The 288,358-nt window shown below is 40.5% G+C and overlaps 1 protein-coding gene across 2 annotated transcripts; it reads left to right on the plus strand.

Moving 5' to 3' along the window:
* Positions 1-98,555: 98,555 nt before the first annotated feature.
* Positions 98,556-193,197, plus strand: Pik3c3 (phosphatidylinositol 3-kinase catalytic subunit type 3). 2 transcript variants are annotated; one of them, XM_052741742.1, is made up of 25 exons: positions 98,557-98,710; positions 101,031-101,219; positions 107,255-107,398; positions 111,778-111,907; positions 121,663-121,749; positions 123,876-123,971; positions 126,375-126,446; positions 127,956-128,060; positions 128,673-128,765; positions 133,935-134,120; positions 137,180-137,334; positions 137,729-137,819; positions 143,696-143,763; positions 149,863-149,968; positions 151,416-151,532; positions 155,866-155,997; positions 160,757-160,885; positions 161,471-161,540; positions 163,621-163,685; positions 165,024-165,108; positions 165,591-165,665; positions 176,948-177,116; positions 178,883-178,973; positions 186,876-187,001; positions 191,867-193,197. In XM_052741742.1, the coding sequence occupies exons 1-25, from the start codon at positions 98,643-98,645 to the stop codon at positions 191,879-191,881; spliced, it is 2,664 nt and encodes an 887-aa protein (XP_052597702.1). In that variant the 5' UTR covers positions 98,557-98,642; the 3' UTR covers positions 191,882-193,197. The 2 variants fall into 2 exon arrangements, with proteins under 2 accessions (XP_052597703.1, XP_052597702.1); XM_052741743.1 differs by lacking the exons at positions 176,948-177,116; positions 178,883-178,973; positions 186,876-187,001; positions 191,867-193,197 and adding an exon at positions 173,925-174,056 and having other exon boundaries at positions 98,556-98,710.
* The last annotated feature ends 95,161 nt before the right edge of the window (positions 193,198-288,358 follow it).

Genomic DNA, 288,358 nt, shown 5'->3' on the forward strand with positions numbered 1-288,358 from the left:
TGTTTATGTATGTATACAGGCCAAACCTCAGGTGTGGATCTTCAAAAGCCATTCACCTTACTCATTGACCTGGAGTTTGCCATGTAGCATAGTAGGCTGTCTGGGATCCACATGCCCCCAATCCCTAGCACTGGGATTCCAAGAATCTACCGCCATGCTAGGCAGTTTGATCTGGGTTCTAGAAATGAATGTGGGGTCATTGTGCTAAGCATTTCGTAGACTGAACAGCCTTCCTCACCCTGTTTACTGAACTTTAAGAGGAAATGACGACGTGTGCCTTGAAGCACTGCTGTGCGAACAACGGAAGCCAAAGGTCAATGTGTGGTCCATAGAGAACACAAGTTAAGATGGTGTTTCACGTTGCTCTAGAGAGAATCCCAGCTGGTGATGCTAGCAGGAACTTGCTCAGTAACTTCTGCCAAGTCATTCAAATTTTCTGTGAGTTCATGTACAAAATACGAAAAACAAAACACTCCATCCGCCCTTCCCTGAAGGATTACTGGAAGGATTAAATGAGATGTTCATTAAAACGGGAATTTTGCAATGCAAAGAAAGCAAAAGTATTGCCAAGAAATAAAGTGTCATTATGCTTATGCTTACTCTTCGTAACTTTGAATTCTAGAAATTGTGCCTTTTAAAATATCATCTGCATTAACTAAGCCTATCTGAAAATATAATTGTACCTTTTAATCACATGCAGACACCAGTCACAATGCTCTGGTTCTGGAAAAGCTGGTGCTGTATTGTATCTTGAGTAGGTTTGCTCCCACAGCTGGAACAAAAAAAAAGACATCTCAGTGCCTTGGGCTACTCATAAAATGGTTGAAAATGTAATTATGTTGCCATTAGTCAAAGCCTTGGGTGAACCCCTGTGACTGGTTTCTGTTGCTCACTGAATCTCTGAAAGCACCCCGAGTTTTCAGATTTGTCATTTCTAATACTCATGGTGTATCACACAGCCTTGTTCCTCAGTCTTCTTACTGCTGGCCTCTTGACCCTCTTGACCATCCCCCAGCACACACTCTACTGAACTCCACTGCCAAGGTCATCCGGGATGGAGAGTGGTAAGAGACAAGCATTTCCAGTTTCTCACCCAAGCCTAGCTTCCTTCCCTGGGTGTAAGTTCTCAGGCTCCTGCTTCAGAGTTTGCTCCTAGTCTAGACTTTCACTGTCGTACTCTACCCTGTTCTTGGTTCTAGAGCCGTTTGTCATTACATATGAGAGTTTGCATTCTTTCTCTGGGGATTTGTCACAATTTCCCAGCTGAATTCAAATCTATCAGAATTTGGAACTACTCTTTCTGGCTATAAATGGCAACAGTCAGATCAATCTGTTTCATTCTATATTATGGGATTTAAGAAATATGCGAGGAGACAGAGTCCAAGGTTTGAGTTGTGTGTGATCCTGCCTGTGCCTCTGTCTTAGCATTCCATCTCTCTGTACCTCCCTACCTCCCTCCTCAGGACATACTGCTACTGATAGCCTGTGAGGCAGTTCCTAGACCCAGGCATGTGCCGAGAATAAATCCACCCAAGATCCAACCGCAGCTTCCACGTGACAGCTTAGCTCATGTGTCCTCCACTGATTACATAACAGTAAGAAAGGAGTAGATATTATTGATAAAATTTAAAGAGCAGTGAGACATTCTGAGTTGGAGAGCCTGGAGGTACTCCTGGCACATAACTGTATGGATTCCAGCACTGCCCTCCTTACTGTTGGAGGTCTCTTGGGGTAATGTGGGCCATAGAGTCCTCCACAACCTTTGGGTACTGTCAGGCTTGGCTGCTGGCTTCAGATAAGAGTTAAGTCTCTGATGATGCTGAATGCTTCTCTCTACCTACCTGCATAGGCCAGTGCTGTTACTTAGGCTTCGCATCCCAATGTACTCTCAGAAGGTATTGCTGCTTTCCTGGGTTCCATGGCATCAGGGGGCACCCAGAATGCTTCAGCTGTATCCCATCACAAGATCTACAACATTCCTCTTGGTTGAGCACTGTGGCCATGTCTGGACTGGGGGCAGAAGGTGTGTGGGGGGGGTGTCTTTGTACTACCTGCCCAGCATCTTGATTGATAAGGGTAAGAGTATCTGTGGCCACCCTTCCATTTCCTACACCTCTCATTAGGCACTTTCATTGGCTCAGTAGATAAGAGTGACAAAATGCTTGGCTTGATAAAGGGAAGAGTCTGAGATGGAAGGAAGCCCCTGTGTTTCTCTTCCTTTCTCTGTCTAGGTCTAACCACAAAAAGTTTCAAACCTAGGATTCTCAATCCTTCTCTATTCAGAGATCTGAGTAGAACCAGCTTTTCTGTCTTGTGGACATCATCCCAACCACATGGTTTTGATGCCAACTTAAATTTATTGTGCTTAGTTCTTCTGGACTTCAGGATCCTTTTCTCCAGGAGACTGCTATCCCATTCACAGAAATTGACCTTGGCACACCAGAAAATCTGAGGATGGATAGACAGAGCCACAGGAACCTCATCTCTGTTTGGGATCTTGCCACACAATCAGAATTAAAGAGAGATAACTGGATTAGACATTATACTAAAACTTTAAATTAAGTAGGATTTCTCTCTCATCATAAAATGATCAAAAATCACTACTCTTTGGCAAGCTCATTACATAGTCAACAAGGATTACATTTTGAAACCATTTTTTCATAAAGAAAAGACTAATACTCTTTGGTAGGTCTGCCAGACATTTGAGTAGTTTGAAACTCGGTTTGTTTCTAATGACAACCCAATACAGAGCTGATAGGCTCATTGATGATGGCAGGTTGATGAGGCTGGGACAAGGAAGCAGGGAAGGGCGGAAGTCCGAGCACCGCAGTGGAATGCTGTGAAAGTGAAATGTTGGTATTGCTAAAGGCATTGTCCTAAACTGTTTCTCCCAGAATCCCCTGGAAGAACTGACAACTGCCTGGCCTTTACAAAATGAAATTGACATTTACAGGCTGAGATTAACAGAAGCTGAAGGGAGGGGTGCAGATGCTGTAGGCAAAGCCAGGGCCTAGTTCCCTGCATCCAGGAAAGCAGGCCCGTAACTCTGTGTGAGTAATGGGTCAATATCCAATATCTCCAAATCAAAAGCTGAAAGCTTCTTGAGTCAGCAGAGCCGGAGCCTCCTTCAGGGGGTCAGAATCCAGCACCAGCCTTTCAGAGGAAGGAGAATTGCCAGTAGCCTTTAATCTATGGAAACCATAGACAACCCAAACATGACATATAACTTCTACATCAATTAGCACCCTCATGTTTAAAGGGTTATTTAAAAAATAAATAAATAACAATACTTTTAAAAAATAAATAAATAACAATACTCTTGGGAAAGATGCTGTAGTTCAAACCCTGCCCATTTGGATTCAGAGGCAGAATTTGTTTTTCTAGGTCAGGTGGGCAGGGGCTCTCAGAAGCAGGCTCTTTTTTAGAGCTCTTTCCACATTGACTGAGGATCAGTGTGTCTGTATTCTTCCTTTCCTCGGGCTGTGCAGATCTTGTTCGCACTGAGAGGTAGCGTGTCTGGGTACTGCGCTTCCTGCATTCTTTTTATGTTTTTTCAACAGTGATGAGCCTGCTAAAGATACAAATAAAGCGAACTCAGCTTTAAAATGAATTTTTAATAGGTGATTGATTATCTAATTAAAAGAAATTAACTAATATTTATATTTTTACTGGCTAGGAATAAAATGTAAACCAGTGAGAAGAAAAAATAAAATTCAAGTGCTGGGATTAAAGGCGTGGGCCACCACCGCCCGGCCTAATTTTAATACTTTTATTTCTTAGGTTGTTCATACAATATATTTTGATCACACTCTTTCCCCTCCCCCATACTCATACCCTCCACCCAACTTCATGTTCCTTCTTTCTCTGAAAAAGACAAGCAACAGAAAAGAGGAAAAATAACTTTCAAAACTAAACCGAGGATGTAGACAAGATTGACAGTGGTCCTTCCCTCGGGTCCTGAGGATGAAGGACAAGAATCAGGGTAAATAAGCTTCATCTCGCAGTTCTAACATATTGAAAAGAAGAATTAAAACTCATAATACATTTGTGTAATTACACAGAGGAAAAAATGATATAGCCTTCTTTTGTAATCTTTCTTAAACCCTAAGAGAAAAAAAAATGTTGATTTTAGGTCATTATTATTCCTTTACATTTTTGTGAACATCTTATCACATTTATTTGTTTAATGAGGGTGGCGTGTGTGTGTGTGTGTGTGTGTGTGTGTGTGTGTGTGTGTGTGTGTGTGTGAGTGTGTGTGTGTGTCCATGTGTGCATGTATGTGCAGGCACATGTGCACAAACATAAACATGCTAACACACACCATGCTGTGGCATGCAGAGGTCAAAAGAATCAGTTCTTTTCTTTTCTCACCTTCAGCCATGTGGTCTCTGTGGATCCAGGCAATCAAACTCTAGTAATGGGGTTTGGCAGCAATCGCCCTGCCCGCTGAGCCATCTCTCCAGTCCACTATACCTTTTGCCTCTTTGTCTTGTTATGGTTGTTGGTTGGGACTGTGGAGTTCTTATTTTTCAAATGCTGTGGGTTGAACCCAGGCCCTCTCATGAGCGTCGGGTAAGTACTTTACCACCAACCTACACCTCTAATTCTACTTTGCTTCGAAAAGTGACATTTCTAACCCTGTTCTTAGCAAGACCTTTATTGCCAAATCGAAGAACATCTCTCACTGTATCTTGTGTAGACGTGGGGTCAAGCTTGATCCTGGCTTATCTGACTGAGCCACAGCAGCAAGAGGTAGGCTTCTTCTTAAAGAGCAAATGTTCTTCTGGTCCTCAGGCAAGAAGTACTTTGGCCTGAAACCAACACCCAGGTAGAAGTTCCTTTTATTACATATTTTTCATTTACCTTGATGTCATAGTTTTGAGTAATCATTTTTAAATATTTTTGTATGTTATAAATATAAGAAAATAGAAATAACTCAAAATTATATACCATTCTCCACTTACAAAGACATTTTGTTTTGTTTTACTTTGTAAGCATTTATTTTATTTATTACTATTCACTTTAGAAGGTGCTAAGGTTGGTATTCCTTTATGCATTTGCAAAAGAGAAAACTGAGTTCCCAAAGATTAAATAAATTCTTCTAAACCACAGCAAAATGTAAGGGTTAATAGTAGAGTTCAGGTCTGTCCTTTCTGAGCTGTCTATCCATCTATTCTTTTTCTCAATGAACATATATTAAGCACTTACCACAGATGTGGGGTATTTTGGATTGTTTTGTGCCTCTGGTAACTGTGCTTCTATAACTCCTCATCCTGTTTTTATAAGCCACGGTTATAGACTCAGTCACCCACCATTGCCTTATTCTGCCCTTCACTTGCTCAATGGTAAAGTCCTTATGAAGTTCCAGAATTCTAAGAACCATTTTTTTTTCAAATTCCAAAAGTATATTTAAAGAAAGTCAGTCTTTCTTACTTAACCAGTTTCTGATAAATAATCTACAGAGATGGAAGCCTAAATAGAAAATATTATCCCATAGACTTCCACCTATAATAAAGAGCTAGAACTTTACACCATATGCGTGCCCTGTGTCTGCAGCCTAAAGACATTGGAGTCCCACAGTTGAGTGGAAGCCTCAAGAACATCCTCAGTGCCTGACTTATACTACAACTGCTCTAAGCTTCTGAGTGTGATCCCTACTTAGAACTTGTTACATACTACTAAAACACAGTCTTAAATGGCCTCTGCTTTAAAGAACACAAAATTATCACTGCCAATTGTTATGATCCTGTTACATGCAATGTATTGGAGGATATTATAGATAAGCAAAGTAAAGCCTGTAGGCATCCTCCATCTTCTCAATGCAAGTTGCACCTTACAGGTTACATGCCATCTCATTTGGGCCTCATAGTCTAGCATGACAATCACATACTTGAGTTCTAAATAAAACATTCCAAATATAAATCCTGGCTCTAGCATTTTTCAGCTGTGTGACCACAGGGAATTACCCCAGTCTCACAAAGCTTCGATCTATCCCTTTGTGCAAACAATGACCATGGGGTTCTGGGAAGACTGAAAGACAATTCATGTAAAGCATCTAGCAATGTCTGACACAGAGAGAGAGTCTGTCTACAAATGCCAGATGTTCCTATAGTCAATTTGTAACTCCCCTGTCAGGTAGATAAGACCTCTATTATCTATACATTAAAGAAAAGAGTAGGGAACAGAGCTGAGAGAAATTGTGTTGTTTGTAAATGGTGGTAGGCCTAGTAAGGACATTAATTAACAGCCATTCTTACTGGTCCAGTAGCAGCCCCATATCATACCATCCGTCTACCCACCAAGGAAACAAGAAACTAAGAAACAAGAAAACTGAAGGGAAAATGACTGTTGCCCCTGGAGGAGCTTACTTTAAGAACATCTGACCTGCTTCTTGCCTACAAGTGGACATGTATTTAAAATTAGGAATTAGGCTTAGTTTTTATTCGAGGCTAGTTTTCACACAAAAACTTATGATTATGTATTCTTATTTGCAAACAATACAATCCTATACCTAAGAGACCTTAAAGACCATACCAAAAACGTTTAGGACTGATTAAACACTTGCAGTAAAATTGGAGGATACAGATCAACATACAAGGATCATTGGCCTCCAATATACCAGAGGCAAATGTCCTGAGAAAGACACAGGAAAATAATCCCATTCACAACAACTCAAAAAACTTCCTGAGAAAGACAGAGGAAAATAATCCCATTCACAACAACTCAAAAAACTTCCTGAGAAAGACACAGGAAGATAATCACAACAACTCAAAAAACTGTTTGATTCAAATAGAATTTATTTAAATGGCAGAACTACATTATCACAGACATGAGATGGGCGAACTGCAGAAAAGATTAAAACATGACCTTCTATATTAATTATGAGAATGTAAATTTTAAAACTGTTAAGGCAAGAAAGGCATGTTAGATGTTTTAGAATTAGATAATAGACATGCAGCTGGAAAAATACCTTTGAATAAACCTAACTAAGGAAGTGGGAGATGTCTATAGTAAAAATGTTTAAACACTGAAATAAGGAAGAAATTAAAGAAGACACTAGAAGACAGAAAGCCTTCCCATGCTCATGGATCAGCAGAATTAATATTGTGAAAATGTCTCTTATCAAAAACTGTCCTCAGATCCAGTGTCATCCCCATCACAATTCCAATGACATGCTTCACATAAATAGAAAAAAAATCCTAAAATTTATATGAATTTAACACAAGAAGCACCAGATAGTGAAGTGTGATCCTAATTAGTCTTATCAATAAAAACCAAGAGTCAAATATCAGGGTAATAACCTGAAAGATCAGAGAAGCAGAGCAGCAGCCACTAGAGACTTCTTACCTCTAAAAATCCTCAGACTGAAATGGGGGCCGAGATCTTGTCTCAACCTGACTTATATCCCTGTCTCTACCTCCTGAGTGCAGGGATAAAAGGCATGACCCTCCCAAGTGCTGGAATAAAAGGTATGTGCCACCACTGCCTGGCCTCTATGGCTAGCTAGTGGCTAGCTCCACCCTCTGATCTCCAGGCAAGCTTTCTTTGTCAGAACACAAACAAAATATCACACAACAAGACAGAGGCTAGATTGAGGACAACAACTCGGAAGGCATCCTCGGACCCGAATACATGGTGCACTAGAGAGTCACAGGGACAAAAACAGACGTGATGTCAATGGACGGAACAGCGGAACCAGACATAAACACACACAGCTACAGTCTCCATTTTTTTTTTTTTTTTACAAAGTTGTCCAAAACAGAAGCTGAAGAAACAAGAGCCTTGAAAACAAATGGTGCTGGGAAAACTGGCTATCAGCAGACAAAAGAATGAAATTCCACTCCTGTCTCTCAACCCCTTACAAAAATCAATTCTAAAAGGATCTAAACTACTAGTATACGACCTGAAACTTTTAAACTATTTGAGAAAAAGCAGGAACTGTCTTTAAGATGTAGACATAGACACAGTTTCTGAAGAGGACTCAAATAGCTTAGGAAATAAGATTAACAATTAATAAATGGGGTTATATAAAATTAATAAGCACAGCAAAGGAAACTGCCAATCAGGTGAAGGGACAGATGATAGAATGGGAGAAAATCTTTGCTAACTACATATCTGAGAGAGGATTAATACCAAGACTATGTTAAGAACTCTAAAAAACTAAATTCCAAGAAATCAGACAACCCAATTATTAAATGGTTTAATAATGAGAAAGATGAACTACAAATAAACATATTTAAAAAAATGGTCCACCTCACTGGCCATCAGAGAAATGCAAATGAAAACCACTCTGAGATTCCATCTCACCGCAGTCAGAATGAACAACATTAAGACAACAAGTAACAAAGTCTGGGAAGAATGTGAAGAAAGAAAACCATTATATACTTCTAGTGGGAAACTCTAATGAACATACCACTGAGGAAACCAGTAGGAAGGTTTATCAAGTAAAATTAGAATTACTGAGTGTCCAGGCTATACCAGTCCTGAGCACACACCTGAAGGTATATGATGATATCTGTCAGTAAAGGAGGGGATGAAGAAGATGTAGCACATAACTGAAATTTATTCAGCCATCAAGATGTTATACCAGTTGCAGAAAAATGGATGCAGTTGGAGATTGCCTTATTAAGCAAATGAATTTAGAAATTATCTCTCATTTGTGGATCCTAGATCACACACCCATATTAGAGCTCTCTAGAGTAACAGAACTTATCAAATGAGTCACTCTATGTATATAGAAAAGGGATTTATTAGAATGACTTACAGGCTGCAGTCCAGATAATCCAACAACAACTGCCCATGAACAGAAGGTCCAAGAATCCTGTTCAGTCCACAAGGTTGAATATCTCAGCTGGTCTTCAGTACATGCCAGAATTCCAAAGAAGTGAGTTCTAATACCAGTGAAGGAATGGGAGTGCTAACTAGGGGAGAGCAAGCAGGCAGAGAGAAGCTTCCTTCATTTGTGGACTTATATAGGCTCCCAGCAAAGAGGTGGTCTAGATTAGAAGTGGGCTTTCCCACCTCAAAGATCCACATTAGGAGTGGAAATCCCCACTTCAAATTGAGCAAAAATCCCTCACAGCTGCCCCCCTCTATTTTGGGGTTTTGGTTAATTCTAGATGTCATCAAGTTGACAACAAGAACAGGTATCACAAGTCCACCACCCCTTGTCAACTTGACACACAATCATATCTCCTAATGCTGTGATTAATTTCCAAATGGAAATCATAGCCAGGTCATAATTATACCTAAACATAGTATAACTATCTCTTGTACGACTGTGTAAAATTGTGTGTGTGTGTGTGTGTGTGTGTGTGTGTGAGAGAGAGAGAGAGAGAGACAGAGAGAGAGAGAGAGAGAGAGAGAGAGAGAGAGAGAGAGGAAATTATATGAACAGATCTCTAGAAAATGAAGGATAAACTGGGAAGGGTAAGGTGAAAGAAAAGAAACCTACCCCTAGGGGGAGGTCAAGGTACATTATATACTTATGCAAAAGTGCCCTTATGGAGACTGTTACTGTGTACAATGAATGCAGGTCAATAGAAATGATCATGGGCTTTTTAACACCACCCTGTGCTGGGTTTTTTTTCTGTGTATAGTCAAGATTGGTTTTCAACCCACCAGTATCAGTCCTCTTACATCAGTCCCAGGCATGTGCCATCATGTCTGACCACAGACATATATTCAAGGTATAAACACTTTTCATTAATGTACTCAGAAGAATTATGAATGAAGCAAAATGTATGCCCAGGTCCATGGCAATAACCTAGGTCTTGTCATCACACTTAGTATCAGAATAAAAAAAATTGTGATAGTCTCATAGATTCCATCTAAGGCAATTTTCAATAATTTGCAAGTGCCTAGTGCTTCACCTGGCTGGAAGACCACACATTGCCCATAGGTATCCAGCCATGACTTAAATGGTCAGCAGACAGACACTGGCAGCATCCACCGGATCCTGGCTTTACTGCTACTCAGAAGAAGAGAAATGAGGTCAGAAATATGAGGTCTTCCAGATTTAAAGGGCCTGTGACAACAGATAATGTGTGGTAAGAGCACACAGTCCCTGTAGGCATTTCCCAAGACAGCGACAAATGACACTGGAAAGGAAGAGCTGAAATGTACAGGATCATTCCGGAAGTTAGAGATGTCAAGAATGTGGAGTCATTCCCAAGTTAAGTTTCAGGTAATAACTAAAGCCAGCTCAGGAGAGAAATAACATGAGCTTTAAATAAGTGGTCAGGACATGACAGTGGGGCCACATGAGCTTTGGGTAAGTGCTCAGGGCATGACAGGGGGGTCACCCAAGCCGAGAGGATCACACATCATAATCATGCACCTTGGATGTCAGACCTGAGGCTATAAGATTAATGTTTTTCCTGATGCATTTTTCTAGCGTTATTCTAATCCTTTCTTTCTGTTCCCATGTTCCCCCGTCTTGTAATGGAAATGCTTACTAGGTGGCATTGTGTGTAGGAAGTATGTCATATATTTTTTTCTTTTTTTACAAAGGCTCATGGCTAAGAGTTTCAGGAAACTTTGAACTTGGACTTTTGAAGGATGTTGACACTTCAGGAACTCTTTGAAGTTGTTGGTCAAATGCATTTTTCAATATGAAATGTTAATAAGCCTTTTGGTGGGGCAGGGAGTAGGATCCAATGGCTTGAACGCAAAATGGCTTGTATCCTGAAGGCTGGTTGCGAGCTGATAGATTTTTAGAAGGTAATTAGATCCAGAGAGCACTGGTTTAACCAATCAATGTGTTAATTCTTTAGCAGACTTAAAACATGACACCATTTTCAGGAGGTAGCAAAACAGAGGGTTTGTTTGGAGAAAGTAAGCTACAGAGGATTTAACTTCTTTCTTCTCTTTCCCCCACTCCAATCTTTAGACCCACACTCTTCTACTACCATGATATTCTACCCTGTAATAGGCCCAGAAGCACAGAATCCAGAAACCATGGACTGATTGCTCTAAACCTGTGAGCTAAAGGACTTTATTTTTTTTCTCTTTAAAGCTGTTCTCTAAAGTATTTCAGTCACAGTGACACAAAAAGTAAAATAATATAGTCTCCAAAAGCTACTTGAATATTTTTATTTGAATGTGTCTCAATTTTGTATGCCCTGTTCCCCACTGGGTTAGTTTTCCGTCCCTCTCCCCAGGGCTTCTGCAGAGTTGTGTGGGCAGCTCACCTCTCAGAAATAGCTGACAGAGTGAACATGTCTTTAAAAAGGTTCTTTCGTTTTAATTCCTTCTTCCCACAGCTACTCCAGCTTGTATAATGGGACTATAATCTCTCTCTCTCTTTTTTTTTTTTTTGGTTTTTCGAGACAGGGTTTCTCTGTGTAGCTTTGCGCCTTTCCTGGATCTCTCTCTGTAGACCAGGCTGGCCTCGAACTCACAAAGATCTGCCTGCCTCTGCCTCCCGAGTGCTGGGATTAAAGGCGTGCGCCACCACCTCCCAGCTCTGGGATCATAATCTCTTTGAGGTGAGTGCCCAGACCCACTCCCTCAATCTACAAAACTCTGAACCCAATTGATGTATTGTCATTTCTAGCTAATATAAAATTTTCATTTTGTTTTGTATCTTATTTTATTTATTTAAAACCTATTGATCATTCATTCAGCACTTAGTAGGCCTCATATAATTATCCAGATACCAGTTTCTCAATGAGCATATATGGAAGTAGTCAGTGAATGGATATTTAGCAAATGAAAGTCATCTTTTCCTCTCCAGTTGCCACATTCACCCCCAATGCACACTTCCAGGACTGGGCGTTTTCACTGGTGGCTGAAGGGGGCAGGCAAAGCTCTGAGAACAAAATGGTTTCACAGGAAGGAGGTGAGCTTACCTCAAAGAATGTCTACGGAGCTCTCACCTGCACCTCATCCAAAGGAAGAAGAAAGCCCCTCCACTCCCAAACTTCACCTTCTTGGTTTGACTGTCAGTCAATACTTTGCCATACCACATTCACTGTTTTGGGGTTTGGGTTGTTTTTTGTTTTGTTTTGTAATTTTTTACTGCATGGCCAGGAAACGCTGTAGTCAGTTTTAGATAATCCTCTCCCAGAATTGAGAAGCTGGTGGACGGTTTGTTTTTTGTTTATTTGTTTGTTTGTTTGTTTGTTTTCAGGACTTGGACATTTACAGATGTGGATCTAGATGTGAGGAAGGAAAAAAAAAGCAATTTATAGAGACATTTCCAAGTTTGAGGGGCCTAAATATCCCATTCTTAGTTCTGTAATTAGCAGCTTTGAAAGGATCTGATTAGAATCTTATTTATAAGCATACAAAAAAGAAGAAGGTGAAATACTTGTCTGTACAATTCTTCTCCGAATGGGACAAAGCTGGAAGGCAGGCAATAACTGCCTTCAAATAAATAAAAAGCTATTTCTGGAAAATTCTGAAAAAAAATCAGACACTCTAACTCTCATATTGAAAATAATTTTCTGAGTTACAAGATTTGGGGAAAAAAAATCACGGGGTCTCCTTCTATTCCTTTACATATTGTACCAACTGGCAGAGATTTTAACGCCAAGGACTCTTAGAAACCTGCCAATCATAGTGTGAACTGGAGGACAGTACTTCAGGGCCACAGAACCTGTTTGCCAGACTCACAGATTCCTAATTGCCATCCTTCTGATTGACTTTCAGAGCAGATTCTGCAGGTACCAGTCAACCCAGAACAAAAGCTTTCTGTTCACATGAAGGATTGAAGGATGAGAACTTCATTGTCCATGGTCAATGTGGCTCCAAGGAAACTCTCCTATACACAAGTTGTTACTTTTAAATAAACGATCGACTACCTTCGAACTTTGACAGGTGCTTGTAGTTAGTGTGCAGCTAATTAAAACTTTAAGACGTGGCTTTATGTTTTGACATATCCCTGAAATATGCCCACCACATTCTCACCCATAGAAAAATGTTTCCAAAGCACTAAAATGTAAAGCATCATGTTCAGAAACACCCAAGTCAATGTTTCTGCTAGGAAAGCTACCATGTGATTCATGCAGTAGATGTTAATACATTAGCGTAACAAGTACCTAAAAGAATGAAGAGACACAGAACCCATTTATGGAAGTGCAGAATCTGAAGCCTATGTGTGTCACCTGAAGGACAAACATAGAGGGTCATGAAGATGGTGCTTCATAATGCCAGGTTACAACTGAGGAGATTGTACAGCTTAGCAACATAAAAGAAATGAAAGAAAGGAGGTACCTATTTCACTGTTTGAATTATGATTTTCTTTGGATAGTCTCCAAAGAAAGTATAGGCCAAAAAACTTAGTAACTCATTCAGAAATTATTTATCAGATGTTTTTTCTGTAGGTGGTGTTAATTGTGTAAGAATTATAAAGGCTATCTGCTAGGTATGAAGAATTCTCAGTCCTCTCATGGCCTAACGGAGAAAATGGCTTAGGTACACAAACAGCCCTAGGAAGATGACAGGTAATATCACACTAGAGGCACTGGATGAGCAAAATCTTAGCCTTAAAGACATGCACTCAAGAGACAGGCACGCAGCGCTATTACACTGAAAGTCTTCACTGTGATGACGACACTAACTAAATCAGAATCCACCCTTGAAGGAAAGATTGGTCTCAATAGTTATAAACCAGGGATCATACATAATGCAAGGACAAAGGGCAGATAAACAATGTATGTTTGCTGTACATGCAGTCCCATTAACTTTAATAAAGAAAAAGGGTGAGAACTCACGAAGTTGTAAAGTTTTGACCCATGGCCTTGGATCTTATCTTTCATCCACTTTTGAGGCACCAAAGAATAAGAGAAAAATCTTAAATGACCCATTTTACAGAAGTTACAGAGAAAGTTAGGTCCAGATTCAAGACTTTAATCTTATCACGTTCTGTGAGTGGCTTCAGCCAATCCGGTGGCAAACTGGTTTCTACACCTGTAAAACTGGCAGAATTTTTACTACTAGTTTATTAACTTTATGAAAACTAAATGAAATTTTAAAAGCCTACACATGCCCACACAAATTATTATGTTATCCTAATTATTATGGGATGAGATCACCTGCCTGGTAGATACCATTCAATAGCAGAGTAGAAAACAGACTCAGAGATTTTCTTTAATAGACTTTATATACTGAAAAAAAATGAGATCTTCCTAAAATTAGAAATCAAGATATGATACATCTGTGAAGTCTGCCTGGTGCTAACGCACCCATATCCACTGTGCTACCTTCCAAGTAATAGAAAAGCCGTACAAGGACTGGAAAGGGTGGCCAGGCTTCCAAGAGGACAGAATGTAACAGCATTCAGGCAGACAAAGTGCTAAAAATGCTTTCAGAAACACTAACCAAGAGACATTTTTCTGGGACTGGAAAGATAGCTCAGCAGAAAGGAGTCCTTGCTCCTCTTTCAGGAGACATTTCAGCTCCCAGACTTAGACAGCTCACAACATCCTGTAACTCCAGCTCCAAGGCAGTGAACATCTCCTGGTCTCTGAAGGCATATACACACCTGTTTGCATACATATAGGCAGACATACAAACATTCACAATTAAAAAAAAAACAGTTTTTAAATCTTATTAAATCAACATTTGTGCAGCACAAAAATGCTGTATAATGCATTGTGATTTCCTTTAACATGCTTTGAGGGTCTTACATGAAGCTCCCAAAATCCTTAATGACAACCTAAGTATGTAAAAGATACATTGGGATGTTGATAACTGAGACAATGTCAAACTTATTAAAAGAATATTCCACGGGGTAGGATTAACAATATTTTCAATTTTGATGTGAATATCTCACTCGACTTACTTTGCTTCAGTTCAGCTCTTCCTAATGAAGACAGTTGCATGTAGACTTCTCATCCATCTTCACAACCAATGAGAGGCCAGGATCACAGTCAAGCAAGGCTTCAGGAGACAATGCAATATTTAACTCACTGAAAGTCTCCATGCTTCATTTAATGATAATTTTATCTTTGAACTTACATTCTGCATATCTTTCCCATGAGATAGTGGAACATATTCATGAATCTAGGAGATAAAGAGAGGAAAAAATAGCTTTATGTTTATTACCTTGCATGAGCACATTTTGACCAAATACATATAAGCAGACACATAAGCATAAACAATATTAAAACAAAAACAGTTTTTTAAAATCTTATTAAAGAAATATTTCTTGTATATTTGCTCAGAATTTCGTTGTAGAGGCTTAAACAGCACACCCAACAAAATGGCTGACCTGGTCAAGAGTGCTCTCATCTCCCATGAGACCTTGTTCTCCACCTATGCTTCTAGAGTTGAGATACCTTGTTGCCATACAGTTCAAGCTTTATCATCTTTTGAATATGTTGCAAACTCTGCTAGAGTAGGTGTGAAATCATCCTGTAAGGTGCATGAACACTGTTAACTTTCTGTTTCAGTCTATAATGAACAAGGAATCCCTAAAGAAATCAAACGTGGCCTGCTTTCCAAAGTAATTCTTGGTATTAAAAACCAAAGAAATATTAGGTAACATGTAGAAATTAAAATTAAAATAAAAAAAGTTAAATTATGATTCCGAAATGTCCAATTGGCATTATCTAATTTCTATCATGGGACTGACTATATTTGAATTTCTCTTTTATTTTCAGGACCTCTGGTACCTCCTGGTTTGGTTGAAATGAACACAGGGACACATGCATAATAACAGCAAACACATTTGTTACATTCATGGTCTAAGGGTATTGATGTTCTGTTTGGAAGAAAGTCAGACAATACATAAAAGCTTTAGGGAAAAGTTTCTTTGCATAACAAAGGAGCTAATGCATCAAGTTATGGTTTGTTAATGGCATTCAATTAACACATAACTGTTGTTAGTTGATTAAAAATTAACTGTGAATAACCATTTAGCATTTAGCACTTACAAATGTTCCTTGATTTATTAAAATGTAGGAGCAAAGGAGTCTAGGGAGAAGTGAGAGATATTTGGCTAGATTTTTAATGGAAATTGTAGACACATTGTAAAATATCTCTTCCTGGTAAATATACACTCAGAAATTCATCTTCATGGTTTAACCACTCATGAAGAATTTTGCAGATCTTTTGTTTTAAAAGCACTGGAGAAATAAGTATCTGCCAGAGAGAGAATTCCCATCAGTCTTCTTGTTCCTCTTCTACAGATGGCAACCACACTATGATATCTACCATTCTTCGATTGCTCCATTCTACACACGCCCCAAGGAGCCTCAGAATCATAGAAACTAAGATGTAATAGACTAAATAGGTCATCTATTCCAATAGAAATTTTTGCCAGATTTATATGAGACTTCTTGAATTTACAATACAACCCACTTCCGAGGGGGTCCAAATGCTGCACAGAAAATTGGCTTTTTCCCCAGATATCCTTTAGAGTAATGCATTATGTTCTGCTATTAATCACACTCTTCTCCTGTGAAGATAATACACCAGCAGAATGTACACACTGAATTGCTTTTTCAATGAAAGGATTAGACTTGCAGTGATCCATTTCCAGACACTCATCAGCACACCCAAACCAATGGCTACATTTGTAAAACACCAACAGATGTCTCAGGAATAATCCACGGCCTTTGGGAGATAACATTCAACATTTTGACCTCTTTAAGATAATAGTTTGGCTGGGGTGATAGTTCAGTCAGTAAAGTGTTTCCCTTGCAAGCATGAGGCCCTGAGATTGATCCCTAGAACTAACAAAAAAAAAAAAGCAGGCTGTGGTGATAGCCTCTTGTAGTCTTAGCACTGTGAAGGTGGAAGATGGGGAGATCCCTGGGAGTCCTCCAGACAAAAGGTTAATTCCAGATCAATGAGAGACTGTGTCTTTAAAATCAAGGTGAACAGCACTCAGGGAATAAAAGCTGAGATGGTCCTCTGCCTTCACGTATACCTACATAGATGTTTGTATGTTCACATGAATGTGAGCATGTATGCATATGCAAAATAGAATAAAGTTGTATCTAAATAGCCAACTACAGATGCATTACTAGATTACTCCAAAATACTTCAACTTATTTTTGAATACCAACAATGTGTAAGGAATAGTCAAGAAAGAAAAGCAATTTGAGGCAGAATTCGAAGCACAGAGGGTACACATTCTTATGTAGAGGGGAAAACATTAAATTCATGAGAACATAGTCTACTAGGCATTGTGACTGTCTTCTTTTGTCACCTGCCTTCTCCTTTTCTTGTTCCTATAGGTAATATTTTCTCTCTCTGGTTTGTATGGAACTGACTCCACAGTAGCTCCTGTCCTTAAACATAGCAGTGAGTCCAGAAATGATCAAAGGACTGGGTTTGATAAATTAAGGTGTTCTCGGGATTTTCATGCTGGATGTCTTTAAAAGAATCACATCCTGTCACCAGGAAGTGCTAATCAGAAAGAATAAGACAACCTGCCCAACACTAGGAGAAAGTCTATGAGGAAAAGGACCGAGTGAGAAAAACAGACAGTATCATTAAACCATGAAGCAGCTGCTCCCAAAGTTATGTCCATATTTTATATGTATCTATTCTGTAACTTCTGCAGTTTGAGCTATGATCCCATTAATTACAACTGCAAGAGACCTAATATGTAGTGGCACCTACCTGGGGATGAACACAGATGTTAAGAGTTGGTATCATGTGAGATCAAAATTCAATAAAATATTGTCCAAGGAAGTGGGATATTGAACCATAATATTAAGAATTTTGGGGTATAGAAAGAAGAGAGGAAATTCCCAGGAAAGTGGCCTCAAAGAAAGGCTCAAAAGCTTTAGCTAATTGTGCGTGTTGTAAAAGGTCGACTCTGAATGAAGCTGAGTCTATACACAGGACAGAAAGTAGGAAAGAAAGCACAAAAGTAAGACTATTCTTAGTACATGTGGAATGTGATTCAGAGTAGAAGGAGAAGTAATGGTTTTTAATGAGCTTGTAGGGAAAAGGTGTGGGCAACTGTCACCAAGCTTGACAAACTGAGTTGGATGCTCACAGAACCCACATGATGGAAGGAGAAAACCAACTCTCACAGTTGTCCTCTGACCTCTACACACACGGTGGCACACCCCATAGACATACACACACATACATACACACAATTATGAATAAACATATACATACACACAAAGACACATAAATGCACTTATATTCAGTCATGCATACGCATACACACAGACACACATGAGTGCACACACTCACACATAAAGAGAGTGAAAGAGAGAATGATGTACTGTACTGACCACTCCCCCATTGTCTTTACTGCCAATCAACAATACAAATGAGGTCCATTCATACAAGCATCACCATGGCTTCTCATTCCCCCAAAGAGTATCCTAGGCATAAGCAAAAAGAAAGCATCCCAGTGGCATAAGCGCTGTATGAGTACTTGACTCCTGTACAGACACCAGCAACCAGGGCACCTACTACACATTTTTCATGATGACATAATCCTGTTAGAAAGACCAATAGAATTGACTTCACTTATAGATTGCAATTTTTCTCCTCTCTTACTCTCTTATCTCTGGAAAATAATTCAATTAGATGCTCTTTTTTCTTCTCCCTTACACCATTTTTCGTCTATATCTCCTAGTCCATGTCCTAATTTTATCTTGACCTAATATGCTGTTGAAAGAATGACACAAGGAAAAAATCCAGTAGTTTCTCCCACTGTATTTGAAAAGTTTCTTTGTCCTTGTATAAAAGATGAAAAACACATGTAAAATGTTGAGGGAATTACCTACTCATTCTTATTCTTTGGAAGTCTTGGTAAGATTCTTGAAGTAACTTATGAGGGTGGATATTTCAAGCCATGTTGACAGGAGCAGACTGACCTCCAAGGATACAGATTTACATGCACATAGGATTTAGGTATACAGGTGTGGGTGTTAGTGAAAGCAGAATTAGATAAAATATCTTTGCTCTAAGCTCGCCAAGGTTTTGTTTCATTTAATCTCCTTTTTCCATGGCATCTGCTCAAACCACACTCCTTTTTGTTCTGTAGAAACTGAAAAATAATCTGTTCTTTCATTAGACTGAAATTCCTCATGAACATGGAACACTTCATGTTGGACAACTGCATGACAACTTCAGAAAATAAAGTCATTTCAACCATTTCTTAATGCAGCTAGGGAAAAGCAAAGGTCCTGCTTCATCTGACAAGAAGAAAGACAATTGTGAAACTGCTTTCTATGGGTGCCATTTTTATCTGTTCGTTTACACTTCATAATAGATGTATAGTAAGTACATGGGCCAGCAAAAGGAGCCACAGTCCTGTAGTAAATGTGGCACTTCAGCTGGGGGATGGAAGCCAGTTTTTACCATTTCTGAACACATAAGATTTATTAATTTGGTTAATCTACATGGATTGAATAGAGTGTTCTGTGTCATAATGGTACATATCTCTATGTATCCCAGAGCTAGATCATGAGCTGATGAAAGAATAGTGTCTTTCCCTTTTTATATAGCAGAACTCAAACCAACAAAAGAAATATTGTTAGCAGTTAATGGATTGATGTTAAGGTGAGTAAACACTGTAATGCATTCAAATTCAATCAAATACATTTCATCAACTGTACTGCAGTTTTTACAATAACGTTTAAGGAGATGGTAGATCAAGAGGAACCTTCAGACTGCAAATGACGAGAGAATGAAACCAAAGAGAAGTGATGGCACCGTGGCCATCTCTTGCTGTGATATATTTTAGCTAGGGGATGCTTCCCACCGTCTTTAAAGCTGAACTACTTCTTGGTCACTAAGACTTGGCTGTGAAGCCATAACCCCCAGAATAAGTTAAATGTTATTCTTTGTCTGTGGTTGCAGGTTCACCACCAAGGACCCCATGTTCACTCTCCATGGTGTGGGAATCACTGGACTTAAGATCACAGAGCAACATTGGACTCTTGCTTCATGATCTTATCTACAATTTACATTCTGCATTGCCCTCTTCTTTATTCGGTGAAGGCTGAGTGAGCACCTGCAGTGTGAACATGTCCACATCTGGAGAGTAACCAACATGTCATCTCAAGATGAGCACAAAAAAGCAGGCTTCTGCATAAACAAGCCTGTCTGTCCTCACACTGAGGCATATGTCCCAGGTCATTCCCATTGCTGTCACAGCCCAAGGTCACCATCACCAGTGTGATGGCTTATAGAAAACAACTGACGAATTTGGCCATTTGTCTTCAGTCATATTCAGTAAGCTTAAATATTTATGAGTGGCGAAATCAGATGAGCCTTAAAAGTCTACTGGGTAGAATCTTAGGCATTCCTTTACATCCTGCTCTTAAAGCAAGGCAGGAGAAGTCAGAAGACAGTAGGAGGGATCCTAAATGGGAAGTCAAAAAACTTGACTGTCATCAAAAGGAGAGAAGCAAGATGGCTTCTAGACTATCAAATGTTTGTTCTGAGGTTATATATATATAAGTGTGTGTGTGTGTGTGTGTGTGTGTGTGTGTGTGTGTGTGTACATATGCCCATTTGTTTGCACATGTTTATGCAGGTATATATGCCTGTGTGTGTGCATGTATGTGTGGGCCAGAGAACAACATAAAGTGTCTTTCTTCAGGTATTCAGGGACTGTCTATCTTTGTTTTTGTTGTTGTTTGTTTGTTTTGAGACAAGGTCTTTCACTGCCCTGATAAAGTAGGTGAGCCGTGAGGATCCTCTTATCTCTGCTTTCCCACCACTGGCATTACAAATGTTCCTCAACATGACCAGGTTTTTTAAACATGGGTTCTGAGGATCAAATTCCTGTTTAGTGCTTGCAAAGTCCTAAATAAGTAGTTGGGAAAGGGTAGTCATCAGTTACACGAACTTGAGGGATGGTGGGGCATTTTCTGTGACAGTGAAAGAGCAATTGTTGAGACAGCTCACTGACTATCAGAGGGCGAACATTCATAGTACTTCAGCGGCATGGTAACTTTGGCAGAACCCAGATTTCTATTAAGAACTCCATTTAACCTATAAAAAAAGTGTCCTAATCCATGCAACTATTCTCTCGATGAGGCCCTCTCATTGCATAGCCCATCTTGTTCTATGCATAAATCACATCACGTAGGTGTTTCCCAACACTGAATTGGATCATATGTGGGTAAGTGAATAAGAATAATCTGAAATGCCACTCTCTGATTCAAAACCATCCATCCATTAAAAGGTCATTTTCCTTAGCCTGGCCTCAACCTCGTTCTTCATTTTCTCCTACCTCTTTGATAATTAACTTCCTGCCCTAAATAGGCCTGTAGGATCACAGCCAACACTATTCCTATCTCCATGCATTCATTCTCGCCCGGCAGTCACGCCTCCATCTCAGGTGCCCTTTGTTTCTTTCTGCCTATTAAAATCTTTCAAGTCCTTCCAAGCTCAGCCTGCCTTTAACAATGTGAAGTGATGGCTTTGTCCTTCTCTGGTCCCATTTGCATCTGTTTGTACTTTCATGTGTGAATGACTTTAAAAAAAGGGGGGGGGTCATCAGCCATCTTAGATCCTAGTATGAAAACAATCCACATCTTCTACTTCTTTTTAGCCAGTGTGGTACCCAAGCACTGCCCTAGTAGTTTCCTCAAAAATAAGTGATAGGAGAATGTGTGAATTAATTATGAGAAAAAGTCCTTATTATTTGTAGTTTTTTTTTATAATTTTTGTTTACTGTGTGTTTGTGTGAGAGTGTATGCATGCTTATGTGTACATGCACATGAATCTTCCTCCCTCACACTTCACCTTATTTTTTGAAACATGGTCTCTTGCTGAACCTGGAGCTCACTGATTTAGTAGACTAGCTGAGCAAGCCCCAGAGATCCTCCTGTTTCTGCCTTCCCAGATCTGGAATTATTGGTGCATGCCACCACGTCTGGCTTTATATATGAGTGGTAGAGATCAGAACTCAAGTCCTTGTGCTTTCATGGCAAGTGCGTTATAGACTGAGCCATCTCACTAGCCCCTAGAAACATTTGTGGATTTTTGCTTTTTTCCTTTTAAGGGTTTGGGTGGCCTTAACACTAGAATACAACATACAGACAAGGTCTTCAGGAGTCCATAGGAGGGGGACAGAAATTTAGTGTCCTATAGAAAGCCTGGCAGTGGGAAGACAGGAGCAACTCCACCTGAAGGACTGGGGTGGGGAGGGTACACACTCTCTCCCAAGTGGGGAGGGTGTCTCCAGCGTCACTCATCAGAGAATATGCAGCTCTTCTGGTAAGCTCCCATTATCCCATCACTCTCTCAGATGGTGGGCAGTGGAATCGATATTCCCAAGGCTTTAAAAAGCTTCCAAATGTGCTGCCATTCACTCAACGACAGGGGAAGAAATAAGAGAGGGGGGGTGGAAACTGATGCTGGCTTCTGATTTTGCTTATGTTGTTAAAAGCCGCTCCAATGCTGCGGTTCTGGAATCGGTCCCCTCTTTCTTTGAAAGCATGCTGTGTGATAGACTGTCATTTGTCCCCTGCTTCCAGAAGAGCCAGCTGGCAGCTAAGTGCTAAAGCCAGTGACTTGCATGTGTTTTTCTGACATTTAACAAATGGGAACAGCTTGCAAATCTGCATTAACTCACTCTGTCTCACAAATAATCAGGGCCTACGCAGTGTAGACGCTGGGAACATTAGCTCCGACACAAAAGAGTGAGAGGCTGGGGGAAGGCAGAAAACAAGTCAGCAAATAACGAATGTTTTAATGAAGGGATGAATGCAGCATTCTGGTTCAGAGGGAAGAGTTTTGAAGTCGTTTTAGTTTTTCAACAAGCTACTGCTAATGGTGCTAAATCCATCTGTCAAGGCTGAGCTCTGCAGCTCCTAGCCCTCATGCCTGTACCTCACAGAGGCAGAACTGCTTGTCGCTTCTACCTTGCAGGTACGAGTTCAAATTCTTCCTGCTGCAAAGCCAAGGATCTTTAAAGGGGCTGTGTTTGACTCCGAGTGGACATTTATAAGCCACCACAGTCAGATCACTGTTCATAGAGAAATGATAAATGAAAGCGTGTTGTGGTATTTCCTCACACAAACACTGCCCTACACATTGGGGTACAGGTCTAATCCATGACAGCATTTTGGACTTGAAGTAAATGCAAGTACCTGCTTCATTCAGACCAGAGGACAGATACTATCAGTAACAAATGTTTCTTTTTTCCGTGAGACAGTTATCTTATGATGTCTCTACCACTAGGCCAGAATTGCTAAAGAAAAGAGACTCCTAGAACTAAAAATTAACAATAATATACAGATAAAATAAATACTGTGAAATGTATTTGACATAGGGCTTGGATATTCTGACTTCTGGAAAGGAAAAATGATTTTTACGTTCCTTAAACTTTCAGAACAGCTTACTGTGGCCTCAGATAATCCCCATTATTCCATAGGAGTTTGTGGGACACTGAGGGAGACCCTCAGACATTCTGTAGAAAACAACAAACAGGACTTATCTGCTTGCCATCAGATTACTGAACTTCACAGAATATGAAAGATATTCACAGGTGTGAACTTCAGACAGGCAGACGGATGGCCTCACTGCCATGTGGCCTCACAGCCATTCTACCTGGGCCATCGTCAAAACTTTTGAAGCAACTACCTAAGATCTACTCTACCTAAGATCAAAAGAGAGGTTTTCAATACAGGTGACACTGCTCCTTAGGAGACCTTGAAAGAAGGGACAATCATGCTGAAGACCAAAACCAACTTTTAGACATAGGAAGAACTGAAATCAAAGCTGAAGGTGGTCATTGCTGTCTAAGAGAGCCTTCACACTCAGGCAAAGTGGTCACTGTCCTTTTGAATCCCTATAGACTGGGGCAGAGAGATTTTAACAGGCATTTTCACTCAGTGAGAAAGCTCAATAGAACACTAACTGGATGTTGAGATTAAGGAATCACCTGAGGCCTCGGAGGCCAGGCTGGCACTATAAGGATCCCTGCAGCCTTGAGACTTGCTGCTCTGCTCATAGACTGATCTGAGTTGTCTGTGACTCTGGAAGAAAGGCACAAAGAAACTGAGGCCCACACTTTAGTACAGGACACTGTACATGCCATCACTATAAGACTAGACATGGCTTAGAAACCTGTCTACCTATGACAAGAGTCCTGGTTTACTACATGGCAGCCACGTAGGAAAACAAGAATTCCAGACAATTTGTGAGTACAAAAGATTCACAAATTATGTGTCTGAAAATGACAGAACTTAAGACCGGATCCTGGACCTGTGTCAACTAGAGCTCATTACCAACATAATAGATTTCAAAATTAATACACCCTAAATAAGTGATCCTGGGCCCAAATTCTTTATCTTCCCCACCAGTGCTAAAGTGCCCCCAACCTTGGGTTGATAAGATGGCCCAGAGGGTAGACTCATTTGCTGCCCTGACCACACCTGAGCTCAATCCTAATCTTTGGATACTATTGTGAGAGGAAAAAATAGATCCCGTAAAGTTGTGCTTCAATTTCCAATGTGATGTGGTAAACGTGTGTGTGTGTGTGTGTGTGTGTGTGTGTGTGTGTGTGTGTGTGTGCAATTAACGGATGCATTTTTTAAAGCTCCACAACTTTACATTATTATGGCTTTCTTCTTGAATACCAGCCTCTTCCTCTTCACCCGCAGGCCCCATGTCTAGTGGTATTACCTCAGACTGTGGAACTACCTTTTTTTGCCTCGTTTAATAAACTGTCAAAATGGCCATATGAATCCTCTACTTAGAAGTCCCAGTTCATGAAACACATACTCAAGAAACCCAGATCTCTGTTCTAGAACATCCGGAGAAGTACTACAGGGAGGTCTTAAATTTCAAGGAAATCATATCAGCACATGTCAGTCAACCCTATACTGTCTTTAAAGTATATATGCATGGGGGGAAGGGCACTGGTATGTGTTCATGGGAGTGTAGGTGCCTATGGAGTCCAGAAGGAGGTGTCAGGTCCCTTAGAGCTGGAGTTACAGATGGTTATGAGGCACTCAGTGTGGGTGCTAGGGACCAAACTTGGGTCCTCAGCAAAAGCAGTGCCTGTTTTTAACTGCTGAGCCATGTCCTCAGTCCCAGCTCTTCTGTGTTAACATTAGGAAGAGCTGCATTTCCTTCAGTGATGTCATGTCTTTGTGAATCTGTTTTGAACAATTGGTTTGATGAGAAAGCCAGAAAACACTACACAATTTACCACTATAGAAAGGAAATAGAAGTGAAACCATCAAATATGACTCCAGAGTTTGACGAGGGATTGCAGCTACTCAACAGTTCAATACAGAGAGTTCCTTTCTATTGACGTGCTTTTCTCTTTTAAAGAATTTCCTATATGCTGCAATTGTTAGATCATAAGGTATTTGTATCTAAGCAGCAGATAGTAAACAGAGCTTTTAGGTTTATCTTTGGACCTAAGGCCATGAACCATAAATAGTTAAGAACATGTGCTTGCTTCTGAAGTCTGAAAACCCTGAGCATAATTTATAAAATCTGCCTAGTGTTCCACTCCAGCTCCTCATTTTCCCTTAATATGATCTCCAGGCATATTAAAGCCTTTTACTTTCCCCCAACACCCTATACATTTGTAATTCAGGACCTTTGCATACTCTCTTCTCATTGTACCCAAGAATCTCCCTTTACTCTTCTATTGCCCTAGATTGTGCACATAAACACCAACTCCCTAGTTAACACCATCTCAGGCCTCAGATATATCCACAGTAAGTCTTTATGCAACCTAACCAACAGGAGTATCTTGGTGGGGTAGGAAGGGTAGCTCAGTACTGAAGAGAGTTATAGCATGTGCAAGACCCTGGCACAACATTAGCACCCAGATAGCAATAAGAGTAAGAAGACACTCTGCTCATTGTATGTTCTGGTATCATGATATATTTCCCTGCAAAACAAGTTTGCATAAGAAGCAGTATAATAAAGTGGTTAATTTTACAAATCCTGGAGTCAGCCTGCCAAGTTCAAACATTCAATTTTACTGCTGGCCAAGTTCCTGAACCTCTGTGTGTGTGTGTGTGTGTGTGTGCCCAGTTGAGAAAGTAGAGTTTTTTGCTGTGCCATTTTCTCAGAGTTCTTATGTGATTAGGTATATATATACATGTATTATTTTGAAAAATACATGCGGTAAATGTTTTCTCCTCCTGTTCACCCTAACGAACTCCATGAAGGAAGGAACCACACATCCTTTGTTCTGTCTGCACCACTATTGTCACACAATATCTGGCACATGACTCCTACAGTAAATATTTGTGAAAGAAATGAACGTGAGGGATGGAAAGATGGCTCAGCAACTAAGAGTGTTGGCTGCTCTTCCAGAAGACCTGGTTTTGTTTCCTAGCACCCACATGGTGGCTCACAACCACCTAACCCCAGTTACAGTGGATCTGATTCCCTCTTCTGGCTTTGGTTGGGCACTGTACACAGGAGCACGATCTTAGCTCCTTGCATTGAGTCTTTGCCTCCAGTGAGCTGATATTGCTAACTCACAATGAACCCAACACAAGACAGCACAGCTCTGGGAAGTGGGAAACAGGAGAACCCAGCCTGTTACTCTTAGTTATCTTTCCTCACCTTATCCTAGCAGGCCCTTTCTCAAGGGGCTCAAAAGGCACAAGAGTTAACTTCCATGTGCAATAGTATATCACAAAGAAGGAAAACAACTCTAGACCTCAAAGTGGGACACCAGGATTGAAGGGCTCTCTCTATCCAGGGGGTCTCCCAAAGAATCGCAGATTGCTTTTCTCAAACAGAATGTGCCGAAAGACATGAAGCCACAGCTTATGGGAGAGACACCAGATGATAACATTAGAAGGGACCCTGAGGGGACATCTTCAATTTATAGACAAGATCTACTAAAAGATGTGAAAATACAGCCGCCCTGTGGGAAGCCTAATTTTAAGACAATAACATTAAAAATTAATAAGACATTAACTTCTGAGCTTTGCTAATTGTACTCTGGTTATGTAAAATTTAACATTTGTAAGAGCTATGAGGAGGGTGTACGGCAATACTTTATACAAGATTTATTTGTAATTCTGTATAAATCTGAATTTTTTCCAAAAATTCAAAATAGTTGTAAAATATGTAATACTAATTGTCACACAAGAGTTGACCCACTAGTAAAGCCAACCTCTGTGGTGGCAGTGACAGCAAGCCACGGGCAACATGTGACATCCTAGGATCTACAGGAAAAGTGGAGAGGAGATGTATGGTGGGCAGTCATGAGGATGCGAGTACTCAAGGGCCATTACAAGCTAATTCTGCTCTCCTGTTCCTCTTCACTAAGGGGTCAACGAAAGAAGAGAGACTAGGTGGGGGCCCCTGAATAAGTCAAAGGTACTCACACCTTACCGATAGTGCTGAGAGGGACTTGGATTTCTGTCCCACAGTAACACCTTCAACCACAGTTCTCAACTGTTTATCACTAATGAATCAATTTAAGTGATCGTCGTGGGTGGCCCTTATGTAGCAAATGCCTCACAAAACTGCCTTTAAGTATCATTCACACTGGGAAAAAGGAATTAAGTAAAAACATACCTTCCTGAAGTTCTCCATCAACAAACAAGGACATAAGCAATGATATCATTTTCCTTGATGGTCCAAAGGTAGGAGTCTTAGAAAAAAACAGATTTAAATGTCAGCATTGCTTCTCACAAATGTGGTCTTTCAAATTATTATATAACATGTTTTCTGTGAAGAGTTGAGAATTATGTTCCTCAAAGACCATGGAGTAAAATTATGTCCTGATTCTAGGTAAACAGGTCAGTGTGGCCTCAGATAAGTTTGATATATAAAGTAAAGGGATGAAACTCAAAGAATCCCTCCACTCCCCCATGCCTTTCCACATGTTCATTACCTAAGTTGCATATTGTCTCTGTTCTGGCATCGATAGACAGAACATTAGGGTCAAAGGTAGTATACTTATTTGCCTGGACCCATATTTGTAATAAAGGAACAGAATAGGACAAACTGTTGATTATGTCCAGGGTCTTGTTTCTGGGGCACCAGCAATGCACAATTTGAGGTTTTCCCCATTAGCACTCACTACAAGCAGACGATTCCTTTTGGCCATGTGTTCTTGCTTATATTCCTTTATTAAATCTTTGCTGTACCCCCACTTAATCAGCTGGTGACCTGAGAATCACTTCCCCACTCTCGGCCTGGCCCATCCTCCTAGGCCTGGCTATGGTGTGTAGTATCTCCCATCCCAACATGCTCCATCTTCTGTGAACCAGACACTGAAATCTTTCCCTGCTGGAAAGTCTCAGATTTCTAACATAGCTCCTGTCCTTCAACAATAATAAGTTATTAAACAAGACCAGTCACTAGGAAATTATAAAATTCATGCAAACATAAGTAAATATGCACAATATAAAAGACAAAGAAAAGCAAGTCCACAAGGTGGTGATGATACATACAGTCAGTCAAAAACAAATCCACAAGGTACTTTTGAGATACAATTAATGATTTCACTGTATCAACATAAAATTGGGTTAAACTTGAACTGACATTGCCTTTTTTGCTTTGCATTTTCTTCTATGCATTTTTTGCCCAAAGAGATAAAGACCACTTAAGATCTCATACTCAACTGCTCATGCTCACTGGACTATTCTTCCTTGACACTTTACTTCCAGGAGATCTCAGCATCCTACAAATTTGAATTCAGATGACTCCAAAATCTCCTGTGATGGTTAATGTCATGTACCAGCTTGGCTGGATCATGGGATGGAGAGATAGTCAGTCAAGCACAATCCTGGGTGTTTATGTGAGGATGCTTTAGGTACAATTTGCAAATAAATAAATACATAAACCTGGAAATGTGTACATATATGCATGTGCATATATATATATATGATTACATTACATTTTGTATGCATGTGATTTCTTTTTATATAAATAGTATTGATGCATACATCCTTTTATAAGAGAATATATGAACATTTATATATTTTATATAAATATGTATGTATTTTATGTACACATGCATATGTTTGTTTCTATTTTTATATAAAGTCCAACTTTAATTCCCAATGGCCATTTGGAAATTAAAAATAACTTCTTCTCTCAAGAAAGATATATAAGAACAATGAAGCCTGATTTATATCCATCTGAGACCAAAGGAAAATAATATGTACCCTTCCAATAAACATGCCTGATAGACTAGCCAAAGAAAGCAGCAATGGTTTCAAAGAACTTATGAACTTAAATTAACAACAACAAAAAAAAAACGTAAGATCAAGACATTTCACAAAACACTTGAAATAAGAACTATTGACTAGAGAAACAACTGAGAAAAGGGATCATCTCTGCAATATAAAGAACAGAAATAGAGGTGGGGAAAAGTAAGCAGATGCTTGTATGATTATTAAAATCAACGTGTCCAAAGTGGCAGAGACAGAAATGGACTTGGGTCCCCATTAGTTGGATCAGCAATGTCAAGCATACAATGAAGACAATAATAGCATCTACTTCAGAAGGTTGTCATATGGATTAAATGAAAGCATGGATGAAAAGCATTTAGACAGAGTCAACTCTACAAGTTAAGTGCTCAGTCCTGTCGGCTGCTCTCATTATTAACTGTCTCTTCTGTGTAATGAAATGTAAAACCAGACAAATGCAAAATGCAAGAAAGTGGAACAGAATAAGACATAGACAGGTTAATGCAATGCAAATGACCCCCAGCTTGCAATGGTTCTGCTTGCTGGCTTTTGATTTCACAACTTCACAAAATGATATCGATAGAAACAATGCTTCAAATTTTGATTTTGGTCTTTTCTTTGGCTAGTGATTTTCAGTGCAATTGCTCTCTTGCAATCCTGTGCATCATCAGTGAACCACAGCTTTCCATCAGCATCATAGTCACAGACATAAACCACCAACACTCCACCATGTTCTATGATATGCCCTGACATCTGCCATTGAGGTGTATTAAATGATTTTTCTGTTTACATCATTTTCCACTTAATGTTGAGCTTATCAGGATGTAACTCCACTATAGTATGTGGGGCGTCTGTTTTCATTCTGAGGGATATTAATTCATTAACAATCTCAGACTCCATGAAGAATACAGAGTTGTCTGACTTCTCTCTTGAATCAGGCTGTCTGATTTAGTTCCATTAACAAATGCAACTACACACAGGAGCATTTAGGTGTCAGAAGAGAATTTCTAGTATGTTGTAGAATGTTGTGTAAGAGAAGAAAAAAATGGCCTAAGAGAAATCAAAGCAAGTGAAATATGCTGTTTAGGACAAACATTGTGTGCCAATGTGAAAGAGAGTGATGTGAGAGTCAACAAAGAAGTGAAAAGTAACCCAGAAAAGGTCAAGCAACCTTCCATTATCCTTGCAGCTGAGATGAAATTTGTTCCTAATTCAGGTTCCTACTATCAACAATGGGATATTAAAAGAAAGAAAACCTTGGAACAATATCATAAAGAAATTAGAATTGTCATTAAGTTCCTAGCACTAAACACAATCTCCAACATCCAGCCAGCATATACTTTAAAATGTACCCAAAAAAGGGTAATAAAAGGTCCGAAATGGAAGGATACCTGTCATAAGGTGGGAATCAGTCAACACTTTCAATGAAATTTAATCAAGATCTATAGAATACCTACTGACCTGCATCCAGAACTCTAACTAATACCCATTGACCAGTTGTCAGAACTATGCAAACTCCCTCAAGAGAGCTCTAGCCTGTACACTGTGTTCCTGTTTTCCACTAATTACAGCTACAACAACAATTCCCTCCATGGAGGTTCGTGTCCACCTCCTACACCTTCTATTCCTAGCCAAGTGTTTCCATCAAATCTTAGTAATAGAAGCAATTTAAAACCTCTATTTAGAAATCATGTTCAGGGCATGTCACTATTACCCTCTGTGCTTAGCCTAAATTAAACCTATAATGAAGCCTCTAGCTGGCACTTAAGCCAGATTTGAGTCTTAATACACTACAGAGTAAATTCTGAGGATCTGAGACATAGTAGATGGCAGGACTGAGCACCAACTCCTCCTTGGACTTCCTTGAACATCCCTTGACTTCTCATGCCTATCCAGTAAAGCAATTCCACCATCCAACAGTGATTTGTACCAGGCCATGTATAGACTACACACATAATCACATGACTTCCTCTTGGCTGTAAATAACCACTCCTAGTACAAGAGAAGAGCATGTGTTTGCTCTGTGTTTGTTCTTTCTGGTGCTTCTTTAACTTAATGTGATATTGAGCAGAAGAAATTAGCTTCCCATGTCTGTTTGCCACTTCTCTAAGTATTTTCTTTAGTACTTGCCTGGTCCTCAAATATATGTAACATGTATCACTGCTCTTCCAAACTGCTCACACATATTTTGAGCTAACAAATGTGCTGAGCACCTGATATGGGCCAGACACTGTATCAGAAGCCAGTAAGACTGACAGTGTTCCCTGAAAACAAACATCACAAAATCATATAGTATTCTTGGTGAACGATTGTGGAAGAGCCTTGATTAGCACATAAAAATTTTAAATGTGACTCTCTGAGAGAAAATTATCTAGCAATGAGTAAAGGCAAAACAATAGAAATAGGACTTTACTGACTGCCCGTATCAGTGGCGACCTCTTTGTGCAATGATTTTGAAATATGAGAAGAGTATTTTCTCAAATTGTGTGATATTCGCAACAAAATGGAAAAAGGAAACCACACTTTTGAGCTTTTTTTTTATAGTTGCTCTCATTGTGACCATTCCTGTAATCAAGACAACCCCCCAAAACAAGAAAACAAACTAAGCTTCAACTGCAGGGTCTGCTGACTTGTATCATGTAAGTACACATCGATGGCTAATTTTACATTATCATCATGATGTCACACCAAGTGGAGTTCACTGGACTGAAAACCACTCAAGTGTGTGTTCTCTACAACCATTTCTCTGGTTCCTGGTTCTCATTCCACCTTTCCAAACCACCCCACCCTCTAGTCCCCATATTTTTCATGATTTAAATTTTATTTATTTGCTGGGCAGTGGTGGTGCACACCTTTAATCCCAGCACTTGGGAGGCAGAGGCAGGAGGATCTCAGTGAGTTCAAGGTCAGTCCGGTTTAGAAAGCGAGTTCCAGGACAGCCAGGACTGTTACACAGAGAAACCCTGTCTCAAAAAAACCAAATATATATATATATATATATATATATATATATATATATATATATATATATATATGCGTGTGTGTGTGTGTGTGTGTGTGTGTGTGTGTGTGTCCATGTGCATGACACCGCACATGTGTGGAGGTCAGAGGTCAGCTTGCACAAGTCAGTTCTCTCCTTTTATCATGTGGGCCCCAGGAATCGAACTCAGCTCATCAGGCTCGGCAGCAAGTGCCTTTACTGTCTAAATCATCTTACCAGCCCCTCTGCAGTCACAGTCTCAAGGCTCTGTGGTCACTAGCACATGGCTCACAGCCTGCCCCTTACCTTGGTTTCAAATTTCAATGTGCTAAATAAGGACTCTTAAGGAAATTTTCCTCGCTAATCTCCCAGAAAATGTAACATTACGAAGAACATGGAGTGGGGGCGGGGGGCAGCAGCAGAGTCCCAGCTCTGGACTCCCTTCTGTTGACAGATGAAGGAAGGGCTCTGCTTCCTCTTTTCTCTGAGTAATGGGGAAAGCCACTGGGACTTGTACAGTTGATCAGACAGCAAAGGTAACTCTCTCAAGGTCTGGGATGGAAGCCACCCTGTCTTCAGAAGGTTGTTTTGCATAGTCATCCTTTCAACTGAGAGTGCTATGTGAAGTGGTCTCCATAGAAGCGGAATGTGGGATCAAGCCATGTCCCTTATCTGAAGGTAGCAGAGAGAGGTACACCCATCAGTCTGTGACCGATTGCCATTATATCCAAAAGGCGGCTCCTGCTCTGATTGCTGCTTCTTCAGTCATGTAACACGTTAGAAAGTTTTCTCAGGGTGCAGGCCCTGATCTCAGCTTCCTCTTAACATTTTTGCTAACATTATAATCTTCAGCAGACCACTGGAAAATTTGTCTTGTAATATAGAGATTATACTTTGACTAATATAAATGTCTTCCTACTTTGAAATTTTCAGTTATAGCCATTCATTCTCATAAATGCTGTTTCTTCTGTTGTCTTTTTAGGTAGTAAAGGTATTGTGCAAGCTGGAAGGGCTCACCAAGTAATGGCTAGTATATAACAACACCATTACATCCACTGTATGACTTGTGACTGCCTTTCTTTTAGAACAAAGAACTCAAGTATGGGGAGCCAAAATTTTCCAAGCTTCCAACATATGGAAAATGTGATAATAAAATTTCTAACCAAAACACTTGTGTTAACAAAATGTAATAACACCAATCTCTCCCACTCCATTCCCTTCTCTTACTGCACTGATTGTCTCCCAGCTGGTATAGCACAACTTCAGAACCAAGATTCCTGAGGAGACAGAAATACACACAAGTGACAGATAATGTGGTGTTAGAAACTGTCCTCGGGCACAAAACTGAATCATCATTCTGGTTCAGACAAGGTCAATGCATCCTTGAGAAACCATGACACATTGCTTGCTTGAGAAATCCAATCCTAGGAATAGGCTCATTCCACCATTTCTGAAGGATCCTGTTGTTGTTAAAACAAAATTATTCCTGAAGGTTCTAAGAAAAAATGACCTAAGTCCATACTGTCCAAGCAGAAACCCTTCTGCAATCTCTCAGATTTGCACCCTACTTTGAGCTGCGGCCCTCAAGCACAATCAATCCCTGTTTCTTATATTACAGTTCATACCTTCATTCAAATAGCCTTGTATTTCCATGATGTACAAATTTTGCATTCCAATGGCTTTAGAATGCATTTACCTTCTTCACATGTTCTAAAGAAACAAACAAACACACACAACTTTTTAAAGATAGAAAATGAGAAAAAGAAGGAAAGGGTATCTTTGCCTTATTAGAGTCTTCGTGTATCTACTTCCTAAATCCCTTATGTTTTCGGGAAGGGCCAGAAAAAGGTGGTGTGATGGTAATTTTGATTGCCAACTTGGCAGGCTCTAGGAACACCTAGGAGATAAACTCTGAACATGCCTGTGAGGGAAGTTCTTGATTGAGTTAAGTGAAGTGGGAAGACCGACTCTAAGAGTGGGTGCTACCTTCTCATGTGTGGAGCCCACACTGGATTAAAAAAAGAAGAAAGAAAGGAATCAAAGCAGCAACATCTGACCCTGCTTCCTTATTGTGATGTGCTGTGGCCAGATGCTCACACTCCCACAGCCATGACATCCCCGCCATTATGAGCCACACCTTCAAATGGTGGGTCAGAATCACCTCTTTCTTAAGTTGCTCTTGCTTTGTATTTTGTGACAATGAGAGAACTAATACAGAAAGCTCAGATTTTTAAGAAAATTTGGAGAGGGATACAAATCCAAAGGGTAAAGTGTAAAGATCGACTCCATATGGCTGTATACAGCTTGTTCGGTACATCACTTCCCAGTCATATGTATAAGGTACTGCTTTTCCTGGCCCTCAGAGAGGATGTTCTTTCTAGTTTTCAGACATGGAAACAGAAGCAGAGAAAAAAAAAATTAGATGACAAGTTCACACTTATACAGAAAAAATGTTGATAGAGCCAAAGTTAGGGGGCCATGTGAGTCTTAAACCAATATAAGTCCATTTCATTAAAAATGCTATGACATTTTAGAATGCCAGATTTAGAGAGTGCAAAGCCTACAAAGTGGATGTCATAATTAACTAAATTAGTGGAGTTATTAAAGAGGTTCACCAGGTAGATAAATCCCTGTAAACAAAAACAGAACCCCTGCTTTTTTCACCAAGTATGTCAAGGCAAAAAAAGGGGGGGGGGGCTGGGTGGTGGTGGCACACCCCTTTACTTAGGAGGTAGGGGAAGGCAGATCTCTGTGAGTTTGAGGCCAACCTGGTCTACACAGTGAGTTCCTGGACAGGCTCCAAACCTACACAGAGAAATCCTGTCTTGAAAAACCAATAAATAAATAAAAAAGAATTCATGAAAAATATGTCTGAATCTTAATCAGGATAATTAGGAAATGTTCCTCACTGACTCAGTGTATCCTTTTGTGACTTCCTGAAGGAAATTCTGGGTAGATGGAATACATGTTTATAAAAATTGTGTCTGAGATAATACATCTATAAGATTATTAACTTCTTGGGGTCAAGGACCCTCACTTCTTCAGGTCATCTAAAATCCTCCCAAAGACCAATACAATGCTCTGCATTCAATAAAAATAATTTTGATCCCTTATTTATTGATGGAAAAAAATGAAGTATTTCAAGAGCTTTGCCAACAGCAATTGATCTTGGAAAACAGCAATTAAACTTCATCAAGAAAAGTCAATGGCAAGCAGAAATCAAGAAAATGGACCAAGAAAAAGGGAAACTGAGGCAATTTCCTGGTATAAAAAGCACTCCAGCCGGGCGGTGGTGGCGCACGCCTTTAATCCCAGCACTCGGGAGGCAGAGCCAGGCGGATCTCTGTGAGTTCGAGGCCAGCCTGGGCTACCAAGCGAGTCCCAGGAAAGGCGCAAAGCTACACAGAGAAACCCTGTCTCAAAAAACCCAAAAAAAAAAAAGCACTCCAAAAGAACATTTATTCCATAAATTATATATCAAGCATTTATTTTTATCTTAAGCATAACATTTGATCATATCTATACCTCTGCAAGTTAGGAGGTGCTTTTCTATGTAGTCATTCAGCTTTAGAAAGAGAATAAATTGTATGACTTAGAGAAACACAGTTAATAAGTTAACACAAAAAGTTGAATCCAACCTTGGAGCAAAAGAAAAGAGGCAATCAGTGTTTGAGGGAAATTATCATGTTTCAAATTTTGATGTTTAAGAGCAATCATATTGACAATGGTTTTCTTTCACAATTTTCTTTCAAGATAACAATACTTTTAGACTCTCTGAGACTTTTAGTTTTAAGTGTTGCTATAGTTGCTATAATACAATGTTTGATGATTTATGGCATAAGCTCTGAAAAGCTAAGCCTCTAATGTGTATGTACATATATTTGTGTGTGTGTGTGTGTGTGTGTGTGTGTGTGTGTGTGTGTGTGTGTGTGTGTGTGTCTACAAGGGATTACTGTGAAAACAGATCCCCTAGCAGAAGCAAAGTGAGTAACAGCAAAGCCTGGCTCCCCCATTCCCTGATCACCAGTCCCCACAAATGTTTTCTGTCTCTAGGGAATGTACTTCTCAGAGCTGCATCACTGAGCACCACAGACTCACCCCAGCACTGCCCTATGTAGGCTCCTGCTAGCCTCATCTGATCCCTGGTTGTCCTGAAAGGTCCCTCAAGATCAGGTCCAATTACTTCTCCTTGTGCAAGAGCAGGTGCTTGACAAATATTTACTGATGAATGAGTTTGAGCTGGGGAATTGTAATACAATTTAATAACTGTTTGAGAATAAATATGAAAAAATCCATAGAAATGCCAAGAAAGAAAAATGATTTCTGACCGAAGGAGTCAGACTAGACATTATGGTGCGACATCTGAAGAAGGATGTGTGGATGCTTCAGAATAAAGATAGTTATAGTCAGGGAAGCAGAGACCGGAGGAAACAGGGATACTGCAGCCCACAGCCCTTTATACTTTAATCCAGATTTTAAATTTTCCAACACACGGGAAGTCCAAGTGCATTACTATAAAATTAACAAAATAGCAAATTCTGCACATCTCTTAGTGATACAATCTGTCTCTACCCAGAACCCATTTATGGTTTATTGCCACTTGATAGTGGCTATCTATTCCCAATCAGAATCAACCCAAGCCATTCTGGAATTTGGGACTATCTTAGACTTCTAGAACTAGTATAACAATTCTAAGTATTGCTGATTAGACAACACCATTTCCATAGGCTTGGTTCGGAGCTTTTGGGCCAGGAGAGCACAAGGTACTTCTCCAGGTATAGATATACTTTCTTTACCTTCTTAATCTCACTTATTTTTTCATATACTGGTGAGCTCTACTGAACCCTCCATTCTGAGGGTGAAAAATGAAAATCATCTTATAGAAAGAACATGGTCAGAGGTATGCCAATTGTATTGTTTGAGAATTCTAAGACTCACAGTGTTAACATTTTGCTAGATTTGACTCCCTTCCATGACCTGTTTGAAATCAATCAATTTATGCTTGTGTGTCAAAATTGCAAACAAAACTCTATCAGTGGGAAGTCTCAGCCCAGATGTTACTCTATTTTAGCACACATAAAGTGAACACTGGTTATATGAGCATCTTAAAACACTCAAGGCCTTAAATACTCAAAAGAAGATATTACATATTTACTCTTTGCTGATTTCCTGAGTTCCTTCAGATGTTGCTGTGTTTACTTTTATATCTCTAGTGTCAAGATAAGGTCCCTAATTATGAAGGGCAGCCAGAAGAGAAATACAGAATAAATGAATGAATGAATGAATGAATGGTACCAGTTGCATTTCTCTTATGGTGGACACATCATCCTGTGTCTTTGCCACTGTAACTGAACTATCCAAAACAGAATATAAAATTCCAGGTATTGTCCAACAAGAACCAAGAGCCAGAATGATAACCACTCTCACACTAGAGTCCAAACTAAATGGATTCGACCAAGATTGACTTCGCTTTCAACAATCCTGTTACTGTGGATTCACATCAAGTTTATAGTCAGCTAAGACACCCCGGAGATTTTTTTTTCTCAGATCTAATGTTAAGCTACATCTCCCCCAATTGAATTTTCTGACTGAAGTGCAAGACCTCACATTATTCCCTGTAAGTTTTGTCTTATTGGATTTAGGCCATTACCCCAGCATCTAAAGACCTCTTTGAGCCTTCAGTCTGACCTCCAGCATATTAGATATTCAGCCATGCTTTCTGCTACTTATAAATTGGATCAACACTATTTGACTGTCTTCACACAAGCCTAGAGGAAGTAGATGGAAAAGGTCTAGCTTGGAACCTGGAGACTTGCTTCAAGAGAGTTTCCTCCAGATTCGTGGCCCTTTATCTTACAGCGATATTGTTGCTGGAAATCACATGGAAAGCCACAAGAAAGTGAAATTATACATCATCAGAGCTCAGGCATACCCAGCACAACCCCAGCTCATCATTTACTAATTGTGTACATCCTAGTAAGAGATGTGTGTTGAGTCTGACTAAGAGTAGGAAGGCTTTACCAGTAGAGGCAAAGAACCAACCAAAGCAGGAGAGCAGGAAAAGTGAAGTATACACAGTGGCATGAACATGGGATGCTTTGAGAAAATGGTAAGCTGCAGATGTGATCTTTTTAGGTTTGTCCAGAGGTTGCATGATCTTTTTTTCCCCATCTACTGACTGAACCTCATTAATGGAGGAAAACCTTCATTCTAAATAACATCAAACAATTTATCTTCTAACAAGTATGTACATGCAGCTTACTGTATAAAAAGACTGAGACTTCTTTATAGATATGCTTTGTAAGACTGGTTCAACTGGTTAATTAGCCTCTAGGGTCTCCTCTTCTACAAAAATAAAGACGTTGGACTAAGGTCCCTGCCACTTCTGCTATGGAGGTAAGAAGAATGGGGATAAAGGAAAAAGTCTATAGAACATGACATGCAGTTCCAACTAATGCCTGATTTCCCTTCTTTTAGTCATATTAGCTGAACCTAAACTCCAAGTACTATAATTCTTCCCTCCTACTTTTGATCTTTGTTAGGAGAAAACAGAAGAACATAATTGAACCCCATTCCCTACCAATCATCACATTTAAGAAAAAAGCCCAGAGGCAGGTGAGAAACATATTCACTAAATTCCTTCATTAAAAAGTGTCAAATTGCTGAAAATACTATTTCAGTCCATCCTAAATATTACCTCTTTCTGGGAAAGCTAATATTTATGCTTTAAGTTCTAAAATCATAATAAATTGAGAAATCAAATATTGTATTATAGTTTTATTTTCTTGAAAAGCTATCAACTGCTATCTCTACTAAACTCTGCTGACAACTTGTACTGAAGATGGAATGTACAGTAGCATCACAAATACCACAGTAGACACTCAGTTGGACTTCTTAAGTAGATCCTTATGGTTTTCAGTGATGGAAAGTCTATAGAAAATTAGGTAATCTGACCATGGAATTCATGAGGTCATTTCTGGTAAGACTCAGAATACAGAGCTCTTTGTCACATCTTCTTCTACTCAAATCACATCTCTACATATTGCTCATATTTTACTCATTCTGTATGAAAAAAAAAGAAGAACAAGGGTGACCCAAACCCTAGTTTTTTGTCATCCCTATTAGACTATTCCAAAGAAAAAGGTAGCACCTTCATGTTTATAAATCCCAAAGAACTCCGACCCATGTTGTATACCAGAAACTGTGCTTGATAAGGGCTGAGGGCATGCTTGACTTGAACCAGAACATTTAGAGACCATCAAACCCAAAGGAGCCACGGGGGAGAGGAAAAGCTGGATGCACAAAAGGAAGTAGTGTGTTTCTACTGGAAGAGAGTGAAAAGTGAGCTGGGGAGCAAAAGGGGAATGAGCCCTGTCTAGAAGAGGTGGAGGTGGCAGTCGGCCATTTCTTACACATGACCCCTGTGCAGTCTACTCACTTAGAAAGTTTGTGCTCATCTCTGTCTCAGACAATCACACAAAAGGTAGTTTATTGCTATGATCGGAATACTTGTATCCGATATTTATACATTAAAATCCAGTCCTCCCTGCACTGGAGAGATTGCAGAGGACTCAATTCGGTCCCAGCACCTACATGGTGTCATACAGCAACATGGCACTCCAGTGCCTGAAGATCCGAGCCCATCTCTGGCCTTCAGAGGCACCAGGCATGAATGTGGTGCACATACACCCTTGCAGGCAAAACATCCACATAAAATAAATATAAAAAAAAAAATCCTTAAAAAAAAATAAAATTCTCCAGTGGGAGGTAACCAGAGATAAGGATGTGAGAATGGAATTAGTGAATTGGCATCTTTGTAAAAGGAGCCCAAGAAGATCCCCACTGTTCTTTGGCCCCATGAAGACACACAAGAAGAGACTAGCTATGGACCAGGAAATAAAGCCACCACCAAACACCAACCTGCCATCACTTTCATCTTGGACTTCTTAAACTTTCAAAAGAGTGAAAAGTAAGTTTTTGTTATTGTTTGAAAACTGCCCTATCTATGATATCCTGTTATAGTCCAATGGACCTAGATAGATTGGTACCCCAAAGTGGAAAGATTGCTGAGAAAACACCTAACAGTGTAGAAGCAGCTTTGAAAGCTGGCCCTTCTGTAAAGAAACTGCTATTGTTACTCCTAGGTTCATGAAAGGAAGGAAGGAAGGAAGGAAGGAAGGAAGGAAGGAAGGAAGGAAGGAAGGAAGGAAGAAGGGAGGGGGGAGGGAGGGAGGGGAGGGAGGGAGGGAGGGAGGGAGGGAGGGAGGGAGGAAGGAAGGAAGGAAGGAAGGAAGGAAGGAGAGTAATGGAGGGAGAGAGAGAAGAAGAAGAAAAGAAAAGAAAAAAATGAAGAGGAAGCAGCAGAGAATCCTTAACTTCTGGGAAAAGAATGTGGGCAGAAATGTGGGCAGTGATGTCAGGGCATTCTGATGAAATGAACATCAAGGTTATCCTTTCACAAAGTAGTATAGCAAAGAACTCAATTCCCTTGTGTTTGTGCCCCTGAATTATGTGGTAGATAGAATTTACATGCATTGCAGTTTCCTATTTGGCTGATGAAACATCTAAACAAGGAGTTGGAAGAACATCTAGAGTCCACTTGACAATTTATAATAAAATAGGAAAAGAGAAAAATGAGTTAGACATGAGATTGTTCATCAGAAAGGAGGCAGAACCTGAAGACTTGGAAAATGTCATGTCTAACCACATTTGAAAGAATGGAACGCCTGTTTAGGATATGATACGAAGGTGTGGCTGAAGACCACTCAGTGGGTGAACTACGTAAACAAAAGCTGTGAGCTGTTGTCCAAGACAACAGGAGAATGATCCCAAGGGCAGCTGAGAAGTAGGAGTTGTGCCACTCATCACTACCCCCCTAAGTCTCAGTAAGCACAGGACTACCAGAGACCCCTCTTGAAGACACACAGAGCCACTAAAATGTGACTCAAGCTTAGGACACCCATGCACAGGTGACACACAAAGTGTCCACAAAGGCAGAGTTAGACCCTAACATTACCCAGTGGCTCGAAGGCACAACGTGATGAACCTCAGAGGTGAACTGTCAATCACCTGCTGCGTCACAGACCTGCTGTGGGTCTGCTTCTCTGTCTACTTCTCTAGTTCTTCCTTTGGCAGTGACCATGTCTGCTCTGTCTGTCTACTCCTAGTATACTGGAAGCGTATGTCTGATTTCACAGGTGTGCAGGAGAAGTGCAATTGGCCCAAGCATCCCTAGGGATTCACTGATATCTGCTTTAGATGATCCTTTGAACACGAATCTCTTAGCATCGGGATGAGTTGAGATTTGAGGCTCCTAGAATAGAATGAAAACATTTCACATTAAAAATGTAATGATTTTGGAGTGCCCAAAAAGAATGATGTCATCGGAAAGCTTCATTCTCCAAAAGTCCTATGCTGAAATTTAATTTCCAGTGTAAGGGCAACTGAGCAATTGAGGTAGGCATTTGAGCATGGAAGTCAGGGAAGCTGGGTTTTCAAGAGTCATAGCAACACCCTTGTGAGGAGGCCCCAAAGAAGTCCCTGGCGCTACATTCTTCACATTATATCCGAACAGAGTTTGTGGTTCTTTTAATGCATTGGATTCCTGGATCCCTGCATATATGGAAAGAAGCCATCTATGGACTGATAAGGAGGCAGGCCATAACCAGTCACAAATTTTGTTCAGATCTTAATCTTGAACCCTCCTAGCCTCTAGATGTGAAAGAAATAAATGTCTGCTAATTATAAACTGCCCTACATCTATGACATGGTATCACAGCCATGGAAACAGTCTGAACTAACAGAAAATCCACATCTTCTTCATAGCAATGAATAACGCCTGACTGAAAAATGCCACCCTGGGGGTCAAAGGTCAGGAATATCTCCTGCCTCCATGGCACCCACACCTCTATTTCTTATTTCCTTCCCCCCATTACACAATCTGCTCTTTCCCTTTCACCGTCTCTTGGATTCCCTGACCTCACCCTAATCCTCTTTAGGACCGATGTCCTTTTCATGTCACATCTAAAGATGCTTCAGAGCAAGCGCTTGTCACAGGTTAAGCTTCAGGGAGAAATCTGAAGCCACTGAAAGACCAGATTAGAAGAGCACTGAGGTGAGATCAGCATTTGCTCGGTGATGACAAGCTAATGGAGCTGCAAAGCAGGCCTTGGCAAATCGCCAGCATCCCCCATCCCGGAAAGGAAGTCCTGGTTTTGCTGGGTGCTTCTAGATGATGATAAGAGCTCTGGGGCAAGGCACAGTTCCAATGCCCCAGGTGCTCTTCTGGAATGTCTGAAATGATCAAGGGTTGTTTGCACCCTTGCTTTCTTGTCTGATCTTGCTTTGTTTGAGGACATGTCCTCCATTGCCCCAATGTTATAGTTGTAGACTATGTTCCCAGAGGCTAACACTGTTGACCTCATCTGAAAATGTCCAGATGGGAAGACTGAGGTCATGAACAACCTGGCAGTCAGCTCTCATATAAAGGAATCAAACTATGATAATCTGATAAGACTTTCAAGGTCTATTTGTTTTGTTCATTCAAAAAGATTAGCGTTCTTAAGTCTGAAATCACCAGTGTGATGAAGTAGCTGATCTCACGATACACTGCTCACACTTCACCAAATGCACTAACCGGGCATGTAGAAAACAGTGGCACATACCAGCAACCATCAATTTAAAGTTGGTATTCCAGGTCTATATCTAAAGAGTGACAGAACCTCATCTCTCCTGATGCATCCAGCAAGAACACATCATCCTTTTCCCCCAGATCTAATCAGGAACACTTCTGCCATGTTCATTTTTCTTTATAAGTCAAAGGCACAGAAGAGATTTAAGCTTTCTGTCCTACACCCTCTTGACTCCAGGTAGAAGAGGAAGTGGGCTGTGTGAGAGTAAAACCTCAAATTCTGCTCTCACCACAAACACCTTTAGTTTGTCTTCAATCAATTTCAAATGCTGTACACCAGTGCCATCTAGTGGTGAGTAATAAATTAACATGATCTGAAAATCTGAAGATGGCTTTTCATAAACATCTGAGCACGTTTTTTTCTACTTAAAAAAATTGTTTTTTGAAGGATAGTTTTCCTGTATTTGCATTCTTTTTGAGGAAAATATTTCTTTCATCTGGTTCGTTTTGTTTGGAATAGAAGTATCTTGTCTCATTTTCTATCAAAGTATGCTTTAAACTGTAAAATGTAGCTGGGATTTAGTTATACAGAAACATGAGGAAAATGTCTCCTTTATCTCCAAACCCTGTTCAGTGGAATTTGACTAAATATATTTGGCTTCCCTGTTGATTTGCCTTAAAAAACAACCCTGGGTTGAAGTGTGGTTGGAACAAGTCAGAGGGAAAAAGAATTTAAAGAAACAACCCTCCTCAATGGGTTCCTGTTGTACAGAACTCACTTCCCAATCCCAAGTGGAGACCCCTTCACCTTCTCTCAGCTCTACAGATCAGGGCTTCACACATCAGAGACAAGTGCTCCACCATGTAGCTGCTGAGCTTCGACTCAGGCGCCTTGAAGTCCCCTGCATCCCACACACTCACTTTTCCAGCCTATGTCTTGATTTTTACCGTCCACAACAGACTCCTGCAGAAGCGGCTGCTTTATCCTCTGTTTTCTTTCCAATAATCTGATATTATTCTCCACCCTCCCTGATGGAAAATACTAACATCTTACTTAGCTAGCTAGAGCTAAATAGCCAACTCTGGATAGGTTTGCAGTCTCCATTATTTTAATATTATGTGACAACGGACTACTTTAGCTCGGGTTCCCAGTGAGACTCACCCCTCCTAGTCATCACGAGGCTAACTCAAAACTCAGCTCACAAGTCAGTAGAAAGTGGGTCAGGAGTGGATGATATTAAATTGAATTTCTGTGAATGAATTCTCTAATTCATTCCATGATCCAAAGTATCTCTCACACCCTTTCTGATTCTCCAATTTCTTCATTTCATAAAAAGTAAGCTAATATAATTACATATGTCCCTCTGATTATTGGAGTTATTAGGTCAGGTATCACAAACCAAAGGGTTTTTTTTTTTTAGTTTCTTTTGTCATTGTTGTTCAACAGTTTTGTACATTTATATAACAAAATGAAGTTTCCACACCCCATTCCCCTCCCTCATCTCCCTCCTTCCTGTGCCAGAACCTTCCTTCTCAACAATTTCCCCTCCTTGTATCATGTCCTCTTTCTCTGCATGGCCCACTGAGTTTAATTAGAATTCTTTGCCTCGGGTGTGAGTGAGGGGTTATTTCCTGGAACAAGGGCAACTTATCAGTGGCTCTGGGACTAAATAAAACCATTCCCTCTCCTCCCACAGTCACGAACTGAGTGGAGTCCCTCGGGGACCGCATGGGATTCCTCCTTGTCATAGGTAAAATATTGACTATTTCAATCTTGTACCGGTCTTGTGCAGATAACCATTGCTTCAGTGAGTTCATAGGTGACACAATGTTTGAACTTAACATACCTTTAATAATATTTGTTAATTTATTTATACTAACAATTGAAATTAATTATATATACACAAGCATTTGTACGAAAAATGTTATAGGTTGACTTTTCGGAGAACATATCTCTGTTCTTTAGTACCTAAAAATTCAAAGGTTTATTGAGTAGGTGTTTATCTGTTCATGATTTTCTAATATTACATACTGATCACTTGGAAAATATTGGTAACAGAACTATACAGATCACCCAGACATCAATGCGTGTTTGACATACAATACCAAAAAAAACCTCACATTTTAAAATATCATTTCTTTTTTTGTTTTTTTTTGTTGTTGTTGTTTTGTTTTGTTTTGTTTTTTTGTTTTTCGAGACAAGGTTTCTCTGTGTAGCTTTGGAGACTGTCCTGGAACTCACTCTGTAGCCCAGGCTGGCCTTGAACTCACAGAGATCCGCCTGCCTCTGCCTCCTGAGTGTTGGAACTAAAGGCGTGTGCCACCACTGCCCAGCAAAATATCATTTCTAACCTTCAGAATTGTTTTTGTTTGGGGAAGCTACCATGGTCACATGGATCAACTTCTCACTTTGGCTTAAAATCTCCCATATTTTCATTAACAATAAGTATATTATATCCATTGTTTTCTTGAAGTGATAGACTGGCATTGTTCATGTCTGTTAGACTCTGACTTCTAGATTATCATAATTTTTCAATGTTGTATTTCATGGAAACCTGTGCTGTTTGAATGACTGCAGCTATGAGTGGGAAAGAGCCTGTCAGTCATGCTGACCACTTCTCCCATACTTCCAACTATGTTAACAGTGCAGTCTTCAGCCATTTGTCTCAACAGGAATTTAGTTTTGTCTGAAATATCTGGAAGGATCATTATGATAATGCCAAGTCAAGCAGACACGGAGTGGGATACTGGTTCTAATATGAAATACCCATTTTTATCTTTGTCTCTCATTTCTTTGTTAGAACATTAAAACTCCCAGAATTACCTGAGTGATCACAATGTTAAGGATCTCTTTTATTGTAATTGGTCTCAGTTCTTGGTTAAAAACACAAGAATTTGCAAGACGTAGAATGTCTGGAGTAGTAAGTCTTTCTTATGTGCTCATGAGATGATTAGTGAATAGAGGTCTCAAGACAGCTCCAGGTTGGAGACTGGTTACAGATACATCAAGTATAATTTCATGATTAAATTTTCAGTTCCATATATCTCCAACATCTATAAAAATGATCAAAATTGACTAATAATTTAATCAACAGAACCTGCATAATAAAGCCTCCCTTAGTGCTCCTAACCCACAAGATTCTGAGACATCCACCTGGTAAACACATTGGTTTTCACATACCCCTGTGAGGGTGGCATGCTCAGAGAGGGTATGGAAAATTCTGTGGCTTTTCCACATACCTCACTCTCTAAGCATCCCTTCTGTTGGCTACTTTTGAGCTGTATTCTTCCTAACAGAGCAATAAGACTTTGTAAAATATTTTTCTGAGTCCTATGAGCTATTTCAGAAAGGAGGTAGTTGTGGGAAATCAGAAGATAGCCCATTGGTCAGAAGTGCAGTATGGCTGAGATGGCCATTGACGTCTTTAACATGCACAGTTCTGTGGGACAGAAGCTCTTTACCAGTGGGTCTTGTACTGGTCTGCATGTGTCAAAACTTAACAATTACTATTGCATATAATTATAAGAGTAGTTGGATCCTGAAAGTTGGAGAACTGTGTTGAAATGTAAATAAATCCTATATACCTTGTCAGAAATGTTGAAAGTTGAAATAGTTCATCTAGAATTGGAAAACCTTTTAGGTATCATCTAGTGTATTCAAAAAATTCTCTCTACGGCAGGCTTGACATGAGGTCATTCAACTTCTGCTCAAGCACTTCAAGTGATGTGAATCACTAATTTGCTATGTAGCCTATTCCACTATTCTTGCATAGCATCAATTATTATTCAGACCTTCATCATTTTAAGCCAAAATGTTCTTGGTTCCATGATGCAGAAAGAATACATTGACTCCTTTTTCCATATGACTAAGCTTCAATCATTTAAACTTTAAGTTTCTTTGAATTTTAAAGACCAAGACCTTTTAAACCTATATCCTCCTTTACTTCACACACGCGCCCCCCACACAAACTCACGCATACATCTTTCCACACTCATATTGTGTTAGTCACTCCTCTCATCTCTGTAACAAAATACCCTACAGAGCCAACCTAAGAAAGGTAGGTGGTTTTTTTGGGGGGGTAGGGGGTGGGGCTGGTATCGGAGTTCCCAGTCTATGGTGTCACAGAAGCCAAGGCAGTGGAATAGTCAGTCTGTGGAGATAAAAGTCTATGTCTTATCCTGGTCATATCTTGACTGGTGAGTAGACAGAAATGTGGCTGAGAGCAGGGCGAACTGTCTCCCTTAAAGACCTGCCCACGGTGGCTTATGTCTGCCAGCAAGGACTCCTGCTCTAAAAGTTCTACAACCTTTCTAAACAGAGCCACCATCCAAGAGCCAGTTGTTCAAATCCATGAGCTTGCAGAGCACATTTTAGATCTAACCCATAATAATAAGCATCTCTTCCCAAAGGAAGAACTTGAGTTTTTTCTGTGTTTAACCTGGTGTGAGATGGTTTCTAGATCTCTATGAGTCCTTGTCCTGCTTTGCTTTCTATTGCTGTGACAAACACTATCAAACACTAAGATGGAAGTAACCTGAAGAGGAAAGGGTTTATTGTACCTCACAGCTCATCATCCATCAGGAAGGGAGTCAGATAGGAACTTAGAGGCAGGAACTCAGAGACCATGGAGGAGTGCTGCTTTCTGCTGTTTACTGGCTTAGTTCCATAACTTCTTCAGTCTGCTTTCCTACAACCCAGGGCAAGATGCCCAGGGGTCACACCATGCAGAGTGGCATGGGCCCTCAGTCCCATATCCACAAGGATGACTGAACCCAGGTAAGGCTCTTAGCAGTAGTGGAGAGAGTGCCTGAACTGGCCTTCTCCTGTAATCAGATTGGTGACTACCCTAATTGTCTTCACAGAACCTTCATCCAGTAACTGATGGAAGCAGATGCAGAGATCCACAGCCAAGCACTGGAGTTCAGTTGAAGAGAAAGAAGAAAAATTATATAAGCAAGGGGGATCAAGATCATTTTAGGAAAACCCACGGAGACAGTTGACCTGACCTTGTGGAAGTTCACAGACTCTAGACTCAGCTAGGGAGCCTCCACGGTCCTAGGCCTTCTGCATGTGGGTAACAGTTGTGTAGCTTAGTCTGTTTGTGGGGCCCCTATCAGTGGGACCAGGATCTGTCCCTGGCACATGAACTGACATTTTGGAACCTATTCCCTGTGGTGGGATGCCTCGCTCAGCCATGATGTAGGGGGAGGAGCTTGGTCCTACCTCAATGTGATATGCTATGCTTTGTTGACTCCCATGGGAGGTCTTATGATTTCTGAGGAGTGGATGGGGGGGCACGCATCAAAAAGAGGTGGAAAAGGGAACAGGAGGAGAGGAGGGAGGGGAAACTGTGGTTGGTATGTAAAATAAATTTTAAAAATCAGTAATAAAAAAGAAAGAAAGTGCACCCCAGACTTGGCCAGACTGATGGAAGCATTTTTCTCCATTGAAGTTCTTCTTTTCTAGACAACTATACCTAAATGAACCAACGAATTCATCCTAATCCTTTTCTCTTTACTCCTGTGCCTTTTAAGATTAGCACCAGAATGTTATTAAAGTATATTGAATTAAATAATTCAAAAGCAGAATCCATTTCCCTCCCATGCACTTGCGCTGGTGCAGGCTCCTGTTGTATTAACTCTCTGTTTTCTATTTGTTTTGCAGAAACCACATCCAACTGGGGACACATGTTGAATTAGCCTTCAAGCACAATCACCAGGCCTTCCTCACATAAACATTAATCTGCTTCACTATTCCAAGCATGTTCAATTAATATTTTTAGCCCACAGTAAAAAAAAGTATGCAGTACACTGGTAAATCTTATAATATTAGACCCATTTAGAATAATGCAGATAATATAAATTTTTAACAATTTTAATTTTTGTGTTTGTAAAGAATGCTTGCTGCCAACCTAAGCCTACTTTTGCCTCCCTGGGCACACACTCAGGATTACTTTCCCATCCAGTTACATTTGTAGTTTGATAAAACTGTGAAAATTATCTTTAGTCAACCAAATATGAGTAAGTGGGGTATAAACACCTTTGGAAAATAATCTAGTCCATTCCCCTTGCTGCTGAGACTCAATAACTTAAAGACAAAAACAAAACAAAACAAACCAGTTCCAGAAGGTAAGAAGGTATGTCTCAGTTCGGGGTGCTGGCAGGGTTGTTGTCTTGCAGGGAAGCGAGTGGGGCAGTGGCAGGGGAGGGGGGAGCTGCTGTCTTATTCTAAGATGGCACCATGCTACTGGACCCTCCAGAGGAAACAGATGCTGTATCTTCTACATAGCAGAAGACAGAAGGACAAAACGGGATAAGCCATCATCACATGGGAATTGGTGGGAAAACACTTGGGGCTGAATGTTAGGGCATCACATGAAGGAGAGATAGAAGGGAGCATTTCCCACTCTATCAAGCCCTTTTATAAACATCTTAGTCCCATTGATGAGGACTCTGACCTCGTGATGAGTCTACTTAGTTTCTTAATACTATCAGTGTGGTGATGAAATCCCATGACAATACTGAATAATCCATTAAGAACAGAGCATAGAGTCGGTTGGTGGTGGTGCATGTCTTTAATACCAGCACTTGGGAAGCAGAGGTAGATCTCTCTGAGTTCAAGGCCAGCCTGATCTACAAAGTGAGTTCCAGGACAGCCAAGGCTACACAGAAAATTCTTGTCTCAAAAAATCCAAAATAAATAAATAAATAAATAAATACATACATACATACATACATACATAAATAAATAAAATAAGAACAGAGCTTGGTAAGTTAAATTTTACAAAAATTCCTAGTTGTCTTGCAATATAAAATTCAAATTTAGGGTTGTGGTCATGGGAACACGTGCACTCAGCATGCATGAGGCCCCAGATTCTATCCCTAACATGCTTCCAATCAAGTTTAAACTGGTTGCCTTTTATTTTATCTAACAATTCTATAAATATAATGGTAGATTTGAGAAATAGGGAAAAAAACAGGTTGCTGTACAATAATCCTTCTGTACACTGTGTAAATTATGCTAAAGAATCTGAAAAAAAAAAAGAAAAAGAAAAAAAAAAGAATCTGACTGGCCAATAGCAAGACAGGATAAGGTTAGGCAGGTGAACCAGACTAAGGACACTAGGAAGGAGTGTGGAGTCAGAGGCATCACTGGCAAGACATGGAAAATAAACAGGAAGTGCTAGATGAAAGAGAGGTAATGCCATGTGACAAAATGTAGGTTAATATAAATGGGTTAATTTAAGTTGTAAGAGCTAGTTAGTAATAAGCTTGAGCTATTTGCTGAGCATTGTAATTTAAAAAAAAAAAAAAACAGAGCCCAGAGCCCTCAGGAGCTTGCTTTATCCTCTCTCCCCACTGCAGTCTTTTGTTTAAAACACTATTGACCAGGAATCCTTGAACATGGAAGAGCAGAAGCAGAAAGTATCTGATTTTTTGAATCTTCGTGCAGAGAATAGATGTCTTTTCCCCTGAGATGCCAACCTTGGAGTTATTTGATCAGGAAATAAGCCAATGAGTACTACTAAGCTAATTAATTTGGGTTTTATTTATTACAATAGTTTAACTCCCATTGACTAACAAATATTCAGCCTATTTATGGTGGATATAAATTAAAACATTTCTCCATTCATATGTGAAAATGTTTTTATATCTTCATTCTCTCTTTCTTTTCTCTTTCTTTTTCTTTCTCCTCCTCCTCTTCTTCCTCTTCTCTCACACAATACATCCTGATCACATCTCTTATGCTCAGGACAAGGATGTAAAACACAATATCCACTAACAAAATTAGGCTATCCATCTCTCAAGGCTTCATTTCATTCTAAGAAACTTCTTTTATTTTCTAGAAGGCATAATAAGTCCCTGATTTGGACCCTTTTGCACATTTACTACAAACCACCTCCTGTTTGTTAAGTCTTTTCCACCTGCCCCAGCCTGAGTTGGTACCCTTTCCTACAGTGCCCACACTGAAGCCTTGCCCAAGCTTCATGGCTGACTACTCCATTCGTTGTTTTTTCAGCTATCTTTTCATTAGATCACACGCTCACAAGGACAGGAATCATGTATAATTTCTCTGGGTACCTGCAGTGTCACGGTGTCTGACACATAGCAAATATTCCATAAATGCCTAGGAATGAATGAGTGCAAAAGCCGCACAGATGCTTTTAAGTTTGGACCTACAAGAGAAAGAACTCAAGAGACAGGGTCTTGAAATCCCTAAATTTCCATTAGTGCCAAATGAAAACTGAGTTTGTGACTGTGATTTATAAAAGCAGAGAGGTTGGTAACCTAGAGGCTGTCTGGCATTCTAAGATCTGTGAATTCTTTCACAATCCTATTTTTGCTTTGACAGTCTAGAACTAGTCAGGGTGTCATAATTATCTATGACGAGTCAATGCTCCATATTGCAATGAACAGCCCCTGAGAGTCAGAGCATGTTTTTTTAAACTCTGCATTCTCTTAAGCTCAAGTAAGATGGAACTTACTGTCTCCTTATATTTCTTACTTTGGGTTCGATTTATTTAAGACCATTCATGACAGCCAGATGGTCCACACTAGTTTCAGACAATTTATCACAGAGCTCAGCTGTTGCATTAAATCTATTTCTTAAAGGAGAAAAGGCATTCATAATTTTAGCTGGAAAAGAAAGAGGATCCAGACCAGCACCATTGCCTGGATGCCAGCTCACAGATCCCTAAGGTGTTACAGTCTTTGTTACATATTTGAATGGCCCAAATTCCACTTGGAATTCTGTGCATGTTCAAAGCCCTCACTGAATTTTCTCTCCATTATTGGTAAGATGAAGAAGGTTGGGTAGGCATGCACCCTCCTGTTGCCCTGTTGTGCTGAGGCCTTATGTGTCACCTTCTCAGGTATACATTCTATGTTCTGCATCACATGAACCCAAGAATGAGACTAAGCTCTTTCTCAGCTCCTACTAAAAAACTCATTCAGATTACTGATGACTGGAAAAAGCGTCTACTGCAGAAATGTAAACTGTCTCAAAGCTGCTCTGGTAGCCTGGTCTTATGGTCTATTCCACTCCTCATTGGCCACTTTACCTGTTATGCTTTGGCTCTACGTCTTCCCACTGATGCTTCTTTCTTACTTCTTTTCTCTCTCCCCTCTCAGTTTGTTCTGCCTTATTTTCAACTCATGATATGTATGTCATTTGTCTCTTGGGTTGATGCAGACCTAGTAAGGGATTACTGAGATAGCTCCAGCTCTTTATCGTCTAACACAGTGTAGTGCTATTGTTAGGATCTTCAATGTCCCTCGAAAGGCCAGTTTGTACCTAAAGTGATCCTGAAGACTTGATCACCAGGTTATAATTTTCTAGGACATTGCGGAGCCTTTAGGAGACAAGGTCTAGTGAGAAGAATTGAGGTAATTATGGGTATATTCTTGAGGTGTTATGGGGGCCAGCAGCCCTTTGGTTTTTCTGTTTGCTGATTACCATGAGTTGAACATACCTCCTTCACCACATACTCTGTCATTCACTGTGCCACCATAGGTCCAAAGTGCAGAGTCAAGCAATCCTAGGCCCAAATCTCTGAAATCAGGAGCCCAAATGAACTTTTCCTCCTTCCGGGTTGTTTGCCTTAGTAATTGTCACAGTGACAGAAATCTGATTATCACATGGAATAAGAACATAGCAGCCTATTGTCCAGCATGCCCATTTCCCTCTGCCCTCTTCCCTTCCTACCCCAACTTGGAAACAGTTCACCTTTCTTCTTGCCTGCTTCTATATGCTCTGTTTGAAATCTGACAGATGCTGAGAAGTAGTGATGCACATCTTATCCCAGCACTCAAGAGGCAGAGGCAGGCTGACCTCTATGAGTAAGGCCAGCCCAGTCTACACAGTGAGTTCCAGGATAGCCAGGGCTACACAGAGAAACCTTGTCTCAAAAAAAAAATCTGATGGCTTCATCTATCCACCTAAGAATGGGACTCTGGTATCCTAGTGCATCTAAGATTAGGACTGTATATGAGCTACTGTGTGGTTCCCATGTACCAAGTTAGCGTATTTTTTTCATAATGTTAAACATTCATTATATGCTTGAACATCCATCCATGAACTTTTAAAAAGCATATATGGGTACTGTTCATAAATTTTCACAGTATATTTGTCACTATAATTCCCATTTTGAGAGATAAAGTAAGAATGTTGTTGGTTGCTTTTGCTCTTTTGGGGGGCCCACCACCCAGCTCCCAAATAAATCACACACTGAGGCTTATTATTATTTATAAATGTCCAGTCTTAACTTTGCTTGTTTCTAGCCAGCTTATCTTAACTTTAAATTATCCCATTTACCTTTTGCCTCTGGCCTTTTTCCTTTTCTTACTTCTGTATATCTTACTTTCACTCTTACTCCGTGGTTGGCTGTGTAGCTGGGTCACTGGCCCCTGAGGTCCTCCTCCTTCTCTGGTTACCTCTCCCTGCCCCCAGATTTCTTTTTCTATATATTCTCTCTGCCTGCCAGCCCCATCTATCCTTTCTCCTGCCTTGCTATTGGCCATTCAGTTCTTTATTAGACCACCGAGTGTTTTAGACAGGCACATTAGCACAGCTTCACAGAGTTAAACAAATGCAACATAAACAAAAGTAACACACCTTAAAATAATATTCCCCAACAGGAGAAAGCAAGCATTCTTTTATCTTTATTGGTCTTTGAATTCACTGACAATGAGGCACCCTTGGCAAAGTTTAAGTAAAAAGTTGAGACCCTGAGAAAGAAAAAGCCAAGAAAAACTAGTCATTGCTATATTGTCTAGTAAACCACAGACAGAGATAATAAAATGCCCAATATTCAGTATTTAATTAGAATTGGACATTTCCTAAGCAGCATTTTTAAACATCTTGAGATGGAATTACCAATATTCTGTCATAAGACTACATGTAATATGGACAATATCTCAAAGTTCATAAGACTACATGTAATATGGACAATATCTCAAAGTTCCTCTAAACTGTATCATGTACATTTTAATCTTAAAGCTGATTATTTCAAATTGTGTTAATACTTCTATCAATACATCTATGTATCTCCTTTAAAAGTTCATAAACACACACTCCAGATGTGCTGGCTTCATCTTCCAGGCACCTGGTTGTGACAGATCGCTGAATGTGTGGCCTCATGTAGGAAGAACATCTGGGCATCTGACTGCATTTTTCCCTATTCATCCAAAAGTTTTGGCAGCTAGCTGTAGACAGATTGAAAATCTTCTCTTGAAACAGAGAAGGGAAGTTTCTGTCAGATGAATATGGACAGGATACATGGTGGATTTTTTTCCCCAAGTCTCAGCTACCATCAGAATATCATTTTCCAGATGCAAAGTCCTGATATCTTATAACTCAAGATCAAGTATATTCAGAATGAAACATCTAAAATGCATTTAGTAAAACTTTAAATCTTGGCAGAGGTTTTCAATTACAGATAAAGTTACAGAATGGCACACAGGGAAATAAATATGTGAATATTGACTATTTGGTGACTGAAATCATTGCTCACGACTAGTTTGCACTTTATATTTACAGAAAGAATTAGAGTCAACTATTCTCTTTTAACTGCACAAGGGCTCAGTCTTACATGTGTCAATGTATTCTAAATAATACTTTAATAAATATACAATTATATATAATAAAATTTGGAATCCCCTGTATTCTCAATAATACATAAACTAAATATTTTCATGGCCAGGGATAGTGACAGGAGCCTATTAGTCCAGAACACAATAATGAAGGCAAAATAATTATTTTTAAGCCAGCTTGAGTTCAAACCCATTTTAAACTACATTGAAAGACCAAGTCTCAAAGAAAAAAGGCTGGGGATATAGCTAAGTGACAAATGGTTTGCCTAGCACGTAGGAGATCCTGGGTTAAATTCTCATAATCACAAAAAAGGTCTACAATAAATAACATTAGTAATCAGAAGTAAATTATATAGAACATGCTTGCATGGGACCTGAAAATTATGTTATTACTTTCCTTAACCACAACCACATTAAAAAAAAAAAAGTTTATATAGCACAAGAGATCAAATTTGAGGAGAGAGAAGTAGATCTGACAAAGGACATCATGGAGGAAGTCCTAACAAACAAAAGGACAGCAAAGCCACCTTCCCAAACTTGCCGCAGGCCCAAGGTGGGATTCCAGTCATTGTTTACTCCTTGTACCACACAGCCTCCAAATTCATGCCTTCACTCATATTACTGTCGTGCGAAATCTACCTACCATTAATTACAACCTCTGCCATAGAACTTGAGTCCTTCAATTTTCAGTCTTCTTTTATCTTCTCACTCCTTTCTGATTTCCTTCTAAAACATGGTCAAAGCCCACCATGTACTTCATATTTCATCACTTGATGGAGCTGTAGTCTGCATGCACAGGCTCATTGCAAATACCGGATTAATACAATTAAGCAAAAAAGATGGCACACTCAGTAGTAACAAACTTTTAAAATATAGATAAGAAAAATAGGGGTAAAAATTCTAAAACAACTACAAAAAGATCAGTAATCAATTATTCTTTACTCACAATGTGTGTGTGTGTGTGTGTGTGTGTGTGTGTGTGTGTGTGTGCCTTGTCCTTGCATGACATGCATGCCTAGTGTTCACTGAAGTTAGAAAAGGGCACAAGATCCCTTAAAACTGGAGTTACAGACAGTTGTGAGCAACCACGCTGAGAAGTGAATCTGGGGCCTCTGAGAGAGCAGCCAGTGCTCTTAATGGCTGAGCCACCTCTCTAGGCCTCCAGAGTGTACTCTACCTAATAAGTTGAACAGCTCAAGTTTATGAAAAAAGCTTCAATTCACTCAATTAAAACAATCCTCTATTTGCAAAACCCCAACTCATACCAATCTCGCACACAAGGAAGCAGCTCCCCTGTATGTATCACTGAATATATGCTACCCAACTTCATTGACATGCCACATGCCTTACTAATAAATGGCACATACCATGCAAAGTACATTCCAGAGAAGTCAAGCATTTCTTTAAAAGTAAATTAAATAGTTCAAAAATTATTTCTCCAAGCGTTGGTTGAAAAGTTTTTGGATTTTGTATTTTTTGTCTTTTATTTTTTTTTTAATGTTAAAACAACAATGTATGGCTCCCTAAAACAAATATACAAGGTGTTCTTTTGGTGAGCTCTCAGATCTTCAGGGCCTGATGGCAGCAGTAATCAAACTAATAATGTTAATGACAGTAATAATGTGGAAGGCAGCATGTTCAAGCTGGTGAGATGGAAAATCTCATTTTTGAAATGGCCCTTTTCAGACTGTCGTTTCTTCTTCCTCTTCTTTTTTTTTCATTTTCCATTGGTAATAATAGGTGGAGAATCACAAATAATTTCAAACTGCATTATGCTCCTTGACATGAAGGACCAGGACTGAATCTCAAATCACCAGCTCTTAGCCAAGGTGTCATGACACACTCATTTTTTCCTTACAGCTGGGGAGTACTTCAAGATTGGGTTTAGTGTGCAATGAAATTAGATACTAATAGGAAAAGTACTAAAATGTGATTTTAAAAAACAGTATATCTGAGGTTCTACAACACACTGTAAAACTTTCATTCATTTGCTTTCAAATTGTGGTCTCCTGAGAGTGAAAAAAAATGAAGGTATAACTGGTATATTAACACTTGTAAAGAATACTTTCCTGTTTTGTCCACACCATGGTCTCATGGTGTCAAACTTTCATGTATCCTCACTTCAAATGTTCTGTCATCTCAGGAACAGAGAGCTTGCTCCAAAGAGAGGTGCACCAAAGTCTGTCAGAACCTCAATGAGGCAACACACTTCTCAACGGCACAATGGACACAAAGTCTTTTGTCAAAGCTACATCCTAAAGATTTGTTTGCAAAATACAGTCCCTATGAAATCCTGATAAAACTGTGTGTTTTAAATTGTCAGATATAAGAAACAAGACCAGAGAGCCATCATATAGACATCTATTGTATAAATCAGGTATAAGGCAAGAATATGAAAACACAAATAATTAAAAATTCCCCTTCATTATAGCAACATATTTAGGTGATACTTTCACCATTTTCTCCCCTCAATTCCTTTTCCTGTGCCCATAGGTGGAGGGAATAATGCTGCAAAGGGCATCCAAGCATTCAAGACTCTATAAGAGTGAAAAAGAAGACATTTGGTTGTACTAGTAGCTGCAATAGATTGGCAGTCATTTGCTGCACACTGAATAGAGAATCGCCATTTTCGATTCACACTGGGAAGAGAATGGGGAAGGTATAGGAAGAAAAGGGAAATGTCAGATTCACACAAATGGCTAAAAATATAAAGTTACAGTGAGGAAAATGTGATTGGGAAGAAAAGGGATAAAGAAGCCTGTGGGTGTCAGACAAGACTGAAAGAACAGAGAGGCTGGGCTGAGTGTTTAACCTTAAAGGGTCTAGAAATTGAAACCTTCAGCCAAAAACTCAATCAAAGGGAACATCACAGGGCAACTGATGCATTAATCACACACAAAGAGAGCTGAGCTCTCCGGTGAAGCCAGTTCAAGGACAGAGTGTCAAGCTGCCAGTCTCCCGGGAAGGCAATGTCATGGATCCATAATGAACTCGCCTAGCAGACAGAGTGTAGAATCTTCGAGTACTCAGGGTCTCTTGTGTCCATCCCTGCAAGCCCTCATTATTGACTGATGAGCTTGTCTGCATCACCTGTTTGCTTTATGATTTGGAAGCAAACAGTTATGCCTGAGCTAATTCGAGATTCCAACTTTTCATTTTTAGTGTTGCTTAGTTAACACACAAATCCTTTCACAATACTCATGACAAAAGGTTGCTCTTTCTTCTTTTGTTCCAGTAGTTTTTTTTTTTTTCAAGGCTCCCCACCCCCACCCCGAGTAGAAGTCATTTTCTCCAGAAATTTTCTCCCACCTTCCATTAGTGGAACAGGCTAATTACTGCATATCAAAGAGAGAGGCACACACAGCTGTCTGGCTTCACCACTTCCACACAATGGTGCAAAAATGCAGCTCAACAGTCCAGTGAACTGTCAGCTACAAAAGTAATTGGAACTCAGGGGTCCGCCTCCAGTCCTGGCGGTGGGGGCCACTCCTGTGTTTTGTTAACACAGAAATAGCCCAGGGGAGATGGGATGGGAGTTTAGAGTTTGTGAAGATTCTTTATAATTCTTTTTTTTTTTTTTTTTTTTTTTTTTGAAGAAGCTGCCATACTCTTACTCCCTCCTAAGACATTTTTTTTTTCAATTACACATTAAATGACTTGGCATTTGAGGTAATGTTATCTAGTGTTAATTCACCTGTTAGGAAATTGCCTCTCTCCAGAACCTGGGGTTAATAGAGTGCAGAAGACCATTCTTATCAAGGGGTGGGAGAAAGGCGATTAATTTACACTATAAATTAAAACATAGAAAATGGAAAGAAAATAGACTGAGTACTGGCCTTGCTCCGGAAAAGCTATTATGTTTTGTTGGATTTTTTCTGTTTTTAATTTGTTATTTTTATCCACGTTAGCAGGCCTCTAATCACTCCAGGCATAACACACAGCATGGATGAAACTATACATGAAAGAATATGCTTCAGGAAGCAAAATTAATTGACATTGTAGGGAACACAGTCATAGGGACCATGAAGTTAGAGCTGTGTGATTTCTAGTCACATCACAGGAGAATCATTTTTTCCTGGTTAATATTTGCAAAGGCACATTTGAAAAAGAAAACTGTATAGTGATAAGTGGCCTTATTGATAGGAATTAATCCTCTTGGTCCTGTCTTTCCTCTAATTAAAAAAAAAACCCTGAATCAAATCACAATAGGTTTTTATTGATCAGAATCCCTTGCGAGGCAATGTAGGTCAGAGGATGGCTTACAGCATGTGGACATTCAGGTACTGGTTTATGAGCCACCATTGGCTCTGGAAAGTCTCTGGTGACCTGACAAAACTAAATGAATAGCTGAAGACAGGTACACAGGGTATTCATGTGCACTCCACCAATCTAGAACAACTAAAGCTAATCACGTGCCTTGTTACAGGCACAGTTTTAAGCTTATCATTTGCTCCCCCAACTCTCAATTTCCAGCACCTATAATTCAGGGTTAGGCATCTTCCCAGAAGCCTAACATTTCCCAGAGCATCAGATTCAGATGGTCAGGGCAAAAGTCTTTTCCCTCATCTGTCCTGGTGGTACTACCTTTTTACTTTTTTTTTCTTTTAAGACTCTTAACGAAGGTATCCCAGCACATTAATTTAGCCTAACTAGCTTACTGTGTAATTGATCAAGTGTTCAGCACTCACAAATTTTGTAGCCTTGAGCCTATTGTCTAATTTCTTAAACTCTAGTTTCCTCATTTGTAAAACTGGGCCAGTTACTGTCTCAGAGGCTGGATAAGATGTACTCGAGGCACCTATACCAGTAACTCATTAAGTATTAGACACCACATAATTACCCAAGGGCCAAGCAAAATACCTGCCACATGATGGGGGTTAAATGCATGACTGTTGAATAGACTAGATAAAGAAAGACAAATGATCCCAGATTGCTATCACTACCAAAATTTCCAGAACAAGCCACCAATCAAGTAGCAATTATTTTATGCATAAAATATCCCATAAGCATCAACACAGTTTCTAGAACAGTATGGCAGTTTAGACTAGTTCAGATTCCTCCTGAACATGCAGAGACTACACAAACAGAAACTCTGAATGCTTCCAGCGAGCCCTCAGATGTAGTCACCAACACTCGCATGAGCACTTTCTGAATAACTTGAATTGAAGTTAGTTGACATAATTCACTCTTCAAGATACAATTTGAAATTACGGACTAAATGACTCATCACTGGGAATGATGAACAACTATAAAAACAAACCCCCAAAAGTATGGTTATTAGGAAACCCCAATTATCTTAAAGTATTTTAAAATGGAAAACTTGTAATATCCCTGATAAATTTGAAAAGTTGTTGAGTCACTGGGAGCAGCACAATAAATGTGGAGAAAATAAGGAGAGAGAGAGAGAGAGAGAGAGAGAGAGAGAGAGAGAGAGAGAGAGAGAGAGAGATCTGAATAGAAGAAAATGTCTTGGGGAAAGTGATCTTAAAAAAAATTAACAATTGAAAAATAACTACACTACTTTAGAGGAATGCAACTTTATGACCATCAACCTCTGTCAACCTTGGTTTTCATGTCTTTAAAATGAAAATTTTTGGTGATATTTTATTTGTGCTGAAATGTTGTGATATTTTATTTGTGCTTTAGTAAAGCTTTCCTGGAAATCAGGGGGAAAGATCAGCTATTTTAATAAACAAGAAGCCAGGCAGCACATGCCCTTAATCCATCACTTATCAGGAAGGGTCTCTGTGTGTTCAAGGCCATACTAGGGAACAGAGCCAAGCCTGGTGACACACACCTTTAATCCCAGTACCAACCATAGAGACCTTGAGGTCTATACAGACAGACAGTGACAAGGAAGTGAGGTAGCTGGGCTAAGATAGCCAATGAGAGGGCAGAAAACAAGGCAATACAGGCATGGATAAGACAGGAAGTAGCTCGCCTTTGGAAGCTGCAGAGTTGGTGAGGTAAGGTTGACTGCTGGCTTTCCCTATTTCCCTGATCTCTCTAAGGCTTTCACCCCTATACTTAGCTCCCTGTTTTTTATTTAATAAGACCATTTAGAAATTCGTCTACAAAAATTATCTGTTCAAACCTGGTGATGCAATTCTATTATATGGAAAGCTGAGGCAGGAGGATTTTGTGATTCAAGGCCTGCATGGGCTACAGAATATATTTAAAGTCTGTCTGGGAAGTTTTGTGAGACATTATCTCAAATAAAAAAGCAATAAAGAAGCAAATAAATCAATCAATCAGAATTGGGGTTCTAGCTCAGTGTAGGGCTTCTTCCCAGCATGCACAAGACCAGTCTGGGTTCAAGGCTCCCTATCACAAATTAATTAATTATAAAAAGCAAGTTGGGAATATGGTTGTCCATTTAGCACTTGTTATTCAAACATGAATAACTGAGTCCAGAATCCCAGTACTCATGTACAAAGTCATGGCTATAAACACCTGTAACCCCAGAACTGAGGAGGTAGAAATAGAGGCATCCTTGGAGCTTTCTGGCTATCTAGTCTAGCTGAATTGACAAACCCTGAGTTCAGTAAGAAAAGCCGTCTCACACAAGGTGGAGATGGGATTGAGGAATACATCCAAGGATGATGATTCCACATGTATGCGTGGACACTGTAAGCACACCAACACTACATGAACACGTACAGATATGTGTACCACACACACAAAAGAATAAATAGATGTTAAATATAATATTTAATGAACATCCTTAATCCAAAAATCTGAAATCCAAGAATCAGAAATGTTCTGAGCAGCAACATGATGCCGCATGCAGACAAGTCTACCTTTGACCTCAGCTGACAATTAGAATGAAAGCACACTACAAGCACTACATCACCTGAAGACTGTGTACAGAAGGTGGGGTCTGTATTTGAGCATAAACACCATGCCCAAGAAACCTGATAATATATGCACAAATATTCCAAAATTAAAAACAAAACTGAAAGCTCAAAGACTTCTACTCCCAAGCTCAGTTCATGTCTCTGAAAAATGTCTTGTGAAAAGTAGAATAGCAAGCATTCTAGGCACAGAATGCAGCTGTAGTGGAAGTGGTGATGGGGCAGCAGAAGCTACAGGGCAAACAGCAGGAAGAGACGGCCTTTGGAGGATCATATTTAACCTCCTGCTAAATAAGAATTAGCCATTTTGTGCTACAAGGAAAACCCCCACACTACTCAGAAAAATGTCATTTTAAACATGTGATAGCAAGGGGGGAAACAAATGTTCACTTTTAAAAGTCATCTTGCTGGTGCTCTGGCACATGAGAATTGAATAAAAAGATTATGTTACACACCTACCAGAATAGTGAAAATAAAGAAATCAACAAAAAACAATTCTAGTGAGGTTGTTAGAGGCAAGGAGCATGTGAAGATCTTTGGGGATCAGTTTTCAGTATCCATTGAAAGAAGATGGATGCCACAGTTGCTTCCCAGATACAGGTCTTCAATAGAGATACTGTCACCTCTAAACATGAGGACACACATACAATATTGCTTATAATAGGAAAAATCTTAAATCCCTCTCTAAAGAACAGACACATGAAAGAGTGTGTTCATATGAATTACAATAGAACACTCAAATGAACAAATCAAAACTATATGCATCTACTTGAGTAAATCTTAAAATAACAATGTTGAAATGAGAAAGTATAGTGCCAGGTTGTAGTGGTGCTGAGAAAACACAAAAACATGGAATAATCCATAATAAAATTGAAATGATACCGTGCTCCAGAACAGAATCAGGCAGCAGTAAACAGATCCTGATAACTGATCTCCTTCAAACGAAGCTGAGGCAAATATGGCAGAGTGACCCACATGGGCAGGGTGTCGTAAAGTCACAGCTATGCACCCAGGAAACCCCAAGAAACACATCTGGTAGGTAAGACTCTGGAGCTCAGACTCACCATCCGTTAAAAGACTTCCCTGAGGTGCCGCATCACCAAGCTCCCTTCAAACACAGCAATTCCATAACACTGTGTTTGGCCAAGTTTGTAATGCTGAGACACGCCAACCAACTAGTCTCTCTGACATAGGAAGAAATCGACTCAAGGAAGGAATACTACAAAGTGGCCAGCACCGACACAGTATGGTACATTAATGTGGTAGGTGGCATAAGAGTGACCATGCATGTTAAAGGAATAGGTCTGGGATTCTAGAAATCAACACTGGTTCTTACGGTTAACTGATTTTTCAACCAAGGTGCCAACACATTCTGAGAAGAGTAATCTTTTCAACAAATGATACTGGGACAGTTTGATAATTCTCAAGTAAAGAAATGATGTTGAATTGATACCTTACCTAAAGAAAAATGTAACTCAAACTATGTAGACCATAGACTAGACATAGACCGTCAGAGCTAGAAATGAAACTCCTGGAGAATGAATTTATTCTAGGGGTAAAATGTTTGTGGCCTTGAACTAGGCAGTGTTTTCTTAGACATATCACTAGTGTCAGAGACAAGAGAGAAATAAAATATATTTCATCAAAATTTAAAGCCTCTGTGTTTTAACAGACACCATCAAGAAAGGGAAATGGCAACACTTGGAATCAGAGAAAACATTTGCGAATCATGTCTCTTGATTCAGGAATACATAAATGATAGTTAAACTCTGCATTTAAAAACCATTTTTAAAATCAGTGAAGTATTTGAGTAAACATTTCTTTATACAAAAATACAGTGTGATTCATATACAAGTAACAAAGAAACATAAGAGGACACTCGATTTTATTAATCTCTATGGAAATGAAAAACTAAAGCCACAACTACTTCTATGTCTACAAAGAAAAATAACAAGTTGTGACAGATGGGACAATCAGGAAGGAACCTCATATGGGGTCCAGGAACACAAAGCAGGGCAGTCTTTTTGGAAAAAGCAGTAAGTGGTTCTCCACAAGTTAAGTATCCTTCACCGTGTGTTCTGTCTCCTCCCTATCGCTATGATGACCACTCTGACAACAACAAAAAGCAACATAAAAAAGGAAAGATTTATTTGCATTACAATTTCAAGCTACAGTCCACTGTTGAGGGGAAATCAAGGCAGGAACTCAAACCACATCACATCCACAGTCAAGAGCAGAGCGAGAAAAAAAATGCAGAGATCCTTGCTTTCTTGTTCACTCTCTTAGTGCTCCGCCAGCTTTCCTTACTCTTTCTTATACAATCTAAATCTCAGGTAATGAAGTGGTATCATGCTCTGCATCTTCCTACATCAATCAGCATTCAAGATTATCCCTTACAGACCTATTCACAGGACAGCCAGAGCTGAACAATTCCTCCACTGAGGATCTCTTCTCAGATTGTGGCAAGTTGAGAATTAAAAAACTAATCATCACCTGAGGCCTGTATCTGAGCCACCACCAGGGCCATGTTGGTATTCAAGACCCTCACTGCTGAGAGGGCCCTGCCAATATGAGTGGCCCAGACTGCCACCTGGGGCCATGGTGACAAATAGGCAGGGCTGCTGCTGAGGACCATATCTGGATCCGTGGTCCTACCACCCCAACATCCACCCCATCTGTGAACTGTTGGAGCAGGTGAAGGGGATGAACCTACAGATCCAAAACAGCAGGATCTCCATGACATTGGACAACAACAGCATATCCAAGAGGAGCCCCAGTGAGAGCCCTCTCAGTGGTGTAGCAGAAGCCAAAGGCCTATAAGTAAAGATGAATGGACTAAAGGGTAAACTGTATGACTCAATGAACAACATTACAGCTTCCATGACAAAATTCTTTCTTTTACTTGTTTGGGTTTTTTGTTTGTTTGTCTGTTTGTTTTGTTTTATTTTGTTTTCATTTTGGTTTTTCTTTTAAATTTTGTTTTGTTCTGGGGGGAGGTTGTGTTATGTCTGTTTCATGAAACCCCCAGAGACCATCAAGGAGCCGGTTTCCCATGCAAGTACATAAGGGTCCTTTTATTATCAGGTTCAACCTGGGCCACCGTCAGGCAGATGCAGGGAAATGCAGTGGTGGCCGTGAGCACAGGTATAGAGTTTTTATAGGGAAAAACTGCAAGCCGGGAATTGGTAACTTGGGATTGTGTAGACGGGATATGGGGCAAAGTAATTTTTTGAAACTATTGGTCTAGACTTTGGGCACACCACATTTGAAACCATTGGATTAGACCTTTGGTGGGGAACCACAACCCTCTGAACAGGATTATCTGGACTGCTCAGCAGGATTATCTAGAGATCTTCAAGGGCTATAAACCGTAGACAGAATGTCTTCAGGAGCATACTGCTCTATATCTGTTTGGGCTGGCATGGCACACTCCTGAAGTACTTCCTGGAACTGAGTACAGCAGGTGGTCTAAGATGGGGTCTGTATTGCCTTCACAGTTGCAAGGGCAGAGGGTGGACAGGGAGATAAGCATGATATGAAATCCACAAAGAATCAGTAAAAGTTAAAAGAATTTAAAAAACAAAACCAAGTGGGGCGGTTGTAGCTAGAGTTTTTCTGGTCCTGCCTGGCCCACAGTCAGGACAAATCTCTCACACCCGCCAGTCCTGAGCCACTCAGACCCAACCAAGTAAACACACAGAGACTTATATTACTCATAAACTGTATGACCATAGCAGGCTTCTTGCTATCTGTTCTTATATCTTAAATTAACCCATTGCTATTAATCTATAAATTGCCACGTGGCTCGTGGCTTACTGGTATCTTAACATCTTCTCATGGCAGCTGGCAGCATCTCTCTGACTCAGCTCCCCTGTTCCCAGAATTCTCTTCTCTGCTTGTCCCACCTATACTTCCTGCCTGGCTACTGGCCAATCAGCATTTTATTTATACAGAGCGATATTCACAGCAGGCAGTGGTGGCACACACCTTTAATCCCAGCACTTGAGAGGTAGAGGCAGGTGGATCTCTGTGAGTTCAAGGCCAGCCTGGTCTACAAAGTGAGTTCCAGGACAGCCAAGACTGTTTCACAGAGAAACCTTGTCTCAAAAAAACAAAAACAACAACAAAAACAAAAACAAACAAAACAAAAATAAAAACGAATCATCACATGGAATGTAAACTGGTATAGTCATTTGGGAAAACAGATACACAGTTCCCCAAAAGTTAAGTATACATTTACCATATTGCTCAGCAGTTCCAGTCCTGGGAATATTCCCCAAAGAACTAAAAACACACATGCACACTAAATTTTGTATATCATTATTCATAGCAGCCTGTTTACAACAGCCAGAGATCAGGCAACTCAAAGGCCAACCAAGTATTGAGTGAATAAACAAATGTAATATGTTCATGTGGAGATATCATTAAGCCGCCAAAAACTGAATACTGATACATATAACATTAGTCAAATTGAAAATACTGTATTTATTAGAAGTCTGATATAAAGAATTGTTCTGAATTTGAATTGCCTTCCCACCTGGTTGGTTAGTTTTGTCAACTTGACACTAACTAAAGTCATCTAGGAGGAAGAAACCACAGCTAATTAATTAATTCATCCATCGGATTGTCCTGTCCGTAAGTCTGTAGGAGCATTTTCTTGATTGGTAATTGATGTGGGAGGGGCCATCCCATTGTGGATGTGGCCACCCTGGGCTGTGGGTCCTGGGTACTATAAGAAACTAGGCTGAACAAGACCTGGGGAGCAAGCCAGTAACCGGCACCCCTCCACGGCCTCTGCTTTAATTCCTGCTTTGAGTTTCCTACCTTGAGTTCTTACCTTGGCTTCTCTTGATGATAGACTGCAACATAAAAGCCAACCTTTTTCTCTGGAAGTTAGTTTTAGTCATAGTGTTTATCACAGCAATAGAAAGCAAACCAGAATACCATCCCACCTTATTATTCGAAATCCTACCCCATACTGTGATGGGATTAGGTGGTGGGGTCCTTGCAAGGTGATTAGCTCATGCCCATGAATGAAATTAGCACCCTTCAAAAAAGAGGACCTCAAGACTTCTGTCCTTTTTACCCTGTAAAGACACAGCATCAAACAAACCATGCCATCTGGGTTAGAGGAAGCTCAGGCACCAGATCAGCTAGTGTCTTAATCTTGGGCTTCTCAGCCTCTAGAATGGTGAGAAATTAACTTCTTTTGTTTATAAGGTACACTGTATATTTTGTAATAGCCCACATGAACTAAGTCAGTCCATATCATATGATTCAAAAAATATTAAAAGTCCACAATAGATAAACCTATTTTTTTTTAAGTAAACAAGGGAAGAAACAGATGACTGCTACTGGGTACAAGGTTCTTTTTGAAGTCATCAAAATAAATAAAATTAAATGTTACCACTCTCAATATGCTAAAAGGAACTAAATTAACTGTGTTAGGCCACAGCATTCAAACCTCCATACTGACATTTAAAGATTTAAGGAAGAAACTTTTAGTGCCACTATTTAGGTTTTACAAAGAATAACTTAAATGTCATAATTGCTAAGACCAGTAGACTTTTCTCAGAAATTTTTAAGAAAAACACAGGTTGTTGTTCCAGGAAGACTTCTGAGGAGGATATGTTGCATCCTGCCTTGATGGCTTTAGACATTTTTCATCAGAAGGCTTACAATCCAGTGATGTATTTTATGATATTTCTCCCAGTTTTATTTAATAATGAACCCAAGAGTTCTATTACCAAATATTGATTTTTCTTCCATTTCCCCTCCTAGGCTTTATGTCTAAATACAAAATATATTCTCTTTCTCATGTGATTTGAGGAAAATCTTTCATGTAAATCAAACTGTGGTGATGTTATAGCCTGTCGTTATAATGGAAAGAGTGAGATGCTACAAACAATTGGAGACTATTTATAGCTAAGCCTACCTGTGTTTTCCTCAGTCTTGTTAGAAACACCTCCAAAGTGCACTCTTCCATGACTTTTGAGGCAGAAAACCAGTGTATATGATCACCTTTCTTCTGCAATTGGGGTCATCATGAGGAAGAGCCACATGCTGCCTTGTGCTGCTAAGCCCTGTCCAAGACTGCCCTGGGTATGGGTGGAATCTGCTCTCAGGCTTGGTGGTCATGCATGATAGTAGCATTGCATGTGTTCCATGAGAGCTTTTCCATTCTCTTTAGCCTTTCTTCGTGCACCAACTGAGAAAATTATTTTATGTCAGTTTCCTTTAAAGGAGAAAAGAAAATTTTTTGTAGAAATAAAATGAAAATAAAAAGCCAGTGCTCTGTATTGCCATAACTCCATTCCTACTGAGAGTCAAAACATTCTTGAGTCCAGTTATTCTTCCTGTTCTAATGGCTCTTTGTTGAAGAATCAATAAATATCCATCATTCTCATACCAAGGAGTGAAAGAGAAGTAGAGCTGGATACTGGCATGGACCACATGGCAATCATTGCTGCTTGACAAAGTTCCAGCATTTCAACATTGCAGACCACACTTCTCCAGCACCTTTTTACTTTCATTTTTAGTGATTCTCAATATTTATGCCTTTCCCTTTGGGAACTTTTGTGTGGTCTTTGGTAGAAGGATAAAAATGTGTACAATTTTTATCTACACAAAATAATTCTTTGGGGGAAAAACCCCCATCATTATGGAACCAGGAATTCCATTGTGCCCTCCTATTTACACCAAGAGGGGAAAGTTAGAAAACTACTAGACACACCTGATTCCAAGGATGAATTGCCTACAATTCAGATCCAGAGCCTGAGGCCATTAAAGGCAAGAGTTCAGTTAATAAATACAGAGAAATCAGAATGGTACAATATAATGGGAAAAGAGTAAGACTCCAGGACCTTCCCTTTTAGGAGTTTTATGAGGGGAACAGGCCCATATAGTAATACTAAGAAACTGTAATACAGTGTCTTGTAGCTAGAGTTTTCCTGCCTGGCCCACAGTCAGGACAAATCTCTCTCACCTGCCAGTCCCACAGCTGCTCAGACCCAACCAAGTAAACACAGAGACTTATATTGGTTACAAACTGTATGGCCGTGGCAGGCTTCTTGCTAACTGTTCTTATAGCTTAAATTAATCCATTTCCATTAATCTATACCTTGCCACATGGCTCGTGGCTTACCGACATCTTCACATGCTGCTAGTCATCGTGGCGGCTGGCAGTGTCTCTCTGACTCAGCCTTCCACTTCCCAGCTTTATTCTCCTCCTTGTCCCGCCTACACTTCCTACCTAGCCAATGGCCAATCAGTGTTTTATTTATTGACTAATCAGCAACACATTTGCCATACAGAACATCCCACAGCAGTGTCTGGTTTCCAGAAGTTCTTTCCCCAAAGTCAAGCATTTGGATAAGCATCTCCATTCCTTTGGGAGCTTGAGGAAAGTTCCTGCTTGATAAAGCAGTCATTCTTCTTATCTCTAGCAAGAGGAACTTGTGGACCTTCCATTAACATATGACTGGTGCTATTGTCAAGATCAACACTAGATTCCTCAACTTCTGATCTTAATCCAGACCCCAGCTCACATGCCCCTTGTCTCCTGTTTAATCCTATGTGCAACTACACAGTGTAAAAAGTGTAATCTTTTCTCAATTAAAGGCTGCTGGCAGCCAACCTGATTCACCCTCAGGTTGTCCTCTGCTCCCAGAGCCAACTCTACACATCCTCTTTGGGACCGGAACCCCCCTGCTGAATCAGGTCTCCAGCAACATATGAAGATTTAATCTTCATAATATGGGCATGTAACAACAGCCTTCTGACATGACCCAAATCTCTTCTTCCATCTACTCTCATCTCTCCAATGTGTTTTTACTAAGGATGACAAGGATGGTAAGAGAAATGTTAACAGATGTTGAGGTGCCCAGGAGCTAGAAACAGAGTCCTTCTCTTGGACTAAGCAGTATAGGAGATAAAAGAGCATGTTACTAGCTTCTCAGTCTTTCTTAGAAATACGATTTAAATAATGTATCACATTCTTCTGGATGCATCATTTGACAAATAGGATTATTCTTTGTTCATGTCATACTTTCTGTCTTTCAACTGAGCATGTTGGGAAGGGTTTTACTTCTATCTTCTCTTCCAAAGAAAGGAAATGTTAATCCACTGAGATAAATTTCCCCCAGTCTGGCTGTAGTTCATTGATTTCCTTTGTTATTTTCCCAGCATTTCAATACATATTCCAAATAGTACTTTAATATTCTACGTATCTACATAGCAAGCAGTAATCAGACGGCAGAGTATGTATTAGTACATGTTTGGAGATCTTCAGAATTGCCACTGGTCCTGAGTACTAGTCCCAGAGTAATCATAGGGATCCCTGATGAAGCCACTGAAACAAGAAATAGAATCCTCAGATGACTGATGTGTGTTGCTATGACATAGCCTGTCAATTTTGACTAATGTGAGCCCAAATTTGTGCACTCTATGAATAGGGTGTTCCATTTGATAAGTGTCAAGAATGACTATTGTTTAGGAGGAAAACAAGAGAAGCATTCAGGGTAGAGTATGAAAATTGAGCAAAAGGAGAAATGTATACCCTTATGAGTAAAATAAGAGATAAAGAATGCATTAAAGTACAGAAGATTAGGGTTGGGGATTTAGCTCAGTGGTAGAGCGCTTGCCTAGCGAGCACAAGGCCCTGGGTTCGGTTCTCAGCTCTGAAAAAAAAAAAAAAGTACAGAAGATTGTGTTTAGGCATGCAGCATAAAGGTTCAGATCACAGTCGTTGGAATAGAATACCTTGTGCAAGATTCATTAATGACGAGAATGCAAAAACCACTTCTTCTAACTCACGGCAACAAGGGGAGATGTTTAAAACAACAGGGAAAAAATGGGGGTGCTTTAATACTCATGATCTCTGAGGCTCAGAAAACACTGTGACCCAGACCTGGGGAAGCGAGTGGGGGTAATTCTGCAAGTATTTATTTTCCTTGACTTTTTTTTGACTCATGTATTTCATTCCAGTTCCAGCCACAGAATGGTCATTTAAAATTCCAGTGCTTATTCCCAAAGAGATAGCTTCTTTTCTGGTCAGGGTTCTCCAACCCAATTAACCACAGTCCTGGAAGCTGGATCACAGGGTACACACACATCTAAAGGGGGCACACTTGGTATAGCATAGGTCTCCTAGAATGAAGATTGCTGGGTAGACATGACAGGCTCCCAGGAGTTGTGTGTTCCTAGACTGCAGATGAGTTAGAATATGATGTGTTATGCAATAAGGAAAAGGTAAATAGAATGACACACACCCCTGTAGTGAAATTATCCTGACAATACTGAGCACAATAGGTCAAGGTCAACATAGATCAAAGACAGACGATATCAGCAGATAGACGTCAATAAATACATGTTCTAATAAAAATATGAAAAACTAAAGGAAGCAGGAAGAAAAATTCATTTGCATCAATCAACAGTAATGGTTTCTTCCTTTTGTTGTTCCTGTTACTGTTACTACTTTCAGGCTGAAAAATGTGGTGGTGATGGGGGGGATTACTTTTTAAGCTATGCTATCCTAGAGCTCAGAATTCTCCTGCTTCAGTTTCCCCAGGGCTGGAGTTACAACATACACAGCCCCCAATAGATAGTTCAGCTCTATAAAATAGGCATCCAACCAATCTTCCATTCAGTTACAATCACGTGAAATGTGAAAATCGATTATTCTAATGGTGCCGATGAAATCAGTTTCTCACATCTTAATAAATACAGGTCAGTTTCATAAAAATCATGAATAAATTATTGATACCTACTAGGTAATGAATGGGAAGTTTTCTTATCTTTAAAATTTTGCAGAAGAATTAGCTGTTTTGACTTCTCAAGTTATAAATAATGTATTCTCTCACTCTTTAAGTTCTGGAATCCCATTCTCTTTAGACTTCATGCTGCAGACACTGAGAATTTGTAGCCTGGTGAGTGAGAAGACTGTTTGGCTTTCTCTGAGTTCTTCAGTGAAGGGCCAGGCCAACTGACTCATACTGATACTGGTTTATAACATCTATTTCATCATAAACAGGGTTTCAGGTAACCCAAGAAAGCACTCCTTAGTGTGCTCTATAACTCGGAAGCTATTTACCCTTTTAGGTCTAGTACCTGTAGTCATGAGAGGGGACATTCAGGAGTCAATGCTTCAGACCTACTTATCTGGGATAGGTTCAGATTTTTTTGTTGTTGTTGTTTTGTTTTTTTGAGACAGGGTTTCTCTGTGTAGCTTTGCGCCTTTCCTGGAACTCACTCTATAGCCCAGGCTGGCCTCAAACTCACAGAGATCCTCCTGCCTCTGCCTCCCAAGTGTGGAGATTAAAGGTGTGTGCCACCACCACCTGGCTTAGGTTCAGATTTTTAAGCTATACTATTTATGTGTTTCACCAACTTTAAGGACATGCCAGTACCTAGTTCTTCAAATAACTTTTCACTTTCTCTTCTCTTTAGGAAATTCTAGAGCTTTAGAGATTAGCCCAGATCCCTGATACTCTAATCTTTTCAGCATATTTCTCTTTGGTCAAACAGGGTAAACTCCATTGACCTGCCCTCAAATTCACCAATTCTCTTCACTATTTCTGAATCTACGTTATTAGTGTTCCATTTCTGTTATCGTGCTTCTTATTTCTAATAATTTACTCCATTTCTTTTCAATTCTTCTTCCTTTGCAGGGATTTTCCATGTTTTTATTTACTTCAAGAGAATTCATCATTGAAGCCTTCCATGGCAGCTGCTTTAAACTCTTTGTCAAGCTTTTAAACATGTCATTTGTGTCACTGTTCTTCTTGATGTGAAAAGTTATGGTTAATGTGTCCTTGATTCTGAAGACAGAAGGCTGCAGCACCCCTGGTCCCCAGTCTTCTTTCACAAGGAGTCCAACTGTGAAAGTGTAATGGAGAAACGGTGGGGGGAGGGGAAATTTACATCCCACCTCGATGGCTCCTTCTCCTGTCTCCCCACTTCTTAGGCTAGATCTCCTGTCTTTCACCTTTAGTTCAAAAGACTGTTTCCAATCATATTAACACTAGTATTTTTGTCTGTTTGGTAAAGGTGAAAAAATAGGCAGCTTTCACATTCTCGACTTTTCAGTATACTGTGAAGACATGAAATATTTGTGTTTTTATATTGAAAGTAAGAGCTCCATGCTCTTAGTTCATATTTACATCTTTAACCTCACATTTTATGTCTCACAACTCTGTAGGCACCTTGCTTTAGCATTAGGAGTATCCATAGTTACTCTACTTAGTGATGAATGTTTCTTGGTTGACATGTCTGATTTTCCCATTGAAATGTGAATATTCAATTTTAATCTGAAATAGTAAGCATGCCTTAAAAACGGTGGTTCTTAACATGTGGGTCATGACCCCTTTGGGGTAGCATATCAGAAATTTAAATTATATTTCATAAAAGTAGTAAATTACAATTATGAAGTAGCATGAGACAATTTTATAGTTGAGGGTCTCCATAACATGAGGAGCTGTATTGTGGTCAAAGCATTAGGAAGGCTGAGAAACAATGCTTTAAAATGTATTCTTGCATGTGTAGTTGTTTGGGGATGATCTTGTTGGCAACACTATGTTTTTATAGTACCATGAGAAAATACATACCACAGAGATTCTTTAATGTTCTGTGGGAAAACAACATTGAACACAGTTTGATAAGGACACTCTTAGGGAGCTTGTTAATCAGTGAACCTTTTAAGTATCTTTTGTGTGTTAGAATGATATGATTTTTTAAAAGGTAAAATTGTTTAAATTCTAAGGCATAATAACTATGCATTAATAAAAAGGGGTACATGAAACAACATAGAAATGAAATGCATTGTTTACTCTTAAATGACTTGAAAATTAGAAGAAACTTGATATACATAATTCTTCATTTCCAAATTCCAGAGTAGAAAATATTTGAATAATCGAGTCTAAATATTAAATTGCCTTTTCTTCCTTTAGAAAACAATATCACTTTGACTCTGTAGCCGCAGCTCCCTTCTGTAATTGAAATGATCTGGGCAGAGCCCAAGGTGGTTTAGAGTTTGAGTTGAGAGTATTGTATTCACACATTCCAAGTTTCCTTTTCTTAACTTGTGACTCTGGGGCTGAAATAATGATCTATTTTTCTTCCCTTTAAAATAAATCTTTTCCCCCTTCTAACTACCAGGGGAATATTATGAAAACATTCAGAACTAACTTCACAGAACTAACACAGCCAAAAAACCACACATCAGCATTGTGAAAAGGCCTGTATTCCCAAAGAGGTAAAAACTCCAAACACTATCAGCAACACAGAACTCTTTACTGTTGATTCCAAGAAGCATTAAGTTTGGAGTTCTCGCTGCTCATTTAGCAAGAATAAACTTACAAGAGAGAGGTAGGAAGAACAGGAAAGGAATATAGATAGGAAAGACTCCCCCGTGTCCTGTGTTACTCTTTATTGAGTAGCCTGTCTGATTCTGAAGTTTGAGAGATAGCAGTAAGATGGGAAGGAGGAGGTGGGAAACAGAATGAGTCCTGGAGTAGGAACTTTAACACTGCAGAGTGAGTGTCCTTTCTCCTCCACAGTGCCTTGTTCTTCCAGAGATGACCATAAATGACAGGTGGTTTTAGATTAGTGATGACTGCCCTTCTCTCTCTCTCTCTCTCTCTCTCTCTCTCTCTCTCTCTCTCTCTCTCTCTCTCTCTCTTTCTCTCTCTCTCTCTCTCTCTCTCTCTCTCTCTCTCTCTCTCTCTCTCTCTCTCTCACACACACACACACACACACACACACACACATATATATACACACCACAAAACTAAGCTAAACAGCATCTTCCAAGAGTGGTTCCCTGGCTCCTTTTATTATTATGTGGTTGATTTTGCTGTAGTTCAGAAGTCTTCTACAGCCTTTCCTTAATTCCTGGGATGGTAATTTTTTTTTTTTGTTTCACTATCTCTTCCTTTGATAAAGAACTCCTTAAGTGTGCCCTTGAATTCTCAAGACCTACACACCTGTCACATAGTAGAGATTTCATATAACTCATAATTGCTGGTACTTCCCAAGCAACTACTTGTCCAGTGGTTTTTACATGAGTAATAAATACAGCTTGGTTGGGGAAGTTCTGGTTCCAGGAGCCAGGCTTGGGTCAAGGTCCTATGGGAAAAGTCACTCTTTCCCCACTGTAATAACCAGCCATGATCACAGACTGTGGTAGTTTGAATGTAATTGGCCCCCATAATCCCAAAAGGAGTGGCACTATTTTAGGAGATGTGACTTTGTTGGAGGAAGTGTGTCACTGTAGGGTCAGGCTTTGAGGTCTCTTCTATTCAAGCTTCACTCAGTGTGACAGACAGTCCACATCCTGTTGCCTTCTGATCAAGATGTAGCCAACACCATGTCTTCCTGCATGCCCCCATGCTCCCTGCCATGATGATAATGGACTGAACTTCTAAACTGTAAGTGAACCACCCCAAATAAATGTTTTCCTTTTGGAAGAGCTGCCATGATCATGGCGTCTCTTCACAGCAAAAGAAACCCTAACAAAGGCATAGATGGATACCAATAACTTTACTACAGGAAACTAAAAACTCCTTTTTCGCTATTGCAAAACACTGGTGGCTGCTCCTTTCTAAAGAGAGCTAGACTGCAGGACATTTACGTTATGGGGTGCATGGATACATAAAGGGCCTATAGCTTGGATAATAAAAACTTTAACCTATTATGTTGCCAGACTATGAAGTAACAAGTAAAAAAAAAACATCTTTTCTCATGTTACACTTCAAACAACAGCAAGGACAGCATATTGACCCATTCATACGTATACACATGCATGTCCACATGCATATGCATCCATTAAGAGCACAATGTCTCTGTGTATATACAGGGAGACATTACTGATGAGTACCCTAAGCAAACCTTTAGCTATTCCTCTGTGGTCTCCTCTCTAAGATGGGTTGTTATCAGAATAAAAGGAGAAACAGTGTTTAAAAAAAAAGTATCCATTGCAGCAAGAGGTCCTCCATGGCTGAGGTTAGAATTTCAGTCTCATGGAAGACCTCCAGTAGACTGCCCACACACTTATAAACAATTCTTGTGGCTAATGAGAGTGTATCAAGCCTCAAGTTCACGTTTCTCTTAACAGCATCCAGGACACAGCCTTATGATTCAGTGCCATGACAATTGAGAACGCATCAGAGTAGGAGGTCTTGCTCTAAAATTATCAGGTCATAAAGCCTTGAAAGTCATTCTGACTACCCCTGGAATTAGGTCCTGAAATCTTCACTTGAAAGGTGTCCTTTCTGTACCCAGAAGAAAGATGCATGTTTGTCTCTGAAGACAAGATCACAGAGAGGAATCTTAGTACTCAAGTCTTACTAAATCTTCCTTAGTTTATGAGCATTCCATAATTGTCTATGTCCAATTATAATTCTCAACAGTCTAGTGCCCCACCAATCTACCAGGAAAACATACAAGTATAACCTTTTCTTTACATAGTCAATACCTTATGAAGGGTCGAGTATCACAGAAAAAATGATCCTAAATAAGCTTTCCATATTGTAATGTTTTGATATTAGATAGGTTTTTCTTTTATTTATAAGTCTTAATTATAAAGTTATCAACCATGAATTTCAGATAGCTAGAGATGTCTTTTCCAACTATAACATGGCATTCCCATTAGTTTTGTCAACTTGAAATGTGGACATACCTGGAAAGAGGGAATCTCAATTGAGGAGTTGCCTCCATCAAAACAGACTCTGGGCATGACTATGGATTTTTTTTGGTTTTTTTTCTCTCTCTCTCTCTGTGTGTGTGTGTGTGTGTGTGTGTGTGTGTGTGTGTGTGTGTGCGCGCGCGTTTCTAATTGATGTAGTAATGTCATTCTTACTTTTCTACTGTTATGATATTACTTTTCTACTGTTGTGACAAAGCACCATGACAAGGACAACTTATAGAAGAAAACCTTTAATGGAGACTTAGAGTTTCAGAAGTTGAGTCTATGGCCATCATGGTAGTGATTGTGGCAGCAGAGAGGCAGTTTTGGTGCTGGAGCAGTAGCAGTAGCTGAGAGCTTACATCTGATCCACAAATACCAGGCAGAGAGAAAACTAACTGGAAATGGTGTGGGGTTTTGAAATCTCAAAACTCCTCCTCCCCACTCCCTCCAATGAGTCCATACCTCCTAATCCTTCCTAAACAATTCCAAAAATGGGTCTTAACCATTAAATGTATGAGCCTATGGGGGACATTCTCATTTAAATTACCATAGGTAAGCCCCAATTCACTCTGGGGAATGCCAGCCCTGGAATGGTGGGTCTGAACTGTGTAAGAATGGTAACTGGGGAAGCAAACAGCGTAAGTCAGTAAGCAGCATTGTCCCATGGCCTCTGCTTCAGTTCTTGTGTTGGCTTTAGTTGATGATGGACTTCAATCTGTCAACTGAAAAAAACCCTTTACTCCCCAAGTTAGTTTTAGATAGTGTTTTATCCCAGCACCAAAACTTAAACTACAACACAACCTAGTACCAGAAAGTGGGTATTGCTGGGATAAGCCAGATCATGTGGCTCTTATGCTTTGGACCATATTGTGGGAAAAAACCAGTAAAGCATTCCTCCACGGTTTCTGCGTAAGGCTATGCCTTGAGTTTTTGCCTATGCTCTGTGAAGATAGTCTGGAACCTGTAAGATGAAGTAAACCCTTTATTACTTGTGTTAGTTTTGGTTGTGGTGTTTATCACAGCAACAGAGAAGCAAACTAGAACAATACCAAAATGAATATCACAATGTCCAACATGTACGTTGCCCCACTGATGTCAAACAAGACAAGGCTCCGTCTTCTTGCTTCAGATATTATATGCTAAACAAATGACTTTCCTACAGTCTTTTTTTTTCCATTTGTGATTTTTTTGTTTTGTTTTGTTTTTTTTGAAACAGGGTTTCTCCTTGTAGTTTTGGTGCCTGTCCTAGATTTTGCTCTGTAGACCAGGCAGGCCTCAAACTCACAGAGATCCACCTGGCTCTGCCTCCCAAGTGCTGGGACTAAAGGCATGTGCCACCACCGCTCAGCTTCCATTTGTGACTTTTGTTGGGTTTTCCCTGTTTAAAATGCCTTCCAAATCAAACACTTCGATGCTGTACTGTTAGGTGCTTATAAGAATGTCGACATATGCCTTACTAAGGAAACCCTTATGTTAGGTGGCCTTCCTTCAGGCAAGAATTAATAGTGCTATTTTCTAATAACTGAGCACTACTTAATTGAAAATATATATCAAACAAGTTGCCTTTAAACACAAACACACAGAAAGTGAATTATACATTGATTAATGAAGATAGTGTGACCAGTGACTTGTGGAAATCTGACTCTGTATATATCACTGTAGTAATGTTTCTGTGTTTGATAGCTTACTATTTACAATATTTTGTAGCACATCACTTCAACAAATAGCTACATCCATCTGTAACTAGCTATGATAAGTGTAGGAAGTACTACGCGGGCCACAAAAGCTCATCCTTACAGTGCTGATAGGCAGATGAGAAAGGGGAAGAAAGGTTAGGTGGATTGTAGCTACTAAGGAGATGTACACATTGCTTAGATAACTGAAAAACACAACGGGTCTGGGTTGGGGGCTGTGTTCTGGACAGAGAAAGCAACTTGAGTTCCTTGAGAGATGATGGTAAGATGGAATCATGACATAAGGAAGGACAATTAGTCATCCGGGATGAGTCCACAAATACCACTCGTGCTGTGCCTTCAGGAACAAGATCAAAGGCAACAAGGTTAATTCCATCAGAGAGCTATGATAAAGAATCTATTTCATACTAATTTGGTTTCTGGTGGTTTGCCGATAACCTGTGTGTTTCTTGGCTTACATGATTCCACTTGTATATCATACTCTCTGTGGTTGACTGAGTCCATATTTCCCTTGTTTCTAAAGACAGCAGTCATACTGGAGTCGGCGGACTTCTGTATGACTTCTTAACAATGCGAGTCTGCTAATATCTTTTGTTCAAATAAGCTTACATTGTGCAATGACTGGGAGCTATGAGTTTAAAATAAAAAATTTTGGGAAAAACACAGATGAAGCCACACAAAGAAAGAAAGACAGAAAACAATGATTTAGAGATTTGGTGCTGGGGCCTGCCTAAGAATTCTGATAAGTGTGGACTTGACTTTAACGGCAGTGTGGGGGGAAAATGTGCTTTAGTAGAGAACTATACTCTGCCTAGTGATACTTTTCAAGATTATATGATGTTAGTTTCTTATTGTCTTTGACCTATTTTAACATTTCGCAGTATAATTTACAATGCCATATAATTCTTATAGACAAATGCAATTGACTCATCAAAATAATGCTTAAATTTGTATTCATAATTTGCATATAGTTATAACAGCTGTTGGATTCCAGTGCCTTCATTGATTAATGAGCAGAAGATAATTATTAACACATGTTCATTTCTATATGTAAATAAAAGTTACTGTTTTTGCCTTGTTTTGAAAACCATCTTGCACAACAATGTGAAGCCATCAATGAGTAATAAGCCAACAAAGGGAAACATGCTATACAGTAGATCTACTATTAAAAGAAAAGAAGGTCTCTTCCTAGTCAATGAGGATGAACTTTACAAGTCTCATGTTTTGGGAAATGAAGGATGGTTGAGAAAATTAGACACTGTGATGAGGTAAATGGCTTACCTTCAAGAGCCATTTTTGCTAATACAACATAGACAAATGTTAATAAACTCTTTTTGATTATGCCTTGATGACACAGAGACCCTCTGGCATCTCACTGATTGTCTCAACTGTTTGTCCTCCCCAAATTATCTAGACACGGAGGTGAATATTGTTGTGAAGGTTGACCAAGACCTTATATAAAGGTTATATAATTAGTTTCAAATTAAAAAAGTTCCCCCACCAAGCCGGGCGGTGGTGGCGCACGCCTTTAATCCCAGCACTCGGAGGCAGAGGCAGGCGGATCTTTGTGAGTTCGAGGCCAGCCTGGTCTACAAAGCAAATTCCAGGAAAGGTGCAAAGCTACACAGAGAAACCCTGTCTCGAAAAAACAAAAGCAAAAAAGTTCCCCCACCAATAACTTGTCCATTCTTTACTATAGAAGTCTAGTATAAGCAACTCTGGTAACCAATTTTAGTTTGGAGTGTTCTTAGTATTCAATAATTTGAATAAAATGAATTTCTTTAATTGTTAGAGTCCAAAGTAGATTTCAAGTGCCTTCAAAAAACTCTGGAAAGATATCTTGGGTTTAGTAAGCAGATTCAGAGAAATTCTTTCCTTTCCCTCCTGTGTTACAATGACAGCTCTATACCTCCCCCACCCCAGCCCCGCTTGCCACTTTTGCATGGGGTTAATGGATTTAAGAGAGTATAACTGTCTGTCCCAGTATGGGCTTAAATAGACTATGCACTGAGGATGACTTTAAACTCACAGATCACAGAAATGCCCCTGCCTCAGTCTCCAGGTGCTTGGATTACAGGTATGCACTCTCACATCAGGCAGTTCTCTTTAGATATATGTAGTTTTCTTCATCTTGTGATTTTTTTTTTAATTTATTTTAATTTATTTTGCAATACAATTCAGTTCTACATATCGGTCACGGATTCCCTTGTTCTCCCCCCCTCCCGTCCCCCTCACCTTCCCCCCAACGCCCCCCCCCCCATTCCCATCTCCTCCAGGGCAAAGCCTTCCCCACAGACTGAGGTCAACCTGGTAGACTCAGTCCAGGTAGGTCTAGTCCCCTCCTCCCAGGCCGAGCCAAACAATCCTGCATAGGCCCCAGGTTTCAAACAGCCAACTCATGCAATGAGCACAAGATCTGGTCCCACTGCCTGGATGCCTCCCAAACAGATCAAGCCAATCAACTGTCTCACCCATTCGGAGGGCCTGATCCAGTGGGGACCCCTCAGCCATTGGTTCATAGTTCATGTGTTTCCATTCATTTGGCTATTTGTCCCTGTGCTTTATCCAACCTTGGTCTCAACAATTCTCTCTCATATAAACCCTCCTCATTCTCGTTAATTGGACTCCCAGAGATCCACCCAGGGCCTAGTCATGGATCTCTGCATCCAGATCCCTCAGTAGTTGGATGAGGTTTCTAGCACAACAATCAGGGTGTTTGACCATCCCATCACCAGAGTAGGTCAGTTCGGGCTGTATCTCGACCATTGCCGGCAGTCTGTTGTGTGGGTATCTTTGTGGATTTCTGTGGGCCTCTCTAGATTTTTTTTTTTTATAACCACTGGGTAATTTCTATTGTGATCATCTACAAGAGTACTGGTCTCTCCCTGCTCAACATTCCTGTGATAAAAAAAAAAAAATAAAAGCATCTCAATATATTTAATTATTTATAACTTAAGCTAAAAGTAATTTACAGCTATCTAAATAAATGGAAAGAAAATGTCTGCTGGTGACATTGAGCTACATGGTGTTTTGATCTTTGATAGCATTTGATGTGTAGTGCTTCATGTGATCTGAATATGTTTTGAATGCTTCTCTACACAGTCAACTCCACAATTCCTGGAACTTCTTTTCACTGCACCAAATAAAAGTTTTTCCTGTGGAAGGAACCCCATTCTAAAGACTAATCTTCTCCACCTTGATTGAACAGTCCACCCATGACGTGAGAATCTTTCTATGGAACTGGAAACATGTACAGTCACTCAGGCTCAGAAAGGCAAACATCCTATCTCCTCTCTCGTGCATAGAACTCAGACTCTAACTGTTAAATATGTGTGACCATGTGGGCGTTAACAGAGATAAAAGGACAAGAAACATGAGAGGGTCTGAAGAGACTAGGTTCAATAGAGGCTTCAAAAGAGGCATTAGAGAAGACAGTAGATCAAAGTAGAAGGGGGAATACTCGGGGCTGAAGAGTACAGCAGGGAAAGGGGTTGGGAGATGGTATGAAGAGTCAACCAAAATTCTACATATGAGCTGGGCGATGGTGGCACATGCCTTTAATCCCAGCACTTGAGAGGCAGAGGCAGGCGGATCTTTGAGAGTTCAAGATCAGCCTGGTCTACAGAGCGAGATCCAGGAAAAGTGCAAAGCTACCAAGAGAAACCCTGTCTCGAAAAAAAGATTCTACATATGTGAAAATTCCATATGGAAACCTGTACTTTGTAAAACAACTAAAAATAAAGTCTCAGCAGTCATCTGGAAGATCGGTGTTTCTCTGTAAAGACATTTAATGAAATCTTGCACAAAGATTACAAAAAAATGTAAAATAAAATATCTTTATAAGTGATTTTTTCTGTTGTTTATAATTCTTTTTTCATCCTCAGAAACAATCTCATCTCAACAAGAAAGAGACCTCGCCTTTTTCCATTTCATTTGAACCAGGGATTTGCATGTTCTATGGATGAGATTATTACAACCATGAAAAGCAAATGTATATTTCAGGTGAGTATTATACATAAGTCATAAGCTTTACTTATTCAGCGTCTGTGTGGAACACTTAGAATTCATAAGGTGCATTGCTGTGTCTGTTGGTACTTTTTATTTTATTATTTGCTATTGTTACACATGCATTTGCTTTTCCAGCTCATGCCCTTCAGCATAGGATATGAGTCTTGCCTTCTAGTAGTCACTAAATATCCAAAAATAGTGGCAGACATTGACACTCAAAAGAAAAATGATTGATGCTAAATTGCTTATCTTTTGAGTAATGGCTTCTTGGTGGGTGACAGTGAGAATTTACAAATCCCTGTGTTTATTAATTGTTAATCTTTTAAATAGCGGGCTGAATAGTAAACTAAATAACCTCAGGGCATCCCATTGGAAAAAACTGGATTAAAGTCTTATTTTTTTTCAGAAGAAATACAATGAATTCAATATTTTAACAAAGGAGTAAACTTAATTTCTATTGTTCTTTATGTGAAAAGGCTGTAGTGGACGTAAGAAGGCTGAGTTTGAAAGTTCAATAGGTTAAGAGATGGAGCCCAGAATTGGAGAAAGGTTTGCAAAGCAGTGGAGGAATTCACACCTACAGAATAATTCTCTGAAACACCAAATTTGATGCAGAAGGAGGCTGGTAGGGCCATTTATGTGATTTCAATCTCAGAGAGACTTCATAAAATCATTGTCTTTCTTCCCCTTTCCTCCCAACACTCCAATCAGAAGCTGTATCTGCACAGAGATAGTCTTCAAAGTTGAGAAGCTGGGCTGCTTCTTAGGTGTAAATCTCTATTTCAAAAGAGAGACATATCATTGTAATAATAATTATATCAGAAGAGGTCATGGATCCAAGAAGGAGTTTAAGGGGGAAGAGTTGGAGGAAGAAGGAGAAGTGGAAATAGTGGAAATAGCATACAGTTTACTCATGCATAAAATTCTCCAAAATAATTTATTAAAAATAATTAAAAGGGATATCAAATTATATTTAGGATAAACAATGTCTGCAGGCTATGATGTTAGAGGTGTGTGTGTGTGTGTGTGTGTGTGTGTGTGTGTGTGTGTGTGTGTGTGTGTGAGAGAGAGAGAGAGAGAGAGAGAGAGAGAGAGAGAGACAGACAGACAGACAGACAGACAGACAGAAAGAGAAACAGAGAAACAGAGAAACAGAGAAACAGGGACAGAGGTTCCTGGGGCAAGGTCATTCTCTGACCTTAAGCAATCTTTCCTCCCTTAGAGGAGTGCCAGGACACAGCTCATCTGCCCCAGCATTACTTTTTTGTCCCAGGTTTTTGCACCTTGAAGGATAGCTTTCTCCTGTACCTGCCTAATGATTACTACCTGTCAGTCTCAGGCTGGAGTTCATGGTGGAGTTCTTCTATTTTGTTCTTCAAGAACCTGGGAAGTTCCAGGGAATACAGATTCAAGACTGTTTTCCAATCTCCGTTTTGAAGAATGTTTGCTCTTCCCTTTAGGATATGTTCAGACACCTTGGAAATTCTAAAGCTGCTTGTAGACCATAGTATTCTCAGGGAGCAAATAGGCTGTGGTCTTTTGAGCCAGGGCTGAAACGTAAGGAAATATTTCTCTGCCTGTACTGTGGATCAAGCCTAGGACCTAGTGTAAGGCAGACAAGGGCTCTATGTCTGAAGCACAATTCCAAAGCCTGGAAAGAGGTCTTGAGCAGTACCTTGGCTCTGAGTGCAGTGACCTGTCCCCTCCAGTCCCTCAGTCAGCTCTAACAGGTAATAGAGGGTGACCAAAGTTACAGGGAGGAAGGGTATAAATGATGAAAGCTCCAATTATTGTTTTGGCTTTGGCCTCAATTGATTACACTGTTTCTGCCACAGCTCTTTTCATCCAGACTGATAATAATCCTCCATTGAGACTATCCTTCCTCAATGCCTGCAGTCCTGTGGTTGAACAAGAAGTTCTGTATGCCAATCTTACCCCTAACCCTTTTTTTATTGTTTAATTCTACACACATGCACATGTACACAAGCTGCAAGTCACAGGAAAAATGTAATGGAATCCAGCTACTATGACAAAAGCTACTAGTTGTAAAGGTCAAGGACATTTCTGAAGGTCAAGTCATGGCTTAAGGAGTCTTGGTGATATTTTTAGCTTTTGTATATATATTAGCCAGTTCCTACAATGATTTTCTTGTATGCTATGTGTACTTCCAAGAACTCCTAGCAGTGTATTTATCTAAAGTGCCTATCAAGCATCCAAGGCCAAAGGATCTCCTGAACTAAGGTTAACACCCATATGGAAACAACTCCTGTCTCCTACATCAGGCAGATAGCTTTATTTCTTGTGCAATTTAAGCTGAGACCCTCCTTTCTTATACAGCCTTAGTGGTATTAATACTAACATTATAGACTCCTAACATTTTACCTAACCACTTCTAGGAATGTAGATTGAGCACATAAATTCCTTTTTTGATATATCAACCGATCTTAACTCTCAGTTGACCTCCTCTTTTACCACTCCCTTTTTGGGTTGTAAAAGAAAGCCTGATAGTCACTGCCTAAGGAAAACTCTTGTCTGTCTTTATGACCCTGTAAGAATTCAAACCTGGTGACCTTGCTCAGCCAGATGATTGCTATTGCTCGGGTTTATAACTGAATACCTCAGAGACTTGGTGAGAACTGAGAGATATAAGGAAACTTAGAGGAGGATTTTGACTAGAGAACTTGAGGATAAGATGGAAGATGAGGAAGAGTCAGATGGGGAAGAACAAGATGGGTAAGACTGAGATGAGAAAGACCAAGATGGGGCAAAACTAAGATGAGAGAATTAAGATAGAACATAGAGGGACAGCAGATGAAGGTAGAGAGAAATCAGGCAAGAAAGGAGCTAGGCATGAGAGCAGAACTGAAGCTGTGTAGATAGGATTTTGTTCCAGAGGAATAAAGTAGACTGACAAAGAGCTCGGCATACTTAGATTCTTTTCCCGAAAATAATTCTCACCATTCGTAGCTTCTCTTCTGGGTCCCTGGGAAGAAGATTATTAAGGCTGGTCCTTAATAATATTCAAGACACACACACACACACACACACACACACACACACACACACACACACACACACAAACCTGCCTTCGCCATTCCAGTATTTTTCAAAACATGATGGACCAACTTCAGATATTACAGTATAGATTACAAAGAAAACAGAGTGAATGAATCCCAAATAAATGGGTCCTGAATGAAGAAGGGCAGGTTCCTGGTCCTTAGGTGCGTAAGTTAGGGAAGGATGTGCTGACTCTGGTCACAAAGCTTGGAAAGATATTGATAGAGATTTGAAGCAAAGCCATATATGACTCTGTGGCCTGTGGCTTATCAGCCGCTTCCTGTATTTGAAAACACTGAAGAGTGTAATGGATGAGTGTGTCCTATAAAACAAATACCACTCCAATTGGTTATGGTCACTTTTCTTTTAACTTTAAAAGGAATTAAAATAGTTTCCTAATCCCCACAAAAATATAGTCTAAGGTCATGTTCCTGCTGCGGCAGTGGAGAAGCCAGTGCCAACTTGAAGGAGGATGAAGGAGATATGGTGTAGAGGAAGAGTGAAGACCAGGAATATAACGCATCTGCCTCTTTGCTCTTAACTGAATTATAAAACAGCAGAGAAACACCAGGCTATGCAAGAGAGGGATAGTTTTGATCCGGAGACAGACATGCTGCAGAACAGCACAGAGATGAGAAGTCATTCAGAAGTGAGGCCGAGCCTTCGTTCTGATCTCACAGCACAATGCCAGAAGGCTCCTTAAAGGATTGGGAGGGGAAGAAGAGAGAAGCAGCTGGAAGGGAGCTGAGTCAGATCGAGGACAGTGCAGCCAAGTGAACGTGAGACTTCAGGTAATGATGGATGTAAGTACTAAATGAAAGAACTTCTGGAATGAAAGAGAGGAGGGGTCAAAATTGTCACTCCAGAGTCTTCAATTTCAGGTATGTGTCACTTTCAGAACTCTGAAAGCAAGTTCTCCTACCGTAAAGAAAGGAAGGCTTGTCTAGGGTGGAGATGAGAAATAAAACAGCTGGACCTCCATGTTCTTAGAAACACCAAGTCAAACCAGGGTATAACTGTGCAAGTTTGTTTCTTTTGTCATAAAATAAAATGGAAGTATTCTGCTTTGGCTCTTCACAGAAACTTGTGGGACATGGAGCCATGTCTTACTTTTGAAATTATTACCATTTTTTTTTAATGTTTGAGGATGCCAGTTCAGAATAATATCCTTTCTCATATATTCAGATCACACCTTTATCTTTTCCCAGTAGTGATAGATTTCATCTCCTTTTTTGGTAGCACTATAAAGACATGGTGAACAGAAAATTTGCAAAACCTGAACTTGTTGCTGCCAGGTGGAATCAGGGCTATGTTCCTAGAAACCTCTGGCACAATATTGTCATTAAATTATGAATTTATTAACTGCTTTGTCATTGTTTTATTGCTGTGAAGAGACCTCATGACTAAGACAACACTTACAAAAAAAAGCATTTAATTGAGGACTTACGTACAGCTTCAGAGTTAGTCCATTATCATCATGGTTGGGAACACAGAAGCACACAGGCAAACAAAGTACTGGAGAAGTAGCTGAGAGCTACATCCTTATCCTCAGGCAGCAGACACAGAGAGAAAGACCCTGGGCTGGGTGTGGACTTTGCAAACTTCCAAGCCTGTGTCCAGTGGCACACTTTCTCCAACAAGGCCATACCTATTCCAAACAAGGCCATGTCCTTCTCCAAGAGTGACACTCCCTGGTGATAAAGCATTCAAATATATGAGCCTATGGGGACTGTTCTTATTCAAACCACCGCATGGACGTTTTCTATGTTTCCGCATAAAAGCCTCTTAATTAATATATACTATTGACTAATTAACACTGAGCTTATGGTCACCAGTGCTGTAACTACTGTCTAAAGAAAACTTACCCAACTCAGGAGTTTCTACATAAAGCACACCATAGCTTTGAGTTCCTAAGAACCACGTAGGAGGGGCTGGAGAGATGGCTCAGCAGTTAAGAGCACTGGCTGCTCTTCCAGAGGACCTGCGTTCAATTCCCAGCACCCACATGGCAGCTCACAACTGTCTGTAACTCCAGTTCCAGGGGATCCAATACCCTCACACAGAGTATATGTGGGCAAAACACCACTGCACATTAAATAAATAAATAAATCTTTAAAAAAAAAGAAGAAGAAACACATAGGAAATCCATTTTAAACTTTGAATGCATCAACATAAAGCACAAAATTACAAATGCACAGTATCAAATAAAGCACAAAAAGGACACGTTTACAGAATGAAAGCTGAAAAGGGAAAATCCATGGTTTAGCCTCTGCTGAGAATGTACAATCCAGTCTTCATGTTTTTCCACTCTACATTAGTGTTTGTTGTAGGATTGCAAATACATCTAATCATGTAGACAAATTTGTAGTTGTAGCATCCTTGAGTTATGGCAACCAACAGTATTTTTCCTTAGAAGGAAAAAAAAGCTCTATTCTAGGTATGATCCACTTAGAAGTTCTTCCAGAAATGAGGATCATGATCTCATAGGTGTGGATTTATTCAGTTAGCACAAGGGTCTTCATTTTTCATGAAAAAGGCTCAAACTGCCTTGAGCATACTAATCTGGATTCCTCATTTCTAGTCCTTTGCAGCTTCAGAAATTTAATCCTGCATCAAACATAGTAAGTTGCCCATGGTCATGCTCATAATTATGGAATTATATAGCTGCAACTTCAATACAGTTCCCACAGATTTCACCCAGGTGATGCCTCTCTGAGTTGTTCCAGGCACTGAGTCATTATGGTCCAAGCAGTCAAGGAAACTGTGAGTTGCCCTGGCTACTCCTTGATTCTACCTTTCTCGACCCCTTTCTTCGTATTCTTTGAGGTACTTGAAGATATCTCTAAACTAGAAAGAGTCTTCTCACACTTTTTAAATGCCTTGAAAGTTTTCTAACAAGTTATGATAAGAGGTAATTCCATTTTTTCTATCAGGTGTATGTTTGACACATTTCATACCTCCTGTGTCCTTTCTGTGCTCAGTGCCTTCCTATAGCAAATCTAATAACCTAGAATAAGCAGAACTTGTGGGAGTGGCCAACCAATGACTGGTCCAACTTGAGGCCTAGCCATGAGAGGGAGCCCATGCCTGACTTTGCCTGGGTGGATAAGAACCAGAGGCTGGACAGCCCAGAGACTCAGGAAAGAACCAAACACAACTGAAAATAAGAAAAAAATATTTCAATGAAATGATTCCTAATGATATTCTGCCATATGTATAGATCAGTGCTAAGCCCAATTGTCATCAGAGAGGCATCATCCAGCAACTGATGAGAGCAGATGCAGAGCCCCACAGAGGGGGAGGGAGGATTGTAGGAAGCAGAGGAATCAAGGACACCATGAAAACATAGCCCCAGAATCAACTAAGAAGGGCTCCTAGGGGGTCACAGAGACCGAAGCAACATTTATAGACCCTGTATGGGTCTCAGCTATATTTCTGCAAATGTAGTATGGTTATATATCTGGGTATTCCTGTGATACTCTTAATTATTTATTTATTTATTTATTTATGTGGTTGCTGGGAATTGAACTCAGGACCTCTGGAAGAGCAACCAGTGCTCTTAACCACTGAGCCATCTCTCCAGCCCCCTCCTGTGATACTCTTAACAGTGGGAGCTGGGAGTATCTTTGACTCTTTTGCCTGTCTTGGGATCCTTTCCTCCCACTGGGTCGCCTTGTCCAGCCCTGATATGAGGATTTGTGCCGAGTCTTATTGTAACTTGTTATGCTGTGTTCAGCTAATATCCTTGGGAAGCTTGCTCTTTTTTTGAAGGGAGATGGAGGAGGAGGAGTGAATTTGGGGGAGAGGGGAGGTGTGAGGGGGACTGAGAGGAGAGGAGGGAGGGGAAACTGTGATCAGGATGTAATGTATGAGAGAATATCAATAATAATAATAATAATAATAATATCAAGTTTTCTTGTAGGGAATATTCCATCTTCTAGATTCTTTCTATCTTTCTTTCTTTTTTGGTTTTTTGAGATGGGGTTTCACTGTGTAACAGTCCTGGCTGTTCTGAAACTCCTTTTGTAGACCAGGCTGGCCTCAAACTACCTGAGATCTGCCTGCCTCTGCTTCCCAAGTGCTGGGATGAAAGGTGTGCACCACCACTGCTCAGCTTCCATCTTCTAGATTCTTATTTCTGTCTCCTTTGGACACATTTTTTTCTCTGCTGCTTCTAAACATGGACATCCCATTTCTATAACAGCCAATGGTTCCTGTTCAAGATATACTTCTTCACATATCTTCTTAATGCTCCATCCTTTTCCTAAAAGCTCTTCCTTTTTCTCATTGTCTTACACCAAGAATTAACTCATTCCTGTAGGCCTCCTTGATCTTCAGACACAACTGTTCCAGACTTCTAAGTATCATTGAAATCCCTGTACATATTGATATGAATATATTTGCATTCTCATCTTATGTAAGTGGCTGGGAGCCAAAATTAATTTATCTTTGTATTTTCCACTTGCAGAACAGCATGCATATTTATTATTGCACCTGACATCTATTAACAGTTTCAGCAGATATTTATTGGACATCTGCCACAAACCAGACATGCTGCTGGAGAGAAAATAAATTCCAAAATAGAGCCTTGCCTTGTCTGAGTGCATCTCACAGGGAAGGAAATTAAACAGCAACAACAACAACAAAAAAGTTACAGTTGCATGTCTGTAAGGTGATTGTGTTCTTAGAAATGTAGTGCAATTTGAGTGTTGTCATTGTGAAAACATGATAAACTACAGTTACATAGATCTTCATGGTATAATCTACCATTTGAAAAACTTACACCTGATATATATATGGTACACATCCTTTAGAATTATCTGTCTGTATCTATCTATATCTATTCTATCTCTCTCTATATCTATATATTTATTTGTATATAGATATATGTATTGAGAGATATCTATATATAGATAGAGATCCAGATAGAGAGAAATGTTTATCTTCTTATATAATATATTATATATTTTATGTGTGTTTATAATACATTATTATTCCTGGAGCCACAATGAGTTCTACAAAGTGAAATTAAATTAAGTTCATAGAAATGATTCCATTGTCAGATGTAGAAAACACAAGCTCTATGAGACTGCTCCTGGTACAACATACCATAATGTTTACAATGAAATTTTTTTTATAATTATTATTATACTGGAATAATGATAAAGAATATAGGACAGTAAATATTGTAGCCAATTATAGTTTTCTATTATCACTATCAAGTACTACACACAGTGTGTGCTGTATTCTCACATGCTACCATCCTTAGCCCAGCCACCAAAAATGTGTTGTGCTACAGTATTAAAAAAAATCACAGCATTGCTGGGTCCTAAGACATCCAACTACTGAGGGATCTGGATGCAGAGATCCATGACTAGGCCCTGGGTGGATCTCTGGGAGTCCAATTAACGAGAATGAGGAGGGTTTATATGAGCGAGAATTATTGAGACCAAGGTTGGATAAAGCACAGGGACAAATAGCCAAATGAATGGAAACACATGAACTATGAACCAATGGCTGAGGGGTCCCCAACTGGATCAGGCCCTCTGAATGGGTGAGACAGTTGATTGGCTTGATCTGTTTGGGAGGCATCCAGGCAGTGGGACCAGATCTTGTGCTCATTGCATGAGTTGGCTGTTTGAAACCTGGGGCCTATGCAGGATTGTTTGGCTCGGCCTGGGAGGAGGGGACTAGACCTACCTGGACTGAGTCTACCAGGTTGACCTCAGTCTGTGGGGAAGGCTTTGCCCTGGAGGAGATGGGAATGGGGGGGGGGCGTTGGGGGGAAGGTGAGGGGGACGGGAGGGGGGAGAACAAGGGAATCCGTGACCGATATGTAGAACTGAATTGTATTGCAAAATAAATTAAAATAAATTAAAAAAAAAATCAAAAAAAAAATGAGGATAAATAAAGAACTTTAAAACCAAAAAAAAAAAAAAAAAAAAAATCACAGCATTGCTGGGTACTAAGACATTATTTACTCCATTATACTCTTCCAGGACCTAGCTGTGATCTCTCATTGACTGAAATATCTGTATACAGTGTGACCAGAGCTAGTCTTCATTACCCATTAATTTCTTACTTTGTTAATTTGTCTACTTACTAAAGTATGTGTATAATATCTGTTACAGATTTAGTTGTCAGTTTGGCGTGCCTGATAAAGACATCATGATTTTAAAAATCAGACTTCTCTGGCTTCCCAACATTTTAGGTATTCATCAAAGAAATCATATATTCTGTATCACAATTACTAGTATTTTTGTTCCCAGCACCCACATAGGGTGGATCACAACCATTTGTAACTAAGATTTCAAGGGATCTCGCATTCTCTTCTGTCCTTGGCAGCATCTTTCCCCACCCATACAAAGAAATAAAAATAGAATAAAATATTTCTGAAAAGAGTTACTTCACTAATTTATTGAAATCATTAAATAAAATAATATACATACAGCTGTTTTTCAAGTGCTGCCTCACTTCCTCCTTCTTTGTCTTCAGGTGTGCTCCGAGCTGAAGTAGGCAATAGGCTGTTCTAGTGTCTTAGTTCCAAATAACTACTGACGGGCGGCTTAACCACCACAGCTATGGATGCTGGAGATAGGATGTCACCAGGATCGGGGCCAGAGGGAGTTTGTTTTCCAGTGGCAATCTATCAATTCTCATTGTGTCTTCTCATAACAACAGTTCCAGAGAGTTCTGTGGCCTCTTCTGCTCTTCTGGATTCTTTTTTTTTTTTTTTGGTTTTTTGAGACAGGGTTTCTCTGTGTAGCTTTGTGGCTTTCCTGGAACTCGCTTTGGAGACCAGGCTGTCCTGGAACTCACAGAGATCCGCCTGCCTCTGCCTCCCGAGTGCTGGGATTAAAGGTGTGCACCACCACCACCGCCGGGCTATCTTCTGGATTCTTATGTATGAGTTTTCATCTCCTTCATGAACATTCTACTCTCAAGGCCCAATTTATTCACCTTTGTATTGGTGCTTTGATTCAGCATAAGAATTTTGTAAATGCAACATTACTTTCACAAAAATTAGCAAATAAAGTTGACACAAAGCCATTTTTAACAGAGTTTAGAGTTTAGGGTTGGGGGTAATTATCAGCCAAATTTTCATAATAGTATATTGAAAGTGCTGTGAAAAACAAACATGTGGAGGGATTGCTTGTATTTTTGATATAGGGCTTTGAACTTGTAATCTCCTCCTGAGTGCTGGTTTTATGGGACTGTGCTTCTCATTCATATGAAAAGATAGTTTTTTGAGTGATATTACTTTGTTGTATTGTGCAAATAATGTAGCACTGAGAGGCTTTGAGTGACTCAGTCTACTCATTTATAAACTCTGGTAGGTCCTGAGGAGAAATATGGAAATTACCCCAAGGTCCACAGTAGTTGAAGGGTCTGGTCTTAATGAAGTTTGGAGATTTTCATTAAACTGAAACAAGTACCTAAAGACGACAGTCTGTGCCAGGACATAAAATTTACTTTAATGTTCTACTAAGATTAGTAAGCTCTCATCTACAGTAATAAAAAATTAAAGTAGCCTAACTTCAAATATAATTATGATTTACCTCATAAGGAATCTAGATGGAAACAACTGTACCATTATTTGGTAACTCCATTATGTTGCCAAAGATGCAGGGACTTCATAGTCTTCCCTTCTGCCAACTCTAATTTTTAACTTGTATTATCAAATCACATCTGAAAGTCTCCATATGGTCTCCAGACTTCATTTTATTGTGACATCCTTGTATGTGAGAAGGTAGGGTGAGCACAGTTATTTACAAATTAAATTCAAGCTCTGCTAATGAAAGAAGGGGGGATACTTAAAACTCAGCAGGGGGTATAAACAGTGAAAACTCTTGTTCACATCATGTTGAGAACTTTGGAGATTGTTCTCATGAGACATAGAAAATGACAACAAATGAAAATGGCCAGACCTTATGCAAAAGGAACTGTGACCCACATTCTGCACCAGCCAGTCCAGGAGGCCAAACAAAGCCTTGGCAATTGCCTAATTGAAATGATCATGACTTAGTGACTACCAGCCTTCCTAGCTCCACCTGCTCCCCAGCTTCCAATTTTGGAACAACCAGAGAAAAACAAGTATCATACCAGCCAATAATAAACCATGCTTTTATCCAGCTGGCCTGCAGCTTCTCCTTGCCAACAACTTCCATTCAGGTCATGCTGAAAGATTTCCATTTTCTCAGCCTTAATCCTTTACACTTCTCTGATTTCATTTGATTTTTCTACTAAGCACAAATGATGGTGGTTAACTTTTTTGCTATGTCAAGTGAGCAAATTGCCTTTGTAACCTCTAATAGAGGTTAGACTTCCCTTGCTGCCACATCCTAAAGATTTTCAGAGGTCTTAATCAGAGAGATGACAGAATGAGGCTGCAGAAGAGTGGACATGCACCAAGCAGTTAGGGAGTTTGTTAGCTAATGTAGCTAAAGATTTCAATAATATAACCCTGAGCCTCACTGTTTACCAACAGGAAATGTATTTCTAATTTATATCACAGTCCACATAGGTTTCTGTTTCCCAAGCATTGATTTAGAGACTGAGGGTTTTCCTATACTGTGGCTTGCCCACTTTCAGAGCTTTATACCATTCTACATAACTTCTGTATCCAAGGAGGATTTAAAACAGAGACAGGATATGCTAAATGACACTGAGGTTTGATGGCCAAGACTGCAAGAGCTATACTTCTTCCCTTTTCCAGTTTCACCTTCTAGGTTGAGTCTCCTGGCTTATAGTCTGTCTATCAGTAGGAGTGAGAAATCTGGTATTCCAGATGCTTCCAGGAAAATGATGAAATTCAGCACTTACATGATGTCACCTTTGCCACAGAAAGCCACTGGAATAGCTCAGGAAAGAAACAGTGTTTCCTGGATGAAAATGAAAAGAACTTGACAGGATCCAATATCTTGAAGACAAGGTATATGGTATATATGGTTATAATGAGTCGTATCATAGTCCATGATACGGTCCTACGTTTCTAGTTTATAATGATGTGTGATGACAAGGATCAGAAAACTTCTATTTGTTTAAGTGGAAATGCTTAAGAAGGATGGAATATTGAAAAGTACCTAGGAGGAGAAGAAAAGCCAATGCATGACCACAGATTTCCTAAGGAGATGATAATTTAATAATTAGGAGGTGTGACCATGTGGTAAGCCTGGAGGAAAAAGCAGGCCTAGGGTCATGACCATGCAAAGAGTCACAAAGTCATAGAGAAAGTGAAGCAGAGCTTGTAGAAAAAGTGTGGTCAGCAGACTAGTGACCCAGGAATCTATACCAACAACTGCCAGCTCGTTGTGAATTTTCTCCATGAATTTTGTACTGATGGGGACCTAATATAAAAACATGTAGTCACACTGCACTTCTCAGAACTTGGATTTTATTGTGTCATTCTGTTCAAAGAGAAGAAAGAGGGTAATGTTAATTGTTAGTCATAAATATGCAATGTATGGGATGTAGATAAAACTGGTCTTGCCTCTAGAAGTTGGGATGTTAGATCTGTAGCAAATTAGAAGGTGTGCCATGCTTGAGCCAGAAAGAACACATGGTAAGGCAAACTATAATCACAAGGAAGCTATGGATCATTGTAAGAGCAAAAGAGTTATTTGTGATATGTTTATAGGAAATGGTTGGGTTAGCAATCAGTGAAAATGCTCCTTATTTGTCAATTAACAACTAAGTAAAAAATAAGTGAAAGTTCAATGACTCTAAAATACAGAATTGGGGCCTCGGGAGATGCTTTAGTGTGTAAAGTACTTGCTATGCAAGCATCGGGATTGGAGTTCAAGTACCTGGGACTTACGTAAAATTGGGCACAGTAACACATGTTTGTAATCCCAGTCCTGGGAGGTTGGAGGGAGATGAATCCCAAAGACTCTCTGGCCATGTAAGACAATTAGGTCCAGGTTCAGTGAGAAATCCTGTTTGAAAAACAAAAACAAAAACAAGGTGGAGAGCAATAAATAAAAACACTCAACCCTGATAACTAGCCTCTACACACACAGGCAAGTACACCTACAAACACATATTCTCACACATACATACACCACACACACACACACACACACACACACACACACACACACACACACACACACACACGCATGCACCTGCTCAGTGTGTGTGTGTGTGTGTGTGTGTGTGTGTGTGTGTGTGTGTGTGTGCAAGTGTAAGTGCATGCATCTTGAGGGCAGACATCAACTTTAGGCACATTCCTCAGAAACACCATTCATTTAATTTTTCAGACAGGCTCTCTCATCTATGTCTATACCACATTGAATGTGCCTGATTTCATCTGAGCCAAGTGCTCTTACTAATTTGGAGTTCCCCAGTCAGTCTAGACTGGTTAGTTTCATAGATCTTTCTGCCTTCATGTCAACACTGGAATTACAAACACACACCACTATGCCCAGCATTTTACATAAGGACCAAGGCTCAAACTCAAGTCTCCACCTTGCATAGCTGAGCCATTTTCCCAGATCCATAATCAAGGTCTTCTGATTATGCTTTCTAGGAAAATAAGTCTCAGCCCATTCCTGCTTTATAGCTGAGATGTTTGACAAGGGTATCATTCAAATTCAGGTTTTCTTTCCTTACTTGTGCCACGAAGAAGGCAATTTCTTCTTCATAATATGAAATGATTGCAAAGAAATTTACATATAAGTATGATACAATATTTTCAGAATAACCCATTTTTTATCCTTTCCCTTATATAGCTAATGTAAATTATACTCTTCAATGGAATCCCCTGAGCCTTGGGGGCTCCTTCACTGAAATGACTGGTGGATATTCATTAAGCCCATGCTTTCCCACATTGTCACTTGAAAAAATTGTCAACATCTTAAATTAGGGTAAGACTTCTAATGTTTCTTAGCACTATTGTATGTTCTATTAAGTTATTGAATTTTAAAATACTTTAGGGTATTAGGAAACTTATAAGGGAAATTTTAATTAGAGAAAAAGGATTTGTGAGGCACTCTTAATCTTACAGTATCATAATTGTTCATGATAGAAGCCCAATAATAGACAGTTGCTTTTAAAGCTCTAATTGCATTTTTTAAAATTACAAGCTAGAGAGAATAAATTGGATCTTAGAAATGGGAAAAAGCTAAACTGATTATCACTGTGAGTCATGAGCAACTGGAAGAAGAGATCACAATGAACAAATTTCTAAACCATTATTAAAAACTGCTATTAGAATAATTAAACATGAAATTGAAATGAAATGGAAAACAAAAACAAAATAAAAACTGCACCTCCAAAGGAAAATTAAGTGCCAGATCACATAGTCAATGGGATAGGCTATTAAACAAAGAAAGCATTCACAGCTGTGAGCTATTTTTCTACAGACAGGCAATTGTGGTTGCCTGCAGTACAAATTGTGTTGCATTATTATTAGTGTGTGTTATATTCATGAGTGGAAAGGAAAAAAAATCATTCTTTTCAGAGTGAAAATGCCTGAGGCTCCCATATTCCCTATGGAAGCTTCTTGCCAATTAGATGTTAATACTAAAATCCACCAATAATCTGATTTATGTGTCGTCTAGAAGAGACACTATCAGTTTGAGTTTTGGGGACTCTTACCATGCATACATGGATTACCAAGACAGTCCCTAATGGTGCCTCTGCTTTTCTTGAATTATTAATACATTTAGTATTGTGCTGTGTTCATGATTACTTGGGGTTCAGTTACTATTATTTTAATTGTTATAAGCTAGTGGGGGAAGGATAGAGTTAGAGTAAAATAAAAAGATACTTTAGAGCCAAGTTAAAGCCAAATAATATCATGATCTTGTTAATCTAGACAGAAAAGAGAGGCTAGAAAAGGGAACTTTCTCTGTATAATACAATGTAGACTTGCTAAATTTCAAAGAGCTAGTTCAGTAAGAAGTCAATGTTGGATTCTGTACATGTTGCAAGCCATAGAGTTTCAACAAAAATTTGTAATTTACTAAATTCCTACTCTGAAGTATTTATATTTAATTCATATATTTATTTGGTTTTACACACACATATATTTAAAATTGTAAGTTAAATCAAACCATTCCAAAGACAATTTAAGCTCTAAAACCAGACAATTTAATTACTTTTACATGTCAGGATTCCACAGCGTCAGAGAGGTGGTCTAATGGTTAAAAGCATTTTTTGCTCTTTCTAGAAGATCTGAGTTTAGCTCCCAGATCCCCATGGGGCATTTCACAACATTCTATAACTCCAGCTGCAGGGGATATAGCAACCTCTTCTGGCCTCCATAGGCACCTGTATATACATGATAAGCACTCACACAGACACATACACACACTTTCCAAAAAAATTACTAATGTTTCAAATACCTGATTTAAATTCAGTTTCTCTGTGTCTGTCAAAAGTATATAAAAAATGGAGTACTTGCCACATTTGTTTACTGTTGCACAGCTCTGATGTTTATAAATTCTTTATTTTATTGTTGAAAACATGTTTTCTGTATGTCCTAACTATTTGGTGGTAGTTACACATAGACAGAACTCACGTTTGTTCTTGTTTGTTTAAATAGTCAGTTATAGAAGGTTAATCATCATGGTCTTTGTTACTATACATGTGGCCTTTGTTGTATCAAGAATAATTTTTAGAATTTACTTTGGGGACAATACTGTGCATTTACCATTTTCCCCTTTCTAATCTAAAGAGCAACAGCCCCATTCCACTCAAAATTTCTTTGATTTTTTTTGACCACTCAAAATTCTAAATAACTTGTATCTGTGATTATGTGGGTGTTATTGTTTTAAAATGTGGTACTTAGAAATAAATACACAGGCCCAGCAAGATGACTCAGTAGGTAAAGGCATTGTTTACGAGGACTGACAACCTGAGTTCTGATCCCCAGAACCCACAAATGGAAGAAGAAAACCAGCTCCCCAGAGAGTAGTCTTGTCTCCACTCCACTTGGTGTGCTCACACCAGCACTGCTTCTCACACAATAATGTGTGTGGGTGTGGTGCATGCAAGTGTGTGTGTGTGTGTGTGTGTGTGTGTGTGTGTGTGTGTGTGTGTGTGTGTGTGAAATTTGAGAGACATCCAAAAAGGCAGACTTTTTGATAGAATCTGTAGAAAGAAATAGGAATTATTAAAATCAGTAGTGTATTACATTCAGGGGGGCAAAAAAACAGAAGCAAATGGCAAACTATATTTGCTTTAAATTTTTTTTTTTTTTTTTGGTTTTTCTAGACAGGGTTTCTCTGTGCAGCTTTGTGCCTTTCCTGGAACTGTCTTTGTAGACCAGGCTGGCCTCAAACTCACAGAAATCCGTCTGTGTCTGCCTCCCAAGTGCTGGGATTAAAGACGTGTGTCACCACAAATTTTTTAAATATACTTATAAAAGAAGACCAAAATGTTAAGATTAATGTTAAATGTACAAGAATAAATTACAAGAATTCAGAAGGTTCAGAAACTGAGTTCCAGTTATTATTGGCAGCTTCTAGGAAATAGCTGTAGAGTTTGGTCCTGAACTGCTAATTAGATCAGAATATACCCAATAGAAATCACTGAAGCACAAATATTGGAACTGTCAAAACAAAACCCACATGTTTTCCGGTCTTTGTCTAGTCCTTTTTCTCCTCTTCACTACACAAAAAGAACTTCTTCTGGAAACAACCAATTAATAATCAAATCTCTTTTTTAATGGAAACTGGAATTTAAATTAGGCAAAATAGTTTTGTGCTTCTTCTCTATCTGGTTTGCATCAGGCGAATGCTACTACATTATTTTTGAGCCGAATTTCTCTTCTGACTCGAAAAAAAAAAAAAAGTTTTGTCAAAGCAGGAAGACTGGCATGTAACCACACAAGCCATGCTTCCTGGTTTTTTCCATTTGCCCTTAAGCAAGATGGCTGACCCCACTTGCACATGCGTACAGCAGCCCGCCGAGGGGCTGTTCCGTCGCATTTGATGGCGTTACGGACGAGGATTGCTAGGTTACGGGCGGAGGGGCGGGACAGGAAGTTTCCGTGTTTTGAGGCACCGGCGGCTCTTTGCTGGAGTCTTTGCCGTGTCTGGCTGGTTGTGTGGCTTCTGCGTTCCGGGCTGGCCATGGGGGAGGCGGAGAAGTTCCACTACATCTACAGCTGTGACCTGGACATCAACGTGCAGCTGAAGATGTGAGAGCCACGGCGGGGAGGGAGCGAGGGCGGGGAGGGGGCGAGGGCGGGGAGGGGGCGAGGGCGGGGAGGGGGCGAGGGCGGGGAGGGGCGGGCTGCTGCCCGGGAGAGGGGCTGCTCCCCGGGAGGGGGGCTGGTCCTCGAAGGGAATCTGCAGTAACCCGCACAGAAGTCCCCAGAGGGGCACCGAGCAGTTGGCATTTTCGACTTTTGTGCGACCACTGCTATCTGATTTTACGCAGGAAGAAATCAAATCTTAGGAAACGAGTTTCCCCGCCTCAGAAAGAGGAAGAAGATCTTTCCTTTTAGAGCAGGGCTGGAAGGTGGAATGGGGCATTTGACAGTCGGGACGATGGGCTAACTGAGCACATGGGTGCAGTTTTAACGACGTGCGAAGTGATGAAGACATAGATCGAACCTTTGGGCAGTTTGACGTTTTAAAGGTAGAGAGACCTTGAGAGGGAGTCGGAACCAGAGTCTTTTAGTAAAACCTTGGGGCAGCATGTTTAAAATAAAGGTCAAGAGCATGACATCTTGAAATGAGAACCCTAAAATAGGAAAGAAGAGTTCCCAGAGATGATAACTTCAGAATTGTAGAAATATCTGGATAACTAGGGAAGCTCACTTTTCCAGGCAAGAGCAGTTTTGCTGTGTAATTTACATACTGTCAGAACGTTGACCTATGCCATTTCTTGAGGATAGGGAGACAAATTTGAAGGCTGTTCCTGATGAGAGCCTTCTTGATGGTGAAGACTTCAGATTCCTACATTTTGCATGCTGCTCTTTACCTCTTTTGCTCCTATCTCCTACGTGTCATGTAGTAGGTTTATTTCAGGCACTTGTCTAAGAGAGGCCATGTCAGTTTCTCTTGTGATGGGAAAACAGTTGGCTTTGGACTTCTTGCTCTGGCTCTTTTTCTCAGCTATTAACTTTCCCATCTTGGATAATGAGTTTGATCTCTGAGTTTCTACTTCTTCATTTATAAAATGAGAATGTGGTTTTAAAAAGCACACATCCGAGCTGGGCGGTGGTGGCAGAGCAGGCCTTTAATCCCAGCACTTGGGAGGCAGAGCCAGGCGGATCTCTGTGAGTTCGAGGCCAGCCTGGTCTACAGAGTGAGTTCCAGGAAAGGTGTAAAGCTACACAGAGAAACCCTATCTCGGGAAAAAAAAAAAACCAAACCAAACAACAACAACCAAAACAAAAAAGCACACATCCAATTCCTAGTGTGATTACTAATGTAATATTGATATCCAAGACATAGTATGAAATAGTGAGATAGTATGAGTATATATAGTTTGGAAAAAAATGAATAAAAAATAATACCCAGGTAAAAGTAAGTTTGAAGACAGGTTCTTACCACGTGTCTCTGACTGACCTAGAGCACACTGTGTAGATCTGACTGCTTCTGCCTCCCGAGTGCTAGAATTAAAGGTGTGCACTAGCACACGTGGCTTAACAGTTTGTTGCAATACTGTGCTGTGTATCTTTTTATTTATTTATTTGGTTTTTCGAGACAGGGTTTCTCTGTGTAGCTTTACACCTTTTCTGGAACTCACTCTGTAGCCCAGGCGGGCCTCAAACTCACAGAGATCCGCCTTCCTCTGCCCCCCGAGTGCTGGGATTAAAAGCATGTGCCACCACCGCCGGGCTTATATTTATTTATTTTTATGTGCATTGGTGTTTTGACTGTGTAAGTGTGTCCAGTCCCCTGGAACTGTAGTTACAAACAGTTATGAGCCACCACGTGGGTGCTAGGAATTGAACCTGGGTCCACTGGAAGAACAGTCAGTGTTCTTAACCACTGAGCCATGTCTCCAGCCCATGTATCTTTTCTGATGTTTCTAGTCTATACCTATACATTAAATGTTTGCTAAAAAAATGTGCAAATAAGTTGTCATTTTAAATCAGCAAAATTTTGTTTGTTTGTTTGTTTGTTTTTGAGACAGGATTTCTCTGTGTAGTCCTGGCTGTCCTGGAACTCTGTAGACCAGGCTGGCCTTGAACTCAGAGATACACCCACCTCTGCCCGCCAAGTGCTAGAATCAGTAAAATTAACCTTAAGGCCTGAATCAAGAGTGAGTTTCAGGACTTAAAATGAAACCCAAAGAAGAGAAATCTTTTCATGAAGTTAGAATAAGCTTAGCAGTGTTAGGATTTTCAGAGTTCCTTATCATTTATAAAAGTGACATTACTTTTAGAAACAGGAAGTTATTATGAGATGGCTTATGGTTACTTTAACTGACATAAACTTCTTATCTTTATGTATATTCATGCATGCTTTAGAACTATCCATCTGAAACAGTGTTTGTGCTTTCAGAGGAAGCTTGGAAGGGAAGAGAGAAGAAAAGAGCTACAAAGCTGTCCTGGAAGACCCAATGCTAAAGTTCTCCGGGCTGTACCAAGAGACGTGCTCCGACCTCTATGTGACTTGTCAAGTTTTTGCTGAAGGGAAGCCTCTGGCCTTACCCGTCAGAACATCCTACAAGGCATTTAGTACAAGATGGAAGTAAGTTTTTTTCTTCATTGTTGTTATTTTTTTCATTTACCATGTGAAAGATTATAGACTTCTTCCATAGCCCTATTGATATTCTGAGTAGAGACAGTTAAGCAGGGATCACCAGGAGTTTCTTAACTGTAGTTGACCGTTGAAAGTGTGTATTACACAGGTATAGATAGTTGTGTTGATGTGCTGGTGACTTTGTATTTAATATGTTGACATTTTGCAGAGTAAGTATTTTACTCTTTTACAACATGAACCAGAACACAACCATGTCTGTGGCCTTTAACACAAATACTTTAGATAGTTTGAAATGGCCAACCTATTGTTTGGACTTTAGAAGTAGATCTTATATCATATGCTCAGGTAAGATTTATATACTTTTTTTGTTTTCCAAATGAAACTTTCATTTTACGTTTATAGTTTATTCATGTATTTGCATGGTATGTTAGCAATACATTGTTGGCATGTAGGGCCAGAGTAAGATAACATGAAACTGTTTTTTGGAATAGTACTGTGACTCCTTAATCTAAGGTCCTGATATTTCTTATCTGATAGACTTTATGGGGCGTTTCTAGTGTTTAGTCAGTTTTATTCCACAGTCACATGGGATGACAGATGCATAGGTATTTGCTACTTTTTCTTTTTTCATGCACGTGTAAAGTGTTTTGCCTGTATGTATGTATTTATGCCGTGAAGGAGTGTTGAATTCCCTGGACCTGGAGTTAGAGATAATTGTGAGCTGCCACATGGGTACTGGGAATGGAACCCAGATCCTCTGTAAGAGCAGTAAGCATTCTTGACCACAGAGTTGTCTCTCCAGTTCCAAGTGTGTGCCCATAAGGAATGATCTGTGCTCACAGTGTCCTGGAAGACACACATCATGGCCACATACACAGTCACACAGCTCTGTTGATATACCGGAATCTGGGAAAGGCTTTCCGAGAGAGGAAGTTTAAACATTACTGGTCTGACTCCATCCAAATCAACTGTTTCAGTAGTATAATTTCTCTAGTTCTCTTTTTGGAGTCAAATATGTATAAATATCATATCTATATAGCAAACACATATTTAATACATTTTATTCTGGAAAATTTCAACTATATAAAAATATAGAAAATAATATGGCCAGGCATGGTGATGCATGTCTTTAATCCCAGCACTCAGGAACCTATAGCAGGTGGATCTCTGAATTTGAGGCCAGCCTGGTTTACAAAGTTAGACCCTGACTCAAAAAACAAAAACAAAGCACAACAACAAAAACATTATTATAGTACCATCATTACATCTAAAACAATGGACCAGAGTTCCTCAGTTTAAAATATATTTAGATGTAGAATGTCATTGTCTTTGGTGAATACCACCTTTTTTCCCCATTTCTCTTGCTATGGAAAACTTTTATTTTCTGTTCTCCACACTGCCCAAAAGAACTTAGAACAAAGACAACTTTGCCTCCTCTCATTTGCTAGCGCGTTCATTCTTTGTTTTTGCTATTATATGTTTACAAAGTTGTAAAATTACACAAAAAAAAGAAAAAAGAAAAAACCTTAAAACATTGATCACTGAAAGACAACTGTAGAACATAGATTGAGGAAATATTTAGAGTATGTAACAAGAGACTAGGCATTTTAAAAAAAATAGACTGTTTTCCAGGTAGCCTCCCTGGTGATGTGAGTAGCAGTCCAGTCATCCTTGTTCCACATCTAGTATCCTCCTATGAGTGAGTACATACCATGTTGTCTTTCTGAATCTGGGTTACCTCACTCAGGATGATTTTTTCTAGATCCATCCATTTGTCTGCAAACCTCATGATGTCATTGTTTTTCTCTGCTGAGTAGTATTCCATTGTGTATATGTACCACATTTTGTTTATCCATTCTTCAGTTGAAGGGCATCTAGGTTGTTTCCATGTTCTGACTATTACAAACAATGCTGATATGAACATAGCTGAACAAGTGCTCTTGTGGTGTGGTTGAGCATTCCTCCAAGAAAGACACAGGGATCGCCCAATGACAGAGAAATGGAATGAGATCTACATGAACAGCCTGGACATGAGTGGGGGTAGTGAAGGGCGAGGGTCGAGGGAAAGAGAGCTTGGGGGAGTGGGAGATCCCAGCTGGATCAACAACAGAGAGGGAGAACAAGGAATAGGAGACCATGGTAAATGAAGACCACATGAGAATAGGAAGAAGCAAAGTGCTAGAGAGGCCCACAGAAATCCACAAAGATACCCCCACAACAGACTGCTGGCAATGGTTGAGATACAGCCCGAACTGACCTACTCTGGTGATGGGATGACCAAACACCCTAATTGTCGTGCTAGAAACCTCATCCAACTACTGAGGGATCTGGATGCAGAGATCCATGGCTAGGCCCCGGGTGGATCTCTGGGAGTCCAATTAGCGAGAATGAGGAGGGTTTATATGAGCGAGAATTGTTGAGACCAAGGTTGGATAAAGCACAGGGACAAATAGCCAAACGAATGGAAACACATGAACTATGAACCAATGGCTGAAGGGTCACCAACTGGATCAGGCCCTCTGAATGGGTGAGACAGTTGGTTGGCTTGATCTGTTTGGGAGGCATCCAGGCAGTGGGACCAGGTCCTGTGCTCATTGCATGAGTTGGCTGTTTGAAACCTGGGGCCTATGCAGGATTGTTTGGCTCGGCCTGGGAGGAGGGGACTAGACCTACCTGGACAGAGTCTACCAGGTTGACCTCAGTTTGTGGGGAAGGCTTTGCCCTGGAGGAGATGGGAATGGGTGGGGGGGGTTGGGTGGAAGGTGAGGGGGACGGGAGGGGGGAGAACAAGGGAATCCGTGGCTGATATGTAGAACTGAATTGTATTGCAAAATAAAAAAAAAAATAGACTGAAATAGAGAGAAAACAGATTTTTTGCAGTCTGCTATTGGTATTTGAAAGGTGAATTTATTGCCAAACTCACCAAAATAAAAACGATGAATAAACATTTTCTACTTCCATTGTCCTATATAAGTAGTTCCCTACCAGAAGTGGTCTATAAACTGGGAGAAAAAGTTATTTTGTAAAAGAACCTCTTACTACTTGAATTGCTGCATTTCCTTGGTTTAGTTAATATTTTTCGGGGCATACTAAGGTTCTGCATTACATAAATGTCTGATTGACTTGTGTGAGTTCTCATAATAAGGAATTCACCCAGAATGTTTCCAAGTCTATCTCAATGCATCCTCCCCTGTCATGTCCTACAGTAAGCTCTCCTAAAGAAGGAGGACATGGCCCAGTGAGTAAAGGCTCGTCCATCAACCCTGACAACCGGAGTTTGTCCCTGGACTCTACATTTTGGAAAGAGAGAACCTTCTCTTGAAAGTTTTCTCTGACCTTAATCACAGTTAATGCTGATCTTCAAGGTTTCATTTTTAGTTTTCTGTAATTCAAATTAAGAGATTTGTTATTGTTACTGTTATTAGGATTGTTCTTTAGGCAGGTTTCTTTCTTCCATTCTTTCTTCCCTTTCTCCTCCCCCCTCCCTTTCCCTATACAAAACTGTGGCTTGAACTCACAACTTTTTGCATGCTAGGTAGATACTCCGACACTGAGGTACAACCCCAGCTCCTTAAAGTTTTTAAAATTATTTCGATTTTATCCTGTTCTCTAAAACATATGAAACAGAGACAAAGAAAGAGAGTGAAAGAGCAAGCGAGAGGTGGGAGGAGAGATTAACAGATTAACAGGTTGGTATTAATTTAACAATTTCTATTTCAAAGTATATTCATCTCTGGAGAATAGTCCAGTGGGGGTCATGATGGGATTGCAATGTCCAGATTAAGGTTTTGTAATCTGGACAAGGATTATTAGGGATTGGACTAGTTCTGGTGGATGGGGAATAAGATGACACAGTGATGTTGAGAACACACAGCCTTTTGATGTTTGCATAGATCCTTTTATAGGATTTGCAATGTTTAGATTAGCTCTTACATGTGTTAGCTGGAAGACCACTTTCCTCTACAACTTGAGCTGCAAAAACCCAGCCTGTAAAACATTGAATTGAAGTTACTTTGATTTAAAGAGATCTTGGGGCCAGGAGTTAGATAGAGGAATATTTGAGGGAAGGACCACTTGATCAAGGTACTGTCTCCCAGAATTTAAAGGGTAGACAAAGAGACGAGAGATTCCACAGATGAATTTGGATATTGACACTAGTTTTTCTCTTTAGCTTTACCTCGTGGTAATTGTTTCCATGTCAGTCAGCTGCTGTGGTTTCTTCATCCACAGTTGATAACACTGTTCAGTACTTCTTTTTAAGTCTGCTCTGCCATGTGAGTAGTAATTAACTTAGTTGCTTATACTCATCTGTAGAGATAATGATGCTCTTAAATGTGCAATTTGGTTGGTTTTTTTTTTTTTTTAAGAACTTTATATGAAAAAAAGATTTGGTGATGTTTTGCTTCTAATCAGAATTGATGGATATCTCTAATTTTCTTGGAATTTCAAAATTTATGGTTGACCATAAGTACTTTTGTTAAGTCTTTGAAACTTTTGTTGTGTCTCACTGATGATACGTGTGTATTTGATCTAAGATAAGCTGCTTTCAGAGTAATTGTGAATGAATAGAGTTCTGTCTGCTTTCTTGTTATTCATGTTATTTGGGATTCTTTTGGGATTTTTAAAAGCCATCTGCTTACGGTAGTGGCAATTATCAAATGAATCCATTTTAAATGCTGAAGAATATTTACAAAGATGAGTATAGAGTAAGAAATTGCTAGTTCTTTCTGTATTATTAACAAACACATTAACAAGTTAGCATTTGCAGGCATTCTTAGGAAGCATAGAATGCTAATAGCTAAGTGTCAGTCAAATAAGTCGAGGAACAGTGATCAAAATATAGTGTGAAAATCTTTAATAAGAAAGAACTTAATGAGAAAGAACATATGTGCAAGTTGGTAAAGTCAGCTTTGGCTTGGTGAGGTTTTGGTTATTTTGGGTTGTCTTATTACCTTCAGGAATGCTTTAACATACCATGACTGATTATTTTATAATTGCAATATGATTTGGTTGTTTTCATAATGTAAAATTGTGTTCTAGAGAATTATTAAAGAAAATGACAGCTTGGTTTAAAAATTTTAACATACTGAAACATGTTTCCAGATTTGATTATTTATCTTTACTTTTCTGTTCTATTTCCATACATCTTAGTGATGTAACTTTTTCTTTTTCTCTGCTTTTTTGGGGGGGTGGGTGGGAGAGATGGATGTAGCTGAATTTTTATGCAGTCTTATTAAATAAAGAACTTGGAGCCAAATATAGGAATGAAAGCCTTAGAGATCAGGGAAATAGTGAGAGCCACCAACCGCCTTACCTCACCAGCTCTGTAGCTTCCAAAATGCGAGCTACTTCCTGTCTAACCTACGCCTTTATTGCCTTGCTATTCTGCCCTCTCATTGGCTCTTAGCCCAGCTACCTCACTTCTTTGTCATTGCCTGTCTGTACAGACCTCCATGTCTCTGTAGTTTGTATTGGGATTAAAGGCTCGTGTCACCATGGTTGGCTGTTCCCTAGTGTGTCCTTGGACACACAGAGACCCTGCCTGTCAAGTGATCTGATTAAGGGAGTGTGCTACCACTGCCTGACTTTTGTGTTAATGACCTGCTATTTCCTCTGATATCCAGGCAAACTTTATTTTTTAACATACAAATAAAATATCACCACAGATGCCTTTCACTTTGTAGCTTGGGCTGGACTCAACCTCACAAATCTCTTTAGGCTGGTCTTGAACTAACAATAATAATCCTTCTCCCTCATGCTGAATTCTGGGATTATAGGCATATGTCACACAGCTCAGCTTGAGTGTTCTGATTAAATGTCTTGATATAACAGTGCTATTTTTCAGGAGCTATATTCAAAATTTATGTGCGTATATTTGAACAAGCAAAAGTGAGGGGATTTCCACATTATTTTTTAGCATACAGACCTAATCTTTTTGGAGTCTTCTCATCTGGCTGAACCATCTTTTATTGGTTAATTTGAAATAAAGATACATATTTATTCTCTTGACTTTGTTTCCATAGTTGGAATGAATGGCTAAAACTCCCTGTGAAATACCCTGACCTGCCCAGGAATGCCCAAGTAGCCTTGACTATATGGGATGTGTATGGACCAGGAAAGGCTGTGCCAGTAGGAGGAACAACTGTGTCGCTCTTTGGAAAATATGGGTAAGCATTCTGCCCACTGGTCCACAGAGGGCTGTTTCTTGTTCTTTCCTAGAGAAGTTTGATTGGTTATGCAGTCTGGTTTTCTCTATGAAAACCAGCTAGGTACACAGGCCTACATTTCTGAGATTGGCCCTGAAGTGGATTTCCTACAGGATATGCTGTATTAATTACTCTTCTCACCACTAAATCAGTGACAAAATTCCCAACAAAGGCCACTTAAGGGATGACAAGTTTGAGGGTCCAGTCCATCATGGTGGGGAAGGCGTGGCTGGAGGAGTGTGAAGCAGCTGGTCCCATTACACCTGCAGTCAGAAACACAGAGAGATGGAAGCTGATGATCAGTTTCCTCTGCTCGTGTAGTCTGGGGTACCAGCTTGTAGAATATTGCTGCCTACATTAGGGTGGGTCGCCTGAGTTAACCCAATCTAGACACTGCCTCATAGACATGCCCCAAAATTTGTCTCCTAGGAGGTTCTGCATCCTACAGATTTTATAGGCAGAAGTAACCATCACAGCAGCTAAAGGAACCAAGAAACACAATTTGTATTACTCTACTGTTAAGTGAATGCTACTGTCATTTCTATTAGAATGGAGTCATTGTGAGTGAGAACTCAGGGTCCAGATCTGGAAACTGAAAGATGTAGTGCCTTTCAGTGGAAAGTCCTAGTGACTTCAACTGTCTGGCTGTTACCAGATGCTTTGATTTTTGTCCAATTTAAAGTTTAAAAATATTAACTTGCACATCAATAAATATACCTGAGAATTATCTTAATAGGTTTCTTGACTATGTTCTATAAATTGCTTTAATATCTTTTGCCCATTTAAAAAAAAATACAGTTATTCACACAAGTAGTGCCTTTTTTGATGTTGTTGAGACAGGATTTGACTGTATAGCCCTGACTGGCCTAGAACTCACTCTATAAATTAATCTGGACTTGAAGTCACAAAGATCTGCCTGCCTCTGCCTCTTGAATTCTAGGATTTAAAGGCATGAACCACCGCGCCAAGCTAAAAGTGCCTTCTTTCTAATTGTTATTTTCTTAGTGATGTGTGAGGAGTCTTTGAACATGGAGGAAATTGGTCATTTGTGTTCTGTGTTAACAGTTACTTTAAAAACACTAGTATTTCTTTTGGTTTATTTTCTGAGATATATATTTACTAGATTGAATTTTTGGAAGCCTTTCTTCCATTACACTTTTATTCCTTTATATTTAAATCTGTAATTGATCTAAGCTTTTATGAACAGGGTGATGCATTATGAATTGACTTTAACAACAGAAGCCCAAATCTGTATACATTTGTCTCAATTCTTTTACATAAGCCATCATCTATGACAATTTTAAAAATCCACCTTTATATCTGAATCTAAGAAAAGCAGTAGTAGGGTGTGTGAGGGAGGGAGGTTGTAGAGGTGGTCACCCAGCTTTAGATGCTGTTTCTTCAGTATCTGGTCTCCTGGGGCAAGTTAGTGAATAGCCTTATGCCTCAGTTTCTTCACCTATAAAATGAAATAATATGTCCACTTCATCATTTAAGGTGATTATCTAAATAACATTTAATGAGCCTAGCAAATATTTTATTTTTAAATGTTTTATTTATCAATAGTACATGTGTTGGTTAGTTGAGTAATGATTGATGTGGAAGGACCCAGCTCATTGTGGGTCGTGCCAGCCCAGGGCAGGTGAGCCTGAGTTGTGTAAGAAAGCAGAACGAGCAAGTCAGGAGGAGCAAGCAGGTAAGCAGCCTTCTTCCTTCATGGCTTCTGCTGGGTGGAGAGGCTTAATTTGGTATGGGATGGACCTGGAAGTTATGGGCAGGCTAGGAGGGTCTTACAGAAGCCTAGAGATGGCTAAAGAATGCAGGGACACTGGATGTTTGGCTTGGGATAGATCTGGGGCCTAGGGAGGGTACATGGAAGAGAGGATTAGGCAGACTCACAGGCCTAGACCCAGGCAAAGCATGTCTGCAATTCTTTGTATAACTCATTGAGTGAAATTTCTTTTGCCTCCTATCCAAAGGGAGTGGAAAATGTGCCCGAAAGACAAATTAAGTCACAAGGTTCTCCATAAAGTTAGTAGTAATAATTAGGAGTTCGATTTGTTTTCTTGACATGAGCTAGGATTCTAAATTTTAGAAATCTGTTCATGCTATTTATCCACGTCCTGTGCCGCCACAGGTGTGGGATTTTGGGGCAACAGTGCTTTAGGACATCGTTTTCTGAGATGTTTCTTTAGCAGTAAAATGTCACCAGTGGCCTCTTCTTCTGAAGGACCCTGGCACACACTTAGTAAATTAGCCTGTAAAAGTGGCCCTTAAAGCTTTTAGTGGAAGGTGGCACAGTGACTACCAACTTGAGCTCTTTGCCAACATCTGTTTGGTATATGTGAGTCAGTAAGGGGGAACGTTTTAGCCAGTGCTAATAAATAATTTAAAGACTGATCTTTTACTATAGTTCTGCTAAAGCAAACCGTCTTTAACTTGAACATCTAGCTTCAGAGATTTCTAAGTAGCTTAAGAGCAGATTGGTTATTACTTAGATTAGTAGAAGCACAGGCAAACTGCAAATGCTGTGCAGGTGTGTGCGAATTCTGAAGTCATGGCAGTGGCTGCTACGGTGGCATGGCCCTGCCAGCTAGAGCTGCATCGGCAGCTGTTACCGAGCCTCTGATGGAGCTGAAGAAGGACCTGCTGTGCCATTGCCCTGTCTCGTCTGTTTGGCTTAATTTCCCAAGGGGACACAAGGCCGCACACGTCTTCTGCCTCTCCACCTGGGAGCTGTGTAATTTTAGGCAAGTTTCCATTAGTGTCCAAAGCAAGTGGTGTGATCACGTCCTCATCAGCAGTACTCAGCATACCCCTCCCCAGCACCCCATTTTAAACTCTTTTCTAGATCTATCCCAAGGTGCCTGAATCATTTATTAGACTGTCTTCCTGCCAGATGTGCTTTTTGTCTTTAGTAAATTCAGCCAGAGTATCCACTGAGGAGTGGAGTGGCAGAGAGAAGGAAGGGATGCTGTGTGCTGTTTCTGAAGGTGCGTGTGAGGGGCCTCACTTTTAAGAGGGCTCAGTTACATCACTGCAGCCAGTTCCTCGGAGCCTGCCTTAAGGTTGTTCTGCGTTTTGTTTCGTTTGAGACAAGGTCTCATTCAATTGCCTGTGTTAATCTAGAACCTGTGATCCTCCTGCCTCTATCTGATCTGTTTGATATTAAAAGAGAAAGAAATTTAACTTTATAAGAGGCTGTGTTTATGTGTTTTTGTAATAACTTAGGAAAATCTTCAATATACTATTTTTTTTTAATTTTTTTAAATTTTTTTCAGTTTTTCGAGACAGGGTTTCTCAGTGTAGCTTTGTGCCTTTCCTGGAACTCACTCTGTAGACCAGGCTGGCTTCGAACTCACAAAGATCTGCCTGGCTCTGCCTCCCGAGTGCTGGGATTAAAGGCGTGCACCGCCACTGCCCGGGTATACTATTTTTATTAATGAGAAAACTGGTGTATACTAAGGAGTCAACATTATTTATTCATGGTCACAGCCACACATGCCATAGCTGGTACAGTTGTTACCCAAACCCAGGCAGGCTTACAGAAAAATTATGTACCTTAGCAGTTTTCATTTCCATCCTGTAAATGTGATAATGTTCTCTTGGCTAGAAATTTCGTATCTGCTATTCTAAGATGTCTGCTGAAGTGGTCGGTGAGTGCTGTCCTCTAAGCATGGCTGACACCATTTTCATCAGAACAACTGTGAACACTTGCAGAGAGAGATCCCCTTTGATTGGTCTTGTTGACTTGCCACTCTTCAGAGAAGGAGGGTGTAGGGAGAGTCACTGGACCCATACCTGGGATTCACATTGTTCCCTCATGCATCTTCCAGCCATTTGTATGCATTTCTGCCCCGACTAAATGCACCTGCATTGTATCAGGAGGTGTTAGTTTATGTAGACTGTGGAAGGCTAACTGAAGTGAGGCTGCATTAGCGTGACCATGTGCAAGTATGTTCTGGAATGAGACTGGCCCATATCTAACTGCCTGTGGTCACTTATGTTCCTGTAAGTAATTGCTCGCTTATGCTCTGGATTTTACCTTGGTTTGCCACTGAACCATATAAGAAAGAGGTACACATTTGCTTAAGTCTGCCCAGGAATGAGTTCCCTTAACACTGATAACATATGCATTGGGTTTAGATCATTTCTATAGACTACTCTCATTTTCTGATTATCTGAGGGAGAAAGAGTGGCCTGAGGAGAGATTTGTGGATTTTAGCAGCTCAGCTCAGTGCTGCACAAACCATGGGGGACTCGGAGCCTGGCAAGCTTGACACATTTCTTTATGATGAGCTGCCTAAGTTACTTCTTACTCTGAACTTTTGTCCTTATAGCATGTTTCGCCAAGGAATGCATGACTTGAAAGTCTGGCCTAACGTGGAGGCAGATGGCTCTGAACCCACAAGAACTCCTGGCAGAACAAGCAGCACACTCTCAGAAGATCAGATGAGCCGCCTTGCCAAGGTACACAGGCTTCTGAGACAGAGAGAACTCTGACTGGTGCGAATCAGTGGACCTTGACATTGGGAATCCTGTCAGTTGTCTTCTCAGTTTAAATTAAACTTCAGTGACAGTTTTGAGATATGATTCATGTACCTTCACTCTTGAAAGGTGTATGATCCATATCCTTGTATTTATCCTAGCTGTCTGACTTCAGGACATTTTCACCTCCAAAAGCTCCATGTACTTGAGAGTCACTCCTCATTCCATCCCGCCCTGCTTCCTGATGGCTGCTGGTCCACTTTCTGTCTGTGGACTTCTGCACCCTTTGTCTGGACTTGCTTCAGATGTGGAAGTGTAGGTCTCTAGTATTTTCGTTATCATGTCTGTTTTCTATATTGTTCTTTTAAGTGAGAAGGGTAGCATAGCTCCCTAATAGGTATGCTTACTAGTACAGTCTTTCAGCTTCCTTTCTCTCTTTCCAAACGAATAAAACTGAAGATGTATTTCAGCTGCTCATTTCCAGGTCTTGCCTGTCTTCTTCCTGGGTGTGTAGGACAGTTCACAAGCGTCTCTTATGTCTGCCCTCTCGCTAAGAGTTTATCAGCAGCGAACTTTGATTTGGCTACTTTCCATGACTTATACATAGACATTTTATTAGAATCATCTCATATATACTCTGTGGGCTACTAAAATTTGAAAGATTTGGTTTTTCAGTGTTTCAAGGCTTGCTACCAAAGGATAATGGGACTGTGAAATGAAGACCAACCATTAAATAGCCCATGAAAAGATGGTGTTAGGTAATTATTAAACAAAGATTGTCAACTCCAAGCTGGAATAATGGTTTTACTCCGATTTGTTGCTTAACTATGGAAGTTAAATTCTAGCTACAATATGAATAATTAGCATTTGAAAGCCCACTTTCTAAGTTTGACTTTTTAAAAAGTCCTAGTAATTTTAATGGAATAAATCTCTCTGATGATTCAGACTGTTTTATAAATCTGCCTAATTTTTCTTTGAGGAAAAATGGCTCTGAGACAGAAGTTATGCTGTATAGTGCTCAGCTTAGGTCTTGTTTTTTTATAATTTGGATATCCTAGAGTTTTAATAGGGAACAGAAAAAAATGTATGTATTAAAATATGCAACTCCCTACATCTTTCCATCTCTAAACTTTTATAATTAGTGCTAATTTCTGTTTCAATGGACTTGTGAACATAGTAAGAGACCAGACTTGAGGTCTGTCTGTTAACTTTCAGAGTCCGGACCAGCCTCTTGGTAGTGATGGACCAGTGTGTACACTGTTCCCTTCAACTCTATTTTTCAGCTTGTCATACTGTAAGAATTTTATGATAGGATGCATATCCTCCTGGGGCTTTGGATGTGACCACTGGTCTCTGGCGTTTGATTTATACTAAGTCTGTGTCTTTGGACTTGAAAGGTTAGTGCAGAAGCATGCTTTCTCACTGTCTCCTTCTCATTTTAGCAGCTCTGCGTGATGCTTTCGCAGTGTGCTTTCCTTCCTGTCAGTTTGATTAAGAGGAGGCAAAGGGAAAGTAACAAGGAGATGACAAATGTTTCGTGGTCTGTGTGGAGATAGTCGGGAGTGTGGGGAACTGCACACTCCAGCAGTGAAGAGAGGAACCAGGGAACTTCACAGAGCTCCATCTGGTCACTGTGGGGTGGGGTCTGGACCTCAGGCTTATTGCAGCAGGAGCCAGAGGACAAAAGGTGGACGTGATACACAGAAACAGGACAAACAAATACCACACTTATCCTGCTGCCTAGATTGGGTTGCAGTTTGTGGGGGGAGTACTCATTTTCTTAAATGCTGTTTATACTTAACTGTAGTACTACACTGCACATGCTCTTCACATTAACATGGCAGTTTATAAAAACTGAATGGAAGGCATTCTGCCTTCAATCAAGCTATTCAATTATAATCTAAGTCATTAAGAGAAAATACAATAGAAAAATGATAGTTGAAAGTATGAACTGTCTAAGTAAGTGAAGACCCAATGAAGTACAGACATTTCTTACAAAAAATACACATTTTTAAGGAAAGCATAGACATAGAGAAGAACCAATTGAAAGTCCTTTTAGGGAGTTAGTCTTAACCGAGAAACAGTTGAGACTTGACAGCATACAGTAATGAACACACCACAGATACTGTCTTTGCCTTAAAGTAGGAACACCCCTGTTCACATATTTGGGCTTTAGTCATGGACTTTAGTCATGATGAACAATCACAACTTCTGTTTTTTAAATGCTTTTCTTACAGAGAAAGAGAATTATTGACTGATTAGAGTTCACAGAGAAACTCATTACTGTACAAATGGGAAAAATATACTCCTGGCCATAACACTGGATTGGGTGAAAGAGTCTCATGTTGTCTCATTTACCCCTCTAGATGTTTTTAAAGTGACAGTAATTAAAAAATTAGAATTATGATGATTACTGTTGTGATTTGAATGAGAATAGCCCCCATAGTCTCATATATTTGAATACATGGTCCCCAGGTGATGGGACTGTTTGAGAAAGGAGTAGGAAGTGTGGCCTTGTTGGAGGAGATGTGTCACTGGGGGTAGGCAGGTTTAGAGATTTCAAAAGCCCACACCATTCCCAGTTAGCTCTCTCTGACTCCTACCTGCAGACCAAATTGTGACCTCTCGGGTGTTCTGCAGCCACGGTTTTGCTCCACCATCGTGGACTCTGACCCTCTGAAACTGTAAGCCCCTAAGTAAGTGCTTTCTTGTGTAAATTGCCTTGTTCATTTTGTTTTAGGATGGCATAGAAAAGTAACTAGGGCAGTTGCTGAAATTACTCAGGGTTATCAGGCTTGTTCAATGGTACCAGTGACATTACCTAAAATAGCATAAAGAATAATTTTTGCTCTGGATGACATACCTTTTATAAACAGCTTGTTTGGTTCGATTACGTCTCGCCATTGTTTTGTGTTACAGCCAGGGTTTGGGAATCCCTTGTCAATTATTTCCTGATTTTGCTGAGTGGCATCTTCTCAATTATTCACTTGGCTTACTTGCAGTTCTCCAGTACTGTCAAAGCCTTTAGACTCGGCTTAAAACAAGTGGCACTGAGTAGACTCTGTTTTAATGGCAGTGTGATATTGATCCCTAAAACATTACTGATTGATGTTCTGAAAAATCTATTCTCTATTTTTACAGCTATAGTTTCTGCCTGAGGAAAAGAAAGTAACATGCTTTTAAAACTAGATTAATCTCCAAGAAGTTTAAATGAAACTTTTATATAGCAAATACTAGTCTTCCTGAATAATGAGACTTAATGAGTAATGTTTAAAAGTAAAATTGGAGAATTGTGGACAAGATTTCATTAATCCAGAAGATAGAAAAACAGATAAAACTCCTTTGCTTGCTAAGAATTAAATATATAGGCAAAGGCAGACTCGGACATGCACATATGTGTTCTCACAGTTCCTTTAAGTCTTAGTTGTTCAGATGAATTTTATATATGGCTATATTATGTCTTAGTTACAGATTATTTCATAGCTTATGTTGGATTTTGATATAGATAGGACTTACTATTTTTGTTTATTTCAGAGATACATCTTTAAATAATAGAAATCTGTGAGACAGCCACAGTCTGTCTGTCTGACTGACTGTCTTGCATGCCCCTGACACATATATTAGGGCCACGAATAAAACTTTTTGTCAGTATTTAGTTACATCAGTTTGTCCCAGGCTTAAGAACAGTGTTAGGCCAGGAACAATGGTACATGACTTTAATACCAGCACTGGGGAGACAGAGGCAGGCGGACGGACTGAGTTCAAGGCCAGCCTGGTCTCTATAGTAAGTTCTGGGTTAGTCAGTCAAACAAACAGTCAGCACAAAATAGAGCAAAAAGGAAAAGAAGAAAAGAAAGCAAGGTACTAGAGTGAAAGAGTCAAGTAATGACCGTTTTTTCCCTCTTTTTCTTTCTTTCTTTTTTTCTTGGTTTTTTGAGACAGGGTTTCTCTGTGTAGCTTTGGTGCCTGTCCTGGATCTCACTCTGTAGACCAGGCTGGCCTCGAACTCACAGAGACCCGCCTGGCTCTGTCTCCCGAGCACTGGGATTAAAGGCACGCACCACCGCTGCCTGGCAAATAACGACCTTTTAACTTGAGGGAGTGTAGAGTAAAACAGCAGAAATTTGCAGGAGTACACCTGATAGGATTATGCTGAAAAAGTCCTGCCTATGGTACAAAGCAGTGGGGACTGGCCAGCATGGCTGTATTCACAGAGGTTCTGGGAATCTGAAGCTTTTGTCTGCTGAAAAACAATTTCGTTTTATTTATTTACGTGACAGAGGAAAGAGGCAAAACAAAACAAATGCCTGATTTTAATTACCTGTGGAGCCATGTGAACAGTTTTTTGATGGGGATTTGGCGAGCTGGTGAAATAATAATTAGCACTGTAAACCGGAAAGGAAGAAAACCGGTTTATATACTGTACCGCACGGTGGTGTCAGAAGTACCATCTGACTGTGGCGATGGGTCATGGGGTTTCCATTTTGGAGTAGATCTTACATCATGGCAAACCTCTTTGCAGTTTTCAGGCATGTAATTGTCACTGTGAAAATGAGGGCAGTCCTGGTCGGGACACGTTCCTTTCTGGTGGTTGGTGTGAGCCACTGTGCACGAATCTTGTCAGGCACTTTCTGTGTGTGTGTTTGAGGGCAGCTGTGGGACCTGGCTGAGGCCAATTTTGTTTGATCGTCCAATCCTGCTGCTCTGCTCTTTGGACAGAATAAAGCTTTTTTTCCCCTCCATCTTCCTGTTAAATGTTTTTATTACTTTATTCATTTATATGAATTATTATTATCATTATTACTATTAATTTTTTTTTTTTTTGGTTTTTTCGAGACAGGGTTTCTCTGTGTAGCTTTGAAACTTTCCTGGAACTCACTTGGTAGCCCAGGCTGGCCTCAAACTCACAGAGATCCACCTGGCTCTGCCTCCCGAGTGCTGGGATTAAAAGCGTGTGCCGCCACCGCCCGGCATGAATTATTATATCACTCCCTTCTTCGACTTCTAAGTCAGAAAAGGTCCTGGGCAGAGATCAAAAGTTTGCAAATATTTATTGTCCGTCCTGTTTGTCATCCTTCTACTTAGTTCTTCTCACTCAGTGATATAAGTAAGTGATATAAAGTACGAGGCTCTGCCAGATTCATGGCTTCAGCACTTGAGCTGCTTCCAGCAGGCCTGGCAGACAGGGAGCTGCTCTGTTTCCAGGGTCCGCTGTTTGACAGGCCCTTCCCCACTGCTCCTGGTCTGGAGGTGGTGGCAAGCTGGGCCGCTCTAGTCCCTGTCCTTTGCACTTTTATCAGCACCCACTGACCTGTGATCTTGTACTTGAGCATGATATCTTCCATGATATCCGATAATGTGTGATTAGAAATCCAAGGAGTTTCCTGGCCATGTTGCTGTTGTATTGATTCTAGTCAATTCTTTTATTTAAATAGCCTTGACAACTCCTTTCCGTTTAGTTCTGGATGAAGTTAGGGCATAATAATTATTCCATTATTTGGGGGACACTGACCTTCCAACTCTGTCTGGCTTCTTGTGACTCCTTTAGAATCCCCCATATGTGACAGAGTGACACTTGCTGACTCTTCCTAGAATGGATACCTAACAAGGATGATTACTTCACAGGCATTTTTTTAGTAGATGGATTTCTCACCCTGCTGCTTAGCAGGGTGCAGATCTTGTTGGAAAGATGTAGGTCACTGACATTTCAGACTCAGAATGAAACGGAAATTTATCCCAGGAGCACATACAAGTTGCCTACACTCTCCTTTGTTGAAGTCCCTTTTGATCCTCAGCATCGGTAGAAATGGAGGTAACTAGCTGAGACTGGAGGACTACTCTTGTTTGGATGTTGTTATCATCACCAACAAGCGATGCCTAACACGGGGCTCTGAGGAGCTGCTTTCAATGTGCATAATGGTTATAGTTGTGTAAATCTGATACATGTTAATGCAAAGTAACATTTAATTATTAATTATTATTTCATGGTCCTTGAGCCTTGCCTAAAATAAAAGCCATTACGGTTTGAAGATCTAAAAGGAACTTTGGGAGCTGAAGCATATTGAACTTGTTGTGTTGAATTTGGATGAATTATTTAGAAGAGTTTCCCACCAAGCCCACACCATTCCCACCATGGTGTATAACTTCAGAGAAGCCATTCCAGATGATCCGGCTCCAGCTACATGTCTCTCAAGACAGTAGCTTCTTCAGAAACCATGGGAAATAATGAAGTGAATACTGTAAGCCTCTAACTGGACATGCTTTATATTGATAGGTAAATAGGGTAAATGTCTGGAAGACATTTTCAGTAGTAACTGTTTGGTTCTGCAGAACTTCTGTAACTAAGTTGAGAAATACCTAGAATTTCTGTAAATATCAAGGTGTAATGTAGGAGTGATTTAACAGTCAACATAACATATGTAAATGGCTCTTGATTTTCCACTCACATTTGAATTCTTCATTATTTTCCTCTGTTGAGACATACAGACATTACTTACTGTTTCTGATTGCAGCATTTTAGAGTGTATGTGCTCCTGTCACTTACTGAACAGCTCCCGCAATTGAACTCTGAAAGATAATTTATACTTGACCTTTGTGGTGGCTTTACCAAATTTAGTATTCCTTCTGTGACAGCTGTTTAGAAGACTGAGAAAGGTCATATTTGGTATAAAGCTAAGAAGAAAAGAACACCTAGCATGTGCAGGGAGTAACATGTATTACCAGTGGCATAGATTCGGCTGGTACAAATGGCTACAGAAAGTTCCCGATGTATCTGGATATGCATAATGAAGAAGGAAACCTCACTTCATTTTCCACCAGAAACAACTCACTATTGCCGGTGCTTTCCTCAGAGCAGATCATTGTGGGGACCAACTGTTGGATCATAAACACAGAACTGATGTTTAGTGAATAACAGAAACCAGAGGAGCAGAAATTGTGTAATAACTGTGTACCCACAGAGAGTGGACAGCAAAGACAGGCAGGTGAGAAGCGACTGAGTCTCACCCACATCATTCCAAACTGGCTTTGACAGTAGAAAACACAAAAGTTATCTAACTTTTTTTGTTTCTGTGAGCAGACAGTACCAGTAAGGGTTTATGTAATATAAAGAAACAACAACACATATATCAGCCTTTAGTACCTGTATGGGATGGTACCACTGTCATGTTTTGCATCTTCCTGCATGTTAGGGCACAGATAGAAAAGAATACTTTTTATTGACATGGGCTCAAAAGTGACAGAGTTTAAAAAGAGTTTGTCAGTGTTGGAGCGAGGCATCCAGCTTGCAGTGTGACCCTCTCCTGTAAGCCACACTGCTTGGTCTTTGGTCCTTATGACTGCTTCTTGTTCTCGCCTTTGTAGTTCACACATCCGTCTGATGTTCTACCAGAGCCAACAGAGTATCTAGCCCTTGCTGTATGCGAGTCATTACACTATTCACTCACCGGTGGTGTTGTGCTTTTATTAATTGTTTAAGTTAGCATAAACACCACGTGCTTCAAGGCAGCATCTCTGTACGTTGTGTTGTACTCTATTCTTACCCTGCCCTTTCACGTCCTACCTCTGATCTGTTAATCTCCTTCCTTCTTCCAAATAGTCCCATTTGCTGTCAGGTCCCACGTGTTCCATTATCCTCCCCTTTGTCCTCTCCCTTCTTAAAGATCTCTTCCTAGTTTCAGTCCATTTATTACTTTCATGTTTTACACACACACACACACACACACACACACACACACACACACACACACACACACAGCACACAAATTCACATCTAGATTCAGCCTATGAGAAAATATGCAGTATTTATCTGAATCTGTCATATTTCATGTAAGATAATGGTCTTTGTTCCATCATTGTCTCTCAGGTGTGATTTCATTCTTTATGGCTGAATAAAATTCCTGTGTGTGTATGGTGTATGTGCACATCACATTTTCTTTATCCATTCATCCTTAATGGACTTCTAGACTGCTTCCATTTCTTTATAAACATGAGTAGTAGTTACTAAGATCTCTATATCTGTTTTCATTTAGAGGTTACCATGGGAGAAAAGGTACTGTTTGCTAGTCAAAAGAAAGTTGATTGTTTCCTAATTAGTACTTTTGTATTACAATGGACCTCAAACTTTTTTAAAAAGGTTTTATTACATATGTGTGAGTGTTTTGCCTGCGTATATGTAAGTGCACTACTTGTGGGCCTCCAGCTCACAGAGACCAGAAGTATAGTTACTGGTGATAGTCACTATGTGGGTGCTGGGAATGGAACCCTGGTCTTCTGCAATAACTTCAAATGTTCTTAACCGTGGAACCAACTCTCTAGTCCCTGAACCTCCAACAGTTTACATAAGGTTGTCACTCTGAAATGCTGTGAGCTCATAGTTGTGGTGGTGTCAAGGAAGATGAAGAATACTAGCGCTTATGGCTTTCAGTTGTGAGTGAGGTCATAATTAATGGTACTGTTTGATGTCTTTATGGGAATACTGCCATGACATGGACAGTGAGGAGTAAATCGATGAACTAAGGGAAGTGGTGATAGAAGGTTTGGATGCCCAGTTTTGCTTCATTCTGTGAATTTGTTGAGAAAGTTTTGATATATAAATAAGGCTGGCGTTTAAAATTTATGGAGTCAATACCAAAGCTAGTTCTAATCTGAGGACCTTGTAGCTTATCTTGACTTCTCTATGAATCTTAAAAGCCACTATGATATAATTTATGAAACTAGGGCAAGACAGTGTGGAAGACCTCAGTGCACTCAAACATGGGCAGTGTGAGAATTTTAAATCCTTTATTGTTGTTTCCTAAAATAAAGGCACACATGCATGTGTGTGTACTTAATTCTTAGAATAATGATTTATTGGTCCCCAAGAATTGCCCGTGTATAGCTCATTTTTTCAGAATATTTGTTACATTATAAATGAGAAGAATAGAGAAAAGGTGGTTTATTTTCCCTTAGAGGATCTTTTATTATAATTTCATGTATGATAATCAAACTATAAGAGCTATAGAACATCTAGATAACATTCAGGTAGGACTATGTTCTTCTCTTGGTTAGTAACCATGGCAAGATTGCAGGCTTGATTTTAAAGACTTACTTTTAATACTTTTTTTCATTTTCAGAGAAAGGTTTGTCTCTTACCTAGTTTCTTATTCTGATATTGTATGTGGTTTTGATACATGAAAGTGGTTTGTATGTGGGAATCTGAGGTGCAGGAATGGTTCACGTGTGGAATCTGATGTTCTAATGCATGGATTTATGCATAGTTTGTAATGTGTAGGAGAGCTTCATGCATGTAATCTGATGTATAGGAACACTTATATGTGGAATTGGATGTATAGAAGGGCTTCTTATGTGAAATTGACAGTACAGGCTCAGGATTCTTCATCTTAGATCTTTGAGCCCAAGTGTTTTGAAGTTTGGATCATTTCAGATTTTGAAGTATTTGTACATACTTGATAAGAGTATCTTCAGTGTAGGCCCCAAATATAAGCATAAAATTCACCTATTGTAATCTACATTATATTGTCTTAAGTGGTTTGAGAATTATTTTTAATGTACTGTATACAGTGACCAATCCTATGAGGCCGATGTGGAGTTTTCCACTGGGACCTCCTAAATTGCTTTGGGTTTTGTAGTATTATATATTCTTGATTTTCAGGTCAGGGTTGAGTGATTAGTTGCCATCCTTCATCTTCCTTTTTGTTTGATCTGTGTTGAGATTCACCCTGTTGTATTTTCTGCAGCTTACTAAGGCTCATCGGCAAGGACACATGGTCAAAGTGGATTGGTTGGACAGATTAACATTTAGAGAGATAGAAATGATAAATGAGGTGAGTTGTTTTCTTTCCTATGTCAGAGTATATTCTGTAGATTACTAAATTAATAATTTTTTCTCTGTGTAGCTTTGCACCTTTCCTGGATCTAGCTCTGTAGACCAGGCTGGCCTCGAACTCACAAAGATCCGCCTGCCTCTGCCTCCCGAGTGCTGGGATTAAAGGCGTGCGCCACCACTGCCCGGCTGGAAAAGAATTCTTTATTGCCAGCTAGCTGGCAAATAAGTAAGCCCTTAACTTCATGGCTGTGAGTTTTACATTAATAAGCAACAAACCTGGCCTCTTAAAGTTAATGTAACTCGGACCATTAGCAGGGGCTGCCTGTCATATGTGAAGGCTCAGAGGCTCTTCGTTTGTGTTCTCGCTCATGTTGTTTAAGTTCCTGTCATTGTTCACTGAGTACTGCAGCAGTACTGTCTCCTCTCTGAAGTTACCACATGGCATCTTTAGAAGTGCGCTCTCCAGTCCACACCTGTTTCATTAACTACTTACTGGATGTTGGACCCTCAGTAAGTCTCCACTGTACATAGTCTACTTTTTCTTGACCTTGTGTATCGGGCCATTGTAAACATAAAATTAAAAGATGGCTTCAGTGAGTCTTTTAAAAAGTTATATTTGAGTATTACGTATATTTGTTTTAAGAATGCCATATGTTTGATACAAGATTTTGTGTCTAGAAAATGGGAACAACTTTATGAATCAATTCTAAGAGGAGAATATCACTGAAAATGGTAATGACAACTGTGATGTATATATTACGTGACTTAATTCTTCTGATACCTCCAAGGATTCTCAGCAGTGGAGAAGGAGAGGGAGAGAGGGAGGAAGATGGTAGAGATTGAGTGTGAAGAACCACTGTTCTTGTTTTAAATGAATCTGGTAGTGCTTAACATTTATATTGATTGTAAAGTTGAGGTCTTTTTAAAATGAATTCATATGTTCTCAACACAAACTACTAGAAGAGTTAAGTTTTGCACTTTTAATAATAGTTCCATTAAAAAAATAGTTCATTCAAAACATGTATGTTTTCTTCCATGTCAGTGCTTTGTGTGTAGAAGGGTAACATTGGGCTTACTTTACCCTTCCTGTCTGCTTTTCACCAGACAGTAGGCTGTACTTGATGGAAATGAACAATTTAATAACACTGGTGTTGTACCTGCCTATATGTCTGTGTACCACCTGTGTGTAGTGCAGACCGAGGCCAGAAGAGGGCGTCAGATCCACTAGCAGCTGGAGTTACAGATGGTTGTTAGCCAATTCACAGGCGCTAGGAATTGAACTCTGGTCCTCTGGCAGAGCAGTTGGTCCTCTTAACCAGTGAACCATCTCTCCTCTAAGTAACCTGTTTATACATTATCATCTTATGTATTGGATCTAAAGACGTATGTAACAGTGTTTGGGGAAGATTAGTCAAATCATCTTGGTTTATTTATGTTTTTGAGAGTGCATATTACATATATATGCACATAGATAGATTAGCTAGATAGATGATGGATGGATGGATAGATAGAGAGAGAGAGAGAGAGAGAGAGAGAGAGAGAGAGAGAGAGAGAGAGATAGGTAGAATCTATTTTTTGTTTGTATCAAAAGAAGCAAATATCCCCCAGTATATATACACTGTTGATAAAGGTGATTAATGACAAGTTATCTCAGGAACATTCAGAAATTGTAAAAATTTTATAAAAATTACTTAAACCTCTTATCTTTGGTTATGAACTTAAAAAAAAAAAACAAGGTTACTTTTCTGTACCCTTAATAATTCCTGAAGTGGGTTAATTATGTAGTTTAAAGGTGACGTTCCTGAAAGTTGTTACAAGCACAAATTGTCATCTTTAGTTTTGAAATAAAGTAAAATAGTTCTCAAAACACCTTCAAATTTTAAAATCATAAAATCCAAAATGCTGATTAAACCCTGAATTTTATTGAGATTAGAGATGGTCTGCCAAGTAACATACTCTTCTAGATAAAACAGTGATTCTGTATGGGCTATTACATGTAGATAACAACAAAAGTTAGATTTTAAGTAGTAGTTGATTGAGTCATATATTGCTCAATTGTGGTAAAAATTCTTTTTTAAGAAGGGTTGAAAATGGTCATTTATGTACATTTTTTCTTTTTTTTAGAGTGAGAAACGAAGCTCTAATTTCATGTACTTGATGGTTGAGTTTCGCTGTGTCAAGTGTGACGATAAGGAGTATGGTATTGTTTACTATGAAAAGGTATTTTCCTTGGAACTCTTTTTGCTTTCTAGCACCAAGGGCTAGGGTAGAGATCTTCTTGCTGAGACTCGGGGTTTGGTTGCAGAGAGCAGTCAATAGCTTTCAGCAGCATCTGCATCTGCACAAGCAATCCTGTCACATAGCTGCAGCCCATTTTGCTCATGCAGTTCTGGGTCACAAAATTCAATAAGTATGCAAGTGATTAAAACTCTCTGATTAATTGTTCTGCAAGTTGGTGAATATGGCACTAAAGTAAAAGCATTATTTACAGCTATCCATTTGCACAATAAAGTAGGAAATCGTAGTGTTTTGTTGGCAAGACATTGAAAGTTCAGATGTCAGTTATTTAACCTGTATGTAATATGTTGGAACTATATATGTGTCTTTGCTTATTGAAAGCCTTCATTGACATGCATTTGTATAGTTTATTCAAAATTTGGAGACCGTGTTTTTACTCAACTGAAATAACAGTTGTGTATTGTTCATATTTACTCATTACAGGAAGGATAGCCCAGTGTTCAGGATGTAGCTATATCAAAGTATTAGTTTTAAATTCATGTTGAAGGGATTTCCTTTAAATGTTACAGAAATACTTATATATTTAAAGGAATACTTATAGACTTATATGTATACTTACATAGGTAAATGTATACTCATATTTATATGTATACTTATATGTAAATGTATACTTATATACTTGTATGTATATTTATATCCTTGTATGTATAGTTTGAAACCTCAAAGTAGAGTTTCTTTCATTACTATGGAAATAGTGTTTAAATCACATAAATGAGAACAGAATTCTTGTATGTGACATGAGATGTAAACACTTTTAGCACACAGTATTTATACATGGGTCATTTGTTCATTAGAAGTAGTAGCTCTTCTAATCACATTTGCATATTAGTATCATTTATTGATGCTGTTTCCAGTGACTTCACGCTTATATACTTTGAAGATGGTTACTTGAAAGGTTTTCACAAGAAAGGATTTGGGTTTGCATTGTTAATTTGTAATTACTTTGAGATCCTTCTCCAGTTAATGTTCTTTTTCCCTTCATAGTTTCTTTTCACTTTAGTGAAAGATTAAGATACTTTAACTTATTTCAGCCTTTTATATATGAGAAAGATTGGGAAAGGTGGAAATGAAGGTTATTTAATAGTGTGTATTAGTTTATTAGAAAACAGTCAAAAAGAAAGGAAAATGTTACTGAGTAAAATTTTTACCAATGTATTTTAAAATTACTTTTTGTTTTGTGCTATACATGTTTGTTAAAGCCGTACTGCTGCTCGTATGCGGCTTCTGCGTGAAGAACCTACTAATTGGACGATACTTTCAAACATTGTGAGGGATCGTTTGAAAGGCAGCTTAGACAGTAGATGGATAATAACAGAATAGAAATTAGAATTTTCAATATTTTTGAAAGGTTACTGCTTCTAGGGGGTTGCTGGTGAATTAATGCCTGTCTGCCCATCCTGTCATATTTCCACTTAGTGTAAGGATTGCTGGGCCAGTGCATCACAGCCTAATGGAAACAGACGTTCTTGTCACCTGTCTTGTGTGACAGATGGCCTTAGTGAAGATTACCTGTCACAGTTAGGCTGATAAATGTGTTTTCTGGTGTTGTGACCGAGAACAAGCCTGTTAAACAACAGCTGTGGGAATTTGTTGTTTCCTGTAAGACTCAATTACTGAAGTGAAGTCGTAGTACTTCTTTAGTCCCTCCTGATTTCCTTGCATATATGTAAAATTGAGAATGCACTAACCCCTGGAAATAGCAAAACATAATGCTAGGTACACAGTCCCCAGGGAATAAATTTTGACTATAATTAGCCCATTGCAGTACATCTGCTAGCGACATGTATTATGCTGAGTTCGATTTAAAACAAAAGCTCATTCTTCAGGAATGATGACACCAACAAGGTAAGACATGTGTCAAGAATTAGTGCTGTGCTCTTGTCCCCGGGATGGCTTGTGTTGTCCCCTGAGATGCTATGTTGCCACTGTCTCTGGCCGGAAATGTGACCCATGCTTGAGTCCTTGAATAAGCCTTGGTCATGACACCTGGACTGATTTAAGTTAAACAACTGTGGTGTTTTCTTGTCCATTGCCATAATAAACCAAGTTTTGAGATTGTAGCCGCAAACAATAAAAAGTAGACTATGTTTCCAGATTTTATATCTTTCTAATTGTAATAATTTTTCTTTTTCTTTTCCAAAGTGTTTTATTAGTGATAGAGATTAAAAATAAATATGAAATTTAAAGAAAACAAGAGTTTATAAATGGGACGGTGATGTTTTAAAAATAGAATTTAAATATATTAGCATTGTATATTATTATATCCACTTATCATTTGCATAAAATTTCTCCTTTTTATCTTTTAAACCTTGTACTGTATTCTAGGATGGTGATGAATCATCTCCAATTTTAACAAGTTTTGAGTTAGTGAAAGTTCCTGATCCTCAAATGTCTATGGTAAGCTGTTGTACAGAGCCTTTAAGAACATATTTTTCTCTAGAATGAACACAGCTTAGACCCATGTAATATATTTTAAAATAGTAATCCACATATCTCAATTATCCAGACACAGTTTGTAATAAGTACACTTCAGCTGTTTGGAATGAAATTCAAATGGGATGCTTATAAGGAACAGTAACATCCTAAAAGTAAGGTCTGATTGATGCAAGACTGAGCAACTACTTTATTTAAATTGTGAAGAGCTAGTGGATGGAGTTGTTGAGTAAGGGTTATGTGGTCCAAGTTTGCTTTCTCTGTGATAAACACAGGACCAGTAGCAACTTGAGGAAGAGAGAATTTATTTGACTTACAAGCGAAGCTAAGGCAGGAACTAGAGGCAGGAAATGAAGTAGAGACCATGAAGGAATGTTCTTGCTTTCTTATATCACCCAGAACTACTTGTATAGAAGGGCACTATGCTCAGTGTCCTGGACCTTCCTACATCCATCATTAATTTAAACATGCCCCACAGGCTTGCCTACAGGCCAATCTGATGGGGACATTTTCTCAGCTGAGGTTCCTCTTCCCAGATGGCACATGCTGTGTCACGTTGACAAAAACCAGCCATCACAGTCATGGAAAAAGCGTCCTACAGAAGATGAACAGCCCTGAGTTAAGATCAGTGGATTAACATTTTATGAAGATTGACTTTATTATAAGATTGTTGCCAAATCCACTAGGCAAAAGGCTTACGCAAAGAGATGTTAAACGTAAAGACAAGCAATTCAGAATTAAAAATTAGTAAAAGGACAAGTAAGAATGTGTTATTAATAAAGTAAAAATCAAAAATATCCTTTTTTCTATACCTATAGGTAAATTAATTAATTAACTTATTTATGTATTTTTGTATTTATGTATTTATTTATTTATGGTTTTTCAAGACAAGGTGTCTTTGTATAGCCCTGGTTGTCCTGGAACTAGCTATGTAGACCAGGCTGGCCTCAAACTCACAGAGACCGGCCTGCCTCAGCCTCCCAAGTGCTGGGATTAAAGGCATGTGCCACCACTTAGCTACAGGTATTTCAGTGGCTCCATAGATAGCATTAATAATACAGTTGATGATTTTGGCCTCGTGTCAAGCAGTCAGCAGCAGGAGAGTATAGTCAAGCAACAGGCTCACTGTCTGTACCCGCAGCTTTGGAGTAATGTTACAGGTGTTGAGTGGCTGGTGGGGTTTGTCTGGTGGTGGTAGATAGTAGTGTGAAAGTGATGATACTTGATAGAGGATGTAAGGATTTGGGGTATTTGGAAGGTGTAGGAAGTGGGGTGTCATCTACATATTTCCCTACTGGAGCTACATTCATCCATAGTCTCACCATGTTATAGTGGGTCCATGGGACTGAAGTGGCACCAGAATCAAACATCAGACATCACACAATGGCTGTAAGACAGGACTTGGCAATTTCTAACTACTGGAGCTTTCTTTTTCTAAGGTTTACATTCTCTATATATCTAAATAATTTATAGGAGAATTTAGTGGAGAGCAAACACCACAAGCTTGCTCGGAGTTTAAGAAGTGGACCATCTGACCACGATCTCAAACCCAATGCTGCCACAAGAGATCAGCTAAATGTAAGAGAATTTACAGACTGTATAAAACATCTAAATGGACAATTTATTATAGCTAGAATTACACATTATTTCATAGTTTGATGAATTGTGTAAGTTCATATCTTCAACAGTTTCATGTGGTCTGCAGCATGTTTTTTTTCTTTAGTCATTCAGGGCTTTCCATAAATCTGTCAGTGTGGAGACTAATTAGAAAATTGTAAATATTTTCATACTTCAGTGTTCTTTGAAATGATCCCTGAGGTTCCTTAAGAAGGCTGTATGTAACTACACAGAATTATGTGTTGATTTGACAAGAGGAGGGTTCATTTTGTTTTTACAGATTTTGTGGTAAAGGGCATTGCCACTTTAGCTTCCTTACTATCTAGTTGAATGAAATATGCTCTGAAGTCACATGTTCATATGGAGCATGGTTGTCTCATCTTTCCTCATATGTCCTAATGACCTGCCTTTTGGGTGGATCCCTCAGCACATTTTTGCCTTAGCTGCCTCTGTGTGCCTTCTCCCAGCTTGTGTAATAATTATGTTACAGAAATATTAAGCAAATGAAAAAATGGAATGAAATACATATTAAGTGTATAGTTGACAAATGTAATTTTTTATCTTTTGTTTTAGATTATCGTGAGTTATCCTCCAACCAAGCAGCTCACGTATGAAGAACAAGATCTTGTTTGGAAATTTAGATATTATCTTACTAATCAAGAAAAAGTAAGTTTCTTGAATAGTTTATGTATCCGATTTACCTGTAGACTTTTCACTGTGATCAAGGGAAAGTAAAACCACACTAAAAATGCAGCTTTGGTCAAGCAACCATGCTACACAGCAGTATACTTGCTACAGCATTGTTTACAAACATAGTAAAGGGTGTCTACACAGAGGCACATATTCCTGGGGTTCAACTCCTAGAAAATGTCTGAATGAATTTTGAGTGGATTTGGATTCAGTTTCTGGCTCTGCAATTTGTATACATTAGACATAATAGGGTGGCATACTTTATTTCTTCTTGTTCTAATGGAGACAGCTTTTCATCATAGATGAGATGACAGTACCTGTTCCATAGCATGTGAAGAGTAAATCCTGACTCCTTTCTTTCTTATCCTCTTGGTCTCTGCATTCCTTGGTGATTAGAGATGCAGTTACACCGATAAAAAAGCTTGTAAATTCTGGAGGTGATGGGCATAGAGGAAAAAGAATGTGAGGAATGGAACTTGTGATGGGGAAATTGAATTAGTAGAGTGTCATACAGCTGGTTTGCAGGATGGAGGTGAGGTGAGAACTGGACATTTGGTAAGGAAACTGGAGGGTTGGGGCTTCTGGAGGGAGAAAGAGGATGAACTGCCAGGGTAGGTCCAATTCTGAAGATGTGTTGTGTCTAAACTGTTAACACTGCACAGCTTTTAAACTGTAGGACAGTTGTTTGATGGATTGAAGCTGTAGTTTATTGTGCTTAATATGGGATGATTCCATGATAATGAATTTTGTGTTCTTGCAGCTCTTCTGTCTTAGGCTGAGGGTCAAAGGTTAATTATTATTTTTTAATTAGATTGATTTATTTTATGCATATGAATGTTTAACCTGCATCAATGTATATGCTCCACACGCATTCTTAAACAGCTGATGAATCCTAGGGACCTTTAAATCCTTCAGCAAATCACTGTGTGCATTGTACATCACTGTCACACAGATAAGGATGTATTACAGAGCCACAAAGGTACACATGCTTCTTCTTGAGATGCTCATGTTTATGATTTAGAAGGGAAGGGTCAGTGAAGGTACAGAGAATAGAACATAGAAGATTTGCAGCAGGGTTTCTGAGTATATCAGGGGCACAGCAGAGATGCATTAGGAAAGCTTTGCATCAGGAACCTGTCATCTCATGGTGGAGGTTGAGCCAGTGTGTTGCAGTCTCATGACATGCTCTACTTGCCTTGGTTCATTTTTCTAAGGTAAAAGTAAAAAAGGAAGTTAGCGATCAGCTTAAGCTCCTCAACTTTCCCCTCTTTCATTTATTGATGGCTTAGAAACCGTCTGTGGATGAGTCTTATCTGTTACCTTTTTATCTATGAGAAGGGGGAGAGGATTTTATGTTACTCCAGCTTTGCGTGCCTGTTCTTCCTCCTCAGTAGCATGTGGCTTGTTAGCCTGTATTCTCTAGAGCTTGAGTTAGTTGCACCATGCTGTGCTAAGTAAAGAGTGTGAGGAATGGAACTTGTGATGTGGAAATTGAATTAGTAGAGTGTCATACAGCTGGTTTGCAGGATGGAGATATTGAAACCATGGCTTGAATACTGTAGTCATGTAATCTGCATGGCAAGATGGGAAATTTAATGTGAGGATGTTCAGAACCAAAGCATAGGTCAGCCTCACAGAGCAGAGCTTGCTTAGACAGAAAGGCTTGTAAGAGAAATCCTTTGTTTTATCCTAATAGTCACTTCCCGCTGAATTCAGTCACTTCTCAATGCACACGAAAGAAACTCAGTGCTGGCATGATATAAGATGTGTGGCACAAGTCATTGTGATTCCAAAGCTGCTGATGAAGCCTCTGTTCTTAGACATTAAGGATCTTAGGTCACTGCGTGGAGTAAACAGTATTTTAAATGTTCAGGAAGGGCTGTTGAGCAAACCAATGTAAATTGGCCTTGAAGTGCCTGGAGTAGTCATCACACAGCAGCCTGGGGATCCTATGATAATGCAAATAGCTGTGTAGAAAGCACATGTTCCTGTGCCCCAGCCCTAACTGACACATGGGCATTCTTTCAGTCTGGTTCTCACATTGGGATGAAGTTGGTTGGCATTTGGGCTTCAGGAGAAGCAATCCTGATCTCAGGAAGGCTCTAGAAACAGTTTGGTGGAAATGAGTTATTAGGAAATGACACTTTTTACTACTTTCATTAATTTTTTTTCACTAAATGATCTGTCTAAATAGAGAGTTGTATGAAAATCTTGAAGTCCTTACTTTATTTGTTACTAAAAAGTTTATTGTCATAACTGTTTGATAAGACCATTAAATTTTTTTTAATATACTTACGTTTTTGGTTTACATCAGACAAGGAGTGATTCATTCTTGTAGAGTCCAAAGTGTAAATTTTGTAATTTTCCGAGCTAGCTTGTATGATGAACTTTCTTCAAAAAATTGTTAATTTAATAGTAAATGTTGGACTGTTGTGATTGCTCAGTGGGTACAGGTGCTTGCCACCAAGCTTGATGACCTGAGTTTAATTTCCATGGTCCACCTGGTGGAAAGAGAGAACCAACTCCTGAAAGTTGTCCTCTGATCTAAACACACACACACACACACACACACACACACACACACACACACACACACACACATACAAATAATGGTAATTTTAACAAGTTTTTAATTCCTTGTCTTTTGATTATGTCTGGGGAAAAGCAATAGGGAGATCCTTTCTCAGTGGAGATAGTAAAGATGTACTTGTTGTTTTTTAGAAAGCAGCATCTGACATGGCGACATCAGGGCAGAAGTTATATCTGTGTTGCCGACTAGTTGATATTGAACCAGAGCAGAAGTGGACTCAGCTTAGATGCATGAATTATTTGCGTTGGCCTAGCTGACTCTGAACATACCATGTCTCTGCTTACATGCATTACAATTGACAAAGAATGTTGCCATCCAGTTGAAGTGGGGTAGTGATAGACTGCTTCAGTAAATGTAGGTAGTTGCTGTAATGAAGTGTGAGGGACGATGCTTGGCTGTTGTGGATGCGGGTGGCACTGGTTGTCAGTTATCATTGTAAGCAGGTGTTTAGGTTCAGGTAGGAACAATGGGATGAAAGCAACCTAGATTTGTACCTGGGAATTAGATTTCACTGGCAACTGGAAACCCCAAGTTAGAAAATGTGACTCAACATGCAGTACTTTAGGGAGGGTGAGCTCAGGTGCATTGGAGCAGAACTGAAAATGAAAAGGAAACATGATGAGATCTAGGAGACCCAAGTACTTACTGATGGAACAGTGCTAGGGTAGGGAGAGGTGGGAGGAGAATGCTCAAAATAAGCTGATTGGCTGCCATTACCTGGGTGAGGTCTGACAGTCTGAGAAAAGGAGGATGCCTGAACTGGCCTTCTCCCGTAATCAGATTGGTGACTACCCTAATTGTCTTCATAGAACCTTCATCCAGTAACTGATGGAAGCAGATGCAGAGATCCACAGCCAAGCACTGGAGTTCAGTTGAAGAGAAGGGAAGAGAAATTATATAAGCAAGGGGGTCAAGACCATGATGGGGAAACCTACAGAGACAGCTGACCCGAGCTAGTGGGAGGTCACGGACTATGGACCTATAGCTAGGGAGCCTGCATGGGACCTACCTAGGCCCTCTGCATGTGGGTACAGATGTGTATCCTGGTCTGTTTGTGGAGCCCCTAGCAGTGGGACCAGGATCTGTCCCTGGCGCATGAGTTGGCTTTTTGGAACCTATTCCCTATGGTGGGATGCCTTGCTCAGCCTTGATGCAGAGGGGAGGAGCCTGGTCCTCCCTCACTGTGATGTGCCATGCTTTGTTGACTCCCATGGGAGGCCTTACCCTTTCTGAAGAGTGGATGGGGGAGGGGGGTAGAAAGGAAGTAGGGGGAGGAAATGGGAGGAGAGGAGAGGAGGGAGGGGAAACTGTGGTTGGTATGTAAAATAGATTTCAAAATTAATAATAATTAAGAAAAAAGATTATCACAGTCAAAAAAAACAAAGAGAGAGAAAAGGAAATGTAACCAGAAAAGCAGAATGAGGAGGTGGGGTTTTTTTTTTTTGCTTTCATTCTCTCTCTCTCTTGTGTTGTGTTGTGTTGTGGGTGTATGTGTGTGGTGAGGAGTTGAGTATGCATGTGCAGTTGAAGTCAGGTGTCTTCCTCCTTGATCACTCCCCAGCTTATTTTTTGAGACAGGGTCTCTCGGTGAACCTGGAGCTTGCCCATTTGGCTAGAGTGACTGACCATTGAGCCCCAGGGGCCCTTCTGTCGTCACCGACCTCACTAAGTTCCTCATGCTATGGAGCTAGCACTTCTGGGAGAATTGAGAAGAGTTTTGTTGGAGCAAGATTTTAAAGTGTTAGAGCTGTCTTTCTTTAAGAGCTAATCCTTAGATGATACATTACTAACAGAATGGCCAGAGCTGTGCATTCTGCCAGGAGTACTTCCAGGAGACCTGGCTGTCGGGCTCACCTTGAGGACAACAGGGGTGTGCCTTTCTGAAGTGAGCATGTGCTGATTGTGCAATCAGGAGTGATCTCTGCAGGGTAGCTCAGGCAAACTTGGGGACAGCCAAAGAAAGAAGCTTCTAGAAAGAAGACCATCTGCCATACAGACCGTTTGCGGCTGGTTCTGGACCTAGCTATCTTGGTGTTTGGATTATAGTGTTTTGTTTTGATTGTCTTAATTGCCTGTCTCTTTAAGGAGTTGCTTCTCAGAGTGACATCCTGGTTTCTGTTTCATCTTTATTTGAGAGTATGCAGCAGGGCTAAGGAACCCACCCTGGTCAGATACTGAGTGAGGCCAACTGTGGGACTTTCACCATGGCTCATGGGGGTTTCTTGTGAGATGATGTTGATATTGTAAAGCTAAGATGGTTTCCAAGACATGTTAATGTTCATGGAATTTGTGTCAAATATTTACTTGTCTTGAGGCCTCTAATATTTTTAAACCACAAAAGCAAATTTAAAAACTTATTGTGCCCTGCAATGTTTTTTATCCTGGAAAGTATAAAGTTACAAGGAAAATGCTTCTGTTCTGTGTCCTGCACTGCCGACCTATGACCAGGATCCTTTTGTTATAGATCCTCCTGTCAAGGCCACATAGACCTCAGCCTTCATCTTTCACCTGGCAATAGGATATGGTTCTAAATGTCAGCTCTTTTCTGATTCTAGGCTTTGACAAAGTTCTTGAAATGTGTTAATTGGGACCTACCCCAGGAGGCCAAGCAGGCACTGGAACTTCTGGGAAAGTGGAAGCCTATGGATGTAGAGGATTCCTTGGAGCTGCTCTCCTCACATTACACCAACCCAACAGTGAGGCGGTATGCTGTGGCCCGCTTGCGGCAGGCCGATGATGAGGTAGGTACATTACCGTTCATTACTCCCACTTGACTGTCTGACAGGTACATTTAAAAGGAGTCCAGTTTAAGACTGGTCACTAGTTACAGGCTTGTACATGTGTGTGCTTGCGAGACAGAGGCAAACAGAGATAGAGACACAGAGAAAGAGAGACAGAGGAGGAAGAGGAAGGAGAATTAGAAGAAGCAGAAGAAGCAGAAGAAGAAGAAGAAGAAGAAGAAGAAGAAGAAGAAGAAGGAGAAGGAGAAGGAGAAGGAGAAGGAGAAGGAGAAGAAGGAGAAGAAGAAGCAGCAGCAGCAGAAGAAGAAGAACAAGAACAAGAAGTAGCAGTAGTAGTAGTAGTAGTAGTAGTTTCTAAGGAAAATATATACAGATGTACTAGTTAGGTTTCCAGAAGTATTTCCACAAGGGTGCTGTGAGAGGAAAACTGAATTCCAGGTCTGTTACATGATGAGACCCTCTTCCTCCAGTACTTTCCACTGGCACTCAGCTTGTTAATCAGAAAGGGCATTTATTGGACTCCTTGGGAGATGTCCTGAGCATGGAGTTTCCATTCCCATGGAGGTTCAGGTGTAGACACAGTCTTCATGCTATTATTTTGTATTCTGGGCACTTCCTCACAGTGGCATGATTAATGAAACTGTTGGCCATTGGTAATGAAAACTGCACTTTTGGACAGGCAGATCTAACCCTTGGACATTGATTCCTTCCATAATCTTTAGAATAACTGTTTTATAAAACTGTCATAGGAATCTTAATCTTAAGTCCTTAAGTTGAATTAAGAGATGATTGACAGTTTTATGAAGTTCAGCCTTTTTGCATGGCAGTGTGAATTTTTATTCACATCTCTTATAAAGTCGTATGTATTTTTTAAATTAAATGTATCATAGGGCAGTTACGTTGTTACTATTACAAAATACTCATTTCTCATATTATGCATTAGGTAAAATAAAAAGCTGTCATTGTACAGCGCTTGTTTTTGGTCACCTCATTGTCCTTTTCTCTGGTTCTTATGCATGTTTCTTGAGCGCTCACATTTCCTAGGTGTAAGATGATACCAGAAAAGCTACATCTGCTTTTCAAGGCTGTGTTGCTCGCCTCTCATTGCAGCTAAGCACAAATAATGTACATCTTTGCCTTCCTTTTATTAGTATGAATGCTTTTAGTATCTTGTCCTCTGAAGTGTGTTTTGTTGTAGTTTTATTCAAATCTTTCTTTGTTTAGAATGGTTCTTTTTATGTGTGCTGTGTTTTGAGTATGTTTGCTTGTGTTTTGAGTGTGTTTGCTTGTGTTTTGAGTGTGTATGCTTACATCAGGAAAGACTCTGATATGTTCACCTTTGGCTGTTGCTCTATCGTGTCAAACGGCATTGTGATACATCTTCCTAAGACTTGACCACTCTTATAATTGTAAAGTAAATCTCTTAATATGTATATAAATTTAATTTTTTAATAATTCTGTTTAGGAATTTTTAAGTATTGATTCTTGCTGTTACATGGTTCAGACAGGGAAGTTCTGCATGAGAATTGAGTGACGATAGTGTTAGAGACACATTGGCGGAAAGTTGTTTATGTTCCACACAGAGAGCTCAGCATGAGTAAAGGTGGGGACAGCAGTAGAGTGTGGGAAGGGGAAGCCAGAGCTGTACCTGCTTGCACGGACAGTGACTCCTGTCTGCAGGCACAGGGAAGACTATGCCTCTGACCGCAGCCTTGCTCTCTGAAGCACGGAGTAAACTGTTCTTGGGAAAGGTGGTGGTCACTATACATATTTGTGGTTCCTGGGAAGTTTCTGTTTCATTGACTTGTGTAGAAACCTGTTTTTCCCCTTTTGCTTTGTTTTACTTAAAGCTTCCATCTTCCGTGTGTAGGGGATTTTTTTTTCCCCACCATGTGACTATATAAGGAGAAAGCGGGTGATTTACTTGGTGTTCCTTTTAATTTATTTCCTTACAAATGGGGAAAAAATGTGTTGTTTGAATGTAGAGTACCAGATATCCAGCCAATCAGATGGTGATATGTGACATAAATGGGGGATGTTTTCTGACATTCCCCCTTTCCTGGGCAACTCAGTGAGAAGCAGTACTTTGCCAATGGGAATTGTCTTTGAATCTTGAGTCTTGTCCAAGGTTTTCTTTTTAAAAGTAAATTTCTTTTTTTTGCGCTTCCTTAATAGTGCTGGAAAAGAGCACATAGCTACATTAATGGAGAAACACATCACTCCCTCGCAAACGTTAGACTTAGAGACTTCACATTAGAGAACATTCCAATGAGGAACATCTCTTGCCGTGACAGCAGTTCCAGACTCCTGCTGACTTCCAGTAAGCGGCAAAGGGGCTCAGGCTGAGACACCAATGCTTCAAGCCCTTCCTCTGACCAGAGTGTTAGCATCTGCTCACAGTCTCTTCCATGTATTTGTTTGAAAAGAAGGACATGGGGTTGGGAGAGGTGTGGTGGTGTGATCCAGGAGGACATAGAGAGGTCTATGGATATGGTAAAGTACATAGTATACATGAATGAAATTCTCAAAGAATAATTAAAAAGAAGAAGAAAAAAAGGCTCAAGGTTCTTTAAAACTCTGACTTTTAAGGGAAAGAAGAACAAAATTTGTTTCAGAACATGTCCTGAAACAGAAATTCTTTTGAAAATGTGAAGTGCATTCTCCAGCAGTCTTAGACATGGGATGTGTTTGACTATCTGCTGATAACAAGGCCCTTCTTTAATTCCTTAGGAGCCAGCTGAAGCTCCCTCCTTACTTTCCTGCTTTCTTGTTTTGTTGTCCAGATAGCCCTACTTAAGGGAACTCATCCGCTGGCCACTCACTGTGTGCCGCACACTCTCCAGTCTCTTTCTTCGACTACTTATTTAGTGATTGTGTCTGTTTCTGCAGTCTTTGCTGTCCTGCTCTTTCTATAAATGAAGACACAGGATACAGCCAGCGGTGACGTAGCTTAGTAACATGGTAATGGCAACAGATGGAAGAGGTAGACATTGCAAGTCTAGGAGTAAGTGTGCTGGGCTCTGCTAATACCAGTTTCTTTGTCGTTCATTGGTTTCTAGGACTTGCTGATGTACTTACTGCAGCTGGTCCAGGCTCTGAAATATGAGAACTTCGATGACATAAAGAACGGTTTGGAACCTACCAAGAAGGACAGTCAAGGTTCGGGATCAGAAAATCTGTCCAATTCTGGAATCAGTTCTGCAGAAATAGATAGGTATGGCTCTCCAAGGAAGATTGTTTTTACATGTGACACTTTGTCCCTTTTCAAGTTATCCTCTTCTTTCATTTATATTGTTGTCTTCTTTCCTTTCTCCCTCATGTGCCAAACAGACTCTGGCTTTTCTCATTTTGATTTTGACTTTGGCATGGAAACTCACCAAATGAACTCGAATACATACGCATAGATTACTAGAGACCAGTCTTGCTTTCTGCCTAGTCAGAGAACCGAGTCTCAAGTCTGCCTCCTTGCCTCGCAGACTCCCTGTTACGTTCTCGATTGTGTGACTGCTTTCTCCTCTTAAGTCAGATGACAGTAGCAGCCTCTTGCTTGCAGATAAAATGGTTACACAGGATTTACAGCTCGGTTGTCTCTTCTGTTCCATTTTCAGCTCCCAAATTCTAACCAACCCTCTTCCTCCGGTGTCGTCCCCTCCTCCTGCATCTAAAGCAAAAGAGGTTTCAGATGGGGAAAATCTAGAGGTGAGTAAAAGCTTTCCAAAATATGGTGCAAGAGGTCCTGTCAGTTGGCATTCTGTGTTGATCTTTATGACCTTGGTTTGATTAATAAACTAACCATTGTAACTTTGTTCAATAACTGGCTTTATGGTGCATGTTATGACCTTTCCCCATGTATAATATGCTGGATATTGCTTGGTTCACTTTATTGGTGCTTGGGGCATATACAGAGGTTTATATATAACATGAAAATAAGCTAAGTTCAAATATTTTATCAGGGAGACTCAGGGATGTTCATTTTAATGTATTAATGAATGTTAGTGCAACTGTATTTGCAATTGTACCACAGAAATGTATGATTCATTGTACACTAAGCAGATGTTTTTAATTCATATAGACAGGTAAACTCATTTTTAAGGGAAACAGTTCTCCCAGACTAGTAGTTATCTGAAAAGAATACACCAGCCCTTGTGTGTGTGTCGAGAAACAGCAGGGGCCAGTCCTAGGTGAGGACATGAACATGGAAAAGATGAGGTCTGAGGGAGAAGTAGGTGTCATTGCTGTAGGGCCTGCAGGTCATCACATGAGTTTTCTTTCTTTTTTTTTTTTTATAGTATTTTTATTTTATAATTGACTTAATTTCACATATCAGTCGCAGATTCCCCTGTCCTCCTTCCTCCCACCCCCTGCCCTCCCCCCTAATCCACCCCCCACTCCCACCTCCTCCAAGGCAAGCTCTCCCCTGGGGAGTCAGCCCAGCCTGGCAGACTCAGCCGAGGCAGGTCCAGTCCCCTCCTCCCTGCACCAAAGCTGAGCAGAGCGTCTCAGCATAGGCCCCAGGCTTCAAAAAGCCAGCCCATGCACCAAGGACAGGTCCTGGCTCCACTGCCTGGGAGCCTCCCAAACAGTTCAAGCTAATCAACTGTCCCACTTATCCAGAGGGCCTGGTCCAGTTCCATGGAGGCTCCTCCGCCATTGGTTCACAGTTAATGTGTTTTCACTAGTTTGGCTATTTGTCCCTGTGCTTCCTCCAACTATGGTCTCAACATCTCTCACTCATACAATCCCTCCTCTCTTTTCGCCAATTGGACTCCTGGAGCTCCACCTGGGGCTTGGCCGTGGATCTCTGCATCCACTTCCATCAGACACTGGATGAGAGTTCTATCATGACAGCCAGGGTGTTTGGCCATCCAATCGCCAGAGCAGGTCAGCTCAGGCACTCTCTCAACCATTACCAGAATAGGAAGAAGCAGAGTGTTAGAGAGGTCCCCAGAAATCCACAAAGATACCTCCACTGTAGACTACTGGCAATGGTTGACAGAGCACATGAGTTTTCTTTAGAAGTTGATGAAATAATTGAGGTGAACATCTTGCGCTCCTTAATGCTGGGAATGCTCTGACATGACCAGGTTGTGAATGTTGTGTTCAGAATGTCACCCTACTTACTACCTAGCACCCAAACTGTAGCTTTAACAGTTTTATCTATTTCTGATGTTTTTTCCTTGTGACTGATGAAACATTTTTTGGGCTGACTGCTATTCACAGTGTTCATATAATCCAAACCATGGCAGAGATCCTTTTGAGTGATGACCTCCCTCTTCCTTAGCCTCAGAAAAGTAACAATATATAAGCCTTCAGCACCTTCAAGTTGGTACTCACCGAGGTTGGTCACACCACTTTTCTCTGTATCATAGACTGAGATACCTAGTCTTTCCTTCTCCACACCGGAGCCATGTCTTCTGGCCTTCCTTGTTTCTTTCTTAGAGATTCAGACATCAGTTTATATGAACAGCTAAATGTAAAAACATGATAAAACCTGAGTTTTCTGAGATTTTGGCTAGATGTCAGGTCCAGCATTGCAAGGAGTCAGTGACAGGAACTCAAAGCGGCTAGCCTACAGTCATTAGCAGAGAGTACTGAATTCATACATACATGCTTGTGCTTACCTCCCTCCCTCCTCTTTCAGTTCAGAATCCCCTGCCCAGGGAATGATGCTACCCACAGTGGGTGGGAGTTCCTTCCTCATTTAATATAGCCCAAGATATTCCCCATAGACATGCCCACAGCTAGAAAACCCTTCATTTAGACTGTTCCTACATGATTATGTCAAGTTGACAATTAAGTCTATCACATAGAGTGAAAGTTCCCTGTCAGATGGGGGAATTGTGAGGGTTTCTGTTGTTATTTTTGTTTTGTTTTGTTTTGTGCATGTCTGTAGATATATCCATGAAATATTTTTGAATCTCTTTGTTAATTAAATGCATCATATGTTTGTAGCCTTGTATTTCAGGCTTACCACCGAACATCCCAGATAGTGAAATCTCCACTTTAAATTTTGTTTAGCATTCCGTCTCACTTGTTTTTTGTTTTGTTTTGTTGTTGTTTAATAGAACATCTTATATAATATAATACTCTCCTTGTTCATCTTTGGCTAAATCCATCTTCCAACCCTCTCTACCTCCTTAGTTCATAGGTTCTGTCTTGATTTTTTTTTTTAACTAGTTAACTTGGATATTTTAACTTAACCTGTGTTCTTAACTTTCATGTTTCATAATCATGACTTTTCTTCTAAACAATATTGGAAGCAGTACAGACCTTGCCATCACTGGTATGACATTGTTATCAAATGTCTTAGTTCTGTATTCTTACCTTCCAGTTTTGGTTGTGAACCTAACCTTTAATGGCTAAGCCATCTTCCTAGCCCTATTCTTAATTTCTAAATCAGATGAAATTATTATTATTATTATTATTATTATTATTATTATTAGACAATTGGGAAATGCATAGAGAGATACATGCCTCTAAGAGTACCTGTATCCTTACTATTTCTTCTGTTGTCTCTGATCTGTTTCTGTCCACAGTATGATTATTTCTTGTTATTGTTGTTTTTATTTAAAATGTTTAAGCATCATCTAAATTGAATTTTAAAATTTATAGGATAACATTGCATGTTTAACAGTTTTAAAAATTTTATCTTCCATATTTATAATCTACTAGTGAATTTTTAAAGAAAAAATCTTAGTAACAAATGAAATGTATTAATTGCATACTTCATTATAAAAATGTATCTCCAATTGACAACTGCTTGCAAAGGAAAAATTAGTTCTTTCCAATTAAGTCTCACTGGGAATATCAACCACACCTAGTATAGACCCCATGCCCAACAGTAGATGGCCAACAAAAAGGAACTCAATGACCTTTTTCTAAGTTTTTTGTCTCATATTATTTTTTTTGGACATCTTTTTTTTCTCATTGGTACTTTGTATATTGTGCTTTCTGATTTTGTGTTTTTATGGGTTTTGTGTGTGTGTTTCTTGTACTTTTTCTTTGTTTTGTTATTTTTCTTTTTAAAATTCTGGTTTGTTTGCTTTTTTTATTTGCCTGTTTGTTTTCTAAGAGAGGGAAAACAGGAATGGAGTTGGAGAGGTGGAGAGGTGGGGAGAATCTGAGAGGAGATGTGAGAGGGGAGAAACTGTTACCAGAATAAATTGTATGAAAAAACGCTACTTTCAGTTGAAAAAGAAAAGAATGTCTCCATAGTCTGAAGATAAACCTTGAGCCTAGATTTGTGTCTGTTGAGCTTATGCACTGAACGTTACTTGATGACTGTCTACTTGAGAGGCATCTTCATTGGATTCTTGATGCATGTTTAAAATGTAGATCTAAAAACGTTCCTCCTGGACTGGGGATGTGGCTTGATAGTAGAGGTCTTCTTTACCATACTTAAAGACCTTTCTTCTCTCCCCATTGCCTTCAGTGGAAAAGAAAATCCCTAGACTTGCCAGCACATCTGTTTCCTGATAGCCTCTGATGGCTCCAGCTTTCCTCTTAGGGAGCTCTGATACACCGAGACCTCTGATCCCTGTTTGCTTGCTCTCCTTCTCTTGGTCCATCTGCTCATCCTCCTTCAGTATTTGCTTCCCTCTTTTTTTTTTTTTTTTTTTTTTTTTTTTTTTTTTTTTTTTTTTCGGTTTTTTTCGAGACAGGGTTTCTCTGTGTAGCTTTGCGCCTTTCCTGGAACTCGCTTTGGAGACCAGGCTGGCCTCGAACTCACAGAGATCCGCCTGGCTCTGCCTCCCGAGTGCTGGGATTAAAGGCGTGCGCCACCACCGCCCGGCTTGCTTCCCTCTTAATGTAATTTTCATCCTGTGCCTCATCATATTAGGCATTCTTTTATGAGCATCTTCATTTCCCCTGGAAAGATCTTAACTCCTGGTAAGCATAATTAATCACATAATTTCTCCATGCCTGAATGTTGCTGAGGAAAACACTTAGCTTAATGTGTAGTGTCAATGCACATTCATATACCTCAACTTGAATTAAGACTCTGCGACCTACTGTCCTGCATTGCCTAGGTGGGCTGATCTCCTTTGCCCTTCAAGGACCTTCTCTTTTTGTTCTTCATATTCTACTTCCCAGTCTCTAGGCAACAATTGGGCTCCATGGTTGCTGGACACAATAGAAACCACTCAGAGGAGTGATGATTTCTGTCTCCAGATCTATAGGCATAGATCCCTCCTCATTCTTTCCTTCTTTCTCTTACAGAGAAGTGGAATGCCTTACAGGTGATATTTTGTTCTTTGTAGAAACAGCCAGATGTGCATTAATGTCTCTTAGTTTAGAAATTCAGAAAATGCCCTGTCGTGCCCATTCCTTCCGACACCTAGCTCCTTATGTGCCTTCAGGACCAACTCAGTGATTTTTATATCTTGACTCTCCCCTCCCTTCATTCCAAGACTTTAGACCCCATCACTTTGGTTTTACTTAAAACTTACTTTGTTAAGTTTCTAAAGGGCTTTGACATGGTCACATAGTGCCCAGTTCTATTGAAGGCTCCTGTCTTGAGAAGCTGTGGCTTCCTAAGGCTTTAGGCAGTAGCATTCATCTGTTTTACTTTTCATCTGTAATGTTTGTTTTTGTACAGTGCCCTTCATCAATATCCACTTCTATACTTGACATTGTACTGTTCTCTACGGTCCTCTGTTACCATTTATGATTTCCCTGAGCTGTACTAATACACATACACTTCAGTATCTAGCTCAGATCTCTTGTCTGAGTTTCTGATTTGTGTATCCAAATCCTCACTTAATCTCCATGCTCTATCTGACAGGCATTTCAAAGTTAATGCTTCACAAATGCTGTTCTCTTTTCCGTTTTCCATCTGTGATGTAACAAAGCAATCTATTTACTGAATCCAGAAATTTGGAAATTACTGTCAGTTCGATCTTTCTCATTTCTTCATCAGAAATCCCTGTTAGTTATGATTTCAAAACATTTCTTACCTTGTTTCACTTGCCATCTTCACTTTCTAGACTATTGTTAAAACATCCTAACTGACCTCAGGTCTGCACTTTTCAGACACCTGAACTAACTAAATGTCAGTCAGGCTGTCACACACTCCTGTCAAAATCCTTTCTTGGGTATGGATATCCTCTGCTTTTCGTCTACAGTTCACACTCTAGATTGTACCCAACAGTTGTTAAATAATTTGACCATTGTTTAGCTCTTAAATCTGTTCTTTTGCTGCTCACTGCAGTTGAGCTTCATGCCGAGCATAGAGCCTTTTTATACACTGCCATCTTGGGCTGGCCTAGATGTGATGGTTTCTCCATTGTCTTTTCAGATCCATCGAAACTATTTCTATGATTGTTTTTTCATTGTCTTTGTCCATTACCAAAAATATTAATCAGAAGAACAAAGAACTCCACAGCGTCTCAAGTATTGTCTTAGTTTGAAGTCAATTTGAGGTGGGTGGATTGTGGGAATGGATGGGAGAGATAGATAGCTAGATGAGAATCTGCACTGTAACCTCAGATGAAAACTGATGGGCTGGCTTAGGACCTCTCATTTGCCTCCTCTTAATAGCAGATGGTGATACGTATTTCTTTTAATTTTTTCAGCAAGATCTATGTACCTTCTTGATATCAAGAGCCTGTAAGAACTCAACACTGGCTAATTATTTATACTGGTATGTGAAAACAATTTTGTTTTGTTTCATATCACTTCTTTGAACTACTTTTCTCATGCTGTAAAGTCAGAAAACTTACTATGAAGGCCATCACCAGATGCCTGGGTTCTGTGCTTCTGTCCTCCCACCCCACCCCCACCCCCGTCACTGTCATAGCTGTTTCTAGAAGTCGGTGTCATCGAATTCTTTCTTCTGCTAATTTTTCTAGAACTAATGGCTTTGGGGACTCTTCCTCCCCCCAGATGGGTCTGTTTTTCCTTTTTGTTATTTCAGTAGTATAGAATACTTTATAACTTTTTAAGAGTGTATTTTTACATTATTTACCAAACAGTTAAATCCCACAGTAATAGAAATTGAAATTAAAAATTATCTTCACTCACTTTAAAGATGAAGAGGCTGAGGCAGAAGGATGCTCTAACTGAACGTGACAGGTACTGATTAGGATAGATTATCCGCCATTTGCAGAGGTGTCCCAGTGACTATTTCCACTCTTCCCTGAGTGGTTACATGAAGTAGGGGTAACTATCATGGTTTACATGAGAGCAGTGTAAAACAAAGGTACAGAGGGGCAACTTCCTGTACCAAATTAGTATGAAGTGTGGCTCCCTCTCTGTCTCAGAATCTTAAAGTGGAGGCCACATTGATAAATACATTGAGTCAGTGGGAAAAAAAAAATCATTGGGTTTAAATGCTGACAAATGAATCCTGTCCACTTTTGCAGAGGATCTTGGGGTACAGCCTGCTGGGTGAGCTCTACTGGAAACATGGGTTTTTTTTAACTATAGAAATGATTTCCGATTTAATCTTATATTTAATTTATGGTCTTAATTTAAATAGCACAAATCAATAGATGTTCATTCTGAAAATTCCTTGTTTTTCAATAATCATAAGACATTTTACTTTTCTTGAAGAAATTAAAATGCTGTCTTATTTTAGACAGGATTTGAAAACCCTGTTGTATGGGTGGAATCAAGCTTCAGCTCATTCTCCCTTTTTCAAAAAGGAAGGGAACCAGAGCACTTGTAAAAAAACACAGATGCCTGGCCTGCATAAACAACATTGTCTAAGCCTTTATGGTTTTCTCTACCACAAAGAAAAACTAATACCAGTGATTTTTTTATAACATGAGCCATTTTCTCCAATGAGACCTATGAGTTTTCCCTTTGCCTAATGACTGAACTATTGGAAAGCAAAGTATTTCCAGGTGTCTAGTTCAGCAGTTGAATGTATTATTCATAAAAATATATTTCTTTCACACTAAATGTTAGGATGCCCTTGGAAATACATTATAGAACATTTTGGCTAGTTTTAATTACCAGTTTTCCATTTAAGAGTTTACTTACAAATTCTCAGATTGCCAAATTGCTGTTTTGATTTAATAGAAACCTATAGTTCATGTTCCTTGCTTTCCTATCTGAATGCTTTAGTGTGCTTCTGTTCACACTATTACAGAAAAGCATTTTCTTGTGAAAAGCTGAGTAAATATTTAAAAAAGAAAAGACCGAAAAATTTACAGGGAGCATAAACCATGGGCAGCCCCACTTGGCACTCTTCAGAGTATCCCATCAGACTCAGACTCCATGTGAGTTTCTCTACTGTGAGTCATTGAACTGTCTGTTCATTTTAAGATTAAACTTATTAAACTCTACATATTATGTATTTAAAAATAAATATTCATTGGTGAAAAAAACTGTTGATAGTAATGCTTAACTTTGGTAGACAATGCTATTTTATGAGTGTAGGACAATTGTATGAAAAATAATTTCTTAGTTTTCTTAAAGCGATCAAGTTTCCTCTGAACATGAACCAAGTGTCAAGGTGTAGAGCCTCTCACCAAGCTTCCTCTGTCCTAACAAATGAATTTAAATTTCAAGTTTAACTGATGGTACTGTTTTCTTCTGAACACCCTGGGTTTCTTTGCCATTTTTCTCCCCTTTTCGGTGATTTCAATAGGATTTCTGCTATAGCCAAATCCTTGAGGGGCCAGTAACTGTGCAGACAGCCCCTTTAAAATGAGTAGTGTCAACACTTTAATCCACAGAGGGGAGTTATGTCTCTAGTCTGTAAAATGTTGGCATCAGAATCTATAAATCCTTGCAGTTTTTTATTTTTATAGTCATTGCAGTGTGTTGAAAGGAAAGTCAACTTGGGATGCTGTGACATGTTTTCTCTGACTTCTAAGACCTTTGAAAGTAGTGAAAGTTAGTTACTCCACAAAACGAAATTGTCAGGGAAGAGTGAACCTGCTGATGTCATCTTATGTTGAGTACCTGGACAGATTGTCACTTTTCCCATTTAGATGACAGCTTTCCAGGAAATGCCATGCAGGGCTCTGTAGAATCCAGTTGATAGGTGTCAACAGCAAGTTTTGAAGTGGTTAGACTCTGGGTCTTTTGGTCCTCATCTGTCCATGGAGATGATGCTCATTTGTATTTTAGATGACTCATTTCTTTTTTAGCAGAACACTGACATGAAGTACTAGAACGGTGTTTAATTATGGAGATCAGCATGCACCTTCAAGTTCTGGAACTGCTGTAGCCGTTTACGCTATAGTTAGCGGGTAGTGAACATAGTGGTGAGGCCTGCGGACATAGTCATGTTTGTTTGTAGATGAGTTTGCTACTTATGTACATAGGAAAAGAAATGAAATTATAATGGTGGTGGGGGCCGTCAGTGAGTTTAAGCAGCCAGACTCAGATTTGGTGAGATCCCATTGATGATTTTGGAGTTTGCAAATACTCTTGTTCTGACATTCTTATGGGTGGTCCTCAAGTGATCACACATTCTGAAATACCATAATAAAAAATAGGAGTTTATCTTGTTTGGGTCCTGGCTGAATCCTCTACAACAGAGCCATCCTCTAAACCTTCTTTCTTGATAAATGATCCTCAGAGCTGTTCATCTGCTCTCTGAGCACCTGAGATGTGGGCAGTATGAAGCACTGAAGTTTGAATTTACTCTGATTTATTATTGTGGTTTTCATGGTTTCTTGAGACAAGATCATGTTTCATAGTCTATGCTGGTCTAGAAATCAAGTTGCTCCTGCCTCAGCCTCCCAAGTGATGGGATTATAGGTGTGCATCTTAATACCTGGCAAATTGGAATTGATTTTAATCTAAAGAGAGTCTTGTGTCTAGTGGTGGTGTAGATGTTCTATAAAGCATCTCTAGTCCTTCATGCTTTTATTCGTTTTTAGTTTTCGACTCTCGTTGAGAATGATGTGGTGTATATAGGGTCATGCTTTAACTCCTCGCAGCACTTTCCTGGAAACACCAGACCTCAAGAACATCTGTGCTTGTGGTATAGCTTAGCTCTGAGAAGAGGGGAGAGGACAACTCTTACCTCCTTTAAACAGTTATCTGTCTAGAGCATTTGAGGTATGGCACTTACCGCAGTGCCTTTACAACCTAGGAAGGTGCTGAGAGTTAACCATGTGGAGCAGTGACAGACAGCTGTTGTCAGGACACGTCGTCTGAAAGAGTCCGTTTATAAAGGAAGTCCAGGAGCAAGGTGCATAGACTTCGGAGAGAGACAGGCTATAGCTGTGACTGAGTAGAGTGTGGGAGGATGGGGAGATGGGGAGGAAGGTATGTTTGGCAGATGCTGCCATATGTGCTGAATCAGAGAGTTGGAGCTTAGCAGCATCAGAGGAGACTGACCTGCCTGGAGTATGAGTTCATATCTGGGTGATGGAATGGACATGTCAAGCTCAAGTAAGCACAGTCTGTTTTAAAGGGGAATGCTGATGCTTCTGCTCTTGTAGGGAGGACATAATTACAGTGTTTGAAAGAAAATTTGAAGGTGGTTAAGTTGAGGAATAAGAATTTTCTTGTTAGAGTTGAAGAAATGTGGTATTAATTTGGAATTCCTGGTAGGGCTGGGCTGGCTGGTGCAGAGGTATCATAAGCATTTAATGGAAGCAGTTGGCAGGCTGCATGGAGTAACTCGGTACAGGCATGTTAGGGGTAGGAAGAGGACCACAAGCTGAACATGCCTCTGGACATGTGGACCAACGCCGAACACAGGCAGCACAGGTGTTAACCAGGGCTTGTATTCTCTAATTTGGCTGTGTCATGTCTCACCCCGTTGTTCATGTGATTGAGACACGTTTCCTGCTTGACTTTTGAGAAAAGTCTTGGTTAATTTTATTTACTACATGAAAAAGAAATTCATCTTAAAAGCATGGGGGATTTATTGATAGGGTGTTCAGTAGTTGAAGAAGAAAGATTCCGGTTAGTTTGGTAAGTTCAATTTTACATATTTTGTTTAAAAATACTGCAGTATGTTCTGGTGCTTGAAAAAAAAAATCACTGGATGAATATGAAACCAGGTAATATAATAAGAAGGAAATTATACTTTACATGAACAAAAGATACATAAATTCATATTGTATAGTTAGTTACCAATACTGAGATTTTATCTGAATCCATAGCATCCGAGTCATTCAGCAATGAAGATTGTCTTCTACTACAAGGCATAAGCCTGCAGGGGTGTAGTGGAGAACAAGACACATGAGCTCTCTAGTCTTAGACACTTTACCCTCTAGATGGCTGCATGTATTCTTCAAATAACAGTATAGGGGACAACAGTATGTGTCTGTGACTTGACATTCGTCAAATGTTATCAATTAAGGAATTTGTAAGTTTCTTGTGGATTTTGAAGTTGGAGTAGAATTGAGTAACTTAGCTGAATAGAAAGCCAGGGCTGTAGAGAGACGCTCTCAGGACAGTGCACTTGCTGTTCAAACATAAGTTTGGTTCCAAAGTACACATAGAAAGCCAGGTGAGTAGAGGACACTTGTAATTGCCTTCCTTGGGGTGACAAGAGACTAAGGCCCAGAGTTCAGGAGCCAGTTTGCCTAACAGATTGGTGAGCTCCAGATTCAATGAGAAATCCTCTCTTAAGAAAAACAGTGGAGTCAACCTCTGACCTCCATAGGTAGGAGTACATATACATACACATGCATGTCTACTAATACATACATGTGCCCCTGAACATACTTGTGTGTGCATGCATGCGCGCACACACGCACACGTGCAGGGTGGGGGTGGGAGAATGAAGATAAATACATGGATTCTGACTTGGCAGCCATCTCCTGAATCAACCAGATGTACCATCCTGAGAAATACATGTAGTCTCCCAGTTTTCACTGTTTCGAGTCATGATCTCATGTAACCCAGGCCAGCACTAATAACTCGGCTTCTCAAGTGCTAGAATTAGACTTGCTCCACCACCCCCTTATCTCCACATTTCACTGTTGATAAGGCAAGCAAGTCAGTCTAAATGTGTGTTTATCATGGCCCACTGAAAGTGACTTAAAGCTGCTTTACAATTTAGCATTGTTATTTAAACAATATAGATTATAAGAAATATTAAGTGCCATAAGGTTCTGCTTTCTAACTTTCTGCACCTATGTTATACATTATGGTTTGTTCCCATCAGAACATTTAAAAACATTTAAAAAAAATTATCTCTCACTTAGCTTATTTATGTATGTGTGACTTTTATAATCATACAAGGAATTTAGATTTAGGAAAACAAGGTCAGCGTTAACTGTCTAAAACAAGTTTTATAATAGAAAAGTTGTAGATTTTATAGAGTTTTTGAGAAATGGGGGAATTGGATTCAAGAGAGAAAAATCAATTCAAACTTTTAGTCATCTTGTGAAAATATGTCAGAGAAAAAGGTAGCTCTAGAGGGGTTTTCAGAGTAAGACCTACCGTTTGCTGTGCCAAGTATGAGATGGGGAAGTATGTCTTTATTGTACAGTTACTTGGTGGATGTGCAAGCTTCATTGACAGAGGAAGGCATTAGTAGTATTCCAGGTATTTCATAACATAGTGGAGTGTGTTTCTGTGATATCACGTAGGAATCATGAGGCATAGTACAGATTGATGGTAGCCTTGTTGATGATTGTGATTGATGGCTGCTTATATTGTTGCTTAGCCTTCACTTCTAAAGGAATGGACATGAAAAACTTTACTCCCACTTAATTCTTTTAACCATGTTTTAATCTATTTTATGAAATGATATAAGTATTTACTAGATAAATCTGAGTTTCATTTCTCATCATATGAGCATCTTAAATGTGTTTTGAAGGTATGTGATCGTGGAGTGTGAAGATCAGGACACGCAGCAGAGAGATCCAAAGACTCATGAGATGTACCTGAATGTCATGAGGAGATTCAGCCAAGCCTTGCTGAAGGTACTCAGGAGCTGAAACTGGGTTGGCTAGTAACCTTGTGAACTGAGAAAAAAGTAAAAGAGGGGACTAGGAGATAGTTCAATGGTGAGGAGCACTGGCTGCTCTTCCAGAGGCCCTGGGTTCAATTCTCAGCATCTACATGGCAACTCAAAACCACCCATAACCCCAGTTATAGGGGATCTGATACCATATCCTCTTCTGACCTCTATGGGGCACCAGGCATGCCTGTTGTACACAGATTTACACACAGGCAAAACACCCAGCCAAATAAAATAAAAATAAACCTATTTTGTTTTTAAATAAAGGAGATTAATATTTGTGATACATGAAGATTATTTGAAATCCCAAGTTCAGTGTTTGTAAACAAATTGCTGGAACATAGTTATTCATTTTCTAGTGTGTGTGGCTGCTTTTGTTTTGTTGATTCACGAATGGGTGAATCATTGGATAGGAAACTAGACAAGACTAATATTTTTACTCTGACCCTTACACTAGGTTTTTGATCTTTATTAAATAAACCTTACATGGACCAAACAATGAGCAAATCCCTGCTCTTTTAATTTTACGTTTTTGTCCTCTTTTCTCATCTAGACTCAGTACTGGTAGTTCTTTTGTAGATACTTTACCTGACTTCAGCAACATCTTCCAGGGCCATTTTCTGCTGCTTTTGCGTCTTTAAAGAAGCAGTGTCCAGGTCCGGCCAGCAGAGGGCTCAAGGGTAAAGAAAAGCAGCTGACATGGTACTTCCCAGCTCTGCTGCTGATATGTTTCCGGGCAGCTTTTTACTGTGTCTGCTCATTCCTGTTTCAGGTTCTTGAAAAGCTAAACTACAGCTTGTCAGACACTTTTAGACTAAGCTTGCGTACAGCTCTCGGAGCCGTGTCATGCTCACTAAGAGGTGAGCCTTCGATTTCACCTCATCACAGCCTTGCTCTCTCCCTGAGCCTAAACATCCTGTGTGGTTTTTTGTTTTGTTTTGTTTTGTTTTGTTTTTCAAGACAGAGTTTCTCTGTGTTAGTTTTGGTGCCTCTCCTGGATCTCGCTCTGTACACCACAGAGATGGCCTCGAACTCACAGAGATCCGCCTGGCTCTGCCTCCCGAGTGCTGGGATTGAAGGCGTGCGCCACCACCTCCTGGCTTGTCTTTTTCAAAGAAATTTCTTCTTAAAGCTTCTTTGGAATCGGGATCTTTATTAACTCAGTAAGTAGAAGCATTTTAGGATGGATAAATCCTGTCCTGTCACATGGTCTTTATATTATGGATTGAGTAATGATTGCTCCGGACCCAAGGAATTTTCTGCCCCAAGCAGTTGGTGGTGTTTACCCTGGACAGCAGGTTTCTCATTACTTTTGAATCAAAATAATTAGTCTGTTCCAGTCTCACTTTGTTTTGAAGTTCATAGCTTTAGAAGGGGAAGGGAATGATCACACTGTTTTGCTCACTCAGGGTGACAAGTCCGTCAGAGTCATGCGCTCCCTGCTGGCAGCTCAGCAGACCTTTGTAGACCGCCTGGTGCATCTGATGAAGGCAGTCCAGAGGGAAAGTGGAAACCGCAAGAAAAAGGTGAGCCACGGGGTTGCTTCCTGTTTATGGCTAAAAGTGGCTCCACATCCTAAAATCCTGAGTGTTGACTGTTGTCTTGTTGGATTGGCGTAATGTACAAACTTATATTGTTCACTTCCTTTTTAGAGACAGTTTCTTACTTGCTTTGTAGCCTAGACAAGCCTTGAATTTATCCTCCTGCCTCAGCCTCCTGAGTGCTAGATTTAAAGACATACACCACTATGGCTTGCTTTCTATGAACTTCTTCTGGGTAATTAGAGTTCCAGGAGCCCAAGACACTGTTGCCATTGGGATCCTGTTGTGTAGGTTATCATATGTTAATGTAAGGTGGTGGGGTTTCCTAGCTGTGCGGAATGGCGGGTTTAGAGGATTAAGAGATCAGTTTTCCATTATCACACAACCAGTAAGTTTGGGAACTATTTATCCCCAAACATAGTTTATCTATAGTGCATTACTTTCTCTCATCTTAGAACCTTAGTTGTTTAGATCACTTATGTAAAAATTTTGAGAAAACAAAGGACCAGAATAGATTGCAGAGCCAGCGTGACCTTTATGCCTGCTCTGGTAGCAGCCATCTTTCTCTCAGGTGGAAAACTTCTACATGATAAACAGAGTAGCTCGGTATCTCCTCTGCAAACACTGTTTTTTTTCTGGGCTGTAACTTTAATGACATGAAAGACTCACACACGGTGTCTTCCTTTCTCCTAATCCTGTAAGATGACAGGCAGATGTTTCTTGGTGGCCTTTGTCAAACACTGCAACCTACCTGAAGTATATAGACATATGAGGGAAAAGTTAAAGAATCGAGTCAAAACTTAAAAGGCAAGAGATAATTAAATTAAATAGATGATCAGAACAATTGTTTCCCTGATGAGAGAAGAAAATTGGCTGAACAGAAACACGTTTTTTTTTTTTTTTTTTTTTTTTTGGTTTTTGGAGACAGGGTTTCTCTGTGTAGCTTTGCGCCTTTCCTGGAACTCACTTGGCAGTCCAGGCTGGCCTCGAACTCACAGAGATCCACCTGCCTCTGCCTCCTGAGTGCTGGGATTAAAGGCGTGAGCCACCACCGCCCGGCCAGAAACACGTTTTTATCAAGTTGGCATTATTCAGAAGAATCATGGACTGTGATCCAGTAAAGAAATCCTAATGCTGTTTGCCTACCACCACAGGCTCCACCTGTCCCTGAGTGAGAAGCAATCCCTAGCGTCTCCCCAGCAGTGGGTGTATCTACAGCTTGGACCTTTGGTCTTCACAGCAGCACTCTACTTAGTCTGATGAGATTGTGAGCGGTGAAACCCCAGGAGGCAGTAAAGTGATGGCAGGATTTGGATTTCATGTGAGCAGTCACCATCCATTTTGTGAAGGAGTCTTGTTCATGACCTTTACTGAGATGCATAAATAGATCTGTGCCAGTGAAGAATTGATTTTAACTTTAGAGGCCTTGGAGTATTGCTGAAGGGAAGTCATTTTGTACTTGGTAGTCCTTAAGTACCATTCTTTGACCATCTAGTTCCTAGTGATTCTAAGACTTCCTCCTTTGGTGCATGTATCATGCCTGAAGTACTTTACAGCTCTGGATACATAAGTCAGGTCGTCCCTCTTTAAAGCACAGGTTGCCTATTTAAAGACTACAAGATTCTGCTGGCTTCAGAGAAAATGGGTTGTTTTGAAGCTGGGTAATGAGCTTTAGTGGATGTCAAAGATGACTTGGATTGCTCAGATTCTGAGATCTGTGTTCTATTCAGTGTGTCTACGAGCTAATGAAAATGAGAACCAGAGGTAGTAGGTAGGTAGCAGTTTCCTCCAAATTAATTAAATATTCCTCTTAAAGTTAAAAGATGCACTGGGGTAGCATAATGTAATACTTGTCTAATATTTGGTCATGCAAAATTAAGCTTCAAATGAAATTACACTTCTCTGTGGCTTCATAAATCCTTCAGACAAAGAAATTGAACCTTTGCGTTCCACTCAAATGTACACTCCTGGTTCTTCCTCAGCTGCAGTAAGAAAATACATTCTCTGTCACTCTTGAAGAAGTCTAGCTTTTCGTAAGATGGTACTTCCTGAAGGCACACTGCTCCTTGTACAAAGTGGGTCATTTACTAGAGACTGTTGCTTCATGCTCGAGTGAAATACATACATTACATGTTCTTGTGCTTTCATACACTTAAACATTTTTTTTTTTTTTTTTTTTTTTTTTTTTTTTTGGTTTTTCGAGACAGGGTTTCTCTGTGTAGCTTTGCGCCTTTCCTGGAACTCACTTGGTAGTCCAGGCTGGCCTCGAACTCACAGAGATCCGCCTGGCTCTGCCTCCCGAGTGCTGGGATTAAAGGCGTGCGCCACCACCGCCCGGCCACTTAAACATTTTTAAGTGAAATAGGATGATATCACTTCCCACTTCCCTTTCCTCCCTTTAGTCCTTCCCAGTTACCCTCACTTGAATCCTCTCATGCCCCCTCTCAAGTTGATAGCGGCTTTTTCTTTGATTATACTTGTTACATATACACATCCCTGTGTATGGAGATATATATGTATATGTATATATAAAAACTTGCTGAACCTGCCTTTGTTGGTGGTGTGTATAGGGATGACCACTCTGCGTTGTACAACCCATAAGAGGATAAGAGGACTCATTCCTAAGAGGCTAATTCTCCTTCTCCCAGGTGTCAGTAATTGCCTGGAGTTCTTTGTCTAGGCCTGGGCGCTTGTGATCTTTTCCTTCCATGTTAACATGTCAATTGATATTGCTATTGTTTCAGTCTTGTTTATACAGCCATTTCTAGGAGAGACTGTTTCATAGCAGACTTCCTGGGGTCACAGCTCTAGAAGCAGTGGGACCTGGGAAAATGGAGCTAATAAATGAGCTGGACTAAAGTCACATGAAATAGCCAACTTTTTTCAGGTCCTCAGACAACTTATACTCTGAGGGTTGAGAAAGTCACATGAGTGAAGTTCTCATGGTTTCAAACTATTTACAATATTAAGAACAAACTGAGTGTGGCAGAAACATGTTTTTCCATCAAGGCATAATTGTATAACAACAGCAAGCAATAGTGAATAACTGAAATAAATCCACTTCTATCTGCTACATGTCCGAGGAGCATGAAAACACATTCCAAGAACAATTCCGTGTCTTGAAGAAGCTGAGTTCACAGGACTCTTGTCTGGTTTTCTTACAAATACTCAGAATTCTCTTCACACGACTCCATTCCTGGACCGTCTTCCAACATCTTACAGTTTTTTTTTTTTACCCCCTCTTCCACTGTGTTCACTGAGCCAAAGATGCAGAAACTCTGATGTAGATGTATCCGTTGGGGCTGGCTCCCCGTGATCTGTTTGCTCTTTGCATTGTGTCCAGTTGTGACTTTCTGTGACAACTGCATTGGCTGGAAAGGAAGCACTGAGGAGGGATGGCGGCGGGTGGGGGATGGCAGCTGTACTTCTCTGTGGGTAGAAGGAGAAGATATAGAGTGTAGTAAGGCATGAAGCTGGCCTAGTAAGTGGAGGTAGTAGATTCTTTTCTAGGGCCCATGACCTCAGCAGCCTAGAAGGTTGGCTAGGTTTCCAGTACCAGGCATGGTTTCCCTCCTTTGGAGTGGGCTTTAAGTCCGATTGATGAGGGCTGATGGTTGTTGCCGGTGTGTAAATGCAGCTTCTCACCTTTGTGGGCCTTTTGCTGTGCTGTCAATCATGGTTCCTAAGCGTCGCATCTGCTTGATTGCTTCTGTTTCTTGGCAGCTTGCAAGCTTGCATAGTGTTTCCTGGAACCATGAAAGCCAGACCTCAGGATTTTAGGTCAGATCCAGCTCGTGAGTCACGTGTCCTAAGTGTGTGATGTCTCCAGCAATAGGGGCAAAGAACACTAAAGTTACTTGATAAAGCCTCAAGGAATCCTATTCTTTTATATTTACCTAAAGTTACATTATATATTATATATATATATATATATATATATATATTTATCATGTATAATGCGCATACACATATTTGCATAAACATACTCAATACACATGCATGTGTGTGTCTTAAAGGAAATTAAGTAACTTGGATTGACAGTGCTCCCTCCAAGTTCCATAGACTAAAAAAAACTCCAGTACCAGGAACGAGAAACTGCCTCATTTGTGAAAGGGTGAGGGTTGTCCAAGTGACTCCCAAATCACTATGGTTTATCAGTACAGCCCTTGGTTGCCTCTTGGGTTGAGGGAAGGCCTTTGTTGCTGCAGTTTTCAGATACTTTTATGTGCTTTGCAAATAGTGTTAGTAGAATCAGTTTTAGGCCTTTATTGTGTACTTGTAAACTATTTTTTCATTACTCCTTTATAATTTGTTCTAGAATGAGAGGCTTCAAGCATTGCTTGGAGATAATGAAAAAATGAATTTGTCAGATGTGGAGCTGATCCCATTGCCGTTAGAGCCACAGGTGAAAATAAGAGGAATCATACCAGAGACAGCCACACTGTTTAAGGTAAGTCTGGTGGGTTGTCACTGTGTTTAGAATCCGAGCAGAATTGCCACCTTGGAAAGTGAAAACATTTCAGGGAAGAACCGAATTTCACTTGGTAAATGTTAGATTAAAAGAGGCTGCTTTATTATTTTTCATTTGTATGTTTTGTTATTCATATTATTGTGATTGGATTCATTTTATTTATATGAGCATTATGCCTGCGTGTATGTATGTGTACTGCCTGTGTGCCTGGTGCCCTCAGATCAGAAGAGGGTATTGGATCCTCTGGAACTCGAGTTGCAGATGGTCGTGAACCACCTTGTGGGGGCTGGGCCCCCTGCAAAAGCACCAAGTGTTCTTAACTACTGAGCTACCTTTCTGGCCTGTTATTATTGTATCTTTTGTGTTACAATTATAGAGATATTTCTAATGAAAATATGTCATATTTTTGTCTCTGAAACTTTATTTTTTAATATTTACTTCTTTGAACAGTATTCAGAGCCACAGTTACTATTCATATACAGTAGATTTTAAAGGTGAATTTCAAGGCTTACATTATATATTCAGTTCATAAGTTCAAATGGCTAGATATCAGGCCCATTTACCATTTTTTTTTAAACTTAGCACAGTCCTCATTCCTGTGTTCTTTATATTTCTTTGGTTACATTTTTAAGTAGCAGTTGTCTTTATTCTTAGCAGTGTGCCACATGTTCTCTTCACTGGCCACTGACTGTACAGTAGAACTTGAATCAGATTATCAGGTTTCCTGCACCTGGTATCATCTGGGAGGCACTGTGGGTAAAGTTTTGTGATTCTAGGAGTAACAAATTCCCCCTAAATGCCTGCCTTGAGGAGATTTCTAACAGGGTCCAGAACAGATGCTACAAGCAGCTAAGGATGCTATCTGAGGGATATTCATTGAATCTAAACACACCGAGTTTGTTAGTCCATTCCTTTATTCTTCTAAGTCAATTCTATCTACACAGTTTCTTTTCTGATCTCACACTTAGCTCCTCTCAGTCCCTCCTGCTCTCAGTCCCTTCTGCTGTTCTCTCATGTCTATCTAGTTCTTTCTGTCTCCGTCCTCATCTTTATTCTTCTCAATCCATTCCCCCAGTGCTCCCTGAGAACCAGTATATATAAACATGCAGTAATTTTTTGGCAAAGCAGTGTGAGGCTTGAAGTTTTCAGGGTCAGAGGTGATAAGGATCCACACATAAAGCAATAAATGTCAGCTTCCAATTACAACCCCCCAAAAGGGGAGTTCTCTGGTAGGGTCAACTAAAGGCTAAGATCAGTTAGGGGATGTAGGAATAGTACCTGGCTGAGGAGGAATTAAAACTTAATTCTCACAAGAAAGAAGCTTGACACCTATCACAGGCCTGACCTTGACAGCAGTCTCCTTGGGTCAGTGGGAAGTAACTACCTTAACTCAGTAACTAGCAAGTAGCTAAAACATCATCCCAGGAGTGTGAGCAGTAAATCTCTTAAGTTAGGGTCTTGTGTAAATAACCCAGGGTGAAGGTAAGGGGTTGAGGATTTAATTGCTTGTGGCTATTTTCTCTGTCTGTGAGTGAGATGAGCTAATGTTTATCTGTGTGCAGTTTTGTCCTTGGAAAAAGGTATTTTTGCTGAAATACTTTTGTCCTGAGAATGGCCCTGGACAGATGTATGTTAATGAAAAAATAAACGCAGCTGGGGACAGTTGTCCAATTACCCCAAATGTATAAGGAGAGTTGTGCCCATGATTGAGATACAATCAAGAGATTACATGTACATATAACATAGAGATGCACGGTAAATGGGGAGACTCATAGCTGTTATTGCACAAGAAGTTTACAACAATTAACAGCCAGTTCATTCAAAAGGCAGTAATTCCATAACGTCTTGTGTGATGGTTTCCTCTAACAGAACCCTTAGTTCTGATAGGTTGACCTTCTGAACACTAGTTGTCACTGCTGTATACTCTCATGGACTTTTGCTATCAGCGGCTCTCAGTATAGGAGCACACAACCATAAGCTTCACTGATATCCTTTCCTATCAGGTAAGGAAGAGCTCCTAGAACATGATAGATGAGACCATCTAAGGCAGAACAGGAGCTTTCTAGTGGTGTGTTAGAGAATCCAGTCCAGCTGAGCTCATACAGCTGCACAAGAGCTTCCTCATACAACATAACCATACTGGAAACATCTATTGTTTTAAAATGCTTTAAGAGTTTTTGTTTTGTTTCTTTCTTTGTTTTTGTTTTTAAGTCTGAGTTTTACTGTGGCCTTGAAGTTTTGAGTCTCCTGAATGTGCATCTCCTCACCATGTTTCGTGACCCATCATGGTGGGCCAGTGCTCTGCCAATGAGCTACAACATTAGCCTCTTAATTGCCTTCAGTTTTAAATATTTCTCTCAGCTCATTTAATTGGCTTTGAAATTTATTAATAATTTAACAATCTGCAACTTAAAAATACTGATTTTATAACCTACTGTTGGATAATACTGGTATACACATTGCTTTATTCTTACATTCTGCTGGGGGGTTGAAATACAGAAAAACAATACGTGAACAGTCTCTGTGTGAACTGCATTCATATGGAATAAACCTGCAGGTAAAACCCAATGTCCCTTTTTTCAAAGAACCAGTCAGGAGCAATGTCTTAGAAAGGTATCTGGGATTTCTTTTGGTCAGGGTAGAAGAATCCAGGAGCTTTAGAATAGGAGCTGGTGGCATGTGTTTTCCACAGGTATTGGATGGATTCCCAACTCACGTTCTCCTCAGTTACAGACTATTATAATATTGTCTTCTGTGCACAGAGTAACGCCGGTAGAGTGTCACAGGACATCTTTCTGATTCAAATATCCAGTCCTGTTAGTTCCCCCTCCCCCTTCATTCTGATGTGTACAGGCTTTCTTGAAAATTATGAGTTTTAGCTTAGGCATAGTGATGTGAGGTAGTTACTATTCAAAGCTAATGAGTAGTGACTGTTACACAAAGCGCTAGAGTAATTCTCAGCTACTGCAAATCATTTGGGTCATCGATACCATGAACTAGAAAGTGATGATTATATTCCTTAGACTGGCCCTGTACTAAGCATATGTTGAGGCTTTTGCATTTTGGGTGGGGGGGGGGTTAGGATTCCTATTATATTGTTATAAACTCTTTTCAGCTGAAAAGGGTAAGAACTTCTTTTCCCAAGGTTTTTAGTATTTTGTAGACCTCATCCTGGTAGCCAAAGCTGCATCCTGGTGTAGCGTAGACTACCTCAGGCACTGAGATGGGTACCGCATGTGCAGTACAAGTCCTCTGCCTGCCGTGGGTGTCATGTGTTCTTTCCATTTCAATTTGGTTTTACAGCAGCATATGCAGAGCACAACAGAGGTCCTCTGCTCCTCCTCTGCCCACTCCTTTGGAAGATGGCTCCAGGTCCTTTGCTTTCAGGCTGTCATGGAGTCAGCTAGAGCTGATTTACAAAGACATTTCAGCAGGGCTGATAACAGGACACCCCAAGTGAAGGTGGTTTGAAGTTCAGATTGCTAGTCCACCGGTGTTTCTGTTACATAGCTTCTCGGAAGGGGTTTTTGTGACTTTCCCCTTATTTTTGTAGGTGGTCTTCAAGCACACAGCAAAGCTGCGTTTTCACTGAAGAGCTGTGTGTCCTCTGCTCCTTCTGTCTGTCCCCAGCACTATGCAGTTTGCTTGTCCACTTGTCGGTTCTTCCTTCTGATTCTTTTTATGATACTTGAATTGTATACCTCATTGAGTACATTGGACTCATTTGTGTTATAAATCTCTCCAAATTTTCATTTTATATATTTTTTTCCTTTTACTAATAAAGACCCATAGTCTCTCTCAGAATGGTCTCGTCACCAGTTGTCTCCACTGTGGTAGTCTTGGGATGCTTTGATGTGAGGTGTTGATGATTCTTCCATTTAAGTTTTGACTCATGTTGATTTAAGCATATAGAAGTTTTGCAGCAAGGTTCACAGGTATTTATAATATCAACGTGCAAATGGATTTTGAGCCTCAGAGATACTGAGTTAGTGGTATGTAATTAGCATTAAAAACTAGCATTCTTGAGGGCTGGAGAGATGGCTCAGAGGTTAAGAACACTAGCTCTTAACTCTTCCAGAGGTCCTGAGTTCAATTCCCTGCAACCATGTTTTGTTTTTCACAACCATCTATAATGAGATCTGCTGCCCGCTTCTGGCCTGCAGGTGTACATGCAGGCAGAACACTGTATACATCAAAAAGCAACAACAAAAACTAGCATTCTTGACTTAGATCTTGCCCATTTTTGAGTGGCATTCTTTCATATTATTGCTCCAGTAGGTTTTTGACACCAAAACAACATGAGGACATATGGACATATATTCTGAGTCAGCTCTGCACCTGGCACCAGAGATGTCAGGCTTGGGCTCCCGAGGTTTCCTACTGTCTTAGTGAGGGGTAACCTTGGTTTCCAGAGGAGGAACAGTTTAAAGAATCCATATGGGTCACTCTGCTGCTGCCTGTGTGCATTCCTGTCCGTTCTGGTCTAGCTCCAAAACTGATCTTTCTCCCACAGTCTCCTGGCTGTTGCCTTGCTTGTAGTTGGTGGCCTGGCGCCTGCATTTCTTTCTGACAGCCAGTTCGTTTGTTGAGGCCCTGCGCCCGTGTGTGTGTGTATGTGTGTGTGTGTGTGTGTGTGTGTGTGTGTGTGTAGCGGAGTGGCAGCATTTCCTTCTGCATGTAGTAGATTTCTGTTCATTAAGTTCCAGCCCATTTTTCAGGCAGTATCTTTGCTTTGCAGAGTGCTCTTATGCCTGCGCAGCTGTTCTTTAAGACAGAGGACGGAGGCAAATACCCAGTTATTTTCAAGCATGGCGATGACCTGCGTCAAGATCAGCTGATTCTTCAGATCATCTCCCTTATGGACAAGGTGAACGGCACTCTGTGCTGGTGGGGACAGAGCCTTGTTTTAGAAACTGCAGTTTACCATGTTCACAGACCCAGAAGCATTTGTGTCGTTAATCACAATGCTGCGATGCTCAGCACTCTCTACTTTACTTTGATCGAGCTTATTTTCGTCACTTTGGAGAGGTTCTCATGGGAAGTGGGATTGCACATGTTCCATACACTGTTTTTGCCAAAGTTCTCATGGTTTCAGACTTAGTTGTCTAATGAGCTAGATCTTTGCCGAATGCCATCCCAGTCTCCAGCTTTTAGAGAGACATGGGTCCTCTTTGTCTTTGCTTCTGCCTTCTATGTTACTGTGTCCCAGAAGGTCAGCGTGAAGCGTTAGGAAGAAAAGTGATGTTTATTGTCAGTGTATGATATTCAGAATAGATGAAAATGTGTCTTATCACCCAAACAAATGAGTTCATTTTGACGCTGAGAGTTATGTAATGTAGTACCTGTAAGATTTCCGTCTGTGTCTTCATTGTAAGCCTGTGCTCTGATACATGTCCATGAGCCTGTTTCCAGTCTAACATTCACTTAATGTGTTTTATCTTTCAATCCAAAGCTGCTCCGGAAAGAAAATCTGGATCTGAAATTGACACCTTACAAGGTATTAGCCACTAGTACAAAACACGGTGAGTTCATTTTACATCGTGATCGCTTTCTTCAGTTTCCAGTCAATACACTTTGCCTTTGTAAACTGAAAATCCTTAAGAAAGTTAGAGAGTGACTTACTCAGAACCCCGAAGACGTGTTGGGTTGTCCTTCCCATCTTCCTCTCCTCTCCCCTCCGCCCTTTTCTTCTTTTCTTTCTTCTCTTCCCCCTTTCTCTCTGTGTTCCTCTCCTCCTTGTTCTATGTGTTCACCTACTTCTTTCACTTCCTCGTCCTTCTCTCCTTCCGTTCCCCACCTCTTCCCTGCTGTTTTTACTTTTCACATTGGAATCTCTCTGCCTTCCTACTGGCTGTAGGTCACAGTATTTTCTCATATCTGTCTGCATAGTCCTCTGGAGAGTTTCTGAGGCCCAGAAAGGCCCTGAACCACACTCGGCTTACAAAAGCCACTCAACAAGTGCATTTGTTATCTGCTGCATTTTACAGTATGTACGTGTGTCTGCACATGTACACCTTTGTGTACACACAGAGTGCGCCTGTAAGTCTTTGTGCTGTTGGATAGTTTGACACTGGCTGATGCTCAGTATGAATTATAGAGATCAGCACTTCCTATATGTTTTACCTCTCCATTTCCACTCCCATGTCTGGTGGTGGTGATGTCGTCTTCTCATTTTCTCCTCAGCGATCTTTCTGAAAATACAATTCTGTTTCTATGTGCCTTTTTGCTTTCCTGCATAAGTTTATTTCTAGCTTTTCATTGCTCTTGGGACAAAGACAGAGAGGAGGCCACCTGACCGAGTCGGGCCTTGCTGACAGGCCCCTGTAGCTGTGTCCAGCCGTCCCTTTGCTCCTGTCCCCATTTCACAGTCTTGGTTGTGGTGGGTCCCTCGCGTTTCTCTGATGCTCTTTCCATCTCGGGGCTTTAAGGTGTTGTGATCAGTATGTGATGATCATTTCCTATAAGCTTCACTTGTTAACACTCAACTTTTAAAAACGTGGCCCCAGTGTCTGGTGGCTTTGGATTCTTGTGTAACTTACATCTCCCTCCTCGACTTCATAGTGCCCTTTCATTTATAATATGTATTCCAGTAAAACTTGAGCTTTAACTGTATGTATAGTTGGGGATAAACATCTTTTTCCCACATACGACCTAGTTTATACTACATGATAGAAAACTAGTAAATACTTGTTGAAGTGAATGAATGTAGGGTTTTTTTTTTCCCCCATATCTGTACTCTGCAGGAATATCCTTTGTCCACAAGTTGTTAGAATGTCAGGGCCACCAAATCCAGATGGTATTTGGTGAATCCAGAAATGGTGCTGCCCCATCACTTAGTTTTCCCCGTGTTTGTTGTTACTGCTCCTGTACCAGGTTGACTGGTCCTCTTCTTACTCTGCCCACTTTGCACACCGTTGCCTTCCCAGTTTCTTTGCTCATCTAGGGAATTTGCACATCCCTTTCTCTCGTTTTCAGGGCATCATAGAAGGTGCAGTGAGTGGACAGAACTGGAATTTAAAATGATTTTTAAATTTGTACTGTTGTTTTAAAGGTATGGAAGGTTGCTAGGTTTGAGGAATATAGTCTATTACCTTGTGTTCTTCATGTTAACTGATGGAAATTCTTCTAGGGAAACGTACAGATGAATCAGACTAATTGAAAAAGTTACCTAGTAGTTCTGTGAACAGCATTAAGTTAGTGCAGTGGCCACAGTCCTTCTTTCTCTGGGAACAGAATAGAATGTCCACTAACGGGGAAGGTATGCCCAGCAGAGCCTTGGTTTCCTCTGGCTGACCAACCTACATGGTACAAACAGCATGTGTCAGACCTTCCTGACGGGCGGGAGTGTGCCCAGCAAGGGGCTTCATGCCGTGTACCAGACCTTCCTGACGGGCAGGAGTGTGCCCAGCAAGGGGCTTCATGCCGTGTACCAGACCTTCCTGACGGGCGGGAGTGTGCCCAGCGTGGGGCTTCATGCCGTGTACCAGACCTTCCTGATGGGTGGGAGTGTGCCCAGCGTGGCGCTTCATGATGTGTACCGACCTTCCTGATGGGCGGGAGTGTGCCCAGCGTGGTGCTCATGCTGTGTTTCTTTCCACGTAGGCTTCATGCAGTTCATCCAGTCAGTTCCTGTTGCCGAAGTTCTTGACACGGAGGGAAGCATACAGGTAAAGACATCCTAAGAAATGCTCACAGCTGATGAAGGAGGACTCTGTTAAGATTAAAGTGTCCTTTTCTTACTCTTCTTTCTGTGAGTCTTAGTTCTCCTCAGAAGTAAGAATTATTGTTGTTGAAAGTTATGCTCTTAGTCATTTGGATGCTCAAGCCCTTACACTGCGTGTGGCACATAACTGGGCTCAGTATCTATAAACAGATACTCACTGTTTATAAAATAAAGCTCACTCCCCAAACATACTATACAAACTAAAACTTAAAGTTGCATTCTGCTCCAAAATATAGAACAAGTGCAATTTAGCCATTAATTGATGAACATTTTAGTTATTTCCAGTTTTTGTTCTTAAAACAAAAATTTTTCTTCAAACATCCATTGTATAGTTGTGCCCATATTATGGCAAATTTTTTATTTGGGGAATTTTTTTTCTTGCCCCCCCCCCCCAACCCCCAGGAAACCATGCTTATTTTATCCCCTTAGAAGAGGTCGCGTCCGCGTCATTTTCCCCATTTTTCCATCTGGCCCTATTGTGTGTCTTTTCACTGTAGCAAGCACTGGTATGCCTTGGCTGCCTTGGTTCCCTTAGCCATCAGATTGTCCAGAGGTGTTCAGGGCACCTGTCCGTAAAGGTGTTGGTTGTGGATGCTGCCTTTGATGACAGTTTTCTCAAATGAACATTTCCTCTGATGATTCCATCCTAGCAGCTCATGGCATTGTTTTTTCAGAGTCAATTGAATTCAAAAGTTATTTTCACCTTTTCTGTCTCCATTCCAATTTACACACACGAGCCTCCATCAGGAAGGTCCGGCACACTCCTCATGACCAGGTTTCTAGCTTTTGGAATCTCAGTATTGCTTTCCTTTGCATTTTCTTGCTTGAGTGGAAGGTTGTGCATTTGAAGGTGCACCTGGTAGGCCTCCTGTGAAGTGCTCCTTCACATCATGTGCTCTTGTCCGTATTTGTGTGCTTGTTGATTGATGTATAAGAATTCCTCGGGTACTCCAGGTCCAGATCCTTTGACAGGTGCCTGAGGTGTCGGGAAACTGAAAACAGAAACCCGTGGCTTATGTGTGCTGTGGGATTTCCACTTCTTGTATTCAAGCTCCCCCATAAAGGGCGAGTCTACCTGTTAACGTGGAGGAAGTAACCCAGAGGTCTTCAGGCTCTTGCACCAGCATGGATTACAGAACACTGCCATTGCTGTGCTTACACAGCCTCAGACTGTCTTCTGACCCCAGTTTAGACTCAACACTTGGCCATCAGTCATGATTTTGTAATGCCTTAACTGTTCACATGTGTTAAGTTTGTAAAGTTGCACACAACGTCTTTTCAGAACTTTTTCAGGAAATACGCCCCAAGCGAGACTGGACCCAATGGTATCAGCGCAGAGGTCATGGACACTTACGTCAAAAGCTGTGGTGAGTGTTTCTGGCTACGTTTCTTCATAGATGCGTGAGTGAAGAAAGCTGGCCATACTGATGATGCTGTATTGATTCATAATTACAACATGTTAAGATCAAAATGTTTCACCAGAAAACAAGGGTGGAAGGTGGTAAAAGAAATCCTTGGGATTTTGAAATGATAGAGGTGACCAAGTATAAGTGCTCTTAATAGTAATAGGTTCAGGCTTCCCCTCGCTTAGTTTGCTGCTTGGCCATCTTGGAGCCTAGTAATTCCTGCTACAGTCTCCCTGTTTTGAGTCATCATTAAGTAAAGTAGTTAGTGGGGAGGTCAGAGGCAGGGGTACTCAAGGGCAATCATGACTAGCTGAACAGGGATGCCACAGCTTCCTTGGTTATTGGGGAAATTGCTGAAGCTAAAGGAGTGCAGATTACTTTTGTGGTCAGTGGAGTGTGTGACTTGGCGCTGAATGTGTCTTTCCCACTTCTGTTGTGTTCAGCTGGCTACTGTGTGATTACGTACATTCTTGGAGTTGGAGACCGGCACCTGGATAACCTTCTGTTGACAAAAACAGGTAACAAGTCAGTAACATTAGAAGACAGAGTTTCAGCCGGGCAGTGGTGTCTCACGCCTTTAGTCCCAGCACTCGAGAGGCAGAGGCAGACGGATTTCTGTGAGTTTGATACTAGCCTAGTCTGCAAAGTGAGTTCCAGGACAGCCAGGACTGTTACACAGAGAAATCCTGTCTCAAAAAACAAACAAAACAAAAGAGAGGAAGAGGGAGAGAAAAGAAGATGTACTTTTGTATATGGTGATTTTTCTTTTATCCTAGAATCAATTTAAAATAAATTGCAATACTTATTGATAAAGTATAGGTTCTTTAAAAGATTTGTAATGCATTTCTTCATTTCTGTATGTGTATGTGGTTGCACACGTGCCGTGGTGTATGGATGGATGTCAGAGGACAACTGTCAAGAACCAGTTCTCTCTACCTGCCGTGTTGGTCCAGGAGATCCAGCTGAGGTCATCCTGAGGGTCCATGTAGAGAGTGCCTTTAGCTGTTGAGCCATCTCACTGGCCCTGGATTCTTAAGTCCCTTAAAATGGGGCATTGGAAGGACACACAGGGAGAAGCCCAGACTGAGTAAGAGCACTTTAGCAGGGAGCCTGTGAGTGACCCTCTAGTCCCATCCTGCATGCAGAGCTAATGTAGAAAGCGATGTATGTAGGCAGCCAGACTCCTCTTGAGCATGTCTAGATAAAGTGTTCCCTCTCCTATTCTCATAGGTTTCCTCACTTCAGCAGCTATCTGGTGGTTTTCTTTCTCCATGAGGCACAAGGAGTGATCATTCCTTCCTCCCGTCTTCGTGATAACTTAGTAACCCGTTTGTTGGTTGGTTCTCAGTCTTCTTTCCTCAGCCTCCCAGTCCTGGGATTCCAGCTTGCCCCACCTCCTGATCTCTAAGTACCGTTGGTAAACCTCCAGCTCTAGACGTCCCTCCATTCCTTTCCTTCAGCCGCTTCCTTGACGTCTAAATCACACAGGACCAGCTACTCTCTTCAGTGATGCCTCCCTCCAGCCCTGCTCCTCCCCTCCCTTCCATTTCAGCAGGTAGCAGCCCAGGCCCAGAAGCCCACTAACATCTCTCCGGGCCTCATATCACCATCTCCCTTGTCCGTAAGTCTGTTCCTCAGCTCTGGGACCCATCATTAACGTGCCGGTTCTGCATTTCCTCTTATTGAGGCCACCAACCTAAAATCTGTCTGCACGTCACATCACTCCTGCCACAAGACAAGTGTCCTTGTTTCCTCTCTCTGGACAGGTCTTTGCTCAGATCCTTACAGGGCAGACTTTGGTTATTGTCTGAGCTGAGTTAGGATGTTCTTAGCGAACCCGGAATTATTTGCTCAGTAACAGCGTGTGCCTTACCCTCTGTCACTCCGTATTTATTACTTCATTCTGTCTTCTTTATGTTGGTTGAAGGTGTTTGTTACTCCAACAGGGATTTGTTAAGTACCTGCTAGAGGCAGGGCACTTTCTGAGGACTCCTCAGTCATCTCCCAGTCAGGGTGCAGGACCTGTGAGAGCAGGGGCCTGTCTGTCAGCACCATGACTCTAGGGCCACAGGCAGCAGTTTGCTAAGTGACAGGAAGTCGGGGTTGGAGTAATGGGTAGCTAATCATCTCTGCTCTTCCCTGTAGTCCTTTCTTTGAACTAAATAATCCCAGTGTCTGGAGCTTTTTGCAGAAACTAGGTTTTCAAATTACTGTTTAAAGCCATCTTTTCTCATATGCAGATGTTTTTTGTCTTTTTGCATTTCTCTGATTATGATAGCCAGAATTTAATAGAATAGTTGAATGTAATCTGACCAATTGTTAATATTCTAACCCTGTTAACTTACTCACTAATAGGATTTCCATATTCATTTTGAATTATCATATGTGAAATTTATTTGATTGAATTTATGTCTGGGATACCATGTTCCTGTTTTGACCAGTCTCTGTAGTAGTCAAGACAAAGGACACTCTCTGGTCGTGACAGAGGTTCTTGACTAGTTTAACATTTTAGCAGAAGGATATGTGTAAAGTGTCGTGATGTGTTGGCGAGCATTCTCATTTGGAAGACGTTCTCTTGTGTCTCTTCTCTAGCTCTCTGTCAGACTCCAGGGGCTCCCGACTCCTGCCCTGAGCTCGTTTACACCCATGTACTTACTGTACACTGCCCAGCACCCATCTCATACTTCTTCTCTCTGGGTTTATGTGCTTTTTGTTTCCATATTTGTTTGTCTTATTGGTATTCTTTTTTTTTTTTTAATCTCTTGATTTTTTTTTTTTTGTTGTTGTTTTCTTTTTCTTGCTAAGGTGGGAGAGAGAAACGGGAAGTTGGGTGAGTAGGAAGTTAAGGAGGGAGAGAAAAGAATGTGATCAAAATATATTGTATGAAAAAAGATTTAAAAAACCTCTAGAAGAAAACTCAGAGGGGAAAAAAACCTTGAAATAAACTGGAATAGCAATTTTTTTTGACCTGTTGTAGAAATAAAGATTGTGAATTTTTAGTTTTAAGCCTATATCAGTTTCCACCAGAGGGCGCTTCAAGTTTGCCTTTAGATAACAAACTTCCATGAAATATTCATAAAGAACATTCTTTTTTTTTTTTTTTTTCTAAAATGCAAGGTGTTTTTTCTTTTGTTTTGTTTTTTTCTTTTGAAGGGGGCTGGGTTTCGAGACAGGGTTTCTCTGTGTAGCCTTGGCTCTCCTGGAACTTGCTCTGTAGACCAGGCTGGCCTTGAACTTATAGAAATCTGCCTGCCTCTGCCTCCTGAGTGCTGAGATTAAAGGCATGCATCATCACTGCCCACCTGTGGTTGTTTGTTTGTTTATTTAAATTCATCTGCCCAGTAATTCATCCAGTTATATCCTGCAGTAAGCATTTTAAGTCTTCCTTACTAGGGAAATTAATTAATTAAAATATAAGTATAGGTAAGCATAAGTCTAGCTGGGGTATGGTAACTCACACCTGTACTCTGAGCACTGGGAAGACTGAGGCAGGCAATGGATCGCTATAAGGCAAGTCTGCCTGGACTGCAGAGTAAGTTCTAGGCCAGCCTACTCTACAGGGAGATGTCTAAAAATATTAAAAAGTTAAATAAAATAAAAAATCTAAAAGAAAAAGAATACCAGAGAAATGCTTTCAAAATTCTCAGTTTAGAGGGCAGATGGTAATGTTTCAAGGCAGTTTCCAGTTACGTTATCTACAAATAGTGCTATGGCTGATTCTTAACAAAGTAAATCTTGACTGCTGGTTCATGCAGGAAGTATATTTCAGTTCTTTTATTTTAAAATGCTTCATTTTGATCATCGTCCCTTGTTTAGTTTTGGTCCATTATGCCGTGAACACAAATCTTAGATCATGTTAGAAGTGGAGAACTTGGGGTTCTCTTATGTAGCTGCCATGTCTCAGCAGCTGATGTGGACTGTCTGTCTGTCCTAGTCTCTTGGCCAGCAGACCAATGTTCAGAGTGAGGCTCTGCTTTGATGGTGGCGGCTGTGCAAAGGAGTCAGAGGTCGCCTGTCACCTCTGAAGTTCCCGGATGTGAGAGGTGGAAGGCGTCCCAGGGAATATAGATGGGCTAGGAAAGGACTGGCTAGGAACTCTAGGTAGGTGTGAAACAAGGTGCTTCAGTGAATATGAATAATTAAAAATACGTTTAAAGGTAGTGTGCTGAAATGCAAACCATGAGTCTCAATTATGGATCTCCCTAAATTTTTATTTCTTGGTTTGAGGACTTTTAGCTTGTTAGGTCTTTCCTTAGTTGAGCAGCAGAGGGCACTGTATATCCACCATAAAATTGAAGGCCTTTATTAGAAGACCTTGTAGTCAATTAATGAGATTTTTCTCTTTTAAGGGATTTGAAATCATGTTTTACTTATTACTGAATTGTTATACCATCCTGGAAAAAGCAGGAAGCTACAAATTTAAATTGGCATGAGATCAAAATGGGGATTTTTGTTACTCAGAGTTGATGTATGTGTATGAAACCATAGCTTAGTCAGGGAGATCAGTTGTAGTAGAACATGTTTTAGTTACTGGTCTGTCGCTTTTGAACACCATGACCAAAGCAACTTTCATAAAAGAAAACATTTTATTTGGGGCTTGCTGTAGTTTCAGAGGCGTAGTCCATGACCATCAGGGCAGGGAGTGTGGTGGCGGCAGGCAAGCAGACAGGCCTGGCCCTGGAGCCAAGAACTTGCATCCTGATCTGCAGGCAGCAGGCATAGTGACTGGGCCTGGCATGGGCTTTTAAACCTCAAAGTCTACCCACAGGGACACTCCTCCTTCAACAAGGCCACACCTCTTAATCCTTCCCAAATAGTTCACTGACTGGGGCCCAAGCATTCAAACATGAGCCTATCAGGCCAGTCTCATTACAACACGACAGGACTCAAATGAAATGAGACCCGAATTTATCATAACTCTTGATAAAGAATTATTTTTTATTTTTACTTCTGGAAATTTGAGGAGAGGTAATCAAGATAACTGAAGAACTTGTTCATTGCTTATGATATATAGTCTGTAAATAAACTAACTTAAAAGTGCACATTGGATGCTAGCAATCTTGGCCAAATGGGAACTTACTTGTAGGTCCTAAAACAGCCCTCCCGCTCCTGAGAAGCCAGTGGTTTCTTTGTGTGTCTGTCTCAGGTCTTCAGAGTGACCTGCTTCAGGGCTTCTGTCAGAAAGCTCAGTTAACGCTGGTCACTGCTGACGTAAAGGGACAGTTTTTTAGGACATCTCCCGTCCTTACCTTCCCTATTACACTTTCGTTCTATGTGTAATTAACTTTGTTAGAAATTCTGAGGAGAAAAGGCTGACTTAACAATGAAGGTGTTTTTCTCTAAAGTAAAACTCTGATGCCTCTGGGCTACTTACCGTCTGTCTCCTTTTCTGGGCACAGTAAGGTTAGAACCCTTGTCCTGGTTGTTGTGTGAGGCTGGCAGATGGCATGGTCCAGGTATGCTGGTTCTGTTAACACCGTGGGCTTCCCTCAAGGGTGAGCTGCATTCTGACTGAGATAAGAATGACCCTGTGGCTCACACAGTTAGTTGGATTCACAGTTTTAGAGATAAGAAAATAGCTCATATATTTAACAGTTCCTTTTGTCTGCTGCTTTTTGAATGATGCTTCAACAAGATCTTGATGGCTTATGAGAAAATCATTTAATCTTATGACTGATTTAGTGTGATAATTTCTATTCATCAGATAAGGTATACTTTGATATTTCAAAACAAGTAGAATGTGTTTAATTTTCCTTTTTTCAGAGTATAGTATAATTTTTAAGATTCCCCACCCCCACCCCGGGCGGAACTTGATTGTGGAGTCAGGTATACTGCCATTGTTACGGGTGGTTTCATTAGTTTAATTTGGTTCCTGTTCATAGGAAGCTCATCTTACATTAAAGGGGAAATGATTAGCAGATAATTGTCTGTACTAACTTGAATTTCTGTATCCTACCCTTTCTTAGAAAATCATTAATGCAAAAGTGTTTCCTTGGCTTTAACTGTGTATGAGACTCCACCTAAGAAGAAACACTGGTGTTAGTACATCAGCTGCCCTGGGAATGCAGCCGGCCTGAGCCTATGTCTCATGACAATGGCGTAGTTTGGGGCTATATTTTTGTTTCTGAGTTTACTGATAAAACAACAAGAACAATATAGTCACATAGGAAAGAAATGAAGGAATTAAGGGAAAATGATAAAATGGTTGCATGCAAAAAGAAGCTCAGCTAATTGTAGAGTAGAGTGAGAAGGGTAACTCTAGAGCTGGGATTCTATAGGATCTTACAAGTTAGACTCTGGATAAGCAGGCAGCCGAAGAGCTAGGATTCTGTAAGATCTTACGGGTTAGAATCTGGATAAGCAGGCAGCCGAAGAGCTGGGATTCTATGAGATCTTACGAGTTAGAATCTGGATAAGCAGGCAGCTGAAGAGCTGGGATTCTATAGGATCTTACGAGTTAGGATTTGGATAAGCAGGCAGCCGAAGAGCTAGGATTCTATAAGATCTTATGAGTTAGAATTTGTATAAGCAGGCAGCTGAAGAGCTAGGGTTATATAGGATCTTACGAGTTAGAATTTGGATGAGCAGGCAGCCGCACAAGATGGGCAAATAGCAGGGCTGTCAGGCAGTGTGGGACAAAGTGCATATGATTTTGAGATTGTCTACCATTAAATGTTTGATTTTAGCTGTGTACGTTTAATCAAAGAACTACAATAAACTAGTCCTAGAATAAGTTCACATTACTCAAATAACATTTAATTAGATCCTCATTGACTGTCTTGTACAGATAGAGAAGTTAGTTACAGTGAGTAATGGTTTGTGTTTACACACTTTACCTCTTGGTTGTTTCATGTGATAGATTTCTTTATGACCACACTTCTTTAATGTCTTAATTTTTCATTTTATAAGGTGCATTTTTTAAATCAGTGTAAGTTTATTTTATAATAGTTATAGATTAACTTCTAAAAGAATTTCCCCTAGTATGTATGAGGATGGATTTTCTTAAAATTAATAGCTTCTTTTTAAAATACATGGCTCTTTGATTGTAAAACTTAATGAGATTTCATTGTTAGAACCATGTGCCCCTTACAGTTGAGCCTTGCCTCATTCTGTGAGAGTTTTCTTACATGAGGGATAATAATATAACCTTCATTTACAAGCAGTGATAAACAGCAGGCCTTGGAACTCCAGTAATGCTTGTAAGGAAATGAAGAAAATTGGACACGGTTTCCTGTAACAAGTGTGGTGCTCATTAGCCAAACCAAGCACGATGGAGTGTGTTGAGAAAGGCAGATCAGGTTGGTCATCTGCCCCAGTTCGGAGTCTCAGGAGAAAGGACACTGGGAACAAGGCCATGTTTACGTAGTTCAGGACAATGAGGGAGAGCTTGTCTACATCTTTAATATTGTAAGCTCATTCTTCACCATAGGTAGCTAGCATATGAACAAGGGCTTGGAGAAGCGCTCATCTTAGGGTGGTACTTGGAGGGAAAGCTGTGAAATCCTTATCATGATTACCTGTGTCCGTGGATTGTAAGAGATTAGGAAACATGCTATTTCATCTAGCACTACAGGTGCCAGATTCCTTATTTTGAAGTTTATTGTCCTATTGTTTGAAGAGTAGGCATCTTTAAGAATTTACCAAACCTTGTCATCCTTCTTAGAAGGGAACTAAGCCTATTGTGGGATTCTAAAAGGGAGATATCTTTTTATTTTGTTTTGTTTTAGTGGTGGATTTAAGCCTTAGGTCTTTAAATCTCTATGCATACATTCTACCACTAAACCCCTAGACTCTAAAAACTCGCTTTTCAATCTTGAGAGGTATTTCAATCTCTCAAGTGGAAAGGAAGGCTCCATGGTTGTAATGGTTTGAATAAGTATGGCCCTCATAGATTCATGTGTTTGAATGCTTGGCCCATAAACAGTGGCCCACACTCTGTTAGCTAGTGTGGCCTTGTTGGAGGAAGTATGTCACTGTGAGTGTGGGCTTTGAGGTCCTATGTACTCAAGCTACGCCCAGTGTGGTACACCTTCTACTTCTGCTGCCTGTGGATCAAGATGTAGAAGTCTTAGCTCCTACTCCAGCACCATGTCTGCCTGCATGCCACCATGCTTCTTGCCATGATGATAATGGACTAAACCTCTGAAACTGTAAGCCAGCCCTGATTAAATGTTTCCCTTTATACGAGTTGCTATGGTCATGGTGTCTCTTCACAGCAATAGAAACCCTAACTAAGGTACTGGTGTATAGTACAAACCTGATAATGACTTCTTATGTGAACCATTTTTCATAACTATAAAATGAAAATAGATTTATTGTTTAATCAATATTATAAACTAGTAAAATTTAATGTAATAACAAATATGTGTCAATGGATATACCATTGAAACCATGTGCCATTCACAGTGTGAGTGTTTGGGTGTGGATTTTGGCTGTCCTGCCCCTGTGAAGATGCTTAGGTGTGTTCCATCTGAACTCCTATAGATCTGCTGTTTGTTCCAGATGCCACCAAATGATTCAAAGTGCAGGCTGTCTCTGACTGTATGTGAGTGATGTGCAGTCATTAACATCTTCATTTTTAATGTTTAGTTGTGTAGTCCCCTCATTTGCTGGGCAGCAGTGAGGGGCCATAGCTCCCAGCCATCCGTGTGACCCTGAGAATCAACAGCTGGCCCTCTGTAGCATTCTGTGATTGCTATGGTGTGAGGTTTGGAGGGTTGGGTTCAGTGAATGAATTTCTTTATGCTTCATATTTTCATTTGATGGTGTGTTTGCAGAGATGTAATTCCCATCATAATTGAAGGAGCATCTGTACAGCCAGCCATTCTGTCAGTACCATTAGCTGGGAACATTTAGAAAGGCTGTGCTGTCTGAGAAATAAGACCCAGACCCGGAAATCACAAGGATGCCAAGGTTAGTAAGCAGGACCATGGCATTCAGACGGCCTCTGCTGTCTGTTTACTACAAGATCAAGGAAGGGAAGAGGGAAATTAAAACCAGCTTCCCTACTACCTCGCCAGCCTCGAGAAGAAAATGTCCTGTATCAGCAGTGTTAAATGATGTCTGGGCTGTAGCTGGAATGAAGAGGTCCTTGGCTTAAGAGATGCAAAGCAGACATGTGAAGAGTTCCTGGTGCCAGGAATTCCCTGGGCTTCGGGATAGTAACAATAGAATATGACTCTGAATTCTGGATTGTACTGGCTCAGTACAAGTTGAGTAGGGGAGAAGGATGAAAGAACATGTTTTGTGTAGTCTTTAGTGTGGCGGTAACAAAGCGTGCTCCCGTCTCTGATGGTGTCTGGGTTTCTCCCTCTGTAACTCCTTTTCTTTCTTCCATTTGCATCATCTATACCAGACATAGACATAAAAGACAAACCCAGTTCCTACATGATTTAAAAGACAAACCCAGTTCCTACATGATTTAAAAAACAAACCCAGTTCCTATATGATTTAAAAAACAAACCCAGTTCCTACATGATTTAACCACTTCTTGATTTGGAAAAGGTTAGGGCAGTGACTCAATAGAAGAGAAGCTGGCTTCTCCGTGGAACTGTTTCACTGTACAGCCGTTTATTCTGAGTCTTTCGGCAGTTAGGAGAAACATGCATCTGCCCATGGCCTGCACCCTGTGTTGTGAGCTCTGTTTTCCAGACCTGATGTTTGCAGCTGAGCTGTTGAGTACACTTTCCTCACTCTTCCCTGAAATTGTCCAACCTAATCATTTAGTTCACTCTTCTGATCAAGATGTCTAGAAGTTGCAGAAAGGGTGGTGGCGTCTCTGTTTAGTGTTTAATTGTACGAATTCCTGTCATCTGTGAGTCTCTAGTACAGTCAATTCCAGATGCTCAGACATCTTTAAAGTGGTTGTTGTTGGCATTTTCTTGTCATTTACTTGTTTGTTTGTTTGCTTGTTTGGGAGAGGTGCGTGTGAAGATCAGAGAGCCTGTTCTCCCCTTCCTCCCTGGGCCTCAGGATGAACCTTGCATCACCAGCCTGGCAGCAGACACCTTTTCCTGCCAATCATCTTGCCAGTTTTAATTTTTACATGTTATTTGGAATATTTAAAATAAATATTTATGAGCTACATTAGGGGACCTGATTATTGAGTGGTAAATGGCTTGATTTAATTTTGAATAAATCCTATCGTGTTAAATTGTTTTCCCCTCTTCAGAACCAGTTAAGACATTAATTGTCCCTCCCTCAATTTTTTTTTTTAAGATTTGTTTATTATATATACAGTGTTTTGTCTGCATGTATGCCTGCATGCCAGAAGAGGGCACCAGATCTCATTACAGAGGGTTGTGAGCCACCATGTAGGTGCTGGGAATTGAACTCAGGACCTCTGGAAGAGCAGCCAGTGCTCTTAACCTCTGAGCCATTTCTCCAGTCCCCCTTAATAGTTTTTATTTGTTTATTTCTTAGTTTTTGTTGACCATCTACTGTGTGTGTGTGTGTGTGTGTGTGTGTGTGTGTATGTGTGTTTGTGAGAATTATGATAGTGACAACTGGCCTTTTGAACATTTACTATGAGCCAGGTACTGTGTTACAATATTCTCTTTTGATTCTGCATCTGAGGTAATCGTCAAATAAAATGTAGAAAGCGACACTAGGGTTTCAGCAAGGATGCGTGGAGATATGAGTTTCTTTTGTACTTGGGTTAATTACACTCCTGATTCTAAGGCCTTGCCCCTTCCTCCACAGTGACAGAGACCCCAGGGTTTATAAGCATAGAGGTTCTGTGCCCATCACTGATGCATGTCTCTCAGGAACACAGTGACTATGCTAGCACTCAGGAATAGCAGTGAACAGAAAGGCATAGCCAACATCTTAACAAGGAGTCAGTGTGGAAAATTGGTTCACACAGCATCACTTGTGCTCATGAACAGTAAATTCAGTCCCCCAAGGCTGGTACCCTTGATGGGAAAAAAAAGGTGAATGATAAATTTCTTTGTGAAACAGGTCATAATGGATTGCACGACAGAATAGGTAGATTGCCCCAGAGAGGGTTTTAGTTAGCTTTTTAAGCCAGTTAGTTCCTTCCCTCAATAGTTGGTGCTTTCTGTGTGCCCAAAGCTGTGCTGAGGCAGGAGTTAGTTAACAGCAAGAAGTCCCAAGTCTTGTCCCTAAGAATTCCCTCTAGAGCATCCTTGCTTCATGGCAACTTGTAAATCACTAGGTGCTTCATGGATTCCATGGTGAATCACCACTAAGCGGAATGATCCCATTCCTGTGTGTCTGCTCTGAGATTATAATGTAAGACTTTCCTTGGAGGAATTGCAGCTGTATTCAGCTCTTGGTAGTCGTAAGTACAGTGTTCGGATTCCCAGCCAACAGCTAGGGAGCAGATTGAATAAGTCAACAATATAGTTTGAAATTTGAAGGGTTTTTTTTTACAGTCATAATTTCATAACAGTCAGGGTTTCATTTTAGGAATACTAAAATCAAAGAAATGGCTATCTGCTTCACAAAGAGCAGTTCATTCAGCTTAACAAACAAGAGATTCTCCGCTGATGCTAATCCCTTTCCTAGTTGGCCAGATGGTTGCTCCTTGATTCTGCAATTCTAATATGAGATAAAAAAAAAAATTTAAATTAATATTAATTGGGATGGTTTTAAGCTTGCTTTTTTCATTTCCAAGAACTGGACTACACTGTGTCTTGAAGGGCATATTTGAAGATATAGACTAATTTAATGAAGTAATCTTTTTCAAAGAGGCACTTTTCATGAATTGTATAAAATATCTCTTTCCTGATTTGTGAAGATAATTGTGGAAATGACTGAGTTTCTTGTTCACATCCAGGCAAACTCTTCCACATAGATTTTGGGTATATCTTGGGCCGAGATCCAAAGCCTCTTCCTCCTCCCATGAAGCTGAATAAAGAGATGGTGGAAGGAATGGGTGGCACGCAGAGTGAGCAGTACCAGGAGTTCCGCAAGCAGTGTTACACGGCCTTCCTCCACCTGCGAAGGTGAGGGTTCTAAGTGTGTCTCACAGAGGGCTAGAACCAGTGTGGAAAGGGGTGTTTCTCGGAAAGACATAATGGCATTTCTCAATATACACTTGCTGCACATAATGATAAACCCAGCATCAAAGGATGTCTAGCTTTCCCACTGATTATTACAGCTATAATCTACCAGTTAAGAAGCTGGCATTATGTGAGACTAGGCTAACCAGGGGGAGTTTTCCTCCATCCTTTCTTCCTGGAGACTGACGGAACAGTATAGTAGCCACTGCACTGGCTTATTAGGTACAGTCAGGATAATTCAACCATTTTATTTTCTAGCACTTTCTCCACCTCAGTTTCAGATGCCATTCAAGATAATTCAGAAGGTTTTTTTCCCTGTCTCTTCAGTGACTTGCGACTCGTTCTCCCTTAAACAAGGTTGATTTTACTCTGTCCTTCTTCAGTGTCACTCTGTGCTGCTTTCATCATGGTTTGATTAAAAAGACTGGATGACTTAAGTTATCAGGAAAGAATCAAGTCGTGTACTTGAACATGAAGAGAACTGTGACAGTTACACAAAAGTGACAGGACCACTGGACTCTTAGAGAATTTCCACCTAATTATGCAAAAGGCATTTTCCCGGTGCAGCAGAAAGCCGAGTGTCAGCCATGCCTGCATCCCCTCTCAGCGTGGGGTAAAGGCGGTGTGGCCAGCCTACAGGGCCTGTGCCTCCAACCTCACCACCTACTACGTCATCTGCACATAGCAGCAGTTTTAGTTTTGATTTGTATGTATTTATTTCTCTTGCCTTATTCTGTTTGCTAGAGCAGCTAATACTAATCTAATACTAATTTAAAAAGAGCAGCAAGAGCAGACTTTCCTGCCTTGGACCTTACCGTCGCATTTAGTGTTTTGTAATTCATAATGGTGTTAGCTGTAGGACTTTGGTAGATGTTTCAATTGTGTCTATCACACAGAGGGCCATGTGCTAAGGTTTTGTCCACAGGGTGGCGCTCCTGGGAGGTTCTCTAGACTTTTAGGAGGAGAGGTCCTTAGATGATGAGTGCTATGCCAGGGTGCCCTGAGGAAGGGGGCAGGCAAGAGGTTACAGATGGATAGTTAGAGTGTTGCCCGAGGATGCCAGTCTCATTGAAATCAGAAGGAAAACTGTTTTATAAGCTGCTGGTGGAGCATTGGTAATCATCGGTAGAGTGAGAAAATAGGAACAAGTTCTTAATGGAGAGCTGAGGTTCACAGTCCTAACTACAGACAGCATCACATAGTGACTTAATAACTTCAGTGTGAGTGAATACACACGGCTCCAGGAAAAGCTGGGGTCTTCATATTACAATTTCTAGGTCTCATGCTATGGGATGTTAACTTTTAGAGTTTCCATCTAATAATGACATTCCCCTTGTTTTCAGAAAATATATTCTTTATAAATAAGAACAAAGAGGAATACACTCACGTTCACTAGAGTTTTGCAACATTGAAGATCTGTCTTTTTAGATAACAAGTGTATACTTTCTCATGACTACCTAGGTTGCTGTTTAGCCATGGCTGAGTGAATAGAAGGGAAATAACATCATCCCATGGTCACTCATGAGTGACTCCAACAATAACTTCAGGAAGTACAGTGACTCGCTGCCCATTTACTTATACTAGCTCTTCCTTTGGATTAATAAGGATTATAAAGTTACAGTTGCCACCACTTTTGAGGGTGTTCTTGATAAGGCAAAGAAATCTAAAATTCTAACTCATAGGCTTCATTTTCTTTCTTGTTCCTTTAGGTATTCAAATCTGATTTTGAACTTGTTCTCCTTGATGGTTGATGCAAACATTCCAGATATTGCTCTTGAACCAGATAAAACTGTAAAAAAGGTAATTTTGTACTTCTTGTATATAACACCATCTAAGTTTCATATATAAAAATGAGTAAAGACTTTAACAGTACATGCTCTCTTTGTGTATCAGCCCATAGATTAATTACAGAAGCTAAGGAATAGTTCTGTGTGTACTTTGATTGACGTTTCAGAAACAGCAGACTCTCAGGTCTTCTCTGGCACTCCTGTTCCATCTGTACTCATCTCTGTACCCACAGTATTAGTCTAGAGAGAACTAGCTCAGTGTGAGAACTGCTCCTCTTCATCCTCAGAGGGGTAACTCTCCGTTTAACATTGCCAGCAAGGTGCCTGACTCGGGCACAGGTGGACCATGCAGTGGATGCCCTATCACGTAGATGTTTCCTCTGTCACCTTCCCATCTGTCCCCTGTTTTGGATTTTACTGTGTCACTGTAGAGTCCTGCCTTTTGTTTTCTTTCTAAACAACCTATAGCTAACTAGTGAAAGCTACCACATGTGAGCGGTCACTCAGCTGTCCTAACTAGAACGTGAGCAGAAATGGGAGGAAAGGATTGGAATACTTGCCCTTAATCTACTTTCTGGTCGCGGCTTCTGATGAGAGCAGATGGAAGAGAGCTTTATGTTTCCAAAGGCAAAAAGATAATGATGCATATCAATATTCATCCTCAGAGAAGAATGGGCAGTGTTTAACTCGTAGAAGTATAAAATCTCTGAAAGACAGTAAATAGTGTTCTCCAAGATAGAGCTGCGGGGCATTAAAAGTGGTGACTCACACAGCAGATCTACAGCTGACCCAGTGGACTTTGGAAAATTAAGTTCAGCTGTGATTGAACAGGAAGGAGACCAATTCTTGGTTTAGCAGGTTAGGAGAAGAATCTGAATAGAGGTATTTCATTCAGTCATTTAAGAAAATAAACTCTTAAAGGGTTCCTGTTTTATTCAGACAGATGATACACTGGCCTTTCCATTTCTTCTTTTATCCGGTCAACAATATTCAATGAAGTTTCTTTTTGTTTCAGAGGAGATAAACTGATTATGTGTCCTATTTTTGTCTTTTTATTTTTACTTTATTGACTAAAGCTCATCCATCAGGAAGTATAATTGATTGATGAAAAACTTCTGAGCTGTGAAGGATGCCTACACCAGGCTTCACGTGTTTCCCGTGTTCTGTTTGCATCTGCTCCATTAAGGACCTCTTTTGTAGTTTCTTTGAAACTCATGTGTCATGTCTCCTTCATGTTCAGTCTTCCCTGGGTGTGGGCGTTCAGAAGTTATTTGGGAAATTTCTGGCAGTGTTTTTCAGACTTGCTATAGACAGTGTTTTTTGACCGAGTAAGCCGGGCCCTAGGCAGCCGTCTCTCTGGCCATTTATGCTGTGCCATAGACCCGATTTCCACTGCCCATTAAGCCGTGTCACATGCAGTGATATCTTTGGCTCTTCAGCCATGCCATCGGCAGTGGTTTCTCTGGCCAGTTCTTGTGTTTACTGCATCCTCTGTTTGTGCCACCACCTATTTCAGGAAGCCATGTGGCTCTCTTACCGGCTGTCCTTGGAGCACTGTTTGAAAGCGCAAAGCAGTTCCCTTCATGAAAAATGAGCCAGCAAGCAAATTTGATAGATTTATTTTAGACTAGTAATTCCTACCACTTTATTTCAGTCAAAAGAACTTTAAAAGGCATTTTGCCATGTTTTCTTGAAACTGTATTTCATAACAGATGTCTTTGCTTTCTGATCTTTTATCAAAATGTGCAGTATCCAGTTAAATGTAGATTTAACACTGTCATAACAGTACTTGAAATGGTTGTTGTAGTTGACTAAAATTTGTTTCACATTAGTTGAGTTGCTTCTTTCCAAAGAAGTAGATTTTATACTTTGGTAAAGTAGTGGTTGGCACCATTACTTCATGTTGCTCGCTGGACAGCACACCAGCTAGGAGAGCACAAAAGTGTGTATGAGGCTCTCTGTTCACAGGAGGGCAGGTCAGATTGCCTGATAGGCCCTAACATTTCCTGTGTTTGACCTCTTACAGTAAGTAACAAGCTTTATCATTCTTTGGGAAATGATTTCTTGCATGTAACATTTTGTTATTCAGATGCATTTGCTTGAGCACACGATTGGCCTAAAATGTGAAATGGAGTTAACAGGGCTCAGCCCCTAAATGTGGGCTTTGGCCTTTACTCAAACAGCAGCAATCGGAAGTTCTCTCTGGCGGAGGCCTTTAAGAATTCGCTGATCTTTATCTAAAGTAAATCCTAAGACCCCCAGTTCAGAAAGCCTGCTACAAACTGGGGGACAAGAATGCTGTAGAGACAGGGAACATAAAATAGGTTTGGTTACATTTCCTTAGACTGTTCCACGTCTTCACAGACTTGATGAAATACACACAAGTTCCCCATTCCATCGGGTCTTCGCTTTCTGAAGGAGAGTTCTAATGTTACCTAAATACTCATGTTATAGATGAATGTGTGCGTCTTTCTGTTAAGGTGGGATATGCATAAAGGTCACCACCTTGAAGCTTGTGTTGGGGAGCTATCCCTCCCTACAGGCCAGGAGTTAGTGTACCATCATCAGCTGTAAACATCATCAGCTGTAAACATCGCAAGTTGCCTAGTAGTTGTGAGGTCAATGTGCCAAGCAGAGTTCAGTTATATGAGAAGCTCACTCGAAACTGTCATAATTCTTTTAAAGCCAGTTACTTGGAACAAAGACTGTCAAGTAGTTTAATCAATCAAAATATATTTTGATAAAGTTAAGTATTTTGTTGTTAATATGACCAGAGCATAGTGGATTAAATAAGTTCCAGTAATGAGCAAATTGATCCTGTTAGTTTATTACATAAGTATAATATGTTTTTATAAATATTGAAATGTATGTGTTATTACTGAAATTATATGAAAAGCACTTTTGGACTCGCAAGATAGTTCAGTAGGTAAAGGTGCTTGTCACCAAGCCTAATGACCTGAATTTGATCCCCAGAATCTATATGGTAGAAGGCAAAAATTGTTTCCCGAAAGTTATCCTCTGGCTCACACACGCACACGCACATGCACACGCACACACACACACACACACACACACACACACACACACAAATGTGGGAGTATGCTAAATAAGAAATAAGCAAATGAACACATATACACATTGGAAAGCTGAGGCAGGAGAACTTTGAGTTCCAGGCCAGCCTGGGTTATGTAGCAGATTCTGTGCCAGTGTGTGTTACATAATGAAACAATATCTCAGAAAAAAAATTAGCAAATTAGAAACTAAAAGTACACAGAACACAGGCGTCCTCACTGCCCGTTTGGTGCGTGTTAAGCACCTGCTGTCTGTAGATCTGCTCTGCTTAACTGAAAACGCCACTTCTGTGCCAGGCTGCGCTGCTGCTCTTCTCTCCCTGAGCGGCCTTCATGCTTTCCCGTCCACTTCTTGCTCACTGCGGCGTCTGTGAGCTGCTGCTGGTTTGTAAAGCCATGCCCTGCTGTGATTAGGATATTAGGAGATATTAGGAGAATCCATTTCCTGTGCACAGATACCGTAGTAAGAGAGACAGACAGCAAACAGGATAACGTGAGTAAAAGTCCAACTTACAAGATAATGGTGAATGATAAGGGTGAGAAAAGGGACTGGGGGTGGCATCTTGACCTGGCCGTGATGTTGGTGATTTTAGCTGTAGCTGAAAAGACCCCACTGGGAAAGATAGAACCTTGATGAGAGAATTTGGAGGAGACATTTCATAAGCCTGCAGCGCTGGACTAAGATTTCTTACTATAGACATATGTGTACATCACTTGAAACAGAACGTGTGCTCCCTAACAGTCCTTAGCTTGGTGACTAGAGATGGTGAGTTGAAAAGATGATCTCATCTTCTCGGCGTTTCAGATCTTCCTAGCTCTTTAAAATGTCTAGCTGTCTTCGGAGGGTTGGAGGGGAAGGCACTAAAGAAGATGTTTAATGGATCCACATATAAACACGACCACTTAACAGCCAGTACCTTGTCATTCCTCTTCCCTTTATTTCAGTAATTAAAAAGGAACCTCTAAACTTTGATGCCAAGCTTATTCAGTAATTTAAGGCACTGTTTTCTATTGGAGAATTTAATGGACACATTCTTTCTTTAAATTGATTTCCTACTAAACTTTAAAACAAAAGAAATTATATATATTACAAGAAGCTATAAAAAGCTGACTGTATTTGAGGTACCTTTAAAATTAAATTACCTGTGCTTCCTGTTGGATTACCCATGACTTCTGTTGGATCAGCCTGTAGACATCAGATATCCACTCCTGTGCAGTATGGGAGACACGAGGCTTTGGTTTGCTTCCACAACAACTTGTTTAAGCAGTTTCCCGTGTGGTTCTCCTGTAGCCATGGTTGGGTGGGGGTTTGCTTTTCTTCTGTTTTTAAAGTTACTCTTTTAAGTCCTCTTCTATTACACTAAGGACTTTTGGTTTTGCATTCTAATGCAGCACAAATAAGTGAGCTCATGAAAAAACAACCCATAAGTCAAGACTTTTCCTTTCATCTGGATGAATCAAATTTGTTCCTTTGTTGTAGTTATTTTTGCGATTACATTATTAAGAAGTTGCTACAGGGAAGAACATTCTCTCTGCTTTATTTGTTATTTAACTTTGAGATAGGATTCTGTGTAGTTGAGGCTAGCCTTTAAGTCATGATTCTTTTGCCTTCATCTCCCAGAGTAACATGAACTTATTCTAGCTTTCTGAAAAGAAGAATTTAGTGAGGAAAGTCTATAGTTTATTTAATTGAAAGTTGCTGCTGTGTAAGAGATTTTGAACACTAAATTATTTTTATTCGAAGGTATATCTATATTAGCTTGTGTAAAATTGAACACTGAAAAAATACTCACTTAAACAAAACCATTGTGCTTCTTAGTATAAAAATGTGTTTCAGTGCTTTATTGGAGAAATTATCCTGCAAATTTAAGAATTGTTAAGATGTATATATATATATGATTAAATATACCAAACTTAGGCTGTATAATTCTGGTATGGTGCAGAAACTTTAGGCTCATCCATGGGTTTTATTTTATTAAATTCACATTTAATAAATTGTTCTCTGTAAGGAGAAGACTAAATTGGATTGTTACCAGGAGCAGGGAAAATTATACCATTGTTCAGAGATGGGAGTTTGTATTGCCTGATGCAGGTTGGGGGCGTGTAGAATGGTTTTGGGGTTGCTCGGTGCATCATTTGGAGAGGGGTGTGTGCATATTACATTCAGTGAAAGCTCTCGGCTGCCACGTACATTACAAGGAGGGTGTGAGCGCATAACTCAAAAACAAATAGAGGCCCCAAGCAAAACAATCTCCTGTGCTTTCCCTGCCTGAGACTGTTGTGTCTGGATGTTAGGACTTTCCAATATTATGGTCACTAGGGACACCATCGCATATGTGGCCCATTGGTGACTAGAATGTCTGTGCAGCATATAGCTGAACCTATTTTGGCTCAAGTAGGCTTTTAGATCATTTGAGCATCTGGTAGTGGTAAAGTAGACTCCTCAAAATATAATTACCCACTGTGAAAATGTTATTGCTGGCTAAGTGACTCTTTTGGAGAAGCTGTTTCTTGAAAATACAATGGTTGAAGTGGGTCTACTGTGGTACAAGATTGCAAGTGGATCTTCAAGAAACAGACAATTTGGGCATTCCCAAAATGGGGAAATATTCTGAATGTTTGGATATCTTTTAGATGTTCTGTTATAATGCCTGTACTGAGTGTTAGAGTAATCTATTTCACAACAGTGACCAAGAATGCAAGTGGCACTTGTAACGCAGGGTACGAATAAGTATTACTGGGTTTCCAGCATCATACATAAGCAGAGTACCTGTGTAACTTTGAAAGGCAGATAGCAATGGATGAACTTTTCGGTTTATGGCTTTTTGCTTCAAGGCAGTTTCTAGATTGTTTGTGTAAATATAAGTAAACGTGCCTAAACCTGAGCCACGTGTTCAACTGTGCTTAGTGTTTGATGGAACCTCAGCCAGGTTAACTGCCTACCTACTAGGATGATTCTTAACATCAACACAACAGAATTTGCAGTCTCTGTTCCATACCATCCAGAATGTGTATGTTAACAGGTCCGTAAATGTGATGCGAAGCCAGTGAACACAAAGGCAGTGAGTGGAAGCACACTGAGATGATACATGCACCATGGAACCCTAGGAAAGCTGAGCAGTTGCTGGTGCACACGTGAACGAGCTTAAGGGAAAGCACATGAGTAGTGTCTGGACGTGTGAGTACAAAGGGAGAGAAAGGCGGAGTGAAAGCTGTAGAGCCGGAAGTGTGGAGAGAAAGGCAAAGTGTTAATGTATATATTGAATGTAGTGCCAGTTAATGGAAGGTATGTAATCTGAAGAACAGAGGCTGCAGCTTGGTGAACTAGCAGACTCTTAGGAAGGTAGAGGGCAATGCCCGGTGGCCTAGCACGAGTCAGGGAGAGCAGTACTAATTGGCTGCCTTCCTGTAAACCTCATTAAAGAAAATGGTTCGTATTTGGTAAAGAACACTCTATGCCAATTATATACTTTCTTCCTGCAGTGCAGGTACTTGAGGTAACGACACAAACTTGGTAACTTAGGCTAGAATTGTATTTTGATCCTTATGCTTTCTGATTTTTTTCTTACGTTTCTTGAAATAGTACCATAGTTGTCAGACATCCTGCCACAGAGACATCTGAAGGAGCATGGTTGTCATTGTGTGGGGTCCAAATGAGAGAATCAGATCACTGAGGACAAGCCCTTTGAAGTGCCACCCTGTCCTTCAGTTTGCATGTGCTTTTCTTTTATGTCTCTGTCCTGGACTGTGGAATCAAGCCACAATCTGTACTTCCACACTGCAGCTTGCTGTGGCTGTGGGCTGCGTTACCTCTGCTTTCTCCTATTCAGATTGTGTTCTGTAGATAACTCCCATAAATGACTCCCTACTCATGCTTTTACTAGCAAACCTAATAAACTTAGCAAGGCACCAAAACCCAAACCAAAGAAACAGAAAACAGGGAAGTAGATTCAGGGTTAGGGGACTAGTTGGGGGAAAAAGGTAGTTTACAGGAGTGGGAGGCAGCTAATTTGATAACAGAGGGTGAATTTGATGACTACAGTATTGTCAAAAATAAAAGGAAATACAAAATTAAGTAGTTTGTCTACTTGGAAATCCTACTTTCTTCCATTCTGCATTAAAACAGTATATATGGATCATTTACAATAGAGGATTTGTGCAGGGACATAAGACTATCTGGAAACACACACCTCTTTACCAATTAAGGGTTCCTATGGCAGCAGGTCATCACAGGGTCAAATGAGAGACTTTGTGTACTGCTTATAGGTACATCCAAAATAGTTCTTCAGTCACACTGGCTTTTATATTTGAGGAAAAACACAGATGCATGTATATGCATTCATGCATACACTAATTTTTCTAGTACTTAATACTGTTGAAAATGAACTATGCCTTAAAATATGAACTAAAAGATATGTGTCTTTGGACATTATAGACCCATTGAAATAATCCCTTACCAAGATCAGGGGGCTGCTGTGGAAAAGGCTTTTTTAGAATATCTCTTTATTTTGCCAGTGATTGATGCACTTCTCATGAACTATGACCATCAAGGTGTGTGTGGGTCGGGAGTTGTTAATGTGATCTCACCCTGCAGTGTCTATTTCTGTCACTCAGTAGCTCTTAAGCTAGAATACTCAAGTATAAAGTGCAACTTTGAGCTAAAGTAATAGCATTTCTGTTCTTCAAAGGAATCAGTGTCTGTTAGTGGAAGCAAGGCATGAGGAGCTCCTTATTGGCATAACTCTTGGCATCTTACTGATGTCTGTCAGGTTGACTCTTTCTCTGCAGAGCATGTTCCTGACATGTTCCATTGAAAGGTTGATGTTGTCTGGGGTTCTCTCCAGGTGCAGGATAAGTTCCGTTTGGACCTGTCGGATGAGGAAGCTGTGCACTACATGCAGAGTCTGATTGACGAAAGTGTCCATGCACTGTTTGCTGCAGTGGTGGAGCAGATCCATAAGTTTGCCCAGGTAAGTTCTCCAGGGCTGTGTGCCCGTCTCACCCTGCCAGGTTCTAAGGAGTCATCAGAGATACTTACCTGCTAGCGACATTCTTATCCTTCCGGGTTCTGTTTTTCCATTGAGCCTTTAATGACATCTTGGCAGTAGGTGAAGAGAGCATCTTGAAATCATATCATTTCTACATAGAGGAGCATTGTAGAACCCCTTCCTAGAAATCTTTTACCCATGTAGTCTATTGCAGCTCCCCTTTGAAATTTGTAGGTTTGACAGAAGTCTTGGCACGTGGACTTAGATACTTTAGGGTTTTGGTAAATGCTGAAGAATAAGGAAAGGAGTTTAGAATCCAGAGAAAGCCATCTGTACCCATCACAGAAATGGAGCAGTATCTCCTGTGTATAAGGAAACTTGTTTGGCAGCCCTGGATGATAACCTTCAGATTTGATATGTCTTGTATGAATTTCATAGTGAAGATCATTATGAAAATAGCTGTCAGGAAAGTCGGGCTACCTCTCTTGTGAAGTCTTTCCTTCCTCTGTGTATTCACCGAGTCTCTGTTTTCTCTCTCAAGTTCAAGGTCTTTGTGCAGATCCAGCAGTATCTAGTATGTCACCAAGCCTTTCCTGTTTCTTTAGTTATTTCTTTACTACTCCTTTTCTGTTACTTCTTGAAGAGTGTTTTAATGTAGGTTTTCTTCGTTTGATAATATCTTGAATAATAAAAGCGCTTTTTTTTTGTAAACTTTATCTGTATTTCAGTCTGTTTCTATTGATTCTCCCCTTTATTCTAAATTTTCTGGTCAGATATGCCCTGGCATCTGTGAAGATTGTGTATGATCTCTTCTGTGTTGGATTTGTGCGCATGTTCAGAATACCTGTGGCAGGCAAAAATCCGGCAGTGTACTGCTAGTAACTTTGTATTTTGTTCCAGTTGTTTGAAAGTTCCTGTGTTTGGTTTTAAGCACTAGCAGCAGTATCAAACAAATGCCTGATTATTTGTTGAACTTGAGTCCATCAGACGATGAACATGAGCTTTAGGTGTCATTTGGTCTTAACAAAATTCTCTGATGAAGCCAGCTTAGGTAGAGAGGCCAACATCAACTAATGTCCATCCAGAAGAGAAAATCACTTTGTGTAAGGATTGTTGGTATTTATCTTTAAAGCTTTAAGTCTTAGTCTTAGACATGTGTTACCATTTTGAGTTCTGTCAACAAATAAGTAGAAAATAAAATGTATACTAATTTTTGAGCACCTAAGTAAATGTCCTAAGTAATAAAAATTTCCATAAAATCCCTTTATGAATTTATGATTTTCTTCAACAGCTATTAAGTAGCCTTTGCTCTTCAGCTGAGTATATAAGTGAGAACAGAGGTAGCTGGACTGTTGAAGCTTTGCTGTTCCTCTTACGATAAGTAGCAGAGATTTTCTAATGTTTGTATTTTGTTTTTACTGTGTGACTTGGCACAGTCGTCCCTCCAGGGTCCATACTTTTACCTCATGTTCTGTGATTTTGAAGTTTCCTTGGCCAGTAAAACTCAGTTCTGCTGGCTGTATTAATCATGCTTACCATAATTTTGAAGCCACATTGCTGTGACTGTTCTTAACTAGCCACATTCTAAGCCAAGCACTAAGATCCTTCAGGGTACCCAGTGCACGAACTCCGTATATGTAGTTCCCACTATCTTGCCTCTATAAAGAATGTGCCTCTTTGTGTATAATAGCCAATCTGTTTGGAACACGAAGTATCAGCCTACTTTCTTTTCTCGATGCAAAATAACTTTAAAAGAAAAAAAAGTAGATGCTGTTCAGAGTTCCCATTATGTAGTCCTCATTTCACCGTCAGACTTGAAGAATAGCAGTGTACAATTTCTCATGGAACAAAACAAAACACTGAGTTCTGTTACTGGTGAAAGTCTTCTCTACAAGCCATTTTGTTTTAATTTAGAATTTTTCTGAAGAGCCAGATGATTCCCTAAGCAGCAGTTTAAATAACACATTATTTAAAAGTCTGATCATTGTGTCTCACAAACAGTGATGTGTCAGCCCATGTCCCACATGTGTTCTTGATCCATTTAGCTTATATGAGGAATAAGCAGACAACAGTCGTAATAGCTGAGAAACAGTCACAAAAGAGGCAACAGCCACTTGTCAGGCGCCTGTATGTACCAGCACTGATGTGAGCTCGCTGCATTACCTCACATGATTGTGTTGCCTTGTGGCATACATTCACCATCTGGAAAATTGAGGCCAATAGGTAACATGCTCCAGATGCATACCTGTCAGTAAAGGTTTTTTGTGGCTATGTACTCAAGCTTTACTTTATTAGACATGAGTAGAGTTTGTTAGGAATAGGGTTATTTTTATTATTATTACTTACTTGTAAGTAAAAAAAAATATTTTCATCTTTTCCACCCTCATTTTCTGACCGTCAAAAGTAAAAATACTGTCTCGAAAAACCAAAAAAAAAAAGTAAAAATAAATTTTCGGGCATGAATTTGCATGCCTTTAATCCTAGCACTTGGGAGGCAGAAGCAAGTAGATCTTTGTGAATTGAAAGCCATTTGGTCTATGTGTAGAGAGACCCAGGACAGCCAGCACTACATAGAGACCTTGTCTCAAGAAACAAAAAATTAAATTAAAAATTTTAAAACTGCTCAAAAGCCACAAGAAAAAAAATGTAATACAGAAAAGAGCTGCTGGAATAGTTAATCAGAAGCAAATACTGTAAATGTGGGACAGCACTGATTTACCTGTTGGCAAGACCCATCCTGAATGTCTCTGGCCCATGCAGCTCTACCCGTCACTTGCTACATGGCCAAGGCATGAAGGTCCTCCACCTGCTTCATTACTGTGAAGGCAGCCCCCTGCCTGCCTGATGGGTGCCAGCTAAAATCTCCTGAATATTTTTCTTTCATACAGGTTCCACTTACCTGTATTAGAAAGGTTTTTAAGCACTTCTGTGTGATCCCGGGGGGATGTCTGTCTGTCCCTGTTTGCCTCCTCACCTGCCTTAACTAAAACCAACTTCTACTTGCTGTTCTCTTCCCCAGACTTGTATCACCTCAAATTCTTTTATTTTATTTTTGAGATTATAATACTGTTACATTTCTTCCTTCCTTTGCCTCCCTCCAAACCTTCCCATATTTCCCTCCCTGCTCTCCTTAAAATTCATGGCCTTAAAATTAATTTTTTCATTAGTTGTTATTGTATGCGTACATGTATATACATATATATTCCTAAATACAACTTGTGCAGTCTATATAGTGTTAGTTGTATGTATGTTTTTGGAGCTGTCTGTTTGGCAGTGGGCTCTTCCCTGGGGATGTTTCCAGCATCCCTCCATTGAATATAGTTCTTTGTGTAGGTTGAGGCCTGGTTAGCTTTTCCCTGTCGAGGTTGGCATGTTCATTGGTTCCATCTTGTTCAGCTCATGTTTGGGCGGTCATGTTGGTGAGACTGTGGGTGTAGCTTCTGATGCTACTAGGAAACACAATCTCAAAGCAACTCCCTCATCCTCTGGCTCTTAGAATCTTTGTGTTTCCTCTACTGCAATGTTTCCTAAGCCTCAGATGTGGGGTTGCATAAGTCCTTTTTAAGATGGCTCTTCAGGACTATAGGGAGTTGAATACTTGGAACCAGCGCTCATACATAGTGTTCTTAATCTTTTTTTTTTTTTTTTATCAACAGACACGTTTGAAGTGTTTTAAAAAATCATTTGAGACCATCTGTTCAGTTACAGAGTTTTTCTCACACACACATAAAAACATACATAAACACGCATGGGGATTTATTTCTGAAGTGCTTCCAGGATCTTCAGACTGTTAGCATGTCAGTGTGGGTCTTTTACAGTTTGCCTTTTCCCAGCATTTTCAATATTTATCATGTGAAAGCTTTTAAGAAGAACCTTGTAGATTTCATGACACTCCCTCTCCACAGTGTCACTCTGACCCCAGCCTTTGCTGTGCTGGGAGTATGCTTCCTGCTGGTTAGAGGACTCTTGAGTTTGTTAGTTCCAGTGTGTTAGGACCTCTCTATTGGATTGGAAACGTCTGTGTTATTACCCATAGAGCCCACCCTGGTTCTTGCCACATGGTAAGTTCCAGATAATGCATACAATTCTGTATGTATTGGGGACCATCCTTTAGAGAGTTCATTTCTCTGATAGAACCTTTAATGAAAATACTTAAATTGCTTCTGAAAATATAAGTTATTTCTTTCATTAGTATAAATAAACATTTTACATATTCTTACTGAAATTGATACTTTAAGTTGTATCCGATTAAATTTAGTCAGAATGTTGGCAGTTTCAGATCTACACAGGCGTCTGTGCACTGCAGCGCTTGACAGTAAGATTTCTGTCAGTTCCTGGGAGATGCAGTCCATAGACACTAAAGGCCTGAGGGGTGTGGATGATACTGGATGCGTCCATCTTGAACTCAGCTGCGCTCTGGCTTTGTTCTTTCAGGACCGCATTAGGTGTGGTTTGCAGACCAATGCAGAATTCAGCACTTGCATTCTGCAAGAAATGGCGGGTATTCAGTTGTTTCGAGAGTGTGGCACGGAGATGAAGCTAAGCATGCTTGCTATTTGGAGTATAATTTAGCATGGGTTTACCTTCCAGTGCTGGGTGGAATTTTTTTTTTCTCCCACATAATAATTTGTCATCTTAATCTTGTGCTTACAGTGAGTCAGCAACTCCTCCCCCAAACATTCTCTCACATAAACCTATTTCTCAAGCCTCAGGAACCCCATACATGGTCAATTCCATCCTGATCCTCTTTCGGGATATTTAGCAAAGTGATTAAGTCATTTTTATTGGTTGTTTAATCTTTTCTCATGAAGAGTGAAGTAAATTATTTTTGTTTTTAATTTTAATAGTACTGGAGAAAATGAAGGTGGATTTGGCCCATCACGATGCCTGGCTCAGTAAGAAAACACATGAGAAGCCACTGCTGTGTATGCTAAAGACATCGGAGAAGTGAACAAGGAGGAGACGTGTCCGGAAGTTACATTGTCTTCTTGGACGCCACTGTTAAATCTTGGATAGAGGGTTCGTTTAAAGCTACTGCGTATCAAGCAGGGGTAGTAGCTCACATCTGTAACCCAGAACTCTGGAGGCGGAGGCAGGACAGTTTGCACAGACTTGAAGCCAGCCTCAGCTACATGATGACTTCCGGGCTGCCGAAAATCACTGTGTATATTTGTCTTATAATGTATAAAGATAAGAAGAGAATTGTGTATATGTTTTTAAAATTACAGGGAAGTTCTATTATGAAGCAGTAAAGCATTTAGCTTCTGAATCTGAAATGCCATTTCCCTTTTCCATATGCATATGGACTTGTTTTTCAGCTTTGAAGCTGGTTTTTCTCCTCTCTTCTCTCTTTTCCTCATTCTCTTCCTCCCTGTCCCCAGTTTTGTTCATTGGTTTATGTATAATTTACATAATGTTTTGCTTTTACATTTTCTCCAAGTTTTATACATTACAGCACATTCTTTTTACAGTTGAATAATTGTTTTTTTTTTTTTTTTAGAAAGCTTTTTGTGGACAGGGGGTAGTGAGAAAGCAGGACTCCACAGTACTCAGCATTGGCCCAGCCCTGGCCCTGGCCCTGTGTCCTGTGCTCTGTGCTCTGTGTCCTGTCTGCCCCTTCCACAGGCAGCATTGAGAAGGTGATAGAGTGGGATATGAGAACGCAACAGGAACAGTTGTGAATCAGTTGCTTCTGCCTATAGACAGATGGAGAGAGGTACATGGTCAAGGGAGTAGGGTAAGGGCTGGGAGAGGGGTGAGGGAAAAACAGCACTTCAAGAAAGGCGTATTCTCTTAGAACTATAAATATTGAGGTTTTGTTTTATAAACTACAGTTCACAGCTCTCCTGAGTTGTACATATGTAAAGTGAAGGTGAAAATATGGGTGATTGTAGATACTATTACTCAATGGGGAAGTTGTATCACAATCATGTGACACAATATACATCTTCTTCGGGAATAAATTCTGAAAGGTTTTCACATGTATTTGAGTACATGTAGAGATGGGAGCGCATGCCCTAGCACTTGCGTGATGGTTAGAGGGCAGCCTTTAGGAGGTGGCTTTCTTCTTCTACCTGTGTGTTCCGGGGATCAAACTCCGGTGGCCAGGCTTGGTGGCAAACACTTTTCTTTATTCAATGAACCATCTCTCTAGCCCAATAAATTATTTTTCTATGCATACTGAGATTTGAAATCTTTTTTTAAATAGCTCAAGCATGTAATGCCTCCTTTCAAAGCAGAATGTTTGCCTTTCAAGACTAGAATTCCCAGCAATCTATCCAGCTTTTTTTGAAGAATTTTGAAGAAAAGGAGCATCCATGGTGATAGAGGCCCTCAATTGCACATACACATTCATGTATTGTAGTCAGGTGAGCGTGTAAGGAAAGTGAATATTTCTTACTTAAGACCCAATAAATAGTAAGTATCCAATAACAGGATGTATAAAGGTTAAATTACTACAGTTTCCGAGAATTCCATTAATGATTATTTCTCACAGTTGTAGAGCAAGCATCCAGCTACATGATCGCTAAGACAGTGTCCCTGCGATCCTTTGTTGTATATTATCCTCCTCCTCATCACAATTTGTATAAAACACTCGTGCAGATTAGACAACTGGTAAAGAGGAAAGGATCGTTTAAGTCATCATTGGAACTTGTGCCTAAAGTCATCGGCCAGCTCCCCCTGTCCTCTCCTTCATGTATCAGTGCTGGTTTTCATCATCAGGAGTCTTAACCCTTCTGTGGTCCCTTCTGAGCCCTTGTCCCCTCTGACTGGCCCTGTTGATAATGAAGGCTCCACGTCTGGACAAGATTTCCACAGCTTCATAATTAGCACATTGGAGAGCTGGACATTTTCATTATTTTTCTATATCTCCTGTCTCAGGGTTGTCGGGCCTTTTCTGTACAAGGCTAGCCATCATGGTAAGTATCTTCAGCTTTGAGAAATTCATGGAGTCCTCATGCCTGCTATGGCACAGGAGACCACAAACGTGTAAACAAGTGACCGTGGTCAGATACTGAGCTCTGGCTGTAACCTACTGAGCATTTTGGAGTTGATTGTCAGATGAAATTGTTTCATCTTGCTGATCTTTACAAACTCAGTATTGTATAGATAGAAGCATGTGCCAGGCAGGACTCAGGAAATGATTTGTACTACTGTGGAGTTCTGTGCAGGCGAACAGTGCTGAGTGAGACTTGCTTAGGCCTGGCTCTACCTGGACTGCTTCCCCAGTGCCTGGTGTGTGTTTGCTGCAGTAAGCCAGACCTGATGAGTCATGTTTCTCTCTGATGTAGGCTTACCGCCTACCACCCGCAGCCACGGTCTGTCTCCAGAGAAGCACCTTCAATTCAGTACCTGCCCTTCCTCCTAGCGCCCAAACAACCTGTGAAACATCATTTTAAAAATTGGGTTTGGTGTTTTTAAAATGTAAACTGAACATACAGTACTGCAGTTCAACTCTTTGTTATTTCCTTGTGCAAATATATCTACATAAGGACTTGCATGTTAATATTCTTTTTTAACTTCCTTTACTTCAGTTTTTTTTTTTTTATATATATTTTAGATTTTTGAGACACAACCTCACTATTAGCTGGAGCTGGCCTATAACCTCCTTTATAGTGTGGGCTGCTCTCAAGCTTTCTACCTGTCTTCGTTACTTTTCTGTTGCTATGACAAAATAGCATCAGGTACAAAAGGTGTGTTTTAGTTCACACTTCAGGCCACATTCCATCATGGTGGGATGTGAAGGCAGCAGGAGCTGCAGCCTGCAGCAGCTGGTACTGCACCAAAGTCAGCAGGATGCTGTGAGTGCACCTGCCAGTGCTCTGCCGGCCTGAGTGCGCCTGCTAGTGCTCAGCTGGTCTGCTCCACTTATCGTCCAGAACTTTATCAAATCTTTGCCTTTCTCAAGTACGTAATGCTGTGGGATGGTCTGTATGTCAACTGTGTTGCTGATTGGTCAATGAATAAATCACTGATTGGTCAGTGGCCAGGCAGGAAGTATAGGCGGGACTAACAGAGAGGAGAATTGAGAGAACAGGAAACTGGGTCAGGGAGACACTGCCAGCCGCCATGATGACAAACAGCATGTAAAGATGCCAGTAAGCCATGAGCCATGTGGCAAGGTATAGATTAATAGAAATGGATTAATTTAAGCTGTAAGAACAGTTAACAAGAAGCCTGCCACGGCCATACAGTTTGTAAGCAATATAAGTCTCTGTGTTTATTTGGTTGGGTCTGAATGGCTGTGGGACTGGCGGGTGTCAGAGATTTGTCCTGACTGTGGGCCAGGCAGGAAAACTCTAGCTACAACGTAAGGTTTAGAGCTTCATAGAATAATGACTCGATTGGAACAGCTGGAGGAGCCTCACTGTACCAAGCCATTCAGAGGATGAGTGCTGAGGATGATGGAAAATCTTGGTAAAGAGGTGGTGGCAGTGGTCTACTCTTTTAGTCAGTCTTGAATTTCCTGAGCAGGGAAACCAGGGTAAAGGAAAAACTGCCCTTGTGGAGGGCTTCAAAAAAAAAAAAAACCTCAGTCCAAATGTGGCAATGTCACCGCCAGGTCCAGATTGGACTTGGCCTGTCAGATATTTCTGGATTTTCTGAATTCGATAGTGCATGTTGGAGAGACCCTTGATGAGGAAGGGGTGGGATGTATGCTAAGGTCCTTTCAGAATAAGTCAACTTTTAGGCTAAACTACACACTAATTTTTAACAACTGAAATTTCAGATGAATGAAGAGATCAGCTGTTGTAAGATCACATACTTTCTTGGTCAGATAGTTTGATAATATGGTAAGAAAGCTTGACGCTGATTAGCTTGAAATTTCTGTTTTTTTGTTTTGTTTTGTTTTGTTTTTTTTCTGCAAGGTATAGAGCAAGCATTAGAGCCCAAAAAGCATATTGGTTTGTTCCCGTGTCTTTACATTGATTGAAGTAATTTTGACAGGAACCTCCCAATTATATTTGCAAAGAATATTTAAACACCTAAGACATTTGCTAGGAAGTGTATTTTGGGGTTAGAAGAAGATCTTTTCTGCTAGAATTAGAACTATAGTCCTCTAAAGCAACAGAGTGACTTATTAGCCTGTAAGGCAGTTTGCTTTTTCAATTTGCAAAATCAATTACTAGTCTACGTTTAAGAATTTCTACCAAGGTGACAGTTACCATTAATTTTGCCTTTTATAGTTTTTTAATGTGACAGTTATCTATAATTAAACTGTTATGTGAGATATTTACTACTGTAGTGTTAATATAATGCCCTTAAATATTTGCATAAGGTACATAAGCACATTTCCCTTAGGGTGTAACCCCTTTTACATTTCACTGAAATGTTCATTTATATTGTTTTTTTATATTTTTATTCTTTGAGAATTTCACGCATGTATATAATGTGTTTTAATTATATCCACTCTCCCCTCCAGCTCCTCTGGATTCCCCTTCCAAATATGTTGTCTCCTTATATTTTATGTACTTCTGAGTCTTATGCATGCATACATGCATGGGTGTTGGGCCATCCATGGAGAAAGGGCAGCCTGCAGTGGCCACAACCTGAGAGAAAATGATTTTCCCATCTGAAAGAACCATCAGTTTCCAATAGCTCCTCAGCTCATAAGCACCGCACCACAATCCTTGATGGAATTTTGGCCGGCAGGTAGGTCCTGTGTAGGTAGTTGCAGCTACTGTGAGTTCATGTGAGCAAGAGCCATGTCCTGCCAGGAAGATGACGTTCCATCTCATACTCCAACTCTTAACCTTCTTCCCATTTCCGCTTCCAAAATGTTTTCTGAGCCCTTGGAGATAGTGATACAGATGCCCCATTTAGGACTAAGGACTCACAGTCTTTTATTCTCATCAGTTTGTCCAATTGAATATGCATTGGCTGTTAAAAAAAGAAAAAAAAAAGTGTTTCTCTGGCTGTGGTGGAAAGCCCATACTTACGAGTATAAATGACCATTTCACAAAATAATAATAGTAGACCCCACCAGGATCTCCGGAGCCTTGGGCTTTTTTGCCAGGTAGAGGACAGTAAAGAGATCATTCATTTAAACAGTCATAGATGGTGGTGAGGATACAACCAATGACGCAAGGTGTAGGGCAAGTGCAGGAGGGAAATCCTGTAGATGAGAAAGTGCCATGCCAAGAGGATTAGTAATTCTCCCATTGTAAGGAGAGGGCTTCCGGGCAAGGCTCCCCAAGTGAGAAGGAGATGTGGGGGTGTGTGGAAGAACGAAAGCTCCTGGAATGATCAAAAGTGTTTTCTTGTGGCGCCTTGTTAAATGCTCTGTCAGCCCCCACCACATTCAAATGTTTCATGAATTTCGCCTTCTGTCCAATTTTGCCCAGTAGAAAGCATAGCAGCTCTGCTCATGGGCCCAGCCAATCCAGTTTCCTGTCACATAGTCACATACACAATTCCTTTCAACAGTGACACGTTCCTCTTTCCCTTCTCTAGCAACTTTGTTTTGTACGTACAGGACACACACACACACACACACACACACACACACACACACACTCACTCGTGGTGGGTCGAAAGAAAGGAGCTTAAGTGTTCACACGCATTGCTCTCTCATTCATGTCTCCATGTGAAGGTCTGATACTGGGCTTCATGTGGGTTTTCGAGGCACTGCCTCTAGTACCTTTCCCTTCCCTTGGTACTTTTCCTGCAGTTAACACAGATTGCCCATTTCCCATATTCTAATTATTTGAGAATGTTTATGATTATTAAAAATAACTTGTCACTGAAATCCATCACATGAATGAAGCTTTTCCACAGATTGTTTAGAACTTAACCTTTACTGTATCATTGAGATTTTAAGTTTTAAAAACTCATAAGCACCTGGGAGAGGAAAGGGGGACATTTGAACCCCTAATTGATAAATGTTCTGAAGGCTCTTCCTAGTCTTCCCAGTTACAGCAGACAAAAGTACACTTTAGGCTTAAGCTAATTGGTTTTCCATCACTTTTATCTGAAAGACTGATGTAATTGCCTATACCCAGCAGGGGACTGGAGCCAGATCACAAAGGCCTCTAAATAAAACCAAAGGATCCTGGTTCACAGCCCCCAGCTATTCAATGTGACCTTAGCTATTTTCACTTAATCACATAAGAAGCCCTTTCCACTGCAAATGACTCATCTTAGGTAGTTAAAATAATAACATGAAGACAATGAAGCAGTTCAACAAATGCAGATGGCGATGCCTGAATGGCATCTGCTTAGTACAGTGGTCCTCATCCTGTGAGCTGCGACCCCCATTGGGGTCAGATATCAGATATTTATATTACAATTCGTAACAGTAGCAAAATTACAGTTAATGAAATAGCAGCTACATAGTTTTATGGTTGGGGTCACCACAACATGAGGAACTATATTAAAGGGCCACAGCTCATTGGGAAGGTTGAGAATAACCGACTTAGTATCAGTGGGAAAAGTTAGAGAAGTTCTGAGAAATTTGGGGTGGAAATAATTTGGTCAAGTATGAAGATTCAGTGGGAAAAAGTGTCTCTTAGCAAGGACTTCCTATTATAGGTAATTGATGCCCCATTGGCCAGATTCCTAACTTCTTAAAAGGTTTTAAGCATTTTTCTTTCTGCTCCGAATTTGTTTATAATCTTTCTTTTTCTCTTTTATAATAAAAATTTCTTCAATGGCTTTTGTTTTGGGTAAAATGTAGTTTTAATCTGCTTGTTTAACAACAAATGCACTAAGCATGTTACAGGCAATGTGTGATAAATTGCTTAATCCCTATTTCTAATTTTGTTATTTTGGGATTATAATTTATTTTCAACGTTTTTCCCTTCCTTTTCCTTCCTCTAAACTTTCCAATATACCTCTCCCTTCTCTCCATCAAATTCATGGCCTCTTTTTTCCTTGTTATTGAATGCACATACACACACACAAGTATGTATGTATGTATAATACATATCTATTCCTAGGTAAAACCTGCTCGGTCTGTGTAATGTTACTCATATGTAAGTTTTCAGGGCTGGATTTTGGGACTGCACAGCCCCTTGGTGTGGTCTTCCCTGGGGAGGACCATCTCTGCTGCTCCTGGCTTTCCTTAGTTTCCTGTGGTTCTTTGCATAGGGTTGAGGCCTAGTGGGTTTTCCCACAAAAGCAATATATGTCCAAAGGGAAGGAGCTAAGCAAATATACAGCAATGTGGATCCAAAGGTGACTGGGGGTGTGAGCATCCTGGAAGAGCTTCATTTTATTTTATTTTTTGTTTGTATTTTGTACCTTGACAAAAAAATATATCTAACTTTTGTAACAAGAAACTAGTAGCTAGGAAATTTAAGCATGGAATAAAAAATCAATATTAGCAAACTGAGCGGGAGCACAAGGACTAGATTAAGAGAGGCAGGAGAACATCTTCCAGGAAGCCAGAGAGGCCCCAGCGCAGCGCTGGGATTAGAGGGATTGAGAGATCGAGCAGCAGCTTTCAGCAGAGCTTTGGGGTAGGACCATTTTTTTAGGTCATTAGTCTTTTAAACAGCATGATGAATATTTTGAAGGGAAATTTTAGTGAAGAGGTACTAGTAAAAAGCTATGCCTTAGGCTAAGAAAATGATTGAAAACTTAGATTTATGTATTTAGTTTTACATCCATATAGATGCATATTTTTTTCAGATACAGGCCATTGATTTTTAAATATCAGAGACTGTTGAACTCTTCGTTTGCAGATGAAGGGTTGTATGCTCAGGCAGAGGAAGAGAGAATAGTTTACATAAGAACAAGCCATAAACTGAAGAAAGTGTTACTACTGACTGTGTTACCTTCTTGACTTTGAGCAAAAGAGGAAACACAAGTTTCCAAGACATCAGAGACTGTGTGACAAACAGAAGCGGCAGACAATGGGAAGTACAGCCAAGGATTCGTTAGGAATTGAGATACCAACTGTGTGTCACCAGGAGCTTGAAAAATTAGCTGGGCTGCTGGAGAGGAACATTTGTCGGAATATGATGGATGGAAGGGATCAAAACGCCAGAGTTAGCAGAGGTTTTTGAATCTAAATAAGCTGCTTAATATTGCTGAGCAGAAAAATAAATCTAGGTGAGTATTTTAAGCTTTCTCCTTAGAAGGTTCAAACAAAAGGGAAAAGATGAAAAGCAGTGACATTCTGTGACCTGAATCTGGCAAGGAAGAGCTGGAGAGTTTCCATGGTCTTATACATTTGTGTGTGTGTGTGTGTGTGTGTGTATGTGTGTACATATACATACATACATACATATATACACACACACAAAGTATTTTGATCCTTATCATCTCTTATCCCTCTTTCCCCACCAAAACTGTTCTTCTATACAAGCCCCCCACTCCCTCCTACTTCCATTTCTTTCCCTTTTAATCCTACTGTTTATCAGTAAGGATACCTCATGAACATGGGTTGGGGTTATTTACTTGAACAAGGACAACATTACCCGTGGCTCCACTACAGGAACATGATCCCCTTCATTAATGAGGCATTAACTGCCTGTAGTGCCTCAGTAAGAAATGGGACGTAGCGAGATCCTAATTAGTCTTAACAATAAAAACCTGGAGTCAGATATTAAGGCTGAACGCTGAAAGATCAGAAAAGCAGAGCAGCAGCCACCAGAGACTTCTTACCTTTATGAAATCTCAAACCGAATGGTGAGGTCCTGTCTCCACTTCCCGATTGTACTAGAATCAAAGGCATGAACCTCCCAAGTGCTGGGATCAAAGACTTGAGACTCTCATGTGCTGGGGTCAAAGGCATGCACCACCACTTCCCTGCTCTGTTTCTCTTTTAGATTGGATCAATCTTGTGTAACCCAGGGTAGCCTTCAATTCCTGATCTTCCTTGTCCTCCCATGTGCTGGGATTAAAGGTGTGTGCTACCACTGCCTGGCCTCTATGGTTAACTAGTGGCTAGCTGCACCCTCTGATCTCCAAGCAAACTTTATTAGTCAGAACACAAACAAAGTATTACACAACATTGGGACTTTGTGCTGGCTAGTCTTCTGTCAACTTTGAAGTGAATGATAAGTGGCACTGGTTATGGTGCTGGTTACCAGCGGAAAGGTCGCAGTCACGACAGAACCCGGTTGCTTAGTAGCAGAGAGCTTTATTAGGAGGAAGAGGGGGGTGGGGTACAAGAGAACCAGGCCTGGGAAGGAGCACGTGTGGAGAGCAGAGGGAAAGATGGTGGGGTTGGGGAGAGAGAGCAGAACAGAGAAAGGGTGGGGTCCACATCCGGCTTTTTAAGGGCTCCCAGTACAGAGCTATACCATGCATGCACTGATTGTGTGACCATGCCGCGCACATGCACATGTAGTCACCAGCGCACACTGATGATGTAAGACACAAACCCTTTGCTTTAACTCCTGAGCTGCACATGCGCAGTCATGTAGCTGGAGTGAGGGCAGAATTCTAACCAACCCGGCACACAAACTACAGTTATCTGAAAGGAGGGAATTCAATTGAGCAAATGCTCCATAAGATCAGGTTGCAGGTAAGCCTGTAGGATATTAGTGACTGATGGAGGGAGGGCCCAGCCCATTGTGGGTAGTGCTATCCCTGGGTTGGTGGTCCTGGGTTCTCTAAGAAAGCAGGCTGAACAAGCCATGGGGAACAAGCCAATAAGCAGCACCCCTCCATGGCCTCTGCATCAGCTCCTACCTCCAGGTTTTGTCCTGTTTACAGAGTTCCTTTCCTGATTTCCTTTGATGATAAACAATGATGTGGAAGCCTAAGCCAAATAAATCTTTCCTCCCCAACTTGCTTTTTGGTCTTGGTACTTCATTAGAGCAATAAAACCCTAAGACTGGCCTCATGAATTTTACTCACCCATGATGGATTGCTGAGGGGCCCAGACCTCGAGTTTTTACCTTCTCTCAGCACCCTCTCTTGCCTTATTCCTGAGCCTTGGAGAGGATGTTTTAAGTGTTCCTGTTAGCATCTAGCATTGACAGCTACTGATTCTCATCACTTTGACCCATTATGAGTCTTTGCATTCAGTGCTGCTCACTGCAAAGAGAAACTTCTCTGACCAAGGCTGTGAGTAATGCTAAACTATGGGTATAAACATAAATATGTGGAGGACAGTTGATATCAGTGATAGCTTCCAACCTGGAACCTAGGACCACCCCACTCACGGGCTTCTGCTCAGGTTTCCAGTATAAGGCATTCCAGCGCGCTGGCCTAAAGTCCACTGAGAGAGCAGTTACCCTCTTAACAGTTACTCCATCATTTCACCAGTGGGAACATCTTACCGGGCAGTTGGTATCTTAGCACACAGTTTCCATAGCTGAGTAAAAACTGTTGCTAACTTTCCCCCACAAAGCCTGAACGGTACCTTCCTTCCAGCATTGGGAACGCTAACCATCAGGAAAGACATTTCCAGATCAGTATAAGCTTGTTTCTCTAGGTCTTGGGACTGAGGTCTGTGGTGTCTTCAGTTGTAGGGCCTTCCCCTCTAATTCTGGTTGGCAACCAAAAGCAATGTCAATAGCCTGTATGTATGGGGAACCTTGGCCTTCCCTGACCAATACCTCATAGGGAGATCTGACACCTGGCACTGGGATTTCTGTTTACTAGACAGTGGTTTCCAGGAGCGCCATTATCCACTCATGCGGCGTATTTCTGATCACACTTCTTTAAATTTTACTTTTTAATTACCTTCCAAAGTAGGAGATTGCCACAGGTAGAACTTTTCATGTAATATTCATTGTAGTTCTCTCTTACCTCCTCTCCCACGCCACCCCCTCATAAAACTTTCTACCCCAGGTATTCTCTCCTAGTCTCATGTCACATCTATTCTATGTCCCTCCCTAATAACCCTATGCCCCCCTCCTGTGTTCCTTGCCTCTATAGCAGTCTTGCAACTTTGAATAATGCTGGGTTTTGTTTGCTTGTTTTTCAGAGGAAAGCTAGGCCCCATAGGGCAATTGCTCAGTGGTAGCAGTAGAGTACTTGCCTAGCATGAACTAGGTAGGCCTTGAGTTCCTTCCCCACCCAGCACAAGGTAGAAGGGAGGGGAGTGAAGCTAAACTCTGGAATCACTGGCTCTGTTGTTAGTATCTTTTGGAACATGACATGATGAACACAAAGCTCTGCTGGCATCTTTGCAACCTTTGGGAGAGACTCCAGACCTCAGTGCCTCTGGCTGCTGGTGCTTCCCCGTTTCCCATTTCCTCCACTTTATGTCTATCAGGGGTGTTCGACCCTTTGATATTGTGACATGACATCATTTGCAAATAAATGTGTTAGGCCCCATTCAAAGATATCCACACTGTTAAGACTCAACACGTCCTCTTCAGACTCTTTGCTTGAACTGTTTTTTCATGGCCATGCCCTGTTGCATCCGGTCCATCGGGGGAAGCTCAAGACTGCCTGGCCCAAATTCCTGGTGTCTGAAGTTCACTCTGTACACCAAGCCTAGTGTGCGTGGGCATGATGGTGAGACTTCCACAGTTCAGATTGCTGCTGTTCATAGGGATTTGTTTTTAAGACCCTGGGAGTGAACTCCTGTCTCTTTTTTTCACCCAGTAGATCAGAACTGCCTTGCAGTCTCAGGCTATTGTCCTGTCATCATTGGATCTTAGAAACCTACTGGCTCCTGTGTCTACTTCTACTCTGCTCTTCATAGCCAGAAAGACACAACTCTGGATTGTGGTGCACACTCACACATACCACATCTATAACACACACACACACACACACACACACACACACACACACACACACACACACACACACACCACGCCATTGCAACACCCCACATGGCTGTTAGCATCTGAACATGAAATGTCTCCCATATGCGCGTGTGTTTGAATACTTGGTGTCTAATTGGCAATACTGTTTCAGGTAGCTGTGGAAAGAGGTTGGGCTTTGCTGTAGGAAACAAGTCACTAGTGGATATGCCTTGAGGTTTATAGTCTGGCTGTGCTTCCCACCTCTTCTCTGATCCCTGGTCCTTAGAGATGTGAGCCTGCACCCATTGCCAGCCACCATAGAGGCTCCCTTCCACTGCCTCCCCTGCCATCATGGATGTCTTCCCTCACACCATGAGCTAAAAAGAGCCTCTCCGCTCACAGATTATTTCTTGCCAGCTGTTTGAGCATAGTGAAGGAAATGTAGCTAATATTACCCTGAATCAAACCATCTAGAGAGACTGAGTGATTCAGTCTCTTCGTTGGAGAGAGCCAGGTGTGGTCAAGCACTGTTAATATTCTGACCCACCCCTTGGGGCCACCCTGCATAGAAGCCTCTTCTTAAGGAAAAACTCTGCCCCTTTCTCTCTCTCTCTCTCTCTCTCTCTCTCTCTCTCTCTCTCTCTCTCTCTCTCTCCCCATTCACTCTCACGAGGTGTGCACCCCTCGACCCCTCTCTCTTTCCCTCTCTCTTTTTCTCGTTTCCTATCTTCTTTTCGTCTCTCTATTATAATAAACCACTTCCATGCAGATGTAGCATCTGGGTTGTGAATGTCCACCCGCCGCCACCCTCCCCCACTCCACACCATGCCCATATGGAGTGGGCCGCCTGCCGCTGCATTTGCTCAGCATGCCAGCATGGTTTCATGCATGCACGGGATACCCTCGGGCTCGCCAAGTATAATTCATAACACACACAACACACCTATAATCCCAGCATTCAGAGGTGGAGAAAAGAGGATCAGATGTGCAAGGTCATTCTCTGCCACATAGCAAATTCAGGACATCCTGGGATACATAAAGGAAGGCCTCTATCAAAAGAGAAAAGAAGAAAATTGTTGGGACTGAGTCACTGCTGTAAACAGCCTAGAACTAATTATTCGTAGTCGGTATGGTTTCCTGTGGTGCTCTTGCTTCACCCCCACTGTTTCATGCACTTGTACCCCTCCTTTTTAAAAGCACAGGCTTTCCACACTGATTCTCATAGTTTCTGGAAGGTCTAACCTTTGCCTCTGTGTTTTCTTCGAGCTGGCTGATGGATGTGCAGGCCATGTATAGTCCACATTCAGCCAAGTCTTCTCCCTCACTAATTCCAGAGCACATGGGTCACCCTCAGCAAGCAGGTAGTATAATAAAGTATTCCTCTCACCCACGGGTTTCTGGATTGGAACAAAAGTAGGCACAACGCGAATCAAGTTCCTCATGGACCTCTGCCATTACATTCTGCACCTGAAATACTAGTCAGACTCTCTATCCTTGAGCATCTGCTACTGTAGGCCATACCAACCCTTCAGAAAAAAACAGACAAATATTTTATTATATATTTTTTTCAGAAATTATACATGAAAAGAGAGTGAACAGCTAAATCCTGGAGTACAGCCACACAGGGAAGGAGAATTGGGAAAAAAGAGATGTCTCCGCAGGAGATGAGAAACTTGACATCTCCAAAGACCCAGTGGGAAAGGTTCGGAATATGGGGGGGAAGGAACTTTGGTCATCTGAGTTCCAGAAGCTCTGCCCACCATGGTGGCTGGTTTTCCTCCTGCTCTGCCACCTTTCCAAAGACCCTCCACCTACCCTCTTACAGTTTCATATGTTCGGTGACTCCTTGAAAATAGACAACAACTTTCTGGCAATTTGCTAAGAGACAAGCTAACAACCACCTGTTTAGTATCGACTTCATTCCACAGAGGAAATTCTGCTAACAAAGAGAGACAGAACAGTTGATTCGGGGGAAGTATAACGTGCTGTATTAGAAAATGAGAGGAGAGGAAAGACTAGGACAATGATGAAAGATGATTACAGAGAATTCCTCTTGGAATCCATCAATCCCCAGAGGACTGGGAAGAGCCAAAATGAAAAAAAATTCATATTAATCCCAGCCTGGATCTTGGAGGAGCTGAACATGACATTCTGAGCAGCAAGAGCATCAGAGTTACATGAGATTACATCAGCAGAGCTAGCGAGAGCTTTCTGAGCATCCATGGTTGATCACGTCCAAACACACAGGCCCCCGATCAGTGGGACCGTGGGAAGGAAGATGACTCAGTCCTGAGTGGCCTGTGGAGTCATTCTGCCTCCTTACTCCATGGCTCTGAGCTCTTATTCTAAGGCAGTTTCTTCCAAATTTAAACACTTCCTCAAGGAAGCAGGGATTGGGTGAGTGGGCAGTTTATGAGTTTCAGGAAGTAAACAAACTCCGCATGTCTAGATTTAGTTCTGAAAACAGGATAAGCACACATACTATTAAAACATTTATAGAAAGGGTATTAGCACAGGTTCTAGAAATTACAGCTTTGAGTCAATACAGAATTGATTCAATCCCTTCTCTAAGCAATGATTGCACTCTAATAACCATTTTTAGTATTTTCGTGTAAAAATGAAATCCATTTTTCATGTTTACTCTGATTCTACATTTAACCGAATATTTCATAGATACCTCAGGTGGCTAGGAGACTGCCCCTCCTGCACTCTGTGTAAACGGGAAAGGGAGAAGGAAAGGAATGGGCAAGAGTTTAATTCCAGCTCGGCAGGTCTCTGCTCTGCCTTTGGGGGCCTGGCACCTTGTTCTCTCAGCCAGTGTTGAGCAGACAAAACTCCCGGGCATGATCAAAAGGGCGACTTCGTTTGTCCCCATCATCCCCTTTATCCTTGTTCTCTGGTTAATTTCTCTGCCATCCCTTGATGACAACTTGATATACCTCTCTGGTGTTCATGTCCAAGTAATAACACTACTTTCTAAACACACAACTCCCTTCCAGTTAGGACTTAGATGCAGGAAGGAGCTATAACTTCCATCACCACCCAGAGTCCCAGCAGCTGGTCTCCCATGGGGCAGCCTGCCTGGCAGATAGGGAGTGCTTGGTCAGTCAAGGGAAAGGTAGGAACATTGCGTCCAACTTCTCTTACAGAATTTGAAAGTCGCAAAGCTGGAGAAAGGGGGAGAGATTTGCTGACGTGAGTGGTATTGCTGTGAGACTGCTTTGGTGTTTGCCTGCAGAGGATCCTTGAGGCTAATCCTTTCTTTTACAAGTGTTTGAGTGAGCTTTGCCTCTACCAGTGGATCCGTTTACCCTACATCTTTGCCTCAGGCCTCTCCTTGGCAACCTACTTCACAGACCCTCTTTGTTGGAACCTATCACCCTTGCCTGCATGAGATTTGACACGTCTCTGGGCTGGTGCTCTTGTGCTTGTGTTCTTTCTGTCTCTCTGTCCCCTCCTCGTCTCTATCTCTCTCTCAGTCTGTTTCTCTCTCTCTCATCCAGGAGAAGCTCCTGTATGCTTTGCCCCAACACCAGTGACTGTCTTGTGCTTCTCTAAAGCCTCACACATTCCTCTTGGTCTCTAGGTTTCCCAGTCGGGAGCCTGTTGAGCACTGTCCTGCTCTAGGGGATCTAGAATTTCCACTGTAGCCTTTTCTGTGTGGCAGGGTAGCTAGCTGGACCAGAGAAAACCTGAGTAAGAAATACAAGCTGACTAAGAATCTCTGCTTGCCTGCCATCCCGAGCAAATGTTCTAGAATGAATTATTCCCCATTTCCTCAGACCAGCTATAGTTGTTTTTTAATTAAAAAGTATGTGTATGCATGCTTTGTGTGAATGTCTGTTTCTATTTGCATGCCTGGTTCCCCAAAGAGGCTGAAAGATGGTGTATGATCCCTTGGAACTGAAATTATAGACGGTTGTGAGACACCCTGTGGATACCGGGAGTTGAGCTCAGGTCCTCTGCAAGAGATGTCAGTACTCTATCTCTCCAATCCCTAGCTATAGTTTGCTAAGCAGAGGACCACAGAGACCTTTTAAGATATTTACAAGGAGAGTGGCCACAGGTCTACCTTGTAAGACTCTGGGAATGCTGAATGGCTTGTTGGAAAGCTTGGCACATGGAAGCACGCGACTTTTATCACACATAGCCATGCAGTTGAACACCCTAGTCTGTAGTTCTACAGAATGGGCATAGCGGTGCCGGGTGGTGAGAAACAGGAGATGTTGGAGGAGGAGTGCAGCCTTCTGCTTCTCAGCTTTACTGCTTGATAGAATGTGGCCAAGGAAAAGCAGCAGAGCTGCAGTTTCTTTGCAGTGGGTCTCAGCAAGAGGAAACACTGAAAAGCAGGATGGGGACATACTAAAACCATACATTGGATCAAACTGAAAGAAATAGATGATGGACCACGCTACCTTGTTAAATAGTGGCAGTAACTGATACTTTGGTTGGCAAAATTGGTGAACTTCTAAAATCCATGTGTAAGTGATTTGGCTGAGATTTCATATGGAATTTGAAGATAAATAAGAATGAAAACACCAAATCATTTGCCCCCAGACTATATCTGCTTGTCAGCACTTAGGCTGTTGTCCATTTCAGACATGTGTCTGTGTTCTTAGTGTGTTCCAACCCTGAGAACGCCTGATGGCTCCATGAAACTGATGCTGACATTTATAGTTACCTACTAGGGTTTGTTCTCCTTATTCAACAGAGGTTCTGCCATATTTTAGGGGTTCACAATTCTCTAGGTTTTATAAAGCTTTCTCAACTAGAAGAATCTTCATTATGATAAACCCACCAGCACAATTACCCAGATTCACCTGCCTTGCCAGTTCTTCCCATGCATGTGCAGGACTGGCTCTCCCCAGCTCAGCTGACCTCCCTGTGGGCTGGTTCAAGTTCTTGTTGGCCTGCTCAGCGATGTCTTCTCTTTCTTCATAGCTGCATGTGACCCCATATCACTGTACCCACTGTAATTGAGCCACACTGATGTCATCGATATCCTGTCACATACTCTGGAACTGAACCACTGTAATTTAGCTTCACCAATATCTTGTCACAAATCCTGGAGCCCCAGGCCTCCTCAGATGGACCAGATACACCATACACTGGCCCTCTGAGCCTTTGACCCCGATCATCCTTTCTTTGTATTTTTATTCTCTCTTGGTTCTGTACAATGATGTGGGGAATAGCCTCAGGAGGGGAAGAGAGGAAGTGAGGAGGTAAGAGGAAGACACTGCTCACAGAAACAAGAACTATAAACCTGGACATACTCCGGCAGGCTAACTGTCAACTCTCAGCTGAGGTATCCGGCACAGCCTAGACCATGTAAGAGTTGCCTGGCCAGCCCCTTGTGTTGAACCTACTCTAGACATCCATGCTACAGACATGCCCCCCACTTCCGTTTTCACTTGCCCCCTGTGTCTCCTGGAATTAGAGATAAGAATTATAATTTGCTAATAGCGGATCAAATTGGTTTTTGGAAAGCATTATTCCAAACCTTACCTCCTCACTTAAAACTGTCACAATGCATCCGGCTATTTTCTTTAATAATCCCAGATGAGACTGTACACTGCCTGCTGAACCTTACAACCCAACTACTTATCCAGGCAACAAAAGGAATAGCTGATAACATCTGGGATTGGATAGCATGAAGTAGCAATGGGCAATTGGCGCAAGGTGAGCTTTGGCTGGTCAAATCTTAGTTTAGGATTATTTTATTATTTTTAATTTTACTTTTATTTTTTAAAAAAAAATTAATACATCCAATGATGGTATGTGTCCTAATTGCATTTCAAAAATTAGTCTGATAGTCTATTTGTTTTTAAAACTCAAGTCTTAGCATTGGAGCTTCCAATTATATTTAAGTCTGATTTGCACATGAATTTAAGTTGGGGTTGGGAGTGTATGAAAAATATAAGCAATTTGTGGCCATCTGTGGAACTGAAAGTAAAGTGTGTGTGTGTGTGTGTGTGTGTGTGTGTGTGTGTGTGTGTGTGTGTAAAACAAAGAGGTAGAGGAGGAGAGAGAGAGAGAGAGGTCTTTGTATTTGCATCCTGTAATGGGAGTTTAGAGTTCCAAGTGAAAGTTGGTGTTTTTATCTGACTTGTCAACATTATAGATGATACTGTATATTTATAAACATATTTGCATATCTTTTATCAGATGAATGTTCTTGGCTGATTTAGTATTCCTGATATTACTTGGAAAATAAACTAATATTTTAAACCAAGATGAAAGCTGAGGGAGGGGTTTGGCTCACTGTTAGTTCTGAGTCCTCTTGACATTTAGAGCTGTGACCTTTAGAGTAAGGGTTCCATGTGGTCAAATAAGTGAGAAGGGGGCTCCTTTTTCTTCTTTTTCTCCTTCACGCCATCTGTAAGTCTACAGTGTCACCCAATTACCCTGGGCTCTGTTGTTACAGGGTAGCCCTTAAGATGCTGATCTCTCTCTCCTATCTGTTTTAAGTGGATCCCACTGAGGACCTCAAACGTGCAGATTTAAAAGGAGAATGCTTTAGGAATCTGGGCAATAAAAGAAGTTTGGTAAAGTGTTTTTGCATATTTTATCATTTCTTTCCCCTTCTCTTTCAGCCTTTCCTTTCCTCCCCCACCTGTTCCTCCTGCTCTTCCTCCTTCCATACTCTATTTCCCTTTGTCTCTCCCTCTCTCTCTCTTGCCCTCATGCTGAAGATGAATCCAGGGTCTCACACCTTATAGGAAAGACATCGACAGTGGTTTTGTTTTCTAAATCACAAAACTTCCATCTCATGGGTGCTCCAAGCCACAGGAAAATGAAATGGAATCCAGCTACTATCACAAAAGCTACTACTTGGAAAGGTCAAGGACCATTCCAAAGGTCAAGCCCTTGCTTAAGATGTCTTGGTGATATTTTAGCTTTTGTATATATATATTAGCTGGTCCCTACAATGATTTTCTTGTATGCTATGTGTGTTTCCAAGGACTCCTAACAGTGTATTTATCTAAAATACCTATCAAACACCCAAGACCAAATGATCTCCTGAACTAAGGTAACACCCTTATGGAAACAACTCCTATCTCCTAGGTCAGGTGGATAGCTTTATTTCTTGTGTAATTTTAGCTGAGACCCTCCTTTCTTATACAGTCTGACTAACATTATAGACTCCTAACTTCTTACCTAACCACTTCTAGGAATGTAGATTGAGCACATAAATCCCCTTTTCTTGATATACTAACTGATCATTAGCTCTCAGTTAACCTCCTTTACCACTCCCTTTTTGGGTTGTAAAAGAAAGCCTTTATTTTATTATTCGGGATTGTTTTAGTTATCCTGGGATTTTTGTGTTTCCATGCAAAGCTGAAAAATCATCCTTTCAAGTTGTGTTTCAAGTTGTGTTTCTTAATGCCTGCACTTAAGTCTAAGCTTACGCTATCTCTTTCATAATAATAAACTCTGACTTTGCTTCACACTGACTCATCCTGAACTTCCCTTCTACGGCAGAAGATCCCATCTGCACCTGGACAGAGGCCCCCCCCCCCCAAAGAATTCTGGTAAACAGCAGCAGTGCTGAGCCATGCTGCCTACTGCCTCTGGCACTTCGTTTTCCTTCCTAGTCAACTGGCCAGACTTTATAATTTTAAAGATTCCCACTTCCTGCCTATTAAAAGTGTCTGCCATTATGTAACTAGTGTTTGAGAGCAAAACCCTGGGCTTCAGCATCCCAAAAGGCTAGGCTCAGCCACCCATCGCAATACGTCAATCAAGGAGAAGTGCAATGGCGAGGAAAGAGAGAACGTTTAAACAATGGGAAAGAGCACATAAAGGTATTCATGACCCTGAGACCCTCATCAGGCTACTGACAGGAGGAACTCCAAAAGGCGGGACAGCAAGAGGTACTCATTAAGCAGTCTCTGTCAAAGTGTGGTTTCCGTGATCATTATCCCAGCTTGGGTTCTGCAAGGTGATCAAAGTGGGGTCAGGGACTGATTCGCTTTCTGCAGGACGATCACTTCTGCTCTAGTCTTCTTCACCCTGCTCTCATCTGTGAGGCAGTCAATCCGATGAGGGTCGGTTATTCCCGGAATGTGAGGCGACTTCAAGTTTAGAACAGGAGTTTATCTGCCTGCCTTCATTCTCAAAGGTGGTGGGTGTTATTTATTTGTGGTGCTATTTACCAGGCGCTTGCGAGAACATGAGGTACATTGGAACCCACTATAAGAATTTTACTAGAGAGGGGAAAGTGTAAGAATCTGACTAGGCCTACAAAAAACAAAGAGTGTGGGAGAGAGGGCAGGGAACCGGTGGAATCTGTTTTGATTCCAAAAATGTTAGTTTTTCGACTGCGTTGTGTGCTTACCCTGCAAGGAAATGCCACGAAACACGACAGAATCCGCTAACAAGAGTTTTATTAAAGGGACAGAGAGTGAGCAGGCCTGTGGGAAACACGTGTGTGGAGAGGAAGAAGGAACCGGGAACATGGCGCCTGATTTTAAAGGCTGGGCGTGGACAGACCAGCATCACTACTACACGCAAGCGCGTAGATCACATGGCCACGTTGCGCGCTTACGTGGCTAGTGGGACGTCATGGATCTTGGTCCCGCGAGATGCCCTGACCCGGAAATGGCTATCTGGACCTGGACCTAGCCAGGCGGAAGTATCCGCCAGGCATAGGCAGACACGCCTGACCGTGGGGGCTTGTTGTAAACCTTTCATTCCTGACTCTTTGTTTTTTTTTAAAAAAGAAAAAATTGTGGTTGGCTGGGTATGGGGGCGACGTTTCTCTCAAAGACTGCTTCCAGCTGAATAGTGGGCGTTGGTTGGAATCTGTTTTGACAGGTCACCTCACACATGCGCATACGTGTATGTGTTTGGAGGTCAGAGAATGCTGGGGTCTTCTTCACTTTCTCTCTACCTTACTTTCTGAGATCGAGTCTCTCATTGACTGTGGGGCTCACTCATTTGGGTAGGCTAGCTTGCTAGGGGACTCCAAGGATCTACCAGTCTGCCTCCTCAGCACTGAGATGGACACATCCAGCTCTTTACACAGGACCCGAGGATCCAAACTTAGGTTCTTATGCTTGAGCAGCACTGTTTGATTGAACTCCCGCACCCCAATTTCCTGTTGCTGCTCTTTCCCTCCATTTTACAGATGGAGAAACTACAGCCGAGGTGCCAGTGAACTTAACCAGAGTCACATGGTTGACTAGTGGGATGACTGAAAGGTATTGGGGTCTTTCTAATCTCAGCTGACGAAAGTGTTAAGTCTCAAATCCTGGGAAAAATGGCTGAAGTGCCTATTTAATATAACAAAGCAGACCTGGCCAACAGCTTCTCCCAGCATCCCTCGGTCCCTACCCGACCCTCTATCCTGAACTCTCTAGCCCGGGGGGGTTGGGTTGCCCTTCCTCTGGAGGCTCTTCCCGATATAATGCAGCCATTTTGGTTAGCCACCATTTTGTGCCTTTGTCCTCTTGGATGCTGTACCTAGTTTTCCTTTTTCATTTCTCCCTTCCCCTTCTTCCCCCTGACATAGCTCAGCTCTGTCTGGTCATGTCCACTCTGGAATCTCCCAGATGTCTCTGAGTCTGTCTATGCTTTCCCTTCAATCTACAATAAACTTTCTCCTCCACCATATCTAGGAGCAGTCATGTCCTTTCCTTTTTCTTTCTCTCTCTCTTTTTTTTTTTCATTCAGAAAGAAAAGTAAAACATGTCATTGATACAGTTTTTTCTCTGTAAAACATAATCCCCAGAGAGTGGATATTTGGGTACAGATGGAGCGGGGAACATAGGAGCAGAGACTGAAACCCTGGGTTAATACCCTTCCTCTTTTATGGTCATCATTTAGGCTGCTAGATATACAAAGGGTGCTTGGGGAGGCTATAAAATAATTAATAGTGCATGAGAGGAACATTTATATTTCAATTGTCTACATTTAAGAAGCACTTTGCATTTCTGTTCAAGGCTTCTAATCATGGTCTTGAATATGAATGAGAGAGGAGGAAACAGAGGAGGCCCGGAGGCAGAGAAGCAATTAGAGGGCCATGGACAGCACAGACACGCCAGTCTCCCAGTCACTGTGGAATCCAAGCATGACCTCCATGTCTGGTTTTATCTGCCTTCTCCCTGAGAATGGAAGCTTCTGCAGAGACTCATTGATTGCCTCAGAACTCTGCTCCTTACTTCCTCTCCTAATTGGCGCATGTGGACCTCATGCAATAAAGGCTGTTGGGCTCCTACTAGCCACTGCTAAACTTTCAAATGCTCCAATTAGGTTTGTAAGTGCTACAATACCAAATGGAGAGGAAACCAACGGCTTTTCAGCCTAATTGTTCACAGGGCCTTGGAAATTCTGCTTTTACTGAGAACATGAACTAACTTGTGTCTTTGTAGTGCAGCTATGGCCAATAAAGATGTCCGAGACTTTGTGTTCCACCACTTTGATTAAGCCCAGGAGCTAAAATGGTAGACTCTTTCTCACTGTTATAGAGGCAGCGAGCTTGCTGAGTTAGATTTAGAAAAGCGGGTCAGTGGACGAAATAGAGTAGATACAGAATGTTTCCACTAGATGGCAGTGCACACTAAGCCAGAGGCGGGAGTGTGGCGGCTAGGCCAACTGCCCACAGATTCTGTATTGTAGGTCAGAAGCCCCATACAGAGCCTCCTCCGTGTGCCCCAGTTGTGTGCCCTAGGGGCTTCTAGGACATGACATCTGTCGACCATAGTTTAGTCCAGGATCAGAGGGTAGAACTTGGCTTTCCTGGGATAAGCCTTTGTGTTATAAATAGGTGATCCTTATTTTTTAGGCAACACAGTTTCTTAAGATTGGATTCTTTAAAAAGACCTTTGATTTGCATGATTAAAGAGGATATAGAAGTAAGAAATGTGGCTTCCTGAGCAAAATATACTCTTAGAGAAACAAGACTAAGGACTGAAAATAATACTTGATCAGAAAATCATACCACTTGGGTAAGGTTTGGGTAACAACTCAGAGGACAGCAATATTACTTTGGAGTTTCATTCTGTCAGATTTTCTTCCACCAGTAACAGTTCAATAGCACACAGTATTCTGCTTTCTCTCTGTTCAGTTAATATGTTATCTATTTCTAATTCAAAACATTGATTCTTTGTGTTTCGTTCCTTTCTCAGAAGCCCTATAGCCATGGTGGCCAGAGGAATTAATTTTTCATTTGTATGTGTATGTGGGGAAGTTATATGTACCTGTTTTTATAGACTTGTGCATATGGAGGTCAGAGGTCAACATCAGGTGTCCTCTTCAGTTTCTCTCCACCATATTTTTTGAGACAAGAGTCCTCACTGAATATGGAGCTTACTTATTTAGGCTGACTGGATGGTTCAGCAAGACCAGGGGTCCTTTCGTCTCTGCTTTTCCAGGACTGCACGTGCTAACAGGCCTGTTTTTTATCTTGGCTCTGGGGATCCAAACTTAGGTCTCCTTGCTTGTGAGATAAGCACTTTCATAACTGAATCTTCTCCCACCACTGCTAAATACAGATGCCAGTTGTAAGCTGTTTAGTTTACTGAACTGCTTCCTCTTTATTCAGGATAATGCATGGAATAAATGCCTTACATTAATGTATTATGTTTATAAAATCGATGAAAGAGGAGTACTGATGCACATTAACTAAAACTCCTAGTGTAAGTGGGCTTCACTGTTTGCATTGTTTTATGAGTTCTAATAAATACAGTGACATGTATTTGCCATGATTGTACCAATGCAGATTTCCTTCCCTGCCCTAAGTTCTTAGCATGCCACATAAGCATTCTGCATTTCCTCTGAGAGCTAAATAACAACCTTTAACCATATTGACCTCTCCTAGGTTAACAGCTCTATGCTATTGTCTTATTGAGGCTATCAAGCAATTGGAATAATAGACTATTTCGTCCTTTTTGATTCGCTTACTTCATTGACAATAAGCTTTACAATTTTTCATGTCTTTTCATGGCTGATAGTTCATTACAGAAATGCTGACTTGGGTTCCATCACGTGGATGTGATGTGCTACCGTTTCTTTATCCATTCACCTATGGAGGGATAACTCAGTTGCTACCAGTTTTTAGCAACTCTGAGTAAAGTAGCTGTAACCATTTACATGCAAGTGTTAAAGTGAACATAAGTTTCCAACTCATTTTGAGAGTGGCTTGCCAAGTTGTATGATATCAGCATGTTCAGCTTTGCCAGGAAACTGCTGAACTGTGTTCCCAAGTGTCTGTACCATGTATTCTCCTTAGTAATGAGAGTTCTTGTTGCTACATCCTCACCAGCACTTGGGGTTGCCAGTGCTGAATGGTAGCCATCCTCATGACTATATAGTGGTATCTATCTGTCTGTCTGTCTGTCTATCTGTCTGTCTATCATCTATCTATCTATGTATCTATCTATCTATCTATCAATCTATCTATTTATCTTTCATCTATCTGTCTATCATCTATCTGTCTATCTAGCTACCTATCTATATCTATTTATCTATCTATCTATCATCTATCCATTGTTATTACTGGTTAATTGATAAGTAACTTTCTAATGCTGAGGATGAACCTAGGTCCTTGTAAATACTAGACAAGTGTTCAAATTTGGATTTGTATCTTCAACCTCCCTCTCCCTTTTCCTATTAACTCCGAGACAGGGTCTCCTTAAGTTGTGCAGGCTAACTTTGGACTCAACTCTGTAGTCCAAGCAGGCTTTGAATATATGACCTTCCTGCCTCATCCTCCAGCCTAGTTGGAATTACAGGCCTGATTCCCTGGATTTAAATGTCAGTTCATGAATGGCATATAATGTATGAAGGTGAAATTCTATCATTTGATCATTGGCTGTTTGTATATCATCTTTCTTGGTTCCTGGGGCATCTTTCCAATCTCAAATCTTCGGTTCATTTTTTTAAGTTTAGCTGCCTGTTCTCTTAGTGATAAGATAATGTCTTTTGCAAATATTTCTCCCAGTCTTGACTTGTCTTTTAGTCCTCTTTGAAGGACTTGCTTCTTAGGGGCTATCTTACAGCTAACAAGAAAAGTTGATTCTTATCTTCCTTCCTTTAGTGTCATGTGTATGTGCATGTGTGTGTGTATGTGTAGTGTGTGTGGTTATGGTATGTGCTATGTGTGTGGTGTGATGTGTGTGGGGGTTGGCAGTTAATGTGTATGTGGTGTGTATGTGTTCCTATATGATGTGGTGTGTGTGTGTGTGTGTGTGTGTGTGTGTGTGTGTGTTTGTGATGCATGGTCAGTGTGTGTGGTGTATATGTTGTGTGTGTGTGTGTGGTGTTTGTGTGTGGTGTGTGTATATGTTTGTGTGTGTGGTGGGTACGTGGGTGTTGTGTGTGTATAAAGGTGTGTGTGTGTGTGTGTGTAAAGGCCAGAGGGTCAATGATGGATATCTTATTCTATTGCTCTTCACCTTCTCTTTTGAGACAGGGTCTCCCTAAACCTGAACTCACTGATTCAGAGAGACTTAGTGGTCAGCGTCCCTGGATCTGCTGTCTCCACCTCCGACCTGCAGTGCTGGTGTTACAGACAGTATGCTTGACCTCTTTGCATTGATACTAGGGCATCAACATCAACACCTCACATTTGTTCAGTGATTGTGTTCCCACCAAGCCACCTTCCTAGGTCCTAAGACTTCCTGCTGTCTTAGGAGTCTGTACGTGAACACATGAATATGCACTCTGCTTCAAGATACAAAAGGTGCTTTATCCCTATCGTTGCCCCTGGCGTCAGTGTTGATGACTTCTTTTGATGATTGTAGATTCTCAACACACTTGTACCGTAGAAGCTGAGTGTCAGTGTGGAAGGAGGGGTTCTGCATAGAAACTGATTCTCTGAGTGGAACCTGAGATTCCTTGTGTGGAACTTGAGATACTGTGTGTCCAACCTGAGATTCTGTGTGTGTGTAGAACCTGAGATGCTGTGCATGGACCTGAGATGCTGTGTGTGTGCGGAACCTGAGATTCCTTGTGTGGAACCTGAGACGCTGTGCATGGAACCCGAGATGCTGTGTGTGGAACCTGAGATGCTGTGTGTGAAACCTGAGATGGTGTGTGTGTGTGTGTGTGTGTGTGTGTGTGTGTGTGTGTGTGAGACCTGAGGTGCTGTGTGTGGAACCTGAGATGCTGTGTGCATGTAGAACCTGAGATTCCTTGTGTAGAACCTGAGATGCTGTGTGTGGAACCTGAGATTCTGTGTGTGAAACCTAAGATTCCGTGTGTGGAACCTGAGAGTCTGTGTTCGGAACTTGATTTTCTATGTAGTAGCTGAGTTTCGGTGTGGAGCCAATCACTGGGGACCTTTATGGTTCTTCACATAAACTGATTACAGAAATGGAGAATTCAGTCTTCCTTGTATTCGGTTTTATTCGGTCTTAAAATATTTACAATTCTCAGAGAAACCCTGTCTTGAAAAACCAAAAAAAAAAAAAAATTACAATTCTATATGCCAAAAGGGAATTAGTTTTTAGAATACTGTGCAGAAAAACTATCACATTCAGACAATGAAATGGAACCTATGTTAGTGAGGCTGAAGAGGGGATCCCCATGGATACTCAGAAACCTAAAGTTGGGAGGATTTTCTGGGAGTCAGCCTGGAGGATAGTAATATTAGGATTTAACCATGACATTTTAGAAAGAAAAGAACAAGGCTTTCTGTCCTTCACACCAGTGAATGTGGGTTTGCACATTATAAGGAATTTCGAGATGGAGTAGGACCATACTTGGAAGTCAAAAGACAAGAGGCAGCGTCTAGGAAAAAGGAGATGTACCATGTATTCAAAGGTCTTTAAAGGCTTCCATGCTCTGCAGAGTTCTCCAGGATCTCTGTGGAGCTGACCTCAGTGCTGACCTGCTGCTTTCTCTTTGCCTGGGGTCAACTTCCAACCCACCCTCTTTGATTCTATCTCAGTGGGAAGATTTTAGTTTGGGGAGATCCAAATGTCTTTTTTCCCATTCCATATGTGTGTACATAACTGTTTACATGAGTGTGGACACACGTGTGGGCGTACACATTTGTGTATATAAATATTTACGTGTGTGGGTACGTGTGTGTGTGTGTGTGTGTGTGTGTGTGTGTGTGTGTGTGTGTGTGCATGCACGTGTGCTCAGAGTTGATTGATGTCAGGAATCATCCACCATTACCTTTCTTTACATCTCATTCCTTGAAGCAGGGTTTCTCAATGAAACACTAAGCTAGCAGATGTGGCGTGATTGTTCAGCAAGTGGCTTAACCACGGAGCTATACCCAGCCCAAGAGGTACGTAATATCTTCTACCTTTCTTAGCATGTTTCTTTGACCTCCTTTTCTGCACCTTTCTTCCCTGGACTAGGCCAGCCAGTCATAGTTGTTTGCTGGGGCTTCTGCCATAGCTCTTAAAAATATATGGAAACTGCCTCTCAAGTCAGTTCCTCAGCTAGAGTTTTGCAGGCCTCAGGAGTATTGGTCATTGAAATTTCAGCAAGTATCTCTTCTTTGGTGAATCCATCAACAAAAGCCCAAAACTTTTTTTTCTTCTGTTTTTACCACCTCTATACCTTCTCTTGACTTTTGTGAAATTTCAAGACGCCTTTTTTACCCATACTAATGTGGAATTAGCTATGTGATTTTGCCTTCTGGTATTGCCATTGTATTTTAAGTATGCACACTTAATTTAAGACAGATTAAAATAGTGTTGTTGTTTTTTTTTAATGGTTCTAGAGATCGAACCCAAGGCACCCACATGTTAGGCTACTCTACCCTGAGCAACATTCATATCCAAAGTGGCGTCATTTCCAAAAGACCCACTTGGTTCTATTCGTCACTGTTTTTTCTTTTTTAAAGCTCAATACATATTTATGCTATCGAGGTACTGTTTTGTTAGTTGTTTCCTGCATTCTGCTTCTTCCTCCGGAGTTTGATCTCTCTCCTGTGTTTCTTTCACAAATTCATTTTATTAGGGCTTTGCAAGTAGTTTGCCCTCGGAGGTTTTGTATCTCTGAGAATGTTTTGTTCTGTATTTTGGTTTCTTTCAAAATCTGTTCTGCTAGTTCTTTCCTATTCCTCTGGGGATATTGGACTTTGTCTTCTAGACGTTATTATTATTTACACAAATATGTAAGACCAATCAAATTATTTCTTTTTAGGAAAACAATAGTAGTGGGTTTTTTCCCTGATAATTGTTGGAATTTCTCTTTTTTCTGGCTTAGATTTTGTAACTTCACTAATAATGTCTAGTAATTTTATGTGCCTTGATTAGAACACATTATGCTTATTAAATCTCAGAATTTAGTTCTTTCATCAGTTTATACTTTGATCCGCCCTCTTCTGTTTATATTGTGCTTCCTTTATTATCCTTACTTTATGGTCCTAAGATTAAAGCTAACACCATTAATTTGAAGCCTTATTTTTTTTCTAATATAGGTGATTGGTGCTACAAATTTCTATGTACCCCTTTCATCATAATCTCATAAAAATTTACATGTTGTTTTTGCATTTTCATTCAGCTCAAAATAGCTTCAATTTTCCTTCAGATTCTTGTTTAATTCATAGCATAGTTAGTATTTAATATTATTTAGGGTCCTTCTCTGTCTATTCGTGAGACATTGAGACATTCACGTTGCTACTTTCTGTGGTCTCCATGTGTCACTGTTAGTTTCAGTTGTCAACATGATACAGTCCTAGAGTCAACTGGGAAGAGCGAATCTCAACTGAAGAATTGCCTTGATCATATTGGTCTGTGGCCATATCTGTGGGGCATTATCTTAATTGCTAATTGATGTAGGAGATCCAAGCCTACTAAGAGCAGTACCATCCATAGGCAGGTGGTCCTGAGCTGTGCAAGAAAACTAGATGAGTAAACCAGAGAAAGTAAGCCATTAAGCAGAGTCCCTCTTCTTTAGTTCCTGCCTCCAGGTTCCTGCCTTGACTTCCCTCAATGATGGATTATCACCTATAAGGCAAATATACCCCATCCTCTCCTGGGTTACTTTTGATCAGTGTTTTTATCACAGCAACAGTTAAACTATGGCACCACTCTTATGGTTTCCATCGTTTCCATGCCTCTGGTTTCCATGATCACCATGACTTGGCTTCCCATGGTCTCCTTGACTCTGGCTTTCATGGTCTCCATTCTTTCAACTTCCATAGTTTCCATGCCTCTGGCTTCTATGGTCTCCATTTCATCTGGCTTCCATTGTTTTCATACCTTTTGCTTTCATGTTTTACATGCCTCTGGCTTTCATGTGCTCCTTGATTCTGGCTTCCATGGTCTCTATTCCTTTGGCTTCCGTGGTCTTCATTCTTCTGGCTTCCATGGTGTCCTTGCCTCTGGCTACTGTGGTCTAGGTGCCTCTGACTTCCATGGTCTCCATTCTTCTAGTTTCCATGAACTCCATTCCCCTGGCTTCCATGATATCCATGCCTGTAGCAGTTTGAGTGAAATTGGCCCCCATAGGCTCATATATTTGAATGCTTGGTCACCAGGGAGTAGAACAGTTTAAGAAGGATTGTTGGAGTAGGTGTGGACTTGTTAGAAGAAGTATGTCACTTCATTTGAGGTTTCAAATGCCCATGACAGGCCCAGTGTCCCTTGCTCTGCCTGCTGCCTGTGGATCAGGATGTAAAGCTCTGGGCTACTGCTCCAGTGCCATGCCTGTCTGCTTCTCACCAAAATAATAATGAATTAAACCTCTGAAACTGAAAGCAAGCTCCCAATTAAATGGTTTCTTTTGTAAGAGTTGCCTTGGTTATAGTGTCTCTTCACAGCAAGAGAACAGTAATTAAGAAATGCCCATGGTTTCCATGGCCTCATATCTCTTAACTTCCATGGTATCTATGCCCCTCGCTTTCATGATTTCTATTACTCTGCATCCCAGAGTCTCCATGCCTCTAGCTTCCATGATCTCCATGCCACCTGACTTCCTTGGTTCTCAGGATCCTGGCTTTCAAGGTCTCTATGCTTGTGATTTTCATGATCTCTCTGCCCCTATCTTCAAAATTTTTTGTGACTCTGGTTCCCATGTTCTCTATATCTCTGACTTCACAGTCAACATGCCCCTGCCTTAATGATCTATCTCCCATTAGCTTTCTTTACATCCATGCCTCTAAATTGGTTTCCATGCATCTAGTGTGGTTTCCATCCCTCTAACTTGGTCTCCATTCATCTGGCTTGGTCTCCATGTCTCTAGCTTCTATGGTCTCCATTCCTCATGCTTTCATGGTCTCCATGTTTCTGCCTTTCGTGGTCTTTATGCCCCTGCCTTCTCTATGCCTTTGGCTTCCATTATCTCCATGCCCCTGGGTTCCATGGTATCCATGCCTCTGGCTTCCATGTTCTTCATGATTCTGGCTTCCATAGTCTCCTCGAATCTGCCTTGTTTATAAGAATATCTTATACCATTCATTTATTTTCCATATCCTTCTGATATAATTTTATGTGAGAATTTAAATGAGTAGTGGTGTGTCGATACAACAGAATGTGATTTACTGTACAAAGAAATGAAGCACTAATATATGCTGCAATATACAGAAGGGACCTTGATAACACTGATCAAGAATCCAGGTACAAAAAGCTATCACAGAGTGTATGAGTCCATTCCTCTGGTATACATGGAAGAGGCAAATCCACAGGGAAATAAAGGTTTCCGAGTATTGATTTGAGGGGAAGTGGGAAGCAACTGCCTAATTGATACAGGCTTTGATTTTGCAATGATGAAAATGTTTCTGGAGAGACAGAAGCGATGACTGTACAATATTATGAGTGTACTAAATACCAATGAATTATTCACTTTAAGATAGTTCATTTCATGTAATGCAAATTTTAAAAACTTAACTTTATCAAGGAAAGTCTAAAGAGGAGTTACTAGTCCCTAATAGCAGCCAGTGGAAAGATCACCATTTTCTAGACTGGGGAATAAAAAGTAGATAAATACATTTATGAAGGTTGTGTATGAAAATAAAGAAAAAGCAGGCTAAAACAGTCTACATGACATCTATTTTGACTTTCTGGAACACTTTAAATGAACGCTTTCAGCAGATTAAGGCTTCGGGTAGGAAGACATTTGAGAGAGGTGAATTCTGCTACGTAGGGAGCTTCTGAAGCCCTGCTATTGTACAAGCTAATGTGATAATAATTTAAAGAATATAACTAAAGGAGAACAAATAACTGAGAAGATGATATTTTTAAATGTTGAGTACAAGGTAATAAGAGTGTCTGAATCTGAAGTAATATACATGGAATGAGATTTTTAAAATGATAATAAAAAATAAAATAGGCAGTGAACCCATGTAAAGGCCAGTGAGAACCATGCCTTGCAGAGTCTCCCTCTGCCCAGAAGGTAGCTCTGTGTCTGTGAGTGCTTGTGCGTACACAGGAGCATGTATCCTTCTAGAGATACTGTGAGTGAGTATGTGCCAAGGAACCAAGCAGCCAGAAGTGGGACCATTCCAAAGCTGTAGCCCTGGAGCCCCCAATTTTATTATACGGTTTCTGGGATATGAGTGTTGTGCTGTTCTTTAGACAACTGTCTTTCCAAGCAATTAAGTTTCCTGTATCCCCATCTCAGATGCTGCACAAGGAAGTAAATAAGAAAGGGAGGCAGCAGCTGGGGGAGAGGGGGCTTCCAGGTTATTTATTACTTTAATAAATCGGAGCTCCTCCCAGCCCGCCTCAGAATCTTGCTTCTGTCAAGCTCTGAGGACAAACGATCACTTAATTGTGGAGTTTGTGGGCCGAGGTGGGCTCCAAGCACAGCAGTTTATTGTGCAAGAAAGGCTGTTAGTAGGATGAGATGATAGTGCCCTGGCCAATAAGTCATTAAGCAGAAATTAAAAGCAGAAAACTTCTGAGTGCCTTCTCTCTAACTTGTGTTAACCTCTTCAAAGCTGAATGATATGTTTAGAGCGAAGGGTAAGGCTCAGGCCACAGGAGCAGCTTTTGGCCAATGGAATGGGCTTAGTGTTATCGCCATGATACTGCCTGCTGGGTGAGGGTCCACCCTGAGCTGGCCAATCCCTACAACAGGGTCACACCTATCGAAGGAAAGACCTCAGGACAGGGTGTCCTCACAGATCACCTCCTTGGAGCTAAATTACGTCACTGTAATATAACTAGCTTGTTATCATCACCACAAAGCCCCCAGACCACTCTGATCCCAGCTGCTGTTTCCGTGGGAGAAGCAATCTAACCCTGGAAAATCTGTCTCAGCCTTTAGTTGAGTGTTCCTTCGGGTAGTATGGTATTCTGTATAGACTGAAATACAGTATTTCCTCTTGTAGTTACAGGTTAGACTAGCCCCAGAAGTTTGAATAATGGCCGTTGATGGTTCCATGCGGCAATATGACGGGGATTCCAATGCAGCAGTGGAAAGGGAGTGGGGAATCTCACCCTGCTTTTGCTTCTGTTTCTGTTGCACTTTCCATCTGCATATGCACAAATTCCTCCAGGTGCAATTCCCTTTCTGAAGTTTCAGCTACCCACCATGAGCCATGGCCAGAATATTTTTTATTTTGACTCTTATTATGCTATATTGTTATGATTTTCCTATTTGAGGATCTGAGATCGCTCCCCAGAACCTATTGTGTGTATGTGTGTGTGTGTGTGTGTGTGTGTGTGTGTGTGTGTGTGTGTATGTGTGTGTGTGTGTGTGTGTGTGTGTATGTGTATTCTGGCATATTGATGTGCCTGTAATCCCAGCAGTAGGAAGGCAGACACACTGGCCATCAGTTTAACATACTCATCAAGCTCCAAGTCGGTGAGGGACCCTGTCTCAAATTAAAAAAAAATGGTGGACAGCACCTTTGAACAACAACTGTGATTGTCCTCTGGTCTACACACACACACACACACACACACACACACACACACACACACACACAAGTGAATAATAGATTTACACACAGTAATTTTCCTGTTTGATTATTAGCTATTGTTAATCTTACTCCTAACATCAATTTATGTTTAAGTTCATATAAAATGGACCCTTAGAAGAGCACACACAATGTTACACACATATGAGACTCTGCATGGAAAATGAAAACCTAAAATGTTCATAAAGCAGGTTGGACAAAGAGTGGCACTGTGGAAAAGAAACCACAATATATGGAATGACTAAAGAAGCTAGAAGTTATGTTACAAGGTCTCTTTTCATACAAATCTTTCTCAGTCTTCAGTCCTCTCTCTGGTGACAAGAATCCTTTTCCCCTGGTACAAGAAGGGTGGTGACCTTGCTTACCTGCTGCTTTTTCACATGTCATTTAGTTCAAAATATCCCTTATGCACAAGTGATCTATTTCAGGTTAGCATGTTCCTCCACCCTTGAGGGACATGTATTCACTGTTACTGTATTTTACAGGATTGTTTCATGACTTTAAAAGTCTCCCATGCTCCAATTTCATGCTTTTCCCCCCCAGCCCCTGATAATCACAGGTCATTGGACATCTCCATGGCTTTGCCTTTTCTAAAATTCCATGCAGTTGAACTCACAGAATATTAATCTTTTTGGTGTGGTGTCTTTCACTTAACAGTATGCATGTAAAACATTTCCCTGTATCTTCATGGCGTAATTTCTCATTTCTTTAGTTCTTAATTACACTCCATTGTCCTTATTGGCCTTTTTCAGACTGTGAAAAGTGACTGTTGTTCAAGACCCCAGTGTATGACATTCTGTTATATTAAAAACTGACATGTGCCATTGGAGCATGGTTGTTAATAATGTCAAATTATTAACAGGTTGACAGGATCTATAATCACCCAGGGGACAAATCTCTGGGCATGTGTGTGAAGGGGGTTTTAAATTGGTTTAGCTGAAGTGGGAAGACCTAAATGTGGATGGCGCCACCCCATTTGTTAAGACCCCAGACTTAATAAAGCGGAGGAAGCAGGCTTAGCAGCAGTTGGCATCTGTCTCTGAATCTAAACACAGACACAGTGCGATCAGCTATTTGTCCACCCACTCCCATGACTTTCCCATGAGGTTGGCCTCAAACTGTGAGAGAAGGTAAGTCCTTCTTTTATAAAGTTGCTTTTGTCAGGCAGTTTGTCCCAGCCACAAGAAAACTGATCCAGAGAAGTTGGTAGTGTGGAAACTACCAAACTGTTCCAGAGCAACTACCATGTTGAAGTTTAACCAGCAGTGAACGAGAGTTTTTGTTGCCTGACATCTCCAGAATCCCACGCTGCTTGGAATCTGGATTCCAGATTACCCATCCTAGTAACTTGGTTGATAGCTTGGTGGGGAATCGTGTTTTGGCGCATCTCTTTCAATGCTTCTTCTTCTGACTGAGATTCTCGCTTCTTCCTCTTTGTTGAATCATGAACTGATTTCTGATGTGTTTTTTTTTTCCTTGCCAGCTTCCTTTCTTCACATCTCGCACCCTCATTTTTGTCTCTTTCCTGATAGTTTATTCATGACACCCATTCGGTCTCCTCTTTCTTGCATTTCTTTACCATTGCTTACCTCCCCCATTTCTTCTATTCAGTGTGAAGTTGAAGAGTAAGATAGGTTTAGAATATATTTTGTGGTATTAGATATATTAGTTAGCAATTTATTAAAAACAGCATGTGTTGACCATTTTATATTTCTCCTAGGGAAGCAGCACCTAATAAATCAAGTTCCTTCTTGTATACAGCTCGTGATTTATTTTTTTCCTATGGCATCAGTAAATCTCAGAAAGGATTTCTTTCTGACTGCTCACTCCACTATTAGTCTGTTTGAAACCCACGAGGATTTTTAGTAAATGGAAAAAATTGATTCTTAACTTATTTCTGATCCTACACATTGTTCAGATTACAGCACAATCCTACTTTCTCATATGTAGTCCGTAGCTGAGGGTGCGGGTTTTCTCACACTACACTTGAGTGAAACATTGAATAATGACATTGACCCCCTAGCTCTTTCTTTAATTCTAGTGGTGTGTGTTTCTAATGTTCCTCTCTACTTATGTTCTGTCCTTGTTGAGGAAAATTTCCCCAATCTTGGAAATAGAATAGAATGATCCTGTGTGTCCTTCCAATGTCATGCTAAAGTATCCTGTAAGACACCCACCAACTACCATCTCTCACTCTAGATAACTTCCCTAAGTTTGTTATTTATTTTTATTTTTAGAGTAGACTCTGTAAAGTTGGTTGTCAAATTGTAGGTGTCTGCTATGTTGCAAATGATTTTTGTTAAATAAAACAGACAAAGCCCAAAATACAAGTTCTGCTCCTCTGTAGGACACTGATCAATTTCAATACAAGTTTGAAATACGTTCTCCTCCCTCACCTCCTCCTCTTTCCCCATGAGTTCATGGTCCCCCCTGCTTCCTAGGTACTGAAATTACAGGTGTGCCTCATCATGCTCAGCTATGAAATCTTATACTTTTATTTCACTTATGTGTATCAGCTTCTCAATTCCTTTCCAAATCAACTTTGCCACCCTGCTGATTCTTTCATTAAAGAGATAAAATACATATTGATGCATATTTCTACTCATAAAGGCTTAGCTTCTTGAAAAGTACCTCATTCCTTCAAGTTTAGCCCAAGTGACGTGTGGGAGCTCCTCTTGTCACGCCTGAAGCTTGTCTTGCCTTTCAGAGTTTGCACAGTTGATTTAAATGAGTTAGTATCTCTCTATATTCTGAAAAAACGTATTATTTTTTATGGAAAGAACCTACATCTCATACTTTCTTTTTAATAAATTCTTATCTGTCTGTGACATGGAGGCAACCGCCTTACGCATTTATCGGACTGAATCTGCCTCCATTCTCTTCAGCATGAGGCTGCTAACCATAGCTTCATCGAGAAAGAAAACGTTCATGCTCACCGAGGTTTAGGTGTGTCCCATGAGAGCGTTCACAGGTTAATGCTTCTACTTATCAATGCCTGTCTCTGGCCCAATTCGGGAGCTTTGCTGGGAGTCTTCTCAGTAACATACCATGTCTGAGGCTCTTTCTTGGAGCTCAGTGACATGTAACCCAAGTTCTGCCTTGGAGTAGTGGGTTAATACCAGTTACATCATCTCTCTCCCATTTATAAACATATCCACACTGGACTAGGTACTGCCCAGGGATTAAATAAAATTCACGCCCTTCTTTTTTTGTTTTCATATATTGAAATTAATGTGTCTTGCTGCAGGTTCCAAACAGATGGGGGAAAGGCCAAGTTTTCTTTGTTGCTAAGTATGTTTCCATGACTACAGAATAGTAGCATCTTTTGTTTGGTTGCTGGTAGCTCATTAGAGGAAGGATGAACTCTGCATTGATGGTTCAACATGGTTAATTTCTGCTTACTTAACTTCATCTTTATCTGAGAACCATGGTGATAGTTTGAAACACAAACCTGATGGCTGTAGGTACAGATTAATTTAATTGAAACAACTGAAGGCATATCAGATAAGCCCTGAGTAAAATGAAACAATGACCAGCAAATCCATGTCTGTGCTCTGCTGGTTTCAGGGGTCACTACTCATGATGGCACCTGCCAATTCTCTTCACCTCCTTCTTGGTACTTGGATTTCTGTGTCCAGGAAATACCAGAGAGCCACTTCGTTTTTGTTTTGGGGGCATTACCGTATCCCCATGACTGTAATGTTTTTGTTGTTTTTTTGCATAATTATTCTCTTAAGAAACAAATTCTGAAGATAATTCTAGAGTTGTAAAGCCCTAAAAGATTGTCCGGTAATTCTACCTTGATTCATACTGAGAATGCTAAGGCCCAGAGAAGGCAGAGGACAATTCTAAGGCCACTGTTTGTGGTAGATCAACAGTCTCATCCTGCAACAGAGAACACACGTCCATGAATACCTTGAGGCAGGCGGTATTAGGACTGGAACTGACAAATCCATCCCGTGTAGGTGATTTGTAGTGAATATGCTTAAAACACATGTATGACAACTGAGGTTTAATTCAAGCAGAATACAAGCAATTTTTATGGTCCTCAAATGTTTCAGGGAATGTCTGAGCACTTGGGATGTTGGAAGTCAGTATTATGTCAGGCATTTTGTCAGGATTCAAGGAAGAGATCAGTCAATGGCTAATGATTTGGGGCAATGATCCAGTTCTCAGGAAGAGAAGATGACATGTCATGTTTCCAGACACCTCATCAAAAACAGACCATTTCATATCCATATTTTAGCTATAGCAAGCACACGGACACCCATGCCACATAAGACAGTCAGACTTCTCTACAGCAATGATAATTCTAGATCCTACTGCCACTAGACCTCTATATTTACTGCTCACTTCAGTGAAGAATTAAATAGCAGATCTGTCATAGACCTGATAGTCATTTCTCCCTGCATTTCCTGCTAATAGAGCTCAGTGACATAATCAGAGAGAGAACTGGGCCTGAAGAATCAAGGGTTTTTACTTTTTCCTGTGAAAAAATGGAAAAAGACCAGCAACTAAGAGCTTCTTTCCTTTTCTGTATCATGAAAGTCCTAGTTAGCCTTAACTGTCAAGTAGATATTACCTCGACTCATCTGAGAGGAAAATCTCTATGGAGGAATTGTCTAGATCAGAGTGGCCTGCTGACATGTCTATGGGTGGTTGTCTTGATTATTTTATTGGTGTAGAATGATCACATCCACTAGGTGATACCATCTTTAGGCAGATCTTGGGTTGTATATGAAAACTAGGTAAGCATGAGCCTGGACAAGCCAAAAAGTAGTGTTCCTCCATGGTTTCTGCCTTGAGTTCTGGCATGTGCTTCCCCCAGTAATGGACCATGACCTGGAAGTGTACGTCAAACAAATCTTTTCCTCTCCTAAGTTGCTTTTGCTAATTGTGGTTGTCATAGCAACAGAAAAGAAATTATAGTATGGGAGCAGGACCACTAGAGTCACAAGAGTGTGGCTTTTGATCTGCCTCCATCAGTGATGCTTCAGAATGGTCCTCTGCTTTGTGTGGGCTTCAGCACCCTTGGTCTGACTTGGGCTGAACTTACTGATCAGGGTTTCACAGCCCTAATGGTGATCTTCAGACTGTGTAGGTCTCATCGACAGAAGAGTCTTAGGCCATTTACTCTTGTCTAACAGAACATTGGAGAATGGATAACTTACAAAGAACTAAAATCATTTTTCCCAGTTCTGGAAGCTGGGAAGTCCAAGATTAAGTGGCAAGTTGTTTCCTTCAGAGGCAGAATTGTGTTTCTATCTTTTGTAAAGCTGCACCCTTAGAAGGCAGAAGTGACAGAGGAGCAAACAGTAGCCTTATAGATAGATTAGATCCTACCAGGCCTTTTATAAGATGCTAATAATGCTAATAATGCCTACACATTTCATATATACTTAACGTATATTATGTAGATGCTATGATATATGATTGATACAGTACACTATATCTGTTGAGTTGTTTGATTATTTTCCAGAAGATCCCACCTCTTAATACTACCACAGTGTACATTCAACTTTGAAATGAGTTTTGCGAGGGACACACGTTCAAACAATAGCAATTGCTTGAAATAGGGATTTTAAAAATAAAACAAACCAGTCTTTGGTTACCTTCAATTGAATAATAAAGAACTCCCCCTCCATCTCTCCCACTTCTCTGGCCACTGTTCTAGTCTGGGACAGCACCATTTCTTTCATGCCTGCTTTATTCCTGCCTCTAACTAATCAGTCTTTTCTACTGTTTACCAAACTCATGGCTTCCAGAATTATTCTTCCTAACACTAACATTAGTCTGCTTGGAGGACTATTTTGAGCCCCACCACTTGCAGGATAAAGAATAAACTCATTAGCTCTCAACTGAAAGCCATGCACAAGTCACTATTGTTTTCTACCACCGCAGACAGGAATCGTATCGACTGAGCTCTTTGAGCTCTTCAAAACAGGCTGGTTCCCCTTCCTAAATGTCTACGTGCTCATGTGAGCTCCTACATGCTGGTGTCTTGGGATGAAGTGTGATCTATATCTCTGACTCTTGGCTCATCTTTCCCTCATCAGCTGATAAGCCAGTAGCACCCTGACATGTGCTCTCAGTGCAGGGGAGAGGGTTATGGCACCTTGTCTGTCTAGGGGCAGACCTCTTCTTTCATATTCCTTATGGACCTCCAAATTTGAGCATATGTATTTATGATGATAGATCTTTGCTCATGTTATTTCTCCTTTCGGAATTTAATTACTGCTTACTTTGCTTGCTTATTTACTTTCTATTTTTAAAGTTTATTTTTATTTGTGTGTATGTATGTGTATGCCATCATATGTAGGTACCCATGGAGGCCAGAAAAGGGTGTTAGATCCCCTAGTATTGAAGTTACAAGCAATTGTGAACCACCTGATATGAGTGCTGGGAACTAAATTCAGGTGTCTTAACCTCTGAGCCTCTTAACCTCGCATTCATGTTTATATATATATTGTTGTTGTTTCTAGGAACAGTTGAGTGCAGCACCTGGCACATGCTAGCCAAGCACTTCATCACTGAGCTACATCTTCAGCCCAGGAAGCTTTGCTTCAAGTCTCTCCTCCAATTCTGTCCATTTCCTATGACCTACTTCTTCTCTTTCCAGGACTGTCATGTACATCACCTCTGTCGTGAAACCTGGCACATTTCTCTTCTTTCAGTTACCTTCATTGGAAATGTTTAGGATGAAGCAGGTGATTCTCTGCACTCTAGGTCTTGTTTTGCACTGTATAGACACACACACACACACACACACACACACACACACACACACACACACACACACGTGGTGGTATTGTGTTACCCAAAATATTGTGTATCCTAATAAACTTACCTGGGGTCAGAGACAGAAAAGCCACAATATTAAACATAAAGGTTAGGCAGTGGTAGCACACGCCTTTAATCCTAGCGTTCCAGAGGCAGAAATCCATGTGTTCAAGGATACAGCCAGGCATGGTGACTCATCACGCCTTTAATCCCAGAAAGCAAGCCTTTAATCCCAGGGAGTGATGGTAGATAGCAGAAAGGTATATAAGGCGTGAGGACCAAAAACTAGAAGCATTTGGCTGGTTAAGCTTTTAGCTGGTTAAGCTTCAGGCTTTTGAGCAGCAGTTCAGCTGAGAGCCATTTGGGATGAGGACACAGAAGCATCCAGTCTGAGGAAACAAGACCAGCTGAGAAGTTGGCCAGGTGAGGTTAGCTGTGGCTTGTTCTGGTTCTCTGATCTTCCAGTTCACCCCAATACCTGGCTCAGGTTTGATTTTATTAATAAGAACTCTTTAAGATTCATGCTACACACACACACACACACACACACACACACACACACACACACACACACACTCATGGAATAAATATTGTTAATTTTTATTTCTAATGGGACGAGAGCTAGCAAAACAGGAATCACTGCCAAGTAGTTGATATTAATCTTAAAAATGCAAGAAAGGATTGGGACTCATGCAAAAACGACTTGGCAAAGACCGTAGACTCAAAGGGAAGGATGTCAAATTTGAAACTGTTATTTCTGACTTTGAATTATCTTTTGCTGTTTATGCCATGAGGCAAATGTCAGCTTCTCCTCATGAATCTCGGGATCACGCTTCCAGGGCTCCCATGTCTTTGCTGGCTTCACTGTTCTATCAGTTGTTTCAGCCAGCTGTTTGTCATGTGGACAGAGGAAGAGCTGATACCAGTTAAAACCCAGGAGAAGGAATGTCACATTAATTATGTAATTTATTTTTATATATGTGTATGCATTTGTGTATGTGTGCATGTAGGGGGTGCTTACATACACCCATGTATGTGCATGTAAGTGGATGCTATGGGATTATCAAGTGTCATTCTTCAGGGGCCATCTACCTGTCATTGATCTGGAGCTTGCCTGAGTAGCTTGGACTGCCTGGCCAGTGAGCTGCAAGGATCAGCCTCTCTCTCCCCCCTCCCCCAGTGTGTGCATTACTAATGTGTTCCACCAAATCTGGCTTTTCTTATTGTGGGTTCTGCTGCTTGATTCAAGCCCTCAAGCCTAAAGGGCAAGTACTTTATTGATCAAACCATCTTTCTGTTCTATCAACTGATGTAAATTAATTCATTTTGCATGATTTATTAATTCTTTGGTGAAGAGTGTAGGAAAGTTTTTTTTTTAATTTTGTGTGTGTGTGTGTGTGAATGTGCACGAGTGCTGAGGCATCATAACCTCCAGGAGCTATAGTTATAAGTGGTTGTAATTCACCTAATGTGGGTGCTAGGCATTGAACTTGGGTTCTCTGCAAGAATAGTAAGAGCTCTTTCCCCTTGAGCCATCTCTCTAGCTCCAAAGAGGAAAGGGTCATCAGTTAATGTTTGTATCAACTTGTAAGTAAGAGAAGCTGAATTCAGAACTTATTTTCTAGCTTGGATGATGTGAAATTTCCATGGGCCATGACGTCCAATACAGAAGAAGGGAGTAGATACCACATATGCTTCCTAATAACAAACATTTAAAAAAATTCTTCTTTTGTCTACTCTTGGAAAATTCCCATCATCTTCTGTGAATCTAATAATCAGCCAGTGAGACACACAGAAAACCACACTACCACCTTTGGTCAATTTTTTTTTCTTTATAAACCCAGAAAAGCATATCCTCTTTATCGGAACATTTGATTATATGTCATTTCTGAACACAGTTCAGAAGTAACTTCCAGTGCTACAAATACTGTGTTCTTAGATAAAACAAAGCTCTGTCTGGGGAGAAACAGCAGAGTTTGTATGATATTCTTCGTGTGCCTTCTGCTGTAGGGTTTTTTTTTTTTTGTGTATGTGTGTGTGTGAAGATATAACATTGTTGGGGAGAAGCTGGGGGATAGATTTTCTCTAACCATAAAAAACAGAGTGTAACATCTGAAATGATAAAAGCAAGGGCATTTCAAAGCTAACACTAGGGAGCTGATAGAAGTCAATAGAGAGAAAATGTTAGAAATAATATTGCTTGCTGTGGCCAGAATTATTACACATGTAGAACTTCCATGGACCTAGAAGGCCAGTCTGTTCATGTGATCACAAAAGACTCAACTTTAAGTAAAGATTAAATAGACATCCACTGGCTTTGAGAGATGAGAACAATCTTAGAGTTGAGGAATTGTTGATTTAAAAAGATGCACAAGCCTTATAGAGTATCCCTGAGAATTCCATTTAAAAAAAACATCACTCATAACCTTTCAGTCAGGCATGAAATCAATTCAATGTTCAACATAAATAATGCCACAGGACAGAACTGAAATAATGAAGTTGGTACACAGAATGAGACTGGACATCATTTCTTATTATGTGATTTAAAATCTATTTCTTATGATGAGTTATGCTGTATCTTTAAAACCATTGCATTAGACCTAGTACTTCAGAGGGTTGGAGAAGTATCTGTTTTCTCAGCCCCAAGTGTGTCCTACACTTGGCATAGTGCTAGCTTAAGAAAGACCTTCACAGTGATACTACTTAGGGTCAAGATAAGGATTTATAGTATTGTTGAACACATTAGTAAAATGAATCAGTAGAGAGGTACACCCAGTGTGATATGCCACTCAGATCCCTACAGACCTCAGAATCACTCATCTTTTACTATTTTATTCTTCTTTTCATGTTATCAGAGCCAATTGTACAGTGTGTGTGTGTGTGTGTGTGTGTGTGTGTGTGTGTGTGTGTGTGTGTGTGTTTCAGATTTGATATTCTAAGCACAGTCTTTTTAGCGTTCTGTTCTGCATTCTTTAAGGAAATCATTTAAGGGTATGTGGAAGCATGATACTGTCTCTGAGATGTTTTCCAATTACATCATCATTCATAAGTTATGCAGTGTGAGCTAATTACCAGCTCAGTTTGCCACATGGGCACTTGTGGAGATCAGGGCAAGAAAGGGGCTGCACAGTTTCTGTCCATTTAGGGTGAGAAAAGGGATGGCTGAGTCACCGGTGGTGTCTCTATACAATAATTTGGGGGATCACTAGAGGCAGGGACATGAACTTTCAGGGACCAATGAACATCTCTAAAAGATCCATGAGGCTAGAAAGTAAGAGTTAAGAGGATAAGGCAGAGGGTAAAGACAAAGGTTTTGTGCAGTGTGATTTTGCTGAACACCTGGCTTGGACTCTGCATTTGCAGGAAAACATGCAAGAGGTAAGTGACATCCTGAGAGAACAGGTGGTCACAGCCTTCTCTGCATTTCCTCTGCATCTTTTGAGCCAGAAGGAGGCTAACGGCCAGCCCTGGTTGAGACCATGCAATTCACCAGGCAGAGTGCCATGAGCTGAGAATCTGTGCCAACCCTCCTGCTCCTCCAAGCTGCGAGGACACCTGCGCTTTATTTCCAAGCATTAAGCTGCTTCTGGACTCACCATCTTTGTTTAGGAAGCAGATCCAAATCCAACTGGTCTGGACTTGCTCTCACGGAGGAAAGCCTAAATTGTTCTAGGGCTTTTGCTTTTGGATTTTTATTCTCAAATAGCCAAATGAAGGAAAGAGCACATTAGTATGGTGGGGGCCCAAGCTGCCCACTTAAAGGAACAGATGGGCATGGATGCGGCTTAGTAGATAAGGGGAAGAAATGAAAACACAAGAAAGAGGAATCAGAAAGCCTGTATGTTAATCTTGACTTTTCATTGAATTATCTCTGTAATATTTATGGAGCTCACTCAAGCTTAACAAAATATGCTCTCCTCTTTTAATCATAAATAAGACTAACCTCTCATATGTTCTTCATAGGGCTATTAAGACAGTTCACTGACACTGTAAAGCCAAACTGCCTTTCAAATTATAAAGCACTATTTGAATACAGAGATGCTTACCGGCATGTTCATTATTTGCACATAGAAGGGTTCAATAATTGTTGGAAGAATGCATGAATCACTGAACGAGTAAGTTTACTCTTTTGAATATTCTTCAGCTTAAGGGGCTTGTGCAATCTTTCAGTTTTTGAAATCCTTTCTTTTGTATTTTCTTGTTGATTAGGTGCATATTACTCTCCCTTTCTAATAATTGATTTTCATTCTGAATAGTTATAGGCCTTAATCCCCCAAATTAATGAATAGGGACCAAGAACTATTCAAGAACTCTAAAATTAAGCAAAAATTCCCTTTAAAAACTCTAAAACATTGAAGTAGTCTTCCTGAACAAATCATTCCCGCTCTCCCTCCTTCCACCGAGAGGCATATTTATTTCGCCAAGCTTGGCCAATAATGAAATATGTAGAGCACACAGGTGAACAGATTTATTGATTCAGGATCCTTCCAGCTAAGATTCTTGGGCCCTGAGGTCCACCTTACCTATTTATAAATGTAGCTTCTGAGGTTCACAGGGAGGAAGAAATCCGAGCTCTGCTCATGCAGCCAGTCAGTATAAGAATCGCGAAAGTCCCAACATTGGGGTTGCTAGAGAACTGGCTGTAGTCTTTAATCCCGAGAAAAGGCAAAAGGAACCTCAAAGGATGTTCTGTACTTTCTGTACTTTGTTGCTTTGGTTTTTTGTTAAGGTGGAAAAATGCATTTCAAAAATCTGGTGTTTCCATCACCCAATTTTGAAGTCCCCTCTTCAAAAATGTCCACAGTCTCGTTATATCTTTGGGTGTTGTAGTCTCTGGAAGCTTTTCTTTCTTTCTTTTTTTTTCTCTTTGTTTTTTCCCCCACTTTGGGAGATGCAGGATTTAATATTCTCTTCCTTACTATTTAGCCATTAAAAATGTTTGATTTCATTAGAAGGCAAAGTAAGTTGATAGATTTCCTAGCAAGCTTATTAAGGAAAACCCCTACACTGCTCTACTGGTTCTAGATACACTCAGCAAAGTTTAAACAAGTTGGAGGCAGGCTGAGAAAAGAATCTCATTAGTTATGGTTTCCAGGGATTGTGACTTTTGAGTCTGTCAGTTAGCTCAAGGAGAAGCCAAGCACTATTTTGATGGAGTTTGTACCTCCATTGTCAATTACAATCACAGATAATTTCTAAAAGCACAGGTGACTAAGGGACCATCCACTGAGAGGTGACCAAGGTGGTCAAGGGCAACCTTGTCCTCTCCGTTAGGATAATTTACTCAAGTTTTTTATTTTCCTTTCGGAACATAATGACTTGCTCATTGTGGTAATGCATTCCCTCAGGAAGAATCCTCAGATGTCTAGAATAATTGCCCTGGAGTGATCTGAGGAAAACAAAGGCAGTTGTAACAAGTTGCTTCCCTTAGTTGTAAACGAATGTAAGTTTACTGTTACTTTTATGTGTACATTACAATGTACATTTGTGTTTGTGGTAGCTCTTAAGCATGGTTTGACAATAATTTTGAAAATAAGTATTTATTGCACTCCTTTTACAGCCCTGGCATTGTGCGGGGTGGTAACTAAGTTCAGCCCCAGGGTGGATTGCAGGTGGACTTACAGACTCAGGGTTGATATGTCTTGAATGTATAATAGAGAAGTTCCTTTAGTGTCACTCCTGTGCCCATCCCCTTTCAGGCAGTACTCACAGAGATTGCCTCCTGCGCTGCCCTAGCTCCTCTTCTAGGGGATACCTACTGTCCCAGGATATTTTCATGACACTCTCTGTTCTGGTTAAGAGGCAAGCATGAATGGAGCTGGCCTTGAGCTGGCCTGCTGTGGTTTAAAGGAGCCCTGCTCTCTCCCCATGGCCTGTGTGTTGCAACAGTTGGTTCCCAGGAGGTGACAGTGTTTGAGACAGTTAATAGAACCCTTAGGAAGTAGAGCCTTGCTGAAGGAAGTGGGTCACTAAAGGTGGTCCACGAAGTTTCACAGCCCAGCTCTGGTTTGTATTCACACTCTGCTTCTTTACTGTAATGTAGTTCATCTGATCTGGTCTCAGTTTCTGCCTTCCCCACTGTGAAGGACTGTATCTCCTTAAACTGTAAGCTAAAATAAACCCTTTCTTCCTTAAATTGATTTTTTTGTCTGGCATTTTGCCATAACAATTGGAAAGATAACTACAAGGTAAGGTTGCTCCTTAATGTAACTGTGTGGTCTGCAGGGTCCTTATGGGTTAGAAGTAGTCATACGGCACACTCTCACAGGATTGGTGCTGGGCTTGTTGACTGTTTTGGTTTTGTAGGAGTGAACTAGTATGTAGTGGGTAGCCATTCCAGCTTTGATCTGGAAGTGCCAACCCCCATTGAGACTTCGGCAACTGTCACGCCTACAAGGCGGGGCCAAGCGAGGCGCCTGGAGACCTGAGATCTGGATGGGCCTGCACTCTCACTCGGTTCCAGGACCTTGGACGGTGAAGGTGGGCCAAGCAGAGCTCCAGAGAACACCGCTGGACTGCGATACACCTTCCTCAGACCCCGTGACCTACCTATCCCTTAATTTGTAAGTTACACCATTAAATAAATCTCCTTTTAACTACGTGGAGTGGCCTTAATAATTTCACCAATACTAGTACTTGCAGAAGTGGGTTGCTATAGCAGAGCAAGCCTGCCTGGTCTCCTCAAATCTTGGTTGATAGCACACACAAGAGAGAGAAAGTCTGTTGCTATTTGCTTTATACATGAGTATATGCAGTACCTATAGTACACATCTCTTTTGGTCCATGTAGGAGCTAGGGGCTGCTCATTAAGGTGATCTGGACTTCCTGAAAATTGTCCAACATGTAGCAACTGAAGAAAAAAAGATATGTGAAAAAACAAAGATGTTTTAGATACTAGATGGAAAGCACAGATCAGTGCTATGAAAGTTCAGACAGAGTACTGTTAGTATGTGGGAGGCGGGGAAATATGGCAATATCTGTTCAATCTTAGTTTGAGAGGAACTTTCTGATGTAGAGCACACATATAGAATTATTATAAAGTGAATCTGTGGTAGTTTTAATGAAAATGGTCCCATGGGCTCATAGGGACTGGCAGTATTGTGAAGTGTGTCCTTGTTGGAGTAGGTGTGGTGTTGTTGAAGAAACTGTGTCACTGGGGGAAGGCTTTGAGGTTTCAGAAGCTCAAGCCAGGCCTCAGTTTTCTCCTTCTGCTTACATAACCAGATGTACAACTCTCAGCTTCCTCTCCAGCATCATGTCTGTTCACACACTGCCATGCTTCCCACCAAGATGAGAATGGACTAAACCTCTGAAACTGTAAGCCAGCCCCAATGAAATGTTCTCCTTTGTAAGAGTTGCTGTGGTCGTAGTGTCTCTTCACTACAACAGAAACTCTAACACACTATCACACAGAAGGAAAGTTTCCAGTTGAAGTATTCAAAAGAAGACTGTTAAAATCTACTCACCAGGAGTCCTCTGTCTGGCCTATAATGAAATGCAATGATCTCATTTTGGTGTGGTTCCTGCATATTTTCAGATGACTTCATATCTACCTTCTCATCTGATTCTTGCCATGATAATACTGTGGAGATTAATATACTTTGCAAGAACTATTCTGCATATATTGATTTATTAATGCATTAATATTTATAATACATAAAAATGCATTTAATATGCCCCCAAAGCCTTGTAAGGCAGGCAGTTACTATGCCTGTCTCTTTAAGATGAACAGTGAAATTAAGGCAGCATATAGTTAAATAACTTCCCTCAAGCCACATAGTGTATAAATGATAGGCACAGACAGCATTCATTTTTCTCTCTATTTTTAAAATTTTATATAATTTGTTTTTTCTTTTATGAGACAGGATCTCAATCTGAAGTTCAGGATAGCCTTGAACTCCTGGGAGACCGTCGTGCCTCAGCATCCGCAGTACAGAGATTTGATATATGAGCTAAAGCTCTCATTTTCACAGCCAGGATTTGCACTCTTACTGCTAAGGCCAGGGTCTGTACACTCACAGCATCTTACCATGTGACGGAGAGGCAGGTTCCGAGACGTACATAGAGGGGTTGGCATCTGTCCATCCAAACAAGGCACCAAATCATCAATTCCAGCCAACAGTCGCCATACCAGAATGTGCTATATCTTCTGATTCATTGACATTTTAGATGGCTCATCCCACTGTGTAATGTGACACCTAAGTACCTCTATCTTTAACATAAAACAGGCTGTTTTGGGCTTGCATAGTCTGCATTTGTGATCTCTAAGTTTATTGAAAGCTATGATTATTCTGTTCCACCTTTCCCAACACACAGGGAAAGATTATATGACATGCTCAGACGATAATGTCTGGTTTGCACAGAGCATAAGGAATGCTTGAATTTATCGTATTGTCTATTTTGCACCATATTGATATTAAGATGGGGGTGAAGTCAGGAGCACTTAAAAAAGGATTTGTAGCCCCTGAAGATGATGTGCATCATTACACTTCACTGGCACATTCAAACGCCAATTGATTCTTTGTTACTGATGATACAGAAGACAGAGTCCAATTTGCTTGCCTGACGGAATTTTGGCAGAGACCATGTTATTCCATTTCTGAGGTTAGCATGAATAGAATTACATCATCTGCTTAGGCCTTCTGGCACAAGGGAATTTGGGATACTTTTTCTGAAACCCAGCTACCTTCTGTGAGAAGTCCAAGCCACATAGAAAGATGGAGTATCAGCTCTACAGCCTGGAGCCACAGCTGGGACCAGACCATATATGTCTTTGACTGCCAGGTACTTCTGCCCAGGCTTCAGAGAAAGAATGCAAGATATCTTATTGGATGAGAGTCTGCATTAGTTCCCCCTCAGCTAGTCCTTCTTTCTTCATTGTTTAGAGTTCATCAGCCCAGGATAGCATTTCCTAGATTCCTGAGCCACAGACGTGTGATTCAAATAAAGTAGTCATTTTGAGCCACTCCAGCTGGGAATATTATACCAGAGAAAAGCAATCCCTTTAAGCAGTTTAACCAGAAACAATCCCTCAAAGCTGTTACTTTTCTCTACCCCTTTAATCTTCAAGCTGTCTGATAGGAATTTTATTTACTGCTGAGATCTCACATAAACAATGGATGAGCAAAAGTCATTTTTGTCAAGGATGACTTGGGAGGTTCCATTTTTGTACTGGATGCATCTGTCATTTGGACAAAGCTGATAGATAGAAAACCTCAACAAGGGGAAGAGTGAAACACAAGTTTGCATCACCAGCTGTAGGGTTTCTCACCCACTCTCTGGACCTTTGGAAGGCAGAGTTGGCAGGACTAAAGAGTTTTCCTTATTAACCTCAGACTCTCCTGGGAGAACACCTGTATTTACCGTGGAAGTGATGAATAGAGAAAGAGCCAAATGTGGCCCAAGGGTTGCTGTAACTGACAACCTGACACTTATGAATGCCCCAAGCAACAGGTGATTCTTCCCACTCATTCAGCCCATCATCTTAAGCTATGTGAAAGTAGGTGCCTATGTCTTAGAACAGGAAAATATCTGTTTTCTAAAAAAACAAAACAAGACTGCAGCCCAAATAACACATACGTGCTATAAGAATGACCTAGAATCTGTGTGGTGTCAGACACCTACCAAAATTTCAAGTTGTTGTGTCCCAGGACAAAGAATTGTACCAGGGACATATAGTGAGGTAACACCAACAGAGGCAGTTAAAGAAAGAGAACACTCTCAAGAACAGGAGTGGACTGTTGAGCTGGGAAACAGCACCTACTCAAAGCTCAGGGCCACAACTCTCAGGGACCATTGTAGGAAAGTTAGGTAGGACTCTCCTTTCCCGTGCTTGTATACCATGGACTTTTTTTTTCTCCTGACATGTTCTATCACATGCAGCTCAGGTAAAAAATGGTTTCTAGTTCTGTCAATGGGCTCCTTTCATGTGCTAATCTTCAAATCTTCATGCAGCTCCCTCACTTTCTAGTCTCTACTTTCCTGACACTTTTTTTTGCACACACATACACACACAGGTGGGGGGAGAGGGAGGAGGAGAGAATGATAAACAAACATTTATACAGACACACAGGCAAGCATGCATATAGACACAGTGCATAGACATATACATATATACATGCATGTGTGTACATACAGACATATACTCATAAACACAGATGCATACACATAGGCACATATGCACACAGCCATGTGAATAAATTAACAGAAAATAGTTTTGCTTTCTCCCATTTCCTTCCTCATATTTTATCTCATTTTTCTTTTTCTTGTCTCTCAATGATATTTTGGGCTGATTCCATAGATTTTTTTAACCCCTTTGTGACAACATAAATCCCTACCATGCATTTAAAAGGCTAGTTCTGTCTTTTCAGTTTTTAAAGGTTTGACCCATGTTTAAGTTGATGCTTCCTTCCTTCCTTCAGTGAAGGCTTAGCTCTTTCCTGGGACCCTGTGGAGACCTACAGAGATTTCCTAGTGAGAACTTACTCAAGATCTGAGAATCTGAGCTTGCTTTACCCAGCAGGACTGCATAAGGGGATGATTTGACCATGGGTGTGGTTACAAGGTGTTTGAAAGGGTATGAACTTGGCAGTTTGATGTGCTTTGATCTAGCAAGGGGGAGATCTTTGCCTCACCCCTTGGCAATGTTATTAAAAGCTCTTTTGAAGAGACAGAAGGGGCCACTGGGTTTTGATCCAGGTCCTCCCGAAGCTATCCCATGTTTCTGTCTGTCTCTTTTCTGCTATCCTTCTATCTAAAAGTTTCTTATTCTTCTTTCTCCCTCATAGGAACCCTTTGAAATGTGGGAGCTGGCCTCCCACAGATGGTGCCTGAACAGGGACCTGGATGTGGAGAAAGTAAGTGAGAGTGAAAAAATTCCATGGAATCAGTTTGACATGTCTAGTTTTGTATGAAAAGGTTAGGTGGTAGTATTTTATTCTTCAAGAGCAAAAACTGTATATAGAAAAATTAGGCAGCAGCAAGTATCTCTCTCTGTCTAGGTTTCTCTCTTTCTCTTTCTCAATTTATATCTACTAAATTAGGTAAATATATAGGAATAGGATTATTGTATAGGAAGAAACTGAGGGTAAGAGTAGAATTTCCCTAGCGCCAGACCTGAAAACAGCATCCAGGAACAAGCAGCCACTATGGATTTAGCAGTCTGAGAAAGAAAAGCCTCTATGGGGCAGGGAAATAGTAAGCAGATCTTTGTATATTTGCTTGTAGAAAGTTTGAAAACTAGGGGAGTTAAGACAGAACCACAAGTACAGAGGTTTTTGGAGTTCATAGAGGAACTGTGTCCTTGGTTTTCCAACTATGGGACCTGAGTCAGAGCTGAGTTAAGCTCTGTACTTCCCCCTGCCAGAGGCTGGTAGTCAGGGATGGGTAATATTCTTGCTAGCTGCCACCCTAAGCAAAGTACACTTGATGGAAAGTGTCTCCAGGACAGGTCAGGCTCATTAGGGAAGGACAACCTAAGACAGACACAGTCCATCAGAGGGGTCCAAGGGCCCCTATAATATATTAAGAAGAGGGAGTTGTAGAGGTCCACAGAAGTTTTCTAGCGAGAACTTACTCAGGGTCTGAGAATTTGAGCTTACTTTACCCAGCAGGGCTGCATAAGGGGATGATTTGGCCACGGGCGTGGTTACCAAGTGTTTGGAAGGGTCTGCACTTGGCTGTGCAGTGTGCTTTGATCTAGCGAGGGGATATTTTGCCCCACACTTTGACATTATTATAAAAAGCACTTTTGAAGAGACAGAAGGGGCTGGTGGATTTTGATTCAGGTCCTCCTGAAGCTATCTTGTGTTTCTGTCTGTCTCTTTTCTGTTATCTTTCTATCTAAAAGTTTCTTATTCCTCTCTCCTCCTCATAGGAAACCTTTAAAAGGTGGGAGCTGGCCTCCCATAGGACCCCAAGGTGGAAACCACTCCCTTTCTTTCTTCCCTCTTTGCTCCATGTTTTTCCAAGTTCTGTGGTGTGAGGCCAGGGCAAGATATGATTCAGGGATTAGACATTGGACTACCAAGGGATTCAAGGGCTTTCATGGGTAATGGTGATGGATGACCCATCCTCCTGTCTACAGCCACTGCAGATGTTATGAGATTCATGTTAGTTGGTTGTTCACAGGGTCATGTTTCTCATTGCCACAAGCATGACGATTTCTCCATGGCTGTTTCTGATTCAGGATTAATGTCTTGGATCCTTGCAACAGCTTTTGAATTCTTACCTATCTAGATGGAGTTGTATCACATTACCTAGAGCTCAGACAATCATGAGCTACCTGTGGCATTTTTGAGTGATGTGGGGACAAAGACACAGCTACTTACTGTCACTCTCAGTAACTGAGGAGTTTCCTTAATCTTTTAGGGACCACAATTCAGGAAACCCAATATTCGTGGATTTGACATAGAAAAGAACTCCAGGATTAGCCAATACAAAGCAGAGTTAGGGTTTTGTTAATGATATTTTAATATAGACTTTAAGCATGGAGGTTAAGAGGAAGAGATTCAGAGGGAAAGATACAGCTGACAGCATGGGTGTAGGAATCTCCAAGAGTCAGAGTTTATTAGATTTTTATGCATGGATGTTAAGAAAGAGAAACTGGGGAAAAGAACAAGGCATATCAAAGTGTGGGTGTGGGCTTCTCAAGGGAGACTCATGTTTCATTGTCTTACAATTGTCATATGTAGGATTTTGGTGGATTTTGAAGCTATTATCTTCAAAAGGTTGCCAAGGAACTTAGATGAGATCACAGAGTGTTACCTGAGGGGCACTTGACAGGATTATTATTGATAAGGTAAAGCTCTAGATCACAGGGTACAGAAAGGTACAATAGTGTCATTATAAAGTTAATAATCTTATTTAAGATGCCCAAAGAATGTTTGGGAGAGGATTGAGGCCCTACCCAAGGTCATGTGCATTTGAGCTGTAAGCTTGTTTCATTGCCACTTTAATAGAAGATATCTTTATATAAAAAAAATGTTATCTCTGTGCTTTCAGTCTTCACAGCAAATGCTTCTTAGCTGTCAAGAAGCTTCTAACAGGCATCAGAGTGGGGGCCCTTTTCCTTCATAAGTTCTCCACAGTTTCCCCTGTCTTTCTGTACTGCTTCTTTTCTTCTTTTTTTTCTAGAATTATTATTTAAATCTATAAGTCTATTTGCTCCATCCCCTGAGACTTTCTGCTTCTGTTTCCAAGGTGACAGCTAGCTGGCAGATAGATTAACTTGTGCTAAGCTCTCTGTTGCCATGAAAGAGGGAGCTCTGAGCAATTCCAACACTCTAAAAACTAAGTACTGAGGCTTCTTTTGCTGAAGTAAATTGATTTTATATCCAAACCACTGACTTACACAACTAAATCTTTTGTTTGTATATATACATATGTGTGCTTATGTGTATATAGGTGCAATTGTATGTGTGTGCATGTAGAGGCTAGTGGTCAACATCAGTTGTCTTTCCTCAGTCTAATCTGATATTTTTTGAGGCAGATTTTTTCAATGGCCAAGGGTTTGATGATTGGGCTAAGATGGCTGGCCATTGAGTCAAAGATATCTGCCTGCCGATATTTCTCCAGTGTGGGTATTACAATCATATACTGCTGTGACTGTATTTTTTTAATATGGGTCCTGGGGAATCAAACTTGGATCTTCATGTTTGTTCAGTAAGCACCTTATCAAGTGAGCCATCTCCCCAGCCCAATTTATGCAATTTCTAATCATGTTATAGTGATGTTTAATTCTCATTATGAATTTTATGGGAATTAAAATCATCCTGGAAAAACACCACACAGTGTGTCTATAAAGGTATTTGTAGAAAAGGTTAATTGAAGTGGGAATATCTACCCTAAGTGTGGACAACACATGTCTACAGAGGGGTTCTAGAATGAATAAAAAGGAGAAAGATACCTGGCACTAATATTCATTTCACATTGTTTTTTGACTGTGGGTCCAGTGAGACCAGATGTCTCATTCTATCATAATGTTTTCCCTGCCATCATAGAATCTATCTTCAAACTGTTACCCAAGATACATCTACTCCTCTTTAAGTTGCTTTTTTCAGATGTTTTGTCCCATCAATGAGAAAAATAAGTAATATAATTGTTTATATAGTCATATAGATATGATCATGGCCAACACTGCTATTTGGTTTATTGACTTTAATTCAGATTGTGCAGCATTCTAAGCCTTCAGCATATGGTCAGGATGGCAAGAGAATAAATTATGGTTTTATTAAGGCTCCTAGCCTTTCATCTGACACACTGTATAAAGATTTTTAAAGCCTCTTGGGTTGGGCATTTTGGGCAAAGACAGAGAGCAAATTGTTGATTCTACTAATTATCAATGGTCATATCCAATTCTCTAGGCAATTTTGAACCTATAGGGTACAGAAATTGTGCCTTAGACCACTGTGTTTCAGATTCCCATTTCTGGGCATTTGTTGTGACAAAGAGAAGCAACATACAGAAAATTGGTACTGAGAGGTGGGGCTACTGCTTTGAGAAACCTGACCACATGGTCCCTGGTACTTCTGTATTGGTTTGTGGGGGAATGTGGGGATTTTTGTTTGTTTATTTGTTTTAAGAAGAGTTTAATGGCAGAATTTTGGTGGCAACTCAAGAGACTGTGGATATGAGGTTTCAGATCTCATGAAGGGGTCATTTGTGTTTCTATGAGAGGGAGCCTCATAGTCACCCACCCACAAACACATTTTGTGACCATACTTGCATTCAAGGTTACCAGCTGAAGTTTGAATTCTCATTCTCTCTCTCTCCCCTCTCTCTCCTTCTTCCTTTTTTCTTTTTTTTTTTTTTCTTTTTTGGCTTTCAGAAATCACACAGGATCAGCTGGTGTGGTTTCTGATAGCATTTTCTACTTTATCTCTACCACCCAACAGCTGATTTCCAAAGACCAGTCTGTGGCTTTTCCAAGTTCAGGGTCTGAGTTTTTCTTTTGCATGAGAAAAATAATTTTTTCTTTGTTCATTACTTTTTCTTAATTGGATTTTGAGAGCAAGCCTTCATTACCCAGAAATGAAGAGAATTAATGCCAAGCAGGAAGTGGTGATAATGAGGGACATCATAGAGAAGTAAAGAAAAGCATGTGAGTGGTTGTGGATGAGATTTCAAAAGACTGTATTCTCATACTGGTTGTCATATTCCATGCAGATTAGCTCCCTAGAAACGTTTGAATAGTGGTCTTTGCCTCCAGGACATAAGGATTTTCTTTATGGAATCTCAAAGCCATTAGATCAAGGGATGATGACCAACTCACCATGCCAGCTGAAGGTCGCATGCTCTGTCTCTGTCTCTGTGTGCGTGTGTGCGTGCACGCGCACGCGCGTGCACATGCATGTGTATGTGCAGCTTTGTAAAGGGCCCTGGCAGGTGGGTACACATTTGACAAAAGAATGCTGAGTTATCATATTTTCTTCAAGGACAATCATATATCATGGGAATCCAGAGCCAAATTATATTTGAAATTTTATTTAAAGTCTAAGACATCTTGATGAGAAACCAGAGTATATGAATGCTAAAATGGAGACTTCTCCATTTGAAAGTCACTGTTTCTATTCCTATCTCACCCACATGAGTGATGGACAAGTACTGAGAATCTTTTTCCATCCAGATGACTCACTGAGAGCACTCTGCTGAAGTGATACCAGCTCAACGCTATTTTCTCTCTAACAATGTGAAAAGCACATCTGGAGTTATTAGGAAGCTGAATCACAGATGGTATTTTGTAATGCAGTGGTTAAGGAAGTTATATTTACATGGATTCTCAACCAGGTTGAAGATATATGGAAGGCTTTGTTTGTGTGAGAGTAGGAGACTTGCATAGGCATGACATCAATCAAAGGGCAGTTTCTCCAGATGCAGGAAGTGGCTCAGTGGGCGGGGCAGCCTGAGGTTAACCCACAGAGGCAGTGACTCTCAACTTTCTTCCTGACTGTGAGAATTTTAGACTTCCCAGGCAGGTTTGAGAAGGACGGCAGGGAAAAGGACACAGCACAAAAGGAAGGCTGACTTATACCAGTGTTTTTCTAATAATGTGGAAATAATTTATTCTCTGCAATAGGATAAAATTGGGCTCATTACATCATGTGGTAGTTTTTATTAGTTACTTTATTCCCTGTTGTCACCAAATCCCTGATGAAAAGCAATCCAAGGGAAGAAAGGATTTGTTTGATTCATGGTTTGAGGAGTCACAGTCCACTGTGTATAGATGGGGGTGCCAGTCAGATTTTTCACATTGTCACGGGCCATGGAGCTAGGAGAAGACAGTAAGCAGAGCAAGGCTGTGACCTGAGGGTCCACTCCCCAGTGACCCACTCCTTCCAGCTAGATCCCACTTCCAAAGGTTCTTCAATATCCCCAAACAGCACCAATGGCTATGGCCAAGTGTTCAAATACATGATTCTGTGAAGGCCACTTCACACTCTGTCACATGCACATAGATTATTGATACAGAAATATGAGATAATGACTTTTTAAAAATTTATGGCCAGGTGGTGGTGGCACACTCCTTTAATCCCAGGACTCAGGAGGCAGAGCCAGGTGGATCTCTGTGAGTTCAAGGCCAGCCTGGTCTACAGAGCTAGTTCCAGGACAGGCACAAAGCTACAGAGAGAAACCCTGTCTCAAAAAAACAAAACAAACAAGCAAACAAATAAATAAATAATTTATGGAGTACACAGTCAAAAACATTGGGAGATAAACAGCTAATAGCTTGAACTGGTCAGTAGATTTTTTTTTTTTTTTTTTTTTTTTGCCTCAAGAAGTCATGAACACCATCTTGTGATGGGTACTTAGGAATTGCTAGCATGTAACTGATGGTGCCTGCCCTTATACTACAATCACATGGAAGAGTTAGAATATGCTGCCTGCCAAGTGAGTTGCCGAGAGCTGGGAGTCTGCACCCATCTTTTCATGTCCTGTGTTTGTGTCAAGTTGCCAAGCACCAGGATGTACAACAATAGGTAGTACAATGAAGACTGAGGACTGAGTGAGTACACAGATAAAACGGTACAGTCAGGCTTGAGCTGAGGGGGAAACTCCAAAGGACTGAGCAGCAGGAGCCACACAGACTGAGGAAGACATGGGACTTGTGAGGTTTAAATTTACATCATATATGGAACCAAATTGTAGACCCTAAATGGGTTTTCATGGTCAAGGCTTCTCTGAGGATGGGACAGACACATTATTTCTCAAATGTGGGATATTTTGTTATAAAAGAATACCCATATAATGTCACAACCAGTTGTCATAGCACAATAGAAGTGCATTGTGAGATCTTACAACAATAATAAATCTGGAACAGCTATTCTTGGTCTATCATGTTCATCACGTTGGTACCTTGACACACACCCACATGTGCATTCCACAGCATCTTACAGCAACATAGGATTATATTCTATGTGCCATCCAGAGCCTGCTATTTGACCTTGTGCTGATGTCTACTTCTCACTACTCTGAATTTAGTTCATCAAATATTCTCACCAATGATGTCATATGAATGTAAATGGCTTTCATAGTGACATCCTCGGGTATCCCTCCAGGACCATACCTATCCAGGTTGGGAACTTTCTAGACACAGGTGTGTTGCAGCTGGAACAAGATCATATTGCTAAGTTCTTAAGAATTTTCTGAATTGGTATAATGTAGCTAGCTTTCAACTGTCGTGATGGGAATACTCACAGCATGGAAATCAGCAGATACTGCAATTTGGATCTCTCCATCACTGAGAAGGCAGTGACATGTTGCCAGCATGCTATACTCTAGTTCCTCATTCCCACACAGCACCATTCTTGCTTTTGTTTATGACCTCAACTTGCTAATGGCTTGTGGTATCACTGAGCTCATGTTTCTTTTATTTCACATATGTTCCATGTACTAAATATAGATTGAAAAGCTTATGGATTCCGGTTAAACATTTCTGACTGATTTCAGTGATTTTAGATATATAGTATTCTAGGATATGAATGCCATGCCACTCTGCACAAACCATTCACCCGCTGATATGGACACTAGTTCAAGGTCTTACCTGAGATAGTTAACTCTATTAGAATTTCTAATGTATGTTAGAAACCCCACCTTCTTTCCGTGTGTGTGTGTGTGTGTGTGTGTGTGTGTGTGTGTGTGTGTGTGTGTGTGTGTGTTGGCTGGTATTCCTGTGCAAAGAAGTTTCCCTTACCAGGTGGACAGACTACTTTGTTATCCTGAAGCACATGCCAGAAAGGCAGGCAGAATGGCCGATGCTTTTCCATCATTTCAGAGAGTTATTTGCACACCTACTTCAGATGCTTACAAGTGAGATCTTGGAGGTTTTCTTTTTAAAATATCATGACAGACTCATTGGCTTTTTCTTGATTCACATCTTTCAATCCACTAGACCCATGATTCTTTTTGAGGTTCAAATGATCAAAACATGGTCCATAGTAATTTCCCCACATTGGCTTCTTGGTCTGTTGGTGCAGCCTCCCTGGCTTTCTGCCCCCAGAAGCTGTAAGCTCAGTTTGCTCCTTTTCTGTCTGAGAAGCATAGTCATCACTATCAACCCTTTCTCTAGGGAACTTTAGTTTTGTTTTTTACAGGGAGCTATAAGATCCTGCTTGGATACTGGGGATGTACACTTACGTTAAACTTTATATTGCTTCTAGAGTTTTCCAATATACAAAAGTCATGAATGCATATGTAAATTTATATTAAAATATCTCCATCTTAAAATTTTGTATTTGTGAATGATCTTTACAGAAAATTTGGTTTCCTAAAATCACAAAATAATATATATTTCATAATATAATATATGTATATAATTGTTTGAAAATAACAGTATCAGTTTTACAAAACTTCTGGAAGAGGTTTGTTTTTTTTTTTCTGTGGTTCTTTCTGGCCATAAGATAGTTCAGATTACATATTGACAGTCAAAGCCTGGACTTTTCTAGTCTTTTGAATGAAACTTTTCAATTATAATTAAATAGAGAGTGATGTTTATTTATTTCAACTCAAATTGTTTCATCTAGTTTAATTTTTTAAAAACTACTATATTATTCAAAAAATTACAGAATGTATACACATAAATGTATAGCTTTGAAAATTTCTCACTCAATAGCTTTGTGTAATTATTTAATAGTTATTTTGTTTATATTTATAGGATTTTATCATATAATAGGTACATGTCAATAATATATCTGTTTATCATTTATCACCTGTTTATTTATATATCAAGCATTTATCATTTTTATATATTTATAACATATCTGCCTATCTTTTAATCATCTATCATCAATCTATCATCTGTCTTAAATGTCTGTCATTATCATCTATCATCCAGCTATCTATCTATCTATTTATCTATCTATCTATCTATCTATCTATCTATCTATCTATCTATCTATCTATCTATCTATCATCCATCTTCTGTCTATCTATCTATCGTTTACCTACCTATCCATTTGCCTACCCTTCCATGTCTTCTTTTTGCTCTTTTATAGTAGTTCTTGGGATCTGTTTTCATCAATACACGCACACTTACATGTTGAGAATCACGCTCGGCCCCGTTTGCACAGAAAGCAGTTTATGAACTGAGCCGGACATCTCCTCTGCCCTCACTTGCATTTCTTTTAATGTACATGTGATGTTGAAAGTTTTTTCATGCGTTTGAAGGAAAATTCTACATTGTTCATTGCTTTTCACCTCTACGAAAGGGTTCTATTGAACCTGTCCCCATTGCTTGTTTCTTCCCAGTTTTGCCCTTCACAAGGCATGGTTATGTGTAAATATTACTGCGTGCCCAGCTGTTTATAAGGGAGTGCCCTAGATTTAGAATTGCAAGACAAAGGGCAAATACCTTTGCCTGTTTCTTAAGTGTCACCATACCCTTCTTCAGAACCAGTGTTACCGTGCTACCCCACTCAAAATGTGACCTGTGAACCACAGAGTCTAACCCTAATTCTTTATCACAGATGGTGTGAGACTTGAAGTGAACAATGCCCCAGCTTCCACTGAGATTTTTTTTTTTTTTACTTTCATTCTTTTTCTGTGTGCAGTGTATGTTTGGGTACATGTCCTTGTGTATGTGTACATGTGTGCATGTGCATTTGCATGTGCATTTGCCTATGTGTGAGTATGCGTGTGTGTGTATGTGTGTGCATTTTTGTGTGTGCCTGTGTTTGAAGGAAGGAGGTCAATGTCAGGTGTCTTTCTCCGTTGCTCCCCACCTTACTTTGAGACTGGCTGACCAGTGAGCCTCAGAGATCTTCCTGTCTCCACCTCCACAATGCTGGGATTTCAGATGCACACTTCCATGCTGAGAATCACACTCGGCCCCGTATTTGCACAGAAATCACTTTATGAACCGAGTTGGGCTATCTCCCCTGCCCTCCCTTGCGTTTCTTTTAATGGACACGTGATATTGAAAGTCTTTTCATGTGTTTGAAGGCGAATTCTATATTGTTGCCGCCGTTTTGTTCTTGATTGTTCATTTGTGAGAGGATTTCACTGTGTCGCCCCCACCAGGCTTGCACACCTAGTCCTCCTATCTCAGCATCCTTAGTGCTAGGATTGCGGGTGTGCACTGCTTGCCTGGATTGGCACTGTTTTGCCCATTTTACTCTCCATTTCCAGTCTAATTTTTGATGGACTTCTAGGAAATCTCTACTTCTGGGTTGCATTCTCTCATGTTTGTGATCTCTCTTCACTTTGTCAGTGATACTTTTTGCTACAGACATTTTCATTTCCACATGTTCACATTTATTAGCCTCTTTTCTTCCATGGTTTGGCTTTTTAGTGATATAAAAGTGTTATGAGAGTAATATTACAAGAGCTCTGCGGTATTAAGGGGATTTGTTTGAATAATTTAATTACATTTATACTTAGATATTTGATTTATTTAGATTGCTGTCTTCAATGTTGCTTTCAAAGTCCTTGATATGTGATTTACACCCCACTGATATTTCCACTGAGCATTTATCATATACATTATGTCTAAGTCACCTCTTTGTTTCTTATATTTTAACTCCTCTTTCTCTGTCCCTTCAACCCCACTTTTCCTTCAAGGCCATGAGTGAGTCCTGTCTTCATTAATTATATAATTGACAGCAGAGCCAGTGTTTGCCCCTGAAACTGTGAATCTCACGTGGCTGCTGGCATTATGGCCTTGTGTCAGACTCAGTGTGATATGTATTCCTAGTTGGTACCCATATAACATACCTAACAAATGAACAGCCTCCTAAAAGCAGGGGTCATATTTTATTTTTCCATGTGCCTTTCAGCTTCTGACAAAGCACTGGACTCTGTGTGCTATCCAGACTTTCTGCCATTTGCTAAATTTTCCCTTATGAAAAGCATTCTCCCCTGGTTCTTTCTAGTCTTCTGAAGAATAAGCTGCCACTACTGCATTGCCTAGAGAAAAAAAGAACTCATTTAATTAAAACTAGGGTGGTTTGTTAGTGTGAACAGAAAAGGACAGTAGAGTAGCAGGTGAGAACTGCAATCAAGACAATCATCAAGCTCATGAAGCCATTGGGTTTAATCTGCACGGGCACCATTGACACTCGGCAAACCAGAGGTCCAAGATCTGTCCACTGAGACAATGGACAAAGACAGACCTCTGTGCTTTCTGATGACTGGGGCTTCTAGGTCTTGTTTCCTTAAGACAAATAACTTCATAGGGGAGGGTCAGCTCTCTCATCTGTGGTAGGCAATGAGGGGAGGGGCGAGGGGTAAGGGGGAGCATCTGTCCCAGTCCCACACCATGATATGATAGACAAGTAGTGGGGACAGCTCTCCTACACTCACAACTTCGGGGCTGGCAGAATATACTTATTAACTCTTTATCATCTTCTAGAATATTGAGAGGTCCAGAATATGCAAAATACAAGATCTAATATTGTTTCACAGGATTTTTCAGTATGAAGCACTGGTCTTCTGGTGCTCTTGGTACCACACTACAGCATTAAATACTATCAGCATGTTCCCCAATTATTTTTAATTATTTATAACATGTTTTCAACTCTGATATGAAAATTATTAAATTTATAAAAAAGTCAATTATTAAAGCATTCATAAAAATATAATCAAAGTTTTATCATTCTTCTCAGAATGGTTTTGTTAAAAGTGTTAAACATGAATATGAACATGACATGGGCTATTAAAGGAGATAACTCAGGACTGAGATGTAACTCAGTGGTAGATCACATGCTTACACAATGTAAAGCACTGGGTTTAATTTCAGCACCAGAAATCAAAATCAAATCAAAATAAACCCTTGTACATACAAACAGAATTGAACTGAGTTTGTCATCTCCTTAGCATTTTTGTCACCCATGGACTAGAAATGTTGATGCCTGAATGAACATAGGGCTACCCTAGTCAAAAAAAAAAAAAAAAAAAAAAAAAAAAAAAAAAAAGCACATTTTCATCTTTAAAGTACAACTTCTGGAGACCCCACTACAAAGTTTTCTTAGGGGGTTGGGAAATGACTATATATAATGTATAACATCTAGTAATTCAAAATATCCTGAAATTGCTCCCAGTTCACCTGCACAGAATTGGTGATGGCCTGAGTGATTATAGGGTGAGTTTAAACCCAAGATAGATTTTTTTTTTTTGGATGCTCTATGGTATCCTGAGTAGGCATTAATGGTGATGCATCCTGCTCTTGAGTTAAAGTTCAACTACAGCATGATCCATATTTAAACATGTAAAGTATTTACTTACTGCACTTGAGCTCCATTAGTTGATTTTGGTAAAGGATTTTCTACCTTCCCATAGTCTCTGAAACTGGTCTTCTCCAGATATACAATGTTAGTGCCTTGTACCCTAGGAATTCTTTATAAATTATGGCACTTGAGGTTTGAGGTGTGGAATCAATTTTATTTTGCTGACTTATATTTCTCTTGAAGTCATAGTTGAAAAACAAACCCTTTCATGCAGAAACATGAGCGTCATACTATTTTCTGAAGACATAATTCACATTGGCTTGGTAACCACAGATCGAGACCCTTTGTCAATCACTCACGTAACAGTATTTTGTAAGTTATAGTAAGATATTAGTGTATTAGTGCTAAATATGGAATCGTTTAGACTTTAGGTGTATCATCCAAGTTCAAAAGGGAAGTAAAACAAACTATTTTTTTTATTCTTACAGACAACCTCTTTAGGAGACAGGAAATCAGGTCATCTAATTACTGAAATTATTGTGGATAGTTCTTTCACAAATAGTTTAAATATCTCTCATTCTGTACTCTAGTAGTTTACTCCAGAATATTAATTAATTTTGTGAAACTCATTTTTTAGAAACTTTAGATGCTAACTTGTTACAAATATTCAGGTTTTTTATGATGCCTTTCAATTACTGAAGCCCTAATGAACTTTAAGGCTTGATGCAGAGTTAAGCAGGTGAACATGAAGGAGCCAAGGCTGGTGCTGAGTGTGCTCCTTTGGCCCATAAGAGGCCTCTGCAAGCAGGCCTGGGCAGGCTCTTGGTTTGCCCTCATTTGATTTTCAATCTTAGCATAATAACAGGCACCATCATTTTATTATGTATGTCTTTCCCATAGAGACACCTATGAAGATTGTCCCTGTCTATTCACAAAGTAGTTACTTTCCCTACCTTTGAATTGGAAAACCTTAGTTATCTCCAAGACATCCATCTATGTTGAGTAAAAGGGACAGAAATTATGTAATCATTTTAAGCTGCATTAAATGACATATGTCGCCTTAATGCAACTGCTAGGGTAACTGCAAATGAGTTTGGAGTTCTAAGAGACAACTAACAGCTGGGCAGGATTTCCTTGAGATGGTCCCTTTTTATTTGAAGTAGCACCCGAGGATAATGAGGATATTTATCTACTCTTAACTGGGCAGGAGTGATGCATGCACGTACCCAGAGCTCTCGCCCCCACACTTCCCCATGTATCCTTTACTATCTGCTGCTTATGTGTGTGGTTATGCTATAAATCTCTTCATTCCCTCAGACCATCTGTTCTATGACTTACAACTAGTTTACTGCACAAGTGCTGGTAAATAGCAATTCTAAATACATACCATCAGGGGGAAGGAAGGAAGGAAGAGATGAAGGAAGGGAGAAGTGGGTTTGGAAACCAGAGATAAAGTGCTCGCCCATCATGAACAAAGCAAGAAATAGAAAAGGCTGAAGGTAATGTAGAAAAAGAAGGGAAAGAAGTCGAAGGGGAAGAGAAGGAGGAAGGGACAGAGGTAATGAGGGAATGGAAACATTCAGTGTATCCAAAGCCTTTGAGTCCTTGGGTGGTCTTCAGACACTAGGAGAGGCAGCTGTGTGTTTAGCCAGTCTTCCCATCATGGGGCCTGGGTATGGAGATCACACTGGGTATGGAGATCTTCCTGGCCCAGTTACCACACACTTCTTTTGCCCTGGATACTTACTTACGGGGTGGGTTTATCTTGTTCTCCAAAATGTCCTTATGTGTGTGACGCACAACATGAATAGAAATGCTAGGCATGAGTGTGCAAATACGGCCTTAGATTGTAGCTATGCACATGTGACCCATTGAACCAATATTTTGCTATTTTCCTGAAATATGGTCTCAGAACATTCTGGACCCCCACCTTGAGATTTCTGTATCAATGTATTTTCACATGGTCAGATTTAGTTCATCCAAAGTACAGGGAGCGGTTCAGCTTCCTGGAAGCCAAGACGGAAATGGAATAGTTAGAACAGCAAGTTCCCAGTTTCAGTGCTGTGTTGGTTCTCAGTGGCTCATCCAGCACTTTTATTAAATGATTTTTATTTTTTAATTGAAAAAATTTTCATACAATATATTCTGGTCATGGTTTCCCCTACCTGAGCTTCTCCCAGAGCCTCCCCACCTCCAACTCATCCAACTATACCCGCCCTTCCTTTCTCTTTTTAGGAAACAGACCAGATACAAGAAACAGTGAAGCACATGCCTGTGTTACGTGGTTTGTAAAAAGCCAACTCATTCAGAGGAGGAGAGAGAGACGCTTCCCAGATTATCCAGATGTTTTTGTGACATCTTCAAGTATATGGGATTTGGAAATAGCCAAATACTCTGGTCTTTCACTGTCTCCTTATTTTTATCAGCACAGATAGCAAGTATTTCGCTGGCTTTCTTTCCTGGTGGTGACAGTGGTGGGGATCTGTCACATGTTTAACTGAAGTGCGTTGTGAAGAGAAGGAGCACACACCACTGACAACGAAACCAGACAGCGCTGTTTGAATCGCTCTCGTAAATTTTCAAATTTTCAGCCTGTGAGGGATGGGGTGCTGAGCACATGCTTGTTTTTGACCAAGAGGAGGTTTGGAGAGGTGGGGTGGCCAGCTGACAATAGCATAGCTTATGGCAGGACAACAGAGGGCCAGCCAGAGCATGGGCTATGCTCTTCATAGTCTAGGTGAAACTGGGGCCGGTGGCTTGTTAGGACTTCCTCTGGCTCTTGGGATAATGATAGTAATTGTTGTTGTTGCTTTAATTGATATTGTGAGTTAATGTTTTGAACAATACCCCTCTTTCCAGTCTCTACTTCTGGAAAAGTTAAGTGGAACAGTATTTAGCCTCAGGAAAAGATATAAGCCTTTCTTTTCAAGCTGGGAGTAGTCCTCTGTCCCTACCCTTCACCTTCCCCAGGTCATGTAGTTCATTTATCTTAATTATGCAATGATTTGGGAAGATTCCGATACTGCCTACTTATCAGAAGGCTCTGGAATACACACCACGCCCCTCTGATTAGGGGTGATTAGAGAAGCGGCTGATATCAACCTGTTTTCACATTTCCTTCTACATTGATTGTCCAGGGGTGATTACTGCGGCTGCTCGGCGGCTGTTCTCATTAGCACGGCATTGATCGAGGGCCGGTGACCGTTCCAAATGCCAGGCTAAACGTGCTGCATTCGATTCGTCGTGTGAGGCCCACCGATAAAGAAAAGAGAAATTAAGGCCAGTGTTTTATTGTCCAAAGTCTGGTCAAATTGCGACCCTTCTTACTGCTTCACCCAGCTCCTGCCTCAAAGAAGAAGCAACATTAATTAGACTTCCCAGCCATGCAGTCCTTAGAAGCAATACCCTTGATCTATTGAACTCTGCTTTATTAAAATTATCCACTGTGCCTGCCCTTAATAAGGTCAAAGAAGAAATCTATGAGAGCTGATTCATCACAAAGACCCTAGGGATGCATGTCATAGAGAAAACCAATTTTATTTTCCTGTTGCAAGACAGAAGCAGGTTACAAACTCCCTTATCAGAAAGGCAAAGCCCAGAGAATCCAACATTAATTTGGAAAAAGGCCTAATCAGTCTATGTGATGTGCTCTGTGGAAGGTTCCCGATGACCAGGCCACGAGTGTGAGGTAGGGTGGGGAGACAACGTTTTAACTCTGTAAGTGAATGATAATTCCTCCCGGGAGATGCTTGTTTCTAAGAGATTTCCCTCTATGATCTCGGCTACATTTCTTTAATAGTTATTAATGCCACCACGTGGGCTCTGCTCTCCTGCTGTGATAGAATCTCCCCCGTGGGGCTGCTTCACTGGCTTTCAGCAGAGGTCGAAAAACACGATGAAGAACTAGTTTCCCTCTTTCATCCACAGAGGACAAAGACTAGGACATTGGTTTGTCCAGTATCACAAAATCTGTAAACTCATTGAAAAGGAAGCAGATCTTGTTCTCACCCTCAACACATGCAGTCCCCCAGCATAGCCTTTAATTTGTCCTGTCTGACGCGAGTTTACCTTCATTTCTACTAAAAACAGTTATAGTTCTGAAATTTGGAGAGTGCAGCCAGTGTTAGCACAGTCTCTATACTGCCTAAGCATATAAGGAGTAAGCGTTTTCTTGGTTTGCTGCTGACTTGGGATGTCCTGTCAAATGCAAAGCCGAAGTCCCCACATGCTCATTCCAATGCAGCATCCATCTGCAGCAAGTATTTAGAGCTTGATATTTAATGCAATTTATAGTAAATAAGCACAGATAAGAGACTGGATTTCAGAACTAGAGGCCTCGCCAGTTCTGCCTGAATCAACCCACAGTCTCCTTCTAGACTGCAAGTCTCCCCACTTACAGACTCGTATGTGCCTATCTGACATGGTGTTTTTACGGGCTGGACATAGTGGTACACACAGGAGCTTCAGGAGTTCAAGGTCATCCTCTGTTACAGAGCAAGTTTGAAACTAGCCTGGGCTGTGTGAGAGCTCCAGTAAAGCAAAACAAAACAAATAAAAACTCTACTTTCCTCTTGAAAGCCTTGGGGTTATTAGGTCTCTCTTGACTTGAGCATCATGGAGGTTTGATTTCTAGGTCATTTAGGGAGTTTACTGCTCAAGATACTGGAACAAATATTGGGCAATTTCTAAGGGTTTCAGGCCCTTAGAGGCTAAGGGGAAAACATGGCTAAATAATGGTTTTTTTATTTTGTCAAGCCAAGTGATTAGTTTAGTAAAATGTTGAGCCATGGGACAGGCAGAAAGATTTCTCCAATAGAGAGGTTTTGCTCTCACTGTGTGCACTCATGTGGCCGGTGTTCTATAGGCAACTATGAAGGCACAAACTCTGAGGAGATTGCAGTCTGTTTTAGGAATAAAGCTGGCAGTGGGGGCATCTGTCTCTTTCGCTCAGTTACATGGGAGGGATGCTTTCTTATTTAGAGAGATGAGGATAGGAAAAATGAGCAGACCAGCCTAACAGAAGTCACAAAACCATGAAATGGATGATCTTTAGGGATATAGTTCTTTTGTTGGGAAGGTCAAACTTAATAATCTCCAGAGCAGCAGGGACTCAGATGGCTCTTCTTGTACCTCTCAGGGCTATAGTCACTTGTGATTTAGCTTAACGCATGTGTGTTTTCTAACCACATCTTCCCACCCATCCAGCATTCTATGTATCCCGGGACTCCAGGATCAGAGCAGGGTGTGGGCCACCCTCTACTAGTGTGAGTTTAACTATTATCTTTGCCGCTGGCTTGATCTCTAAGCTCCAACAAGGTGCTTTGAACCTCGGTTTACCTCTGTAAATGATGAGAATGGACATGCTGGCCGTATCAGTTTGCTATGTGGATTGAGTGAGGTCACAACAGAAGGGACATCACTCTGTAACTCCTTCCTTTAAGGAGTCTCCTTTTTCTCCCAGAGAATGAACCTCAGCACAGACTCAGAAGTACCCGTCTGATGTTGTGTCCTCCACAAATACAATTCATAGCTTCATTTGCCCATGTGATTCCCATTTGAGGAACTTCTAATACTTATAGGATCTTTGTAGGGAACCTCTGAAGAACTGTGACTAGTCTGTGACCAGGACAGAAATACTCACAAGAGAAAGAATTGGTAAAGGTGAAAGTGCATTTCCTTGGGGAATGCTGAAATAGCGGTTCTTTTTATTTTTTGGTTTTTCGAGACAGGGTTTCTCTGTGTAGCTTTGCGCCTTTCCTGGAACTCACTTGGTAGCCCAGGCTGGCCTCGAACTCACAGAGATCTGCCTGGCTCTGCCTCCCACGTGCTGGGATTAAAGGAGTGCGCCACCACCGCCCAGCAAAATAGCGGTTCTTATACTAAACAAAGACAAGAAGGAAAAAAAAAAAAAGAAGGGCGGGGGAGGGAGGGAAGGAAACCTTCAGAAGAAAATTCAGGCATCTTTGTACTAAGACTCTGACGGTTCATGAAAACTGACTTGATGCTGATGCTGGCTAGCTTGTGAGGCAGCATATGGCTTCTCTTCTCCATCAGTTAAAGAGTTAAAAGACAGGAAAATAGGTCAAATCAAAGTGAAAATGAAGTTTATAAGCAAACATGACAAAGTGCTATGGTCGATAAGGGGCTCTCAGAGCTGGGAAGAACACTGTTTCTTGGGAGTGTTGTTATGACTTTTATTTGGGTTCAAGTATCTCCCTCCCATTGACTTTCTTTCTTCCATTGGTCTTTGGGTGTTTATGTGTCTCTTCCAGTACAGGGATTAGGTCTCTGCTTCTGTCCATGAGCACAGGAATAACTCTGATAGGAGCACCTTGTCTTGGTGCATGAACATGAACTTGGAAGCAGCTGCAACAGAGTCTCTGATCTTAGTGTCAGAGTGTGGAAACAACCAGTTTGGTTAGGGTTAGAGTGGGTACTCAACCACCCGTTTGTAATGAGGAAAGAAAAATCTCACTGAAAATGAAGGGGAGCAGCCTACATTTGGGTAGAGGGAAAGAAGCATCCTACTAGGGAATAAAAAATATCAAAGAAAGGAGAATAATTTTCCCCTCTCCTCCTAGAGGTCCACAGATTCAATTTCCTGTGTGGCTGAATCTCTGTGGTTGTAAACTGGATCTATTTAATCTTAATGTGGGTTTTCTGTGACCCCTCTGGGCAAAAGAGCCATCTCCCTTTATCTATTCTGATTCATGTCCATCTTCCCTATGACTCAACAACTCACTGCTTTCCAGTAGAATTCACCTTTCCCATTTTTCCATCCTGGCTAGCCTGTGTGACTGGCAACCCATCTTAACCCATTCCCAGTTCCAACCTATCCTCTTCTGTGGGCTCCACTCCTCACATCCATGAAACTGTTCCAAGTCCCAAAATGATTTATCTATGGGTGCTTTGCATTAATGCAGTAATGCTTTGCATTACTGTAGCCAAATGCCTCACAGAAGCAAATTAAGAGAGGGGGGATTTATTCGGGGTCATTCTTTCAGAGGTGTTAGTCCATTGTGGCAGAGCAGAGTAGCTTGCATTACAACAGCCAGGGAACAGAGAGAGGGGTTACAGGAAGGGGCCAGGAAAGGAAGAAGACACTGGCTCTATCCCACCCTTACTTCAAGTACTCTCCGGTTTCCACTATCCCATCTCCCAATATTCCCAACATATTGTGACTCCGTCAAGGAATTAACCACCTGATTGTATCAGAAGCTCTAATTATTCTGTAGGCTCCAACTCAGACACACTCAAGAGTGCTTTACTCTCCTCTTAGGTGTTTGTTTCAAGATGACAATCAAAGATAAACATCTACGCCGTCCAGATGGTGTATGACGTAACCTATGTTCAGAGACTCTTCGTTATCAAAATCAACTGTGAATGTCACCCCACCCCCACCTTGGACTTGGTTGTTACTCTGCAAAAGTGTCTTCTCTGCCCTGGTCTTAAAGGAAAGAATCCAGATGAGAGACAGCAGGCAGAAAAAGCAGTTAGTCAACAAAGATAAGAAAAATGGGTGCTCTAAAGGGACCAGAGGGAGCTGCCCCAAAGGTGGGGGATCAGCCTCTTAGGTCCTGCATCTGGATTTTAAAGAAGTTTTTAGGAATGTTTATGAGCTGACTGACACATTCATGGATTAAGGTGATGTTTTTCTCTACCAAATCATGGTGAAGTGGATTTTGCCTTTAGAGTACTTCTTCCCATGGTTCTCATGAAAAGTCCCAAGGGATGGGGAAGGCAGCACAAACTCCCAGTGCAAGTGACATTATAATGAAGCCAGGGTCTTTGGAAGATGCAGACACCTTGCTAGTTGCAATTAGGAAAGTGTCGTGATGCCTCAGTTTCTGATACACTGGGAATAGCTTAAGCACATTTCACTGCAAAGGGGCACGCTAACTGTGAGGAGACATAGTCACAACCCAAAGCTGTAGCTTCTCTGGTTCTCTCCTGTATAGTTCCATGGATTCTTGGTCTCAGTATCAGTGTCCTTGTTCCTGAGGAGGGCAAGCTCAGTCATCTCTCCAGCCTTAACAGTGTGAATCCCACATCGGGCTAGGAGGAGTTTTCCGTGGGTATGAATGCAGACGAGTCTGCAGGAGTGTGACCATTCATATGGCGACGCCGTTGGAGGCACTGAGGACGAGCTGAGACCACAGAGCAGAGAATGTGGAGGTAAGAGGAGAACCAAACCGAGCACTTGTATTGCAGCGTTGCTGAACAGGCAGAGCTTCTCACTATGCACTAGGGATTGAAGCCGCCAGTTCCTCTCATTAGAGGCAGAAGTCTTTGTTAGGCGCAGCACACGCCACTTTGACTCAGAGAACAGAAGCCTTCTGCAATGACTGCCTCCTCAGAGTGTAGTGAAGTGTGCAGAGAAGCCCCCAACAGGCATACACCTTTGCACGTTCTAAGAAATCTCGTTCTATGACTTCATCTAGCTGCAGGCCATTTTGAGGCCATACGCTTTCCTTCCTTCTTACCTGGCAAAAGATCTTATTTCTTTTCTCAAGACCTCTGAACACAAAGCTGGGGGTGGCTATCTCATTCTCTGTTCACGAAGTCAGTCTCGCCATCTGTCCTAAGCCCAGTGCTGGAACTTAGCAAATCAAAAGGGGGGGCCCCCGCAAATCCACAAAGCATATTGGTGCCATAAGATCTGGTCTGGAGTTTTCCCTGGAAGGGTAGAGGTTTAAACGTTACTTGAAGTGAGATTTGAGATGAGGTCCTGTGTGTCAAGTCTGAGAAGTAGCAGCAAGTAAGGTAGACAATGATCTGAGGAAATCTTAGCCACACCAGGGAGGGAGGAAAGCATTTTTCATGGTGAGTGTTGAATTTCAAGCCCATTTCTAAATGTATTAGATTAAGTTTTCTTAAGAAACAAAGAAATAGCTGTAAATAATTATTTAAGATGTATTGTAGCTCAGAACTTAGCTGGGAAACCCTCAAGGTGTCCATAACTCCATCAGTTGTTAGAGTAATTACAGGTTAAACCTCAAGGCAGTGGACACACACACACACACACACACACACACACACACACACACACACACACAGACACGAAATAGCTGGCTGGAGATGTGGTGCTAATGTGCATGGCATTAATTACAAACAAGAGAGGAAGAAAGAAAGCAACAGTTGAAGAAGTTGGAAAGATTTGTTCAGGGGCAGAAAGTGGTAGACATGTTTTCTCTAGGAGCAGAGGGAACAGAGGAGGAAACTGGGTGGTGTAGGCGTGGTGGGAACATGAACAGTGATCAGAGCAGACGAGGGCCGGTAAATGAGTTTGTTGTCTAGAATGGAGGTGAGTGGGTGGAATGGTCCTTAAGGATGTGATGGGGGAGCACTGAAAAAATGAGGCACGCCAGTCGAAGTTGCTGTGCTCAAGCAAAGGACGTGTTGATGTATCTCAAGCAGAAAATCGAGTGTGAATGAATACACCTGAACACTAGGGAGAGATTAGGAAGTGAAGCCAGGAAGTGCTAGCATCGTAGCCTAGGCATGCAGGGGTGGGAAGAGGAGTGAAGAGACAATGGGATAATGAAAATGGACAAACACAAGGACTATCACAAGACCGACGACTCAGGTTCTCCTTTTCCTCAGACCATAGTAGGAACCTCCATTTATAATGTCTCCACTTCAGCCAAACTGCTGGGCATACAGGTGAAACCTGGCCTTTTTAACAAGGAGGAGTCTGTGGTCCCTCTCCCTGCTTAGGAACCAGATTGTCACCTCCGAATCTTTCTGCAGTTCTGGGGTTCAAGCCTAGAGTCTCAAGTGTTCTAAATTCTGCCACCGAGCTGCATCTCCAGTCCATCCTCTATGTCCTGATACAGTTGAATGGTCTACCAGGTGGATGGGTGCTGGGAGTGTCCAGGGTTTGTCTTCCTAGTTCTGGAAGGGCTTGAAAAAACTCTTTTCCAACAGCACCCTCATTTCCATATGCCCCCAAATCAGAAGCGAGAGGCCTATTAGCAAGAGGCTGGCTTGTGTGTGGCCACTCAGCATCTGCATCTTTGAATGTCTCTGTTTCCTTTCTTGTCATGACCACTCGCACGGTAATGGCTATGGAAGGTTAGAAGAGTTACTGGATGGTTTGCTCTGCGGGATTTGCTGTGTTTTATATCAGAAATCATGTGCTAAAGTATTTCTCCAAACAGGCAAGAGTGAAAGCCTTTGAACATATTCCTGAATATCAAATCAGTGCAGTACAACTGTCCTGAGGCTATCCTTGATGTTGCCATGGGAAGGGGCAGAGGGGTCTGGAGATGCAGGATAGAGAACTGAGCTAAGTAGATGGGCAGGCAGGCTAGCAGGGGCAGCTCAGGGTGGCACTGAGGCCAGATGAGGAGAACTTCTTTGCCTATTTCCCCTTGTCCAGGACCACATCCACCACACCATCCTGTCTGTCCTCTGAAAACTCCACTTTGGAGAGTTAACTTAGAGCCCAGGGGTGATGTCTCCAGGGCTATGGCTAGGTCCCTGACAGTGATGGGTTTTCTGAGCTGTTGTCAGAGGGAATTCACCTTCCTTAGTGTGACCTAGGATTCCTGAAGATGTCAGACAGAAACTGAATTCCTAAATCCGCCAGGCCACCACCATCTCATTTAGAACCTGCAGCTTGGGCTAAAACTTCTGAAAAGGGCCTTATTTAACTAGGGCTCTGACCCCCCCGCTTAGCAATCATTACCTTGGCTTAAAAAAAAAAGATGTATTTTTCCCAGGTGGGTGTGTGACTGCCTGCAGCAGCCTCCATCTAAATGAAAGCATTCTCCCAGTCTCTGTGGAAATGCACTGACAGGATTTAGAATTTCCTGGGTTTGTTATTTGAGCCTAACAAAAGAAAAATACCATCTTAGATGCAATTAGACCATTTCTTCCTTTGTCTCCCCAGAGAAAAGGAGAAATATAAAGGGCAGAATTTTATGGGCGATCTAGTTAATTTGAAGCCCAGTGTTTGTGAGATAATATCTGATAACAAATAAGAGCATGTGTGTCCCCTTTCTGCTCTGTGAAAGGCAATTTTTTTTTTTTTGCATGGAGAATATTCTGAACAACAGAGAGAACCTCAGAATAGTCAAGTAACAGGAAATTTTTGGACATAGATGCAGGAGAGAAAGTCCCCAAGGAACACAGTTTCGGGGCAAGGACTACAGACTGGGAAGGTCCCACTGACCCCAAGGGGTGTGAAAGGAGCAGCAAGCCTTTATTACTCTGCCCCGTGAACTGCATCACTGCCCACAGGCTAGTCATCGGTAACACTGGCACAACTTTCTAAGGAACTTGGTTGAGTTATAATTTACCTACAACCAAATTAACCAGTTTGAAAGATAGGATTGGTTGAGTTTTGACAAACCCCCGTGATCTTGTAATCATCATCCCAAACAAGACACTTCACATCCTGTAATGTTCGCCTTGCCCTTTGCGGTCCTCGGCTTAAAGGCAACACTCATCTGTTTTTCCATTACTGTAATGGTTTTCATTGGCTGCATCCTCAAATATCTTCTGAGTAATCAGCATGTTGTCATTCTAACTGGACTAATATGACTGATCTGCTTTCTGCCATGCCTCTGTGATCTTGGGCAGTTTTTGCATGGTTTTGCTTGGGTGAAGGGAGTGTGAACAATGTGTATTTGGAGTCTAGCCTTCATTTCTTCTTTTATTTCCAGGCTTTCATTGAAACCTTACTTGTACTTTTAAAGCTATGAAAGGAGAGCCCATATATAATGGGGCCAGGGCAGAGAGACGGTGACCAGCAAGAAGAGGCCACAGCCCATTTGATATAATGGTCTGATACCTGATAGTGTTTTGATGGTGCAGACCATGGAAGAGGGAAGGTTGGCTCTGTGGTGGGCAGTGGGCGGTGAGGGAAGACACCGGTGCTTGAAGAATAACAAGTTAAGATAGGTGACACTGATGGACTAACCCAGATGATGGTGATGCAGGGGTCATATGACCGCAACCTGATTGGATAGTTAGGGATTCTGGTCAGTTGTGGTGGGAGTCTGTAATTAATGGAGGAAAATAACCCAGCAATGGTGAGGTGTGAAGGCACACACACTACTCAGTGGCCCCCAAGGAGTCATTATTACTTTAGAAACAATCCAGACACTGTTTTCTGCCATGTTCATCTGATCATTCGAAACCTCCATCCAAATTAAATACATTTTCATTGATTTTTTTCATTATTTCTATCAAATACCTATTTTCATGAATTTTTCATTGTACTACCTAGGCATTCATTGAGATGCGGTCCATTGTCAAAATTCTATCACATTTGCTGTGTCTCTCTTCTATATAAAGCATCACAGTATTACCCTAATTATTCTTGCTGTCACTATCATTTCGTTTAGCCATTTGAAAACAGTTCTTCATTGTATATATTGATAAACAACATATACCATGGCCTTTTCTGTATGTGCCATCTATACAGTTCCCACAATCCTGAAATGTAACAGTAATATAGTAGCATATGTGAACATGAAGCTCTTATTCAAACTTACCCCCACTGTAAGGGCTTATGTTTTAAATGACTTTCTTGAAGATGAAAATAGGTCTCATCACTCAAAATGGGATACACTGGGGTGAGAATTCCTGGAGTTGTTACATGGGAGCAGAGCAGCACCACTAACATTTGAAATCAATCTTTTGAAAAGTGTCCAGTAAGTATAACTTAATTGATCTAAGGTATTTGTATATTGATTAAAATTTATTTGCTTGCTTTCACTTTTTATTCTTGGCTCTGTGAGCCCTGCTGGTAGTGAACCAGCAAGGATGGGCCATTAGCTACTTGCAACATCCATCTCAGGCCCATTTCTCCAGTGACTTGTAACCAGCATGGCTACAGAAGAAAGCCCTTTTACTGCTCTGATTCATATCAATCAAAGACCATGAAAGGTTCCTAATATCTTTTAAAAATGCTTTCATTCATCTTGGAGTTTAGTTGTCATAAAAATGGTATGCTTAAATTGTCCATTGGGTACAAATGGCCCCATAAACTCTTGTAACTGAATGACATGAGATAATGAAAATACCTTCACAAAGAACAACAGAATAGATCTTTTTTTATTGTAATCATCAAATAGCATGCCCCAAGGTATTGATTGAATTATACATAAACCTGATATGGAGCTATAAAAGGGTGATAGCATGCTGATTCCAAACAAACCACACACAGATTAGTATGAAGATAACTTAATTCTAATAACTTCTATATAATTTGCTGGAAGGATCACAAACAAAAGAAAAATAGTTATAAATAAAAACTCATCCTGCATGCATGTAAATTTTAGGGTACATTGTTTGTTATTTCATCAATAAAAATGTAAGAAATGTAACATTCAAATAAGGAATAGGCATATTTATTTAGGCAAGACTAGATAATGATTAATGTGGTCAGTAGTCCAAGGAAGGACTTGCAGATGTCACTTCAATCAGAATTGTGTTTAGTGAAGGCTAAGGTCTAAAAACATCTGAACAATACTGATTTGCACTGGGTCTCCTGTGCATTTTCCATCCAAAAGAGCAAACTGTTTTCTTTAAGATATGGTCTCACTAGATAGTCAAGGCTGGCCTTGAACTTTTGATTCTCTTGGTCTCCAAACTGCTGGGATCATAGGGTATAATACCTTGCATTGTTATTGAGATCTTTTAAAAAATGTTATTTCTTTGATCTTTCAAGTTTCATTTGATTGACTGAATGAATATAGTGGATGGTGTCTCCTTGACAATGCATACCCTTTCATCATCTGCATCTGTATGATTTATTCTGCAATGGAAAAGATACCTTCTCTTCTCTGCTTGAGTTCTATTCTTGTTGTATGCCCAGACTCATCTTTATCACCTTTGTCATTGATTCCACATCTTCTGGAATTCTTTTCTCTTTGCTTTTTTTTGTCCAGAAACAAAATTCCCACCCCCAATACCATTGCCCATCCACCAGATCCATTCCTTAATAGTAAGTGCTAAATCTGTAAAATATCACAGAGAGAATAGAGAGGAAATAACTTTGAGTTTAACAAATTATTCTGAAGTACCACATAAATAGCAGTACCAAGAATGAAAGAAAAACATTGATGAATTGCTCTTCCCAAAGGTTTAAAAAAACTGTTCTGTAGAAGACACAAAAAAGAAAAGGCAAAAGCTTACTTTCATCAAAACAAAACATGGCATGTATCTACAAAGGACTTATATGCAGAATGTAGAAGGTGTTCTTACAACTCAGCAAGAGGAAGATAAAAGAGACAAAGAAAAAGGACTTTAAAGAATCTTGACTGGGAAGCTATGCAAATAGCAAGTAAATGTGCACAGATTCTCAGTGTATTGCACACTAGAGAAGTACAGATGAAAAGCCTGAGCTGTCCATGCACTCCCACTCCAGTGACCAAAAAAGACTCACAACCTGGAGCTTTAGCAAGGAGGATGGATGGACACTTGGAATGCTTATCTATGGCTAGTGGGAATATAAAATGACATTACAACTTTGAAAAGCAGTTTCACAATTTATTAGAACATTAAAAATGTTCCTTTCATAAGACCCAGCTGTTCTACGTTTAGATCTTTACATGGGTGAGAAAGACAGCATGGATCCACAAGAGGCTTACATGTGTGGAGCCTTACTCCCATGGTACATTTCTCATTGTCCCAGTGAAGAAAACATGGTTTCTCTTTATTCTTATAAATATTCATGGAGATTGAACTCTGGTTGTCCCACCTATGTGACAAGTGCCTTTACACAGTTTCTGTTTAGCAACACTAGTATCCTTAAGAAATACAGCTGCTTCTCCACATCTGCTTTGACATCTCTGGGGTAGCCAACAGATACCTAATTGGGCTTCAGGCTCTCTCAGCAGGTGGAAATAAATGTTTGCCTGGTACTGCAAACCTAGGATGGCGGTCACCTGTGGATGGTGAGGTCATGAACCCTAGAGGAAAACTTACTACTGCTGCTTTAATTTCAAATATTTTCTAAATACCTACCCTATGTTGACAGGCAAGTGTAACTCTCATCCCTCATCAAAGGAACTTCTTTTTGCAGAAGACAAAGGTCATCACAGAAATGCTCACTGGTCAAATGCAGAGAACAACTGACTACAGGGTACCCATCCCCAGTTGACGCATCCACAACAGAGCTATTATAGGTACAGCTTAAGGAACATTGCAAAGAGGAGCTGGAAAGATTGTATGAGTCAGAGGATTAATGTCTTCTAAGAGACCATATCTTCTATCTATGAAAGAATTGCACCCATAAAATCTTAACAATGTGGTCTCCTAAACAATACCTGCACAAAGATAACACCGTTGATATCCCAACAAAGATGGAGAAATCTCACAAGATCTCACCTCTAGATGAAGAGCTATGAGTAATTAATGGCTGCTAAAACTGGGAGAATCATTTTTCCCCGCAGGGGTGAGCCTCCTAGTATCTTGCCCACTCCCAAGTGTTCAACCTTACATTCCTATCTATCTATCTATCTATCTATCTATCTATCTATCTATCTATCTATCTATCATCTATCTATCTATCTATCTATCTATCTTCACATATATATGCAACACAAAATGGACTAAGCAAGTTGTCTGTTTATCTCTCTTTCTATTATCTATCTAGATAACAAAAAATTAAAGAAGAATTCATAAATTTGAGAGGAAATGGGGGTATATGAGGAGTTGGAGAATAGAAAGGATAGGACGAAGATAATGTAAATATAGTATTCATGTATGAAATTCTCAAAAATAATATAAATGTTTAATTTTTTTCTGTAACTATCTGAATAAGCAGAAGTTCTGGGCTTCTGACTTGCTTAGCAAGTGATAAGTCATGGGTTTAAATCCCCAGCACCTTCCAAAACAGAAGAAGATAAAGAGCAAAAGTTGAGATTTTGAGTTCATATATTGTTATAAGTGGACAAACAAACTTGCCCCATGCAAGTCTACATTCACTGAAGTAATGACTTTGGAGGTATACCTCCCCTAACCTACAGTGACTAGATAATGCTGAATCATATTTGTCTGACTTGAGACTCTTGATCATGAGTATTTTGATGAGAAAAACTCATAATTATTCTAGTTTTCTAGTTATATGAATTGCCCTAATTATGTAGTATTTCTTTAATTAAAAAAAGACATTCAAGAACTCAAGCAAACACTTTCTTTAAGCCTCAAAAAACCCTCAGTATTAAATATGCCATACACGGTATTTCCTTCAAGCTGTTCTCTTTGCCTACTCAGTCTGATATGAGAGCCCAGGAAGCTACTGGGAAACAAATACAAGTGTCCTATTTTTAAATATTTTCAGTGAGGCCACAGGAAATTTCTGTGTTAGCCTGAGGCATTCTGACACTTAGAGGCTGTGTGTTCCCCAGGACTGATCAAACCAGACAGAAAACTCCACTCTATACCACCAGGGAACCAGCAAAGAGCTGCTGTATGTTACAAGCTGGGTAGGAACCCCTCCTTAAAATACACCAACCATTTCAATGGTGACTGTCATCACAAAGCAACAGACAGAAAACCTTCACACGTTCACTCTTGATTAATCTTGACTTTGTATTGCTCAAATAGTGCTTGGACTGAACTTTTTGTTTGTTCAGAAAAATAACTTTTCAAAGATTTTTTTTAGCCAGTATTTGCTAGAATTATAAGGGACCATAAAATTCTCAATATTAACTTCTTCAAGACACTGAGAGTTTAAAATTTCTCACTCATAGGAGGCTTTTACACCTACAATGCATACACTTCAGTTTCATCTCTCCTTAAAATATAAATTCATGATATTTTAATTAGTTTAAAGGAGACAGGTAATATATGAATAAATCAGTAAGCATAGGACCCCCTAGGTGACTTTGTAAATCCCCGGCTCACATCCCCGTTGCAATGTGCTTCTTAAATTATTTTCCCTCTTCTGCTTTCCCACACCTACAACTGTGCTGGCATGTTTTATCTGGCTGTTGAAGCCTTCTGGGATTACCCATGGAGCAATCTGAAATTGTCCAAATACTTCTCACTCTCGTTCAGATGGGTGTTCAATACCCCAGCTCCTTCCCCCAGCTTGTGGGGCATGATTAAGACTGGTGTTCTGGTTTTCCTGTTCTCTACATGAACTCAGCAGTGGTTGTCAGTGGTGGCATGATAATAACTTGAGGACATAACCATGTCAGAGTTCCTTTGTTTCTCATCTCATTATTTCCCAGTGTTTCTTGGTCTCTTAGCTAGGGTTTCTATTGCTGTGGAATGCACTTCAGCTTCTGTTTGAAAACCCTGAGTATTTGTAACCATACCTTGAGACCAGAGGGAGTACTGAAAAATTGACCACTCAACTGGTATGTCTGGATCAGCAGTTTTCATGTTTTCCTCTGTGGTGTGCTCTTTCATTGGTTTTATTGCACACACATGTTCTCTCTCTCTCTCTCTCTCTCTCTCTCTCTCTCTCTCTCTCATACACACACACACACACACACACACACACACACACACACACACACACACATGTAATAGGAACTAATGAATTTCAGACCTGAATTATTTTAGTTAACTATTGCTGTGGGATGTTCTGTATGTCAAATGTGTTGCTGATTAGTCAATAATTAAAACACTGATTGGCCATTGGCTAGGCAGGAAGTGTAGGCGGGACAAGGAGGAGAATAAAGCTGGGAAGTGGAAGGCTGAGTCAGAGAGACACTGCCAGCCGCCACGATGAGAAACAGCATGTGAAGATGCCGGTAAGCCACGAGCCATGTGGCAAGGTATAGATTTATAAAAATGGATTAATTTAAGCTGAAAGAACAGTTAGCAAGAAGCCTGCCATGGCCATACAGTTTGAAACCAATACAAGTCTCTGTGTTTACTTTGTCGGGTCTGACGGCTGTGGGACTGGCAGGTGAGAGAGATTTGCCCTGACTGTGGGCCAGGCAGGAAAACTCTAACTACAAACTATCTTTTAAAATTACTTTTTTATATTTACAATTTGTTGTGAATTTTTTAATGTTGTAGGAGTTATTCACTTTAACAGATTACTTATTACTTACAATATAGTTTAAGTAATGCTGCTGTGGACCATTTTTTTGGAATATTAGTTCCTTAATATAATTCCAGAAACTATTGGGTTAAATTTATGAAAACTGCTTGTATCATCATTGGTCTACCTCCATGTATTTCTTTTGAAATTTAGAGCTTAAAACAATGTTGATAGGGCCTAATATCTCATTCTGAGAGATATTCTTCTGGGTTATCCTCCTAACTTTGATTTGAAATGCTTTGTATTATATTTTCAATTTGATTCATGGCAAGGTAAAATATCTTTGTTGTGTTTTCAGAAACAAAGACTCCGTGTTTTTTTTTTTAATTTTCCTAAATAAAATTTTAAATTAACAACATACCAAATCTTTCTGAATCCTCCCGATAGGTTACTCTTAGGCTACCACTTAAGCTCCATCAATACTCTAATTAGACAGAAAAATGAATGTTGTGAAAATGAGGTAATTGTCCACGTCTGATGTTGGTTGTTGTGTGATATGTTGTAAATGGTTTAGGTGATACCCAATCATGCTCCTGGCATGCTGGGCTCCACGCTTCAGCTACAAAAAACATGTCATTTAGGTGTACCTGAGCGCTCCACAGGCTTGAGGAGACGGGCAGATTTACTTTCTATTTTACCAGTGAAGGCACCAGAATGGGCCTTGTGGCCAGAGAAAAAGACTTTTTTTTTTGTCAAAGTTCTCTGTCCTTGCCAACTGTTAACATTTATGAGATTGTGTATAGGCGGGTCCTACTTAGAGAATCCAGTTCAAGATTGTTTTGTGTCAGTTTACCAGGGTTTCCAGAGATGGCAGGAGGAAAATCATTCAGTAATAGCATATTTATAAGATAAATATAAGATAAAGAATTTGGAAATGTCTTGAACTATGATGGTAGACAAGTACTCCCCACATAGACATTGCCTACTAACAAGCATATGTGGAGGTTAGTCCTAAGACTTTCCTAGCTTTCCCATGTGTTTCTAAAAGGCTTTTGCTTTTAAGTGAGAGAAAGAAACAAAGAGAACTCCTGTATTAGATCAAACTCAACCAGAACCAGTTGCTAAGACCCAGTTTCTAAAGGCACCATATGCCTGGGTCATAGGACATGGAGAAATCAGGCTGGCATTGGGCTGGAAGCTTCATCCCACTGGCTAGACCTCATAGTGCCAGAAGGTGCTAGGCAGGATAGTGGGGGGAGAATTGTCATCAATGGTCTTTTAAGTCTAATGAGCCAGGAAAAATTTGCCCACTGGAGCAATTGTTACAGAGGAAACCAAATGTTTTCCAGCAGATTTGAAGCCCACTCCAAAGAAAGTAACTCACATCTGGTACTGTGAACCCAGTCAAAAACCTGTGGCAGGAGAGGTCATAGGCCCCAGAGAGGAAGCTGCCGCTGTTATTTTGCTATGTGGACATGATATGCCCATAAAATTTTTTTCTGAATAATTATCTTTATCCAATATAGTGGTGTGCCTGTCAGCTTTGATCAGAGAAGCTTCTTTTTGCACTGGGCAATGCCAACTGGTCAAAAAAATGAGAATAAGTGACATTTTAATGCTTAGCCATAAGTGGTACATCTATATTACCCCACAGTGTCCAGGAAATATCACAGAACAAAGAGCAAAAAAAATGTAGGAGTCAGAAGCTGGAGAGTGGTATGGAACACCAACTTTGGGTCATGCCATGACCACGTGCTCTTGGACTCATAGCAGCTATGACTATATACACCAGACTGACGCACACTCAAGACTGGCACACCAACACGTTGTGGAGGGGGAAGGAGCTCATGAGTGTTCCTTCCTCTTCCATGAGGACTTGTACACAGAAATCAGTCCATGGGGAGGGAGAGACATTTTCTTCACTGTTGCAGCCATTTGGTAAGGTATCCTATAAACGACCCCTCTCTCATGCTTCTGTAAGCAGCCACAATGAAACACACCAGTTATCAGAAAAAGAAGAAGAGAATCCATGAACGAATATGGAAGGATTCTAAAGGAGAGCAATTGAAAATATATGTAAATTTTAAAGTAAAATTTTAAATTAAAAAATAAAAATCAAAACCAGACAAGACGTGTAATAAATCACAATATAATCATAAAGAAAAGCAAGAATTATATATTAAAGGTATGTTTGTAGCTTAGATAATTGTATGGCTTTTTAAAGTTTGACAATTTGAGCTTTGATGTGACACTAATCATTTCTGCCAGTTTCATAGCTTTTCATTCCAACAATTACTCAACTGCTCCAATATGATATGGTAATGTATAATCCTATTAGTGTTTACACCTGAATTTTCTTTCTATGATCACGGTTAGGTTAGAATCAACAAGCCAAAACGTAAAAATAAAACACTTAACTTTTGAGATGTTTTATTTGAAAGATAATTACTATATTTTTCAGTTTTTAAGGTCAAATTTATTGAAGTTTCACACATACAAAATGAACAAACATCTCAATTTCCAGAAAGTGAACATATTTGTACAGTTCTCATGAGACAAAGAAATCAAAGTTAAACATACAGAAGTGAATCCTTATCTGTATTGCCAGGGATCACATCTGACTATTTGTAAAATGTATATGCTCCTAAAATCCACAATGCCGTCCTTTGTATTTGATTTAACACAACAGTCAAACTTTTCTAGAAACGGGAAATAGGCACTAATAATGTATTTGGCTATTACTTTCTGAATAATGTTTTATTTTAGTATATGATCACCATAGAAAAATTAAAACTTTACTACAGGAAGTAAAAACAATAACAAAAACAAAGACCATTCTTGTTCTCACCACCCCACAAGCATCCATTTTGACATTTTGGCATTTTGGCATCTTGTTACTTTATCTATACATTCATTAACTGACAAATTCATTAAAGGAATCTGAACATTGTCAGCATTAGAATTGCTTGAGATAATACACCTGCAAAAGGCACGCCAACCCAGGAGGTTATGCAGCAAAGTTCTTGTCTGGGATATTCCTGTGGCAACTGTAATGGAAGGTTGTCCTCCAAACTTTCTCAGAGGCAGCTGCAGTCTTGCACAAAGGCACTCACTCCTACAAGGACATCTGCTGAGCAACTGTCTTTTCAACTTTAGACTGACAGCATGCTTATCATATGCACAGTACCATTGTGATGTTGGACTCAAAGAAATGCCATTATGCTTTGGAGACTATCTCTATGATTTGTTGGTTTTTATAGATTGACAGATATATGCATCAAATATTTATGGAATTTCCACAAAACGCAAAATGTATGCACTATGCTGAAAGCAAAACAAAGTCCCTCACACAGCCATGGTTACTTTTAAGTAGATATAACAATGAAACACTTTGCATTTAACTGTTTATTTAACCTTGTAGTATAGGTCCATTTTCATTTCCTGGTAACCCCTGGAAGAAGGCATTTTGACCTTCACATCTGCTTGCCCCACCCCCACCCTTTGCAGCAGGGTCAGAATCCATCTCTGGTGCATGAGCGGGCTTTTTGGAGCCCACTAGCTAAGATGGGACACCTCGTGCAGCCTTGAGGCAGGGGAACGGGCTTGGACTTGCCTCTACTGAATTTGCCTCTCCATAGGAGGCCTGGTCTTCTTGTGGGGAGAGTGGGGGTGGGAGGAGGGAAGAGGGGGACCTTTGATCGGTGTGTAAAATGAATGAAAAAATTTTCTTAATAAAATAAGGAATGTATGGCATTCTAGACTATGTTGAAAAGACTTTTCTCTGTGGCTTGGTAAAAAATGGTTATTACTCTTTTATGATACATAACTACAAAAACAATAATCATGAACATGGAAGAAAGTAATAAATATAATCTATTTATAAAATTATTGGTAAATTCTTTTTATCTATTTTATTGAGAAAACAGCCCATGAACATATCTCTTTACTACAAGGGTTAATGCAAGAAATGACTACATACAATTTTTGATCGAGAGGTTTGAGTATCTTTAAGTTCTCAGTTTTTTCTGTCAATGAAGAAATTTCAATCCACAAATGGTTTAACCAAAAACTTAAAACCCATTTTTTTGCAATTACTTCACACTTTGTAACATTCAAAATCACATATAAGTATATAACAGCCCTCCCTTTTCTTTCATAGACTAATGCCGGCATTTTCTGCCATAATGTGAGAAGATTCAGCTCTAATTGAACTTTTTCATGTGGACTATTTAGAAATAATGGCAGAGTTCTCATCTGCAGACTGAGAACACACATTGTGAGTGCCACAGGCTACATCATTCCGTGTATTCACTTAAGCTTCAACATGCAGGAGGAAAGGGATTCAGGGCTCTGCTGGGTGTTTGTCATACCACATGCTTGCACCTGGACCCCATCCCACCTCACCCACAACCAGCTCCACCTTGTGTTAGACAGAAGTGATCCATGGCTTCTCACCCTTTGACAGTCTCTGGAGACTCATTTCTCCAGCAGTGCTGTGCTCTGCAGATGACTTCTGCAGTCACCCTGAGGGCATTCGGCCTGACCAGGTGCAGGGCGGTGGTGGTGCCCCTGCTGCTTATCCTACCAATGGCCCAAGATTGCTCATCTCTAAGATGCCCCACGAAGCCTCCAAGGGGTAGGGTAGAACTTAACTCATTAGCTCTGGTAGCCTCAGTCCCTCTTGGCACTTGCTGTAAGCATGCTTTGCCAGAAAGACGCAGGTTAGGAGGATATGTTTGCTCTCCCTATGAATCCTTAGGAAAATTATTTTTTAAGTGTCTAGCTTCCAATCTTGCTGTTTTGACCCAGCATTTCACTGAATACACTTAGAAACAGCTCATTTGGCAAGACAGGAGGCAGCCCTGTGAATCTCCTTGGAGGACAGATCCTTCTGCCAGACTGGCGTGTTTCAGATTCCAGGCAGCTGCTGGCTGCATGCCCTGTGCACCTTTCCTCGTCTGTGGAAAATAGGGATTGTAAGAGTACTAGACCCATGTTATTGAGAGGGTCTCAACCTTGACAATGCTCATTTCTTGCTTCAGAGCCTAGAGCACAGTTAAATGTCCAGTAGTCGCTGATGATGCTTGGATTATGGTGATGATAACACCATTAATATTAAGAAGTTGACAATCTCCAGTTTTTATCTGTTGTCCACATTAGATATTGTTTGTGGGTTCTAATCTCCCATTTACATAAGTCTCTCAGGCCTCAGGATAAATATTATCCATTCACTTCAGTTACCTATAACAAGATGAGGAACTGTAAGGTCGGGAGTGAGGCATGAAATCAAATCTGGCTACTTACCGGTAAGATCAAGTCTTATACCACTGAGTTTGGTAATGTAACCTGGAGCTATTAAAAACACTCACATAATACAGTGGCTTAAAATTTAAAAATGCCCTATAATTTTTAATACTTTTATGTAAACAGGAGATTAGTAAATCCATGTATGTGTGTGTGTGAGTGTGTGTGTGTGTGTGTGTGTGTGTGTGTGTGTGTGTGTGTGTGTGTGTGTGTGTGTGTTTACATGCTGTGGCAGGTGTTTGGAGAGCAGAGGATGACCTGTGGGAGCTGTCTCTTCCATCATGTGGGTCCCTGTGCTGGAACTCAGGCTACTGGGCTCAACTCAGGAGTCTTTACCCATTGAGCAACCTCATCCATCAAAAGACTCCTCTCAACATATTTTGAACTATGAACTTAAGAAAATTAACCAATGCAACCAGGAGACCACTTACAATTTTAGTCTTTTTTATTATATTATATTCAATAGATATATTAGATTATATTCAATAGAAAAAATGTTTGCATACAATTTATACTGATCATGCTTTTTACTCACCATATTCCTCCCCAATCATTCCCACTTCTCTACCTACTCAACTCCATTGTAGTCATTTGTTTTAATTCTTTGGCTCTTTTGGTGGTCCCACCACCCAGCTCCCAAAATAATCACACACAGAAGCTTATTCTTGATTATAAATGCCTGGCCTTAGCTTGGCTTGTTTCTGGGTGGCGTTTCTTAACTTTAAATTATCCCATATACCTTTTGCCTCTGAGCTTTTACCTTTTTCTATTTCTATACATCTTTCTTTCTTACTCTGTTGCTGGTTGTGTAGCTGGGTGGCTGGCCCCTTCTGTCCTCCTCCTCTCGCTCCTTGACCTCTCTTCCTTTTCTCCCAGATTTCTGCTTCTATTTATTCTCTCTGCCTGCCAGCCCTACTTATCCTTTCTTCTGACTCACTGTTGGCCATTCAGCTCTTTATTAGACCATCAGGTGTTTTAAACAGGCAAAGTAACACAGCTTCACAGAGTTAAACAAATGCAACATAAAAGAATGCAACACATCTTTGCATCATTAAATAAATGTTTCAGAGCATAAACACATGTAACCTATCTTAAAGTAATATTCTACAACACTCTGTGACCTTTCTTTCTTCCTCCACTTAAAATATAACACACACACACACACACACACACACACACACACACACACACACAAAATCAAATCAGAAACCAACATATACAATCAAAAGACCAGTAAGACAAAAAATATACAAAAATATATATAAGACAAAAAGTCTATAAGAATACTGCTGATTTAGCTTTGTGTTGATCATCTACTCCTGGGCATAGGGCATACTGTGAACTGTGATTAATCTATCCAGTGAGATTCCCTTGGAGAAAACTAATTTTTCCTTTGCAAGTGGGTACCAAAATTGTACATAGCTTCTTGGTTACAGGTAGAAGCCATATCCACCTCCCATTCTCAGTTCAAAACTCCAGGTTTGAACCAGTGCAGGCCCTGTGTGTGCTGCCTCAGTCTTTGTGAGTTCATATGTGCATCAGTTCTAGTGTGTCTGGAGAACATTGTTTCCTTGGAGTCATCTGTCACCTCTGATACTTAAAATTTTTCCACCTCCTCTTCTGCATAGTCTCTAAGCTCTGAGGGGAGGGCGTGATAAAACCATCCTACTCAGGACTGCACGCTCCAATATTTCTCACTCTGCAAATTTCCAGTTATAGGTCTCTGTGTTAGTTCTTATCTACTTCAAGTGGATCTTGTTTTTTGATCCAATATGTTATACTGTGTCTTTTTATGGGGGATTAAGACCATTAATATGGAGAGTTATCAATGTTTATTGATTCTTGTTATTTCATTATGTGTTTTTCTTTTTCCCTCTATTGATTATTGTTCTGGGATTATTTTTTATTTAATATTTTTATTTTATAATTAACTTAATTTCACATATCAGCCACAGATTCCCCCGTCCTCCCTCCTCCCAACTCCAGCTCTCCCCCCAATCTACCCCCCATTCCCACCTCCTCCAAGGCAAGGTCTCCCCCGGGGAGTCAGCCCAGCCTGGTAGACTCAGCCGAGGCAGGTCCAGTCCTCTCCTCCCTACACCAAGGCTGAGCAAAGTGTCCCAGTATAGGCCCCAGGCTCCAAAAAGTCAGCCCATGTACCAAGGACAGGTCCTGGCTCCACTGCCTGGGGGCCTCCCAAACAGTTCAAGCTGGTCAACTGTCTCACTTATCCAGAGGGCCTGGTTGTTCTGGGATTATTTATTTTTTTGTCTGTCCTAGGGTTTTTATCACTGTGAAGAGACACCATGACCACAACAACTCTTATTAAAAACAAACAAACAAACAAACATTTAATTGGGGCTGGCTTCCAGGTTCAGAGGCTTAGTTTATTATTGTCATGGCCAGAAGCATAGCAACACGCAAGCAGACATGGTGCTGGAGAAGGATTTGAGAGTTATACATCAGCAGGAAGAGAATGTAACACTGGGCATGGCTTGAGCCTCTGAGACCTCAAAGCCCACCCCCAGTGACATACTTCCTTCAGCAACACCATACCTATTCCAACACGGGCACACCTTCTAATAGTGCTACTCCCTCTGAGCCTATGGAGGGGGGGAACATTTTCTTTCAAATCACCACAGTGTCTTATAGGGTGTGATTAAACTTCATAAGACTCAAGTTTTCCTTCTAGTGCCTTCTGTAGAGTTGGATTAGTAGACGTAATTTGCTTAAAATTGGTTTTATTGTAGAATGTGTTTCTTTGTTGATGGTGATTGATAGTTTTGCTGATTATAGTAGTCTGGGCTATCACCTGTGTCCTCTCAGAGTCTGTAGAATGTCTGTCCTGGCCCTTCCATCTTTCAGAGTCTCCACTGAGAAGTCAGGTGTAGTTCTAATAGGTCTGCATTTATACGTCAGTTGGTCTTTTTCCCCTGCAGCTTTTAATATTCTTTCTTTGTTCTGTACATTTAATATTTTGATGATTATGTGGCAAGGGGAATTTCTTTTCTGGTCCTGTCTACTTGGTGTTAACACTGTATACTTCTTGTACTATCATAGGTACCTCCTTTTCTATACTGGGGAACTTTTTTCTTATTGTTTCCTTAAAAATATTTTCTGTGCCTTTGACCTGGGTTTCTTCTCCTTCCTCTTCCCTTTTATTTGTAGATTTCATAGTGTCCCAGATTTTCTGTATATTTTGTGCCTAGAAGTTTTTAGAGCTAACATTTTCTTTGATTGAAGTATCCATTTCTTCTACCTTGTCTTCAAGATCTGAGATTCTTCTTTCCATATTTTGTACTCTGTTTGGAAGTCCTCTGAGATTTTGTTAGACTTCCTAAATTTTTTATTTCCTACTTTATTTTAGTTTGGATTTTTTTTTAGTCTTGGTTTTTTTTAAGAATTCTACTTTTATGTCTTGAATTACTTTCATTATTTCATTCAGCTGTTTCTTTGTATTTTTACTGTCTTCCTTAAAGTATTTATCTATATATTTAAGGTCCTTGAACATATTCATAATTACTATTTGAAGTCTTTGTCTTGTGCTTCAGCTATATTGCATTTCTCAGGGCCTTCTGTGGTAGGGTTAGTGGGTTCCACTAGAAACATATTGTCCTGACTGTTAATATTTGTGTTTTTTTGTGCCAATGTCTAGGCGTCTGAAGTTATGATGATTGGGGTGTTTCTAGGTGATGATATCAGTATTTTCTTTGTTGGATGGGCTGGTTGCTGTTGCCTTCTCTGGATCCTAGGCAAGTGTGATGGCTGTGGGTTGCCTGGTAGAGAGTGTTTCTGCAGGTCAGTGGTGGCAGAAAGGAATGGAGATGGGCTGGAAGAAAGGCTGAGAAGGGCTAGGGAAAAGAGCTAGGAGGATCAGGTTCACACCATAAGGCAGAGTTCCAAGGAAGTGGAGGCTTGGTGGGAATAGGCTGCAGTAATACAAAGAATAAATCTGGAGAGAAAGGGGATGAAAGGAATCGGGGACCATGGGTCAGTACGAAGAGTTGGGATCTCCAGTGAACTGAGTTGGGATGGCAGGAGGGGCACCAGCAAGCAGAGTGATTTAGGACTGTGGGAGGAAATGGATAGGTCATAATGGAGGACACAAAGGATAGTGAACTACACCTTCCTGAGTCCGAGTTTGGTTATGATTTTGTCTTAACTAAACATGTATATTGGCCTTGCAATTTAAATTAATGTCTGCAGAGGGAGTCAATTTTATGTCCTTTGTATGTTACAAGTTTTGTCACAGAAAAGACAATAATACAGCAACACTTCTTTGTAAATGGACGTTAATAAATGCCAAATTACCATGGAATTCCTACGGAACTCCACATACCAGCTACTTTCACATTCAAAGAGGATTTTTTTTCATGATTAATGTTATTGTAATGAATACCAAAGAAATTAATAGTCATTTGCCACCACATGCTGATTAATTTTATGCTATTTTTTATTCTCATTTGTCATAAGAATGAGGAGCTAGAATTTTCATGTCTAATATGTGGTGTGAATTAAAGACGAAGCTTTGTCATACTGACCTTTTCAATATTCCAATCTTTATGTTGCTGACCCTTCAGACTTCTCCTTAGCAACAACATGGTTTCTGAGTGGAGCAATGAACAAACCTGTTGGGGAGATGAATGCAATGAGGAATTGTTCTAAGATGTGCTTTCATATTTTACCATCTGTACTGGAAATTCAGATTTTTCAGCCTTTCATTATCTTGACAAACATTGTAATGTGTGCAGAATGTGGCTCCACATAAATCCATTCTGGTGACAAAGAATGTAGTAAGTATGGGAAATAGCAGACACTCAAAGCAATCCCTTCACAGTTGGAATAGTGCTAGAGTCCCATCGGGTATCATAGAAGCTCTTTTTGACCTTTGCACAGTTTCTTTCAACAGATAGCACAGCATGACACCAGTACATCCATGTGCTCAGAATTTGAGTTTGGACTTAATTACTTGGAACGTGGACTCCACCCAGTAAAACATCATTAGTTTAATAAATTAATGCCGCATACTCTCCATGGAATAATAATCATTGTTTACTTATACAGGAAATGATTTATCTTTGTTCTGATGAGAAATATACTTCTCAAGTATAATTTATTCATTTACTTGTTTATATGACCAACTACTCAATAAACAGACATCAAACAACTAGACAGTATATCATTTTACTAACACAACAGTCTAACAGTCAAATAAGGTTAAATGTGAATGAATGGGCATCACAATTAGTAAAATCTGAGAGAGATCACTTCTGAGTTAGAAATCCTGACTACATCTTTCTGGGGAGTATGAGGAAGACCTATCCTGGTATAAAGTAGGTCTTATGTCTAAACACTCTATCTTTTTAGGAGTGTAGGAGCAGGCAGAGAAAAGGCACTGTGAACACAGGTAGAGATCAGAGTAAAGGGTCCATGCATGTATTAGGATTGTCCCCTGCCACTTGAAGCTAGGAGATGAAAACGGAATGAAATTTCCCTTAGAGAAGCTGCAAGCAGCCATCCCTACTGTTACAGACACTGGCCTTCAGGCTTGTGAGGGAACTGACTCATTGGTAGAAAGAACCCACTTGTTAGCAATCTATTACAAAGTCCTAGGAAAGCAATGCACATACATGGTCTTGCTAGCTAAGGAGTTGTGAGTAGTAAATATAAATCTGAGTGTGTAAAATGGACCTCGACACAGCTCCATCATCTCTTTCAAGGTCAGAAGTGTTCAGTACATTTGACTTACCACTACGCCAATCACTGGTCTACTTGAGAGTGGGTGTCACCTGTACCCCAAGAAATCTGACGACCTGATTTAGGTAGAAGGGGAAGTCAGTGAGTCAGTCCTGCATTTGTCTTTGGCTCAAATCAGTCCATATGACAAAGCAGCTCTTTGGAGCAGCCCACTCCAGACTCCTTTAGCATCTGTTTGTGTTTTCTGCCAAGCCTCAGAGTCTCTGCTCACATTTCTTTAATCTATTTTCATTCTATTCTTCAGATGTTATAATTTCTATTTTCCTACCTTCAGAATCACTGAGTTTCTTCTCATGATCATAATTTTGCTGTTGGGGTTCATCTTTTGAATTCATTGCTTTCTTTGTTTTGTTTTTATACTTTAAGTTTCTCTAATTAACCTGTGTTGGCTGGATGGAGGCTGTCACCTTTGTCTTTAAATCAATGAGCAGATTTAAGAGCACTGCTTTTAAATGTTTGTTTTAACACCTCCTGCATCTTGGCCTTTTTATGGCTAGTCATAATAAATGTCCTTTTTCCTACACATGAACTTCAATTTCCTGACTTGCCCTAACTTTTCCCCATGTATTATAATATTTGATTTTAAACTACACATTTTAAGAACTGCAATTACTCTAGATTTGTATTCTGATTTTGTTTTCCCTCTGTCTCCTTTCCTGCGTTCATTTGCCTTTTCTTATCCTTTCCCTCTCAGCCTTCCTCACTTTCTTCCTGTTTATTGTTTCCTATTCTTTCTCTCTTTCTCTCTCCCCCTCTCCTTAATTATCTTAAAAATGTTCTACACAGGTATAAGTTCTCAATCAAAATGAATGCATAAGAAGTTCACGTCTGGGCTTTCAATAGGAATAATCATATCTGGGAGCAAAGCCACTGCCCTTGGATACACTGAAGTGGGCATACGGTTCAGCCTCAGACAAGTCGGTACTATGTTGTTATTATTATTAGCCAACAAAATAGAAATTTTCTGTAAATACACACCTTGGAATTTGTTTCGTGTATTTGCTCGATTTTCAGAGTTTTTAGCTATTTTTGACTGTTTTGTTGTTAAATCCCTTTTGGTATAGGTATAAAGAGAATTTGCTGAGCTCTCCTCTCCTGCAAAGTTATGAAATTCCTTCCTTGTGTTTTATAAAGGCAAAATTTTAGGTATTGATACTATTGCTAGGAGGAACTCATTGCTTCTAGCATAATTATTTTTACGTATACACCACATAGTATATTACTGTTTACTTCATACTTCAGCTTTTCAAGTGTAATCTTTGATTTCGTATGTATGTATACATACACATATAATCCTCTTTTGTGTTAGACATTTTGCTTCTTGATAATATTAACATATTAATAACTACTCATTTAATTTACAATAAATATATATGTGTCTTAGAGTAACAATATTAATATATCAATAAATACAGTTTTATATAACAGACACTATATGTTTTGTAATATAATGTTGATGATGAGTTTTTATGCTATGTGAATATTTTATCTTAATGTTATGTGCTCTTCTCTCTCTCTCTCTCTCTCTCTCTCTCTCTCTCTCTCTCTCTCTCACTCACTCTCTCTCCCTCATGTGTGTATGTGTGTTTGTTGATCTTGGAAAAAAATCTGTATATTTTACTTTCCAAATTCTTAGACATGTTATGTTTCCTATCCAGGACTGATGACACCAGCCAGTGAGCTTCCCTGCTGTCCAGTGTGCTGCACGTTCTTATTACCCCATAATTCTCCTCACGACTTGCACACTTTGCATTCTGACTTTTTGTCAGGTGTGCTAATGTACTTTTAAAATGTGGAATATTAATCATTTGCAAGTCAAGTTGTAAAATTGATTATTTTCTGGCTCCCACGGCTTCTTCCTATTCATGAAAGCCACATACCATCAACCTATAGATCAGGAAGTATGTTCTGAATAGCATGCCTTCACAATTCAAGGGAAGTGCACAGAGAAATATTACTTCTTGCATTTATATACAAGATCATGGCAAATGAGAACATCTGGTTAGGGAATATTATTAAAGTGTGACTGAGTTAGGGTTTCTATTGCTGTGAAGAGATACCATGACCACAGCAATTCTTATAACGAAAAACATTTAATTGGAGTTGGCTTACACTTTTCAGAGGTTTAGCCCATTATCATGATGGTGGGAAGCATGGCAACATGCAGGCAGACATGGTGCTGGAGATGGAGATGAGAGTTCTACATCTGGACCAGCAGGAAGTGAATGCCACATTAGGCCTATCATTAGCATATGAGAGCTCAAAGACTGCCCCCACAGTGACACACTTTTGTTGGTTTATCTTCAGCACAGTGGCTGTGCCCTAATCTACTGCTATTTCAGCCAGCAATTGCAACTCGGAAGTTACTGCCTGCTTCTCTGGCAGTGGCCTGGCCACTCAGGCTACAGCCTGGTGGGAATTCTGTTTCCTCTGCTGCTGCTGCTAAAGGTAGCTTTAACTAAATCTATTGTTTTATTTATAGATAAGACTCGAGATTCAAAGGCTGGGGTGAAAACCTGCTAGCTCAGAGAGGTTAAGTAGCACCTAGCTAACTTTTTCTCTTTGCTGACATCTCCCAAAGAGAGCATCCTTCCACTCCGCCAAACAAAATAAGCTGCACAATGCCAAATCCCTCCCTACTCCTTCTGGTGTGTCTTCTATCCCTTCCAGATGCCTTCTGAGGCTCTATGATTACTTTCTGTTAACTGGTTGTTAACTCAGCCTCCTGACCCAAGGTTAATTTTATTTAATTAATACAAATGCAAACTCGGGGTTCACAGTGTAATCAAATATCCTCTAACACACTTTCTCCAACAAGGCCACATCTCCCATGGGCCAAACATTCAAAGACATGAGTCTATGGAGGCCATTCAGATGCAAACCACCATGAAGTATGAATCAGATCTTGTATATTTTCTAAACTCAGAAAAATAAAGCAACTGGAAACCTACCAACAAATAAATACACAGACCCTTTAAGTTCCTCTCTTAATAAACAACTATTATATTGTTTATCATAAACTGTTTCTCTTCATGAAGTGTGTTGGAAATTTCAATCAAGTGTACTTTCTTAGCACATTTTTCATTGCTGTTCATAGAATATCCAAGACTGGGAAATTTATGAAGAACCCATAACATCACAAAAGCATACACAATTAAAAATAATAGTGAGCCTCTCTAGCACTTTGCTTCTTCCTATTCTCATGTGGTCTTCATTTACCATGGTCTCCTATTCCTTGTTCTCCCTCTCTGTTGTTGATCCAGCTGGGATCTCCCGCTCCCCCAAGCTCTCTTTCCCTCAACCCTCGCCTTTCATTACCCCCACTCATGTCCAGGCTGTTCATGTAGATCTCATTCCATTTCTCTGTCATTGGGCGATCCCTGTGTCTTTCTTGGGGTCCTGTTTTCCAGGTAGCCTCCCTGGTGATGTGAGTAGCAGACAAGTCATCCTTGTTTCATGTCTAGTATCCTGCTATGAGTGAGTACATACCATGTTTGTCTTTCTGAGTCTGGGTTACCTCACTCAGGATGATTTTTTCTAGATCCATCCATTTGTCTGCAAACCTCATGATGCCATTGTTTTTCTCTGCTGAGTAGTATTCCATTGTGTATATGTACCACATTTTGTTTATCCATTCTTCAGTTGAAGGGCATCTGGGTTGTTTCCATGTTCTGGCTATTACAAACAATGCTGATATGAACATAGCTGAACAAGTGCTCTTATGGTGTGGTTGAGCATTTCTTGGGTATATGCCCAAGAGTGGTATAGCTGGATCTTGGGGGAGATTGATTCCCAATTTTCTAAGAAAGCGCCATATTGATTTCCAAAGTGGTTGTACAAGCTTGCATTCCCACCAGCAGTGGAGGAGAGTTCCCCTAGCTCCACATCCTCTCCAGCATAAGGTGTCTTCAGTGTTTTTGATCTTAGCCATTCTGACAGGCATAAGGTGGTATCTCAGAGTTGTTTTGATTTGCATTTCCCTGATGATTAGGGATGTTGAGCAATTCCTTAAATGTCTTTCGGCCATTTGAGTTTCCTCTGTTGAGAATTCTCTGTTTAGTTCTATAGCCCATTTCTTAATTGGACTGTTGGGCATTTTGATGTCTAATTTCTTGAATTCCTTATATATTCTGGATATCAGTCCTCTGTCAGATGTGGGGTTGGTGAAGATCTTTTCCCATTCTGTAGGCTGTCGCTTTGCCTTGCTGACCGTATCCTTTGCTCTGAAGCAAAGTGCTAGAGAGGCCCACAGAAATCCACAAAGATACCCACACAACAGACTGGCAATGGTCGAGAGACGGTCCGAACTGACCTACTCTGGTGATGGGATGGCCAAACACCCTAATTGTTGTGCTAGAAACCTCATCCAACTACTGAGGGATCTGGATGCAGAGATCCATGACTAGGCCCCGGGTGGATCTCTGGGAGTCCAATTAGCGAGAATGAGGAGGGTTTATATGAGCGAGAATTGTTGAGACCAAGGTTGGATAAAGCACAGGGACAAATAGCCAAATGAATGGAAACACATGAACTATGAACCAATGGCTGAGGGATCCCCACTGGATCAGGCCCTCCGAATGGGTGAGACAGTTGATTGGCTTGATCTGTTTGGGAGGCATCCAGGCAGTGGGACCAGATCTTGTGCTCATTGCATGAGTTGGCTGTTTGAAACCTGGGGCCTATGCAGGATTGTTTGGCTCGGCCTGGGAGGAGGGGACTAGACCTACCTGGACTGAGTCTACCAGGTTGACCTCAGTCTGTGGGGAAGGCTTTGCCCTGGAGGAGATGGGAATGGGGGGGGGGGTTGGGGGGAAGGTGAGGGGGACGGGAGGGGGGAGAACAAGGGAATCCATGGCTGATATGTAGAACTGAATTGTATTGCAAAATAAATTAAAATAAAAAAAAAAGATTTTAAAAAAAAATAATAGTGAAGCAAACTCCAGGTACATCCAGCTCAGCTTCAGAAATTACATACCGAAGACCAATACATCTTCAGCAATACCTCTATATACAGGAAGCAAACTCTGGAAGCCAGACTATTTCATCTGTATACATTTTTAGTATATTTCCAAAACATATGTAAAAATAACAATTGCATTGTCACAAGCAAAAAAAATCATTGTTATGATTTCAAGTTGTCTCATAAATTTCATGGTTATATAACAAATTGTATGAATCAAGTCTGAAAGTTTTAATGTTGAAGGAAATTGGACATTTGCTCTGTAATTTTAATACTTACATTTTTTAAGGAAACCAGGCATTTTTCTGTAATTCTTTAAAATCTTGGTTTTGCAGTCTGTGTCTTTATAGTATCCTCAAAAAGATTTGAAACTTCATTTTTATGTTTTACTTTCTTTGTATATTGGCATTGAGTCAAGTGGTTTAATAAAATCCAG

The sequence above is a fragment of the Peromyscus californicus genome, unplaced genomic scaffold (genome assembly GCF_007827085.1).
Source record: "Peromyscus californicus insignis strain IS unplaced genomic scaffold, ASM782708v3 Scaffold_17__1_contigs__length_78620276, whole genome shotgun sequence".
NCBI classification, from domain to species: Eukaryota; Metazoa; Chordata; class Mammalia; order Rodentia; family Cricetidae; genus Peromyscus; species Peromyscus californicus.

Coding starts and splice junctions, on each gene's coding strand:
- Pik3c3 (XM_052741742.1), top strand. CDS start 98,643: ATGGGGGAGGCGGAGAAGTTCCACTACATCTACAGCTGTGACCTGGAC. Junction 137,335..137,728: donor AGTTCTGCAGAAATAGATAG/GTATGGCTCTCC, acceptor TTCCATTTTCAG/CTCCCAAATTCTAACCAACC. Junction 151,533..155,865: donor GTGGAAACCGCAAGAAAAAG/GTGAGCCACGGG, acceptor AATTTGTTCTAG/AATGAGAGGCTTCAAGCATT.